A 282,686-nucleotide genomic window follows, 5' to 3' on the forward strand; every position below is an offset into this window, starting at 1 on the left:
TATTGTATTTTTTTTCTAGTTAATATCTCTTTTACAAACCCAGTCAGTATGTTTTCTGATTCTTATCATCAGTAGTCTTAAAACATTTTCAAGATAAATGACCTAAAATTTAATTAGATCCATTCTGCTGCAGTGAATTCAGCCATTAAATTATTCAATAATATTTTTTAAATCGGCAATGACATTCATTGCGATGTGATGTTGTGAAAACTCTTTGGTTAGCTGAGACTGTTGTAAATGTTTTACATAAATAAACATGGACTTGACTCATAACCAGTGAATTAAAGTTTGAATAGGCATGAAAAAGATTTGTAACATTGGCAAACATAACTGGAACGAGGACATTTGGAAGCCAGTCACATAAATAGAAGAAATGGTTCTAGTATTGATCCTCTGTATAATCTGTCTATTGAAACAATTTGATCTTGATATACAATTAGAAATAGATGTCGTACATAATAAAATTTAAAAAAATTAAATTCTGATCCATCCTACTATTGTTCCGACTTACTCAAAACAGTGAAACTCTTCTAAAATGAGATGAAAGAATCATATAGTAAAAAATACATATTTTTGTAAATATTAATACGTATATAGTCATAGTAATAAGCTTCTCATCGCTCGCTTTGGATACATCTTCTCAGAATTAAGTGGAAGAGAGGGAGAGATTTGCTTTGATAGCAAATTGAAATGGCTTCCTCTCTTAGAAGACGTGGAAATTGACAGAGCCTAGATTTCACTGACCATCTTCATTGACGTAATATAAACAATATTTTAAAGTGCACTTTTAGCGTAATAGAAAATGCATTTCACTTTTTTGGCACCAAAAATTTCTGCTTTCTTCTAGTTTCTTCACTGCAGAGATGGACAGGTTGTGACAGGCTCTAATGTGTAATGGAAAGGGAATGAGTTGCACCAGCTGTCACTCCTATTCAATAAAAGTCACTTGCTGCAGAAATGATTAAACAGGAGTAAAGTTGAAGAAAAATTTAATATAATACCAACAATTTTATTGCTGACGCATGCAAAAAAAATCAAACTTTCATCAGATTTTTAAATCAAATAGTTATCCAAACAATGCATCCATGAAGCCCATCCTCCTGAATAACAGACCATATAAGCACATTCATCTTATATCCCTGAAACGCTAGAGGAGGAAATTCCCTGTAAAGCTGTGTGTCGCAATTTAAATGGACTGTCTGGTTGTGATGACACAAACACAGTTTACCGTGACCGTTCCTATTGCTGAAAGCAGCTATGTGAGCAGATGCGATCAGCAGAGGCAGAGCCTACCTCAAGCTCAGATTGACAAGCCAGACCAAACTCAGGAGATGGATATCACAGGGGACAGCTGGGCTGCAGGAAAGCAGTGGTGCAGGCAGTTTTCAGCCAGTCTCATTACCCTAGACAGGTTGATGCAGGCAATTGCTCCTCAGACAAGGTGGGCTTCAGCGAAATGATTGAGCTCTATAGTGTTAAAAATGACAGTTAACAATTAGGATGTTTGCTTTTATTGGAGTAGAATGAGGCATGTGTGTGCTGTATTGTTAGCAGCTAATTCAAGCACCATTGAACAACGAGGTGTGAGGAAAAATATTTGAGAGCTCCTAAAAACTATATTTGTTACTATAGGCTTCTGTTCAAAATGCATGCGTGTCAGAATAAAACGTTAAAACTATATTTCAAATTGGGCATGCTACTATTAAAATCACAATTAGTGTAATGAAGGAACATGGTTTTTTCATTCCGCTTATCTTGTACTAGAGCAGTGGTTAAAGCTCATCTACTAAAGAACATTACATAAGAGTTGTGCCTGTGCCACTTCCAGAATGCTTTCACGTCACTTAGAGCAGCAACAACATAATGTTGGAGCATTTACTTTTTTTTAATTCATCCAAGCTATTAAAGAATTCAAATGTCATGTTTAGAATCAAATAAAGATAAATTCCCTTCGCAAAGAATGACTGTTGAAAGCGCATGTTCCCAATCAAAAGTGTGCATACATGATTTAATATCACAACATTTCCAAACTATTAGGAATAATTCTTAAAACACTTTCCCACCGTTTATGATTATTTTGCAATATCTGTGAAGTGGAAGCTTGGCTTGGAAACTGCAGCTCTGGAGAGGGACTGCATGGAAACGGCAGTTTTCGGTGAAACCAAACACCAGAATGGATGCTGTAAGAGATAAGGACCCGTCTCAAAATTCAATGGCACATCTCAAGCAGTGATCCTTGAAACAATTAAGTAAAATAAGGTTAAAGGATTTTTCAAACACTGCATGAAAGAATCAAAGCAACAGTCCGGGTATGTTTTTGATAAGGGAATAATAAGATGAATAGCTAAAAAAGTTGATTTTACATAATGCCCTTTAAACAATTCCACTCTAGTTCTTGATGTACTTCAGGGGTGTCCAATGTTAGTCCTCAAGTACTGGTATTGTGCATGTTTTAGTCTCTTCCTGGTTCAATACACCTGCATTAAATGAAGGCTCGTTAGCAGAACAGTGATGTGCTGAGGAGGAAACTACCACCAGCGAGAGAACTACAACATGCAAGATATTCTAGCCCTTGAGAACTGACTTTAGACACCCATGCCATAGGCTATGTTTAGGGTTGTTGTCCTACTGGATTCTGAAATTTTATTGCTTGCTTGTAAAGTTTTTAATGGTTCAGTCCTACGTGATCTCTGATCCTCCTACGTGATCCATACACCTTTAAGAGCACCCGGGCCCCCACAACAAAGCTTACTGAATGCTCCCAGATCACAACTGACATTGAGAGCCGACTGAGCTATTCGCGTTTGCCGCCTTAAAAATGCAGAATATCTTACTTTTACAAATATGCATATCCCATGACCAGCACTGTAGAAATGTGTGTAAAAATATATTCTCTTTTTTTAGTATTTTTATTGAATTTTACTGTTTAACTCTGTATGTATTTTACTGTTTGGTGAATTTGTGAAGCATTTTTTTCCATCAATCTTCTAGTGGTTCTAAAAGTGTCTTGTGATTAAATTTGACGATTACACTAAATTTGTTCAAAGATTAACCTCCACCCAGTCAGTTTTTTTTTTTTTTTTTTTGGAACTTGATATACAAGTGGGCCTGCTCCAGATCTAGGTTGATGTCCTGCATGTTTTAGGTGTGTCTCTTCACCAACACATTTGATTCAGATATTTGAATTACCTCCTCAGCTTGCAAAAAAAAAAAGTTTTTATCTTCTTATTGCTTGTAAACATCTGTTTTCATTTAATCCTACTTACCACTGCAACGTAAATAAGCCTGGTGAATTTCAGATTTAGAACGATGAATGTATTCCATCACATTTTGCTTCAGAATATTTCTCTTCTGAGGGTGTAGACATTTTAGAAGAAAATTGTCTTACACTTCTAATTCAGTAGCTAAAGTTTGTGTGGTATAATTTCCTGTTTGCCCTCTTGACAGCTGTTGCCTGGAAACTTTGTTATCAATTCAATTTAGTGATTATGTGAGAAATTCATCTTCCATTGTCTGCCAGAGAGGCTAATTATTTGATCGTAGAAATTCCAATTAGCAGTATCTCAATGTTGTCCAAGGAGCAACAAAAGCCAGATAAATCCAATGGTCTGTGTTCGGGCTTTATATTTCAGATAGAAAAGTACAAAGAACAAGACGCTAACAGGATGAACTGAAAAAAAAAATTGCTTGTTATGCTCAAATATTCTCTGCACAGCATTTCGCAATACATCCGGTTGAGCTTCAGGGGAATGTCTGTATTAATGCAGAGTCCGTCTCACAAAGCAGCCACTGGTTGAATGAGTGCTTAAGCTGCAAAAGACTCACTAGAGTTGGATTTCAACCTACAGTAGAGAGAGTGAAAAGATGAATGGGATGAAAGATTTTTGCAAATGATAGGATCATGTATAAATCCAACTAAGCCTTGTAAAGGTTAGTTCGAGAAACACCCAGGATCTAGGAATTATTTTGTAAAAGAAGAGGAGATAAGAGGGTTAATAGTGAAGCTATTTCAGACTGATCAATGGCTTATGATTGATAAGTTGGACTACAGGCTACAGAAGACACTTGCGTTTCCAGTATCATCCCTACGCCATGCTTGTGTTTTGTTCATTATTAATGATTAAGCAGCTCTCTTCAAGGCATTTCCTAGCACAGAAGTTCACACTTCCTCACCGGCTAAAATAAATTATGAACGGGAAATTAAAATGTGAAAGGTGATTTGTCGGAAAGCTAGTTTGTTATTATGCACATTCTGAACTGATAATTGCATAGGTGACCTATGATCTTCATAATTAAATGGGATGCATTTCAGTATACGATGACTGTAGATAGGAAGGATTTTTTGTTTTCTTTTAGATTTTTGTTTTCTTTTATTATGATTTTCTTCCTCTTTGTATGGAGTGAATCAAGCTGGTATTAAAAACCGAAAACCTTTATTTGTGAGAAAAAAAATAAGTCTTGCTTTTTCTCTACTTGTTTATTACACGAGATCAACACCTATATTAGTTGAAATTAAGACTTGCTCACTCCCTTCTGTTTCTCAAAGAAAATATATACCACTTATTGTACTGGTACTGTATTGGTTTTAGTCTTTCATCCAACCTGCTGTCTAAGATGAGATTTTCTAGACAGATTCTTGTAGGTCCACAGTGCGGGGGCTGCCGCTCATGGAATATTTACATAGCACGAGAGAGGGAGGGGTGATGGAGGGGTGGTGTTTGCTGGAAGTTGAGGGCCTGTTTGGAAGCACATTCAAAGGAATGGATAAAGGCCCTGAGGATTCATGCAGTACGTATTGTCTCTGATGGGAAAATAAACCTTGCTGGGAAAAAAATACCTTGATTTAAAATTCATTTCTAAACCCAGGCGTGGAAAACCAAATAACAGTGAGAGCTGAATGTGAAGCAGAACAGTATTTGTGTGAATAGAAACATAAGGGTGACCTAACATTTTTTTTTTTTTACATTATTTTACCAAGATGAGAATATTCCTTTCAGAAAATGCTACGTTAACACATAAAGTAGTTTTATTTTCATGGAGTGGTTCTGCAACCATCACAAATATTTAATTTCCTTTAATGTCTGTTTTACCAAATTCAGCTGAAATTTTTCACACACAGATTTAAAAATGAAAGTGAATGTGAAAATATGTAAACCCAGCTATTTAAACAACAAGGAGCTATGTGGCTTAGACTTTAGGTCTGCTTTGGTGGGTAGCAGAATCTCAGTCTTTAAAGGAAACCTTTCAAAAGTAGATTTCTTGGAGTTAAGAGTTAGAGTAAGATTAATATATTTTATTTGGAAAAAAAAATCTGTTTGGAAAAGTGGTGCATGACACTAGTAAACAACATGAAATAGATTTCCCCCCTCTTAACTTGTTATTTAATAACCTTTTTTGTGAGCATTTAATAAGCAAATGATGGTACAAAATATTCTCTAAAAGTCAAGTTTCACCTCATTTTATGCTGCACGTTGTTTCACAATAAATAACAAAAAGATTATCAAAGTAGCTTGTGCATAAAACTAATATACACTGTTGTAATTATAATCTTCTAAATCTATTTTTCACAAACATTCATGTTAAATTAAAGAAAAAGCAAGACTGCAGTGTTCAAGTTAAAAAATGTGCTGGTAAATATCAAGGTTTGGGGCCTATTTTTAAATGATCTTATAGTGGCATTTATTGATTTTTTTGGAACGTGGTCATTTGCACTCAAACTTCAAAACTCATCAGCATTTTTGTGATTGTAAACTATATATATATATATATATATATATATATATATATATCCAGTTCACAGCAAAAATCTTTGCAAGGCACTTTATAACAACAACAATTACAAAATACATAATCAGTTCAATCCAATCATACAGTTTCAAAGTCAAATGCATACATTCCAACTTGATCCTAATTATTAAACATTGCAGTCATGTTTCATTTATTATTAAAATAATAATAAGATGAAATAAATTCATTTTCTGTCATCGAGTCATTAACTTTGCAGAAATCCATTGTACTAAGCATGTATGTAGTGTATGCAGAGGAAAACTGCCTGACAGGGGAAAAAAAACCTCCAACAGAATCTGAGTCAGTGTGAGTGGCCATCTGCCACAACTAGGGGGTTAAGAAGACAGAACCGACACAACCACCCCACAGAAAAAAGAAAAACAAAAAAACACAGAAGCACTGATCCAGGAGTACTTTCTACATTAAAGAAAACATTGAATAAATGGCTCCACTCATTTACTGATTTCATCTTGGGGAGAAAAAAAAGCTAACCAGATAAGATCTGTTACAATTTGCAAGTGTGTAGGATGAAACGGAGCACATACAGCCACAGTGATAGTTACCTGAATTGCTTTTTCTAGGAGAGAGACATGGTTAAACATGTCCCTCCCAGGCCTTCCAAGCAAATCAAATTGCAAGGCATGTGGCTTCTATGAAAAAGAAAAAGTATATGTAAAGTTAAAAGCAAAAGTGCACATAGTATCAAATTGGAGAGAAGTAAGATAATTTAGCAAGAGTGGTCAGTAGGTTCTCTATAATCCGAAGCATAAAGCAACATAACTGCAGAGATAATTCAGGGTAACCCAAGTTACCCTGAACTATAAGCTTTATCCAAACGTCAAATTTAACCTTAGTATTAAAATTAAATTAGACAGGGTGTCTGAATCATGACCTAAAGCAGAGAGTTTGTTCCACTGCAGAAGAACCTTATAACTAGAAAATCTCCCTAGCATTCCATTTTAGGAACTCTAAAACAGTTTTGATTTACTATTTTTGTGAGTAAAATAGATATTTCCTCTGAAGCAATTTATCTGTTGAAATGCTGTTTAATGCTGTTGTTTGTAAAGCTGGTGTAAACCCTAAAAAGCAAAACTCATCCAGTTGTATGCTTAATTTTGCAGGTCTATCTGGAATGGCTTTGGTATATACGAAGAAAATGAATTACCTGCATAGAGTCCCACCACAACACCTCCCCATTACAGTAAATGCAGCATTAAATAAAATGCAAAAAGTAGAATTTCCAGTCCAATATCATATTTTTCTGTGATATATTTCCTAAAGCAATGCAATGACAAATGCTTCTTTTTCACTTTGTGTTGTACTCGTGCTTTGGCGCTATCTTTTATTTCTACTGTCTTAAGGCGTTATCAAAGCCGCACTCAAACATTTTCAGTGAATTTTAATGCCTATTATTGCTTAGCGTCTTTTGCCTCACAATAAGCAGGAGAAAGACTTAAAGGGAGCACAGTAGCTGCTGTGGAAAAGATGAGATCATATCGCCCCCATAAAACATTTTTACACTGCTGGCTAACTGACTTTTAGATTTCCCAGATTACTGTGAAGATGCTGCAGGGTCAGAAGCACAGTCGCATTTAGACTAAAAACACCATATGAGATAGACCTTAGCCCAATGTCTCAGAGCAAAGATGTTTCAAGACTCTTTCCGTACTGCAGCGGGTATCAAAGTGCACGGTGTAGTGCACTATATTGTTCACCACATTAATCAAGCAAGGTTGTTCTAAAGTGGAGCTGTATAAGCCTGTCATTGCAAATAAGTTATAGCAGAGTCTTTGAAAACATTTGGACTACATTTCACTTATTAAATAATAAAGTGTTTAAATTTTAATGCTCTGGGGAAGTTTAAACTTTTATACTCACTCAGAATTTGAGGCAGTGGGCCTGGGAAAAATGTGTTTTATTGATAAGTGACAAGAAAAAAAAAATATTCTTGTTTAAAACTTCATCACCTAGCTCATCTGCAGTTAATCTTAGACATTTGAACATAGCTGGTTTTATTTGCCATTTCCTTGGGAATAAAAAGAAAGACAATCAAATTATTAGTGAAAAAAGTACACTTGTTATCAGGTACAAAAGTGATTAATAATTCATTACAGCATTGACTGGTCAAGAACCCATATTCCACTCATTGGAAGTAATTTTGAGACATCGATTTCATGATCACTGTAACTTGAAGAGACTATAGACTATGTATCTTGCAGACAGAGATCGACTATCTTGTACAGTTAACATTTTCCTTTGCACTAACTTAAAGTATGTATGACTGGAAAACAAGACAAAGAGCCAGAATATCCCTCGTCACTTAACGTTATCTAGACTACGACAATGCAATTTCAGGGGCAGCTTTTAAGTGAATGAAAGCTTTCTTAAATAATCAAACATGAACATTTTGAGAAAAAACAGTCCTCGAGAGGAAGAAGGCAAGTGCAAACACTTTAATTTGTTAATAGGGTGGTAAATCATGATTATAATAACTGTGTTGAATCACAAGACTTGCACCTGTTTACACTGATAGTGGCATTCATGTGTCATGAATCAAGTAAACCCATAACTGGGAGCATTAATCCATAACAATTTATGGGACTGTTAAGGTAGACGCATATGAAGTATTTGTGGATACCAGTAGCCTCACAAAAAGGGTCTAGATATTCCCACAATGGGTGTAAAAGAGATCATTCTCTTCTAGTCATATTCCTAGGTATGTTATTGTTTCTTTACATAATGATGTTGCCCTAAATATTACGAGATCTCATAGAGCTTCCCGTGAAGTTATTGTTTATACCTAATACTGCAAGACAAATAAATTTTTCTACAGGCACATGAGTAATATTAAATGACACTAAGAGTCTACATACTGTGAAAAGAATGTCAAAGGAGAACCAGTGGTAATATTAATGTGGAAGATATCTGACTTGAGTTTAAATATCAAACAACTGGGAATAGATAAGTCTCCAATATATTGAAAATAGATGCACACAAATATCTGGAAAATATATTTTTTTGAGGAAAATACAGACTAAATATTACTTCACTGAAAAAGTGTTGAAACCTTTTATTCAGAAATATTGACTTTATTGTGTCACAAATGAAAAGGTCTGCCATCTGAAGCTATGTAATGAGAGTTTTGTCATTTGTCCTTCAAGTGAAACTGAATAAGGAAGTATAAAGAAACAAATTTTTCAATTCAAACTTGCCTCCTAGATTTAATGGATGTTGAAAAATAACATAATGCATTCCTGTCACACAACTTTAGGTACATTTCACATTGCATTTCTAAGTACTGTAAATGTGTCATTCATCAGTGAATTTAAGCCGGAATTGTTTATGTAAAACTTCCAGGCGCAGTTCACTGAGAGCATGTTCAATAAAATGAAACACACTGAGAAAAATTGCCATAGTAAGAAAAACAAGATGAGTTGACATTTGCGACTTCCATTAAAAAAATGATATGTATGGTATTGCTAAAAAGGTAGAAAAGGTATACCCCCTATAGGGGGGAAGAAAACAGAAAAGTTAGTAACATTCACCAATCAGAGAACCATGATTGTTTGGTTCACTGCGGAGGAATATTGCTAACTTTCTTTGGTTGCATAGTACTAAGAACAATCTAACAGAGTGTGAAATATTATCCATTCCTACTTCATTCTGAAAGCCACTCTGCTTTTCTGATAAATAAAAAGGAAACTACATTTCTGCACATAATTAACCTTACTACCAAAACTCTCACACTGTGGTACAAGTACCATTGATAGTACTTTAGGTGGCGTTTGCAAAGAATAAGAGAAATTATAAAATGATATTTGTCAGGTAACTGCCAACAATTTCTATATGATGTAGAGCTAATAGTTAAAAGGATATCAGTTCTTCAATCACGCCGATCATTGCTTCAATCAAGAACAAGTGCTGGTGGATAGTTTCCCATGCGTCTCTGAAGTGTTTTTAATGTTCAAGTTTGAAAATGTGTGGGATTTACCTGTTTATGTTCTCAATGACCAATTTAACTACTATCAGAAACGCAAGCTGGCAATAATGCATCTGCTTGCTTTTTGCTGCAAAAAGAAACTGTTTCAAGTTCATTTTGAATAAATGTATTCTGAAAATAAGATTCTAAATGTGTGCAATTCAAATTACAGTAACATAAACTAGCTGTACAAAACATCCAATACTTCAACTTGAAATTGAAGTATTTCAATTTCAACAGTTGACTTAAATATCCCTTTTAAGTCAACTGTTGTTGACTTAAAGGGGATATTTTTCATTATCTCATTATTTTTTATTTGTGTAAAAGAAGTATTTTTCTGTAATAAAAGTGCTGAGTTTTACAATGCAGTTAAACAAATTTCAATAATACGTGCACAGCAATAGCACAGGGGTAAAGTGCATCATCCATAGAGACCATAGTCTTCAATGCAGCTGCCATGTGTTTGACTTCCAGTGCTATGATGACTTGTGGATGATTGGCTTTAATTAGGGTGAGACCTCTAAATAAAATTCTGCTTAGGGTGCTATAAAATATTGAACCAGCTCTGATGGCTTACACAAATGTTTATTTGCAAGGCTGACATACTGGATTGTGAGGTCAATATTGGTGAGAAAACTCTTACTTCCCCAATCAAAATAACATTTTTCTTTCCAACAACAAACCTGTGCACATTAACTTTTCAGTAAAACTGGAATAAATCATTGAACTGTGTCCTTCAAACAATCACTGAGTACCAGTTTCTAAGAATATGGGAGAAAAAAAGCAGCATTCCTGTGGTAAATAAGAAAAATCATATTTCTTGAACCAAGTGTTGCATCTTTGTAACCACAAATCAGAAAAAAAACTACAAAAAAGACTACGATAATAATAATAATAATAATAATAATAATAATAATAATAATAATAATAATAATAATAATAAATAACAAACATGCTCATATGTGTATCACTATTCAGTCACCAGGATCTCAGTGCTGAGTAAAAGTTTACTTAAAAAACAATTAAGAGTTCATCTCTTTGACAATAGTTGCATTTTTACATTAGAACCATGCAATGAAACTACCACAAATTCTTCAAAACCATTTTTGAATATTTAAATTGTTCATGTCATATGGATGAATGAAGAGCCATAGACATAAATAATCCGACGTCTAGTATGTGATCCATAACCTGAAATTCATCACTAAGGATTTTGTAACAGGCCTGAATGCACTGTAACAGCTCTTATATCAAAGAGTTGTAGCAATGGACAGTCAAACACACACACACACACACACACACACATGCTTCAGTCTAGGCTCAGTCACACAAACAGAAGCAGGTGGTAATAGGGCTATTCTTTATTCAGAGCAATGAATAATTCAAAATCTATGCACCCAAACAGATTCTTGAGTTGACAGAGTAATATGACAGATTTTGCAACTGATGAGAAATATTGCAAATGCTTTGGAGATACCAGAGAGCGTATACAGATTTGCTGTATGCAGTGTAAGAGTTTAAGTGACCTGATATAAATGTGATATTTTGAAAAGTCTTAATGATTGTGTACATTTGTTTTTTCAACACCAGCTATCCAATCAGTTGCAGTCCAAATATACAATTATTAACTTGACTGTAAAAAACACAGTTTTGATCTTTCCTATTGTTGATGGTTATTTGCTCTTTTCTATCTTCTAAGCAACAATAAATATAACACATTTGTTGCCTTTTTATGGATTCATGGCAGTCGGCTCGGTATGGAGCCTTGGAAAAAAATCCTAAACTAATCGTAAAACAATGTTTGAATGAAATTTACCTTGGAAGTAACAGTTGGGTTTTAGAACATGCAGCCAAAATCATAAAGAAACGAGCTGTAGTCCAGGTATGTGTGGGGAAGCAAAAATAATGGAAAACGTATGTAAATAATCCACGGCACGTTTTCTCAATTACCCCTTCATTTCAGTTCAGTTTTAGTAATTCCACATTGAGTCACACAGTTCTATTATAGATAATGACTTCCCTGCTGTGTTATTATTTCTTTTCATTTTGCAGCTAGTCCACATTTAGCCACACTTGGTGATGAATTTCTTCTCTCCTCCTGGTCATATAAAGCTGAAACATGCAGGGTGCCATTTCTGCTCTAAAAAAATCATCCTTGCTCAAGAGACTAATAGTCAGGTTCCTAAACTTGGAAATTTGCCACTTTGTGCATCAGTGTTTTCATTGTTCAATAAGGCTTCACTTGAATTTCTCGCACCTTTTAGCTGTCTCTAAGTCAAAAGGCCCATGACTGCTCGGGTCTTTATTAGGGCTGTGGAAAGTGGACTGGCTTGAGATGGCCCCCGATGTTTTGCTGGCTGCCTGGGAAAGGCCCAAAATCAAAAGCTGCCACTCACACGACATGGAGACCAACTACGCTAGAATTGCTGCGATCTCTGTCATAAATCTGGCAACGGATTAACAATGCTGTAAACACTGCAAGCCGCAGAATGCTGGGGATGAAAACAAGTTCTTTCAAATTGTCACAGTGCTCTATTTTGGTATGCTCTCTGAATGGTTTTGGAGCACTCTTTGGTGAAGCTGGCTCACAAACACTTCAAGCTGAAACTTCCTGGAAACAAATCAACAAATGGACTTTCTTGGGTAGCATCTGCTCAGATGGAACCAATTCAGTCAAAGATGGAAAGAAATGACTAGGCTAATAAGAGTTAGCTGATTATGGTACAAATGATTAAAGCAGCTGACCCAACCATCCAAGAAAAGCTGTCTTATGTCACAAATACATTGCCCTATTAATGTATTCACAGTCTTTAAACGTTTTAACATTTTGTCAAGCTGCAACCACATATTGCAGTGTTTTGCATTCAACCATCTCTATGCTGAAACCAGTAAACAAAGTCCAGTACAAGCAATTGCAATTCATTTTCTCTGTGCAGGTCTCAGAGGGATCTTCAAATTAGGAAAATAAACCACATTGTGAAAACCAAAGCACACACAAGAGATCAGGGCAAGATAAGGTTCCAAAACATTTTACAAGCTTTCCGAAATCGTATTCCATCATTTGAATATGGAAAGTGTATGCTGCAACAAGAAAAACTCCCAAATAACTCAAGGAGAGCATCACCAAGAAAAGAAGTTAAGAAACCCACGGCATGTATGGAGATTGTACAGAGCTGTACACCTAAGATGAGAAAATCTTTTGACAGCAATAAAAAAGTGAATACAAATAAACTTCACACTTTTTTTAGATTTTTATTTTAAAAATGTATATTTTGGCAAAAAAAAGGTGAAAAAGTTCAACTCTTTGAATACTTTTGCCAGATACTGTAATTTAACAGGCCTCCAGAAAAAAAAATATATATATATATATAGGCTATATAGATTGATTTTGCATTATGCGCTAAAGAAAACTGAAAAATAATTATGCTCAAAATATTTGTTCGCCTCCTGTCATAAAGAACACCCACCTACGTGAAAAAAAATCCCTTCTCCATCCTTAATAAAAAGGCAATCAGATCCATCCCCGTGTCCATTATGTTTCCATTCTCCGCATGAATTCAGCCAGCAGGCAAAGGAGGCTGTTGCACTTATTGTCATTGACAAACTGTTGAAGCCAGGAGCTTACGCGGGATTTAATTGACTGTTGATTGTTAAATAAATGCCTCTTAAAATATTAGGGCAAAGCGTTTGAAAACTAAAAAAAAAAAAAAGGAAAGGTCGAAAGTTGTTGAACAGGCGCGCAGGATACACGCACACACACGCACACACACACACGCAAGCGCTCCCTTGTGAACACATGTCTGAGGAGAGCGTGAATGGAGAAACTGCACCTGCAAAGAAAGAGACAAGTAACTCGCAGCAACTTTTTTTTTTTCGTCCCGAAGACAGCTCAAGTTGTCCCGCAAGCATTTGTTATTCCAGCAACGTGAAAGGTGGAAGCAGACAGACTTTGACCCAACAGAGAAGGAGGAGAGGAGCTAGCAAACCAGGTCCCATTGATAGAGCGTATTGGTTGCAGTTCTGATCATATTTACTCCACCTGTCCTGTGGGGGAAAAAAAAATCACTACAAAAACTCCATAAACATATTCCTGCTTTGGGGAAAAAAAAAAAAAAAAAAGCAGCAGTGTTGTCTGAGCACTGAGGAGGGTCCAGTTCACGGGGGAAACCCTTTTGACTCGAAATAAGAGAAGGCTGTGTTGGGTATATATAAAAAAAAAGAAGGAAAAAAAAAGAAAAAAGGGGAGGAGGATGGCAGGAAAGAAAGTGGTGGTGGTGCCAGACGCAGCGGCAGTAAGAAGCGTACGTACGTGCTTTATCTTAGCGGCTGAGTGTGACGTGATATTGCAGCCTTGCTTCGAGAGCTCTGCAAGCACCAAGCAAAAGCGCGTCTATTTCTCTTTGTGTTATAACTCACAAGTCAAGCCAAACATCTCACATCCACCCACCAAAAGGATCTTTTCTTTATTTTTCCCCTCTACTCATCTTTTTATTTTTTCCAAAACGAGTGGAGAAACGCGACTTGGGAGAGGAAAAAAAAAAAAATAGAGAGACGATTTAATTTATAGTAACACACTAAAGAATTCGCTCGCTTCTTCTCATCACTCCAAGAATTTCTTCTTTCCTTCTCCTTTTTTTTCCTGTCTTCTCTCTCTCTCTCTCTCTCTTGGTATTTCTCTCTTCTGCTCGGTGGCTGTCGTGCGTTTGTTGCGCTCCGGTTTTGATGGGAAAAAGCCAGCAGAAGAAGAGGAAGAGGACAGGGAGGATATGAGCGGGCAGAGCGGAGTGTAACGCATTTTATTTCCATCCACTGAACCATCTTGTTGCGCCGGACTTCTATTGTCGGGAATGGGGAGTATTGATTCACCGAAGGGCTGCAGAATTTATTTATAAGGATGTGGCCAGTGTTGGGAAAATAGCCATAGCTTCCGCAGTGTAAGGTAAGATATTGTTTTAATTGTAACAATGATTACGATTGTTAGGGATGAGGGGATTTTCCCGTGTCATGTCTCTGATAAAAGTTGTTACATATTTGCCCCGTCAATATTCAACACGACGAACGTTTATCCGCTCGCATTAGTCTGGGGTGCTTAACAGATGATTTTTTTTTAAAAAAAGAAGAGCTAATCTCCCCCTTAAGAGACAAAAAAAATCACTTTAAAGTGCTGCGGTATGAGATGTAGCCCCTACGTGCCTTTTTATTCACATGTACTGTTAAGACAAAATTGCTCCAGGAAGCCTGGGCAGTAAAACCGGGACTCTCTTGACGAGCGATTTTCTCATCTCCGGAATACTGATTTTTTTTTGTTGTTGTTTTTTTTGTTGTTTTTGTGAATGCCTTGCATTGCCACAAATCTTGCGGGAGGGCTGTGGGATCATATGGGTTTACATATCGCAGCAAAAGCTGATCTAACTCTGCACAGCTTCCGCAAATCCTTACATGACACATATTATGCCAGTCTGCTCGTACGGAGAGCCTCTCCTGGGAAGTATCAGTCAGATAGTGAGACTCCGAGAGCCGGACTAAAAACCTCAACAGTCCGCCACACCCTCCTGCTGTTTTTTCATGTTTTGTTCCCCCCCATCATCATCATCATCATCATCATCCTAAAAGAAGTTGGGAGACGCAAATGTATTTATTCTCTGAAAAACTGCAATCTGCAGCCTACTTTGGGATTTTTCACGCCTACACTCACATACACACGTGCGCGCGCACACGGGGGGTACACACGGTTTGAGAATCGCGCACACGCATGCACATTCTGCTGTGACACTGCTCACAGCTGCATTGCCTGTAGGATTAAAGCAATCAGGACATCGCATTGCATTCTCTCCCTCTCCCCTCTCATGGGCCTGCGTTCATGCAACACTCGCGCACGCGCCAACACACACGCTCAAACCCACTCAAATACTGGCTCTTTATCAAATTACATTATCAAATATGCCAAGCTCTGAATTCGAGAGCAGGTTCGTGCGTGTTTCTGAAAGCGCGTAGAAAGAAAGAGAGATAAAAAAAAAAAAGAAAAAAAAAACAATGGTCATGCATGAGGATGCATTAAAGACATATTGGCTTATTCATGTTTTTTTTTTATGAAATTCAACCTCCTCTCATTATCTGATTGTCCAGCCTATAGTCAAATGAATACAGTTTGACTTTAAAGATCCTGGTTACTGCATTAAAAAAAAAAAACAAAAAAAAAACAAAACCGTCGCATACTAAAACTCGTGAGGACCTCCATGCCAATATTCGCAGTTTGTGTTTGATCAATATGCCATTCTAAACAGCTATATTCGAATATCTCCTGAGACGGTGCCAATCCAAATATGACCCAATTAATAATGTCTAAATGACTCACATTATTGCGCCCACCTCCCTCAAAAATAAATAAATATAAAAAAAAACACAAAAGCTGCCACAAGGTGGCAATGTTTGCACAAAGTATAGTGGAAAAAGGAGACAGGATGAGGGGGTTGCAAAAGACATGCTGCTGAGGTTAATGTGTCTTTTTTCACCCTCTCCATGGAAGGACTTGGCGAGAACTATGTGAAGCATGTCAATTAGACTTGACAGAAATCATCCATAATGTGTCTGTGCTCTGATTTAATATTCTTTTTGCATGATGTTCTTCATCTTTCCCTGCAGGCCAAATGACATAGGATGAAGGCTGTTCGAAACCTGTTGATTTATATATTTTCCACCTATCTTCTGGTTATGTTTGGATTAACTGGTGCCCAAGATTATTGGTGTTCCACTCTGGTCAAGGGGGTCATTTATGGATCATACTCGGTGTCTGAAATGTTTCCCAAGAACTACACAAACTGTACATGGACGCTGGAGAACCCAGACCCAACCAAATACAGCATCTACCTTAAACTATACAAGCGAGACTTGAGCTGCTCCGAGTACTCTTTGCTTGCTTATCAGTTTGATCACTACTCACACGAGAAGATAAACGAGTTGCTCAAAGTGAACGCATCCATTGTATATCTCTGTGATTCAAAGAATAATTACATATTTTTGCTGTACGACAAAAATTTTGCTCAGCTGCGGAGAGTTTTTCCTTACGATTACAATGGATTGACGCCGCAGAAGCTGGATGAGGAGGAGCAGTCTATCCTGGAGTTCTTAGTATTGAATAAGGCGAGCCCTAGCCAGTTTGGGTGTCAAGTGCTTTGTACGTGGCTGGAAAACTGCCTGAAAGCAGAGAAAGGGACAGTGGAGGCATGTGGGATCGTGTACACCAAATGCACATGTCCTCAGCATTTAGGCGATGGAGAATCAGAGAGCATGCTCATGCTCAATAATGTGGTTTTACCTTTAAACCCACAAACGGAGGGTTGCTTGTCACCTCAGCTACATGTCGGTCAAATCTGCAATCTGAGTGCAGAAGTAAGACGGCCTCCTAAAGAAGGTGAGTATCCACTTATCTTATTTGTTTTGCTCAACTAGTAGAAGATGTAATGCACTCTACTCTCTGCATAGATAAGATAGTAAACATGTCAATGAAATGTGCACGTCTGTCACTCCTTCCTCTGCCCTAAATGCATGTTTGAACTATGATGGCCCATGAAACAAAGAGCACACATAGATATATGGACTGCAGTTGACTTAGAAATGTGTCAATCGCAGATTCAAAGCTGACAGGGGAGTTGGGTGTAGCAAAGACCACGCTTGCACAAAGCAGACCACCTAAAAGGATTCTTTCATTTGGTCAGACTAAATTAAAAACGCATTGCAGTGAATTTAAAATGGATGTGTTTTTTTTCTTTTGTTTTTTATTTTTTTGTGCACATCAGCACAAAGCTAAAATGGCTGCAAATCCAAAGATACTCTGTGTTTGTTTATACATTTATGTCACAGTCATCCTTACAACAATTGACAATACTAATCTGGACACATTTTTCTTTATTATTTGGCATTCAAGCCACTGGAAAAGAATGGGATCATTGATGCAGCAGTGTCAAATTACATTGTCCAAGTTAGGACCTAAAACTTCGGTGCTTCGTCTTAAATTCTAAAAGCTGTAGTTCTTATCAAAAGTATTCATACCCCTTGAGTTGTTGAATATTTTCTAAAAACCTTAACATAATGGATTTTTTTGTGAACATTATTCAAAATTGTATAGTGAAAGGAAAAGAATATATTTATTTTTGCAAAAATGTTTTAAAATTGAAATCCAATAGAACTGAATTGCCTTGAAAAAGGAAAAAAAACACCCAATATCTCAAGCTCCCAGGATCTCAGGGACCATTATGTAAAAAATCCTGAAAATGATTATCAAACATGGCCGTCCACCTACACTGACAAACACACAAGAGGTTCATGATAACTGTGGTGGAGCTGCAGAGATCCACAACTCAGGTGGAAGTATCTGTTAGACAGTCCACAAATGTATCCCTTATGAAAGAGTGGTTAGATTGTTAAATTATAAAAATAAATTCATATGAATTAAATTTTCTGATATTTACAAGCTATGTACAGGAAACGGCAAACATTGTGTAGCGAGTCTCCTGTGGTCAGATTAGAGAATTAATCTTTTTGGCCTATGAAATATACTGTGTGGCTGAAAACTAACACTTTAAACTTACCACCTCCACCATGAAGCATAGTGGCAGCATGATGCTGTGGAGATGCTTTTCTCCTACATGAACATGGAAGTTGGTCAGAGTTGATAGATGGAAATAAATATAGGACATTCAGAAAACCTGTGAGATACTAGAAAAGACTTGAGACTGTGGTTACCGTTTTGGCAGGATGATGGCACTATTGTTAATCACCAGAGATTCAGTGTAATTGTTGAGTTCAAAAGATTATTTAGTTCAATAGTGTAGAACAAAATCATTCTGAGATTCTATACTAAGATGCTCAGATCTATGGTAGTTCACAGGCCGGTCATTTTTCACAAACACACTATGTCCAACATGAGTACATTTGAAATGTTCTGCAATAAAAGTGGTCAACAATTTTAGATGTGCAAGATGTTGCAGCTGTAATCGCAGTTAAATGTAGTGATTATACGTATGCCACACATTTAGTTTTTATAGGAAAATGTAAAATTGTGTATTCTTTCCCTGCCACTTTACAATTATAAGGTATTTTGTGGTAATCTATCGCATACAATCCCAATAAACTACATTTACTTTTATAGTTGTTACAGTTGAACATGTGAAAAACACAACGGGGTATTGATACTTTTACAAGACACTGTAATCAACAATGTCTGAATAAAACCGTTACAGTTTTAGAGGTGTTCAGCAGGTATGTTGCCCATTTGGTGTTGCCATAGAGCAATGCAACGTCTTTTTTTGTGTTTGTTGGAAATCAGCAATAATTTATGCAGTGGAATGCTTACTGGAGAAAATGTCACAATAATGGTACCTGTTTGCTGTTGAAATTCACACGTTCACCTGATATGCACACATCCCCACACATTCACACATTAATGAGTTGTCATGATAAGAATCGTTTTTAGTTTATTAATTAGGTTTGCACACTTAGAAAAGGGCGTTTTTCAAGGTATTAGATATGTGTTGTTTTCTTTCTGGAAAGTTGTTTTCAGACACATGAATGGTTATGTTTTATCAGAAATATGTAAAAAAAAAAGAAAAAAAAGAAGTAAGATAAAAACCTCACACAGTTTAGTTTGTGGCATACTTCAGGAAAGCTACTTTCACTGAATCTTTAATTGATATGAGTTACAACAACATAAAAAAAAGCATTTTTGAATTGTAATTGAGTTGAATTGAATTTCCCACTAGACACAAAGGATGAACACAGAGCTGATGACAATAAATTAACTTTCATGATTTTGGCAGAAACTTTTTGCTAGCAGAAACATGATATTCTGAAGTAAAACAAGCAGCATCCTGAAAAACAGGTGGCAGTTCTCTTATCCAGGCAAATAGCAGAATGTGTATTGCAGTTGTTAAGCAGTTTGGTCAACTCCCCCACGGGAGTTGCTAAAAGCACTAAAATCTGTAGGAAATGTTTGAATTGTGTAATTTCTGTTTTTTTAAAGATAACTTTTACACAGTAATACTATTATGAGTCATTCTCTAAATAATGTAACAAGTATGGATGACAAAACCACTTTAAGTGCAATTCGACAACCACTTCAGTCCCTTAAGCAATAATGCATGTAGTATCTGATGTAAATTACTATTAAAATTCAGCCTGCGGTCAAGTAACAAGTGCAGTGAAAGCGAGTATGATTCAGCTTTGCATTACTTTTTTTTTTTCCATTACTGTATGATGTAGTGACAGACATATTACCAGAAAGCATTATTATTACTTTCATGGGAAAAAAAAGTATTTGCTGCTTCAAAATAACATTTCACATATTTTTTCTGTTCGCATGTTAATAACAGCTTAAGAGTACAGCTTATTTTTTTTTTTTTCTCCTCTCAGAAGATTTTCTACGAGCTTCTATTTATAGAGTTGGTTGATGGGAGGTTTTAATAAATCCTTTTTCATCTGGATAACCGGGAGATCACCACTGGGTTTAAAAGAGCACTGTGCTTCCTGTGGCATCGTAGTGACAGAGTGGGTGTTGCTGATGAAGAGCAAAGCATTACAAACAGCCGACAAGAGCTCCATTTGATAAAGATCGCATGTCTTTGATCTTCTCAGTTCCTGGTAGGCCATTGCTTTTGGAGCACATCAAAGAAAAGCCAGGCTGGAGGTTGTATACTCAAGCTATTGGAACCTCAATGCCCCAGCGGTGCTCCACGTTGACGAAGTATAGCACTTAAAGGTTAAAGCTCTTACCTAGTTAAGGTGATTAGGCAGACAAAAAGACAGACCTCATTTCTTGATATTGTATCACTTTCAAAAGCCAAACCCGGCAAAACAGAATCCAGATGTGCCACTTTGATGACTCATACATTCTGTGTTATTTTTAATCACACGTTCCCCTTTCATGAATAAAAAAGTTGTAAACGGAGGCACAGTGGCACTCACAGCATGGCAGATTAAAATTCTCCTTCTCTTTTTTTTTTTTTTTTTGTCCTGGGTGTTCTCTGTTTGTGTGGGTTTTTCCTCCCACGTCCCTCACAATCAAAATCAAGCAGGCTGATGAGTCTTAGCTCCTGCAAAGTGAATGATGGTGTTCTTCTTCCTCTTCTTCCTTTTGCTTTGAAATCCAATTAATGCTCGGATTAGCTCAAGCTAGTGTGACTGAATTTTGGAGCATGGGAGGTAATTGCTGGTTTAAGCAGAGGCAAGCTTTAGAGTGTTTTACAGATTTCCACTTTTAACATAAATTTAAGGTGAGAGTAGGCAGACGTTCAGTAGCCAAACTCTTTGGTACCCATGAGTTGGCATGAAATTCTCATAGCATTATAACCTTAAATAAAAATTTGTTAGCTCTATATTTTAAGGACATTTGCATAAAAAGATAGTGTTACAGTGTCATTCAAAAGAGAAAAGCCAGAACTACTGCTATTAAAATAAATATTGATTACTGATTATTTGAAGTTATAGTATCGCTAGTAACAGCATATAGTTTCTTGTATTTTGCGCTTTCTAGATCAACTCTGGAGAATAAAATGGTTAAGTATTAGCAATGTAATTCACAAAAATTGGAGTTTGGTGCAGTCACAGTTCGGTATGTATTTGCTACATTTAAATCAGGAGGAATGAAGAACGTTGCTTTCTTTATTTGACATTAAACGAAGATTGTTTACGTTTTCTGGCAATAATGTAGCACAATCTGAGTGTGTTTCCAAAGTGAAGACTCAAATTGTCTTTGGGCAGACCGGGTAGGAGTTGAGTCTGCACTTTAGCTTATTTTACTTTATACCTGTGATGTGTACGTTATGCTTAATGTCGTCTCAAGTGAGCAATTACATTCCAGGTATAGTCAGTTGCATCCGTTCGCTGTTAAACCTTGCTGACAAAAATCTTTGGTTCGGTCAACCTTTCTTTCTCCATTGTCTCTATAGCTGACTAAGACTCCATAGTTTTCCTGTATAGAAGATTTCAGTGCTTGTTGGAATGCTTCAAACTCTGATTTGGTGCCTCTTTTAAAAGTTGTGATGTAGATGTTTCTTCTCCACGTGTAAGAGTTTAAAGTAATTCTATAATGTGTGCTGAACTGAAAGGCCTACACCAAGACGTTTGGCACGAGTAAAACTTACCTACTGGGGTAGCTTTCCTTAAGATGGCCACCCTGACTTTGCTGACTGTAGTTTAAAAAAATGCTATGTTCATAAGACTGATGAAGTGGTGCTTCTTTAGTTCACACGCTAGTCTTATTTTTATTTTATTTATTAATTATTATTATTATTATTATTTTGTTTGTTTGTTTTTGGAAATATTTCCAAATAGATTAATGGCAATCTGATACTTTCTTTTTTTCAATCTCATTAAATGGACTTTAACCTAAAGAAGTGTCCAGGAATGATTGTGTTTTTCATTTTACCATGAAATATCTCAGCATCAGTAACCAGTTCATGCTTATACTTTGTAGACTCTGGCTGCTGGGGGAAAAAAAAGAACAATCTCTAGCATTATTTTGTCAAGTGATTTTGTCATATCTTCACAGAAAACTAGAACTATAAGTTCCCAGTTTTCAAGGACCAGAGAGAAGAAAGGCTCTCTATGGGCCTCTGTCTTAGAGAAATGTCCTCCGAAGTTCCCCCCCAAAGACAATACAGCAACATGAAAACCTGAAAAAAATTCTCGTTCCTGAAATTAGAGTCACGTTAAAACTATATTTTCTGCATGACTGATTTAAAGTAAAACAGCTAAGCAACTTATTTTACCCAAACATTGAACTCTGAAATAACTGCATCTGCATCCACTGTATCCCAACCTTATAACTCCATGAGGAGATTGAATTAAAAGATAACGTGAAATGAAGTTAAATAAGTATGGGTTCCATGGATTTGAAAAAAATAAGAATAAAGAAAAAGGTCCAAATGATTAATGAATAATGTAATGAATTATTACAATAAAGTGCATGATCTAACGTTTCATCCGGCGTCTCTAAGAAATAAGTCAGCTATTATAGAAACAAAAGAAAGAAGGAGTTTTCACCAAGTGAAACTGCCAAGATTCTCAAAAGAAGCTTTTTCATTACAACAGCTTCTTACGACACAGACAATATGCAGTGTGGAAAATGACAAAAGGATTTATTAGCAAATTAAAGGTGTATGAAGCGTTATGATGCACCGTCACCCGCCAAAGTCCTGAGCACTGCAGCAGCTTAGCCTGGCTGCTGCATATAGTGAGGGCCTTTATTCACTTTGGATCTCTGTCAAGTCACTCAGTAGTCACACTGCATTATACTCACTCCCATTGTTCAGTACACTTGGAGGCCATTTTAGTTCCAATTCAGTGAAGGCAAGCGCTCAGATCAACAGCATAGAATCTGTTTTGTCTTATACAGGCATTATCTGTCATTAGTTACAGTAGGCATCTCAAATAGCCCGTGTCCCATTTGCCTCAGAAATCCCTCCTTTTTAAGGTTTCCTGAGCCCTCAGCAGATATTTTTCCCATGTTGAGTTGTTGGATTTTTAGGTTTAGTATCTTTAGCTTGTACAAGGAGCTGAGTTCACTATTCAAACATATGTATACAACTGTTCCTGCAGCATACATGATACATACAGTTCAGAAAATGTCAAGTATCAAAACCAGAAACAATGAGCTAAATTGTTACTCTATATTTTATATAGAGCATTAAAATGTATAAGTAGTTCTCAGGGTCTGGTACAAATCTATAAAATACATATTTCATGAAAGATAGAATCTGTAAACTAATAAACCATCATCCTTGAACATTTCGCTACAATGGTGCTTTTTTATGTTTTTCAATTACACTAAAGTTAAGTCCACAATTATTCACACCCTGGCAGACTTAGATGTACTATATTGTACTTTAACCAATAGGTTTGTGGAAATGAAACAGACATATTTAAAAAGATAGTAAAACAACATAAAAAGAGGAACAGATAGAATGTAAAAAAATATATATTTATCCTCTTGCCATCATTGGAAAAAACATATTAGCATTGCAGCACTCAAAGACATTGTAATTGCTGACCAGTTTGTGTATGTTTCCACTGGCATTTTGACGTTTCTTTAGTGATGGGCTCCAAATAATTGAGGTTAAAAGCCTCCACACTTAATTATTTAGTAATTAAAATTAGTGTAATGAAAGTCTGCAAGTCTGAGTTTGATAAGTGAGGACACGATTTGCAGCAGCGGTTACATATCTGGAGGACTTCTTCCTAAAAATAGGGGTGGCAAAAATCGCACTTGCTGCACAAACTTTTACAGCACGTAGTCTTCAGATTCAGTTATGTCATATTACCCTTTCCTCTTTCTCTAAACAAAACATTTTGTTTCTCTCTACTTCAAAGGGCGATGAGTTTTCTATGCTGTTGCTGGATTAGCACACCCTCCTCCCAATGATTACTGCTTCAATTGAATTGATTTCTAAATCATTTTCCGTAAACTAAAACACGCTCTTTACATTTAGTTCAGTTCTGACCCTTGTTTGGGCCAGATGGCTGATAAAATATGAGAGAGATTATTGACCAAACCAAAATAGATCTCCGTGAGACGTCATTCAGCATTGAGACCATCTAGGTGACCTCTTTCTTAATATTTGTTGAGGCAACATAACCACAGTTCATTACAGCACATTATAGAAAATATTTTTTTTAGGTGTGACAATAACCTTGGCAGTTGGAGAATGATGCACATTTGGTTCAAAACACATTTCATACTTGATAAATCAGTTTTAACCCCCNCCACCCCTGCCACCCAATAAACAAAGGTACAAAATGGAAAGGAAGTGAAATGACCAACACTCTAGTTTTACACATTTACAGAATAATAAAGCACTTACTGGAACAAAACAACTCTGGGAAAAGATTACTTGCATTGAAAACTGTTGTGAAAGGCAATGCTGCCTTTGGCGTGTGTTTCTTTTTTTTATTAAAAAAGAAAAAAAAATATCAATAGACAGCTTTTGATAAACAGAAAGCAGATGTGTTTTTGATTTTTGATGAAAATGCCATTCCTTGCAGATTCATTTGATTGCCTCACCTGTGTACAGTAGCACCTATAAACAGATGTTGCATACTGAATGTGCCAACTGCAGCATAGAGGTAGAAATGTTGACCGAAGGCTTCAGGAATATTCACTGCTAGTGAAATAGTCTATTGGTAAAGTCTGTGTGTATCTTCATGCACCAAACATGCAGTCTGCAAAAATGTTAACTCTTGTGCTGAGAAAGATGTGATGAAAAGTACTCATCATGAGTCACTTTAGAAGGGTTTAATAACTAGATTACCTTGGCTGTGAAGATCAGAAAATCGTATACAGATTCAAAGAAATATTTTGAGAAAAACAGGGAAAAAAACAAAATCAAGGGAAACATTCCTCAGACTTATCATAGACAGGTTATTCTCTTACTCGCATTGCCATACTTGTCATAGACCCTAGAACCCATGAAGCAAATAAAAAAACAATATCTATAATATGCAGTCAAAAACATGCCCGACATCTGATCTCTTAACACCGAAGCTACTGAAGGAGGCCATGTGTTTGTTTGAGAAAATAAATTCTGTGTTGTGCTCACAACAGCATGAACCGACTTGAAATATGAGAGGAATGCTTCGAGATGAACAAGTTGGAAACGACTGTTTAACAGTATTTGGCTTTTAAAAGGCAATAACCATTTGGAGTGGTGTGGATTCACATGATATCTGAAATGCAAAAGTTTTCAGCAATAAATAGGGGAATTGAAGATCAGAATATTTAAAATACACAAAATACCTATTTGCGGAAAAATCTTTGTAAATCATTCTTAAGTTGCACAAAATGAAAGAAAGAAAAAAATATCAAGAAGTAACTGAACCATAAGCAAAGGCAAGGTCAGAGCATAGTAGCAAGACTTTAGCAGGTGTTGTTAGTAGCTTATAAACAGTCCATGTAGTTAACTCGGCTGCTTCCAGTTCTTGTGAGGGTTTTTATGTTTCCAGTTTCTGTGCATGTGTATCAGATGGTTACATTGTAGATGCTTGTATATTCGGTAAGGATGTCTGCAGGTCTACAGATGTGTATATTCGAAAATGCTCAGGATTTGGTTCTGCACGATGTCGTGATTTTAGCATTTGCTTGCATTTGAGAATATTCTACCTTCTGTCTACCTGCCACAGACTGCAGCACAAATCCAAAAGATTATTGTTCCACTTCTTTAACTACACAGTCAGAGCAGTTGATTTTATAAACTTCTACTTTCTTCTTTTTTTCTTTTTATCAAAACAGATCTTTGGTCAAAACGGCTGAAAAGTTCTTTATTAACTTAACTCAACTCACAAGACTCTTTTTGTACCAGCCAGTATTTGAAGGTTGCGCTGTGAAGTTCTGAGTATAAATTATGAGATGAGGATGAAGATAAGGTTCTCTTCAGATGATTCTTTCATGAAAGCCCTATTTATATGTGTGTGTGTGGGGGTGTGTGTGTGTACGGGCGCGTGTGGGGGTGAATGTGTGTGTGTGCGGCTTAGTAGATCAAGGCACAAACCTCAAAAGTCATTTGAGTTTACTGAAGATCTTCTGCTTTTAAGCAGGGGCTTTAATTTCCCTCTCTAGCCATACGTAGTTCTTGGAAAGTTTGCTCGGCTTTTCAAAACTCAATATTTTCTGTTTTATTACCATGTGTTGAGGACCTTTCAAACACAAGACGAAGATATATGAATTACGTTCTGATCTTAACAATTTTTTTTGATTACATGTGAAAATGAATTATTTGAAATTTTATAGTGCTTAACTGCTCTATAATGTCCCTCTCAAAACAAAAACAAACAAAAAAATAGCCTAAATAAGGTAGTTTAAGTCTGAGTCACTGACAAACATTTCCAGGTGCGTAAGCCTCTTGAGATTCCAAAGTGTGTGCTTTATACTGTGTGGAAAATTCAACACATTATTGTGTTGATGTGTTATCTACCACAATGTTAGGAAAGGGCTTTTAGTTACCTGTAAAATCTAACTTCTTAGATTTTAAAGTTGTAGAATTCAGTTTATTTCAATGAAATTTTGTGTGACAAAGTAGTTAACAGTAACAAAGTGGAGGGGAAATGGCACAACATTCACAATATTCACAGTATAACAGTGGATCTGCATTCATCCCTCTAGTTTGACTGTGTTAGATAACATGAGGCATTTATGTGTTACCTAATTAGAAAGTGGACTCCATTTGTGTCTCATTTAATTTCAATATAAGCACACTTCTCCTGTAAAGGCCTGAGAGATTTGTAAGGGATCATTTGTGAGCAAATAGCATCATAAAAACAAAGGAATACAAGAGATTAGTCATAAAGAAAATTGTGAATATTGACAATCTGTCAGTTACCAGATTTTGAGATGGATCGAATATGGTGTCCAAGTCTGGGATGATGCTCAGATGATGTCATGGGAATATTCTTTTAATTGGGTTAGTAATATCACAATTGTGAATTGTAACCTGTCAAAATGACAGCTGACCTTCAGATTTTTCCGTAATTCAAAAAACCAAAACTGGTCGACTCATCAAAATATTTGGTTAATGTGACACCTAGAAAAGAATGCTTTACTTTAGCCGAGACAGGAGAGTTGGTGAAAGCTAGTTAGAAAATGTAATAAATCAAGACAAGCAGTTCTGGAAGAGCTTGTAGATGCTGCAAACTCTCAGAGACTGGCAACTTCAGTCAGGACAACGACCCTAAACATACCATCAGAGACTAAATGGTATTATTCATATGTGTTAGAAGAACCCAAAGTCAAACCTCAGTTTCTAAATAAGCAAAATGTTCCAGACAAAATCCCAATTTTTTTTCCAAGCCAACATTGTCACATTTTTATATAGTAAAAGAATCAGTATTTCAAATGCAGCTTCCTATTTTAGTTACCATCCATCACAAGTCATTAAATACCAAAGCAAAATTCTTAAATTTACCCAAACAGGTTCAAACTTGATCAAACTCATATTTTAATCGATATGTCTGTTTTTCTTTCTCAGCGCTCTGTCATAGAGATAATAACAAGTCTCTCTTTTTACCTTTATTATCTACCACAAACAATAAACATCATGAGTAATGGTAGTTTCCCATAATATTACAGTAGGATTTGTAACCAGAGTAATGGCTTATGTAATGGATTCAGTCCTGTGATGTGAGGGTGCAACGCCTTTTATTCCTAAAACTGTGGCGATTACCCAGTAAAATCAAACATGAGCCATAAGTGAATGTGCAAGTCAGATTTATTAGTGTTTGCATTAAACTCATATGCATCTTTTGTGTTATGAATCATGACTAGATTTGGGTACCTGTATGTATCCACAGGTTTATCAGACATGCTTTGAAGTTTTTGTTTAGCTCTTCTAACTGTGCTTGTTAAGAAAAAAGGTGAACAAAACCAAAGTCATAGGCATCGACATCACTGATTTGTGATGTGAAAATGCTGAAAATAAGCCTGGCTTAGCCAGAATTGCTCATGAAGAGGTTAGAAAAGCAATTACTTTATCTTTTTTTTTCACAGTATAGGCAAATTCTGTCACATTGCTTTGCAGATCAAATTCTTCTTCTACTATTACTGCCCTGATGACTACATGGATGATATTTTTTTTCCATATTTTGTATTTGTATGCATTAGAGATGGACTGGTCAGAATTATGTGGCCAATTTATGGTTCTTTGGTTTTTGAAAAGCATTGCTAGGTCAATACAGACTGTAGCTGAGTTCAACTTTACTTAAAAGTTATAGAATTGGAAGATCTTGGAACAACTTTGAAAATATATTTTATTGCCCTCTTGTTGTGATCAGTCTTTACTTGTTCGCTTTAACGCCACCTGTTGCATCATATGTTAATTATTAGCTTATCTAACATTAGAAAAGCATAAGTAGTACGTAAATATTCTGGAGAACGCACAATATCACTTTAACTGAGATTTCCAAGAGGCTATCAGCATTCCCAAAATCAGCATGAAAGGAGGGAGATTAAATAGATGCAAAGATAAAACAGTAACTTTGCTGTACTCTGTTCAGCCTTCCTCATATCTGTTGGAGATTTTGCGTTCTCCTGCAGCCTGCATAAATAACACACATTTTGACATGTCAAGAAAACAAATTTCTTTCAAATAATTCCAAACATTGTTGTACTTCCTGTGACTTCACTTATGCTGAACAGAGCTATTAGGTTTGATTAATGTCAGCATTCAAACCAGAGTGTTGTCATTGTTAATCAAGTCAATCAGGGATGATTAGAAGTTGATCTGAGTTCTTACTATATCTTTTGTAATCCATATTCAACGACACTGCTTTGCCACCACTACAATAAACTCTTATTGACCTTATGATGACCTTATGAGACCTTATGATTCAGAGGAGCATAAAAACCCATCTCACATTAAAAAGATTTTTCTGTTCTCATAAATGTGACAAATAATGCATCCCTGTAAGTGAAGATGACCTGCCCATCTTATAATTTTGCTGGTTGTTTATTATCATCATATGCATAATTCAGTGCAACAATTTCTTGTTTCTTGCCTTAACAACAAAAACTCTCTTAGGATTGCCCAGAAGAGAAGAGTCATCTTGATTTTATTGCCTGCAGTCAGCACTTGGTGTGAAATGAAGGTTTTATATTTTTGCTAAACAGCAAAAATATGCAATTCAGCTGACTTGTAAGAAGGAATTTATACAACAGTTGTGATTCTCACATGACAAATTATTTTACAATGCCAATTTGTTCCAAGCGCTATTCCTGCTCTGACGAAAACATGACCAAGATCCATGTGAGTGCACTGCAGCAATGCCCCACAGCCTTGATGGGAGGGCAAGACATAGGACGATATTGTTCGGATAAACACACCCAAATATCATCTCCATCTTTTCTTCATAAAAAAAAAAATATAATAACAATGTTCACTTTTATGGGGAGAAGCTTAGTGCAGGATAGTTTATCAAGGTCTTGTTGTGTGGAGCTAGAGATTTCAATGTGAATTATGCTCAGCTTTCAACAGTCTAAGATGCATGGTGTCTGCAATTCAGCACAGTTAGTTTTGGTCTGTCACTGGATGGCTATTTCAGCCCACAGAGGAGAAGCATTTGCATAAACATCCACCCACAAAATCTGGCAAATGAGTCTGTCACTCAAAAACACTGTCTGTGTGGTAAAGTGGAGGCAAAAATCTTTCTTTTCTTTTTTTTTTATCTCAAGGGGTCTCTAGCTGCTCTAACAGGCAGTCTGTTTGCAGGGTATGGCAAGTGTCCTCATGTAGCTGTAATGGATGCTGCCTTTAAACTTAGAGGGTATGCTGTGATCTAGGGCAGCATACATAATCATCCCAAGTACTAATAGCATGCAGCCTATGTGGCTCCAGGTAAATAATGTAACATCTGTTTGACCCAAAGTACTTGCACCCTCTGTTTGAGGCATTTAGTCTGGAGTTGAATTTTATGAGGAAAAAATGATAATTTTATCTCAGGTCCACATTTTTACCTCCGGTGATTCCACTAATATGTAAATTCATACCTATTTGTCAAGATGAGGAAGGCCAATTAATTTTGCACCTGTCTACACACGGCACAATATTTTGTCCGGTTGTCCTTCTGTATACACAAACCAAGCTTGTTTCTTGTTGCTTGCGTGAAGGTAATTCATGTACGTACTCCTAGAAAACACAAAAAATTGCATGGAATGTAATTACAAAACAAATCAAAATCCATAGGTGAACAACAATTAAGCAAACAAGAAGATTAGCTGAAACAATTATTTTAAGATGGAGGTTTTTGGCAATATGGACTTTGTCAAGGAAAGAGTGAATTATGTTTAGCAAATACTGAACATAAACTAGAAAGGGCTTCCAAAAATCAGCAACTGCATGAATAAATAAACTTCATGAATAAATAAATATCATTACACAAAGAATATTGTTTTTTTTTTAGATTATCTACATGCATATTTGTTTATTTCATGTCTGACTGACTTTAAAAGATTATTGTATTTTTTGTTGTTATTGTTTTGCTTTCACAAAAAAGCTGGTTAAACACAGGCTATGATTAAATGCAGAGCAGAAGGGTGTTTGCTCTCTAACATTATGCTTACATTCAATCACAATTATTTGTAATTTTAGACATTTCTTGAGGTCTGCCTTGCAAATTGCAGCAGTTGTGCTAGACAGATGTATGGTGGGATAATTCAGTAACAAAACTATTTCTAACCAAGACAGGTTACACACACTTGCATTGCCTGTATGTTTCACTCTGCTGTTTAGCTCCACTGTCTTTAAAGTAGGACTGTTATGTAACGCAATATGAGACATAGAAATTATCACTGTGCAACTTTCTTGTGCCAGATTGCACACAGCTTCTGTACTTTTCAAAAGAAAAGCTGTAAATCTCTGTGTAGCCTTTTGCTAATTAAAATCAGAAAATCTTCCGTTAGAGTCAACAGAATGATATTTTGAGATATTTTGATTTCAGCAATTGCAGCTGGGTTTTAGCATTCAAAGCTTCCTTTGCAACGATGATGGGGGGGTTCACTTATTTTTAAAGATCCAGCTCTTTTGGTTTGGTCCTGCAGAGGTGCCTGTTCATTTAATGTCATTTGCAGTCCTTTTTATACTATGCATTAAAAGACTTAATATACTTTCAAAATGTCATACTTTTTTAGATCAAGTATGATTGATTTGTGTGTTGAGCAATTATTATTATTGCAAAATAATTGCAATTAAGCAATTATTTTTTTCTAGTGTTACATAAAGAGCACACAGGTTTGTTTTTGATTCTGCCTGGATGAATATTTTTACTTTACAAATTTTGTACTCAGCATTTTGTACTCTCCAATATCACTTAGATAAAGCCAAGTGCGTCTTCACTTTCTTCTAACACTTATACCATTCTATCTGGCTCATTTTCTGTGCCAATTGTACCACTACACCAGTCTCCTACCCTTCAGTCTTTTGCATAGTGGTAATGACTCTGGCCTGTCTTTGCATGAGATTGGCTGCATGATGTGCCAGTCAAAATAAAATCCTGTCCTTGCCTGCATGGATTCTCAAGAGAGAGGAGTAGGCTAACTGAAGAACAGGGACGTCTTGTTTGTTACAAACCAGTAGGTCTCTAAGCCGGCTTGTCTGTGAACAACTCATCACTGCTTTGAGACTTTTTGCTAATGGATACTAGGTTCATGAGAAAACAAATAGGACTTTTTAGCAATATTCTTTGGGTATCTAACAATAGACTTTTTTCTTTCAACAAATCAAGGAAATGTTGCATAAAACACAAACTACAATTTAAAGAATCAGTGTTTAAAATATTAGTCAGTTTGGTGTGGATCTTCTACCTTTCCAGTTTTAAATTGGTTATTATGCCAAAAACATTACAAATGCAGCTCGTTTATGTTTTTAAATGCAATAAATGTTCATAAAATATTTTTTGAATTTTAGATTTAAGATGATCATATTAAAAAATTGTGAACAAAAAACTGTTTAGTACAGATAAGAAACTCATAATAAGATTTCAACTCTAGGATTTTTAGCAACCAATGGTTAGCCTGCACTATTCTCATGGGGCTTGTAGATTGTACATATTTTATCTGTCGCTGTTTAGTTTGTCCAATGTGTTGCCAAAATTTTACCACATTTAATTCTTCAATAGGCTCAAGCAGCCCAACAGGACACAACAGTTTAAAAGCAGTTTTCTTTATTATTTCAAAATAATAGCCTCAAACATATATAGGATTTTTTTTTTTACAGAAAATAGTAAAAGCATAAACCATAAACATGGTTAAAACATAAACGCTGACAACAGCTGCCAAGTGCTTTGTGGAATACCCTTCAGTTTGATGGGAAACATTTAGACATTTTTACAGGCAAAGCTCTCAACCATCTTTTTCTGGGTGACTGGGGTTCAGTGGTAGACTAGTTGTCTTACAATCGAAAGGTCGTAGGTTCTACTCCAGTTTCCTTCTTTCACAAACCAATGTGCCACCAGGCAAGCCACTCTGTGCCAATCTGTGTGGGAAGAAAGGAGGGCAAAATATCAACTCTGCAACATACATTTTTGTTTTTGTCAAGACTTAAGAGCTTTGTGTTGCTACATGCTGTATGTATTATTTGCTTTTGTACTTTAATAATTTTAGTGTCAAAGGGTAAATTCATTTGACTTTAATACATACAAACTCATCTGTAAAGCATCTTAAGCAAATTGTGAAAGCTTGATTTTTGGTAGCTGGGGTGTTGAAAAGAAGAAAAACTCCATTAGTCCCAGACTTCCTCATAACATAATCAAACTATTCACATAAAAAAAAGAAAAACATAAAAAACAATCCAAAAGTCCTGTGTGTAGGAAGGGAGGGCATCTAGTAGTGCAATTTTCACACAATTGAGTACGCCCACCTGATTTCCAAACTTCATGGACTTCATAAAATATAAAAAAAGGCTCGTAATTACAGTGCAGTGCAATATGTTCCAGTGGATGGAAGGTGCTCTGGGTTCATAATGTTGACATTTTAAGGGAAAGTTTATAGATTGTACAACATAAACTAGGCATGTAAAATGTGATTTATTTGAACAGATTCATCACAAAGCAGCGTGGGAAGGTTCTCAATTCACTACTCTTGTTTAAAGTTATCCTTAGTCTAGGGTGATTCAAGAACAACTTATTAATAGTTTCTTAATCATGAGCCGGCTAAAAATCCGTTGTTTCCCAGGAACAGTGAGTACCCAGAGTGTGGTGTACGATTCCTGTGAAATGTGACCAAGAGTGAATATCTCGACAAAAAACCTGTGACTCATCATGTCATAATTTTTTTTTTTTTTGTTAGTTTACATGTTTTACAGCTCATCGTTAACCTGCTGAAACAAATAACCAGTGCTTATCTGTACAGACATATTTTTTCATGACAATACTGCTCTAACATACTGAAATAAACTATGTAATCTTTAGTGTTTTGTCTCTTAACTTACTTAAATTCATGCTTATGCAATATTAGTCAAATCAGTGTTAAATCTCTAACTACAAAAGGAAATAATCCAAAAAATAAGTTTCTACATAATATCAAAAACTTAGACATAGTCTTACCTTTGTTTGTCAAAACAAGGACCTGACCCTTTAACACGTCCCCCGTGGACAGTTCACAGCTGAGGGTGTCTTTGTGGAAGAGCTTTAGAACTCACCACTATCAAAAGAGTGGCAACTTTTAAAAGAGAAGGTTGGAGCCAAGTACATTTTAGAGGTATCCTCTGCAGAATAAAGCATGCTTGTAGTTTTGAGAGCGCTGGCTTTTATTCACTCTGTTACACCTCACAGTTGGTAGCCGACAGGACAGCATAGTTTCCTGCAGCAAGTCCCGGGGGTCTGTGGAGACAGAAGGTGCTGTTGTAATTGCAAAAATTTCTTTTTTTTTCTGATTTCAAAGTGGCTTTGTTTGTCAGACTTCTAGAAGAGTCTCAGTGTATGGCACGTTTGGCCCAAGAAATACCAATAGTATCTTTGATAAACAAAAAATATTCATAATATTCATTTTACATATGTATAGGTCTCATTTCCCACTTGAGGTTGTACATGGGATTACTTTGGTTTCCTTCCATTTTGTGTTTTTTTTTTTTTACCTTTGGCATTGCTTCTTTGCACTGACTCGCACAACAATTTCCATTTTTTTTTAAATTTCTCAGTTCCTCGTCATGACTCCTCTCCTTGAATTCTTGTCCCTTCCACCAGAAGAGATGAGGACAGACAGAAAGAGAGAGCAACAGAACAAGGATGTAGGCTAGAGAGAACCAGCACTTATTATTTATCAGACATCCTATCTTGACAGCCATCATGCTAAACCAATCAATTTGAAATGGTGTGACAAAGCCGCATCATATGTCCATTGTTTTCTTATAACACACAGTCAGATTTAATTATGCTCTTAAGATAAGCACAAACTAAGCTTTTCATAAAACATGTTTATTTCTTGTGAAATTTGTACTGTTAAGATGAACGTCTCATGCCCTCTTCAGACCAAGCAGATTTCAAAAGGACTTTTGGCAAACAATGAGTTGCCGCTTCTTCTCTTGTACTCTTCAGAAAAAGTCTCCTTGATCTTCACTCATCTATTTTGTTTTTTAGATTTGAAACACCCCACAGAATATTTTTGTGAACTCACTTTTTTCAGCTCTAAGCACGGGAGGACAAAAGAGGAGAAAGGAGAGAGGCACAAATGACTCAGATGAGATGTGGTCTAGTCGACCCAGTGTTGGCTGCTTTATTTTCACAGAAACCAGCAATTCAGTCCTTAAAAAGCTGAAAACAAACTGGTTGGTTGTTAAAAAAAAGAACACCATCAATTATTTTAAGGAGATATTGCAATTCTTGAGTTAACAGCATAAAAAGACATAATATTTGCAGCTAGGTGATGTTGAAAACATTGTTATTAGGCATTAGAAAATCCCTGCGCTTACTACTAGTACATGAAAAAAATGAGAAAATAGATTATTTTTGCACATTATCCCCTCCTATTCACAGCAAGGTCTTTCAAATAAGTTACACAGTATTTATCTGCATGTAAAGCTTTTGTTTCATGCACATTTGTTTTTATTCCTTATTCCTCTTTATGTTTTTAGACCCCAATCATCTATCTAATATCTGACTGAATATTTTGGTTTTAGTAGTGAATGCCCTTCACAGAGACAAGTTAATAAGTTAATTCTGTCAAGACTTATAACTGAAAAAAATGTTATAGCACAATCAATGCTACCTTCAGTTGATATAAACAATGCTGTATATATAAAAACACATTTTGATATATAAAAATGTATATCAAAATTTTAAATACCTTAAAAGAAATTTGTCAGTTTTCCTTCAGCACATCATTACAACGCTTCTCTGTGCTGTCCATTGATGCTGTTTGCAACCACTCTTAGGAGCACTGGAGTTTTTTTAATAGTACTTTGTTGTAGTTTGTGCATCTGCTGATCCATGTTATATTGTTTGAACATTCAAAAATATAAAAAAATTTTTAAAGCTTGCCCAGAATCTGTAGACAAGCGTTGCGTTATCATAAATAATCACTGTGTTTTGTACAAGTTAGTGTTGTCATTGTGTTGATAGTAAGGTACAAAAGTACATTTCTATTTTGTATTTGCTGTGTCACAGAAAGCTGTCTACTGCCTCACTGAGGGGGATCCATATAAAAAATGGCTGCTATGGTAATTCAGTGTTCACTTGTGTAATCTGTTTAGTCTTTGATTCGGTGCATTCAAAGACACCTTTGTTTCCAAAGGAAACATTAATAGACCGTTTTTACGTGTGAAGCACTTTTACAAGCCTTTGATTTTGTCCCTTTGAAAAACAAATCCATGAAAAGAGGTCATGTGACACACAGCTGCTGTGTGTGCATGCGTGTGTTTGTGTGACTATTTTACAAAGCTAATGAGTATAAAGCAAATGACACTAAAGTAATGATGAGGAGAATAATCACAATTCTATTCCATTCTCCTCTCTGAGCTTGTGATTAAAATTTGCCAGTATAAATAAAATAAAATCTTGAACCCCTTCATCATATTAACTTTCAACATGTAATTCTTTTTATTATGTACCCATTGATAATGACAAAACATTAATACAGTTGTGCTACCTCTGAAGCTGCCTAGAAATTCATTATTTGAATTTATTTTAACTTTCCCCATAATCACAGAACATGAAAAACAAGAGAAAGAATTAATGAAAATTTAAATTACCTTATTTCTTTGCAAGTTTTTGTATGTATTCATGCTGCCCTTGTAAGTATAGGTCATGGCATAAATCTTCTGCAGTGTCTCAGAGTCACTTCTGAATTCAAAAAGAAAAACTAAAAGCCAAATCACATGCACACACATATTGAATGATATTGACTAAAACATTAGCACTATTTTGTCTAAATGGTGTGTCCTTGTGGCTCATTAGGTTCCAATGTGCTCACTCAATATATAAAGAACCACTGCTTTTTGTCTTTTCAAAACTAAACATAAATATACTTTATCCTCTATCTTAATTTCTTTCTGGTTTATTCTAAAATAGAGAGAGCACAAGATTGTCAAGGTAATTTTCACCAAAAATTACAGAGTGCAGTTGCTTGTTGAAGTAAAGACTTTGTACAAAGATACATGTTGCGGAAAGTACTTTCGTCTTTATTAAACACTAGTATTAAATGAATCAAAAATAAACACAGTACCACAGTGCAAGGTAAAGTCTCCTGAAAGGTCAATTGTTGTGAATTAGTGCTATATACTGTAAATAAAGTGAAGTGAATTGCATGTCAGACCATCATCAACATTAAAAATATATGTTAAGTGTCTTTACATTTCACAAAATATGCTTCTTTTTTAAATGTAAAAGTAATTTTCAGGTGTTTATTGAACCATGCATTTTAGATAACTGGCAAATTATCTGTTTCAAAATAGGAGAATGTAAAAGAGAATTTATGATAATGCTGCAATTTGTGCTTTTTCAAGCTTTTGTTTCTGGTCAGAACAAAGAACAAACATAGTTCTATTAATTAGGCCTGCGACATGTTTCACTCATTTTCACAGCTCTGCCTAATATCATCACTAAATCTGACTTACAAAACTTTATGAAACGCATCTTTCAAATGATAAAATAATACCATCAAGCAATCTATCGCTCTGTGTGTAAAGACTCCTTCAAGAACATTGGTATCTATGGAAACCACTGCAAAAATTGATGGTGCATTTATAGTCAGAGGTCTTGTGTTGCGTAGCATCACTAATCGCTGTTCAATTTGAAGGACCCAAACTCTATATGTACATTGACACGTTGCACATAACAAATAGGTTGAGCCTCTTTGTGCCGCAGGGTAACCTTTCAGACAAATGCAGAATTTAAAGATTTGCAGAATAATAAGACCATGAATTAGTATATAATTTGTGTCAGGTAAAGGCAAGGATAACAATGAATAGTGAAACTGTGAATATGCTATAGCTACTGAAATAAAGTGAACGACGCAGACAATATTGTCACGGCCAAACTTATACATATTTTCCATGACACTATGAGTGTTTTGTTTCGTTTTTTAAAATTTTATTACGTTAAAAAAGAGACACTTTTTAGTGCTTCTTTTTTTATTTCTGCAGTGTAAAAATGTTTTTGACTTTTAAACAGAATACAATTCAGTCCCTTTTTTTTGTAAAATCACTACATGACAGGTTTGTGACAAGCATTAACATCCTGAATTATCTCATGAGATGTTGCTTTAATATTTCCATCCAGTCATTTTTTTTCCACAGTGCCAAGTTTTTTTTAGGTGTTCCAGTTCCTTCTGAAACTAAACACAAACACAACAAGATTCTGCCACCTGATACTTCACAGTTGACATTCTGTTGTGCCTTTTTCCTTCAAATATGACAGTGAAAACAGGAGATGTCTCCTAAAATTAAGGTGTTCCCAGAATACATATGGGAACTGCAGTTTGTCTTTTTTATGTTGTGTTTAGAGTAAGCCTTATTCAAGCCCACACTGGTAAAGGACTTGTTTCACTGTGGATGTGACATTTTTGGAAGACATATGTTTGAGGTATTGCAACATTAACTCAAATTTACTGAACTATGAATTATTTAATATATTATAAATCCATTCCATCTTCTACATTGCTTTCCCAAACTGCTTAAAGGCAAATTAATGTTTGGGTATGGAAACCTCCAGCTTGGTAAAAACCACTCCGTTGTCTGGACACATGTTTGTTGACAAACAACTTCTTTCTGGAGGGGTGCACTCAGTTGAAGTTTTAAAATGTACTCAATTGCAAATGTTTGGCCAAACTGGCTTCACAAGACAAACACAACAAGGACACGGGGCCAGTTTGGCTCCATGAAGCTTAACGGACATTGCCTGCACTGTAAACAATCAGACCCCACTATGAGGAGAGAAGTGCTTAGTCAAACCATATGGCTGTTAAAGTTAATTCAATATTTAAAAGTGTGGCCTTCTAAATATTGAAGGCCTTAGGACATAGTTCATTTCCTCTGCTGCCACTGCCAAACTACATCCAGACTGCAATTCTAAAGCAGAAAATCAACTTTAGTATTGGACAATGACAGCTTTGCTGATTGATCTGGTTGAAATTCTACCGGAGAAATCTAGGTCACTGGGAGAAAACCTAGACACAGCACTGAAGGGAGTTGAGAATTGGGTGGAATTCCATAGAAAGGCAATAGTCAGCCTAGGAAATTTCATATTTGGAAAGAAAGCAATAAAAAAAATGTTCTTTCATTATTTTGGCATTTTGCAATGATACTCTTAATATTACCTTTCGTAAGAAGGAAAAAGTGTAGTATTTGGTTCAAAACAAACATGTCTTGTAGTTTTGAACCAAAAGATGCATGATACAAATATGACAATATAGTGGTCAGGCAATGAGAAAGAACATTGTTTTTTTGTTTGTTTGTTTGTTTGTTTTGTACAGTGTATTTGAATTTCTTGTTTAGACTTTATGTGTGTTATTAGTGAAAAAAACCCAAAAAAAACCTTTGAAGATCCTTTAAAATGTATTCATACTTCACCATACTTAACATTCAAAATCAGTGCCAAAGTGGCACTCATGTAGCCACTTCAGGTTTTCTTTGGTTACAGACACCTGGAAGTGATTCAAGGAGATTCCGCTCTATGTGCACATTTCTATGAAAACATCCTTACAACACAGTTCACTCAAGCAGTGATCTAAAGTGATCAATTAGCGGGGGCCTTCGAATTTGGAGATGCTCCAGTCAAAGAGTTCTGCTCCACAGACCATCTTGTCGAACCATCAGCTCAGCGGTGTCCACAGTTCCACTGTTGAGATGTTGTCTCAACAGTTACTGGAGTGCAATAATTACAGCTTTGTTCTCTGAAATGAGGTGACAATTAGAGGCATGGTTGTAAGTCGAACATTAGGCGTGAATGTGAGAGAATATTTTTGTCATCTGGCAATGTGAACATGCACAAGCCAAACTGTGGGAAATATTCAAATAGATGATTTTGTGAACACTGTTCTTTTAGGGAGCTTAGCACAGAACTGGATAGTCTTCACATGAAGACTAGGCCTTTTGGGCTTTATTCTTTGAAAATGACACAGATCATGAGCTATAAGTAGTAATCTGCACCTGTAACGCCAGTTTTATCGCCCAGTTTTGAACCAAAAGACGCATGATAAGAATATGTTGATGCAGTTGTCTTAGTATTGAGAATGGCTTTACAATAGCCTTCAGAGATCAGGGGCTGCAGGCAGATAAATAGATTCCTCATCGCTAATGTCAACTCTTATCACGGCATCGTGCTGCAAAGTGTCCATGTCTGCACAGTCCTGTTATGATAAGTCTCCATCCAAAGCCTCACAGTTGAGTCCTTGAGGTGAATTTCACCCCTCACTTGCTGTCATAGTGTTGACTCTCCTTCTGCTCTTCTGATTCTGATATGCCCAGTTTGCAGATCACTTATTGAAACTGTTATGCCTTGTATATTGTCTTGTTGAGACAAGAATGAAAGGCAGTGGATTTGAAAGATGTCCACATTTACTGCTGGATCCTGATAGAAATGTGTCTTTTGAATAAAATAATGATCAACTTTTATTTCAAAGTCCTCAAAAAGAACCTTGCTTTCTCTCTTCTCTATGAAAAATGCAGCTTCTTGAAGTTGATGATCTCATTAAGTCTAGGTCAAATATTATTGTGTTTTATATTGGATGCCTAGGGAAAACAAGTTAATTGAATCTGAACCAGATAATACGTTGAATAGTAAATTCAAATACATTCTGAAACCATAAGTGCTAGACTAAAAACAAAACCCATTCGCATCACATACAAAATGTTTTAGGGGTGGAATGTATCATTCCTGGTTATCTCAGCAAAGGATTGTGCAAAGACAAGGAAACTAAGTGGTGCACAAAACATAAACACTCCATTCAATACTTGAATGGAGTGTTTATTGGGTTTAATATGTGACAAATGATGCACTCTGTGCCACTGGCGATAAACTAGCCTTGTAACAACAAGCCCCTTTTTCTGTGTTTCTCTTTGTAAAGAGTGTCTGGACCCTCAATTGTTGGGAAACAATTGCTTGATGTAGGGGTGTGGACTTTTTTGAAGTTTTAAACTTTACTCAATCACTAAGGTTTGTAGCGTACCAGTTCAATGCTATGAAGCTTAACCAGAAAATGCATGTAGTGAAAAAAACCATCCTCTACTGAGAAGAGAGAAATATCGAGTTAAGGAAGATGACTGTTAACGTTAAGTCAATATTTGGACTAAATGGCTTTGTTCACTTCCTCCACTACTTTTGCCAACTTAAAAGTACAAGGAGTCTATAATTCTAAAATAGCACAGAGAATCAACATCATCTTTCACAAGTACTCCTTCTGTTCACTGATCGACCTGGTTGAATCTAAGTGGAAGAAATCCAGCTCATTGGGAGAAATGCCAGATGGAGCACTAGAGGGAGATGAGAATCGAGCAGAATTGTGTAGGAAGGCGATGGCCAGGCAACCAAGCAGTGTAGCAGAAAAACTTGTGTTATCTAATTGTTGTGGATGTAAAATATAACCTTAACTAAAACCAAGAAAGTAGAGATATGCTGCCTTTTGCAGCTGTGCTCTTGTCTCTAAGTTTTCCAATGACTTTCTAAACCCTGCTTAATAAGGTGCTAAAAGATTGATATTTAGTTTTAGAACCTAGCCCTGCTCAAAACTACCAGAATTTATTCCAGACCTGTGTTCTGGTTTCCTTTTTGCCTCAATGATTTTGCTTTTTTTTAGACGTTACCTTTATTTTGATTCTGCTCATGGCCATCTTCAGTGCATTATTATGCATATGTACAATATGTTTAATCTCTTTCATTAATCAGAGCCTTTGATAGCTTTTTTTTGGGCGCTGTCTGACTTTACTAATTTTATATATCTGCACACCGACAGCCAACTGGGAATCAGTTTTCTTCCTATTTTTCTTTCCATTTTTGTTCTTTTATGCTCAAGTAAGCATTAAGAGGACTCTCGTGAGATACTTTATATGAACACAAAACACTAAACGAATCTCCGTGTATGTTTTCTGCCCTAAGGCCACAATTGTTCACAGGGAACAGCGCAGAAAACAGTTTTTTGTCCTTGACGTTGTGGGGGCATATTTGGATGTTTGGCCACTTCTTTATTTGTGCCTGTCCTACAAATGTCCTCCATCAGTGTCTTTATGAGATACTCTGAAAAGGCATTGATTTATTTGCCCGCAGCTTTTTTAGACATTAGCAGTGAAAAAAGAAAAAAAAAAAAAAAAAACACATTTGATCTCAGGTGGAGTGTTGGTTTGTGTCCATTCTTGCAGAGTGTCAGGTGTATAACTTGCAAACCTGACTGAATTCCCAGATCGACTGAAGCCATCAGTGTTGGCCAGACAGACAAATCTAAAGCAAGCAATGAGATTTCTGGAGGAGTCTGCCTTTCAGGACACAGCAGCATTGGTAAAGTTAGTGTGCAGGAGGTATTTGGTCTGGACACTGTCTCTCTGCTTTTAATGCACAGAGGGAAAAGCTTCATTTCGAAGGCCCCTCACGCTCCTGGGTAGGTCAAAGCCTGTCAAACAAGGACTGTCACAATACCTGCTGTCTTTAACAAAAAGGAGGAGTGAGTCGATGACAATTAATTATTCAAGACCTCGACAGCAAAATGAAATAAACACCACCAGATAATGTCGGTGCTGGCTTCGACAGAGTAAACACCCATCCAGATCAGTCGCCACCTTGGTATGTTAGCACTACGTTTTCTCATGAGACTTTAAAATGTAAATTAAATGCCTGTGGGGAAGTTCGACTTGTGTTCCCAATATACTTGAAAGCTTTGCTGATACTGTAGTTGTTTAAACAGTTACTGTGATTAGAACGTCCATCGTGAAAATAGTTTTAAGGTTGAATTTTTTATTCAGATTAAGAAGATTGAGTACATGTGTATGACTGATGTTAAAGTACATATATTGGCACAAGTTATTTTTGCTCTTGTAAATATGTTAAATGTGTTGTTTGTACAAAGTGTTGTCTCAGCAGAGAATGAATACAAATGCACGCCATACTTTTCTCATTTTAATTTATAAAACATTTTGAAAATGTGTGTTTTCTTTTACATTTTACATTTTTGCACTCTTTTGTGCTAGTCTTTTGGATAATAATACCAATGAAATACATTAAAGTATATGTTTGTACCTAGATCAAAAGGATAAAAATTACAAGGGCTCTTGCAAGACTCTGTATATGCCATGCACTATTGTCTTAATGCAACAAATTCTCTATTTTTGGCATGCATAAACTTTATCCAATCATTGCTTAAGCATTTTGATTTTTGGTCCCTGTTCTAAGATGTAACAACACCTGACTAAATTATAAAATCAGAAAATAATGTTATGAAACGAGACTAACGAGATGCTATAACTGATTTTCCCTTTATTTTGAGCAATCTTCCTTAGCACGTTGCAGTGCTATTCAAAACGTATTCATACCCCTTGTCACTCTGATATCCTAACCAACGTTTTGTGCAACCAGCTTTTCCCAGAAGTTACCTAATTATTTGATAAGGTCCACCTGTGTGTAATTTAATTTCTCTTTAGAGACAGCTGGTCTGTGAATGCCTCAGAGGTTTTATAGAGCACATCAGAAGAACAAACATCAGCATGAAGAGCAAGGAACACATTAGTCAAGTCAGAGTTGCTGTTGTTGTTGTTGTGGAGAGTTTTACGCCAGGCTTGAGTTTAAAACAATATCGCAAACTAGCTTGGTATATTTTGAGGCCAAAAACAGCAGCCATTTTTACCAGCTTTTCCTCCAGCATTGGTGACTATGGTTATAATGGTTTTGGGTTTTTCAGTGTAGTTTAGTTTTATTTTGTTGTAGCTTTTTGTTTGTCCAGATCAGGTAGCTTTAATTAGTTTTTATAGTATATTTGCTAGATTTTACTAATCATTATTAGTTAAATCTTGTTTAGTTTTAATTTTTTCATACTATGATTAATTTTTAGGTGCAGAATTCGAAAAAGGTCAAAATAATGTGTTGTGACTATGTATACATTGATTGGGTAAGGAATATTCAATAGAAGACACTATTTTCAAAATATGTATTTAATTATTGTTGAACAACCAGCTGACTCTGGTGTTTCTCTCAACTTTTGCTGTTTTCTTTTTGAGGACAAGTGCAAGTGCCAACAGGAGAAGTATGGAGTGCAGTAATTTGCAGACAGCTGACATAAACTGCTTACTGGGGACAAAAAAAAAATCTCATCAATTTGAAAGGCTAATAAATGGATTCATAAACATGAAAATGAAGGATGTTATATCTATAATTTTAGTACATTCTAGATAGTTTTATAAAAGCCAATTAGTTTTTTTTCCTCATCAATTACCATTTTTATGTATTTCAATTAACAAAAATGTTTCCTCAATTTCAGTTTTCATTATTTCTTTAAGTTTTAGTTAGTTTTAATAACCTTGCTGGTGACATCAAGTATCTTCACCAGTTTCACATCTCTTTGGTTAACCTTTTACACTCTGACTGAGTCAGCAGTGGGCTATTCCTACCAACTGGACATAGGCTCTGTCCTCCATCTCATTACTGAAAAGGCCAGTAAATGAAGTGATAGTCTAGTTAGAGGCTGCCACCTGAGGCTTCCCACTACTTTTCCTTAGAAAATTAAGAACTGAGGCAAGACATTCAGGGATGAATAACTCCGGCAAGAGTTATTTTTGGTTATTACTTTGAAGTTTGATGGGACACATTTGCAATTTGTGGCAAGAAATTGCAAATGTGCCCCATCTGAATAGTAGACTAGAAATTATCCTGCTCATAAAGTCGCCTACTTTAAATGTATTTAAAGTAGGCGAGGTTGTCAAAGAATATTCATACGCACACCCTAAACCTCTGATTGGACCGGGCTCCGAAACATTTGCACCATTAAGCTGGTAATTTAATGACACAATGATTCGTTCTGTGATAATGCTTGCTGCTATTTGTTTTGGTCCACGAGCCTGATCTGAGTACATTAAGTGTAGTCATAGTTCATTAAATTCTTAATAGCAAACAAAGCACTGTGTAGTATTTTTTAATCATACGGTATGTGTCAAAATTCTTGGTAATAATATTCAGCATAATAATAGCAACATCCTTTTTTAAATAAGCTGTTATGAAAAGCAAAACGAAATGCATTTAGACTTCAGGTTTAAATTTGTATGGGGTTTGCATCCGCTGTATCGTCATCTGGCCCACTCACCTGTCAAGTCTTTTTAAAGGGCAAACTCAATTATTTGTTGGTTGTTTGGAACAAAAGCAGAAGGTCACTATTGTTACTTGAATAGGCCACAGCAGCTCTGCAATTTGAAATTTTGCCATTTTGCTAAAGAGATTTAATTATGGATGGGATGGAGTGAACATTTATCACATTTTACACCTAATATTATGACATACTTGTCAGGGCATTAATTTAGATTAATGGCATGGGGGATGTTTGAGGAACTGCAAAGCTTTTGACAGCCCAGCTCTTCAGAGACAGAGGGGTTTTAATGAAGGTGACGGGAACAAAAAGCGCAGGGTAGTTAAATTTTTCAATTGTACGAGTGCAAATTTTATTAAAAGGACAATTGCATCTCTTGGAGAGCAGTAATTGAAAAAACTTCTATCCACAATTTCATTAGCTAACTTAAGAGAAGTATGATAAAAACTACAGTTACCTGAAAAAGTTTTCACACCCCTAAACTTTCTAGTTGTGAAGTGTGTGTAGTATTATACATAGCATTTTAAGAATAAAAATCTAAAAACTTTGTATTTCATCCCCAACCCCATCCCTCACTCCAAGAAAGTACTTTGTAGAACTTTTGATGAAATTACTGAAATTGCAGCTTCAAGTCCTTTGGGCCATGTTTCTCACAACTTTGCACATCTAGAGACTGAACTATTTTGTGTCGTTTTTTAACTTAACAGCTCAAACACTAAAATTGGATGGAGAGCATAATGTGAACATGAAATTTTAAGTTTGTTTTTTTTCTTTTTTAATTATTTTCCAGGCTTAGGTCTTGACTTTGACTGGGCTATTTTTTACAACTGTAAGATTAATTAATGCAAGTTGACCTTTTGTAAGAATAATCCCCTTCCCTTTCCTCATGTTTCTTGGTTTGCTACCCTGTTTTTACTTCTTGTCACCTTCTCATAAAATTTGAGAAGTTTCCCAGTCCACGTTAAAGAAATGCTTTCCCACAGTATGATGATATTGTTCAGTAATGTTCTATAGCAAGAAGTTTTAAGCCTTCACAGAACCTCTATATTTAAACAAACAGATGATCTTTATTTATTTTAGTAATTAAATCCGTTTTCAAGGTAATTAGGGCATCAGAGTAAAGAGGGATGAATACAAATACTCATACCCATATTTTGTTTTCATTTCACAAATTTGAACTTCTTTCTGTTGGTCTACCATATAAAAAGCTAATACATTTGCAACAGACAAAAAGACAGTACCGTAGAAAAAAATTGAATAAAGGGTTGCTCACAGACAAATCTCATACTGCAACTGTGAGGTGAATTTGATTCCATGACAGGCTAGTCTTTTCTATTATTAGAACAAACCACTAAAGACACTATGCTTAGCTGTGTTTTTGCGAGTAATATAGACAGCTTGTAGAGCACCACTCAGCACAGACTGTATGTGTTCAAATGCCTTTTGACCATTACCTCACTTTGTTTTACCGCAAAGCACAGTGAATGCCTGCATTATTCAAATGCAATTTGGATCTCTGTCATATGTCACGCAAAGGCCTGTCAAAGGCTATAAAAATGTAGGTGGTGCTTCTTTTTCTTTTTTTTTTTTTTTTTTGCGTGTTTCACTTCCTACTGACCTGAAATTAACTTGACAAATAGGTGGAAGCATTAAGCCAGGGACAGATATTTGTTGTGAGTGGATGAGTGTGTGAGGGTGAATGCACACTCTCATGCTACACCGGGACGGCTTTAAAGTTCAGAACAACCCACGGTTTTCAAAATCCGAATTCCAGCACATTGCTAAGCAGAGTTACATCATGCAAATACAGTTTAATTAATGGTGATGGAAACCTCAAAATAGTCATTTGCATAATCTAATGCTTCGTGCATTTTTTTCAAGCATGTTTAAATAATGCATAAATTAGCACCTTCAAAAAAATAATTTCACAAAACAAAAACGCATGCTACTTAACTGTAAATATGTTCTCTTGCATATGCATCAAATAATAAATAACTTTTAAAAGTTTGTTTACTATCTTTAAGAGTAAACATTAAATGTGTGGTCGTTTTTTTTGTGTCCTAATGCCTTCGTCTGACTTTATTGCAAACATTGCCCCAATCTACATATTTGTGCCCATCACCTTCTCACTTGTGTTAAACCTCTGAAGAGAATTTATTACACCAGCCACCATGGGCCAACTGCTTTAGATTCCAGACACATCCTCTTGGTAGTCTCAATAATGCCTCTACACGAGCCAATTTCTCATTAAAGGAATTTCAAACACCCTACTTAAGCATTATCTGTCGTCCACAATCCTATTTCTGTGTCCATTAAAAGGATACATCCCCCAAAAAAAAGGCTTTGGAAATAGACACAGCACTCCAGTTTCTCCCTATGCTGTCGTTAATATGGACAAAGTGGTACGCAGGTTGGATTTGACTGAGTTGCTTAGTAACAAGGAATCAGGAATCTCATTTAATTCTTAGCCGTTTTAAATGTAATTATGTTCTTTAAAAAAAAAAGGCGGGTTGTTTCATTCTGAACAAACTCAGTTTAAGATCAGACAAGTCAGAAATTGGAAGCAAAACATTAAAGTGAGTGCGAAAGAATCAATACAAAAAGTTAGTGATCCTTCATAAATGTTGCCTGACTTCTGCTGGAACTAAAGTGAAAGCAAATGTTGCCAGTTTCATTGCTCCCATTAATAAAATTTGTTAATTTTCACAGCATCAGCTAAACGCAACAGACATCACAGGACAGAAACTCACTGCGGTGGTAAACAAAAGTGCTCTTGTTCTTTAGAAGCGGTCTCCATCGCCGCAGTCTTCGTCGCCCTCCTCCTTTACTGCCTTTGACATGCTGCTGAATAAATAGTTTGTGTGCCTATGGTGAGATTACAAGCAGAAGGAATTGGACAAGATATTTTACTCGCAGTAATGCTGTTAAACCCTTTTCCTTAGATCTGTTTGATTATGTGAATGTACTTGCTATTTCTCATTAACAAATACAGCTTACTTACCCAATTCCTCGCCAACACAACTAAGTCTACAGTGGTTCTGTACGCTTGTGATCTGGAAGTGTAATATTTAGAGTTAAAGAATAATATCAAGTTGTTATTCTGAATGTCCATGTTCACTTTATAGCTTACAGATTCTCTCCCCCTTCTAATTGCCAAATGATAATTATTATACAAAAAAATAAAAGTAAAAAATTGCTTTTTGCAAAAAATTACGTAGCCAGTTATTTTTAACAAATGTGAAAGTAATCGAAATGCATTTTACGAAGTTCAAACTCTGTTACTCTTTTTATTGCTCTTTTATGTGCTTCTACACTTATGTATTCTACTAATTAATTATTTTTTCATTAGTTGTGTTTTTCATATAGACCATGCACTGAGATGGAGTTTTGGAAATGCCATCATACAAATTAATTTGCTAATTTAACTATCCCCCCCCCCAAATTAATTCTGAAAAAAAAAAAAAAACAATTTCTCACTTGTTCTATTTACACATGAATAATAAGTGAATTTGGAAACACTGTAGAGTCCACTTGGAAGTATTTCTCAGAATATTTTGCATACAAATTACAATAGACATTACTGTAGTAGTAGCTAAAATAACAATACTCATTTAAAAATAACAAGGTTTAATAGCTCAAAGAAGTGAGCACTAAAACCGGCCAAGAAGCTCTTTGCTGTAACATTGTAATTGACCCTTTTTCAGACACATTCTTTAAATCCATTGATAAACTAGATAGAGTGTGACACTGAACTACATGGGTATGATTAGCTGTGAAGTTTATGGACGTATTTAATCCAAATTGATATTTTATACTTTGCTGTGAGTAAAAGGGATTTAGACGCCATCAATAGTCCAGATCTCTAAAACTGTGGAGGATAAAGAAGGAAAAGAAAAGAATGAAGCTGGAGCCATGAATAACTGCGTCTGCTATTGGAAAGAGGAAATAATGAGAGAAAATCTCGAACAGATTTGTGCTCTTGTGATGAAATTCCCCTTGGAAGTTACTTCTGCTCATGTGTCACATGCCTACAATTTAAAGATGGGATTTGTGGTAAAAAAGGGCTTTCACTCAGTCTTTCTTTGCTAATCATAAGTTGATCATGAAGGAGGTCATTCAGCACTCTCTGCAAAGCAATGCTTAGCAGAGACATTAAAACAAGAAGAAATGGGGATGCCTCATTTGTAATGAATTATTGAACATGCCATATAATGAATCCTGTTTCCCAACTCTGCAGGGTGCCCAGAGACACAGGATTCACTGATTGCTCCAACTTCAAATGAATGTACTGCATTTTTCATTGACTTTTAAATATAGTCGGGGAGAAACTGTCTGGATTCATCAGTATTAGCAATTTATTTGCCAGCTTGCATCACGAGAAATGCTAGACAAATATTATCTACAAATATTAATACCACCCATTCCACTGTAGCTCTACCTTTTAATTTAAGTTATGTAGAAGGACACATTGCCCTATTAAAATATTGCCATAATAAATTTGTGTAATACATTTACCACTGTACTATGCTGCCCCAAAAATTTCAGACATACAGTATCGAAAAGATAAAGCTTCATAGGGGGCACAGCTCTCACCCACCATGCATACTGGTCATGTATGCGACTGCATGATTTACATATTTACTTTTTAAATCAACATCACAATAATGACCCATCAGTAACATTACTTAATCTCATACATCTCTGTAAAGATGTACCAAAGACCACTCATGACTTGGAGGCAATCATTTAGCGTTGCATTTTCATTTTCAGACTCTCAGCTAACTCTTCTACAGAACTACTAAAAACTGAGCTTCTTATTACCATCACATTATGGTCAGTTCAACATACCCGGTCCCAATAGACATGCAGTATTGAGAACTTATACATTTACACTGGACATGTCTTTAAAGTAACACCCACTATTGTAGAAATGGTAAAAAATAAAACTAAAAAATCATCCCCTGGGGAGCAATGAATGCGCAAGTACACTGTAGGAGCTATTTTAATGAGAGAAACCTGGACATTTGTCGAGACAAATTGTTGCATAAATCCACCTTATATTTCAAACAGTAAATCATATGTAATCAGCATTTATCAATAAGGTTTTTTAAATCTTACACCACATGGAAAAAAAAAAAAAAACTCAAAATCTTCTGGCATGATTATAAATATTCTGGGTATGTTATATAAGAACAAATGTATGCAAAGCTGTTAATGTTGTATTTTAACAGTAGTTTATAGCAGCTGGTAGTCGTGATGCATCTGTTATCTCGAAGACTGAATTAGGGAACATCTTGTGTGACAGAACACATGTGCGTTGTGGATGAGAGCTGGCTGTTTCTTACTTGGATCCAAAGTATGAGATAGTCAGGGAAACAAGACTGAAGAACAGGAGCTGTGTGGGAGCGCTTGGACTAGTTCTGACAAGAACTGGATAAAAATGCCAATGCGATCGGATAGCATGGTATTTCTCTATTTTGGGATAGACTGCAGCTGTCATTAGTAAAATGTTTTTTTTTGTTTGTTTTTTAATTTTTGTGTTCTTTTTGTATTCTTTCAACTATACTTCAGCCCTTTTCAGAAAACAAACTTTTTCTAATGTTGACACCACAGTCCTGATGTACTACAGGCGCTACCTTTTTAAGGTTTGCAATATTACCAAAAGGGGTCAAAAGTATAAAGACGTGTGAAGTACGTGAATTCATTCGACTGGTCAGGAAAACCACACAACAATAGACTGAGATCTTACGTCCGTGACGCACAACAAATGTGCCAGTTCTGTTTTTGTCTCTGCTCTAGTCTGAGAACAGACTGATTTGATGATAATATTCTAGAGTAGATCTAATCTTCACAGTAGGAGACCTATTGGGATTATTTTATTAATTTCAGACTGGCAGTAATTTCAACTAATGGCCTGTTCTGTCTGCACACATAAAAAAGAGTGAGATGAATAAACTTGCTTCAAGATGAGTAAATGCCACAGAGGAATGTACTTAATGGAGCATTGGTGTCACTATTTACATGTTTGTTCATAGAGAGCCTACAGCGCAAGAGAGTGAAAAGACAAATATTTTTATTTTTTTTTTTTTTTAAGATTTAGCAAAACATGGATGGTGAAAGGAAAGCCTTATGGCTCCCACATTCTCAGGCATACTTCACTCTGCGGAGGTTGGTGCGTACTAGATGGGGACTCAATGCGGACTCTGATAGTTGAGAAAATCTTACTGAACCTATATTGGTTTGAAAGTAGGTACCTTTTATAAATAACAACCATTAAGCAGGTACTAAACATGCTTTACATTAGGCGCACAGTTCAGTTTTAAATACGTTTTTAATGTATGCATTATGTAATATTCTAACAAAAAATGTCATATTTTCATTAGCTGTAATCGTTATAATTAACATAAATAAAGGCTTGAAAACATCAGTTTATCTACATACTCCACATAATGTGTTTCCCATAGTGTAGCTCAGTTATCAGCATTATGAGAAATAATATTTATAATAATATTGTAACTTTTTGAATATGACTATGCCACACCTATTTTCGACTTGAATAAATTTGATGTAAGTGCTACTGAAACAACGACTCTTTAAATGACATCTCTGAATCTCACGCTGTACCATGCAGACCCTCTGCTCTGTCTGTTGTGAACTAAATTCACTCACTTCGGCATGATTAATGCTGGAAATGGCTCCAACAGACACTAACCCATTCAATAATTAATTCATGGTGACACTCAAGCATTGTGATTTGGAAAATTGAGTTTTAATCCCCAGCTCATTAAACTTAGGAGTTTTGAGGAGGGCACAGGTTGATTTGAATTGAACTGAATTTGAACCAGACTTGATTTTATGTAATTGAAAATAACACATCATGTGTTTCCTGTAAGGTGCCTTGAGAATACATCGGTTGTGAATTAAAAGAGAGAAAAAAAAATGTGGAATTTGATTTTCTCCTATTGGCATGTCAAATTACCCACTAAAGCAGATTTAAAATGCATACTTAAAAAAGACTAGCATAATGAAATATTCAAGAAAATAACATATTTTACAGTTACTAATTAATATTCATATACATCCCATTTAATGCTAATAAAAAATGAAGCAGCCAACAAAATGGCTGACAGCATATTGGTTGTAAAGTCAAAGTTAAATTATAAATGGTATTAACCTTTTAAAAGTGTAATTCTTTGACACTGACTGGCATGCAGTGTATGCTTTCAACTCTTAAAATTTGTAATACTCACTTAATATTAGCATTACAGGTCAATGTTTTAATGTGAGCATTAGACAAATATGATTACACACATATTTTATGTCTGTTTTTCTGGTATATATTTATTGAAGACAGAAAAAGTAGAGCAGTGATGGATTAAACATTTATTTAATCTAGATGCTGTAAAGTTTTTGCTAAATTTCATGAAACAGGAGAATCTTGCACAGACACATCTCCCTCCTGCTGGCTGCTGATAAACCTGTCCCACTGAAATTACCTAATAAAGAAGAGCAAATGTGAATAATAAGATGAACAATAATGTAGCAGAAAAAGGTCAATAACATAGAAATAGTTTATTTTCTAGAAACTGGCTTTTTTTATGTAATGCAATTGCAGTTAAACTGGTTTTCCATATAAATGACCTCTACTTTAAAATCGTCTTATGTCTGTGGAGATTCAATTAGTGCACCTGATTTATGGGACTATTCATTGTAGCATAAATTAGAATCAAGAGAAGAAAAGAAAAGATGCATTTATCAGTACACCAATATCTAATAATGAGTTGTAAGTTAGCAATTCAAGGTGCCACTCCCATTTGATGACCTATTGCCTTTTCTAGTCGAAAAAGTTAACTTGAGGTGTGTAAAAAAATGTCCAAAATCTTTTGCTTTATTTAAGACATGGTAATTATGCTACGTGAGCTCAGCCCTTTTTTTCTTATGCTGATTAGGGCTAAAAAACATATGCACGTGGTTACATTTTGTGCACTGAGAAGCTCATTAAAGCTGCCTTCACAGAAGTGGAAGAAAAATTGCTTTGTTACTCATGCTAACTAACAGATCATGCTTTGTTTGATGTGTGTGCAGCATAAGCCACATATGATTGCTTCCATATTAAGAGAAATTTTTTATGCTCTGGTGCAACATTTGAAAATAATAACTATTGATTCTTTTTTTTTTCTTTTCTTTTTTTACTGCTTGCATACAAGAGACATTTATTCAACATCCCTACTTTTCAGAATTTTGTGTTGTCGTAAGCCTTGTGATTAATTCTAACATGGTGAGTTATTTTATTAAACTCATGCAGGCGAGACTTAGATAAACTGAAGAACATTATGTACTTGCCACAGCCATTACAGATGCATTATTTCCTGCAAATTAATAGCCTCCCCTGGTTCCATCAGTGACTTGAAGGAAGACACGTCTTAAATCAGCACTCCCCTCCATCCTCACCATCACCACAGTCTGACTAAGAGGCAGGCTACTTAAATGCATTGACTACGTATCAGTAAGTTGTATCGATAATAATGCAGACTTGCTGTCAGTAGGTCAGGATGGCTCTGGAACCTTTGGTGTTGCGGGCCTTTAGAAGTTCACGTTTCCTTGCAGCGAGTGTGTCGCCAGCTGCCATTTTCGGTGCTCTGCAGAGCAGACCTAGATAGACAGCCACCATTGTGTTCACAGATAATACACTTCAGTCATCCTTAATGTCATCGTGGCCAGAAAAGGCTCCGAAGCTAAACGGGCTTCTACAGAAGAGGGTAGCTTTAATAATAGGAGTGGGGACTGTCATTGTTTTACACGCCAATTATTTTTAATATATGATCTAAAAGCTGTTTTGTATGTGACATCGCAGATGTGGAACAGTGCTGCAGTCGTGTTTTTATGCACAGTGGTTAGTAGCCCGTGGATCCAAAGCAATTAAATACTCCTGTTTATGTTAAAGCTGATTAAGTCCACATTTTTTTCTACATAACACTTAATATTCCAGACATGTTGGGCTGCAGGGAAAGCTTGTGGTGTGGTAATCAATTCCATACATTGGCCAACGGTAGGATGCTGAATGGCTAATTGACCACAGTAATGGTGCATAGCTGCGTGGTGCTGGACGATGAAGACATGCACATTAAGAAACAATTAATTTCCAATACTAATGTCACTCTTGGCTGCCTTTGCCGCTGCTTATAACAAGGAGCTGTCAGTGATAAGTCATTTCACACTTCATCTAAAGTGCGATTTGATCCAGACTGGGCAATGCCACAGGGACTTTTTGTTGGATTTAGGAACATTTTATTTTTTTGTGTGTGTGTGAAAGAGTCATCAGATTATCTCATACCTTTTTTTAACTTTCTGTGTGACGAGACAGTGGCGGGTTATGATCCAAGATTGATTTTTCTTTATATTTCCTTTAAGTCAAATTTGTTCAAAAGGCATCTATCATTTTTTGACAGGTTTTTCAGAATGTCCTGAGTTCTTCTCTTACCCTGCTGAAAAAGCTTGTTACTCAGTTTCTGCTGGTTTTACAGAGTGGACTTAGATTCTTAGTGCTATTTCTCAACATCACTCACTTCAACCCCATTTGAAGGGGGACATGCCGTTTTTGGGTGGATCTGAGAAAGTAGAATATAGGTGAAATAGCAAGAGAACAATCAACAATCTAATTTTAGTTTACAAATGTTTGAAAACAAAGATAACAAAGTTGATATTTTAAACTCTCTTTGCCAACTTATGTTAGCAACCAAAAATCTGTGCTGTAAACGGAACCCTGTGTTTCCTGCGGAGAACGTAGATCATTACTTAAATGAAATTTTCTAAGAAAATGCCAACATTTTCTAATTTAGCATGTGTTAGACGAGATTGGTAATGAAACTGCACTCTTTAAAGGCATAACTTATTTAATTTTTAAAATAAGTTCAGTTTCTAATTCTTTTTTGTTACAGCCTGAATTAAAAACCTCTAAAAATACAGTTTGTCTTCTAGACGCGTCTTGCACATTGTGTTTCCTTCCTTTAATTTTTATACACTTCAAAGACTCTGGACATATCAAACTTTGAGCCTTTTTCACTCACTAAGAACTTTTACTCTGAGGAGTGCTGTGACCTTGTAGTGCTTATGTATGAATTTTCATAAAATCACTGACTGTGATCAATCATTGGTGACCATCATGTTTAAAACTGACCAAGTCCAGGTGACAGCTGATTTCCGAGTTTATCTTTAAACAACCAGTTGACAATTTGAGACATAATCAATAAATTCAGCTTTGTGTTTATAGCATATTTTTGCAAGCTGTTCAACAAACAGTTTGACTTACAACCACAGATAATTTTCTTTCAATTTGAAAATAAATGCAGCTTCTTCTGTCATCCTTGCTATCCTGTTTAGTAAGGTAAAACTCAACTTAAATAGTATTTCATTTCTAAATCTTTGAATCTTTATTTTCACATGAAGACTAATGTCATTGAACCTTGTATTTGTTTTAGAATCACTCTAATTGTACATCTGACAATAACAAAGGAAGCATATTAAACATGTTTAAAGTTTTTAGTAATGTTTCTAGAGGTCATCAGGTGGCAATATCATTTGTCTCTAAGAGTAAATGTTCTCGTTGTTCTGGCACATAATCCCAGAGGAGTTTTCTTTCCTCTGCTTTCAGCTTCCCCTTTCCCATAACATTCTACAATTTATATAAAGACTAGAAAAATCATAAAGATGTGCCAGTTTTTGTTGGAATGAAAATCATTCAGAGGTCATTGGAATTGACCTCTTTTTTCTGCATAGAATTATCAGCTGGTTATTAGGAGCAATCAAATTCTAAGAAAATATATCCACCTACAACACTGGGCTAAAACAGCTTTTATTTATTTGATATCATATTAAATGTTCAGGAAGGACAATAATTTAATTGAATTAATGGTGCCTAAAAACTGTACATGAGCAGATCATAAAGAAATACAAAAAAAACAAAAAAAAAACTAATTATGCTACAGTGCATCCTTGCATGGCTCCGAAAGCTTGCAACAACTCTGATTGTTCTCATGCTCCAAGACTAGGCATCAAAATTCATTAAAGTCCAATCCGACTGGACCGTTGCTATGCTCTGACTTGTCTGTGGATGTTGCGGCATCGTGTCAGTGTCCTTGTAATTATTTTGGAGAGCGTATTTGGTTTAACATGAGCTCAGCCAATGAGCCACGACAGGGCATGTTGCAGGCATCTTCCTCATGACTAACTTGCACATGACACAATGTTCCCTGTGCTGATAGATGCAGGGTGGCAGTCTGAAGCAGTGGGCTTCGCTGCTGTGAAAAGATCAGACGCGATTGGTGCTGTAGAAAAGCTGACAGCATAAATTATGAAAGTCTCATTAAGGGCTGTAGGAAATGATTTATCTTACCACAAAATATGGTCATTCAACCACATTCGTCTCCTAGGTTACAGGGTCCATATTGTGCTTTTGCTCACTTAATTTCTTAGGTGTATAATTTTCCACTTATTAGTTGGGGATTTCCATGGATGTTAAAGCGTGACTCCATTAAACAGAAGGTCACTGTCTGGTCCGCCAGACAAAATAGCTCCGAAAAGGACAGGTATGCTCTTTGGATATTGGCCACAGTCGTAAAGGTGTTAAAAAAAATGTGTCAGGATTCTCACTTGACAGATGCATTGCTTGGCATGGTGGCGTTGACTTGGCAGTACATGTGACTACCAGGTTATTTGCTTGGGTTCTGCTTTTCTATACTGTTGCCAAGAGCGCCTGCCATCATTTTTTTCAGTGTCCTGTATAGAGGAACTGTAGAAATCTATATCTCGAGAGCCAATTAGGGGAATTTTTATTTTATTTTCCCCAAATGCTGCTGACAGAGTACATATTTTAAGCAACTTGGATACATTTTACAAAGGAATATTCCATCAAGCACTTCATAGTAGTGTCCTAGATTTTGGAACATCTCAGTATTTCAGCGCTGTCCAAAGAATTGTTTCTGCACTATTCATATAACTTGACTTCTCTCTGAAATGGTTTCATTAGTAATCTGCTTCCATCTTTGTTTCTGTCAGTGCACAGTAAGTCCTTTCAGTTGCGGCCCTGCAGCAGCCCTACTTTTAGTCACGGGTGGTTCAGCAGTGTCGTCTTTCTAAAAGGCTGGTAATTCTACAAGTTAGAAGCTAAAGTCCTGGAACTACGATACGCTTAGCCAACCTGCATAGGCAGATGCACTTTCTAAAAGCCTCTTGTAGCATAAAAAATTCACAGTATTCAATAATGGGGCTGTTGACAGTTTCTTAGATTTCTTTTTCTTTTTTCTCTCTCTCTCTCTCTCTCTCTCTCTCTGTTGTTTCTACAGCTAATTAAGATTTACATTTAAGCAAGCAATTGATACCCAGCCACACTTTTGTGCTTGCTGCTTTTATTTTTTTCCCCCTGTATGTTTATTGTGGCAGCATGACTAAATCAACTGCGTAGACTGGAATCTGTACCTCAGCTGTTTGACTTTTCGCAGCAATATACATGTTTGGTTGTGTTGAAACGATAGAAAAACAAACTACTTGCCGAAGTGCGAGGGGAAAAAGAGAAGAAAATATCTGCTCACGGCACCCAGCAACAGGGTTTCTTGATGCAGTGCTTTGATAACGTCAGAGCTCCATCTAGGTTGCTGTGTGAGGTACTGCTCAATAACCTTGTGATTTTAGATTGTGCTGTAAATTGTCTTAGCAATCTTCCATAGCCACTCATTTGAATGTGCATTAGTTGTACAAAGCATATTCTCTCTGCATAGAACAGACTGCATGCTGTTGTGTTTATCCCAGCACACGTCCTCCATTTTTGAGCAAGTTCACATGACTTTTCAATGAGGTGCAGTGGCAGTTGCACAGAATTCTAATTTGGCTTCAATCTCAGTCATTAGGAGAGTCAACAGGAAGCAAACAGATGGCAGAAGGAATATGATGGATAATTGTACGTCTCAGAGGACAATTCGTAATTTGTATCTGATTCCGAGCAACCCCCTCATTTTCTTAATGAGAGACTAATTGAGTTTTTTTTTTTTTTTTTCTTTTACGTTGGCTCAAGCATATGGTCCTAGCTGCATGGGATAGTGGCAACAAAGGAGATATGTTGAAGACACCAATATGAACTTCATATTGTTATGATTGGATGGTCATTTAATGCTGAGCCTGGAAGTGAAAGTGTACTGACGCGCCAGAATATGATGGGTCTTCATCACATCATAATCACTTTGTCTTTCATTATCATATTTCTTGCTTTTTTCATCCAAAAATAGCTTTTTCTTCTTTTTTTTTTACTTAGCATCAAAATGACATTGATGTGCTATTTTGCGGCTGACAACCATAAGATAAATAAAACACAGAATCACAATCTGCACTTTGAATAAATGTGTATTCAATGTTTTTTTATGTAATGCATTTTTTATGCATTCTCTTTTGTAGTTGCTTTACACTGGAATGTGTTTTTAGTACATTTTCTTTCTTTTCTCTTCTTGTCCTTGTCAGACTATCCTTGCTGTCTTGCCAAATGTAGTTGCATTTAAATTTATACTTGGGGGGGAAAAAAAAAAATCAAAATAAGGTCCGACTTCATCGCTTTTCATTGATGTTTAGCTGTTAATATTAATCAAGACAGCCTTCTAAAAATATTTTCAAACCACAAATTGTAAACTGTCTAACAATAGTTATGGAAAAAGCTAATTAAATTCTCCGTCACTCTATTTCTACAGTTTTAAGTCTTTACTTGAGATGCCAGAGAAAATGTTGGAATGTTGGAATGTTGGAGAAAATGACTGTGCAGAGGCAACAGGGGTCATAGTTTCCAAAAAGTTTACTTTGGGCTTGCTTGTCCTTAGAATATTTTCCCTAACGTGCTGTTTGGAAAATGTGAGACAAACATTTATTTTAGTGAGCAGACATTTTTTTCCTCGGAACTCTCCAGTGGATGCAATGCTAATTTTGCCTATTTTTGTCTTTTTCTTATTATAGTGGGCACTGCACAGCTTTATATATTGTTATTTTTCTGCTACTGTTGTTTGTACTTCTTGGTAGATTAGTGTTAGAGCTCATTGTAACTTTGCAGTAACTATGGTGAAAGTTGCCCACTATTGTTTGCTTTTTTATGCCTGGGTTTAATGACCCTCACCATAGTTTGTTGGAGTTCAAAAGATTTAGAAGCTTTGTAATCCTTTCCAGACTCACCAATGTGAGAACTGTTTGCATTACGTTAGATCAGAACAAGATATGTTTTATTCTAAAATCTCTTAGCCTATTTCACATTGTCAGACATCCATCCATCCATCCATTTTCTTGCACCCTTTTTCCCTCAGTGGGGTCGGGAGGGTTGCTGGTGCCCATCTCCAGCCAACGTTTCGGGCGAGAGGCGGAGTACACCCTGGACAGGTCGCCAGTCTGTCGCAGGGCAACACAGAGACACACAGGACACACAACCATGCACACACACCTAGGGGCAATTTGGAGAGGCCAATTAACCTGACAGTCATGTTTTTGGACTGTGGGAGGAAACCGGAGTACCCGGAGAAAACCCACGCATACACAGGGAGAACATGCAAACTCCATGCAGAAAGACCACAGGCCGGGAATCGAACCCAGAACCTTCTTGCTGCAAGGCAACAGCTCTACCAACTGCGCCACTGTGCAGCCCCCATTGTCAGACATGTTCCATTTAAATGATTTCTTCAGTGGATATACCTGCACTACAGATTTTGCTTATAATCAAGAACTGTGGCTAATGCATGAGTCAACAACAGGGCTCAACTGTTTTCAATAGCAATTATTTTAGTAACTGAAATCACCAGTTTCAAAATGCTTCTTATGTTTACTTAATATTTTTATATTAAAAATATAATCTGAAGCATTTAAGTTTGACACAAAAGCAAAATCTGAAGAAAAATGTAACGGGGAGAATATTTTACTTTATTTTTCTGCTTATACAAAAAAAATTGTAAAAGCCGTTGTATCTTTGCTCAGAATTTTAGACAGATGGCTAGCTTAATCTTATTCCTACAGGTGTTTTGTTCAGCGTTGTTTAGTGTAAAAAAATAAATAGATAAAACTACCCCTCCATGCAGAATAAATGTGTCCTTAAATATACTTTCAGCACCCAACATGTGACTTCAAACAAAAACACTTTTTTCAGTCCCAGTGGCTTAGCGAGAGTTGAGTAATGGATCACAGACAATCACAGGTTAAGGAGGTTTTCTCCTTTGCCGTCTGTGTGCAGCATTCTCTCTATTTCCAGGGACTTTACCTTTTCAAAGTGCAGTAGCAATGAAGTGCCTCTCATTAAAACCTGCATTTGTGCCAGTCAGTCAGTCAGTCAGTCAGTCAGTCAGGAATGCATGGGAAGGCAGTAAGCGAAGCGCCCCAGATAGAAGCTACTCGTCGTGGCTTCTGAGTAAAGGCTCATTTCATGCAAGGTTAGACACATCAGTCATTGGACATGGGGCAGGCTTTTACTGCCTTTCAATAAAATTACACATGGAACGTGTCCACAAGGTGAAGTAGAACCTGGATATAAAATGTCTACGTCTGGATTCTCTGCACCTGGCGTGGCCGCTGTCAGCCTCAGCTTAAAATTCGCGGCACGCAGCGGATCAAAGCTTCAGTGAGGGCCACAGCCACAGACCCTAGAAATGTTCACTCTGTTTGAACATAGTGAGTGTTTTTATTAGCAAGACATTAGCTATATCAAGCCCAGATATTGCTTTATGTATATTTCCTAATTAGCTAAAAGCTCCAGTGAGTTGCGTTGGGAAAGGAATGAATCTGAAAGGGAATTATAGTCAACTAGCTATTTTTCAGATGACGAATCATCCTGTCCAGTAACATTCATGTATAAAAACTCCTGACAATATGATGATGGCTCGTGTGAGCCTAGAGCAAATGTAACACTACTGCCTCAAATTCTGAGCCCTGTTATCATTCTGCTATAACAAGATCATCTGCTGTGTTTGCAGCCCAGGAGTAACTGGGTTGTTGCTGGGCATTGGTAGCCAGTAATCTGAACAGACATTCTTTTTTATGTTTTAGCCAAAGATTTTTTCTTTTTTAATATTGTTTCCAATGCGCCACAACTGCCATGCTGTTTCTGTCTCAGTGTGAGATTCTGAGCTTTGCTAACATGTGCACTGCTGAAGACCAGCTTGTGAAGCTGATAGGGGGGAAAAAAGTTAGTTTTCTCTCCTTTTGACTTGCTGGCTGCATCTAAAGCAAACTAACTCAAAGGTCATACTACCCTGTTAAGTTTGTTTCACTTTTTTAAATATATATCTATCTGGATAACATTTTAGCTGTTTTCAGTTACACCATCTGTGTATGTTTGGCAAATAATTTGAATAAGCTCTACCATGTTAACATTTTCCTTCAAATTGCTAATGTATAAACATAACAGGATGTAGGTTGCTAACAGCCACAGAGAGAAAAAATTAAGCTGTTACCAAAAACAATAATGATGTTTAAACTATCTGTATTGATCTAGTTTTTTTTTTTTATGTAATGTGTCTCTTGCACTAATACAGAGTCACAGTCTCAGTCTGGCAAAGAAGTCAATGCCATATAATGCAACATGTTATATGTATGCTCAAAGTTTTACTTGATTTAAAAGTCCAATTAAATACTACATCACATTTCATCAGTATTACATTCCACTTAACTCATTCAAGTGACTCTGACATCACAGTTGCTGTAGTATCTGTGAGCTAAAACACAGTAACTCTGCCTGTGTTCCTGCCACATTTATTAAAACCTTGAGTAAAACTCTTTGTTGAGTATGTCAGCAGATCAGCAATGATAGGTCTTCAATTAGACCATGAAAACTAAGAAAAACCATCATTGATGCTATTTAAGAAGATGTTCACATCACTGATGGTGCTTTGATATTGCTGTTGCAATTTGTTTAACATAAAGACAATTATTACTTTTTTTTATAAATGAGAGATGTTCTTGAGGCCAAATTAGTGTTAATTCATATCTCTTTAAATTAGGATATTGACCTAGGTGAAGAACTATGCTCTCCAGCTCCCCTGATATCTTTAATTTCATGTAAAAATTGCTCATTTTATGAGGAAAGTAAGTGATGCCAGTAGTTGCAGTTTGATGAGTGCTGAGAGTTTTAGTCCTAGTTTCTGAAAGAGTTTACCGACATCCTACAAGTATCGAACTCCTTCAACAATTTTCTGGTGTTTAAAATGTTTGCAAATGATGTCTAGATCATTTTTTTTCCAAAGTACTATACGTCACCAACTCCATATTTGATAAACTGATGCACACATTTTATGCAAAATCTAAGAACATATGTTTTTTTTTCTTTTAATGCAGAATGTTCCTTGATTATGCATAAACCAACAAATAAAGATGAATTTTGCCATAATTTGCAATGACCTTAATTTTATGTTCATGAGCTTTCAATGGAAGGAAAGATAGTTGCTGCATATGCAAATGGTCCTACTATTTTAAGCAAATGTATGCCAAAAATCCTTGGTAAATGAGCATTGAAGAGCAATCCCTCTTTCCCCCAATTTGCTTAATGACGCACGTTTTCAGGGACACCATTGTAGCTCTGAGACTTCTGTCTTTGATATAATGATTCATGGCTATGAGGTAAAGTGCAAGCAAAACAAAGTAAATACATCATTTTTTTTCTCGCTGCACAAAAGAAAAGAAAGCTCCATGTGATGGATTTGTCTGAATGTTATTGTCTCTCCTTTGTTGCTGAAGTGTTGAGGCTGATGGATATCGATAATAAGTATTCTGTTTAGTTTTGACTGAATGACAGACACCTCATAAATCTTACAGTTAATTTCTTTACAAGAGCATCGCTCATAAGTTTTGAATACTGGCCAAGAACAGTAAAAATGTTCCTTAGTAATGGCACAGTGTATGCATCACCTGTGCTTTCTGCCTTGTAATGCTCAGAGGAATCATTGTCTTATGTTGCTTTGACAAATGACAACAGCTCACCCCTCCGGTTATTAAAATTCTCGTTCATCTCTCATGTTTACCGTCACATGGCCACAGGCCTAACTACAATCTAAGCAGTTCAATTAAACCGTACTCCTCAGTTCTTTTCTTCTTTTGTCTTTTGACACCTTGTTTCTTTTCCTTCGACTGTAGGCTTTCAAAAACCATCTTGGTTTTACGGAAAAAGTATTTTCACAGAGTGAGACGCGTCATGCACTGCATTAACAGATTGTAGTTAGTGTAAGGTTTTTTTTTTTTGTTATCCTCCTATCCAATCTGCTGTAGATATAATTACTCAAATGCCAAATGTCAAATGAACTTTGAATCATAGAGAGTGTGGCGGGTAATTACTGTTTGGGATCTAAATATCTTACAAAGTTCACCATGGATGAGAATTTGCATGTTGCTTTTCTTGTGTTGCTCATCATGCACTGTTAGGAGATGAATTAAATCACACGGGATTGACCGTAAGCATAATGTCATGTTAGTAACAGAGTTGATAAATGACCTGCAGAGGAAGATACTCATGGAAAAAAAATAATTAAAACTATTCTGAAGCAAGTAATGTTAGCAAACATTTCAAAGTGCAACAGCCACTTCCTGAAAAACTGTTACTTGGTAAATATAGTAAAATGTTTCTATAATGCCTTGTAAAAGTAACCCCTTCAACATTTCCCTTTTTGTTTTATGCATTTTTTAAAAATTATTTTATCTGAAAGACCAAATCAAACTAGCACATAATTGCCAGAGGTAAAGAACATCTACATGTTGAAAATAGTTTCCCCCCAAATCTGAAAATATATCATAGTAACACCTCCACCATGTTGCTCTATTGTGGTTGTGTGTTCAGGGTTATGTGCAGTGCTATTTTTTGTTTTGTTTTGCCGGAAAGTTCAGTTTTATTGTTATTTCACCAGAATGTCTTCTTCCTTAACGCTCAACACTTTTTTTCTTGCTCCTTGACTTTTCTAAGTTTTGTGTAGTGTTTTCTAAAATAGCCCTGCTTTAAATGTTTTCCACAACTTTATCCCTGAATTGTCTGGTGTTTTTCTTGCTCTTTTTTGTACAATAATATTCTCAGGCAAATAAATCTCTGAGGCCAGGAGTTTTGAGAAAACCATGAACTTAGCCTGGAAATTTGAGCAAGAGGGCCTTACAACCTGATTTAACTTTCCAAATACTGAATTAACATTGACAGTCGCCTCGTTAGGGTTGGCACTTCTCTCTTTGCAGTGGAGGATGGTTGTTTACAGTGCAGGCAATTTCTGGTAAGCTTTGTAACGTGGAACTCCCCATGTTACGGGAAAACATTAGCTATTGGGTAAAATTGAAAACGTCCACAGAGTCCAGCAATTGTTTCTTAATAGCAGAGAGTTCAGACCCTCCATATGAAGCAAATAGCTTAGGACAAGGGGGTGGTTTTCACCAGGCTAGTTTTTCTACTTCTCAGCCATTGCCACAGCTCCAGCACACCGGCAACATTGAGCTTAAACAACGTTACGCGCTAAACAAGGGAAGTGTGTGAGCAGTGTTTACTTGAGCTTAACAGTGGTAACACCTTCCTTCTGGTACTGATTGGTTGCTTCTCACCGGGAGCAGTGTACTACTGCAGATGGCAGAAGGACCACAGGGAGGAGGCAGGGGAGCGTCATTTTTTTTCACTTATAATCGGTCTCATCTTCTACTGTCAGCACATAGTGACAGCTCAATCAAATGTGTAAAAAATACATTTTAATGAAAGTTACTGTAGCTTTAACAGAACAACTGTATTTATACTGAGATCAGATTGACGCAGGTGATCTCAGTCTTATTTGCTGACTTCTAGAGGAAACTGGTTGCACTGGATTTTATTTTGAGGTGTTGTAGTACATGAGGTTGAATACAAATTATCATTATGGTATTTGATTTTTATTTATAAAAGATTGTGTTCTTGAGGTCATTTTTTTGATGATGGAGATGTGTAGAAAAGTGGGAAAAAAGGTTTTTAATTTATCAACTGATTCCCTACTCAGCAATATTCTCTCTTGTTTGTAATTAGGATTCGATAAGGAAGGTTAGTAAGGCTGATGGGTTTTTTTTATTGTCAGTGAATTCTGCAAGGGTTACTCTTAACCTAACTTTTTTGTTTTACACTCATCTGATGCTTTTGCATGACCTTCCCCAAAATAAACTGTGTTAACCTGTAACAACAGTTGTCAATTTGAGGCGAAGATTAATCGAGAGCATTGTCACACCTAAACAAATGGAATCATACATTTATTTTTATTTGCGTAAATTAATTGAAAAAACTACATCACTTGTTTTTTCAGATTTCCTTAAAATATGGAAGAATTCAGGATGACAAAATATATATATTTTTTGACAAAGACAGACAATGTTTATAAAATTACTGACACCACCAGGTACTGCAGAAAGTACTGACAAAGAGATATATGTCTGCAGTGGTTAACTCCACTGACACATCTGGCTATTAGTTCAACCGCCTGCTGTTTTTCCAGCCATCAGTACAGATGCACATTTTTCTTTTAGGGCACACGAGTTCACACAGAAGCTTTCAGCTTAATTTCAGCAAAACAGATGTGGACACAATCAACTCAGATTCAAAGAGCTTTTGAGCATGCCTTTGAAGCTGGGTACTTTATGAGCTTATAGTGATGAAGATCGTTATCTGCATCAAAAAAGCCGTGGTGTTTCTACCTGGTGGGTTTTTCCTCCTTTCATTATACCCTTGTAATATTCTCATTCTTTATGCAAACACAAACACAGCTTTCTTGGTGCTACTCCGGGGAAGTGGTGTCTTTTAACTGAAGCTAGATGTTTATCATATATATATATATTTTTTTCCTCTTATTCCAAATGTAGAACCATTATTTAACACAATCAGATTAATACCATTTGTTTTGTTGGGCTGCTGGCTCTTCTGGTTGTGACCACATAGTTTATTAAAACATTTTGAAAAATAGAATAGATCATTTGAGATGATTGATTGCCCATTTTATACCTTGTGAACATAAAAGTCAGAGGATGTTAGCCACCTGAAAGTTGGGGAATGCAGGGATCTGAGGCAGTTTCAAATTTTGAAGAGAGTTTCTGATGAAAACTATGAAGCCAGTTCATATATTGCCTGCAGTGGACAACTCTCTAGGTATCATTATTTAGCATAAATCCAAAATGGCTATAAATAATAGCCAGTCCAAGAAAGGGACCAAGACCAAGACAAACTTCTATGGTATTAACTCCAGTTAAAAAATCGCCAAAGCAGTTCAAATAAGCTCCATTTTAGTTATTTTAAAACCATCAACACATTTGGAGCAAGAGATTATTTATGACTAAGCTAATGCATTTTTGCAGAAGAGGATTTTGGAGGCAGTGCTCCTCCAAGGTTGTTCCTGTGTGTACTGAGAACAGAGGAAAGTTATCAATTAAACGTTTTAATTCAGAGTAAAATAATTTTTTTGATGTTAAAATGTTGTGAAAAGCAAACAGACAATAGTGATTTAAATGTAGTACTCTAATTTTATGCATTTTTACCCTTTGTCCAACTCTATCAATCAGCTTCTCTGGACAAAAACTTTCGGTTTCATTGTTAATGTGGGTTTCACGCTGACAGATAATTGGCCTTGCACTGCTTCTGCCTCCATTCACTGTGTAAATAATTATCATCTCCTTTGTAAATCAATAATAAACTGGCTTGCACATAAACCACTTTAAGTCTGGTTTGGTCTTGGTACCTTACTGGGCCAAGAGAACTAACTGCTGCAGGTAAGATATACATCACTTATATTCATTGGCAGAACCTCACTTCAAAAATTCTGCACCAGCCCTTTAAACATAGAGTCAAGACTTTAAACATCCATATCACTGGCTGATGCATTGTACTGTCTGATGTACTAACATAAGTTATGTGTGAATCTGTTGTTAATGCATCACGTGTATTGCCAAACAGCAAACGACAAAATCATCCCATTCGGCCCACACTGCCAGAAGTAATGCTAGTTTTAAATCAAAACTTGAAGTAGCAAATAATTTGCATAAGCTATTTAAGTATCGATCGCTGTCTCGGATTTACTTCAAACAGCTGATGCAAATTCCAAACACGTTATTACTAGCATCACTTTTCTCAGTGTCGTTGCACTGTTCTCATTGTGTCTTTGTTCCTCTGTGGGAAACAAAGAGGACATGCACTGTAATGTATACAGCTCAGAATACATTTGTATACGGTTATATTTTGGGCTTTGGTCAACCAAAAAGAATTGAATGAAAATGTGAGTTTACTGAGGAAACCGTGGATCAATAGCATGCTATGTCCATGACCCCCTTCCTATGTGGCTTTCTGATGGCTTACACATTTTTACTTTTATTTATCTTTGTTTTCTTTTATGGGTGTGCAGGTGGGAGGAAGGGAGGGTGGGCTTGTAGCTGGTTGAATAAGTTGCTAGACTCGTCTAAACCAGAGTGAAATTACCTGCATGTTCTCTATATGTCTTCGCTGTGCTTTCAAGTTCAATTAATACTTCCAACTCACCCTTAAAAATTTGTTGCATTGTTCTATGCCATAGAGAGAACAAAACGAGATTTATTTTAAAAGAAAGAGAAAAAAAAACAAAACTTGTGTGGTCTTTGTTTCTAGCCATGTATTGCAGTTTGCTTCAAATATCCTGAAAACAGAATGTAATAAGCTTTTGTTCTTTAAGAAGATCATGTTTAAGCCTAGCTTTCATATGAACCTCTATTTTGTCCCATAGAATATGGAATGATCGGAGAGCATACAGTAAAAAGTCAGCGGCCACGATCAGTTCATGACACAAAGGCCCTGAAGGAGCAAGCTGAATCTGCTAAATTTATGGCACAAACTGGTAATGCAATAGTTATGTTTCTTTACTTTTGTTAACTAAACTTAATTTCATCATGCATGCTCTCTCTTGTACTGCACTTTTCAAGTGGAAATGTTTTGCATTCTTATTTTTCCCTTCCCATTCTCAAACTCCACATATAAAATTAAGGGCAATAAATTTGCCATCTATTCATGAGTATTTACTTTGAATTTAGAGCCTAATTTTTTTTGTGAATGTTTCTTTTATTGTCATATAGTGAGGTGACAAGTGGCTTATTCACACAGACTTTTTGAAGAACATTAATTAAACAGCAGTTCAAAAGTAAGGAACTGATGTGGTTAATCATTTTCCTCCTAGACACAATAAATTAAATGTCATTTGGAGGAAAAAAAAGACCCTTGAGCAAAAATGAAACACTTTCTAAAAGTGAACTGATAGATGCTGCCCTTAGAGAATCACTGAAGCTTTGTGGCTTTATCAAATGTAACATCAAATTCATTGTTAAAGCCAGAAGGGATCTAAATTCATTTAATACATCTTATGACATGTCACCCTATAGTTTTCTAACTTTAATTTAAAAAGAAAATAAGGCTGATAGAAATTAAACCAACAATGTTGAGTTTTCAGTTTTAAGTTCTTTTGTGTTTTAGTTAGAAAAATATTTTATTTATTTTATTTTTTTTTCCTGTCATGGGTGGGTTTATATCTAACTGTTATTGAGATTTTTATTTTCCTTATTTTGATTTTGGGAAATGTTTTTATTTTTGTCATGGATTGATCCATTTATATTTCTGTCTTTCCTTTCATTACCGTTTTGATTTATAAAACACTACACATCCAACACATACATGCCTGTACTAATACACACTCATTAACATTCCTCCTCTCCATCCGCCGCAGGTGTGTCTGTTCCCCTGTTGAGTCACATTGCTGGGCTTTTCTGTTTCTCATTCTCACCCGATTTACTCTCCCTATACTGCCTCATTGAACAAATTGATCCACCTTTCAGTCTATTTTTATGATCTCCAAAAATTAAAGGCAGGAATAAGATCCTATTTGGCTGAATCTGTGTTCCGTGAAACAAGTTAAAAGCATACCGTATTTTTTATTTTTTATTTTTTATTTTTTTTGTAATTCCGATCCAGTCTGATGACTCACAATGACATAAATGTATTCAGAGCTGCAACTAAACGAAAATGTTCATCTCTGTGTTAAATTGTTTCTCTCAAACATTAAGCCTCAAAGAAAATTAATACTTCACCTGGGGGTTTGACATAATCAGACATCAATTATTTGGTGACAACTCTGATGAATTTGTCTCCATAACTCTCACTAAGTGATTCCTTTTGCATTTCGACTATCAGGAAATTGGAATTCATCTCAATGCTTCATTATATTTACATGGCTTCATTCAAGGCCTTTTTTAATCACCAAGGGCCCCATAGGGGTTCCTATATTACTGACATACCCATCAAGACATATTTGCGGTAACTTTGTCCGAAGTCTGCATACAGATTTACATAACTGTGGAATCATGCAGCCTTAAAAACTTGATCCGTGGAAACTGTATGCTCCCTTCTTTGTGGTTCAAAGAAACGTTTTGGCACCACAATTTGAACTTAATTTGAGAAAAGGTCTAACCCAAACTTGAAGATGGTTGATGTCTGCTTAAAGAAAAATACTGCTAAAGTTATATTTTTTCTTGATAACAAGATCATCATATAAAAACAAATTTCAAAAACAATAGCTTTTCATCAATGTTATCAAACGTAGATGGTTCACCGCAGTGCAAGGGAATCCTCCTCTAAAATCCTTTTTCCTGAACTAACACCATTAAATTCCATTTTCTATTTTTTTTTTTGCAGATGTTGTCTTTCTTGCATGTCACCACACTCTTGTAAAAAATTTTTTGTTTTGCTTTCAGTTTTACCAAAATGCATGCATTTCTTTAGAAAAAGAAGTAAAAAGTTAGATGTGACCCTGATGTCTACTGTAATACCTTCTCTGTGATCTTTGCATAAATACACTTTTTTTTAATTTTCTGGTAGAAGTCTGATTAATTTACACAGGTTTGCGACACTGCAAACATAATTAATGCAACTACTCTCTGTAATTGCAGTTGCAAAAACACTTACGTGCTGCATGCAAATTAAACATGAAGTCAGACGAATTAGACTCAAGTATTCATCAAAGATCACATAAAGGTGGCACAGACTGTATAATAGCGTTTCTGTAAATCTTTAGAGTCCCCTTTCTAACCCCAACGTGACTCATGTTGGCCCCTTCCAACTTTACTCAACCCAGCCCAACTTGCCCCACCCACGCTCCGTAAGCCTTGCCGCAGGACCGTATTGCTGCATTTAACTAGTGTCACCCTTCTCCCACACAGGTGAATCAGGTGCAGAGGAGTGGTCCCAGTGGAGCTCATGCTCTGTAACATGTGGTCAAGGGTCGCACGTGCGAACAAGAACATGTGTCTCACCATACGGAACACACTGCAGCGGCCCTTTAAGAGAATCAAGGGTTTGCAATAACACTGCCCCTTGTCCAGGTAGTGTTAGCCGCAGATTCTTGACTATTAATGTTTTGCTTCTTTGTTGTTGAATTGGGAGGAATTTTGTTGTTCTGTTCTAACAAAACTTTGAATGTGTCTATATTTAAGAATGTGCTGTTATTATTTAGAGCTATTATAATTAATCTAATCTTTCCTTTTTCCAAATATTTTTGTAATTGTTTTTTTCCCCCATCACCACTTGTTGAGTTTTCCCATTCCATATAACTGTAAAGCAATACATCAGCATAAAAAAAAAAAAAAAAGGTTTTATGACATGTGGACCTGCATGGAGCTCGGGGAGTTGTAGATACTGATGTCGTCAGCGTCATTTCCTTGAAGGTCAACTGTGCATTTTAAAATAGCTTGGCAGAGTTTCTCCAAACAAGCTGGAAGGCATTTCATCATAAACGTATAATGGCATGGCAAATGAGTCACTGGTAGTCAGGTATCAGAAGCTTTTCTGACTGGTGATTGCAGCATGCTAATGCTTGTTAGTATTCATCTAAAAGGAATGTGAACTCCCCTGTCACCATTATCCATTTTTGGAATTATTTACACAGATAAATAAGTAGATTTAGTAATTAAATTCTGCACTCGTGTTTGGTTTGACGAAGCTGATAAATCCGGTGCTTCTGACACGACATCGCAAACACCAGAGTAATTGAAATTATTAGAAAACACTGCAAGCTGCATCTTCTGATAGCGTCTAAGATTTTAGATAAAGCATACTTCTTTTACCAGATGGGATATGTGTAAGTAAGAACTCAGTGGCTTTCAGACTTTCAGGCAGGTAATGATCTTTTGTTGAATGTGAACTCTGAGAAACAAACCCCAACCTTGTCCAAAATTGAAATAATGTAAGACTGTCGCACTGTGCTAAGCAATTTGGCATTAACACAAAAAAAGAGAAAATGAGATTCTAAAACCTTTTACTACAAGACACTTACTGAACAAAAGCTTAGTGTGTCACAGCTTTTTTTTATTATTATTTGGTTTGCTAATATGTAATTTCTGCCATTTTAACTGTTGAATAATTCTGTTTCCTGTTGTGATAAACAAAGAGATTTTTTTCACCTATTATAAAATCAGAACCTCATTTTTGGAAGCCGTCTTCTACAATCAGTTATCATTTAGTACAGTTGTAGTAAATCTTTCTACACCACTGTAGTAGGTCAGTCCAGACAAAACAATTGTATAATTAAAATCTTGTAGGAATGGCAGATTAATTGTACCTGTAACTGATTAATGATTTAAAAATTAATACTACCTGTATTATGCCGAGATTGAAATATACTCCCATGCTGCATAAATATTTCCAGGCAACAGTTCTTGGTCTAAGACAAACCCAAGGCTTGTTGTCACAATCAGTGAAAACAGCAACACCACTGGTGAGCACTGCAGGGTGAAATCAAACATGCTGTTAGGAAACCAAGGCTTCCACAAAAGTTGTGAGACTGTTCTCAAAACAAAGCATCTGCCAAAACAGATTTCTGCTCCATGAAATATTTCCTTTGATTCTTTAGTCCCCTTTCTAACTGAACCGACAGTGTTCACCTTTCTGCCTTTGAATTACATTCACTTTATGTTGCAGAAAGAAAAACAGCTCAGGAATTCTGAAAAAAATTGCATCCCCAAAGGATATGTGCACAATAAGCAAACAGTACAAACAATAATGTTAAGATGTTTTTAATGGAGCACATATTTGGCCATGTTGACAAATGTGGCATTGTTGCTTGATTCTGCTTAAATGACATCACCAATTTACAGCATTTTTTTTTTTTTGCTACTAAAGTCATACAAATTGCTATCAAATTTGATTTATTATTACAATTTTTATTAAGCACAAGCCTGTACTTCTGATGGTTTGACAATTGAGCAGAAACAATCTGGTTTCATAGAGATGTGGCGTTAAAAACAAAAAGTAAAGATAAACATATAAAAATGTTTATGTTTTTATACATATCATATTGTATAAAAACAATATTTGCAACTTGTGTTAGTATTTTTTGCAAAACCTACATCAATTATTATTAAATATGATAACTATTGCTATGTAAACTATAAGTATACCAATTTTATAAATAGTTATTTGAGTCTTGCTTCTTTTTGACACAAAATAATAGTAAGACAACATAGACATGTTTCCCCAACAGCCAAAAAATCAAAGTAAGCTCATTAGTTAAGTCAGAACTAGCCTTTGATCGTTTAAAGTTTAAGGTCGAAATGTAGTATCTAGAGTAAATTAAAAGTGGATGTCGGCTAAAGCTTAAAGCTTAAATATGTTTAAAGAGCAGGGTAAGCTCAAATGTTGAAACAATAAAGAGCAGTTTCATTTACCGGTATTTCCAAAATAATTGTGCTTATGGAACAAAATCTTACATTTTTTTCTGACACTGCACTCTTTATAAAATAATTCCAGTCGACCAAAAAGTAGATATCATGGAGTTAGTAATCTGAGCAGTCTGTTTATTGTGCCGACAGATATGCTAACATTATTTTTTAAACAATATTATCTTAAAAAAAGGGGCGGGTTGTGGTCCTTTGGTGCCAAACTAAACTAAACTAAAATAAATTAGAAAAGTTTTTTTGCATAGAGGAAGTGCCAAATCAAACACACATTGTGATATAAAAAACAAAATAAATATTTAAGGACTTGAAGATGTCACACTGCGTAAACTCAATATCATCAAACATTGTTCACACGGATGCCAGACTGTGCAAGTGATTGCCTTAGTAGAATTGAGTAATAGATAATTGAGAATAAATGTATAGAAATTACAAGCAGTGATGCTTCTGATATCAAATCCTTCTAATATTAAACAAAAGAAAACCGTGGTGGGCACTCTAATAGCTCAGAATGGGAGGTCAATAATAGCAAGTTGGTTTTAGCACAATCTTCACAGGAAATTCCTTCTAGTGCCTGATGTTTGATGGAGGCATTATTTTCAAGCTGTGGTGAACTTGTCATTCTGACGAGTCACGGATCACCAACGTAGCACTATGCTACGTTATATACACCCAGATTAAAACATAGTACTCTGAACAAAATTTTAACCACAGTAATGATGATGAACTGTTTTCGTGGCTTTGAGCCTATGAATTTTTAAAACGAAGTTATACCTTGAAATTATGATGAGGTTCAGTTTAGACTTGTCTCCTGATTGTGGCCTAAAACTTGGACTCACTTTATACTTTCCATCTGGAAAATAGTGTTTCTGACAAAGAATAGGCTTTTTTTATTTGAAATGGTATTATTATATGTGTTACTTGTGACTAAATGTCTCTTCAACCTACAATTAAACATTATGTTTGGTTGATATTCCAAGTTTTAATTTAGCCACCTGCATCACATTTAATGTTTAAGCAACCATATGAATCAAAAACCTTTCTCTTTATTTACAAATGTTCCTAATCTGAGCTCGATCATATGCATCAAGAAATTTAAAGCATGCACTGAAGCAATTATTGGAGGAAAAACAGAAATACCCATGAAGATTGACTGATCCTTGAAGAAAAATGTACACCTTTGCATTCTGGCTGCAGCTAGTCCAAGATAAAAAAGTTGAATCTCAATGAGAGGTTTTGAAGTGCAGTTTAATTCAAGATAGTCTAGTTCAACATAGCTTAATAACATTATTTTTTTTCAAAATGTTTAGCCTCTGATGTTAATCTGGTCTAAAAATAATTTACTTATTGTAGCGTATTGTGATTGCTCTTGGATGTAATAATGGCTGTAGTTCAGGAAAAAAAAAAGACAAAAAAACTCAATCCTGTTTCATCAGCTAGCTCTGTTGACTGGCTGCTTTGAACCCTAAATTTTCAAAGTAAATGCTTCAACCACCAGGGGACTCTTAGCTAAGAGCATCAAAGCAGCACCTAGAGGCAGGGACAGATGATGGCTTACCTTCCGACTGAACCTGATCCCAAGATTTGTGCTTTATGGATAGTGACCCTTCAGAGGAAGAATCATCCACTCCCTGTGGACAAAGATGTCAGATTTTAAGTTCTTAAGCCCTATTTGCAGTGAAGAGAGGAAAAAAGGCCAACAGAGATCCTCGATTTACATCAATTTTCCATAAATGATACCCTCAGGTTGCTTTTTTTTTTCTTTAGGAAAATGTTGTCTGCACAGCTGGGTAGATCAATTCCTACCATTCTTACTACAATATTTTGTAGGTGAACAAAGATCATTATTTTTTTAATTAGCTTAAACATGTTTTTTATCAACATCGTAAAAGCGATTTTTCTGTGTGTTTTTCAATTGTATCACTGAATGCATGTATTGGTTCAAATAAAAACTCAACTGTAACTTCAAATATTTAACAAGAGGTTAATCTCACATTTGGAAGAGGCCAGTTTTATTACAGCGAGCACCAGGTGAAATGGGAGAGTTGCTTCTTCTGCATGGCTTTCAGATTTCTGTATTTTACTCTCCAAAATAAAACTTTAAGCCAGTGACAAATATTCCCTGCAGCTCAGTAAAAATTCACCATCTGTCAGTTAAATACAGCCGAGCTTAGAGGCAAACCTAGACGCTATAATGATGTTATCTTTAAGTGGCTATTGTTCACACCAATATTCCACAAATTGAAAAACAAATGTATTAAAAAAGTATCTCAGAAAAAAATAAAATATATTGCATATGTATGCATACTATATATTTTATTGACTGTTTTCAAAATGTAGTTTATTATTATTTTGAGCAGCATATTTTAATAACACAATGAGCTGGACTGTTAAGAAATACCATGGGAATTAGAGTATGCAACATCATTTTTTTCTAAATAAACTATGTGTTTTCATCCAAATATAGAAAGAAATAGGTTTGTCTTTTATCATTTTTGAAGCTGTTACTTTTGACCTACTACTTGATGAGCTTAAGCAATCTGTCCTGAGAGTCTAAAAAAGCAGAAAATTCAAAATGTCCAAATAATTTTGATGACCCGTTGCTACTGCGTAATAAAATATGCTTCCTTTTTTCCTTAGTTCAAATTTTCCTGATAGTTAATCTAAAAGGCCATCACCTGAAAAAAGTCTAAAACATCACTAGCTATTTAGAGGCCTAGAAACAAGTTACAGGTTGTGACTCGAATGTGAACCTCTTGATCTATATTTTGGTGTATGGACAGATTCCTACAAACATTGTCAGGTCACATTACACCACAGGTTGGTTGCTATTACACTCCCTTCCAACCAAGAAGCCTCAAGCTGAAGGAAATGGGCTAAGTTCTTTCCCTGTGTATAACCATCTATGTGAGATTTACTTCCTTTTTCTAATCAATATTTTCAGGTGTCTGGTGAAATTGGTTGTGAAGAAGTATTTGTTGTGGTTTTGCAAATAATAAATACCCAAAAGAGCAGAGAAGGTGGAAGGTGGATGTCTCTGGCGGAGACTTTGCAAATCTCTGCACCGTGTGTGTTGCGTGTATCACTAACATGTTGCCCAATACTGTGATTGATTTTATTTCCTTTCTGGCTCAGTGACGTTTGAGTGGTTTGTTTATGCTGTAACAAAGAAGGAGACATTGATTAGGCCTGACGCCCTTTCTGTGCCCGCAGTACACGGTGTATGGGAGGAATGGTCACCGTGGAGCCTGTGCTCATTCACATGTGGCCGGGGTCACCGCACTAGGACTAGGATGTGTGCTCCTCCCCAGCACGGAGGCAGGGCCTGTGATGGACCTGAGACCCAGACTAAACTTTGCAACATAGCCCTGTGCCCAGGTATCACCTGTCTGCTCTCTAAATATATAACTATCTTACATTTGCAACAATATGCTCAAAAGGCATGGATATAAGAGGATTTCAAAAAATTGAAATCCTTAAGATGAACTCATTTTTAAAAAGATCTGTTCGTCTGAATTACACAGCTTGAGCTATGTTGTCTGTAATTTATGCAGTACTGTCAAGGTAAGTCAACAAGAAAGATCGGATAGAGGATTTGTGCTGCATTTGAGCCTTCTTTCAAAAATAATGCGGTTTAGGAAACCCTGTTGAGATTGAAGACAGTAATACTAACATCAAAATCACTTACTTGCATTTGCCTGGGAATGGTAAGCAGATTAGTGGTGATGAGTTTTTCCACACAGTGTGAATGTTAGCTGTGCTCTGGAAAGCAGAGTTCATGGACAACCCTTAAGTTCTTGCTCTTTTCCTGGAAGCAGTTTGCAAGAAACTATAAATCTTCATAATATGCATTTTGATGTGAGGGATTCTTTACCAACCTCTTTCATTTATAATATTTAAAATCGTTTAGCTTTTGATTATTTCTTATTTAGGTCAGTTTATGGAAGAAAAGAAAAATTGACAGTGCCTTGCAAAAATATTTAAACATTTTGAACTTTTCCACATTTCATTATGTTGCTCCAACAAATTTTAATGGACAATCTGCAAATGCCACAAACCATGTATAAAGAAGGTGCTCTGTGGAGATGCTTTTCTGTAGCTGGTACAGGAATGACCACAGTTGATAGAAAGATGAATTGACCTTAATGTAGGGCAATACTGCAATAAATTTGCTAGAGCCACCAAAAACATGAAACTTGACCTTAAAGAACAACATTCACTGCTAAAATGCATTTGTTTAGATCAAACCACACAGATCTGTTGGAGTGGCCGGCCCTGTTGCAACTTGAAAATGTTGTTCACAGACACTTCCTAATGACCATCAGTTACTTTACAAAGAAGGATGAGAAAAAAACAATTCAATCTCTACTTGTAAAAAGTCAATAGAGACACACTGAAAGCTTTACAGGTACAACTATGGTGAAATGATGGCTAAATGTATTTTCCCACCACACTTATTAGATTTTTATTTGGACAAAAATAAAAATATAATTTTCTTTGTGAATGTGAATAAAACCTCAAAGGAAATTTTTTTTGTAAGGCACTGCAGCACAGAATCCCAGCCTGCCCAATTTCCTTTTTTTTTTTTTTTTGGTTTTTAGAAAAAACACAAGCATTCATGTAACAGTTTGCTCGCTGCTTGATATCTGTTTTATTGGCTTTCAATCTGAGAGAGGATACAAAAATCTGAATATCTCCCCCTGTTTCTGTCTGCCCTCTTTTCCCCCTCGCTTGGGACATGCTTGTTGGGTTGTGGTTGGTGCCTCAGTGGACGGACAGTGGCAGGAGTGGAGCTCTTGGAGCGATTGCTCGGTGACCTGTGCCAATGGCACTCAGCAGAGGACCAGGCAGTGCTCAGCAGCCGCCCATGGGGGATCTGAGTGTCGCGGTCACTGGGCAGAAAGCAGAGAGTGCCATAATCCTGACTGCACAGGTAAAAATCCTGAGCCTCTTAATTCTTTCTTCACTTCTATGTCTAAATTGGAGATGATGACAAACAGAGGCTTATATGCATGTCTCTTGTATTTTAATGCACATTATTATAATTGTTAAATACCGGTATCATTACAAAAGGGTTTGGATATTCTTTCAACTTGCCTTTACATAGTTTGTGCACTCTTTCCTTTGCCCAACAGCAAGAATAAAAGCTGTGTTGTAAGACTCAAGACTTATGTATAATACCTTGATTCATCAAATGGATTGGAAAAAATCTGCTTAGATAGACTGTATGCATTTCACATAATTCAACGTTATTTGTCCAAAACTGTCTGTCAACATTGTGAATGTATTAGACGTTCAAAGACGTCAGCTTAATAGTCTTGATCAGGCTTTGAATTGTCTGATCATGTGAAGGGTCTGAGCACTCCCATAATCTCCTGATGCAATTTCCACTGCAGCAGTGTAAAACAGCAAGGTTTCAGTGCTGCGTTTCACTGGAATGCTTTTGTTGAGTGTTTCAATTGTATCAACGAGGAGTTAATTTCTCTATTTCAGACCATCCGTCTAAAATTTGCAACCAGCTCCCTGACCTTGTTCTCATTTAGATACATAAGATATTAAAGCTCATGTATTCATGGTTTTCATTTTATGTTTAGATAGTGCTGCCTCTGAGTGAATCAACGCACTGCACCATTTGCTTAATCTATTAAGTTGTGTCTGCTTAGCAGTTAACAGCTTTTTCCCAAGCTGTAAGTCAAGTATTATTCAGAAAATAAATGATTACTTTGAAAAGAACACATATTGACTGTGAGAAATCCACGGCGAAATTTGTAGAACCAAGACTTACTGGACTGAAAAGGAATAGAAAAAACTCCCAAATATAAAAATAATTCAGGCCTATGCTGGATTGAAATTTACTGTTTTGAACTGCTGCCACATTGAGCTATTTGTAGCACATGAGCATGCATCTGTTTGAGGAATCAATTGCTCCTGTGTGGACCGATCCACGAGTAAGTAGCAAGATCTGATCAATGTCTTCAGAGAGTTTTGGCCAACAGGTCGTAAGGGTTTCTGCTGTTTGTCTCATCTGGAAGCCGTTCTAATGGATCATAGATGTAGGATATAAAATGTGTTTATATGTGTGAAGCAAAGGATAAGTGGAGGTTAAAATGAGAGTGGAGCGTGTTTCCTGCTTAGAGGGTGTTGTGCCTTTCTGTTCAAACAAGTGCATGTTGCTGAATACGTTGCTGAAGGGAAGGAGTTTTTGTTGTTTAACAGTGTTCATAACAAGGACAGAAAGCATACTGCTTCATCTGAGAATTTTTTGAATGAAAAACATTGTAGGTGTCTGTTTTATTTTTGTGATTTTGTCATCTTGCATCTATAAATACAGTTACATGTGGCTTTAATATGATAAACCAACACAAAGTAGTGCATAAATGTTGAAGGGAAGGAAAAATACATTCTTTCTTTCCAAGTTTGAGCTGTGCCGTTCTTTGTTAGTTTTCAAGAGATGGATTGAACAATACTCCATTAGATGTTCAAATCTTTGGGTGTTGTTCTATAAACCTTGATCTCATTTTTTATTTTTTTTATAGTTTCATTTCAGATCTGTGTGCGGCGCCCCTTGGTCTTCATGATATTGTTTGTTCTCTAAAGTTCTCTAACAAACATCTGAGGCCTGTAAATAACGGCTGCATATTTACTGATTCTAAGTTACTTACAGATGGGCTGTATTTAGTATTCAGAGAGTGTCTGTAGATAACTAATAGTCCTTGGTTGTGTTTGGGTGACTGGGGTAAAGAAGGCTGAATGCAAATGCAGACCACATGTTTCAGACTTTTGTTTGTAGAATTTCTGATATGAACACTGCATATAATTTTCTTTCACTTTTATGTGCAATTATGTGTTGGTCTATCTATTCTCCCCGAATACCTTGAATTTCAGTGGTGTAGCATGGGAAAACGTGAATAAGATTCAGGGGTGTAATTACATTTGCAAGGGACTCATTCATCTCTCTTTTAGGAGGTTCTGTAACCAGTAAACATGAGATCTTGTCTTCTTTTTTGCAATGTTGCCAAACGTTCCACCTAACGACTTTATTAAAAGAACAAACACATCAAACACATATCAAAATTACATTCAAGCTAAAAGCTTCAAGGCCACCACATAAAACACAAAGACGGACTGTATCTTTGGCTTTGCTTTCTCTCTCTTCTTCTTCTCTGAAAGTATCAGTTTCTCACCAGTATTGATTCTGTTTTAGCTAATGGCCAGTGGAATCCCTGGGGTCCGTGGAGCGGCTGCTCTAAGTCCTGTGATGGAGGAGGGCAAAGGCGTGTCAGAGTGTGTCAGGGGGTGGCGGTGACCGGGCAGCAGTGTGATGGGAACGGAGAAGAAGTTCGAAAGTGTAGTGACCAACGCTGCCCAGGTGAGTCAGAGGATAATAAGCCTCGAGTCTGAGGAGCCACAGTCAAGGAAAGAGGGATGTGGGTTGATAATTATCTGTGCAGAATAAGTGACGTGTCATGTTATACAAGATAAGATAACGCAGAATCAGAAGGAGACGGAGATAAGATGACGTGGATGACGGAGTATGAATATGTATGCTTTGATGCATTAAGGGCAGACTGAAAAACAGAGTAATCATCAGGTTGCATTGTGTGTCTTTTTGAAGTGGAGTCTGAAGCAAAAGGTCTCTTAATGCTTCCATTCTGTGAAATGCACAAAGCAATTTAAAAAAAAAATAAAATAAAATAACATCAAAACCCCTTTTAACTTTGTAGCCCCCACACTCACAAAAAAAACACAATTTAAGAGGCAACCATTCTATGATAATCCCTAAATTACATGCTGATATTCACTGACACTGTTGCAGCTTTGATCTCTTATATTTCCATACATTATAGTCTGAAGTATGAAGAAATCGTTGCATCACGTTGGAAATACTAAAAAAAAAAAAAGAAAAAGCTCTTTGGATTATTGTAGCATCACTTGTATCATTTTACTCTCCAGCACCATATGAGATTTGTCCAGAGGACTATGCAATGTCGATGGTGTGGAGACGGACCCCTTCGGGAGAGCTCGCTTTCAACCGATGCCCACCCAATGCTACAGGTAAGAAATGATAGTCCAGTATGAAATGAGAAAAGCAAATTAACAAACACTGAAGTAGTACAATCACATCTACAGATGCTCAGTGTTGGAAATGCTGCAAAGGTTATTATATTGTTTCACATTGAATATGCACGTAAATTAGTTAGTGCATCAACACATTTTCAGCTAATAATAATTTACAATTTTAGAGTTGTAGGTTAAACTTTTTAACTTCCTCCAGTTTTTGTGCTCTTCTTCTTTAAGAAAGTATTCCTCCCCATTGTGGTGTAGTGAAAGCCAGTGCCAAATGAACAATATGCTTCTATAGTTATATACCAGACTGTGTTTCTCCATCTGAGAACAGAGCGCATATTCATTCAGTCCATTTCCATATTCTCTGGGGTTACTCCAGGCTGCCCCTGTCAGACCACAGCCTGTGCACTGAATGGGAAAAATGGTTAACTTTGATCCCAAAGGCATTGTTAAAGGTTGAAGAAAGCCACACTGAGATGCCTTATCAAACATGAAGCAAAGGAAATGGATGTGTAGACTGAGAGAAGAGAACAGGTGATGCATGTTTTGAATTTTGGGGAAGGGTGGGAGAGGATGAGAAGAAGGGGGAGAAGAGAGACAAGTAAAAAGATGACGATAAAGAATGGAGCCTGTGATACATCTGCTGTGATACCTTTGTTTTTGCTGAAGGTCAAACTGCTAACAAACATGCAACAGAACGATGAGGGGAGTCTTGAATGCTGACGTTAGATGTGGGTTTGGCACAGTGAGCTGTTGCTCTGGTGTTCCTATCTGACATTTATTTCATAGGAAAGAAATGGGACTCTGGCAAACTGGTTGCAAACTCACTTATTCACAGATGGCTCACCTGAGGCAAAGTTAAGCAGAGGAAGATTTACTAGAATGACATTAACTTTCAGGCTTGACATTAGTTTTATGGTCAATAACTGCTTGACACTGTGCTTGCAGTAGGTTTGGGTGTGTACTGTGTGTGTGTGTTTCTTTTTACTTATTTTGGACTTGTTAAGGGAAACATTAACCCTGGATTTGGGGAAAGGTTATATCATAATGACCAAATTCAGCCAAAATCTAGCACTTGAATTTGTTTTTTTTCATTGAGAGCACTTTAATAAGTTCCCATACAACCAGGAAAAGTTTGTAATTAGAGGTAATTCTCTTCTAGGTTTGGAAAGGTATAAAAATATACAGATTACAGAAAATATTTGTATTTCAAGGCTTCATTCCATCCATCCACCCACCCACCCATCCATCCAACCATACTTACATACATCCATCCTTCATTCCTTCCTGAAATTTTGTATTTCGTTTTTTTTTTTTTTTTTTTCTAATGAGCTGAAAAAGACCAAGAACCCTGGAGATTTGAGTCTAAAGAAATACAAAATTTGGAGCTGAGAAGTTCAGCTCTATATTCTTTGTAATAATCAATGCTGATAGACTTTTTTGAGCAGTGCACCAAAACATACGTTTGCTCCTACTGTTATCGTACCTCTTTGCCAGAGAACTTCTTTATCTCTGAGCAGTATTATGATGAAGTGCAAAACAGGGGATGGCAGACATATTTCATATTTAAGCACAGTGCCTCTGCTTGTCAAAGCTGGCACAGACCACAGAAAAAAAAAATCATGACTAACTACAGCTGAGGTAAGGTCAGATTTGTTTGTAAAGCCGTTAATCTTACTTTCAATGTCAGTAGGTTTTTTTCACAGGGGTCCACATTATGAAACTATTAAAGAAAAAAAAAAACACAACCTTTGACTTTTTCCAGTGACGTCTGAGAGCATGACTAAAAAAGGTTGAACTACTGAGCTGAAAGAACAACAGTGAAACATGAATATAGTACGGTCATGTTTAGGGGCTTTTCCACAGCCTCACTCCCTGTCGGTGGGATCATCAAGGTCATCACAGGAGGAGCGCAGGGCCATCAGCACTGCCGTGGTGATCATAGATGACAAGAGGTGTCAGAGACAGGAAGTACAGACAAAACGAGGATTCACACATGCAGCACATAGATTTATGTTCTATTTTATTTAATGAATATTCCTAAGTAGCACAGTATAAAGGATATATATCATATGATATATATGCATATATCATCTTGTGTTAGATAAACCTAAGTTGAAAGAAATTAACAAAGCAAAATGAAACAAGCAGAAAAACTATTTCAATGCTCATGTTGTCCATGTGTTATATACATTTAGTGGATCATAAAAAAAACTATTCATTGGGTAAAGTTCCTTTCTTCTAAATAAAACAATCTGTTGTTGAAAAAGAAGCCAAACCTACTACACATTTAGCAAAATGTTTCATCATTCTTTAACATGTATATGCATAGTTAGATTTTGTAATTGCTGATATGTGTAAAATAGTATTTAATAGGAACAGTACAGCCACATGCAAATGGTTTATACCACTTTTCTGACTCCGCGCCATGATACTATATTGCTGACATAAATCTACATGTCAGCAATATGTAGATTGCAATCACAATCATTCACAATAGTGAAATGGGAAGAAAACTATAAGTAGTTTTCAAAATAGTTTCCAAATAATATCAGTTATGGTGTGTATTTCTATTTAGCTTCCACCTTTTGAGCACCAAGACATGAAAAGTTTTCTCCATCATCCAGAGAATTTTTATGTTTATATTCCGCCATTTGTCGTGGTAAGGTTACAAAAAATATTTCTCGAAACTTTGAAGACCTGCCCTCTCCCTCACTGCTCTGTTAATCAATTCTGAATGCGTCTTTTATCTTGAGGACAGGCTGTTTGTACAAAAGTTCCTCTTTAATAAGGACCCATGCTCCGTATACTGCTAAGGAAGACAGTAACAGGTCAGTGTCGTAGTGGAGTGCAGCCTTGAGTTTGATCAAACACATCTCCACTGACCTACATTTCATATGCAGGGTACTGTACGTACTTCACAGATGATGCAAGGCTGGAAAGACTTATTAGTAAGGACTCAATGTCAAGGTTTTGATTTTCCACCGCTGACCCTGTATGATCCCACCATGAAAATGGATCAAAGCAAAATGAGAGACATTTTTTGAATAACTGAAAAATAAATGTTTCTTCTCCTCTCAGTAATGCGTACACCAGATGTTCACACTTATAACTAATGTATAAATATTTTCTCCGTAAAGCTTTTCATGCACAGAAGCGGTCTCTGGTCCAGTCTCTCCTATTAAAAATTAATTTTGCCTTGAATCTGTCATTGTGGAATTTCTGATCAATTTTCCACATTCCACAACTTAGTCATTCATGTTGATGCAAGACTCAAATAGTAACATCTGTCATTAAAAATTTTATCTTCAAAAAAAAAAAAAGACAACACATTTCTCTGTTAATTTAAACTCTTCTTTTAAATAATATAAAACATACCTGGGATTCAATTTTGTTTCTTTACTCTGTGTCTTTTTTGCCAATTCTCACAGAGAATGGTGTGTTGCCTCTCTTAGTTAACTGTGACATTTGGAAATGTCACCGTTAGACCACTAAATGAATGCCTAATTTCCAGGTATCAAGCTGTAATATGATACACCTCTGGTGACTTCATCGAGTCGTGGAGCCTCAGAGTATTCTTTTGATGGCTGAAATGTGACATACAGCACCCAGGAGAATCCAGTTTAGAGGGAAACAGATGCTTAGCGCAGTATAAAGCAGAAGGCATGTGACACTGTCCTGTGGGCTGGCTCATGGTGCTGCATGGGTGCTCCCAGGGTGTAACAATGTTTTGCGCCTGTTTAAGATTTAAGACAAACCTCCAAGCTGTGGCTGTGGAGCAGAATGGGTGTTGGAGGTCTGGTTTGGATCTAATTCTGTGTGTGTGTGTGTGTGTGTGTGTGCGTGTGTGTGTGTGTGAGTGYGYKTGCGTGTGTGTGTGTGTGTGTGTGGAGGAAGAGGAAATAGTAAAGAGCTTGACTGAAGTGCAGATACCCAGGGAAATATTTTGTACCTCTGGAGTTTTCCTTTAGGATATGAAGTGCCTGTGCTGAAGCAGTAAGGTGACGTGTGAAGTGCACTCCTAGTGATATTGGACCCTTATGTCGGCTATACGCTGTGATGTGGGTGGATACTGGGTTGTTCTTCTGTTAACCACGTCACTGTTTAAAAGCCAGACGGACAAATATGGCTAGAGTTAGGGGGTCCGGAATAGAATTTTATGTAGGGACACAATTACCACAGCAGGTAATTTAATTAGCTTTTTGGATGAGTACAACTGAGTCTCATCAGCTCAACAATGAAAATTGATTATTTGAAGTTGAATAATTTTATCAAACCGAATAGTAAAAAAGATAAATAAATAAAAAATTACAAAGTACTCAACTGTGTGGTACCTTAAAGCTACCGCCACTGTTTGGTGAAGGTTTAGTGTTAACATTAAGCAAGTAGAAAACAATAATTACAATAATTGTTTAGGGGTTTGTTTTCAACTTGTACATGACGCAGCAGTTATCGGTATGTAGATGTTTCCTGGAAATGTTTATTTTATTGCTTAAGGTTATTGTTTTATTTTGTCTGCAGTACATATTGATAATTTGGTATAACCTAGTTTTTATTTATTATTATTGAGCTGCTCCATGCTGTGACTCGAAGCTAAAAGCTGTATCTACACGGTCTGGAAAATACTAATAAAAAGCAATCGGATTATGTGGTTTGTTAAAGCAAAGCAACGTTATTCTTAAATGCCATTGTTTTCTTGCCAGATTACCTGTGTTTCCTCTTTCTATAACAACACAATTTGTTTTCCACACAAACCCTGATAACAAAAATCATGGTATTTTGCTTTTGAACTACATGCACATAAGATGAGCATGGAAAAAGTGATAATTCTCTCACAAAAACAGATATTTCTCTCTGTTCTTTTTGTCTCTCCCCTTTCCATTCCACCACTCCCAATTGCCTTCCTGCCTTCCTATGCTTTCCCCCTAATCCCATATACCCTTACCTCTCTTTGTGTTCTCTGTGCTTACTCATCTCTGCTCTTATCCCTCCTTCTCTGATTCCGCTCTCTGAATCTGTCGCCGTCTCCCCTCCGCTCTTGCAGGCACCACTAGTCGACGCTGCTCTTTGGATCACCGCGGCATGGCCTTTTGGGAGAAGCCCAGCTACGCTCGATGCATAACAAATGAATTCAGATACTTGCAGCAAACAGTAGGTGCAAAGTCAGCTTCCTTTCACAGCCTCTGTGTCCAATGGATCATAAATTACCTCCCCAGTGTTTTCCCGCCCCCTTGATCTCATCACACTGTAGCCAAAGATTAACCACTTTCGATGGTGAACGTGGTTAATCTCCAAATTAAAATACAAATTTGGTTGTATTATCTTTTTAATGTCTGGGTATCAGACTGTTTGATTTGTTGTTTCATGGCAGGGGTGCCCAAGTCCAGTCCTCGAGAGCTACCGTCACAACTACTCCAACACACCTTGATCAAATGAATGGCTCGTTAGCAGGCCTCTGCAGAGCTGAGTTACTGCTAGTAAGAGAAGTCGGCCTTTATACTCAGCGCATAGGAGCAGGGATGAATCTGAAAGTTGTAAGGACTGGACCTGGGCATGCCTGGTTTGTGGCATGTTCTCATCTGCGTCGCTGTTCTTATTCTGAACACCCTGAAATAGGCTGATGACATGTATTGGCTGAATGTAATTTGCTATATTTTGTTATTTGTATTGTAAACTTTTTGTTCTTTAAAACAAGCTTGTAAGCAGGAGAGAATTGGAGAATAATCTAGTAATTTATGTGACCTCTGTCTTTTCCACTTTTTTCTACACCCCAAAATCATTAGTTTTTTTGAAAGCCACTTGGAAATAAGTTTGCAAGTTTCCTCTGCATAGTCTGAAAACACAGTAGTACATTATCTAGAATAGATAATTCCCCCCCCCCCCTCACTGCTAGAAGAAAATAATCTACAAAGGCTGAGATAGCACATACTGTCCTGCACCTGTGAGCATGTATTTATGGACATAATTCCTGTGCAATGATGTGAAATGTAATTTCTCCATGCAGTTTCTGCCTAAATATGTGTCTTCTGCTCCAGTTACCTCCTTTATTCATATTGGCTCAATTCAAAACATCCGTGAGGCACAAAGCATTTCAGCCCAGCTTAGATATAAGTGTCAAATGAAGGGCCTTGAAGAGTCGACTCTTTTCTTCCCGATTTTTTGCACTCCATTTACTCTAAACGTGTAGCTCCATGTGTGCCTTACAAACTGGCGAGAGGACACTGATGCCCCAAGTTCTTTCTTCTCCTGTTCTTGGAGGTTCAGAGCCATCTTGCGAAGGGCCAGAGGACTCTGGCGGGGGACGGCATGTCCAAGGTTACCAAGAACCTGCTGAACTACACCCAGCCGAGGAACTTCTATGCCGGTGACCTGCTCTCATCAGTGGAGATCCTTCGCAATGTGACAGAGACCTTCAAGAGGGCGAGCTACGAGCCTTCCTCAGATGACGTTCAAGTAAGTCCTCCAGCGACTTAAGTTTGACATAAGAAGTAGAGAATCTCTTCAGCCAAAATATATCAAATAGACAATAAAGGATTTTTTTTTTTCGCTCAACCCTGCATTATATCAGATAAAACCATTTCTAATATGTTTGAAATATCACAAAGGCTCACATATACCCCTTGCGGCTTTATCATATCAAGGAATCTTGATACATCCTAATCTGTTTCATCTCATCATGCTGGGGTTAACTGCAGTCTGATCCTCTTTTTGTCAATAGGATGATAGAGATTATAGCTAAAGCTCCACCCCATCTCCAATAAGACAATTTATGCCCTGAAAGTTGTGCCATTTTCAAAGACGTGATTCTCAGGCCTCCTTCTGGCTGCATATGTGTTACAGTTCATGCTTTGGTGCCTGGGGATATTTATGGTTACAGCAAAGTTGAATAGCAAAGAAATACATTTTGAATATTATAGACATCTACGTGTGTGTAAATGAGGAAATGAATTCCTTCCTATCATTCCTTTTATAAAGTTCTTATTCCACTTTTTTACATTATCAAATTTCTTTTAATGCCATTCCTTACAAAGATGTGAGGAGGTGAATGACAACAGAAGTAGCAATCAATTTGTTTAAAAGTAGAAGTAATTCATGGTTGAATTATTTAGAAGTTCATAGTGAGTTTCACATCACACAGTGGAGCATCTGCTGACTAATGAGCCTTTATAATGTATTAAATAAGAAATGGTACCTGTGCAATCTGCAGAAGGAATTAGCATAGAATAAATTGAAATATATAAAAAGGTCCTCCTTGCAAAGCATTAATGCCAATTTAACTTTTACAGAACTTGTTACATTATATTAACAAACTTCAATGAGATTTTACTTACATTTTTTGTGGTAGACCAGCTTAAAGTGATATTAAGTAATACAGATCCCATACTTGATTTTAAAAATTGTTTAGAAATAAAAATGCTAAATGTGTCATTACACTGTATTGAGCTCTACAGAGCCAGTTCAATTACAGTTCAGATTTTTTTATTTTTTGGGGGGGAGGTGGGGGTGGGGGGCAGTGTCTCCACTGACTTTACACATCTGGAAAATGATTCCTTATTCTTTCCTATTCTCCTTCAGAAGATAGCTCAAGGTCAGACAGACTAGATGCGCAGCTTCTGTGAACATACATTTTCAAGTCTTGTCACAGATTCTCAACCTAATTTTAGTCTGTTCCATTCCGACCAATGAATAGTATTTGCTCTAAACTATTCTGTCATTGCTCCGGCTGTATTTTTACATCCCTTGTCCTGCTGGAAGGTCAATCCAGTCTAAGGTCTTTTGTTGCATGAAACATTTTTTTTTTGAGAATTGCTCCGTATCCAACTTGGCATCAACTCTCACTAGCTTTTTCTGTCTCTACCAAATAATTTCCACAATATGATGCAGTTGTGGCATATGAAGTGGCATATGTAATGTTTCATGGTGGCATGAGGTGTTCAGAGTAACGTTGTGTCATACCAAGTGTTTTGCACATAGGCCAAAAGGTTATTACAATGAGTCTCACCTGACCAGAATCCCTTCTTCCACATGTGTCTCCTTCATTTCTTATAACTTACAAATTGACTTTCTTTGGTTTTGCTCCAACAATTGCATTCTTCTTGCCACTCTTGTATTAAGACCACATATGAAAAGTGCAAAATTAATTTGTCTAGTTTCAAAATGACTCTCCCAATGGCTACTACCATTGATGTAGCCAATGGTAGTAGCCAAGCCATTGGTGTCTTAGCTACTACTGCTCAGCAGGCTGAGCTTGTGATATTAGATGAATGGCATGCTTTGCCAACTTTACATCTATGCTACACCCTTTCCTTTTTCTGATGATGCATTGATTAATGCTTTGTGATGTTCAAAGCTGTTACAAAGTTCTCTAATTTTTATGGTTGGTGGTTGTCTTAAACCAAACGCAGATATGAAGATGGCTAATAATAATAATAATAATAATAATAATAATAATAATAATAATAATAATAGTTGTTGTTATTATTATATTTTATGTTTACTGAATATTCTCTCAACACATCTGTTAAGTTAGTCACTCTAACTTGCTTTCGGGAGAGAGTGTTAGTTTGTTTGTTTGTTTATGCATAGTTGTCCTGGGTTTCGACATTGACTTGTCATGATCTGTGAGCAACTAAATACTAAACACCACATGTGACAAATAAAACCAAGATAGATCAAGGCGCCACAGCTTTACACCTGACTTACTGTGTTGCGTAGTCCTTATAATAGAAACTTTTATTTGGTACTGACATTTGATTACACACAGATAGACTCTATTCACAAAGTGATTTCTCAAAGTAACTATTTCCACAGTATTCTGTTATAGGTATCAGATAAAAGAGCTTTAGACATTTTTCATACCTTAATTTGCGATCAGAAATTCACCTCAAAATTATTTTCAAATGCATCTCATTCTGTCAGATAAAATCCTGATAAAATAGACTGATTCTTGGGGTTATAATGTGGAAAAAGTTAATGATAATTTTTTTTTTTCAAAAATTTAATAATAAAAAAAATATATACATTATTTAGTTGCTTCTCCAAAAGCTGTGATATTTAAACTAAAACATACTATTTTCCTGGATCTCTGTTTTATCAACACTCTCTCTCAGCTGCAATAAATGTGATGCTTGCTATCTTCTGTGGAAATGAAACCCAAATGTCTTGGCCATGGATGTGGAACCTGGCCCCAATTCAACCAATTCTCCCCATGCCCCGGAAAAGCTATGGGATGAGGAGAACATCCTATCTCTGGTTATTAGGAGAGCTCTGTAGTGTGTATATGTGTGGGCAGGCGGGAGAGCAGTCAGCAAGCCCAACCCATCCATGTGCCTGTGCGCTAATGCAGTGTTAAAGTGGGCACATTACCACCAGAGGGAGCATAAGCATTCAAGTAGAAAACAAGATAGCCTGTGTCAAGAGAGGGAGAGAGAAAGAGCCACTCCCTCCGGCATATTGTAGACCAGACAAAATAACAAGGCGAAAGATCAGACAGGGGTCCTATTACTACTGTAGGCATGCACCCCGAGCTGGCCCTGCTTTTCACTGCTGAAGAAGACAATCCGCACAGCTGCTCAAACATTCACTTTCATCTCTCCTTTTTTTTCTTATTGCAGCTTGTGCTTGTCTCCTGTAGCAATAAGTGTTCTCTGCAAGCTGCAGGAGATTGGAAGGTGTATTTTTTTTTCTGCTGTAGCTGAAACATGAATTTCATCTTTTCTCCATTTGTTTACCGACATGGTTCCAGTTGCACGTTTTCCAGTGTTATTGAGCCCTGCAGGGACCATCATTATCCCCTTATAGAAATCCATGTTTCTTTTTTTTTTAATACACATTTGCAAATGTCGGTGGTGTATTATTTAGTGTAGCTCTTTTTGAGCTCGTGGTGCTAATGTCATGATTTTTAAAAAGTAAGCCTGCTGCAGTGCCTGTAATACTTGTGCGTGGGTGAGTTATGTATTTTCCCCTTTCATCATTTTCCACAGAACTTTTTTCAAATCATCAGCAACCTCTTGGAGGAGGAAAATCAGGAGAAATGGGAAGATGCACAAAAGGTAAGCAAATGTGCAGTGCTCTTAAATAATTCAGATTCTTGCATGTATACTTTGTCAGAAATATTGCTTCTCACTCTATCTAAAATTCCATCTTAAAAAAAAAAAACTCAGATAAATAAAAGCCAAAATAGGATAAATAAAAATCAGTTGTGTTTAGTGAAGTTACTCCTCAACGGAAGGCGAGGTCATTTAGCAGACTTGACATCTGGCCTCATTTAGAAAATCAGTACTGCAGACTTCCACTTGATGGCAGCAGCACAGTCATAGAAACTGGCCAGCCATTAACACTGCAGGATTTATTCCTCCTGCATGCACATTGTTTTATCTAGCCCACACAGATCATCGTGTGATTAGAGTAGTGCTTAAGTTGAATTTTAATAAATGCACACTCAATTCAGACATTTTATAGCTTGAGGCAAAGCAGCCACATCTCCAATCTCCCGCTTTTCTTGTGTGACATTGACACTGCAACCCTGACAAAAGTAAATACAAATAAAAGAAAATACCCCAGGACTTCTGCTGGGAAGCCTCCTGGACACTAACCCCCTTCTTGAGAGATGGCATATCTTGTTTTGAAAACTACCCCAGTGTCTAAGACATCTTCAATTCTGGAATCACACATGTCCAGACTCTAACAGAGACGCCATCTGCAATGACCGCAGGTCTGCAAAGGGCATCTGCTCAGGTGTCACTTTCAGTGGTAAACTGACTGAAATAGGGTGTCACCTGCTCTGACACATCAAGACAAAGCTGTTCCCTTGAAATAAGCCAGATCTCTCCGGCTTCTACCCCTCTCACCTCCCCCCCAACCCCCCTTGACTGAAAGTTACCTTGCTTAGCTGAAATTGAAGCAATTTTAAGCAGTGCACGGAGAGCCTGCCTTTGCTGTCGATACAGGTAGTAATTAGGTGTTTACATACTGGAGCCTCCGTTTACCAGCCCCCATCGAAATGTTGTCTGATAGAAGAGCTCATAAACAAACGGTTTCATTAGTCAGAATGCGTCAGAGACGGGTACGGACAGACTAGCGAAAATGTAGACTGTGGAAATGTTTGCCACTGATTGAACACCGAGAATGTAGATGTGACAAGATAAATTATTTTTGTAGTGATTAATGTGCGTGTCTGGTTTCATCACCCCAGCGTTTGGACAGCGACGTTGCCTGATTTCAACAGACGACACTCACACTTCACAGCCAAATGTTCTTCTCACTTGTGGGTTTTGCTTGCATTTGTGAGCTCCGTCTCCACAGCACCCACACATGTGCTGCACACTGTGGAGGTATAAAACTCCTCTTACATGACACACCTCACTATGAGCTTTTACTGGCTGCAGGGCTGGCTCTGTGCAGAGATCACTATAAATTCACCTCTTGTCAGTGTTACCATGGCAAGCGAAGGAAGAGCTCTGTCTACACAACCTCCACTGCAGCCATTTTCCCATGCTGCCTTCACATCCTACGGTTACCATGGAGACGAGCAGAGTGAACATGACTGCACTCTGCGTCAGAAGGGGCGATATGACGCTCCACCCTCAGCCCCAACCCGTTGTGGCTTTCACTTTGCTGTGTCAGAGGCTTTTGACTTAAGCATCTACGTTCAACTTAGCAGGCTTAACTGCTAGCTCATGTGGAGGCACATGCAAACACACAGTGCACAAGGTGTTACAAAGGAGTGCCTGGAATACCTGCCTCGGGTGTTTGTGCCATATGAGCTTAGACCAGGGTGTAAATTGCTAATTGCCACTCAAAGGTTTGTCTAGCCTCGCCTTGATAGATGTGTGAGCACATATGTCAAGGTGTGCTCACACATTTATCTAAGTCACGCACTAATATGTGTATGATTTGAAATAAACCGTGTCTACCATGTCTAGCACTGAAATGTGTTGCATCACTGGTTTGTGAGTCGTCTGAAACATGTTCATGCACAACACATTTGCATTTATGTAAATTGGAGTATTCATGAAATCCTAGATTCTTTCAGAAGAGAGGTCCAAACATTTATGACCCATCTATTAGAGTAACATTCCTCAAATTCTTCATTTGTACAGCACAGCTGACTGGACCAGTTGTGCTACAGGTCATGCCATGTCCCTGTCCATGTTGCATGCTCTTGCTTAGTGCCAGGGCACATCGGGTGGCACATGGACAGAGGCAATTGCCCTTAACTTGGCTGGGGCTTTAAAAGAAGAAGCCAACCAGAAACTGTGCTGGCAAAGCCGCTGATTACAGTTCTGCTGCTGATGTCAATCCCAGTGGTTCAATCCCAGCTGCATCTCATGATTTTTTGTTTGTCTTTTCAGAAGTCTGTATATATTGTTGTTCTTTTTACTAATATAATTTGTTTTAGCTAGGAAGAGCAGAATAAGGAAAAGCACATTTGAGTTACCTCATCACACCGCTGCGGCTTTATTTGTAAGACCACAACATAAACACAATTGTGTGACATCATATCCTAGAAAAAAAAAATAAAAATCAGCAAGAAAATTGTGTATGTCCACTGGTCGGATTTATCAATAGTTACAATTCACAGTTGCTTGAAGACACCACAGTAATTTGTTCATACACCTATTTGCAAGATAAAGCATAATATCAATGTCCAGACATCTTTGGTTCAGAAATGGGATTTTAGGTTTTCTCTGATGGAAAATTCCAGCAAAATACTTTGCAAAGTTTGTATAAGAAAATCCTATCCATGTTTGCATTTTGAGGGCAAATGCTACAAAACAATTGACTTTTGACTTTGAAGACAATGAAAACAACTTTAGCTCTGCTTTTCATGACATTTAGCTAATAGAAATAATTTTGGTACTCCAAACTGGTCTAGAACAGCAGAAAAAAAAATGTCCCTGACAGAGAGTCAAAAGATTAATCTCTACTTTTATGCAGTGCATCTAAATATTTGGTTTCAACTTATGTATAACTGTGTAACAAACAGTATTTGGGCTTGTTAGTATCTCTCAACGAACATTTGCCAGTGTTGAGTTGTAAGAAAATGGAAGCATTTTTTAGTATCCTTTTGTCCTTCTTATCTTGTTCAGATCTACCCTGCGGCAGTGGAACTCATGCAGGTCATAGAGGAATTCATCCATATTGTTGGACTGGGCATGAAGGATTTCCACAATGCCTATCTGATGACCGGAAACTTGGGTAAGAATCAACTCCCTTCCCCCCCTCCCAGACCCGCTGCCTTTGAGTTCATTTCACCACTTATCTCATCTCGATGTGGACACATAATCCCAGCGCTCCGCTGTCTCTCCGAGTCAATTTCCCCACCATCATTAAATTAGGATAAATGGAGGATGGTAAGGTTGAAGGGAGTAAAATTACTGCAAATCAATAATCTTAATTAAAACTGATCCTGTGGTCTCAATGTGCTAAATTCCTATGACGCCGACAATTCCAGTTTCACAAAAATAAAGGAGAGAAGGAACCCGCTAAAAGTACTCTGAATGCACATTTATTGGTTCAAATGTTTATTTCAAGAGTAACATAACATATTAATTGTGTATTTGAAGTTGAAATAATCATGTCTGACATGACACTGCCATGCAGCTCTTTGAGTAAGGCTTGATTAGCACTATGTACCCTGAGGCATGTTTTTTATTTATTTTTTTTTTCTGTAGCGCATCATCACAAAAAAAACACTCTTTGCCGGTTCCTTGCAACATTCTTAAAAAAACATACCATGCAAGTTACTGATGAAAGGCTGTAAAATTGGAAGTGAAATTAGCAACGTTATTCTTTGCAGCTGTAATGGACTTTTCTGCTACACTGATTTTTTGTCTTCTTTACATCTCCTCTTGTTGGTCTCTGGAGTCTGACTACAGAGTTTATGTAATATTTTATTTCCGTGGAGTTCCTTTGTGTTCTTTTAATTTCTGTTGCATAGCATCTTGGAGAATCAAAAGTCCCTGTGGTCTCATTTCATTCCTTTCCCTACAATGAATGGTGTCTTACTAGAATGGAATAGGAGAACTGTGGTCTAGACTCATTCATGGATGGAATGCATACATTTACTGTGTGACTTTAGGAGGGTGGATTCTTACTTGTATTCCTCACAATATCCAAGATTTGAACCACTTCCAGCAACTGTGGTTCACTATGTGAAGGGGAAGGTGTATGATTTACACAATGATGAATACTTAGTTGCCTGAAACAACATACCCTGTCATTCAGTGAATGTGCATAGTAGTGGAGACATTTAAATCAGATTTAGGTTCTAAAATCAACTCCTGCCACAACATTAACTAGAGAACTGACCAGTTCAAGAGAAATGTATTGGGAGTGCAAGCCAGTCCTTTTACAGAACCTTTACTAGAAAATAAAATTGAATACAATCCCAGTACAATTCTTTGGAGTTTGTGGTGGTAGTGAGACAAAGTGTAAAAAGACATTTGTTAATAACTTTGCCTGGCATTTTATCTAGAAAAGTACTCAATCTACCGAAATGGGTCCTGGTAATTCATGCGACCTACATGGAGATCATTGGCTAATTAATATATACTGGGATACATGATGCACATTATAAGACAAACATAATCATTTCAGCTCACACCAATATATTCTCACAGTGGCCATTTTGATTAGAGAAATTGATGGTTTTGTGTATCCGTTGGTGGGAGCCAAGTGAGAAGCATCTGGCTGAGTAAGACATTGCTGTATCATTTTGTCACTTATTTATGGCAGCCTCTTGACTCTCAGATAAATAGTAGCTGCCACTTCTGTCCCATCTTCTGCCCTGTTACTTTTAGCTAAATAACCTTGATTGCAAAATACTTTTCATCCAGCAACTTATTCTCAATGCTTAAAACATTTAGAGCACACAATAAAGCATAAGACATCTTATAAAGGATAAATGGTGAACATACAGTGCAACCTAGCTATATGTGTTTTATTTTAGTTTAAATAGTGTGGTTATTAATGTTAGTTACACAAAAAGACAAGTAACAAACCCCCATTTTTTAAGCACTATGTTTATTAAGTTTATATATAATGAAAATGATCTAAATAAACAAAAAATAGTATGAGTACCTTGCACTGATCATATACGTACTATGACTTCCCTTATTAAACTTCCAAACACAAGATGGCAGATGCAAAATATTTCGATAACTTGTAGAATTGCCTAAAAAAAACATAAACCACAGCTTTCCTAAGATATTGTTATTTTTCATTGTGTGCCCTGTGACTAACACCACAAGCCTAAATAAACACGCTCTTACCACCACTGCTCTCAACATCTGGCACTAGGAACAAGCCTCCTGGTGCTCGCTGATTTCACGCTCACTATAGGATCATCCCAAATACACAGGCACACCTCCGCTGTCACAGATTCCCCTCAATCATGGAGTCGTGCCAGGATATAAATTGTACTACCAGAACAACACAATGAACAATGGAGTTTTTACATCAATGGTAGGATTAGCCAGAGCTTTCCCCCTTGCTGAGCCGCCACCTGACTGGGGCCTGATATGATAGCAGGTAGAAAACAGTTCAGCTTTGTCCTTCCCCCTTGTAAATTTAAGGACTTTTATTTGTTAATCTGGGATATTTTTTCTTGTTATTGCCTCAGTACACAAAAGGTTTTTTTTTCTTTAGCTTTACTGCAGGTAAATGAGAGAATGAGAGTTATTTAGGGAGATTACCTGTCGTCCAGTTGTGATGGGCAAGTATTAAGTTTGATTTTAGACTTTCTGTTGGATTTGCAGGTTTGTCTAATGTGAATCTTTGTACAGAAATAAGTACAATGCTTGGCAGGTTTTTGCTCATATTTGCTTGTTTCTTTCTATGCTTTGTGAAAGCGAAAAGTCTGGAATGTTTTCGCTCCTATTTTTATCTGGTTTAACTGCTCATGAAATGATCTTCAGACTCATATATACCCTGGAGAACATCTGTAATCTATATTTCTTTATTGGTTTCTGCAGTGGCCAGCATCCAGAGACTTCCAGCCGTGTCTGTGATGACTGACATCAACTTCCCCATGAAAGGTCGTAAAGGCATGGTTGACTGGGCCAGGAACTCGGAAGATAAAGTGGTCATCCCAAAGGGCCTCTTTGTTTCCCAGTCAGCAGGTATATCACTGAACACATCCAGTATTTTATGGAGCTGCATCACCTCCTGTCCAAATAATTTTATTCTACAAGACTCAAAGCCATACAGACTGTCTTTATGTGTAAGTCTGATTTGTCATCAAATTTTAAACATTTACAGAAATGTAAAAAAAAACAACCTTTATCAAAGATCTGTCAGTCCTACCTAAGCAGATGCTATTGTTGTCTTTATGTTGCACTGCACATTTTTTTCAAGTATATTGAAAATGTAACAACAAAAAAAAGTTAACTTGCTTGTTCTTTTTCAGTCATGAATTTGTTTCACTCCTTTTATGGCATGAATTCAACAGCTGCAGCTGCCACTTCATATCCCAATCCAAAACCAGGCAAAATTGTCAACTGGTTTAATCAGTCTTATCTGTTATGAATCAAACATAACAAAGGAAATTACTGATTAGGACTCTGAGTCTATGCAATCCCAGCTGCTTTACTCCAGAAAGCAGATTTTATAGAAGCATGAGTCATGTTCTACAAATTTTTAAACCCTATAGAAAATGTTTATCTTCTTCTCTTTTTTTTCAATCAAGCTGGTAGAACAGGTAGATCGAAAAAAATCATGTTTGAAATAAATAAATAGATAAGAATAGATTAAAAAAAATCTTTAAACTCCTAACCTGATTCCCCATTTTCTATTTCAGACATGGACGGATCACCTGTGTTCATTTTGGGAACGGTTCTCTACAAAACCCTTGGACTCATGCTACCTTCACCAAAGTAAGGGAAGCACAAACACACATACACACGCACACAGTAATACAGTAGTAACACAGTAGTAATATAGGTTATGTATGTATGTATGTATGTATGTATGTATGTATGTATGTATGTATGTATGTATGTATGTATGTATGTATGTATGTATGTATGTATGTATGTATNTATGTATGTATGTATGTATGTATGTATGTATGTATGTATGTATGTATGTATGTATGTATGTATGTATGTATGTATGTATGTATGTATGTATGTATATAGCTATATAGATAGACATATATATCTTTAGATAGAGGGAGAAAAAGAGAGAGACACACAGAGAGCGGGGTTATTAAGCAAAGCTAAAGAAGAACGTTAGAGGACTTTGTTGGCTCTAATTTGGGAAATAAAACACATTCACTGTAGCAGGGAGTATATTGTTAATTAGGAGCGACACAATTGTCTTGAAGAGCTGCAGGGTGGGCCATATAACCATCAGAGGAGTGCTTCAAGACAACAAGACTTTGGCACTGATATCCAAGGACAGAGTGGTGATGCCAGGACATGTCAACACAGCTGTGCAGTAGAGCAGCAGCAGCCCTGAGTGTGTGTGTGAAAACCCATAATGGGCCACTTCAGATTGCCCTTTCCATACTGACAAGGGGATAAGCTTATCAAGAAGGAACTGTTAGAGTTGAATAGTTTCCATTTTTCACTTTTGGAGCATGCAAAGCTTTGACAAAACAAGTAACTTTTATGCAACTAAATGTCAGAAGTTTAAGTGTATTCTGGATGGAGCAATTTTGTTCATTGATGTCCATTTAGAATTAAGTCTTGAAAATAGAGTTGTTTCACAGGCAAAAGGCAGATACAGAAAAATACTGAATAAAAGGAGTAGCTCCACCAGTTCTCTTAGCTCAACTTTTCTTTCAGTATGTTGGTGTTATCAGCTGAAAATGTTCTGGAAACATTTTGTTCTTTCTGAAAACAATAAAAGTAAAGGAAAGTTTTAAAAGCAAGATTTTTTTAAAAACACAGATTATGGTTTGGTGTTTGTGATTCTTGCTGAGCTTTACGTAATTGCTTTTTTTGTTGATTACAGAAAGAAGATAACTTATATAGATTTACAATTTTTTTTTACAAAAACACTTGTTTTGAATACCAATAAGCAATTTGGCAAAAAAGAAGCAGCGGGAGGGATTTTGTAACCGCGTTTATGAATCTGTGTTTTTTACTCAGGAATCTCACTGCTGTGAACTCCAAGGTTATTGCTGTGACTATAAGACCTGAGCCCAAGGCAACTGAGTCCCACCTGGAGATTGAGTTGGCTCACCTGGCAAATGTAAGCACCACAGTAATTTTGAAGCATGTTAACTGCTAGAATTTCATTGTCCATTTCCAGTGTGGAGTGATGGTGCAAGTAATACCTAAAATTAATTTCAAAAGTAAGAATACAAATTGGTAATTAATTTAGAATACAATGCAGTCTTCTTATATTTGAAACCCTGTCCTTGATGATTCCTAACTCATTCTGGACAGGTCTCCTAAGTCTCATTTCACAAAAAAATAAAAATAAAAAATGTTTCATAAAAACTATAAGTCCATTTGGGTTGCTGCAAATCATAACTGAGCTTCATAGCACCAAACGTTTGTCTAAGAAAGACACCAGTCTCTCCATTTCCACTTCTCTGTGGAAAGTCACACTGGTGTTCCTGCATCTTCTGATTTAGAATCAGGGTGAGCCATGGTGGTTCCTAATTTTTTTTTTTCTACATTTTATCTAATCTCCTTTCATATGAGTTGGACACTTTAACTTAAATGGTTTATGCAGTTGGCTGCTCCTGCAAGACAATGGCTAACATTAATCTCGTGAAATGATCCCAACCTCCTCCCTTTTGAAATTGTGTGATCTAAGCTATGAGGGAACCAACTAATGATGAATAAAATTAATGCTATTATTGTTGATAAGAAGAGGGGTCAAATATGTCTATGTAATATGTCACATTTGACCACATTTGGATAAGAGAAAATGAGCAATTAAATCAGACTTGTGCAACTATTTCTTGTTTTTCATTTAACTGATCCATGTTAATAAAATGAACCATTCAGACAAATCCGTCAAGGCTTAAAATTAAACAGCTGTCATACTCATGCTTAATACTGCACATGTAAACTTTTGACCAGCACTGTAGCTTGAAATTGAACGATAACCCCATGCATTTTTTTTTTTTTTTTTAGAATTTTCTCATTTTATATGGAGGCTGCCATGTGTTCTGCCTGGTGTTATTTAAACAGATGTTTGATATTCCTTTATTGAATCTTCTACAAAGATCACATTGTCTATCGTCTTAATTTAGGACAGACAGTGTCAGTCAAATGACTTGATAATTAATTTGCGAGCACTGAGTGTCTGGAGCTGCATTCAGTTAATTACGAGGACAATTCCTCTTTATGGTCCAGAGCTTTTTTATGCATCTTAAGAGTTCAAGCACAAGTAAATTTGAGTGCATCATCAAATGTGTCTCACTGTGCGGTGCTCTGGTAGTGCAAACCATGATCTAATTTATGGTTTCTGTGATCCATTAACTATATTTTTAGAAGACTAACATTTTACAAACACACAAGTATGTGATAATGATGGTGCTGTGATGATGAAAATGATGAGTTATCTTTGGGATTTACTGAGATTTGTTACACCTTTCTTGTATTCCAGGGAACAATGAAGCCGTACTGTGCACTCTGGGACAGCACCATAATGTAAGTGGGCATGCGGTAATCTAATCTATATGAGTGAACATGTCTTAGATACAATGTGATGCAGTGCAATAAATTAAACAGTTATACAGTCAAGCAAAAAATGTTATGTTATGATTGCTGAGACGCCCACCAATTCATGTGGATTTAGTTTATGGGATTTTATTTCTTCAATGTCGCTGGGTCAGTGTTGCTCAGGCACTACAGCTGCAGTGTTCCTCTGCAGCAACTGCCGCCATGATTTCTGAAAGACTTTAACATGAGTCACACTTGAATCATACGCTCACTCCTGAAAATCATAATCGTAGAGAAATCAGGTTTTGTTTTTAATGGTGCCATATTCTTAAGCAATAAAAAAACAACGACTGCAGATGTAGAAAGTGAACAAATTAGCAGCAGGTGTTGATATAGATTAAAAGATTATTGATTGGTATTGATTAAAAGAGTGCTGAAGCATCAGTCCTGCACTGCAGTCCAAATGTATTCAATATCTAGGCAACTATTTCCCAGTGAAGTTTGTCACACTTCAATGCGTTATATTCGGATTTTATATGGCAAACCAACACTAAACACAGCATAATTGTGAGTGAAAGAAAAATGAAAATAGGCATTTCAAATTATTTACAAATCAAAGCCTAAAAAGTGTGTGGTACATTTGTATACCACTAAAATGAAATCCAGTGAAACCAATGGCTTTCAAAGGCCTGTGTGTAATATAATTTCAGTAGAAATACTGCTGCTCTGTGAAGGCCTCAGGGGTTTCTTACAAAACATTAGTGAGAAGCAGCCTCATGAAGACCAATTCACCCCTCAGACATGCCAAGGAGAAAGTTATTGAGAGCTTTAAAGCAGGCAGAGTGGCCCATGGTAATTCCATTGAAGCAGCAGAGATCCACAGCTCAGCTGGGCGAATCTGTCAACTTGACAACTGTGGAGTCATGCACTTTTCTGTGGCAGGAACACAGAAGCAGAGTTGATTTGGAAGATGGATGGAGGCAAATACAGGTCGACAGAGAACATACAGAAACAAAAATAATGTTATGCAGAGGTGTCCAACGGCAATCCTTGAGGGCCAGAATCCAGCATGATGTTGTTCTCTGCTGGTCCAACACATCTGGATCAAATGATGGCTCGTTGGCAGGCTCCTGCAGAACATTGACATGCTGAGGAGGTAGTTACCTCTAAGAAGAGAACTAAGACATGAAGGATACCGACTCTTGAGGAATGACTGATGGAATGGATAAGAATCTAAACCATTCCATCAATCATTGGAGCCAACCCAAAGGTTGCAGCCAACTCTATGCTTTGATCTAAATTTTACTTCAAAGCATATTTAGGAGTTAGAACGAGCCACTCAAAGACCAGACCTGACTCCAATTAAGAATCTGTTTATATGTTTATAGATTCGCTCCATGCAGTCTGACTGAGCTTGAGCTATTTTGGGAGGAAAATTGTTTTTTGAGACGTGTCATAAAGACATACCTTAATTTCAGCAAAAGGTAGTTTTACAAAGTACTTACTCAGGATGGCTGAAAGCAAATGCACCCCTCTCCCTTCAGATTACAAATTTGTAGATGATGTTGAAATGCACAATTCATTGTTCTTCCACTTATCAAATAGAATACATTAAAGTTTGTGGTTAAAATGTTTGAGGGATACGAATAATCTGACAAGGTGCTATAAACATTGAACGTCGAAACATTTCACACGGCTAACCATAAGCAGTGTGATTCACCCATTTCTCTGCTCATAGATTCTGATCGGTAATTTATATTTCATTGAAAGTATTGTGTGCTACCAAACTTTGTGGTACTTTACCTGTACTTGGCATTGTGGTGATGTTGAAGAGGCTTATGGTTCTTTCTTTGCCTCTTGCTTGGTTTTGTTTCTCTGTTGCCAATGTTCTCCTCATCCTATCTCTTCACGCTACACTAAAGACTAGAAACAGTAAGTGTCTTTGTCCACACAGGGAATCGATAGTAGGACACTAGAGAGCAAGTAAACTCTAGTGGGAGTTGGAGATAGAAGTAAGAAGCTGGGTAGTATGAGTAGTTGGCCTCTCTAGGCAAAGAGAGATAAGGCCATCCTCGAAAGGGCAAACAGCAGAAGAGGTTGATTGAACTGTTGCTAGGAAACCGAGGGTAAATGTTTTTTAGTACAATCACAAAAATAATGTGGGGCAGATGAGGGTGGTAGTTCATATGAATGATGGGTAGGTAAAGAAGACTTGACCTAATAGCATAGCAGCGCTTTGGTATTAGGTATTTGGAAATGGTTTACCAGTTAATGCTGTTTTGGTTTCTCTCGTGTAAGCAAGTCTGCAAGTGTGGTTATTTAATTAAATAATACTTTTTTCCCTCCTCTAAGTCGCACCAAAACATTAGCTCTTATGACAACATTACACACACAGCACAGGAGAGAACTGCTGCGAAGTTCATCTGTTGGCACGTGACAAAGGGAAATTTAGATTTTTTTTTTTCCAGATTGTTGGTTATTACTGCTTCATAACAGCTGTTCATCTTAGATGTACCTTTACAATGACAACCACACCAATTTATGTCTCAAAATGAACTCTGCATCAAATGATTTTGATCATTTCAAAACAAAATCATCTAAAATTCTCTCCAGTTTTCTATGTTTTAACTGGTAAGCTTGCTTCACTAAAATATGCTTCCATTTATTAGGTATAAAACCTCACCCTGTTTGATTCATTCAGGTATTTGACATAAACTGGTGTTCTTCTATTTTCCTTTGAGCATAAAAAATGTGTCATGTATATGCTAATAATGAATTTATTGTCATGGAAAAGTTAAAGATGTTAAATTCATATCAGCTAAATTGGGTCTAGAAAAAAATGTTAATTCATAACCTATGGCAAAACAGTGCAGTCTAGATGGCATATAATGTGAAAATTGTAATTTACTCAATATAGACTTAAACTTGAAAAAAAAGGTTTATGACACAATTGTAAATAATTTGTTTGTTTTTTTCATAATTGCCAGTTTTGTGCTTAGATTAAAATGGTTTAAGATGAATTATTTCAAAACATCACTGTGACACATTTTAAGGGAATTGCCAGTCTACTGAAATAAACAATACCAAACCTTAAATGATATTTGTATCAAGTATTAAATATTTTTTCCAAAGATAGAATGTAGTAGAACAAACTGTTTCACATTATTTTTGCAAAATTGTAAGCACAGCCATAGACAAATCTGGTTGGTAAACAGTTCATGATGAAAATATATATTTAAACAGCGTTTGATTTCAGCCTGCTGTTCCTCTCTTACAGCCTTTGAGGGCAGCTGGTCTATTTTTGAACTGCAAAGGTACAACTAGGACAACTCTGCTCCATTCTCTTAGTAATTTTCACAAACCATATGCTTTCAGATCAGCATTTTTTCTGATCTGCATTAAGTCATTTTAATCGGAGTGCTGCTGAATGACTCTGTGGGACTGTAGTCATCTTCATTTCAAACATTTGGCTCTGCCCATTACCCAATGGCAAGCACTCTCAAGACTCGATGATGGGACAATGTACCATCTGTCGAACACGTTGGTTTAAACCAAATTAGGGTGCTCTTTGGAACTATTGGCAGAGGGAAATTGTGGGGAAAAAATTGAATGGAGGATCACTATGACAATGCCCAGTTTTATTTAAGACTACGAGAACTTAAAAAACTTTTAAAGTTGTTTTAATTAGACTAATTTTGAACCAACAAAGCTGTTATTTTCATGACTAAAAATAGGTTAAAAATTCATATATGTAAAAATAACATTTAAATCAATTGAAAACCACTGTGTAAAAGTGAGTCACAAATTATATTTAATTGTAATTCATAAACATCCATGTTTGTATTCATAACAGAATTATTTTACATTAATACTGTTAATAGAAACAATAGGTGTTCTGTAAAAGAAAGGAAAAAGTCCTAATAAAATTTATCTTATGCATATTATCTTTGTAAATAGTTTAAAATCTTATGGCACATGCTGAAGTGATTTGATTTCTTTAATCAAACTCTGTGTTGTGTTTTATTGTGATAGTGAGAAAGACAAAGCCCATGGATCAATCTGAGACATCCCCCCACTCTTTTTAATATACTCCTGAAGTCAGCAGCTCTACAGCAAGAACAGTAAACACTTCAAATACACAACCTTTTATTACATTTTAAATGTCAATGTTTTCTGCTCTCAAGCGGATTTAAGAGCACCAGCAGCCCACCTCTGAGGAGATGAAAAACTAAAGAAATTAAAACACCATTTAGATCACTGTAGAAGATATTGATCAGCTCCGTTTTTGCTTTTTTCTAATTTTATAAAAATATAACACCTTCTAAGTGAGTAACTTATACCTAAACTGGATTATACATTATATCGGGGTATATCACATTTCATACTGCTGCTGTGGGGATTCATTAATCTCTTAAAACACATAACACCAAGGAACAGTCTTGTTTTTAAATGTTAAATGTTTCACTTCATCTGGTCTTCTTCTGTAGCTGGATGACTGTAGCATCCTCTGAATGCCTGTAATCAGTGCACAAAAAACTCACCTCACTGTGTGATATTTTGACCTTTAGAAATCCTCTCAGATTATTCAGAAGTGTCTAATTTGAAATGTCAAACAGAATAGTTTACAATTTACCCCTGGGACAACTTTTTTTTTTTTGTTAAGTCAACTTCCTCCAACATCTTGCTCTTCTCTTACACATCTGTAATACTTTTTTGATATATTAGTGTGTTTCTTTTGAAGGGAAAGATGATTCAAGTCATTGACATATTAACATTTAAAATAAACATACTTCCAATATGCATAAGGTTAATTAAAAAATAAACTAATAATTAATGTACAACAAGTGTTTATATTAACTATCACATCTGTGAACATTTTCAGTTTTGTATAAATTAGATAATATCTTGTAAATATGAGACACTGTCTCATAATCAGATATTATCTCATAATTATGACTTAGCTGCATCATAATAATGTGATAGAATTTTATTTTTATTAAATAGCCAAGACAATAATGAGAAAGCAAACTCAAAACTGTAAGATAAAAGTAGCTTTTTTTGGTTTTGTTTTTAGCAGCTTGGCAGAAATTAGCTTCCATAATAAATAATAATGTATAGGTTGAAAAACCACACTAAGGACTTCAATCATTTTTGCAAAACCAAGCAAGAAACACAGAACTGGAGCAAGGAAGAAGTGCATGACAGTCTGGCTGGAAACAAAGAAAACGTCAGGGTATTTATACACTTGGGTAGCTAATGACTAACAGCAGGCAGGTGTTGATAATTAACTGAAGCCAGGTGAACAGAGAGAGCAGAATGAAAGATGGACCATAAACCTGGGAACGCACTAATGATAACACAACAAGACAGAGGATGGAAATGAGTGACTAAAGCAGAAAACCAAGATGAGCCAAACAACATTTGAAACAAAAACCATAGAGTAGAAAGCTTCGTCGTCATGCAAACAATAACAGCAATAATAACGGAAACATGACGACAACTTAGAATGTGTTAAGCAAAACCAAAGTAGATGTGGTAACCTTTTCATACAGCTTTCACTGCTTTCTTCTTGAGGAATCAAATCCTGGTTTTCATTAATATTTAAAAGATGGAAAGCAGCAGGCACAGCTTCAGGTTCCACAAACATCTGGAGAACTTGGATTTGAGCCAAATAGGCAACAACAAGCACCGCCATGCACTGCAGTTCATAAGAACCTAAGCTCTATGTTGCAACATCAGAAGATATAAAAGTCACATTCTTTGTTTGATGAGCTGCAATTCAAATCGCAACCTAATAACGGATTAGAAATATAAAGAAAAAGATTTCTTCTTTAACACTAAATACTAATTATCTATAATCCTGAATGAGCTGTCATTAGAAATAATGTATTTTATCCTAAACACTGATTATTTCTAATAGGGCATGTCATTATCATGGAATGATACGAATATGTAAAAAATACAAATTCATCCGTGTTCACACAAAGGATTAAAACAGCATATAGATTATTGTTGCCTTGCTGCTAGCACACATGCAGCAATGTTTTGTAAATGCATGATTGTAGACAGTTTAAAATACAAATATCATCGTGGAAACACTGAGTTTGCTAATTAATTCACTCTGGGTGTGATTAGGGTATGGGGTTGTGCATTGTGCTGTAATTTGTCCTATATGGCAAAAGAATGTAAGCTTAACAAAACAATGTGGGTGATGTAGACTGTAATTCCAAGCTTTGCTCTCGCAGTGACTAATGATGGACTCTTGGGAACACATTTTGCATTAATTTATACTAGGTGATATTGCTGCATGCGTGTATCAGCACAACATGAATTGGACTAAGTGTGTGTACACTTAGACAAATCCAAAGATTTGTCTTTGGATTTTTTTTATGCAATAGTTCAAAAGCAGCATGAACACGTTTCTGTGGCATTTCAGAAGCACAGTTTTTTTTATTTATTTTTTATACAATTACATACATTTAGAGAAATGCCTATTTAGATTTTGCATGATGTGCAAACGGTACTACAGACCAGTAGCTGAAATGATTTTACACCTGACAAACTCATCTGAATATTCAGACTCTTATATGTCTACCACATTATTAGAGTTTCCCCTCACTTTGAGTTAATAAAACCTTTCCTGCTACATGGAAATTCACACTCATTTGTCATTCTCTTCATCCAGTTAAAATACTCAGTGTGGCCTAAAGGCTGATATAAATCGCCCATCATCAAGATATCCAAGATGGATGGAATCATTTTACACCACTGGCTCCCCGCCCTCCTCGCCCAATCATCATGTGTCAGTCTTTCAAGAATTTATAAAAACTGCCTGAAGTGTATAGCTCTAGGAACTTGCCAACCCTCCCCCACCGTCACCTTAATGTCTGAATAATGCAATGTGGACATGCAAGGAATTTATAGATGTTATAACATGCTTGAGAATATTCAGTGATGTGATGAGTAGTGCTTATGTGCTGTTGTAGGAGCACAGCAAAGAACTGCTGCTTAGTGTGTTATTTCAGAATGTGCTTCTGCATCATCTCGTTAGCTCAATGGCCACGAGCTTTAGTGTTTAACACACAGTGTAAGTGGATTCCATTGACATTTAAAAAAATAAAATCGCTGCAGGACCTCTGTGTTTCTGATGTATGAAAAAGGTTACGAAAATTGAGACAAGCATTTCTTTATTTAAAGGTTTAAATACTAAATCAACCCAAAGCTCTTTCAGCTTTATATGCCAGGTCCATCCTGAATTTGTAAAAAAAAAAAATAATAAATAAAAAAAAAAAGGTAAAATCTTATTGCGAAGGAGCGGAGTGGACAATATGAAGACAGGGATACCAACATGTGTTAGTCAATACAAAGATAAAAAAAAAGAAAACTAATATTCCTTAAAGTTTGAAACAGGGTTTATATTTCTAATGGGGTTAATAATACATTTGAACAATTTTCTAAATAATATGAATTAATCTTTAGCTGATTTTTCAACAGTAAATTAAATCTGGATTGATTAAAGGATAAAGATAAGCAGCACAGGTTTGGAATCTCACATCAACGCCATCAAGCATTCACTGTGACTTTGTTTCAAAGCTTCTGCAAAGTCTCAAGATTTATTTCAATGCAGCTCTGCATTAAGTTTTTTCAAAAATCTTGTATTTATAAAGGAAGAGTCCAACCAACCACTCTGCAGTGTCCAGCACATGTTGAGAATTTGTTTTGGGTTTAACTAGAAATTATTACTAGAACTTATTATTTGGGATATTATAATTTAATATAAGAAACTATTTTAGTTGCAGTTGTTTCATAGATTTAGTTGGCATTTCATAGTTAGTTTCTGGTTAGAAAGCGGACTATTTGTGGGCCTTTGGCAAAGCGGACTGCGTATCCCATGATGCTCTGGAACTAGTAGAGTAGGAGCCTGGAGTTAGATGAAGAAGAGTTTGTTCCTCCCTCTGAAAAAGAGCTATGTTAACATGTTAGCTAAGTTCCGACTCGTGTATTAGTACATATGATTCGTTCATTATTTATCCACTAAAGTTCATCTGAACAATCCATCCAACTCCTTTTCGTCATTGAATCAGTCAAATATACAAGAGCACATACCAAAATGTCTACATATTGTTAACGTCTGAACTCTGTGGTAGTCGATCCATGTGTCGCCTGCTCCCTAAGCCTCTAGAAGAGGACTGGCTGTTTGGTGTTCAGAACCAAACATGGAAAAGCAGCATTCAGCTTCTATGCACCACAAATCTGGAACAAACTTCCAGAAAACTGCAGAATTCCTTTAAATCAAGGCTAAAAACCCACCTTTTTAGAGCTGCTTTTGAACCGTAATAAATGAAATACTGACTAATCATCAATGTGTATTGATGATTTTAATGATAGCACTCATCAGAATGTAACGTTTGTTGCTAGTTTTCTCAAATGCTGAGTGTATGGTGTTTTATATGACCTTAGTATTTTTGTGTTTGTATATGACATAAAGCACTTTGAACTGCCATATGGCTGAAAAGTGCCACACAGATAAACTTGACTGAATGATGGATTGACCTTCTTAAAGAGACAGAAGTCAATTTCAAGATGTCAAATCGTGAAGTTGAATTTCTTCTAAGTTGTAATTGATATATACAACATTTTTAGTTATTTAGCTGTCCTATAAAAATGACAACAGGTGGCAGGGAAATACATTGTGTCCGTAATAAAGGTTGTGTTTGCAACAGGTCAAAACGTTGCTCTACATCTCTCATCTTCCAAGAATAGCTAAAATTATTAAGAATGACTGAGTTCCTTTACAGATTCCAAGTCAAGTAGGTTTTGGAATATGGCTGTAGATGCATCACTGAGTACATGCATAACAATGCAGTCAGCAAAGGGTTTATCATGAATGTCATGTCATCAGTTTCACTTTAGTTAACATCAACAGTGACACTTTCCCCTGGGGGCGTTTTACATTCTGGAGGCCACTGAGGCCTCATAAGGTCATGCAACATGTCAAAAGTAGCCTGCAGAAAGTCCCCACTCAGCTCCTGCTCGCCTTTCAGATTCTTCTGTGCAATGCACAAAGAGTAAGCCATTATCTAGCAAGTCAAAGTTAGAGAGACTCTTCACCAGGGGAGATAAGAACACATTCAAAAGTCAAAGACAAAGAGGTATCAAATATGTCACTTTTTCATTCAGTGTTGGGGACAGAGTTTGCATATAAATGTTAAGATTTCAAGCCCGCTACTGCAAACTGTGATCAAGCTCTTTATTAAAAAATAAAAAGCATATTGGTCCAAATGTGCATCTTCTTTCTCTGTGTGCATATATATTTTTTTTAACCAAACAAAAGAAGGTTTTTGTTTTCATTCTGTCTTACTTTGCAAGAGACCTTCCTCAAGGAATACAATTTTGAAAAACTTGTTTAAGTTTAACTTGTCACCACCAACCATCAGCAACCTGTTGATGTTTGAAGGGTATGCACACAGAGGCTTTTGCTTTCTGTCATGTATTTTTTACTTGTATTTCTCATAACTTCACTACACCCACCGATGCCTCCTTGCTCCAGCAGGCGGAAAAAATTAAACCTATTTTTGATCAAAATGTTTTGATCTGTGATTCCTAAATAGTCACAGATATTGCTGTATCTCTGTGACATTCTCCACGAGAAGCCATGGAGAAAGTAATTTAAACAGTTTAGATTACCCAAATCATCCATCTTTGAAATTCTTATGACTTTTATTTTATGGATTATAGCTCTTGATTCCTCCTCTGTGAAATTATTTCTCCACTTTGTCAGGAAAGATGAGCTTCATAAATTAACTTTATTATGCATGGATAATAAAGTGCATTTTATACAAGGCGTTTACTGAATTTAGTGTATTTAATTTACTTACTGCTTACAGCCATTCTGTCTTATGTCTGATTAGACAAATGCCCTCCTAAAATTTCTTTACGAGTCTGTCAAATGGACGAATACCAACTAAAATGCATTAACTTGCTAGTTGCATCCAATATGGGTTATAATGTGTTTCAGTTGGTAACACAGTGCAGCAGGTTAGTAAAGCAGAATGAGAACAAGAGTGAACTGTGATGTGGACGCATTTAAGGCTTTGAACCACTAGCAGTGGTTTGAAGTTTGCAACTGGCTCCAAGGTTCCTTCCAGGAATAATAAATATTTCTGCCATATTGATCAAATGACAAAGCGGGATTGCCTTGCACCGCACTGCTCTCACAAATCAACATGCAGAATGTTCTCTGTTGTAGTAAATCAGCCGCATGCATCTTGTTTTGCCTTTTTGTCATGAAAAGGGTTGATGCAGAGGAGAGCAGAGAGACAGACAGATGTTTTACAGGACATACAGGGTAATGGCCATATCTATGAAGTAGCTGGCTGCCTCCCACCACCCCCTCCGGCCAAGGCAATTTCATATGCATAATATATTTCTCCAAGAACTTAAGAAAGAATAGGGCAAGATGTATAGCTGTAGTACTATTTGCTTGTTTATTTATGAACTTATTTACGTGCTTTTGTTTTTCATCCTTCATAGAACACTGTTTTCAATGTGTCTCATTAACTCCTGGCACAAATGACACTGAGATCAGATGTTTAGGTTAAAAATTGGACATAGTAATGTTTAAACTGGCCTTACTACGGCATTAGGGAAGCTTAAATTGGAGTCTATTGAAATAGAGGTCTTCAACTCAGCTGCCTTGTTGGGTCTAGTGTCTGTCATCTTACTCTTGACAACACGTCACAGATTCTCTGCGTAGTTTAGTGGCCAATCATTCTCAGTGATGCCATGGTCATTACAGCACGAAAAACAGGACATTAACAGGAAAAGTAAGAAAAGAAGAGCCTTGCACCTTCTCTACACAGCCAAAGTAAAATCCTTTACTCTCGACGTAATGACTTTGGCCGCAGCTCTGCAGTTCTCCTTGTTTGCCTTTTTCCTTCCACACAACTTTGAATTCATTCTTTTGGCTACAGTATTCTTCAGCAATAAATCTTCAGAGCTTACACTTTATTAGTGGGTAATTTAAGACGAACGTCTTCTGCAGTACATTAAGCAGTTCTCACCAGAGGAATTTAAGGTCTTCAGTAGCCTTAGTTTCAGAATTTCTATTCAATTTCAGTTTGGTTTGCATAGTGTCGTTTCTGCACAAATGCTCTCAGAGGCACTCTACAAGAAAGTCAATTCAATCAATTCAGTCACACATAGGTTTCAATCGATGCTATCAAACAGTACATTAAGTTCAGTTTATTATTCCATTATTATTTATTATTGGCTTAAAAGGTTTCTGTATAAGGAATCCTAGCAGATTGCGTCGAGTCATTGTCGTGCGGCATCCACTCCTCCTGGATCAGCACGTAGCGACAGTAAAAAACCACTTGCCTTGTGTGGTTCACTTTACAACAATCCCTCATACCGCGCAGGGCTGTAACTACACTGGAGAGAGAGAACAAAAATCCCCTTTAACAGGAAGAGATAGACACTTAGTGTATATATTAGTCTGAATTCATGTAATATTGTTTCCGTTAATAAATCAGCAAACTAAAATAAATGGTGTTTTGCATGTATTGAAATGCGACTTTAAAACATATTTAGTTTTGTTATGGTTTGGGGTTCGCCTTCTGGACCCCTGACAACAGGTGTCTGTGATCAGGTTGGAGCAGTACCTGTTCGCGCTCACTCGCTTCCTGCCTTTCTGTCAACAAGTTAGGTTTTCTCATAGGTTTTTTCTACTTCAAGTCTCAAAATCACTCAAATCAAGTCGCTCCTTTCATTTCTCTTTCCAGCGCTGTGAAGTGGGGACTGGCCGCAACCACTTGCGCCGTCTCTGCGGGGTGGTCCGACATTTGCTGTGGTTTATTTATCCGGGGATTTTTTTTTTTTTTTTTTTTTTTACAACTTCTGTGTGGAATAGCTGTCATGAGCGCTTCTATATTCCCCTTGCTCTCAACCGGTAAATGAAAACAGAATAAGCAGATGGTGTGAGAATTTATATTTTTTGTATCGTACCGATCTCCCGCCTCCCCCCTTCTCTTACTCTGGCGGTGTGGAACAGAGTATCAATCTGATGCTGTCCATCGTTTCCAGGGTGAACCCCCCCCCCTAAGGAAGCATTCAAAAGCTGCTAATTAAAACAGTTGAGGGAAGAAGAAGAAGAAAAAAGCGATAGGAAAATAGAGGGGTTAAATCAGCCGTTTGGATTAAAGAAAAAAAATCTACAAGAAGGGAAATCCAAGGTAATTGTAAATGTTTTCATCTTGAGTGCTATGCGGGGTTGACGGTGTTTCGATACCAGGAGGCCGGCTGGTATTTATGCGCGTATAGCGAATCAATCAGCACCGGTCTGCTTAGACAGCTCCGCGCTTCCTCCCTCCCTCCTCCTCCGTATCTCTGCCTCTCTCTATCCGCTCCAGCTGAAACGTTGCTTGGAGCCGCACAACGAGCCGTGTCTTGTCTGCTCGCCTCTCTCTTTTTTTTTTCTTTTTCCCTTATCCCTCTCTATCTCTGCGGATCTACTCCTGTTTCATCTTGCCTTTTGAAAAACCTGACGCTAGATACCAATGAGTCCTGTGAAGTAGTCGTGTCGCCACCGCTGGGAAAAAAAAAAAAAAAAAAAAAAAAAAAGGGAAAAGAAAAGAAAGAAGAAATCTTTAACTGCCTTTGCCTCCTCCTTGCAGGAACGATTCTTGGGGAGCCTGGTCCGCGAAAGGATGCAAAACGGTGCTCACAGATGCATCCCATACAAAATGCTCGTGTGATCGTGTATCTACCTTCGCCATTTTGGCTCAGCAACCGAGAGGAATAGTGAGTAGCGTATTGATTTGTTATTCAGTGTGGGTTTGATGGGCTAATGTAAAGGTGAAACCCTGCGTGTTTGTGCGTGCGTGTGTGCGTGCGTGTGTTGGAGAGAGACAGAGAGAGAGAGACAGAGAGAGAGAGAGAGAGAGAGAGAGAGAGAGAGAGAGAGATGGTGAGAAGCGAAAATTGAATCTTTGGCGTGCTAATCCCCTTAAATAGTAATTGAGCTGTGCAGGGCGCGTGTGGGGATATTTTTCTAATTTCTGCTCAGATTTGCATGGTCTACTGTAGGAACATGGATGTGAGAGAGGGTGTTTACATGCTAGTACATGTGTGGCATGTTCGTATATTTCCACCAATCAAATTTCTTTAGGGATAAGTGAATATACTAAGATTTTTCCATCGTCAGTGGAAGCAGAAACCTGTAATTTCAAGATAAGGTAACTAGCACTGATGACATGGAACAGTTAATATAAGATCTGACTCTGTTACTGCAAAGACAAAATATGTTACCTTGACTGCAGGCCTGAAACATTTACAGACAAATAGCAAATAACCAGCACTTGTGCTCCCTCCAAGGAGTTATATGTTGATATATGTATGAATGTATGTGTCTATGTGTTGTTATACATTTGTCTGTTTGGGTTCCAATTCCCTAAATTTGAGATGCAGACTTGCAGAATTAAACAATAACACTGTTTTTCAACTCATTGGGTTTTTATTGTTTTTTTTTGTTTGTTTGTTTTGTTTTTTTTTTTGTTGTTTTTTTTTTTTATTTAACATCTATCTACTATGAAATAGAAACCCTTTTTTTGTGCTATGCATCCAAAGCCCACGCATACACCTCAAACCTCCCAGCTAATTAAGGGGCCCTCTGTGGATTGGGTTTCAGATTGGTGCTTGTTTTGATTGCTTCTCTACTTCAGGCGATAATAAAGATTTACTGTCCTGCATGAACCACGCATACAGCCTCTCACCAACTGGTTTGTCTCTGTCTTCTCAACAGACTATGGAGTACTCAGGGGTCCCATCTGTGACACTGATAGTTGGCTGTGGTTTGTCTTGCCTCGCCTTGATCACACTGGCAGTCATCTACGCCATCTTATGGAGGTAAATGAATCACTCCAAAGACATATGCTTAAGCCATATCATGCATTTGAGTTCTTGTGACATATTTGATGTGGTATCACTGCATTTCATGTTCTATGAGTAAAACATACAGTTGAAAAGTGCTCAAGAATAGCTGTTTTTTTTTTCTCTCTTGTATTTTTTTCTTTTAGATATATTCGATCAGAACGATCCATTATCCTGCTGAATTTCTGCCTATCTATAGTCTGCTCGAACATACTAATCCTTGTTGGACAAACACAAACCCACAATGTGGTAAGTCTCACATACAGATACAGCAGGGACAGTTTGGGAAGTGTTTACAGACATGTTTTGCTGTGAATCTCTGCTTTTACAGCCGTGGTTAACAAAAGTGCACACTTCATCAATTGTATGGTTATAAAGTATATCGGAGGTGTTGCCAATCTTTTCAATTCTAAAAGCCATTTTTGCCTTTGCAACTATAACATTTGGCTAAAACAAACAAACAAAAAAACAAAAAGACCGAATCCTTTGAGAAATACAATGTATTTTTCTTCTAGATTTTAGCAAAGAAAAGTAAACCATTTATCTTTTAAATGGAACTATCTTGCTTTTTTAGACTTATGCTACTATTGTAAATTCTTCTCATATTTATATGAAATAAAATAAAACATTTACCCAACTTAATAATATAAATGAATAGTTTGGAGGTGGATACTATAAAGTGACTGAAAAAGAAATATTGTAGTATTGATCTTTTTCTAAAGAGATTGCATAAAACCAACCCGAAAAACTGTCAAACCCACTTTTTCTCCATTGCCTTTATGATTGAAAACATTGTTCCTTTCAATACAGTTTTTGCTGTAGATTCATAGCAGAGGTCCTAAAGAGCAACATGTGGCTCTGGAGCTGCATGATGAGAACGTGTGGGATTAACCAGCCTTCTTCATGCTCTGAAATGATTTAAATCTAAACTCAAGTGGACAAAACCATGCATCACAGATTCTGACATGGCATTATTTATTTCCAAAGGCAAATACAGACGTAAAAAAACAAATCAAGTACATCACTAACACTTGATGGTTTTAAAACTATTTTCTTTTACCATGTATTAAAGCTTCTTTCTTGGTACTTAGCAGTTCTCTGTCACTTTGAAAGTGTCAGATTCATTCACCTTTTTTATTCAATAGCTGCTTTTGAATGTGCTTTGTCAGATTAGGAGAAAAAAGATTTTTAGAAAATTGCTTTTTGTTCATGCAAGTATTTTCCTATAATGACAACAAAAATGGAAGTGTTCTAAAGCCTTGACAAGACTGTAATTGGCTTAAAACTATTTCCCTCTGGTAAACTTTATTAGTCCAATCTGTTATTGAAAGAGGTGATTTAAAGGAAATTAAAACTGAGAACCCGTAAAGAAGAGTACAATTATGGACATTAGGGACTGTTGAATGACTCTGAATCTGGTTTTATTGCAATCAGGCCTTGCACACACCAGGATTCACATTTCAGGATCAGTCTAAAACTATTTAAATGAGCAGATAGAGGTTCCGCAGCATATGTTTTATAGGCAGTACAGAAAGAGAACCATGCCATCAGGCATACCAGTAACTACAGCTTAAACCACCATAGGTTTTAGATAGAAAACTGTAAGTGGAAGGTTCTTCCACTTACAGTGGAATATCTCACTTTCTTTCTCTATTGTTGTAACCAGCCAGTAAACAAGTGGCTGATGTAAAAGATTGCTTGGGGAGAAAAAATTAGTTTGAATTCACAAACTGCCCACACAGATGCCCTTCTCAGTCATCTGGCAGCTCTACAGAAAGATGCATTGTCCAACTACTGGCATTTTATTGTATAACAGTTTTCTCAGTGTCTTTGTACCTTTTGCAAAAGGCCTTTTTTAAATTCTGAAACTTATCATTTTCCACTTTCTCTGCATGGTTCAAGGGTCTATTAGTCTGCTGCTTCATTAGCATGGTAAACTTTTCATCACTTGGATTTTGCTACAGTGCAGTCAGTTTAGATTTTAAACACCTTACACATGTTTTAATTAGAGCTTAAAATGTCACATAGTTACATGTATTCTTACTAAGGATGCAGTGCAATTTTACTTGTATTACAGTGATTGTTTCAGTTGTGATTAAAACACATTTTCCTCCATACTCTTCTCCTTTTCCATCATCACGATGACTATACAACTCTCAGGGAGCTTTAACTTGTCAGTCACAACAATCTGCATCAGTGCAGATCATAAATGCATTGCACTTAAATGATGGTCGCTTTCCCTGCTGCAGTCCAACTTCAATATGGGAAAGATTGAAAATGTAATGGTTAGGATTTGATATATTATGTGACTCCTTTGGATCCAGATGTGTTTGTTAAATCCATGTGCCCAGGCACCACTTAATATAAACCATAATCCTTATTGGTTGATAAATAGATGATTTGAAATAAGAAGTTAACATAAAAATCCCACGATTAATCAAACTTGTTTATTTTCTTGGAACGCTGCGCATTAAATGTGACACAGTTCACATAAGCAGTTACTTGAAACAAAACTGACTCATTTCATGCCAATCATTTTAATGTCAGAAAATATCAGAAACTGCATGAGCTCATCTGCTTGTTTACTGGCCCTTGCATAGCTGACAAACAGTAATAGCTTATTCCATGAATGTACAATGCCTCAGGACATTTTTTATAAAGCTGAACTGATTTGAAGCCTTGTCAGGTTTAATCAGGCCTCCATTCATCCACCTTTTGTTGATTATAAGAAACATTGCTTAACATGGAACACTCACTCTGCAGGCCTCTAACAGGATGTCTGTCTATAAAATCGAAGAGATGACACACTTTTCAGAAAATGCACTATCCTACTTAAGATGTCATTTTGAAGTGGTTTAGACAGACTCTGTAAGGAACTTTGACACTTTGATTCAATTCAAGTGATTTGTAATGGGCCAACCTTCAATATTTTTGCATTAGCAATAAGTAAAATAACAATGAAAGATCAAAGAGATAAGTGATTGTCTTTGCAAAAAAGGATTTGTGTTCATGTTTTCTTGAAAAAAAGCTTAAACTCAATTAGTTTTAAAGTCTGGAAAGAGTGTGAAAACGGCATTTTAAAAAAAAGTCTTACTACATATTTATGGTTCTTTTGGAACCTTAACAATCTTTTCTTCCTATATTGTTTTGCATTTATTTCCATCCTTGTTGAAGTCAATCATCCGCATAGCATTATACTGTCACTACCACGTTGCACCTTGAGGATGTCGTGTTCCGGATGTGAACAAATACAAACGAATTTCCTAGTTTTCATCTTATGTACATTTTTTGTGGCAGTGTTTCCTTTAGCTGACTTGTGAAATTTTGAATTCTAATGGTTGCTAGAAGCCAAACGATCCAGTTAAAGTTGAAAAAGAGCACAATATGGTAGATGCATCCAGTCACATTTGTGCTGTTGGAAAAGAACAACTTCCAGGGCATCGGCATTATCAGCATTTCCACCTTTGCTCCCAGTTGAAAATCTGCGGGGAAAAAATATTTGAAAAATATTTCATCTGTTTGATCAGATGTACAGTCGAGCCCCATGTTTGAGTGGTGGGCCAGCAAGAGGAGAAAACACAGTCCCTGTGTGGGTTTAATTGCCACGGTGCCTGACACTGCCTCACTTGTTTTTCCTCCATCTCCTGTAAGAAGTGCATATAATTGGCTCCTCTGTTTGTGGATTCAGAGTTGCTCGTCATCTAATAGAAATCATCTCTTCTCTGTGGAGGTGTCCACTGGGAGCAGGAAGTCAGTGAGTCACCTGTGTGTGCGTCTCTACGCTGTTCTGCTGTCTGCCTTCCCTCTTCATCTGGCTTTATGGAAGGGAAGGAAGCAGAAAGTAGCAGATTTAACAAGCCGGCAGCATTAGGATGATTGCATAAAACTGAATACGCCTGTTGTGTATGGGCATATACACAACAGGCATCGGAAGTCCAGTAAGAACAAGATAAGAGAAGCTTATCTTCATAAACTGACGCATTGAGAAGTTCTTACTTTGCTTGAATGTGGCAAATTATGATTTAGTCCAAATATCTTATTAAAGATTTGAGTTGCCAAACTAAAGGTTTCATCAGCTTTTTAAAAATGTTGAACAGATATGTTTATAAGGATATAATCCTGCATTATCTGATGACTGTGGGCAAGATGGTAAAATGCATTATATTTACAGTGTTTTACATAAGATTTTAAAAAAGCAAATAATCATCTTTTCTTACCTTAACCATAATAAATAATAATCTATGTACTGTATACTTGTTTTTTTTTTTCTGTTTTGCTTAAGGTTAAGAGTATTTCTGTAATTCCATAAATTTTAGTCAGCTCAAATTGCTCTGTAATAGTTACATAACAGAAATCTTCTGGCCATACTTAAAGTAATTAAATCTATTTAGGACTTATGAGTGTCACACATTTACTAATGAAGAGGTTGATTCATGATCAGCAGAAGTAGTAATGCTAAATAATATTGTTTTAAAAATATTTGTGCGCATTGTTTACACTTTTCCACCAGCGCTACCCTTTTGTTAGCTGCTCTTGAAAAAGTTGACCACCCAAACAGCTATTCTTTAAAGCACCAAGGGAGGGTGCTTCAGCCAAAATAGCAACCAGCCTCTTCCACCTACACTGAGTCAGAGCAAATTGGAATTGGAATTAGAAAGTCACATGAGTTTTTTTTTTTTCATAGTTATAAAGCATTTTAAATAAAGTGTCTGCCAGACTTCCCACAGGTGTGTTTAAAAATGCCATGCCTTGATGCCATGCATTTTAAATATCCTGCTTTTGACAAACTGTTAAGTTTGACTCTTTTACCAGTGATATATAAGTCCTCAAGTGCATATTTCAAACAATGAGTGGTTAAACATTTTGAAATAGGTTGTATTCATATTCAGAAAGTGTATGAATACATCATTATTCATAAAAAATGTAACCTTTATGATTCTTTGTAGTAGGCCAACACACTGTAGCAAGTAACGAAAATGAAAATGTGAGATGGAATGAAAATGACACGACTTTCAAAAGTTTTACAAATAGAACTCTTATAAAACGTGGCTCAGAAATTTATACAGATTCTATTTTGTAGATGTGCATTTCATTGCAGCTGTCATTATTTGGAAATATACCTCAGTCAGTAGTGTCCATCAAAAGACCAAACGTCCAGGGTTATTGTGGTACTCTTGGATCCTTCTCCGGTTAATCATCTCCCTGGTGGGGTTTTCAGTTAAGTTGGTCCGCAATGTCTTCTCAGCTGTACTCTTTCCATTGTTGGATGAGATTTGGATAATTATTCAAGATTTCAAGATGTCTTGACTAGTGCACACTAATATCTGTGTTAGCAAACCTAAACTGTAGAAATAATTCTCCTTTGGAAGTACAGTTGGCATACATTGAGTGCTTTCAACTAGCAGTATCCAACAATATGATTTCAATTAACTACACATTTTACATTTGTGTGTCATAGGAACACAGCCTTCTCTTAGTCCATATTTACTACTATAATCCATCACTGCTGTTGTTGTTTTGTTTTTGTTTTCGATCGCTTTACAATATAGTTTCAGTTCTTAATATCTGGGAGAGAATAAAAACTGAAAGGTCTTAGCTGAACTTTTGGAGTTTATTGAAGCCACAGAAAAGAAATTCCTCACATTTTCTCCCCTCATCTAAAACTGGCATTACCGAGCTGGCCTGAAGACACCCCGTCACTGCCTCCCCTCACCTCTGTGTCTATCAGCCCTGCCACGTTTTAATATGGGCTCTTCCTCTGTGCCTTTGTTTCCATGGATACCGACACAGTGTGCTCAACATCTTCCAGCATTTGCCTTTCAAAAGGGCAAAGTGAACTATCGGTTTATATCTCTTTATTGGTATGACTGTCTGTTCCAAATCTGTGCTACCACAATGTGGCCATGTTGTATCTTTCTCTCCCTTCTAAAAAAAAAAAAAAAAACTGTTTTATTGTTCTCGAATAATGAGGCTGGATAGCATAGGCATCCAAGTGAACCGTGAAACATAACAGTTGCAAATGACCTGTTTCCAAGTAACAAGGCAGGCTCTATTTTCAGCACCATGGACAGCACATGAGCAGCAGCCACATCAGAGCTAGCTTTAGGGGAAAGTCTGAGAGGCAGAATGGCGACCAAACTAACATGGTTTTACTTTTGTTTGATAACCTTAAAATCAGAACATAAATTTGGCATCACACTGAGCCAGGTCCATCCTGAACATGATTGATGTTTGCTTAACATTCCTCACTGCAGTTAAAGGCTATTTGCTACTTCTAGCTTATTAAACAATATGTAATATCTATAGTTAGGAATTTTGTTATGCAAAAGCATGATGAAATCTGTTGCTTTAAAATATTTATAAAACAGAAAAAAAACTCTAGTATTTGCCTCAGAATGTACATGTCCTTAAATATTTGATAATATTTTAGAGACATTATTAAGGTCTGTGTTGATATTTATACCATTATGATTTAGAGTAATTTGTAAATTCACATAGACAAAATGTAATTTTGCAAGTTGTCTTTCATACCTCTTATAATGGTTAATTTTATTATATCTAATTTTGTAATATTATAACCACAAACTTAATGTATTTGGGGGGATTTTATTTGATTAACCAACACGAAATAGTGCATAACTGTACAATTAAAGATAAACGACACTTTTATTCCCCATCAAAAACTTACAGTCAATTGAAAGCAGTTGTTATATTTTGGGGTTATCAAAGTAATAAAGAGGACTTCAAACAGATGGGTGCCACACTTTTTAGATTCTCTTTTTATAAAGCATTGTGAAAATGATTTGTAAACTTTTCCTTACACTTTTATTCCACAGTTATTCACTTACCATAGGTAGAAGTAAAATCAAGACGTTTGGATAGTTTTAAAATTCACAGCACAGCCGAGTTCTGGTATTCTGTAAGATTTAAGTTGAAGTCTTCAAAGTTAATACATGCATCTATTTAAGTGTTTGTCTATATTAATACCAATGTGCAGGTTAGTAATATCTCTTGAGAATATCGTTCCCAGGAATGAACTAACTCTGGATTATTGACTTGTGTGAACCCTTTGATCACTGCAGGGGATTCATGGATTTAGGATGGCTTCCGCCTTAGGAATGTAAACTTTATGGTAGATCTCACATTATGGTGTGGACCGTCTGGAATGTGAATGTGCTTCTTAGCTCCATTTGTAAAGTAATGGGATTCCATTTCTTTGCCCCATAAACACCTGTTATACTCAAAAAAGTATAATACACACAATTTCAAAAATACTCACTTACAATCATGTGGAGCAAAGATGGAAAAATGATGCAATGTTGTCAAGCCTCGAAATACCACACATGCACTCTGTTTCTTTTTAAGCAGTGTTGTAGCTCCCACCCTCCCTCCTCCTGTCTGTGTAAAACACTTGACCTTGGCTCACATGCCTCCAGGTGGGATCCCCAGCATACTAATGAGGGTTAGTGCAGAGGAATGCTACGCCATCGCTTTCTGTGTCAGCTTGTCTGGCTGGGACTTGAGCTGAACTACCTTCAGCACCTCTGGTGTTTGCAGTTCAAACCGATGCCATGTTTCATTCTTTGCACAAAATGTTTCAACCTAGGTAGAAAAAAAAATAATACGAAAGTAATTCACTGTTTTAATGTATAAATGTAGTCTCTAGTAGGTTGTAAGTTTGTTTCAATTGTAGCTCAAGTGCACAGGAAGACAAAGAGCAAAATTTCCAATATGTCATTGTTTTATAAACAAAAATGAAGACAAACTGGAAATGTTTGTGGAAAAGAGAGAGAGTCCTAAAACCTACAGATGTTTACAACATGCATAAATCATTTCTAAATAAACAGCTGAGTCTGAGTTCATAATCCAGGTCGTTTGAAATCCAGTTTGAGGTTTCCACACCCAGTGATGATTTGGGGAACCATGTCAATTACTGGTGTTGGTCCTTTGTGCTCTCTCAAGTCCAACGTCAGCCCAGCTGTCCACCAGTAAATCCGAGAGCGCTTCATGCCTTCACCAGCAAGCATCATGACATGCTTGCTGGTGATGCTGACTTCATTTTCCAGCAGGTTTTGGCACCTGCTGACACTGCCAACAGTACCCACACCTGCTTTAATGGCCATGGGTATATGTGTGCTTGCCTGACCATCAAACTCTCTAACCTAAACCCCTGACTGGAAAATGCCGAGTATTGTTCAGAATAACATGAGAGACAGCAGACCAAATAATACAGAGAAGCTGAAAACTGCTGATAAACCAAGTTGGGCTTCCTTAACACATGCTGGCCACCTATATGCAATGCAGCACAAATGCACTAATTCATGCAAAAGGAGCCCCAGCCAAGCATTTAGTCTATTTGCTGTAAAGTACGTGGTTATTCGTTGAGTAACTTTTTTTTTGTTTTTTGTTTTTTTGTTTTTTCCTTGCATCCATGTGACCATAGAATTTTCCGAAAAACTGAATTCTGGGTTTTGATTAGCTGCGAGCCATAATCAACATCTACTACATGACTGCACATGCTCATCGAAGGGCACTTCCAAGAAATGAAGGAACATTAATGTAACTGCTGTGTATCTGCAGGGAGTGTCTTGGTTTACAGGAATATTTACAAATCTGAGAGCTACCAACTATTTTGTGTTCTTAGCGGCATTAGAGCTGCATATAAGTGTGCACAGTGGATTAAAGGTGACCCACACTCATTAAAAGAAATCTCTGTGACGCTTGTTTTTTTGTTTTTTTTTCTTCCATCAACAGGGTGTGTGCATCATGACAACTGCCTTCCTGCACTTCTTCTTCCTCGCCTCCTTCTGCTGGGTCCTTACGGAAGCCTGGCAGTCCTACATGGCGGTGACAGGGAAGGTTCGCACCAGGCTCATCCGGAAGCGTTTCCTGTGTCTTGGCTGGGGTGAGTGAGAGGCTCACTTCACCGAACTCCTCACGTCACTTCTTATAGCTGCTGTTTTCTTGTAGCAGCAGCAGCAGCTTTCGGCGAGGTGTCTTTCCACAGCAAACTGTGCGTCTTTTCAGAGTGCTGCTCTCGTCGTCTCTGTAGGGCGGCTGGATCTTCATTCTGTCAGGCTCTTTGTTGTGATTCCTTTGTGCTTCAGTCAAGCTCTCAGAGGACTGGATAAATAGACCGGCCTTGAGCAGAGAGTGCATGTGTATGTGAGAAGGGATCGGGGTGGGGGAGTGTTGGTGCAGCTCTCCTGTACTGTAGCAGGTTGCAATGACCTTATGTCTGATAGAGAGGGTGGGAGCCTGGCATTTACAGTACACTGCAGCAGAATATGGTTTGGGGTTTAAACATCTAACATTTTGAGGAAAATAAATACATACTTAAGCAGTATTAAGTATAAGAAAGTTTAAATTCTGTTTTTTATGGAGTCTCATAGTCAATTTTGTTTTATATTCTGTGAAAGAAATGCAGTTGGTTGTAATCAAACAGCATAACATAATCTGCACATAGCAGATTCTAAAAAAAAAAAAACACTGTGCAAAATATTAGCACATAAGCACATCTGGTAATAAACCCTGACAGGCAAATTATCTGTATCAAAATGCAAAGATTTCTCCTTCATGTGATAAATGTCAGTCTGAATCCCCTGTCCAAATAGCTCCTTATTTCAGACTACAGGAGAAATCTTTACTTAAAAAAAAAAATAAAAAAAAAATCAATCTGATTATGAAAGAGCCCACTCTCATTCTTCTTGTTACCTAGCAACAAACAAGGCTCTCTTAGTCATTGCAGTGCCACTGCTTGCTGCAAAACATGGACAAAGGCTGTTTTACTATCACTCGGGCTGCTTACAAAAAGCATAAGCAGGCATTTTGGTGAAAGACAAACCACAGGCAAGTAACATTTAAGAAAAGATGCATGAAAATTATATGGAAAAAAAACAACAAAAAGAAAAACAAAGGCATGCCCGCACAAAGCCTGGAAAAACATTCAGCGATTTTGACATGTAACCAAACAGGAGACGCTGACATGATCAGAGATCATCCGTGAAGCAACATGCGGCCCAAAGAATACCGTTCGTGTCTTAATTCAGCTTGCCTCAGTACAGCACCCACACCGCGCTGTTGCCGCGCTCTGATTTATGGCGTGCTTGTGAGCACTCAGCACACTTTACCTCTTCAGCACTGCAGAGAGGCACAGGATGGCCACGGGGTCTTTGGCTCGTGCCTCCAGGAAACTGATTACATCAATTGCACCTGCCCGCGCCACTCGGAGAGGAAACGCTTTAATATTCCGAGCACACAATAGTGAAGACTGAATCAATTACACTGATCCATAATGAGGAGCCACATAGCAAAAAAAAAAAAAAAAAGAAAATCTCTATTCCTATTGCTAGGGAAAGGGGTGGGAGGGTTGGAGAGTGGTGAAATTTCTCACAATACAGAGATGAAATCTAGCTACATGGCTTCCTGTGTGTGATGCACTACTGCCATTTTGTTAAAGCGCCATGCAGTCTTTTTTCCGTCAACTCTTAATGGGATTTTTACAATATAATGAGTAAAACGGTGAAATGTATATAGCTGATCATATACTCTCAGATGTCTGCATAGCCTCATGCTGTGGTCGCTAATGAAATCACTTTAGCTGCACTTTGTTTAATGACTGGAAGGTACATCACCTTGCTTCTTTTTTGGTTGCACCGAAGTACATTTATGTTCTTGTGAGTTAAACTGCTCAAGTAACTATTTAATGTTCTCTTTTGTTTTGTTTTTTTAAGGATTGCCAGCTTTAGTTGTCGCCATTTCAATGGGATTCACTAAAACAAAAGGCTACGGAACACCCTTATAGTAAGTTTTTGCTTTTTTTTCCCCCCACTCCTCTCTTTTAATATTCCGCACACAGACACGTTGGGTTCATGGCAACACTTAAGAATAATGATCAAATCCTTCTGCAGTGGCTTACTTATCCTAAATAGAGCCATAAACAAAGTCCCATGAACCCAATCAAATTTCAAAATAGCACAGCAAGACCCCAATTTCATGTGAGCTGCCTCTCTGCTGGAAACCAAATGCATAAACACTGCTTAAAATCTCCTTAGCATTTTATTGCTCTGTGAAACTTTGGGTGTGGAGTAACAACATATGGCACCTCTCCGCTGACAATTGAGCAAAATAACAATGGTGTGCTGGAGTGCACCATTAACGTGGAAGTTAATGCTGTAGTGGGAGTTAATTGTTTTTTTCCTTGTTTCCCCCGCAGCTGTTGGCTCTCCTTGGAGGGTGGGCTCCTGTATGCCTTTGTTGGACCCGCGGCAGCTGTTGTTTTGGTACGTCTTGGTTACCGATGTCTGCTTTATCCCGCTTTGCTTGTTTATATAATACAATCGACATAAAAATGTGAATGTATTTGTCACTTCATCAGTTATTTTATTAGCAATGAAACAGCATTTTAACTAACGATAACGTTCATTTGTTTTAGCCATGATTCAATATGATTGCTGTTTAACTGTGATGTGGTTTCCAAGTCAAAGTAATGAGCATTCAATCAGGCCCTGTGTTCAAATAATCCCTTTTTATTCACCATATAATAGTCTCCCATGCAGCAATGGGGTTATTAAGTATTTATGATTTAGATTTGTCCAGCGTCTCATATAGGAGGCTAATTTAATTGCCCTATATTTACATAGTTGTAATTACAAAATGACCCACAGACTCATCATTATCCAGACTGCTAAATTACTCAGATGGCAGAAACGTAATGCTATTTTTCACTGTCGGGCTTCCATACTGTGGTAGAATTTGATTCGAGTGAAGAAAATCAAAATTAACACTTTTTAAGCCTTTCTTGGCTGTAGTTTTCTTTTGTGACGGACTTCAGAGGAACACAAGCTCCCGTCTGACCATCTGCAGTGAGAATATCATGCCACAGAGTTAACGAGTTGTAGTTGTACTGATGCTTTACCTCCACTGCTTCTTATAGCAACCAAATACCATAATTCCTGTTGGGAGAACATTTGAATATCTTTTATTAGTGCTTTAGTGCTTCTTTTACATTTGAATGCTTTTTATGGGCTACATCAACACAAAGTAGAACATCATTGTTTTTTGAAGGCACAAACTGAAGTATGACGTAGGTGTATTTCTATTACCTCTGTAGTTATTTTTGGGTCAAGGTTAGTACATTTTTGCTATTCTTCTAAAGTTCAGTCAAATTAAATGGAGAATGTCTGGAAACATGACTACTCAAATACTGTTAAATACTCAGATGGATTTTGGTCTGAACTTTGACTTGGCTATTCTCACTGCCAAATACGCTTTGATCTACATAGTCAGTTGCAACTCTTACTATATTTAGGGCAGCTCTGTTGCTGAAAGGTGAATCTTTGCGCATATCAAGATGCTGCCACCTCCATGCTTCAGCTTTGCATTGATGTATCTGCCTAACCTGTCCCCTTTGGTGAATAGCCATCTCTTTCTGGGTTAGTAATCAAGTAATACTCTATTTTTTTTTTTAAATCAAGCAGTTAACGTTTCTTCATGATTTATTTAGAGCTCAGGCTTTATAACCCAGTCATGTGTCTGTTCCCTATCTCCGTCTTTATGTTGCTCGAACCCATAAAATTCCCCGAAAATAAACTGAAGTTTGTGAGTGTGATGTGGCCAATCTGACAGGCAGATTTTTTTCTTCGGGGTACCGGGATGGGATGAGTGTGCAAGCCATGTCTCATCCATTGCCTGGAATGTCATAGAGAAGAGCAAACAACAGAAGCTAGAGGTCAAAGCTCTTTGCAGAATAATGACATCAGTCGTCTGAGTGTGCATGTTCTGCTTCCCTCTCTTCTAACAGGTCAACATGGTGATCGGTATCTTGGTATTCAATAAGTTAGTGTCCAGAGATGGAATCCTGGACAAGAAGCTGAAGCACCGTGCAGGGTATGACAGCACATCCTTGTTAGTACCAGTTTTTCTTCTTCATTTTTGAATATTAACATTTTTCGAAATACAGTCATATTCAATAAATTAGAATGTCTACTCCAGTGAAGCTTGTTTGCCAGAATAAAAGTGACCTTTGAAAAATAACAACCATTAAGAAGGCATTAAACAAAATTTGTAAACGTGCTTATTGGTCTGATGTAGTATTTTAATCTTAAATATCATGTTTTAATTTGCTGCACAAAATTAAGCACAAAATTGGAACAAAATTCCAGAAAGAAAGGGTTGAATACATCAGACTGTGTATAACTAATCCATATAATGTGTATCACTGAGTTGAGTTACTGAAACAAATTCTAATTATTTGAATATGATTGTAAAAATACCGCATGCTTTGATTATGTTCATGTACATATGGAGATCTGCACCTACTTTTTTATTTTATGTTGGGAAAAAATAAAGAAGTAAATTAGAGGCATAAAGAGGTTAGTTCCCTCTTGGGAGTGACACGGCTTTGTATTTCTCTGGCAGAATGAGTCCAAGATGAAAATGACTTTAACACCCACACACTCACCGGCCATACTGTTCTTACAGGATGATGGAGGAAAAGAGAAGTCAGGTGGATGTCAGAGTTGTTTGTCATGATGTTGTCCCAATGTCTCTTGTGTCCCATAGACAGATGAGTGAGCCGCATACAGGATTAACTCTCAAGTGTGCCAAATGCGGTGTTGTATCAACAACTGCTTTATCAGCAACAACAGCAAGCAATGCAATGTAAGTGCCTGTCAGTGTCTGTGAATCAATAAAACGATGCTGCGGGGAGTTTCTTTATGTACAGGGTGTCCACTGCAGGGTGCGCTAAATTCAGTTTCCAGATGCACCCACAGTACCTCAGAACCACAGTGTGGGGGAGCTTTTGAAACGAGCTTACGTAAACATCAGTATGCAGAGCAAAACCCCACCATCATTCTGGAGGAAAGAGGTCGTCATGGAGATTTAACTCAGATCTCCAGACCTTATCTCGTTTATCTCCCGCACAAAAATCCTTCCTCTCTTCTTCCAGGGCGTCGCTGTGGAGCTCCTGTGTCGTCCTACCTCTGCTGGCTCTGACCTGGATGTCCGCCGTGCTCGCCATGACGGACAAGCGTTCCATTCTCTTCCAGATCCTCTTTGCCGTCTTTGACTCCTTGCAGGGGTTCGTCATTGTGATGGTGCACTGCATCCTACGGAGAGAGGTAGACTCAATCCGCCTTGTTTATTCCTTTACTACTGACAGGGGATTTAAAGCAAATGTCCTGCTGGAACAATCAAATCTGTCGTTGTCTGGGTAAGTAAATTTATTCACACTGAAATTCCTCTCATGTTTAGGTGCAAGACGCTTTCAGATGCCGGCTCAGGAACTGTCAAGATCCAATCAGTGGTGATGCAACAGGAACCTTCCCTAATGGGCATGCTCAGATAATGGTAGGCACAGTCACCCTGTTATCTGCAGTCATTAGAGAGACTGATATTTGACCCAATGTTTCTTTGTTACATATAAAACACTTCCACCATTCTTTTTGTTCTTTAGCGACCTTGAATAAACATATTATTTGCTTTTTGTATTTCTATTATCTTATTTTTGTTCATATTTTTAGTTTTCATCAACTAGACATGTAACATTATTTTCCTTAGATAAAAAAAAAAAAAAGAAAAAGAAATACCACAAATGTGCCACAACATGCAAGGTAAAACTTCTGACCATAATGAAAGGCATTAGTTTTGGAAAGACCTGCATCTCTTTGTTTTCCTCTCATGGGAAAGCAGGCGACTGCTACCCTCCCTGACCTTTGGAACAGGACAACAGTATTTTGATGCTACACAGTCCCACCATTGGCAACTCAAAGCAATGATCTGCCATTAAGATTATCATAGCCATTTGAGTGGTACAGTTTTCACACATTAGCAGAACGGTGTCAAGGCTGCTGACATACAGTCTGTTAGCAGTGAGCACAAAAGCTTTGCAACTGCTTCAGCTGCATTTATTTTTCTTTCCTTGAAGCAGAAAGGAAGAACTAATGTTGTTTCGGCTACTTGGAAATAATAATAAATGTATATTGATTTTTATAGCTTGCTATGATTGAGTTGCCGCTTTATTTTCTTGCACAGCATGTAGCACCCGTCACATTTATTGGCAGATCCTGGTTAAAGATGCAATGTAGGACCATAATTCTATTGCTGCAGTAACAATGAAATGTTAGTATCTTTGTCACATTAAATTTGAGAGTTTTGAGAGTGGTGGAACACACTAGAGGGTTAATTTTGACAATTTAAACATTAAAAAGTGAAATCCTGTGTGCTTAGCTGAGCAGTTTAGATTTGAGTACTGCTTAACTATGCCAATCTGGTTTTGTATGATGGTTTGTTGTTTGCTTGAAAAAGAGAAAAAGGAAAAAAAAAAAAACAGTAAGGCTACCAGCTGTTGATCCGCTGCTGTGAAGAAGTAAAATATTAATTCACCCTGTTTGGAGTTCCTTTTATTGAATGTATCAAACTGTTAAGCTACTATGTATCTGTTGAGTCATTGGAGGAGAGGCAGCTGAAATTATTGTGTGTACATTTTTCCATAAACGTTTGTTTTTTTTTTTTTTTATATAGTTTATATCAAAATGTTGAAAAGAAGTGAAAGGCTGCCTTTTTGTGTCTTTTTTGATGTAGTTAAAACCCCTTAGACAGAGGCTAAAATGGCTCCCTCTGTTGTTTCTTGTGGTCATTGAAATCATCTCAGATCTGGTGTTAAAAATATTTTCATTACATATTTCAACAAGTTTGGTGAATAACTATTTTCTCAAAGTCTTTTCCTTATTCATGAAGACACCCTAAAACTTGAATAACATGTTCTCTTGTTTTTCTCATTTTGAAGAATAAAAAAGAGAAATGGGCACCTGTGTCATGCCATATTTATACCTAAAAGGAAAAAAAAACTAAACAAGTAATGTCCCTCCTATCAACTTCAGGAACGTATGTATTAAAATACTGATGTTAGTTTATAAATCTCTGAACGGTTTAGCACCACAATACCTTAAAGATCTGTTATTACTGTACCAACAGTCTAGACCCCTCAGATCTTCTGGTTCTGGTCTGCTCTGCATCCCCAGAACCAGAACCAGAACCAGACGAGGAGAAGCAGCATTCAGTTTCTATGCACCACAGATTTGGAACAAACTTCCAGAAAACTGTAAAACAGCTGAAACACTGGGTGCCTTTAAATCTCAACTTAAAACTCACCTGTTTAGAGTTGCTTATGGCTAAATTAGGGTTAGAGTGCCGGTTTTGATGTCTTCCATCTTTTTATGTCCTATAATGTTTTTAATTTCTTCTTCTTTCTTTTCGACGTTTTAATGATGTAATGTTTTTTGTTTTTTTGTTTTATTTTTATTTTATTTTATTTTTTTTAAATCTCTCTCTTTCTCACTGATTATTTCTGTTTTTATTTTAATTATGTAAAGCACTTTGAAATGCCTTGCTGCTGAAATGTGCTATACAAATAAAATTTGATTGATTGATTGATTTGATGTATTAAAAATGTTTTAGTTTGATATATCCTGTAGGACAGATGGAACCCCCGGGGATGTTAAAAGAAAATAAATTTCTTAACATTAATGTTTTTTTTCCCCACTTAACTCCAGTTTCAGGTCACATTTTTCAAATTATTTTCAGTTGTACTAAATCCGGTTACAATAAAAACAAAACTAGCTAACTTAAAGCATTTAAAATCATGTTACCCGACTGCACACATAAACGTGGAAAACACTGTTCAGAATAAAATGTATAATATATGAGGTGAAACTTACCGTCGACTGTTCTCTTTCTACAGACAGACTTTGAGAAAGATGTGGACATCGCCTGCCGATCAGGTACAGAACATATGGTCTCTTACTAACAAGATTCCCCTAGCTCTGGTTGAAAAAGGTGTAAACAGTAAGAAAACAGCCCAGGTTATGTAACAACCAACACAGCCCCACAGGAACTTTCCGAAAACACCAAACTTTATTGTGAGAACAAAACATCAGAAACAAAACTACTGGAGCACTCAGTATTTTTCGCATATCTGATATTCGTTGTTATATTTCTCTTATTTACACATTAATGTTGTCATGGAAAAGGGATAGGATTAATCACTAGAAACGTTTAAAAAAAATGAGAACTATCAACAGGAAAAGCATATATAAGCTTCCCCCAATATAAATGAGAGTAGCAACAGGCACTAGACTGAAGCATCATCTGTCTTCAGCCTCTTCTAAACCAGTGAAGAGCACATCCTAAATGGAGCTTAAAGGAATTACTATGCTGACCATTATTCAGAGCTCAGAGAGATACTGAGGCTAAAGCGGCTGTCTGGCATGCTTGACTTACATGGTGCTGTCTTGCGAGCTAAAGTGGATGTGCTGTACCTGGTAGCAGGAGGCTGAGCTGACAGGTGTCATTTATAAATCATGACCAAATTTGAGACCAAATAAAAACTGTCCAGAGGTACGTTGCTCAGAAAATCCTGTCAGTCTGCAGTTTTTTATGTTTATGACAGTGAAAGAAAACAGGTGTTTCTTTAAGAATGAAATGTCCTGCAAAAGTTATTCATAGAGTGCTTATAAAAAATATTCAAACCCTTGGGTGTTTTAGCCTTTTTTTTTTTATCCAATCCCCTGACTTTTCAATAACCTCATGTCTAATTTGCTTGGTATTTTATTTTGTCTTCATGCTGTAATGGCAGCCAGGAACAATGATTACACAGTGGAGTGACCAGCCAGAAACAAGTGTCTTTATATTACAATCACTTAAGACACGGTCACTGCACTCAGGGCTCCAACTGGCTGGCTTTGTTCAATTAGGTCATTCAGTTTAAAGGGCATGAATAGTTATGCAGTCACATGCTTTATGTAAAATATTTTATGTAATTGTTGTTATTTTGTAATTATTCTGGGGGAGAGTGAGGGGGGTTGTCATAAAAGGCACATTTCGATTGTTGTGATTGCTTTGTAAACATCATAAAAAAAAAGGTTAAAACATTCACAGGGGTGAATACTTTTTACAGGCACTGCACCCATTTGAACTTTTTAATTTCACCATGACAATCTTCGATACATTTAATTTGGATTTAACGCAGCACACGACTGTGAAGTAGGTGAGAAAGACAAAAGTGTCTTTTCTTACAGATAAGTCTGAGAATGTGGCATCTGTACAGATTGAGCCACTTTTACTGTTATAAGCCTGAATAAAATCCAGTGTAGCCAACTCTTCTCAAAAGTCAAACTGTGAAAGTCTTAAGGTTTAAGGCAGGGACAGCATTTCTGAGAAGCAGCAAAGAGGCTCATGGCAACTCTGGAGGAGCTGCGAGAAAGTTACGGCCCCAACGTTTTTGGTCACAATGTGAACTTTGTAAAAGAGCGGCAAGAGAAAAAGTGTATTCCTTCCACTTTACAAGTATGCAGTATTTTGTGTTATTTTGTCATGTGATATCACAATGTAAATACATTAGAGTTCTGAGTTGCAATGTGACAGAATATGACAAAGAATCAACATTTTTGCAAATGTTGCAAAAATGTGGTGTGGTGCTTTATCAGGTCATCACCAACTTAGCATTAGCAAACCTGAGGGGATTTCAAGGAGAGAATGAAACTACTTTCTTATTTACAGCAACACTCTCTTGAGATTTCAGTGTGTTGTTGTATCTTTTTGTATTTAGCATAATATCACACTCAGAGCATTTTCATAGTTACTCGTTCTATGATCGCAGTTTTCCCTTGACACTACCACCTCCCTTAAGGATCACGAATATTGATTTGTATTTTGATTGTTCTTTTTTTGTCATTTTGCAAAGTTTAAGACATTAAAGCTCCTTTGATTCGGCAAACAAACTAATATCTGTATCGCCCTGCCCTCCAGCGCTCCACAAGGACATGGGCTCGTGTCGTGCCGCCACCATAACAGGCACGCTCTCCCGCATTTCCCTCAACGATGACGAGGATGAGAAAGTGCCTGAGGGCCTCAACTACTCCACGTTGCCAGGCAACATCATCTCCAAAGTGATAATCCAGCAGCCTTCAGCTTTGCACATGCCAGTAGGAATTGGCGACCTGAAAGACCAGTGCATGTCTGACAGCAATGCCGACATGCGCCGCACAGTCTACCTGTGCACCGACGACGGCATGCGCCAGAGCGACCACGACATGGGCGTCCACGACATGGAGGGCCGCCCGATGCAGGGCCAAATGATGGAGACGGACTACATAGTGATGCCTCGCGCCTCGGCGGGTGTAGTGTCGGGGTCGGCCACCCTGCCCACTCTTATTAAAGAGGAGCCCAAGATGACCGCTGCCATGGATACGCTGCCCCACGAGAGGCTAAAGCATTACAAGATAAGCCCTGACTTCAATATCAACCCGTCGGGCATGGACCACATGAATGTGAACCTGGAGCACCAGTATCCTAGTGCTCCAGAGCAGATGCAAACCCTGCCCTTTGAACCTCGCACAGCTGTTAAGAACTTCCTTGCAGAAATGGAGGAAACTGGGGGCCTATCTCGGAGTGACACTGGCTCCACGATATCAATGAGCTCCCTGGAGGTACATGTTGTCATGCGGATTAAACACAAGCAGCACCAAATTCCACCTTGCCAAATATTTGTCTTATTGCTGAAGTGTTCTGATGACTTACTAAGATGACTCCTTTCATTTTTGTCCTAACAGAGAAGAAAGTCGAGATATTCCGATCTAGACTTTGAGGTACGTAAAAAAAAAGATAAATCTTCCTGAAGTCGAGCTTAGCTATTTATGTGTAAAAGGCTGTTTTGCGGCTGTGTTAGCCTTTTGATTTAGTAGTGTCTGTTGTGCCTCTTAAGCTTATTGCTGTAGCATAGCCTTGACTCATCGGGATTTATAGACTTACTGTGTAGTTAAAGTAAAAGCAAGGCTGTCAGCTGACAAACAGGGCAGTAGCTCTCATCAACATTTTATCCTCCTCCATCTCCTTCATCCATTAGCTATATGTTGATTTTCAAACTGTATGCTTTTAAAGTCATTTGCACATTTCACATCTGATTTTATCACTGGTCAGCAATAAAAATATTGGTTTGCAAGTACATAATCAAACCCCCCTTGGCAGATTTTTAGTATTTCCTTTTGCATTGTCAAAGCTTTACTGCATATATAATTTGTAATCTCTGTCAAAACACGGGAAACATGTTGCTTCCGGCAGCTACTTTGGCTCTGGTTGCGTTTTTAGCTTAGATGCACACAAACACTTCAAATGGAAGATTTGTGCCAAGGTTTATCAAAAGGATTTCCTTTACACCAACAAAGCAATAATTAAGGTGGCTTAACACAAAACAATTATGTTTAAGCATTAGGTGTCCCATAAGCCTATCTAAGTTATCTCTGTGTTTCCTTTATTTTGGCAGTCATTCTTGTGTATGCAGAGGAAAGTAAATTTGTTTCAGACCTGGCCTCTAAGTAAACTACCATGACACTAACAAATTGATCAAAGGTGGAGGGGGTGGAGAGGAAGATGCATTTCCATTATTGGCTGTCAATACCAAAGCAAAAACCCTTGCCATTGCAGAAAGTCATGCACACCAGGAAAAGACACATGGAGCTGTTCCAGGAACTGAATCAGAAATTTCAAACCCTGGACCGATTTCGAGACATACCAAATATGGGCAGCATGGTGAGTAACAGGAAACCCAGGGGGGTGGCTGTCAGCTAAATAAAGATCTCAACATCCAAATGATCTATTTAGATATTTGGTGCAGGACACATTTACGTGTGATTGTGCAAATGAGTGGTTATGTAGCAAAAGTGTGCCTTTTACATCTAATGTGCCTGCAATCAGCAGAGGGGCTGCCTCTTAAAAGCCTTGAAGAACAAGGCGAGTCTCAAGAAAAATAAGAGAAATAAAAAAACACAATCTTTGGCAATTTTGCTATAGTGGAGTGCATCCATTCCAATGCAAGGCCCATAAATGCACTTTTCTTTACATGCACATTTATCTACTTAGCAAACCCATCATTTTTTTATTCATTAATGCATGGCAGATTATTTATTATATCAGCAATTACACAAGTATTAGCCTAATAAGGGGAGTCTCTCTCTGCAACTGTGTGGGAGGTGGGACTTGACTCCATTAAGAAGTCGGGCTAATTATGCAATACCTCATGACCTTGCTGCAAACCAAAAGGCTCACCATCTGTCTACACACCTGACTCGATGTGTAGACAATGGGGACATCAGACTTAATCCATCTGTTTGAGATGAGCCGAGCTTTTTTTTTTTTCCCCCGAACTCTTAAGCCATATCAGATACAGCGCTGTGAAGATAAATTACTTCTGTTTTTGCTCTTTGCCTCACCTCAGCATTTCAAATAAAGTTGTTACCGAAGATAACCTGAGTAAATACAAAAATCAGTTTTTAAATGATTTAATTTACCAAAGCAGAGAAAGTCATCCAACCTAATCTGACACTGTTTGAAAAAGAAATCACCCCTCCTGTTAAATAATAAAACAACAGGGTGTTAAACACATTTTCTTGGGGCATTTGTGCTCAGTTGTATTATCTGAGACAAGGTTTGATTGCTCTGAGACATGTAGAAGCCATTTATAAGCTCTTGGGATGCCAATGAACCACAATGAAAGTTGCTATTCATCAAAGGGAAAGACACGTAGCAATGAAGAGCCTTCCCACGAGACTGCATCAGCAGCTTCTCCAGTCGATCACAAAAGGTGACAAAACAAAATCTAAAGCCCTTCCGGCCATCCTTGTTTCACCTCAGGTTAGTATTCATGATTCAGCAAAAAGAAAGAGACTGGTTAAAGATACTGTGCGTAGGATAGTTCCAAGGTCGAAACAATATTCTGTGGAGAGAAAATATAAACGTGAATGCTTTGGGGAGATGGTCCTCTAATTTACTCTGTTGTAAAACTAGAGCAGCGATGCCAAGAAGAGCAAAGTGCTGTTTTTGTATCAGCAGTGTGATGGTCTTTGACTGCAGTGCTACTTCAGGGCCTGCGCTACTTCTCACAACTGATGGAACCATAAATTCTGCTCTGTACCAGAAAATCCCAAACCATTAGTTTGTGACATTAGGCTCGAGCAAACTGAAGTGAGACAGTAACCTGAAGTTCTCTCGCAAGTCCACCTCTGACTGACTCAAAAAACAAAACAAAACAAAAAATTGGCATGATGTTAGTGCTTGAAAACCATCCATTGTGACTGAATTTTAAAAATCCTACAAAAGAAATGAAATCATGATTGCAAAACTGCATTTTGCATTTACTCGGAATATCTTTGATGTCAAAATGTACCTGATGATATGAAAACATCGAGGCATAACAGAAAAGCAAAAACAGGGAAATATCTTTTTAAAACTACTTTACATCACTATAAATAGTAGCCTTTTGACTTCATACTACCACCCTCCCAGTTTTAGTCACCGCTGCAGTACAATGCAGCTTCAGGACCGTTGCCTAGATACAGTGCAAGCACCTTTTTCTATTTATTTATTTTTTTTGTAGAAAACGATAACTACTTGCTTCCCCTATTTTCCTTTTCCCCCCCAAATGAATCTATTGCAGAGCTGGCAGCAAACATTAGTATCCATTTTATATTCCCTGATGGGGAGTCGCTTCTTTCCCTTATTTGCACTAATGTCTTTGGGACTGTCAGTGAGAGCGCATTCAGACGAATGAATGGCTCACACACGCAACACATCCAGTGCTCTAGTTTCTGAGCCGAGGAAAGCAGAGATCTGCTCCATGTTAATAGTACGCATGTTCCCATTTAATACACTGCCATTATCTTTTTGTTATTCGATGCTTCTCCCAGCATTAATTCATTACTTTCAATTAGCAATGCTAGGAACTCATACAATGCCCTTCTGAATGAACTGACCTCACTGGAAAAAAAAAAAAGTACATTTTTGAGAGATAAGTAGGAGTTAAGCTGCTGAGGATGTCATGCTACTAACAACACCTGCTGTTGGCCGTGTTCGCAGGACAAGGCAATGCCAAAACAGAATCCATGGGAGAGCTACAATCCAGCCTGTGAGTACCAGAACTACGCCACTATGAATGTACTAGAATCCGACCCCAAGGACTCACTGGAGATGACGGCTGCAGAGTGGGAGAAGTGTGTCAACCTACCCTTAGATGTCCAGGAAGGAGACTTCCAGACAGAAGTGTAAAGGGTGAAGAAGATGGAGAGGGGGAAAAAAATGCAAACTTGGAAAGGAGGAGAAGGGGATGTATTTTGCACTGATTAAAGCAACAGACTTTTCTAACAGCCTTGGCAAACATATCTGGATCTTACGAGTGTGGCAGGGACATAATGTGCCAATACAATATAAGGACTGGGGAGAGAGGGAAAAAAAAAAGAAAAAAAAAGGGATAAAAACATCAGTGTTACTTTTTGTATTCTCACTAGTGTACTTAGTGTGGGGCAGCCTGGTGTACAATATTTACCATCCTGTGTTACCAATTATCTGTGGAGGAATTGGCTGAAAAAAACGACAACAACAACAACAACTCTCTTAATGAAGCCTCACAAAGCAAATGACATGCCATGTCGTCCCAGCTTCATCGGGTCTAGTTTTGATTTCCTAAAACTGGACCTGGGAGCACAATGTATATATTTATGCAGTTTTTAAAAAGTTTATAACAGTCCGTTTGGCCATTACTACACTTTTTACTTTATAATATAAAAACATGGGAGGCAAAGAGGATTTTTTCCTGTCATATTAAAATGAATGTTTGTCAAGCTACATTCTTCATTGCTTTAAATGCAATAAAGATAATACTCACTTTTATATAAATAATATATTTCACAACTTTAATACTGCAGAATCTGCTTGAAGGATCCCAGCAAGCTCTCTCATCTGCAGCTCTGTATAAAATATTTAAAAACAAAAATGTTGTATGGTGTAAATAAACTTTTGTCTACATATGTTTTACTTGTGCCAATTTATTTTAATGAGGAAAAAAAAAATGCCAACTTGACCAGAAGTTATAGCGAAAAATGTTAACATTTGAAAAGGAATGTAAATAAAAGAGGAAATATGTTCGTACTGCTTCAGAGGTCGTGTCAAGTTTATGTTGTGTGTTGATTGTCAAATGCATCACTCACCTTGAATGAGACATCATCTGAAACAAATAAGTATCACCGAAGTAAAGAGGAAGTTAGCTACACACATGAAAATGGTTATTTAAATGGGAAATGAAACGAGGTTGCCGTGCACCACTTATGATCTTCCTGGGTGAAATGCACTAAAACTGGAACATTTGAAACATTTCTGGTCAGAGCGACCGTCTCTTGTAAAATCAAAGTGATACGAAAAGCAAAAACATAATAGCAGTCTAAATCAAAATGATTTTACACATTTTTTACATTACTTTACTTCTCTGTTATATGAATAGTAGACTGGAAATGATTCATAGGGTTGGATATTTCTGCTTGTAAAGCTAATACAAAATGGATCTCAACGCACCACCAACAATCCAATAAATTAAAGTTACAGGACCAGTAAGGACTGATTAGATGCTATTTGATTAGGACTCAAGCACAACTGGGTTTAATTAAATTATTTTCATTGAACTAAAACACAATATGATGAACTATTACAGTAAAATGGGCTGTTTATTAAAGCCCATCTAGAGATAAGTGTTGCAAATTAGCTCATGGTGTAAGCATCATCCTTGAAATCTGTAGTGCAAATCAGTCATTAAAAATAAGCATAAAATGGATTTTCTGGATTATGATCATTAAATAATAGGGTAAAATTACAACTAGATTTTATTTTCATAAATGTAAACTTGGTGACATCAACATAGTCAAAAAAATTGTCTCATTGTTAAAATAAGCAGTGGGAACATTTTTAAAGCACTGACTGAAATAATGCAAGAGAAATAGCGGAACACCTTGTGGCGAATCTAAATAATAAATATAAACTCAGACATCGGTCCACACTGTATTCAACGCACATGCCACACAGCATGTTGTTTCTTCAAGAATAATAGTTAATTCATGGGATGGGGATGAAAAAAAAAAAGCTGTGCTGGTCTCTTGAGTTCATGAAAAACGAGGTTTATTTTTGGAGCACTCCCTGCAGTTCTCTTCCCAAATACTGGAGGCACTACAGAGAAAATAAGATCATTCCACAGCAGGAATGTCAGCACTAAAAGAGCCTTAAGCAACCTAAAAGAAAAGAAAAGATCTAATGTTTCCAAACATTTGAAATTAAAAAAAGAAATCTGTCTTGTCATGACTGTTTTACTGCTGTCACTCTTGCCGTACATTCATATGTTCATGAACCGATACAATTCAATTCATCTTACCACCTGTAGTTTACAATTTCCACTCTTAGGACATGTTTTATTGAGGAATATAATTGGTGTTGCACATCCTCCTTTGTCCATTTCCTGTAAGTAATCATCAACTTCTTTGTAAATAACTATCCAGTGCAAATGTGATGATGTTTTAAAGGATTGTGCTACAAGATAAAAGCATAATTTGGTCTTGGCCACTCTCACTAGTTGTTAGCATCATCCTTACTAATCTGAATTAGTAAGTACTTATAACCTATTACCAGAATCTTGCTTCAAAAACATAGAAATATCCCTTTAAGAAAATTTATGATCAAAATACACCACTGCTTTAAAATCTCACGCTTAAAAAAAAAAAAAAAAAAAAAAAACTAAACTAGATTCTGTTTAAATTTGGACAGATGGAACAATTCAAAAGGTCCTCAAGAGTGCCCTATAAGGCATCTGCTGTATTGACTTTTATCTCAGGTTGAATCAGTGACTTAAAACTTCCAATTACAGTTAAAGATTTGCTCTGTACTGTTTTCTGCCTCTTCTCTTCAATCCACCAACTATATTCAATTTCCAAATTTGGCTGGGAAACGTTTAAACCCCTAATACGTTTGTGTGCCTCCTGAGGGTTCTGCTGATAAGATCAGCTTCCTCAGACAGACAGGTCCACACAGAGCTCTAATGGGAGGAAGCTGCCAGAGCTGAGGCAAAATCTTGTTTGTTCTGTCTGCTGGTCTGTGCAGTACGGCAATGAGAGCGGCAAGCATGTGCTCCCTTCTCCCATCTGGGATGCGGAGGTCCACCGAACAGGAGAAGAGGAAGTGCCTGAAGAAGTGGGAGGAGGAAGAGGAGGCATGACTTCATTTTCAGTGAAGAACAAGGACAAGAGAGGAAAAAAAAAGATGAAGAAACAGAGAATGATCCCTGGTGGACTGGAATGAGGACTCTGGAGTCCTCTAACGTTGTCTGCACACAAATTAAAGTGATGAAATTTGGAGTTCGTTCAGCATAATAACGTCTGAATTCACAGTGCCTTTCAATTTAGACTACAAGACATAATTGGGTTAATTATATCCACTACTGTTATTGGCTTTGTTAGAGTGTTTTTTTTTCTTTCTTTTCTTTTTTATTATGCCAATATCCCACAGCATGCGTCAAACTCAAGACATGGGGGCCAAATCTGTTTCATACCATAAAGCTGCTTTAAACTAATCCACTGGTTTATCCTTGACCTGTAGGTTCTTCAAACTTTGCGATGCTGCTTGCTCCCCAATGTTTTCTTTCAAATGACAGAGGCCTTCGCATAACTGTATTTATATTGAAATTTAATTCTGAAATATCAACGTAAATGAGGCTGAGAACAAAATAGTTTTCAGGTGTTAATTTGTAAAAAAAAAAAAAAAAGTTTTGATTTCATGTATTGGTTCCCTTCTGCTTTACAATTTGCTCTGCATTGTGTTGGCTTTTGACTAAATAAATTAAAGCATTAACTTTTGTGGTTGGCATAAAACAAAAATAATGAAGAGTTAAACATCTTTGCAAGGCATTGATAGCCATCAGTGTTGCTACACAGCAGAGAAAAAAAAAATGTTTCTGGTGTTGGTGAACCTACACAAAAATTAAATCAGATTCACGTATTTGCTGAGTGCAGACCTCAACGCCGCAAGGAAGAAAATTATTGAATATGTTGTGTTGGCCCCCTCAATGTTACTACTTCCTGCAGATATAAAAGTAGTTATTACTTTGCTTTTGGCATTTATTGCACATTTGCTCCAAAAATTGAAGGTTCCACATGTAAAGTTTTTTCATATTGATAAGTACATTTCAGGTATAAAGATTGTTGTAGACCATTTGTTTTTTTATTGTCCTACTTTTAAGCATTCTTTCATATGAAGAAAAATATAGGGGATAAAAACTGTGCATGTTTCTTCTGCATGAGATGAAGAAGCTACATTGTACCACAATTTATTTTTCTACTAAAGCCTTTAAGGTAAATAGTAAAAATGCTGCTGATGACTATGGATGTGCTGGTTACCAGTATTAATGGGTGTTTATTTGTTAATGTCAAAATCTAAATGACTATTTAAAACAATAAAAAAAAAAACATTAATTTACCTTTAGGTATAATTGTGCACATGCATGTGTTTGTCCTGTATGTCTCTATTTTGCCTTGTGTTGGACTGGCGACTTGTCCAGAGCGTAACTCACCTCTCACTCAGGCAGGGATGAAGACAAGGAGAAACAGGTAGAGACGATGGTGGATGGATGGATAATAGCACGATGCATAAAATCATGACATTTTCTTTTTACTCAAAATGATCATACTCTGGGAACCCTAAAGGTGATATTTATTGATTTAATCTTTCTCACTTTCCTGTTCTTTACCGTATGCCACTTTTTTTCTATAGAGAAAACTGTTTTCCTCCCAACGGCTTGTTTATGCAAGAGCAGCGAGATCTGTTCAGCTGTTCGTAATGGACATGCTGACAAGCCTGCTGGACATGTTTTCATTGAGTGGAAAGTGGCACGTCCCACAGGCTCATAAGAGCAAAGAGGCGAAGTTGCTTTGTGCCTCTAAACACTGAATCAACATAATCACATTGATCCTGAATCACTTGTGTCCCCTGAGGCCTGACTGAGAGGTGAGGCAGGCGGCTCCATCGTCACAGAACTATCTGACGACTTCAAGCACCGGAGGAACTGATTTGCTTAGTTTTTTTTTTTAAACTTGCAGATGCAAAGCTCACATTTTAATACAATTTAGCAAAAACTAATGAAGATAGAAAAATTTGCAAATAAAAAAAAAAGTTTTTTTTTTTTTTACACCACAACTGTGAAGTAAAAGTTTCAGACTCTTGATAGAGTGCATCACTAGAAGAGTACCTAGAAGGTATTTGGTATGCAGCATAAAATACATTTCAGTCCCTTTTCCCAGAGAACAGTAAGATGGATGATAGCAACAGAGGGCCAGAAAAATAGTGACAGTAGTCTGTAATTCCTCTAGGTATCTATTTTATTCTCTATAGAATTACAGAAAATCATATTTTGCCTTTATATAAAACCCATCTCACCCGTCTCTCTAGACAAATGACCAAAAAGTGGCCACTTTGATCTTGTTAAAGTTTGTTTGCAACCTAAGTTTTAATCGCTTTGCAAGGTTTGATATTGAGCAAACAGTATAAGATGGACCTTCTCCAGCTCTTATATCCAGACCAGAGTTTTGACAAAGTGAACTACCAAATAAATCCCAAGCATGAGCACTTCTCATCTGCTTGGGGTTCACCAAGAAGTGTAAAACGGACATACTATCCTGGAAAAAAGTAATTTCTTTGCACATTTAAATATTTCAATGAACAAAATGTAATATCAGCAAAGATAACCTTGAGTAAAAAGAATGTGTAGTTTTCAAATTAGGATTTCATTTATCAACCTGGCCCCTATGTGTCAATCAGTCAACAGGTCTCTGTTGAACGCTCACGCCTGAAGGCTGCCTGATCTGTAGAATTATGAAATCACTTAAACAGAACCTAAATGACAGCATGAAGTTACATAAAATACTTTGAATCAGTCTTTTCTCCAAAGTCACAATATATGAACATAAAACATGTTTAGTTTAAAAGCTAAACATGCTTTATGTTTAGCTTTTAAACATCAGCATCAGAAAATAATAAATATATTTTTAAAAGTTTACCCTTTTCTTTGTGCATACAAATAAGGGTGAAGAGAGAAGAATCACAAGTTTGCACAACATGAAAAAATAAAAATGAAAACATATAAAACTGAGCAATAGCATTCATAAATAGGAAACATTCAGGCTAGGCTTTGATAATCAAATCGTGTTCTGGGGCTTCATCCTTTTACATTCTGATTGTGAAGGGAGGCTGTGAAGAAAAGTTTGAAAGTTTGACACTTTAAATTTTAACGACTTGCTATATTTTGTATGTATGTGGTGCATTTTGCACATTTTAACGGTGTGCTTGATGTTGTTTCCTCCATAAAGTTTGGTTTCATGTGTGTCTAATAAAGAATGATATCATCAAATGTGAGGTGAGTTGTCTTGTAATCCAGATTGTAGATTTTAATAATTGCATAATCTGGTAACACTTAACAAAACATCGGAATTTACAGATGGCAGCGTGTTCCGTGTTTTAACCAACAAGCTGCTAAAAATGGCAATTTGGTGAAACAATTGTTGTCAATGACGACGGAACCAAATTAATCTTAGTCCAAGTTTATTAAGTAGTTCATGATTTAATTCTGCTATCTGCTTTTGGATTTCCATCTGATATTGTCTGTACTGTGTCAGAACCATTGTTCTCTCGGCTTGTAGCTTGAACAAGAATTGCACCCAGGCCTCTCCGAGACATCGACATCTTTTATCACAAGACCACTTAAACGGATCAATTCCCAGAAGTTCAACTTAAAAATCCAGGTTTATCTCAAAAATGTTATGACATCAATAATAATTCAGAGTTGGACTGAGACCCCCAAGACTCCCTATTCCTTCAACACATAAATATGCATAACCACCAACATCAGCAAACACAAACATCTGCTCAAAATGCAGTCAATTTGTGTCTCTTGATCAGCACTAGATAACACAATCAGGGAGCAGAGTGCAGACTTGGTACTGCTCCAGGAAAATCAAAACCACTGCAATCTCCGCCGAGGGAGTCACTTGGAGTCTCCAATCAGAGTGAATACGTTTTACAGAAAAGCAACCGCAGAGTTTGGGAAACAGAGAGAGTCTGTGTCAAGGTGCCCCTGGTTATTGACATGTTCTGATTGTGAACTAAACACAAATAAGTGTGTTTTAACAGTTTCAAGGGTGATAAAGCAGAGCTTGGATACTTGTCAGAAACCTTTAGAAGTTTATTTGAATCTAATCTACAATAATTAATGTTTAATTTAAGGATGTCTCTGTATGCTCAGTAAAAGATTAATTAATATATATATATATATACTCCTTACTCCTGACTACCAGGAAAAAAATTATTGTCCAATCACCATTTTTTTTTAATTCCACAATCTTTGTAAGGTAATTAGAATACTGAAAATTTTTTGGGGGGAAAACAATTTTTTATTTTTCAAATATGATGTGTCCATTACAGTGGACATTGGAACCCCATACATTTGAAATTGAACCTTGATGGCAACCAGTTTGTCCCAAAGAAAATATCCAAACATCAACATAAGAATGAATTTCACATTGACAAAACTGAGCACCTTTGCTCAGCACGAAGGTTCTGGGTTCGATTCCTAGCCCAGGGTCTTTCTGCATGGAGTTTGCATGTTCTCTCCGTGTACGGTGGGTTCTCTCCGGGTTCTCCGGCTTCCTCCCACAGTCCAAAAACATGACTGTCAGGTTGATTGGGCTTTCCAAATTCTCCCTAGGTGTGTGCGTGCAGGGTTGTTTGTCTCTGTGTTGCCTTGCAACAGATTGGCGACCTGTCCAGGGTGACTCTGCCTCTCACCCTGAACGTTAACTGGAGATAGGCACCAGCAACCCTCCCAACCCCACTAAGGGACAAGGGTGATTAGAAGATGGATGGATGGATGGATGGATGGATGGATGGATGGATGGATGGATGGATGGATGGATGGATGGATGGATGGATGGATGGATGGATGGATGGATNATGGATGGATGGATGGATGGATGGATGGATGGATGGATGGATGGATGGATGGATGGATGGATGGATGGATGGATGGATGGATGGATGGATGGATGAATGGATGGATGAATGGGTGGATGGATGAATGAGTGGGTGGATTTATGGATGGATGAATGGATGGATGAATGGGTGGATGGATACAGAAAAAACAAAAATAATTACAAATGTCCACTGCAGAGAACAATTTTTAAACTTTTAAATACTACGATAAAATACAGTCAAAACAATTCATAGAATATTTTAATATGCTGCTAAGAGACTTATTTAGAATATGCCAACAAAATTTTAAACCAAAATTTGCACAATAAAAAGTTTTATGCACTTACTTTGTCTCCCCATAAAATGTGCTTCTACTGATGAACGTGATTTTTATGAATGAGAAAAAGGAAAGTATAAAAGTCCCACCCCTTCACATGTGGCATCATTGAAAAGCCAAAAAGAATTAATTCAGTAGAATGCAGGGGGTGGGAGATATTCAAGTTTAGAAATGTCCTCTACAGAGGACAAAAATGAACTACTGGTAGCATACAGAGACATAAAAAAGAAAATGTGTGGTATTGTATGATTGCAAGACCAGATGTTTGTCTTAGGTAATGTTTCGACACGTTGTGTTGTATTCATGTGCTCCTTGTTAGTTATCAAACATTTGTTTAAAGAGAAAATCTAAAAATATACAGAAGCATTTATTAGTTGAATCAATGTACTTTCAGTGTGGCTTTGACTCAAGTTCCTGTTTTAACTGGTGCCAGGGCCAGATGTGTGTAGAGATAAAACACCTGACCTAACTGGACTGATATAAATTATTACTTTCCTAGTGAATGCCTGTAGACTGGTGGAGGTACAAATTGATTTAACAAAAAGGGAAACAGAAGTCTGCACATCTGTTACGGATGGCCAATAGACACATCGTACCAATAATCCCTGGTAAAGCAGGGTTATTTCATTTATTCAGACATTATTTTACTAAATTATACTCACATTTTTCCTTGCAAGAGTTGCAACACTTCTTGAAGGCGTAAAAGAAGACATTTAGACAGAAGGCTTTTAAATATAAGGTATGACAAGTAAAGTAGCTCTCTGAACAGCCGGAATCCTCTGTTGTGATCATAAAATCCTCCCTGTTAAATGTAGAAAACTCATGTTTTTGGCACAAGTCTTCTTTACTTTATTGGTAAATGCACGGGTGGAACTTAACATCGCGGCTTAACTCACATTACAAGGTAGACATACCTCAAACCCTAATTGGACATAAAAATCATATGCAAATCCATTTAAAGCAGGCAGTGAGAAGTATGTGAGTAAGATAATCCAGGGATGGGTGTATTTAACTGTCAGCCCACAAGCATTAATGACTCAAAAAGGTTTCATGTTTTTACACTTCTTTTTTTGTGTGTGTGTGTGTGTCAAAGCCCAAGCTTTGGGCTGATGGCAATTTTGTATTTAGCATCTGAATAGTGTGAAAGTGGGATTTTAAATTGTAGCTCCATCACCAATTTGACCGGGACAGATATTAAAAAGAAATCCCATACAGAGTATGATGGACAAAATAAATGAAAAGGAATCTAGGAGGGGCTTTGATAACAGGGTCAGACATGTAATGATGGATGATTGGGAAAGTGGGCAATTTTCACTCAACCTGTAGCAACTTCCAGGTTTTTTTTTCCTTCTTCAAATATGATCCAAATAGGAGGTTTTGAAATAACAATTCAAACTACAGACCTGTTTACTCTAAAAGTTTTTGAACCAAATGATACTACACTGATGCCCTCTCTAATACTTGATCCACATACAGTACACAATAAAGAAACCATTTCCGTTATGTTCCTCTGTAAAAATTTATATACTTACAGAGCTGTTTCATCTGCTCATTTTTTCAAAGCAGATTGAAATTTATGTATTGCACTTTAATATATGCGGCTAATCTCTTTCATATTCTTCCTGTGTATATTCGGTGCCTACCAGAAACGAAGGTGCAAAGCAGCACCACAATCTTCAGCACCACGTTTTCTTTATGATGTGGAATTAAACATATTTATGGAGTTCTTCATTTTTAATTTATATTTAAAACATTACGACCCAAAGAATGTGACTTTGGGTCCCACTCAAAGTCATACCGATAATACTAATCATCAGTATTTTTCTTACTCAAAATACTGATAATTAGCATGCAACTTTTTGAACATTCACAAATAGAGCTCAGAGAAATTAAAACATTATGTGGGAGTTCAATATTTTTGTCGCTACTTTATGGAGCTGTACCATTGAGCTCTTTAGCTTTGTGACTGTTGAACCTTCAACTTTTAGATTGCAAGAGAATAGCTGAACCAACACACAGAACATAACAGATTATTAGGAAAAACATATTTTAGCAATGCTGTGAGCAAGGCTAACTGCTTTAAAAAATCTTCAATGTAAAATAATGTAGACTGAATATTAGATTTTGATCAAGAAATGCTTAACTACGCCGTAGATTCCCTAAAAAAAAAAAATCTCGGTTGCTCTGTTCAAATAAAAACATTTCACTGAAAACTGATTAAATAAACCTTAATAGACAAAGAATGTTTTAAATTGTTTTATTACTTTTTTTTTTTTTTTCAAATGCAGGTACCATTGAATAATAGCACACCTTCCCCCAAAATCATTATGTAACCGTCTCTAAAGATGACCAGGTCATTTCAAAACTGGAAACTCTTCTAAGTTGAGTTATGAAAGCTTGGACAAATAAAGGTGCATGTGCCCATCATTTTAGTTTGCATTCATGAGGCACAAACATAAAAAAAAAAAAAAGACATTATGATTTGGTCTTAATTTGAGATATGTACATAGAGAAATACATTTGTGTATGGCTAAAAGGTGCCATTAAAAGCTATTTCACAAGGCTGCAGCTGATTAACTTCAAAGTAAAACCTAAAATGATACAAAGCCTTTATTAAAACACATCATCCATAACCGGTTACTTTCACCTCTCAGTTTCTCTTTTTCTTCCAAATTCCACCAAAAAAATCCATGTTGAAGCTGCAGAAAGAACAACAACAAAAAACGAAAAAAACAACAACCTGAAAACACAACAGATGCAACTGGTTCTTTACATTTCACACATCGAGCGGGTCCGCAGGCGCAGGTACGCTTCATTATATAACAGCAGATGGAAGAAAATACAGTATAACCACTTAAGCTTTATGCAACTTAAAGCAAGCCTTTCACAGTGTCACAAATGTTACTTCTTAGAAATCACCGTGTTTATAACAACCAGCTATTAAGTATAACTACTGATGGGTTTCAAATATGTACCAAAGAAGGTGTAGATGTAGTTACAAATAAATAATTTAAGCAGACTAGAAGGAGTACCTTAAGGATGTAAATATAAAAAATAGAAATCTACTGTGCGACAGAAGAAGCCTAAACATCGAGTTTTGGAACAGTAAATGTTTCACGTCAGTGTTTCTCCTAAAGAATTACCAATTTGAGTCAGACTGTCGAAATGTGAATCCTGTGAGTAGGATTGAGTTGGAGGACACTCCCAGAATCCCAGAGCCATCAATAAAATTGAGTGAGGAGGACACTACAATCAGTCTGAGCTGTCTCATTAAAGGGGAAGAGCGGGTCAACTCAAACAAGCCTGGGATCCAAAAAAAAAAAAAAGAAATCCAGAATATTCCATTTAATTAGTTCACTCATTTATTTGTTAAAGAAAGCATGCTTTTTAGTCCCTTTAAATTATGACTGCAAGTGAAAAGTTTTTTAGTTTTTTTTTCAGTGCACATATTCATCATCGCTCAAGTCTGAGTCATCGGCCTCCACCTCTCCTTCGATCACAGATTTCTTTCCTCTGCAGCAAGACACCACCAGGCCAATAAGAAAAGCCTGAAATAATGAGAGAAAAAAGATTATTTTACTTCCAGAAGTTGAATCGTGCACCTTTCGGCCACTCTTCCCTGAAAATGTTTTTTTCCAGGAATGCTTTTGAAATACACGTTTAATCCTTCTGATCTGTTGCGGTAACTAAGCTGCATTTCTGATTCCTCTCTCACAACATTATGACTCCAGGACGTCACATGATGAGATGTCCTGTTCCAGAGAGCCTCGTTCCAACTCCCTCCTTAACAAAGGTTAATGAAGAGATTTGTCAACGTTTTGTAACTTACCCCAATAAAAGCCCAGTTCCCAAAGTAGTAGATGGTGCTAAAGAACCAGAACTTGTGTAGGAAGAGATAGGTTCTCGTCACAGTGCACTCATCTGAAAAAGAGAGGCAAGAACTTTTTTTTACATTTTTATTAGCAGCAGAAGAAAAAGACAACATGGAAGGAACATTTTACAGTTTTAAAATGCTTCTTTCTCCTAATTCTTGAGCTAATTTGATGTAAATTAACCATATTTTTGTAGGCCAGTTCTGATTAATGATCTGCAGGTTAAATACTGAAAAATTTGAGGTTTGTATTTATTAAAAATAAAAAAAAGTACAAAATCTACTTTCGGTCTATGAACACGTCAAAGACAACGTGTCCTGAAATGCACTTTGTTTTAAGATAAAAGTTAGACACAAACTCCAATGCACAAATCAAGATGATACTGTAATTTAATCACTTTTTGCTTGATTAAACCTACCACTATTAGAGAACCTGTATCTTTCTGCCAATTTCTGATAGTCCTTAGAAAAAAAGGTGAAAACAAGTATGATTGATATATATGAATGGTATATTACTGGTTTTCAGATACAGTCCCGCCCCCTACATTTTTCCTGTCTGCTGACGCAGATATGTAGCTTCTATGTGCTGCTACCAAGCGGAAGAAAAAAAGCACATCAGGAATCAAATAAATTGTGACACATCCATTGCTACATGGTGTATGATATGTCTGAGTTATAAAGGTGTCTGAACTCACTTAAGAGCTAAAAACAGGCAGCCATTACAAAATGGAGCAGTGCCTCAGGCAATTTTGTTATTCTAACCATAAAAGACAACCAGCAGTTGGAGGAGAGGATAGTTGTGTCACTGTCGATGTGAAACTGGCAGAACCAATGAATAAAACTAGAATGATGTAACACTTAATGGTGCCTCGCCTCAAACATATTGAGTTTCACTTGCGGAAAAGCCAAAAGGTAAAAAAAAGCATGAAGCAGGCATCAACAAATCATAAAGACTGTGAGCCAGTGTTTACAGGGTATACATGCAGACAGCCGCAGATTCTAATGCGTTTCAAATTCTTACAGCCAAAGAGCCGCACACCTGCAGGTTGAGAAAAAAAAAATCTTTAATCTTACACGGTCCTTTTTGTGATTCGGTGAAAACGATGGGTGATAGTGAACCCATTCTCAATAATGAAAAGAACTAAGAGGGTCATCCACATGACCTCAGTCACAAGACTGGAGAGAAATATTACAATTAATGCACACACACCCACGCGCACACACACACGCACATGCACACGCACACGCACACACACACACACACCCACACACACGCACGCACACGCACACACACACACACACACACACACACACACGCACACACACACAGCTGTGTCAAGTCCTGCTTTCAACATTCCTGAATGTGCAAGTTTGTGGCTTCGGTTTTAACCCATGAACAACTACACCTGCAGCTCAGAAAATTAATAAACATCAATAAATCAATAAATCATCAGTTGTAAGTCTTTACCAGTGCCTGAAATTTTTAAATCTAACATCAAGTGTACAAAACTACCAACCACTGACAACCCAAATACCAGGAAAATGTAGAAAACATAAAATCCTACAAATTAAGGGGGGAGTGCCCTCTCTCGACTTTTCTACATCCCTACTGTTAACTAAAAACTCTGTACTTTTGCCACCGGTATGTTTATAGTTATTTTTTTAAAATAATTTATATCAAAAAAGCATTTCTTTCTTTCCTTTTTTTCTAAATTTGTGCAAGTGACCGTTATCTATGAGTAGATTTACAAAAAGAAGCGCAGAGACAGAAGTGAAGAACATGCAGTGAATGAGTAGCTTTACAGGACATTTACTGCATGTCCTTCAGTTCTATATTCTGAAAAAATATGATCAGATCATATATGTATGGTTGTGTTGAAACCAAGAAGGCAAACATACTGTAGGAGTTTGAACAATGTCTTTATGTGATACAAAAAGAAAAAAAAAGATCTCCAGACTAGACTGCCACAAAGAGTTGGTTATGAATAATTGTTTCCTCTTAAAATAGCAGCGGATATTTAACAATGTGAAACTTTTCTCTTTTTTTTAACATTAACAATTTAAATCATACCCTTCTCACTGGTTAATCGTTTTAATTCAGAAACTAGCACAGATGGACTTCTGGCCACTGGTCTGTACAGTCTACACGTATCCATTTAAAGGCAAGACGAGTTTCACTTGTTTTCATTCTGTCAACAGAACAACAGTGTGATGTTCAAAAACATGCCTGTTTAAAAACCTGTGGAGTGCACAGCTGATTGCGGATAAGACAAAAAAAAAAAAAACAACAGAAAAAGCACTTCGTATCGGACGGTTTATCAGCCGCTGATAAAATCAGCCTACCTCTACTTGAAGCGCTGAATGATTAACCACTTACTCAACTGCAGCTCATTTACTGAACCAATAAACACTTCTTCTGTATTAGGCTTTTTAATTCCCTAGGAGCCCTGGCAGATAAAAGCAAAACTAATGTCTTTAGCATTTCTCAAAAGTGATCATGAAAACAAAAATAAATCCGAATGAAAAATAAATTACAGTAATGCTCCTGTTCCATGTTATAAATAATTTCTCATTCTGCTAAACAAACCTGGATTTCCTCATGATGCCAGTTTTTGAGTCTCCTTAAACTGATACATGTATTGGTCAGACAGATTCAGACAAGAAAGGACAGCCAGCGTTCCAAGGCTGAGTCACTAAGTGAATGAATATTAGAAGGGGTGATGTCTGAAAGGGTGCAGTGCTTATACTCTGCAGTTTGATTCTTAATATAGGAAAATGGTGAAGAAAAATAAAAAAATCCCCACCAAGATCTCATTTCTTAATGAGCTGCCATATACAGACACTAGAAAGTACAGAATGCTATGTAAATGTATTCCTCATTAAAACTTATGTCAACAGGATAACGGAACAGAAAGTCCAAAAAAATCTGGATTTGCTTAAAATGCTCTGTCTGGCTTTATTAGAGATCCATCTGGAGGATTAACACTGACCCTGCTGTGCTGCTCCTGTCACGCCGTTTCTAACAGAGCTCTTCACACTGACCTGAACTCCATAAACAGTGCAGACACACTTACATGAAGCTACAGGACATCAAAATCCAAAGCCACAACTGGTCATGGCCGAGGTTCAGAACCGATGCATTAAAACCCAATGCAGTCGAAGCTCATCCAGACAGAAAGCTGGAATTCAAGAAATGTATCCACCTCTGCCCTGTTCCACTTATGACAGAGGTGGAAGAAAGGCATTTAAATCCCAGGACCAAGAGATGAGGAGAAGAAGATGATGATGATGATGATGATGATGATGATGAAGAGGAGGAAGCAGCAGAGTCTTCCCTGATTCCCATGATTCCACTCCTTCTCACAGCCATCTGCAGCTCTACAGCTGCTTCACTGAACCTCTGAGGTCTGGGACCTACAGATGGTTCACAACAGTGGTCTGCCTAAATATATTATCATGTACAACACCGACTGGCTTCACCTTGAAATCATCGCTGGTGTTTCATAAGAGCACGGGCCCGGCGTGTGGGTGCAGGTAATTTCACCTTGACTTGTGATCCTCAGGTGAGTGCTGCCCTGTGTACCATGATGATGAATAATGTATGTCTTTCATGTCCACAGTCAAAACGCATGCAGAAAGCCCAGTGCACACATGCAAGCTCTCGGTGTTCTTTTGAAGGTTCTCTTATAAGCAAGTGCTCTGGAAGCATCACTGTGCACTTACGCTTTTTTATTTTTTTTCTCCTTTCTCCCCCTCTCAATCTGAAATGCAATGGAGCATTTTTGTTCAAGTGTCCTCTGAGGATGCTGATGTTCCTTCAGTAAAATTATTTTTAAGACACGGGGCTTTTCTCAAAGAAACACAGGCCATGAAAATTCGCAAAAAGCCTCTTTCACGGTAGAAAAATTATTTGCGGCGTCTACAAGAACTCTCGACGCAGACACACAAAATGTCTGAGACTAAAGCGATCCATCATTACTTGACCTCATCAAGTAATCTGGGCATAACATGAGTCGAAGAAGGAGATGAAAAACACAGGTATCTAAAATGTAGGTCCTGTTTTTCCATTCCTGTGGGTTATACAACATCAGGTAAAGCGTTGTCATGGTGCAGGCTTTTCGGAATCTGATGTCTTATGTATAGGTTTAGAGTGAGGGGGAAGCAGTAAAAACATGCTTTGGTACATTTCTCGGTTTTTGGGTCATGGCTTCGCACCGCAAAACAGCAAAAAGACACACATACCATTTTTTATGGTTTCATAAAAAAAAATTAAATATTTAAACAGAAGAAAAAAAAAATAGACATATCAAAAATGTTTTTCCTGTTTAAGGATGCGTGATAACAATATTTGACTGTGATGCCACTACTGGAAATTGCAATCACATCGATAAGAATTCTTCAATACTTTCTCTGTATCTCAGGCACAAAAGGTAAACCTCAAGGCATAGTCAATGAGTAAAGTTAAAACCAATCCAAATGGTCAATTAAATGATCAAGAATTATCCAGATTATGAAACAGGGCAGTTTAAAGTGCTGAAAATATTAAGGAAACATTCATTATCTTAGGTTTAATATTGATGAGTTTGAATTCTAACCATTAAAACATGATGATACCAGCTGAGAAGGGCTTCTGAATATTTCTGCAAAAGGTAATGGCGGTCTGTTGGCAACAAGATGGAGATTTCTCTTTCAGGAAGATAGTTTTAGAGTGACACATTCCATTGTAATGCAAATTGATAATGATCCCCCTGCAGCAAAGAAAATTACTATTAATTTGTGTTGGTGTTGTGAAAGGCTGCTGTTGAAAATTGCTCGGGCACCTGAGATCTCAGAGGCAACATAAATTGTGACCATCGTTTTCCTGAAGCTCTTTAAAAACAATGCTATGGAAACTGGCAAGTTGCTAGGAAACAGACAGGAGTCTGGCGTTAAAAAAAAAAAAAAAAAAAAAAAAAAAAAACATTTCTGTGTATTAAAAATTTTCCTCGCTGAGTCAATATGTCTTGTTGGGTGAAAAGCGCCCATATGATTGCGGCTAGAATACAACTTAAATTGACAACCAAAGAATCTCACATACTGTGAAACGAACTGACAAAAAGACATTGATTAGAGGGAAAATGGGCCAAAGTCCATGAGATTTTGATTGGAAAATTGATCTGCAGGGTCAAAAGCAAAACTTGTGGCTAGACTGGTAGAAATAAAGTGTGAAATAGACTCATCTCCTGCAAAAAGCTATTCTGCAGAGCAATAATTTGAGAAAACAGCCTTCTTTGATGCATAACCTTCTGTGAGTTTCATTCAGGTCATTTAAATGAAGTAAAACCACTTGGAGATTTTCGTACTGCAAGAATTTAAGTTTGTACAAGTTGCCTGATCAATACCGGGGTTAATAGAATAAAAATATTAAAATAAATGTGCCATCACTGCTGCGGAGAACCTGTAATTTCTGACCATTTATTTCCACTATGCTGAGTAAATGAGTAATGATATGGCTGTGACCTTAGAGGAGATAATGGATATTTTTGCACAGAGCACCTGCTTGCCAAGATGTTTGTGTCATTAACGCATTATGTCCAGCTGGCCACTCAGTCACAAGCTTGACTTCTACCCTCCTTTGCCTCAGTGTAAAACCAGCGATTATTACAAAAGAATGCCCCTCGAGTATATAAGTGTGAACTGAAGGAACTTTTTTTTTTTTTACCAAAGAATGCCCTTCTTTTGTTTTTTTCACCTCATCTGAGATAGGCTTACGAGAAGTAAAAGGTGTTCAGTTCTCAAATAGATGGCCAGAGACAGGCAGGCTGAAACCAGACCAAGAACATGGCACATGAGTTGAGAAGTCATGACTGGGGGGCAAAAACGATCTGAAAGCAGGTTTTTCAAAGGTTTTATGGAGTGATGAAATACGAGGAACTCTTTAAGAACCAGATGGGGCTGTGGTTCCATCAGTACCAGCCATAAAGCTCCACTTGACTCAGATGATAGTGAGGTGAAAGAAAGGTACTTGTATCGGCTGGCATTTCACTAAAACATGAGCTAGTTGGACATTTTCATTTTAAAGAAGGATGCAAAATCAACTCCCAAGCTTGCCATCTGTTTTTAGAAGTAACCTTCAAGCAGAAGGATACTTCAGATAAAGATCAAGATGACCATGGTTTTTATGCAGTGCAATGCTTCGTCACTTGCATTGAAGTACTGCACTTTAAGGCTCGCAGTAAAAGTCTTAAATGTTAAATAATAATGACATGGCTCCCTTCTTCATCTGATCTAAAGTCTACTGAGAACCTGTGGAGGATTCTTAAACAGGAGTTTGATGGAAAAAGAGAAGAGTCCAGCTCTGTGAACAGCATCTGTTGCCGCCCAAAAAGTTTATTGTCAAAAGCTCAAGAAGATGTCAAACTTCAAGAATGGAAGGGTCATGATGAAAATTGAAAAAAAAGGAGTGGCTAATCTGGTCAGGGTGTTTTTTTACGTCAGAAGTGTGTTTTGCAAACTTTTAAATATTTTTTGTTGTTCTATCTTTAGTACATAAGAATAAAGACACGGAATGGGAAAATCTTCATTTATAATTAAGCTACAAAGTAATTATGCACAGTAATAGTTGTACACAAATATTCTCCCTGGAAAGCTAAAAACCCACTTCTACTTTCTGAAATATTAATGTCTGAAGTTTAATAGTTTTGCTAGCACAGTAATTGTTCAATAATTAAATGTATCCTCTAAAATACAATTTGCCTAATAAGTATTACAGACAAGTGTTTCTGTGAATATCATTTCACTCAGCAAGTGACCAGACAAAAGTTTGTCTTCAATTAAAGTAAATGGCAAGAGGCGCATTCCTATTTTAACAGCTGCTCTATTATAAAATAATAATAATAATAATAATAACAATAATAATAAAATTAGCAGTATAAATAATCCCCTGAATTTCCAATGCAGTGTTTTACAAACAAACACTATAAAAAAAACTGCTCAACATGTTAACCACTTTATGTCTAGCGGGTTGTGAGAACACATAACAGAAGACACGAATAGTAGTAAACATCTTGGATCAATGTCAAAAAGCAACTTTAAACAGGCTCATTCCAAAGAATTTAAGTCTAATCCGACATACTTTTACAATTTAATTGCAGAAGACGATCAGGCAGATGAAGTGTTTAAGCTGTGAGAGGATCAACCCTCAGCTTAGGTTTGACTGAATCATCATCAGTCCCTGTATCTAAGTTATCATCCATCATATGAATGGTTACAATTACGCTGCTTCGGTGACTGCTTTAGGTCAGAATTGATTATTCACACAACCTACACAGTATTCTTTCAAACCTTTGCTTTAGCAAAGTTGGTTTGTTGTAAATGTATGTTATATCCAGTTAAATACCAATTTACAACAAAATACAAAACAAACAGAAACATTGATTGAGGTATTTTGTTTCAAAAGGGATGGATTGTATTTTGCCTGAGTATGATTATCTGGGTTTTAGATTATATTATTAATTCAGTGAGAAACCAAAGTACTGAAGTTATAACTAAAGGCAAAGTTTCAAGCTATCTGCATGGAAGAGAAAAGGCATACATGCAAGAAGAGGATATAAAAATATATACATTACAAAAATCTCTATACCATGTCAGTAGATGAAATACCAGTGGAACAAAATATGCCCTAATTTATTCAACCCAGATAACAACTGTGAAAATGTGAAGTTCTCTGCAACTTTTCTGTGCAGATCCTTAAATCTGTTGGAAACTGTCTTGACGGTAGCTTTTAATCCTCGCCCCTGTTGCCACCTTCCTGCTCTCGTCAGCTTTACAAAGAAGGCACAGTTCTTTTTGAACAAGACACAGTGAGAGCTGATCAACTGAGAGTGACTTCTTCCTGACACGGCGTTCCAACTTCCTGAAGCCAGAGGAACCATTACCCTCTTGTCTGCATTAACTCTAAATTGTCTTCTTCTCCATTTTTTCCATTTTGCTGGGATTGTTTTACACTTCTGTCTTCACGCTGTCATTGTTACACATGAAATGGAGCAAAGTATTGTACTACAGATAAAATAAAAGCCTTCATAGTAAGAATAAAAACCCTGATTTATGTCAAAAAATGTGCTCTTAATAAAAACATATGCAAAGTGTTCTCAACACCTGAACACTGCATGCGTCTAGCTCTTTACCTGTCAAACATTCAGCCATTATTTCCTCTAAACTTCTTGGCAAACATTTCAGTTACAAGAGAAAAACATATTTCAGTCAGAGTAAACACTCCCTCCCTCTTTGTAAAGGAGTTAGATACGATTTTTTTTAAAAGTTCAGGTCTAATTCTTTGTTTTCCAATCATATAAAAACGTTCGCCTGCAACATATCCACAGAATCTGCTGATTAGTGAATGTATTCCCTCTCAGTCGCATGCATCTTTCAGCTTGACACATCCTCCTACTCATGGAAGCTGGTACCGTGGTTCTGAAAGCAGAAGCTGTTTCAAAGAATGCCCAAAAACAAACAAAGAAAACCTAAAAAAATTTTGGTCAAATGACTGATTTCTCAGACTCTCGACACCTTCATTATATTGTGACTCTATAATTCTTCATATATAATGAGCATATATTTACAGTCTTAAACACAATGAAGCAGTGAAAAACTATAGCTCAATCTTCTACAGCTAGATGTAAGATTAGTGGGTCAGAAAAATATATATTTTTAAGAAAGGCAACTAATTCCAAGTTATCTCAACACGTTTGTTTTAGTCATTACGGATGACGTGGCTCTGATGGCTTCTTCAGGCCATGACCTCCAGCTCTGGATAGGTTTGCTGCTTAGTGTGAGGTGGCCCAAATGAGAGTAAATTATTTTATGCATGAGCCCATGGTTCTGGACTGGAAAAAGGTGAATGGTCCCCTAGTGGTTAGGGGTTTGTCTCTGCCTCAAGTGGACAAGGTTAAGAATCAGGGGGTCTTGTTCAAGAGTGATGGCAGGATGAAGGAGAAGATGCAGAGAGATGGATTGGAGCTTTACCTTCAGTAACGCAGGCACTTTTACAGTCTTTTGTGGTAGAGATAGAGCAGAGGCAAAACGCAAAGTTCCAGATTTCCCAATCATAATCAGGCTATAAAAAAAATAGCTCAGCTATCTCTTCTTCTTTTGTCTCAGAAAAATGATAACTCAAGGTTGGTCACGCAGTACGTAGCGTAGGACCCTTGAAGGCGAGGCTCAATACCACCTACCACCAGGAGGTGTTGCCCTGCTACAGACTTAGCCAAGTCAGTGGAAACACGATTACTTCAGAGTGGAGCGAGGCCAGGTAGAGTAGAGCAAGAAGTAGAGCCAGTGGAAGGGGCACATGTTCTAACCCTCACTTACTGTATAGTCATGAGATATGGATCATGAGCAAAAGAATAAGATCCTGGATACAAGAGGCTGAGATGAACTTCCTCCTGAGGGTGGCTAGACTTGGGCTTAGAGCTGAGTCTTCATATCGAAAGGAATCAGTTGAGGTGGCTCTGGAATCTGATCAGGACACCCCTGGGCTTCTCCTTAGGGAGGATTTCCAGACACGTCCCACTAAGAGAAAACTCTGGGGCTACATAAGTCCACAATTACCTGGAGGACTGATGTATCCTGCCTGACCTTAGAACGCAAATGTATGCATAAAGTGACTTGTTTTTGACATTGGGATCCCCCATAATGAGCTGGAGGATGCTGCTGGAGACAGGGATGTCTAGTGTTCCCTTCCTGGTCCTGTTGCTCCTGTGACCCGATCCCAGATAAGCAGAGGGCAGACGGACAGACGGAAGGATAGGCAGATGCTACGCATGGTGGAACCCTGGACATCGCTGGTGAATGTCATACAGACAGTGACATGTCGTGGTTTTTCTTGAGTGTAGGGACACGAAGGGGTTAGGGTTATTTAATCAATATGCTTAATATAATTAAATAACCCAATGAAATACTTATTTATATACCACATGACAAAATGTGAAGAGGTTCAAGGGAAACAATACTTTTGCAAGACAACTGGTTGCACCAACCACACCTTTCCTTTAGACTCATTCAGTCACCTTATATGCCAATACTACGAACTCTTACAAAATAAATATTCATTTCACACTCTGTGAAACAATTTCTGCTATGCAGCATCCTATTAATTGCATGTTTTTTTTTAAACTTAATTTAATTAGTTTTGACTCCTGCCTCTTATGTTACACCCACGTTGTACTTAATACACAGATAGCCAGCACATAAACTATACTGTGTTTAATTAGGGTTTAGCAGAAGCTAAATAAAGGGTAATGCTTCCAACAAGGTAATGAGTAAAGGAAGAAACCCATTAACTTTTGGAGCGGATCAGGACTTCTTTCATTAAAAGTGCAAAACAGAGCCCTTGTCTAAATGGAAGTTACACCAAGTGTTCTTGTTTTGTTTATGTACAGAGAAGCAGAATAATTTGTAAAAGATAATGTTATACAATCAAAGGTAGCCACTATCCGTCCATTAGTCGTATCTCACACTCTTTCAGTCAATACCTTGTCATTAATGTCTGCAGACTCGCCTGCTGCATTTTAGCATGGTTGAAATAAAATCAAGACATTAATAAATGTGTTTAAACATCCCCGCTATATGTAGCCATACCAATTATTTTTTTCTGGCTTGGATTCAGATTTTAATGATTCTCTTAAGAATATCTTTAAAAGTAATTCAAAACAAAATCCTAAGCACAGTATGTAATGACATTACAGCTTTATAAACAAATTCAAGTTTTTTAAAACAATTTGTTTTTTAATTTTAATTTATTCAAAAACAGGATTTTTTTTTTTGTATTTACTTTATCTCTCGGGTTTTTTTATCCAAGATATGGCCTATCAATATATATATGGCATACTTCCTTAGAACGACAGTGGACAGTATATATGTTTGTTTGTGATAACAACCAACTCCTACTTCACTTTTAAGATCTGAACTTCCATTCGGGTTTTATTATACACTTGTCGTTTTAACTCATCATTTCTCATTAGCAACTCTGATTGCATTCCAGCTCTGTGAATTATCATTTGGGAAAGCACTGAGGCACTATTTGAGTCATTAACTTTTCACTGCACTAATAATCTTCTGATAACAACAACAAGCAATAACATGTACAGAAAGCCAATTCTTTAAACAGGTGAAAGACAGACTATTTTGTACGGGTGACTTCCTCCTGTCAGAGGTCTGAGTGTTTCAAATGGAAAGAAACACCAATCAGTGACAATAATGTCGCCGCTGACAAGTAAAGTGCATTACTGATTATATTATTAATATCAAATGCCAGGCGAGGAATGTTTGGGATCTGTTACTTTAGTAAGATTAGACCTTATGTGTCATTTTGTATTATTGAACATGACTCGGCCGGTGAGAAAGGTTTTCCTTAAGGTAGAAAAAACTCCCAACACCAATCCATCCTACAAATTTCCAGTATTAAAATCCAAAAAATGTGTGCTGGATATGTCCAGCACACATATCACTAGGGCCCAAAGAATCTGCTGCTAACATTCTTTGGAAGATTCTACTAGACCCCATAGAGGTTCCTTGTCAATTCCCCAACAAGTTTCAGCAGTTGCATCAGCATTAGTGGAAGATATACAATGTTAGCCTGGTGGCTCTAAATCTAGAGCAGGCAGTAATGCCTCGGCCTGGATGGGCAACAAATCCATAATAACCTTTCAGCGTGCTGTAATTTAAGTGGTCTGAGAGGAAACCAGGCTTTGGCGCCTCCTTTTGGCACTGGTTCAGGCTCTGGGAAATTTAGAACCATGCTCGACTGGTCACTGGTCATTTATGCCCACAAGGTGCTACCAAATTACCTGCATGAGTTAGTGCCCACTGTTACGACAGAGCACTCACTCACGCAGACTCGTTTCAGAAAGCACAAATTTCACTCTGTGCAAAGCAAATGCAGAAAGCTGTGGCTTGAATAGCCAACAACGTTTGGCTTGTTATGATAAATATATGAAAGTTGTAAAGCCGACTGTGAACATTTCATGATGAAATAGTCAAAGGTCATGCCCAGAGTGATAATCTTATTGTACTTAACAAAGTTTCTTGTAATCGCTGAAAGAGATACTCGTACAGATAATTCAGTAATTTAGCACAAATAACTTGATTTAAAAAAAAGTGCATTTTAAACCCATCTTTGTACTGCAGCGCCCCCTTCACTACCTATCACAACTTGGCCATTAGTTAGATGAATAAATTACCATAATAAAGCTCACTGGTGTGATGTAAATTTACACATTTATGTTTTCATGGCTGATGTACTGTAATTAGCGTTTGGCATGGGCACAAGTACATGCTATGTCTTGCATGAGTTAATGTTTGTTCTTTGTATAATTTGCTCTTACTGGTAATAAATGATAATCAAAACTAGAAAACAATGTCCTGCATTAAGAAACTGAGTTTGTACCAGTCCTTCATGTTTGCTATGGCAGAATAAACCTGTGAGGACGTCTTTGATGGTGTGAGTGTAGTGACCCTGTACTGTGAAAAGAAGCGGTAAGAAACTTACCCTCAGGTGCGTCTGCATCACATATTTTTGTAGTGCTAACAGTAGTATTTCCAAGCACTGGATCAGTTGAGGATGCCTGACTCGAACAGAAAAAAAAAATGTGTTGGTGATTTGAAAAACATAGCAACTACTTCATGCAGAATAACAAAAATATTTTCAAGTATTTTTGTCCAGACAATTTGACAAGTCTTATAATGGTGAAATAGAAATATCCGGATCACTCTTATCTAAACAGAGGAATACTGATTACTGCTTTTTGGGTGTTAAGAAGAAGTTTGGATCTTATTTGCATAGTAAATGCAACTTAATACTAACCAGCATGCTTCCAAAAAACAGAGGGATTTACTTAGTGACATACTAAATGATCAGACAAACTATAAATTGCATTAAATGCTAATAATGACTTCATCTTTATTATTTTGTGCTTTTGTAGAGCTTGCAAAAGGAGCTTGGATAGCAAATAACATTTACTGCAGCTACCAACAAGCTCTACTATGTCACCATTTTGAATTTCTAGATTGGATTGGTGAGAAATTGCCACTCTTAACACATACAATTTTTTCAGTTGAAAACCTAATAATTACAACTTTTGAGTGGTCTGAGTGGCCTTTAATCGGTCATGTAGTGCCAGTAAATATTTTATTTCTGCCTTTTTTTCTTTTTGACACAAAAGTCATATTCCGGTTATAAATCTGCTTGCTGAGGCTACTTTACTTTTACTTTGTCCTAAAAAAGTCATGGTAACTTAGGGTAGTGTAAATACAACTTAGCCTTGGAAATTGTTGCTTACACTCAGAGTCCTGGCACAGCAAAAAAAGAAATTAATTAGAAGTCCAGTGGTAAAAACAAATGAACAGGTAGGAATAAAATGTGTTCGACCTGTAAAGCTAGTTTTAAATTCATTCTCGTCTTTCAGTAGGAGAGATAATGCTTTAGCAAAACAATGCCATGGTTTATTTAAATTGTGCTGCTTAAAGGATGTTTTTAGAAAGAACACACACATAGCTCTGCATTAAATCCAAATGTAGACACCCACACAAAAAGCACAGCGCTACAACACACAAAGGGTATACTGTCAAACAACAAATCCGCACAGCAAAAAGCTACATTGTCAGACAGATAGAAAGAATTTAAAAAGAACAAGAGTATAAAAGGCTGGCTGTTGGCCTATAGAGACCAAATTGCTGCCTACACAGTGCTGGACCACAGTGGTTTAAACCCACTGGTACCGACACTGTTAGAAACCCACACTAGGAGCTAGATCTCAGCAGGGAGACCAAAAAACATAGTAAGACATGGGAAATTACATGAATTGTTTTTCCTCACCTGCGCAAGATATTTCTGGCTCCCATACATGACATACTGTGGGGCCAGACTGTAGATCATGTAGCTGGTGTGGAGAACAATCAACAGCAGAATCATGCAGAGGAAGAGGAGAGCCTGGGGACGTGTTCTCTTTGGTCTTATTTTGTACAGCTACGAAGAAAAACACAGGAATGTGCTGTTCACCGTTTATTCTGGTGGAAGCAGCTATACCAGAATTTCTAACTTAGGACTGAAGCCTTGGAAAGAAAAAAAACGCTCTATACTCTGTAGAAATAGGATGGAGAAAATTATAATTTATAAGTATCAACATTGCTTTTATTTAACAAATGTTTGACGCTATTATTAATGTTGAAAACTGAAAATTGAGTACTGATTAAAAGAAGCATCAGCTTCACTAAAACTTTTTTTTTTAAAACTAGTCTGCAACAGTAATAAATTTATTATTTTTGTAAAACAGATATTTTTTTAATTTACACAGATACGTACATTAGAGGGAAAAACATCAGTTGAGTCACTATTATTAAAAAGGAAAAGCTAAGCAAATTAAATAACTCAAAACAGGATCCTTTTAATATTAATGTATTCTATAAAGCCCAATTAATTGATTTCTGCTATTAAAATGCCAAAGGCAGAGGTGCTGCAGCCCCAGCGGTATGACTGTCCTGGGACAGTTCGTCTCCCACTGTCCTTGCACTCCAATACTTGCAAAGTCAGCAACCTAATATTAAAAACAGTTGAAACCAGATATTTACAAAGTATGTCCCAATGAGTATCATTTGTCAGAATAAACCTTTGAACATGTATTAAGCATACTTCTCATTGAGATGTCATCCTAATTTTAAATAGCATGTTCTCATTAACTGCAAGTGAAAAATCATCATAATTAACAGAAATAAAGATTTTCAGATATCCATCTATGTGTATGTATGTTTTTATTTTTCACACTAGTAGCAAAACCCTTTTTACTGGATCTGCTCACAAAGCCTTGCATCGCCTCTGCTCCTCAAATATGAAATAAGGAATACATGTTAAAAGTTGTGTTAAAACATGCATCAACATCTAACTAGGCAATGTGAAGCAAGATTGTGAGTGTCAGAGGAGGCTCCTAATGCTTATTTTATTCAGTCTCACACAAGACAAATGAACTCCTTGTGTCTTAGTACACATAGTTGGGAAATGTAGCCTCCAAAAAGAGACGCAAAAAGCCAAAATTTTCTCTGGAGGTAGTTGGAGGCTGATGATAGCATCCATTGCAGTTCAGCTGTTAGTGAGGACAGGAAAATCTGGTGTGGCATTCTTAACGGAGCTATGTAGAAATGATGACATGACACAACCGCTGGCAGTGCTGTCACAATCTCTTTTGAGATGGGTTTAATATTTATCAGAGATCTTTAATACAACATTACCATATTTATTAAGGTAACACAGAAAAGTATCTTTAGCTTACCCTTATCCAGAAGAACCAGATGCCCATGTTACGAATGCCAGCCATGGATGTCAGCACAAAGTACACTGTAATGACTGTAATTAGGATGTAATCCAATGGAAAAACCTGTAATACCAGGAACAGAGATCAGCTTCATGTACATAAAAAACAAACAAACAAACAAAAAAAAAAAAAAAACTAACAATAACTCTACCATCAATAATGCTTATGTAACTCTAATAATAAAAAAAAAACATATATGCTAAATATTGTGCTTCATTAAAACCACTGAATAGCAATTACAAAGTTGGGCAACTGTAAATGTTCAGACTTAACCTACAACCTGACCGCTACATATTTAACAACCCACTCTTGTTGTGGAGCACTTAATATCTTAAACACCATAGTCATACTAAGCACTCGTCTTAGACATTTAATCAATGCCGCTATCTGTGAAGCGATTCTTTATTGGCCTGAGCTGTCTGTCATTTTTTTTTTTTCTGCAAAACCTGCAGTAGAATACTAATTACAGCAGAGCGTTTTCTATTGCATGCTTATGTCCACTGGCTAAAACCGAGAGGAAATAGAAGAAGACAGTGATTTGATTTTCTATCAATCCAACACTTCAATCAAGCATTATTTACTACGCAAGACTTTTGACCTTCACACACAAACACATGCATGCACACAAAAAACAAACAAACAAAATCAGGTGATGATCAAAATATGATGATTTTTAGCTTCGCTGGACAAGATCAATAACTGCCTGATTTGAATCTCCAAAATCCTTCTTTTTTTCTTTTCATATTAATGAACACACTATAAGTCTGCCAAGCTATAGCTACTGAGGGAAGACGATACAATGATACTTGTTTTCAATATTATGGAGGACATGTAAGAAGCTACTTAACAAGAAACTAGTGTCTAGGTCTAAGACATGCTAGGACGAGTCTGCCATACTTTCATACTGAAAAAGAGAAAGACAAAGCAAGACTCTGCGCAGCAAATGTACTTTGTTTTTACTTTTAAACTGGGATGAAAGATGATGGATTAGGAAATGCTGAAAGGCTTTTGGAAGCTTCTCAAGTTATGTAAGGACATTATCTAGATTATGCAGAGTGTGACCGCTGGTTTTATAATGAGAGCCACCCTAACCAACCACAGATTCAAATGTGAATTTTGTGGTAAGTTTTCTCTTTATTTTAAAAAATTGCTCTAACATAAACAGTGAATAGAAGGAAAGAATATAAGGGGGGAAAAAAAACAAAAAAATATCTGCAATGCAGTTTTGTACATTTCCTGATAATATAGTTTATAAAGAAAAATAGAAATCAATAAAATAGTGTTTGTCAGCTCCAACTTTTACAAAACATACATTACTGTAAAATGGGTTTTGTTTTATTTCCACAGATAAAATGTTGCTGTTGGCTGCAGATTGGTCAACAGACTCCAATTTTAATCAATTCACTTTCCATATGCCCCTCCTTTGCTGCAAGATTCTGACATAATTTTTAAAAAAATATTACTCACCCATTATATAATTAACCGTGATAAAGCTTAAATTAGGTTTTATTTGAGATTATTGTGATAAAAAAACAAGAAATACTGGCTTTAAGCCCATCTTAACTGAGTACAATCATCTCTATGACATAAAACTTCAAAGAATACTTACAGGTTGTAAAGCCAGCAGAAGTTCATTGAGAGGATTGGTTAGGTTGGTGCCAAAGATGATGAACCCATAGCTAATGCCAGCAGAGTGAAGTGCTTTGTCCAGACTGAACACAGCAAAATACGGGATTTCATTTTTGAAATGATGTGTAAAACAATACAAAAACAAGAATTGTGCAGCTCCTTTTTCATGGCTCCTGTTCATTTTGGAATAGTTACAATGTAAAGAGTCAGATTCTGTAAAACAATCACTTACTTTGAAATAAACAGGGAAATAGTGAAGAGCAGTGCAACCAGGATGAAGAAAACCCCAAGTATTATCTGCAAAGAAATGACAGTCAACATGTTTAATAAATAACCAAGGGGAAAAAATGAGCACTCATTCAGACCCTTTGTGAACCTTGGTAAAAGAAAAACAACTATTGTGCACACTTGTGCCAGGTCAAAGAGAGACCATATGGCATGTAGAGCCTCAGATTGGCACTGGTGCCCATGGCAACAGTGGGGAAATGTTGGCACAGCTATTTGAAAGGATTGGTCAGGTAGAAAGGTTGCAACCACAGAGGGAAAAGGTTGGCAAAAGCCAAATATATAATACATTCTGCAAACTGACAATTTGAGCTTTTAATGTTATATAATAAGGATATTCATCATCAATAAATGATCAAATTATGCAGAAAAGGCACATATGAAATGTAATACAGGAGCTTCATTAACATGTTTACTAATCTGTTATTCATCTATAAATCATCTAAATTACTGACATTCCTGATACTTCACTCAACATGTCATGGGAAAATTAGTAAGTTATCCGTTTTCTAACTTAACTATGTCACGTGATTCACAAATGTATCAGCATTACCATTGGTATAATGTGATGTTATTCACCTGATACGAAAGGGCAAAAAAATATATACAAATAAAATACAATATACCGTATTTTCCACACTATAAGGTGCACCGGATTATAAGGCGCACCTTCAATGAATGGCCTATTTTAAAACTTTTTTCATATATAAGGAGCACCGCATTATAAGGCGCATAGAATAGACGCTACAGTTAGGGTATGACACCCGTCCAATATTGAACCGATACGGGACTCGATTTGTTCCGTACTCTACAAATGTGGATGTGTAATAATAAAGAAGTGGTCCCCGAGTACTTTATATAGTAGGCTGCCCCAGTCATTGTTTCACTCACGGTGTTGGTGTTGCGATATTGTGCCCAACTGCTTTCTGGGTAACACAGACCAACCGACACGCTGCCGCCGCCCCCCAGGCTTTAAATGTATAGGGGCTGGTCCCTTGGTAACTCTAGTCGAAGCACCCCGGATGAAAATCTAAAGCCACTTTGTTGACATAAAGAATGTCAACAAAACAGTCCGACTCGGGTCAGCAAGGAGAGCCTTCCTGGGTCAGGGCGTGGCCGGACGATGGTCACCCTTCTCCGTTCGCGCACAGCATGTTGGTGGAGAATGTGGTGCTAAATGACCTGCAGACGACCTGATTATCAGGTCGGTAGGTAGATAGGTCAGTCAAACTTTATCAACAAACCAGCGTTCTGACAACTATCCCAGCATGCACGGCACGCTTCTTCTTCTATGGGGAAAATGAAAATGGCTGCTTATTGTCATTGCTAGACCTGTTGTGGCTCAATATTGGTCCATATATAAGGCGCACCGGATTATAAGGTGCACTGTCGGCTTTTGAGGAAATTGAAGGTTTTTAGGTGCACCTTATAGTGCGGAAAATACGGTAATCATTTTTCTGATGGTTTAACTGTACTGACGTAATGTAGTGATCAGGTAATTAAAGCACAAAATTTGTAAGGATCCACTTCTGTACTCACATGAATAGAAACAAAAGCTGTGTTGGCACTCAACTCTTTAGAAAAAAATGCAAACTACAAACTGGAAAAACAAATACTGCTTGGCTATAAAATCTGAATTCAAACTAACAAACAGGTTGCCTTGTGTTAAACAGAATTAAAGTGAATAAAAAGAGAGGAATATGTGTACGCAATCTGAAAAAATGGAGCGTTTTAGCGCTAAAAAAGCTTTTAGGTGAAGCTTTATTTTTTGTCTCAGACAAGAAGAATAATGACTCAGTGTCGAAACTAATTACTTTAAGTAAAACTATAGTAAAGAGTAAGTTTTATTCAATTTTAATGCATGATCATCTAATAAATACCTCATAATATTTCCCAATTCACAAAAGGAGATAAATAAAGCCTCAGATAAACAACAGAAGCCATACTACACTATGCAATGACTTATCCAACAGACCGCACACAATGAATTAGTGTAAGGGAAATTAAAAACACACATTAAATAGCTTGTAGAACCAATGCTACGTTGCTGATTATCTGATACAGAACTTCATGCAGTGGCTCTCATTGCTTTTCAGAATTTCACTTTAATCCACAATGATAAGTGAGTTGAAAAACATCTACTGGTTATTGCAGCACTTTTATTACATTTTCATGAATTTTGATATGGGTTTACCACTGGGCTTGGGCTGATTGTGGTATTGAGACAAGCTTCAGTCGTCACACTAGATAGACTCAGATTGTATTTTAGAAGACAATGGCAAGACTGCAAGTTAACCAGGAGCCCAAAAGGCAAAACAGACCCAGATCATCATCCTCTCATCAAGGTGTTTAAAGGACAGTATGAAGCAGAAAACTTTTTTTTTTTCTTCAATTGTCTTTTTAAGAAAGACAACACACACAAGCCTATATCTTTTGTCTTAATTCAACAATTTATTAAATGCATACAAAAAAAATGTGACAGGTTTGTATACAGAGACTGGAGTTTCGAAGTCGGATCAGAAATAAGGGGTGTAAAGCCAATCCCAGTCTTTGCAATAAAGCATCCCTAAAGTTTATCTTTTTACAAAACTAAAAGCATAGATGGAAACAGAAAGAGTCTTCCAGTTTTGATACATTTAATTAACTGGGGAAAATTACTTTTCAATTTCTGCCTGATTGACTGGCAGGATCTGTAGTCTTCTGGTTTGTTCGCTTTCAGTTTAGTAATCTGGACTGTGCTGCTGTGTACATTTTAGAGAAATGAGCCGTCCTCTGGCTACCCTTCCAAAAAAGCTGTACTTATTTTTTTTTTTTCTAATTATACTGTCATAAAGTTTGACATTTAATATGTGAACTGGGGTATTTGCAGTTTGAGATGTAAATCTTGTAATTGGCAGACCAACCTCCTACAACATCCAGTGCTGACAAGACCAGCAGCTATCTTGTATTCATTTGAAAATAACCTTTCTAACCACAGGAAGGTGGGCTACAATTTGAAAATGCCTAATAATTCTTTCCAGATTGATGGGTAGGAACAACCACAAACATTGCGCCTCATTTGGCATTGTGTATCCAGTAGAGGTGCCCCGACCAAGCAGGATCTTTCTCGCTGACAAATATTTCATTTTTTTTTTTTTCTTTTATTTATTTTTTAGATGACCTGTCGATTATTATTTTAATGATTACATGCTTCCCTCAAAAGACTACAATACACTATGACAATTTAGATGTTAAAAAATTAAAAGCTATTAAATTTGACGCATTTGTTCATTAAACAAAAATGAAAAACAGACTTTTCAGTACATGATCTGCCAATTATCAAAGTTGATAAATGGGATTGGTTGACTGCTGAATGTGCATATGTATCAAGTCACAAACCTTTTGAGAAAGTTGAAGGTGAAACATCAGAATTGCATTTCATGATGCCAACATGCCACGTTCTTAATAAAATAATCAAAAACTGTATGCCTGTAAAATGTTTGAAGGTAAAAAAAATAGCTGCATAGCTGCTACTGGACTAGATTCATTATAACAATACCAACCACTGAGGGCAGTGAGTACATGTTCAGGGTTTGCAGCAACTTTTGTCCAAATGCAATAAAAATCTGAGATAATTTTTTCACAGCCAAGTCACTGATTGACTGAAAATAATTAGGAACTTTTAGGTTACTGAAACATATTTATTTTCAAATGTGGAGGTTTTTCTCTCTTAATATAAAAGGGCACGACATTTTAATCAGCCATTTGTAATTAAGGGTTGATTTTTATTTTATTTTTTTTTATTTCATTCTATGATCACAGCCAAACCCTGACAATTAGAGGCCTTTTCAGCTGAGAATGTTCAACATGTTCAGTAACTCAGCTCACCATTGCTGTTACTATAAACACATGAGTCGGTGCCTGGCAAACAGCGGTCCCGCTGAAATCACAATTGTTTCGCTTATCACTCTGCACCAGGATCCTAGTGAATTAATCTCCCTACATACTGCTGCTCAAATTTGAGTCTGGGGACTGTCATTAGCCACAATCCCCTTTGGTCAAAGACAGACTGCTACAGACACTGGTTTAAAATGTTTGTGCTAGCCTGGAACGAACTCAAATAGCAGCAAATAAACAACAGTGGGGAAAGTACCGTGAACTAACATGAAGATGCGAATAAAAATAGAATGAACTATTCAATCTGTGCTCTGCCTTGGATGAGTCAGCTATGGTATATCAAGCTTACATGCCTCTTTGTATCCATTATCAAGTAAACTGAATATGCAGGTATGCACACCTACATAGAAGAGCATGAAGGTAGCGTGAAGTAAGATATGAATACCTAGATGTGGAAAACATTGTAATGCCCATCAAACACCTTATTTCAGATGCTTCCCTATGTAAGCGGAAGGTGGTGAAACTAATGTGGAGCTATTTTAACCACCGTAGAGCATAAAGTGCTAAATGCAGTCGGATTGAGACATTATTACTGTGGAAGGTACGTCATTTTTTGTTCGCAGAAGGATATGGCATGAGTAATTCTGTCACACCAGCTGAATAATATGTCTGTGGTCTGGTTTGTCTGTTTAACCTCGCAGCCGTTTTTCAGGCTTCTAACACTATTGGATCCAAATCGTCAATTCAACAGATTAGAGTTGTGACTTTCGCTAATGAACTGAATATATCGAACCTGTTGTTACAGCAAGTGATGGGACATTCTGTTCTTTTTTCCACGTTGTCGTCTAGATCGGGGCCTTAGAAGGGTAAATGACGAGGCAAGGCAATTTATTTGTGGAGCACATTTTCAGCAACAGGGTGATGCGTTTTATAGCCCTCGAAAGTGTGAGAATGGTAAAGATGTATGAGACACCGACGAGGGTCGTCACTAATGAAAAAAGAAACACATGGAAGAAATATTTTTTACAGGTCTAATATCTTAACCTTTTCTAAAAAATTCCATAGTTTGAGGGGAAAAAAGTTACTGTTTCTTCCACTCAAAAAGACCAAATGACAAACTTGAGCCCAAAAACCCCCAAGCACCATGTTCTTGATGCACTCTTTCAATGACAAGAACCAAAGAGCGAAAGGTGTAATATTTTCAGAAGAAAAATCTCACTCAATTATCTGTTCAAAAACAATGTGCATCCTTCCAGTGCTTTCTTCAGGGATATAATATTGTGTAGCTTCTCAAATATATCTTAAAGTACTTTTTTAAAGTAACATTTATATTTTAGATTCATTTTTATTCTGTTTAAAATCATTGTTTGTTATTGTTCCAATAAGTTGTAGTAACAAATGTGTGACCCTCTTAAAAGTATAGCAACAATATTATTACTATGCATAAAGTTGAGCTCCTGGCTGAGTGGACCAAAAAGGAGTAAAATGACACAGGTTTACAGTTGATTTGGTATACCTCATGGGAACTATGAGATCCTGTCTGAGAAATACAAGTCTCCCTCAGAGACTTCACAGTAAATTAGGTGAAGAGACTACCCGTGGGACTCATGCATATATGCTGTGCTGTAAAGTAGAACTGAAAGTAAATCTAGAGCAGTTTAAATGAGAGCTACAACATTAAGATTCTCTTCGGTAAAAGCAGTCTGAGCTGTTAAAAATAAACAAGTTGAAATTATTTTTTTTTTTATTTTTTAACACACAGCAAGAACTAGACACTTATGAATTTGTGTATACGAAGTGTGCAGTGACTTCCACAAATGTTGATAGCCTCTCAACTTTTGCACAAACCTCACTTTATTTTGTTGGAAATTCATGTCTGTCCAGCTTATATGCCACATATCGCCCAATGACCACTGGCTGTCTTGACACCAGAGTCCTCCCACTCAGACTGGATTTTCCAGCTCCTCTACTTGGGCATGTAAGTTTAAGGTGGCTTTTGAAGGCAATTGATTGGTTTGGATTTTATTTAGGGATATCAGATTAAAAGGGGGTAAAAACAAATGGACACCAAAATGTTCCTTTTCATTTTTGCACAAACCTTAGAAGACATTAATATCATACATTTTGTTTTCCCAGAAGAATCTAACATAAATTTAGGAAAGGAACAAAACCGATATTGAGATGCTCACGTTTTGCCTTGGTTTAGGCCGCTGCCCACAATGCGCATTGAAATGACATCTGTGAATGGGAGCCAATTTCACAATGGAGACTCACCTTGACAGGTCTGAGAGCAATGCCAACTTTAGAGCAACAGTGGCTCTCTGCAATGTCCAGGTGCCTTCCTCTGCGCTGGAGGACCTGTAGTTTGCCCTCAAGTTCCTGCAGGTTGCGTCTGTCCTTTGAGGATAGAGGACGACCATCCTTACACTGCCAAAGAAACCAACAGGAAGGAGATGCATAGTTAAATATATGCATGCTTTCGATACGTTATGGTTGTTGGTTTCAAACTCATATTTAGAGCACCCTATGAATTAAAGGAATACTTCAGGTAACAGGACTTTTATAATGACTGCCTTATTAACTGATTTAGAGGAAATCTTGAGATTTAGCAAGATGTTGTATCAGTGAATGGGACGGGTGTATAAAGGCTGAAAACATTTAGTACTCTTTATGAAGCAGAGCATAATCAAATTATAATCTAAAAAGTGACAAAGAAACACATTAAAAAAAAATTGCATATATTTACAAGTGATCAATAAGCTTAAATGTTATAGTTTATGTTTTATTACTACCTCCTGTTTGCAACCACTGAAATTAAAAGAGTGACAAATGCCTAACTCTTTACTTTACTTAATTTCAAAAATGTGTTTACTTGAAATATCCCGTTTGGACAGAAGGAATCTGAGTGGGCGTTTGAAAAGGACATAACTTACAGAATGTAAGAACTTGCAAAGACAGGGGGGCATAAAAATAAGGAAGTGGTGGTGCTTAACCACACAGCGCATGTGGCGTTTTAGCAAAGCTGTTAGTTAATGCATTTTTTTTTCTTTTTTTGTGGACCTTGCATCATCAACATTGATTCAGATGTTTAACACGAAGAGAGAAAATAGCGAATAAATATATATTTCTACTGGTATAGAATTGCTAATATATTAATTTTGATGCAAATCAATGAAACTTCCAACATATTCATGTTTATGCCACTTGTATGTGCACTGAAGACAAGTCATACCACTCAAAGACCTACCTTGGATTTCAGATTTTCTATCTGGTGTTCAACCTCGTCAATGTCCTCCGTGTTCTCAAGGCGTTCGTATGCGACGCTCCGCGTGCCTTTTATCAGATTCAAAGGCATGACAGACATTCCATATGCCTGCAAGATGCAAAAGTACCATTATAATCACACACTATTGTCAGAGCAAGGGTGGCACATATGCCACGTGTATCCTCCCACACACAGTCACTCCTGCCTGGTGGCAAACCCATCACATTGTGGCACATGACAACAGTCAAATGAGGGTAAGCAAACACATGGACGCACACATGCGCGTGCGTGCACGACAAAAATCCCACAGATCCTGGCCTCCTAGGCGGTGTCATTTTTGGCAGAGGGGGGGAAAAAAAAAGATTAAAATGGTGGAATCTATAATTGTGCTAAAGCTTATTGAAGAATTTGCTGCAACCATTTTGTGTGGATATCACTGCCTTATATCACACTGATGCATTTACAGCTTAACAGTGCCCCCATGTGACAGCAGTGTCCTCTAACTCTGAATTTCAGATTTATTTTTTTCTTAAAACAACAAATCAGCCTGTAGAGAAAAATCTGGACTCCACATAACATTTTCTAAATTTGTATTTCTCTTTTTGTTGGTGTTTTAATTAATTAATTTATTTATTTATTTTATTTGACTGGAAGCAATGACGATTATCAATAGCGGTTACAGACAGGAGCAGCAATGTAAAAAAAAAAAAAAAAAAAAAAAGGGTTATGTAACCAAAAATAAAATGGTAATTCAAATTCTGAGGTATTTAGCTACTTTTATATAAAAAATATGAAGGGAATGTTTAATAAAAAGAAAACAAAGCCATCCATTAGAAATGAAACTAAAGGCACCAGTCAGATGCTTTTACTGTGTTCCATTGCTTTTACAAACTTTCAGGAGTGCTATTATATTGGGCCAAAATAAAACTGTCATTCTGTGTGAAGATCATTTCAAAACACGCTGCAACCTTTCAAGCCCTGAAACATTTTACTTCATTCTTTTTGTAAAATAACTTATCAGTTCGAGTGTTAAGGCAGCATTAAGAAAGCCACATGGGATACAAAGTCAGGCTACACTATTATTAGTCTCTGCAGTGGATCTATGCTATGGGCGAATGTCGCCTCCTGCAATGAATCATGAAGCTCTTAAGGCCAGAGCATGTCCCGAATATCAAATACACTCATAAAAGGAAAACCTGTCCCAGATCCCACGAGAAACATTTCCCTCCCAACTAAACCGTAGAAATCTAAAATGACTTCTGCCGGTCTGAGTTCACATTTCCAGTTCAAGTATAATGACGCACGCTGATTAAATTGATTTTAACACCAACCGCAGTCAATAATAGCCAGAAATGCCTTATTAGAGAAGAGAGGAATGTGCATGTGTGTGACTCCATGTGAGTGTTGGCTAAGAGGGAGACTCGGAGAGAGAGTGATCCCTATGCCTGCTGAGAGGGAAGAGGGAGATTTAGTTGGATACAGGTTTCCGACACAAGCCTCCCCTTTGTTGCTTTATATACTTGTGATGGTGAAGCCAAAAGGAAGAGGAAGTGGAGCAGAGTGAGTTAAATAAAACTGTTGAGTTTTTGTGAGCTTAGAATTTACATTCAGGGATGCTCGAGGTCCCTTTCTTACGGAAACAACTATTTAGGTTTCAGATTTTATGCAGATTTATTTTATTGTTATTCGAATCTTAGTTAAATCCTCCAACAGTCTTGGAAAGGAACCGGTTATTTATTCAGTTGCTATCTACAACTTGATCATTAGATGGCTCCAACTTCAACACAAATGACCTTCACCTGTTAAAGAAAAAAAACATAATTCAGATAAATCGCATTCTGAAAAGTTCATATGCTTAAGAAAATGATGCCGTGGTCCTTTTGTGAAAATTCTGATGCCGTTTCATATTTGTTGTAGGTCATGTATGGTCAAGCAGGGGCTCAATCACAGGTTGACAAGCCTGCCAAACACAAAATGTTATTAGCAACTGTTGGTTTAAATAGAAAGGACAAAAAAAGACAGAATGAAGGTACATTAATGGGGACTCACTGATAGCATGTATCAATATTTTTTTTAACTACTAACTTTGTAGACTTTAATTGGGGAAAATTAAGATCAAAGGATGTGATCTGCAACAACATATGATCATGATAGATCAAAGCTGGGTCACCAAATATTTAAGATAAAAAATAAATGCATTTGGAGTTTCACATCTCTTGCTTTGCTTTGGTGAAACTGCCCAATTAGGCCTGTTATTACAAGCTGGTCTGAGATATGTCAATTAACACAAACGTAGATTTTCAAAGAAGCAAACACATCATAACTTTGCTTCACTTTGGATTTTTGACAGCGTTATGTACATGGCACAACGTTGTCATGTTTTACACTCTTTACATTACATGGGGACAAAGCTAGATCTCTGCTAAAAACAAGCAGATGAGCTTGTAATACACAATTAAGATTGCTGGGTGCAGTGTAAATATGTTTTAAATAATATTAAGCCCTCCAGATCATTGCAAATTTGGGTTGAATGCCACTAATGTATATATTTTTTTTTCTTTCAGAATACAGACCAAATGCAGACAATAAAATGATACGCAGTGGCTTCTGCAGCCAGTGACAACCAAAAGAAAAAGAGAAGGCTATTTGCAGCTGCAGCCTGAAGGGCTTATTTTTTCTGACTGACTTCAAAAAACAAGATGATCAAAAACAAAGACACTGTGGGAATCTTGATTTCCACAGAGCATTCACCAGGTCCACAGCAACACCGGTCAGCGCAAATCTGAGCACAGTACCACTGTCCGATTGAACTAGGTAATTATCTACTCTATAGAGAACTGTGAAAGGCATCTGAAAACAGTGAAGAAAATCCCAGCTGAGACTAATTGTATGTCCTAAAGGGAGATTGGTTTTACAATTTACTTGGCTACTTAGTGTTTTATTCATCAACAGTTCCACGTTCAGTTGTATGGTTGTATAATTTGTCAAACAGGACTCTTTGAGCTCAACAGAAACTGGATAGATTGGAGTTGGCTGTCACTTTTATTCTCAGTCTCAGATCCGATAGCAGAGGGGTTTTTTTGTTTTTGTGTTTTCTGCATGTGTCTCTCTGCAGCAGAAACCATTACACATTATGTGGCTCTAACATCAGAAACATCAGCTTTGGGGAATATTCACATTCCAGTTATAAAGACAATGCTATGAAAAATTGACAAAATTAAATAGTCAATGATTTCTGATCTCAAAAAGAAAAGAAAAATGACATGGGGATCAAGGCATTTATTAATGTGCACTGAGGGAGATCTATGTATATAAATAGACAGCAAATAAGTGGTTGATAAGCCTATAAGATGCACCAATACATCATGAAGAGTCTCGGGTGTTCAGGTGAAGTGACAGCAGTCTGAGTATTTTGAGTGATTGAATGTCAGAGCAGTTTTGCCATTAAAGCCTCTCAATCACAACTATATCACAAAAACAAAGAACATGAATAACATACAATAAACACAGATATGACTAGTAAAATAATGTCTTAAAAAGACATTTCCATTTATTTTGAAAAGTCTAAGAAAAATCAAGTCACAAGATTGTAAAGATTTTGAACTCTTTCCCCATTCTGATTAAAAATTACAATAAATAAATAAATAAATAAATAATAAAAAAATACTCTAATAGATCTCAACTCACCGTGTAAGTGATCACTGCCAACATACCAATCAAGGTCAAAGAGCTGATCGAAAAGGATAGAGCAGGAAGACCATCTGTAAGAGAAAAGGAAACCATTGTAGATTTTCTCTAAGAATTGAGGGGAAAATCTTAATACATCTAGCATCAAAAGGCTACTTTTTGTTGTACAATTTTGTTGTATTTTAAAAAGGTTTTTCTTTACCAGAGTGAATGTCAATCAATAGCCAGTTGCATTTTTAAATAGAAAATAAAGATGTTTTACTATCTCTGACTAATATGCTTAACTGTGTTTTTTAACGTTAAAAGATGCTAGCTAGTATGGCGATTAAACCGAGTATTATGTTTTAGTAGAATGATACTTTTAATTGAACTCTTTGGCCACCAATGAAATGTCTGGTGCCAAATTAAGACAATTTATCGCCCCAAGAGTACCATCTCCACAGTAAATCATGGTGGTGGCACCATTATTCTGTGGCAATGTTTTTCATCAGAATGGACTGGAAAACTGTTTAGATCACGGGGAAGATGGATGGTAATAAATACAGGGATATTTTTGAGCAAAACTTGTTTCAGTCTCTCAGTGATTTGGGACTGGGTCGATGGTCCGTCTTCTAACAAGACAATGAGCCAAAGCATATTGCTAAAGCAACGGTTTAAAGTGAAACATCACCCGGATATGCACTGGAATGTCAAAGGCAAAATGTCTGTGGTCAGACTTAAAAACTGTTGGTCACCAGCAGAAACCACTTAACTGGAAGGAGCTGGGGCAGTTTTGCTTTGAGGAATGGGCAAAAATCCCAGTGGTAAGATGTGGCGAGCTCATAAGGATTTATCTGATTTTGTCCTGTTTGTTGTTTGCTTCGCAATAAAAAGAATACAAAATGTTGAAAGTTATGTTCTGTAAATGAAATTATGCAAATCCTAAAAAATATATAATTTTAATTCCATGTTATGTGGTAGCAAAGCACAAAACATAGCAGTGGGGGTGAATACTTTCACGAGGCATTGTACATGTAAGCATACAATTTTGATTTTAGCTCAGCTCCTGAACAGTGTTATGTGGGGAGCATCAATGTGGAAGACATTGCATGAATGTGTGTGCATACAATGTGAGCAGGACTAGAAAAATATATAAATGTAAATGTAATATATAAATGTAGTTCACTTGAGCTTTGCTATAGCTACTGAAAATATTTTATTATAAATATAATTGGTTTAATAAATTAAAAATATATGCAAGTATGTTTAATAAGCTAGTGTGATCACTAAAAAGATTAAGAAACATAAGTATTACAAAGGCTTTAGTAAACAAAGTTGATGAAAGCCTAGATCATACTTTCTGCACAAACTGCTTTTTTTGGTTAAACTTGTCCACAGATGATATAATAGTCACAGCTCTGCTTTTAATAGTAACATTTCACCCAGGGTGAAATTTGAAGTGCAACGACATAGTGCGGTACAAGATCTCACAGTATTGCTCACCAAAGTCTCAGGAAGTGCTAGATTTTTATGGCTAGCAGTGGTCATCTTCTGGTGAAGAACCACTATATGCACCAGACAAGACGGTGAGTGTGTTATAGTTTCAGGCTTTCTGTATCTGTGTTTGAGAGTCACATTGTGAAAAAATAAAGGACGTTGTTCTTGAGTTACCCTTTTGATTGACAGAGTAAACTAATAAGAAGTTTTAGCTGGACTGAACCAGAAAACTGTTGTAAAACCGTTAATGAAGCACCCGCCACTTTTACATTTTTTATCAAGCAGTACTTTGGCTTCCCGGTGGAAAAACAAAAACGGTGACAGACATGATGCAAATAATTTGGAAAACCTCGGCTTACCTTTAGCTCCTAAAAAAACACAGGCGCTAGAATCTGTGTCGGAGATAGTGCTGAGTTGTGCTGCTTTCTCTATCATTTTAAAGAGTTTCTCACATTTTTTACTCATGTCACAAAGACCCAAAAAGCAGCCCACCACACTCCCTCATTAAACCCATACTGGACAGTTCTACACTGATCTGGGTATCTTTAAAACACAGTATGTGATTCAAAAACTTTTATTCTATTCGTAAAAGCACAACACATGACATGAGGGCCACTATGGAATTAGACAAACCGCAAGCAAAATAACTGGACTCGCCAAACATAGATTGTGTGAATCATATCATGGCGTAGTCTGACTGTATTGTTACAGCCTTACTCATCAATGAGCTACGGGATTTGCTAAACGTTACCCCTTTTGGAGACAGAGTCTTGGGCCTCCTGACAGGCAGATGAAAGGTGGTCTGCCAGATGAGATTGTTCAGGCAGGGCATGTCACAGCCAGGTACGGCAGCTGTAATACTCTGGACAGCACAGGCTTTACAAAAGGTGATTAGAATGGCACAACGCATTACCAGGACTGAACTGCCAGCCTTCCAGCAACTTCACAGACTAGACTGTAGAAGAAAGGCAGACAAGATCATCTCTGACCTCTGCCATCCCAGCTACACGCTGTTCATGCTTCTCCAGTCAGGCAGTAGGCGCAGAAGCATACCGACATGCACCAGCAAATTTAAGAACACTTTCTATCAACGAGCCATCGGGATATTAAACTGCCTGAAAAACTGAACATCTGAGTTTTCCTGCAGCCACTTCAGGCTTAATGTATTCAGAGTAACAAAGTACTAAGACTTTGAAGTATACCGTTTCCCACAATATTATTTATAATGTCTTCTTTAATAGTTTTCTTTCCTATTTAATTGTTGATTGTGGAATGCCAATTGACTATTATTTTTTTCTTACAAAATAAACTTTACTGTGCAATAATAATTCAAGAATTTCATTACAGTAATGATGTTGCAATGTTGCAAATGAGAACTAATTTGAATTGAAAGGCATACAACTCAAGTAATCTGAACTGAATTGAAATATAATCTTGTATAAGTATAAAATTTGGAATATTTTAATTAGGTTAAAATGACATTGTTTTATATCCAGAATCCCTCTTTCAAGATGTTAAATTTACAAACGGGACTTTTGAATTGCTGCAGTACACCACAGCAAATAATTTAGGTCAGAAATATGAAATAAAAGACCTAAAAACTACCATGGGATTTGAGGTAAACACTCTTGTAACTTATATATCCGTCCTTTTAGACAAGGACAGATGATATTAGTAATCACATTCCCCTTAGATTTAATGCTTTACACAATAGGTGTTCAAACAGCTTGGTTTTTCAGCTTATGTAGGTTGAGTTAATGTGTGTAACCCACGAGAGAGAAAGAGGACCACCTATCAGGAAAGCACAACAGTAGGTGTCAGGCCAGCTGCCAGAGATAAAGTTGGAAGACAGGGATTGATGAGGAGAGTGATTGCCTCACTCCCCTGTCAAGATCCCACCTGTCATAGCATTCTAAGTAAAAAGCCACACATTTGTCCTTTTATAAATATCCTTCATCCACTCAACATCAACTTCATAAAGCCCAGACCACCTGTCACCATGGTCATAGGTGGGTCTCTCCTTGTCCATCTCCTTGACAGCAGCATTTCAATTGCAAAATTAAGTCAGTATTCAGGGCATGTATAATGTGTGCTGTTTACATCATTAATCACATTCTTCTAGAGACAGTTCATATGCATCCGTACAAGGGCGAAAAAATGTGATATAAAATATATGTTGTCCTCATTCTATGCAATAAGAAAACTTTGAAGTCTGACAGCCAGGCTGAACATTAACATTTGAATACCTGTTTCTGATTCCCGGGTGTTTCATTGCAATCTTACTTCCTTTGTTTGGTGGTGTGCTTAGTGAAAAAGACAATAGCCTCATGTTCTGCAGAGAGAACATTCTGCACATAGGCTCGACACAAAGCGAAGGATGGATGTTTGCTGCCAGTCTTCTTCGTTTCTCAAGCAGATTTTCCAGGGATTATATGCAGGAAATATTGTCCATTATTGGTTATGCTTCCACATCTGCATAGTGTCAATTCAAAAACCAGTGGAATGAGGAAGCTCTTATCTCTCTCCACATATAGCCCTTCAGGCTTGCGTTCATGTATGAGCCTCATGCACGAAGGTGTTCTTTCAGGAAGCTCCTTTAGCTCTGGCGCCCAACATCGGTGAAATTTCGGCGAAATGACAGAATCATCAAAAGCAGCTAAAAAGGCAGCCATATGTTTGAACGCAGACTATGATAAACCGCAGCAAACGTAAAGCCGCAAAAAGCTGGAAAAGGGCTGAGAAACTTTTGCAGTGGTAAGCTGCACAGCAATGTGGATGTGGACTACTTCTTGAAATATAATGAATGAGTTTGGATTTTTTATAACATATGAAAAAACTATTCTTAACTGGAAGTTAATGATAAAGATCCATAACATTAATACGTTATTTTAAAAAAAAAAAAAAGAAAAATGTTTCCACCTTCTTGCATTGAATTATCTGAACAATATTATGTCATTGTGGTAACTGCTTTGAGACAGTGAAAGCTAAGCATCTGTAGTTAAACAACTGTGTAGACGTCAATGGTGATGATTAGTCCGTCCGTCCGTCTGTCTGTCTAAAGGTGACCAAATTCAGCATGTAGAACTTTGTAGCAGAGGGCGTCTGGTACTGGGACATTAACAATATGTTTAATGGGCTCTGAAGATTCTGGGACAGGGTCTCTGCACTGGGCTTACCTCCAAAAGATGTCTGATTCAATCCGATTATTATCTGATCAGGTTAAGTTCTCCTAGTAGAATACAGAAAAGTGCTATTCAATGGACAATAATGTTTAAAATCCAACAGTTGATCATAGTTCTGCAATTTTGTCAGTCAAAAAAATGGCAAAAATGGGTTAAATTAGTTTCATAGATAGCTTTTCCCATAGAAATCTGGCAACATAATTTTGTGTGTCTGTATGTGCAGTCAAGCAAAGCTGTTCTTCTCTATGCTAATTAAAAGAAAAAGTTAAATGTTACAAGCTAGCCTCAGGTACTTTCCCAAGGCAAAGCCAAAAATTAGAAAACTATACTGGCCTGGTCCTGAAATCTGATCCTGAATGTTTTACAGTTCTGATCTGTAAAACATTCAAGGAACACTGGTTTAACAAGTGTAATGTTATAACTATTAAAAGATGCAGCAGCTTTAATGAACTGTTGTTGCAGAAAAGTCAGGAGAGTTATGTGGCCAAAGTGTTTTTTCTTCACACAATTAACTTCCCATCTGGAAAAAAAGAAGAATCTGGGAATTAGAAAAAAGGATGATGCTCAAATTTCCTCTGCAGCCCAGCAATTTCCCCCGTTGCACCAATGGAGGAAGGTCAGGGACATCGCTTAGGAGATCCCATTTAAGCACTGAGGCAGATGGTTCAACTTTCTCTTTGGTCCCCATATGGTAACACGCCACGCAACTGTTAGTAATCCATACTGGCTAAAGTTCCTGCAATAGCGCTGAAATAGTATAAGGCCTTATTCTAATGAAAAAGTGAAGATGTGTGTATTAGTGTGATGGGGAAAAGCTATTTCCTAAAGATTTTATGATGCAATTTATGCTGGAAAATTTGAAAAAACAAATTGGGGAAAAAGCATATGAATTTTATGTGTAAGGATTTGTTCCAGAATATATTGTATTGTATATGACAATGCATAAAATACTTAATTGAGTATTTATTGAATTACTGTACCCGTTTTAAGAATTGTTTTTGTTGTTGGCACAATGTTTATAAAGCAGTTGATTGCTGAATTAAATGGCCGCATTGACCAGAGGTCAAGAGCCTAGAATCTACACCAGATGGTTGTTTTCACTCTGATTTGTGAACACAAGAGAGGAGTCATTTCGTTTAAAACATGACTTTTAGCTAAAGGAAAACAAATTTGGCAGTAAACAATGATATTGGACAAACATCAAAACTGAAGATTTTTGTATTAGAGGTAATTGTGATTAAATCTGCAAAGACAAAGCGTTAATTGTGGGGAAACTCCTGCTATAATATTTTATATGCAGATTTAATAAGGGTTAGTTGCAGCTCTTGACAGGTGCAAATAAAAAGAAAATAAATGACTTAAATGTAGTAAGATGACAATTAAGTAGTTATGACTGAACAAGAAACATCCTGTAGTAATCAATAAAGAACGTAATGACTAAATCATGTTTTTTTCTAGTCTTACTTAAAATGCACTGTGAAATCATGATGATGAAAATCTGACAATTTATAGAAATCCACTTTTTGTTACTCATAGACAGTGCAAACAACATTCACTCTCTTTGATGTGGAAGTAGCTACAGAAGAAAGAAGAAAGTTCATCATTTCCAGTATCACTGAGATGTTTCATAATGATTTCTGAGAATTTACATAGGGTAAGGAAAGCTCATTACAAAGAAACTGCATTATCTACCGGGTCACATTTCCTGTTTCTTTACACTGTTACTTCTAAACAGAGCATAATAGTAAAGCAGACCCAATCAAGTCGAAGGCATTGAAGCAAAGTTGCCCTGATTGTTCAATTTCAACTCTCAAACTCAATCAAGGATAGAAGACTGTATTTTTTTTTTATGACTTATTGAGATACGTCTGGCTCGTTCAGACTAGGAGAGACCATGAGTTAAAGCAGATAACAGGAAGGCCGTGGGCTCTGAAGATCATAAGAATGTAATTGTACTCTGGTTCTGTAAAGCTGTGTTGCTTTACCCATTTGAACCTTCAATCTTTTTCATGAAACTTTTTTTTTTAAATATTGGCAGACTTTCGGAAGTGTCATCATTAAGGTAATGGCCTACATTTTCTAGGAAACACACAGTTGTGAATGCCAGCCATCCACACTACTAAAATGTCGCAGACAGAACACCGACTCACACCTCTGCTCCTTATATAAATACTTAATAAAGCACTCACAGGACGCAAACTAAAATTAAATGAATTACAGTTCATACAGAGAAACTGGAAAAAGTCACAAGAGTCAAACTATTTCTATAAATCCTAAAAATAACATGAACCAATAAGGCTGTGTAGCAATTGAGGAAAAATATGAGACAGTAAATGATGAATGCATAAAGAAATAAAAGGTGTCAAGTTGAACAATTAATTTGAACTATAAATGGGCTTCAAGGGTAATTATAACAACCAGAAGATATTTAAAATTCAGGTTTTGTTGAAAATTACAGCAAGTGTGCTTGGTAGCGGCTGTACTTACGGCTACTGCCAAGCTCTTCAAAAAGGTACTGCACTTTCTCCCACTGAGTGGAATTTTGTCCAGGTGGGGCCTCGAGTGGAACAAATGCTCTGAAAGAATAAAAAAATAAATAATAATAAAAAACACAGATCTTCTTTGAATATTATTACACTTTTCATAACTTGAAAATTCAAAGGAATCTTATGCACTGACAGCTGAGACCCATTAAGAGAGCCACAAGAAAACAAAGCTTTCACCCAGAAAATATGCTGTGGATTTTGGAGATAACTGATAAGTAGTTTCAATCTGTTTTTCAGTTTTTTGTGCCCATTGTAGTATTTGCATGCAGAATTCCAAACCAGGGGATAGGTGTGCAAGTTAGGTCCATTAAACAGGACAATGGTTTATTTTTATTTCTGTGTTTAATATTTATTACCTATGACATTTCAATTTCTTACAAATTAATTATTGACTTTTGTGTTAGGAGTTTTTTATTTTATTTTTTTTACAATGGTGTAAACTTCATGCTCCACTAAAAAAAAGTACGATGTGTTCCACACTTATTTTACCTGGTGTAGAATGTTTGAGCAAAAAAACATCTGACCATTCCAGACCAATTTTTTTTTTTTTCCAAACTCCTATAAAGTAGATTTACATTTTTAAAACACCAACATCTCTAGACTTGTATCAAAACGAAACTTGTGTCCAGCTGTCCGACCTTGTAACTTCAACTAAATACCGACTGACTGGACACTGACCTCTTGGTATTTCAGCATCGCAATCAAAATTCAGAGCAATAAACCAACCACCGACAGGATAAAGCGGCAACAGTTGCAGTTTATTTAGTAAAAAAGCATTTATACGACTTCGCTCTACATTGCATCTTCTAAACTTCTATGTGAGACAGTATAGCCATGTGCTCTTTATTTTCTCAAAGCAAATAAGCTTTCCTTCAAAGTCCCATTTTATGGTTCAGAGAGCACATTCAATCGCACAGGTTGGACTCTAGCTATGTTGCTGTCACAGCTCCCAAAGAAATCCATTAAGTTTCCCTGGTGTTACTGAAAGCAACCTGTGTAAAATTCGAAGATAAATAGAACATGACTGAATATGTGCGCCAGTACATAACTGCATTTCTTAATTCAATATAGATCAAAACAGGGGAAGGTCTGGTACTCCCTCTGAAGGTGATTTGGGTATGAGGATTTACATAACTGAGTTTAGACTCCTATCTACAAAATATGCCTTTTTGTAAACAGAGGTGTTTTTTTTCGCCCCTCTTGATGTTTTATTGTGGGCTGACAAATATCGCTTTAGTTGTTTGAAAGGGTTTTCTTCTCATTATCAACACAATAATGTATTTACACCCCTTTTACCTGTTGTGTAGTGAAGTGAAACTCACCCAATTAAAAGGAGCGCCACGCAGACGAGGACAAATCCAACCGTGTACTTCAGAGCATTTTTCACTTGCTGTAATGTAAGAAATAATTAAATTGGTCAATCATGGTCATAAAGTGAAATATTATTATTCTCTGTGAATATGATAAGAAGCATTGAGATAAGGCCTACAGCAAGAGTGCGCAAGACAAAGTGGGCGTAGATCCAGTGTGACTTTGCGGAGATAGCATTTCACATCCCGCGCCATTCAAGGTGCTTTTTAAAGTCCCTACACAAAAGACCTTCTTATCTTTGAGAGAAAGTGCCTCGCTCAGCTTAAAACTGACACATGGCAAGGAGAGCAGTACATTGCTGTGGCTGATGGATCATGCTCACTAATTACTGATTTGCACCATCACTCACTCAAAAAAAAACTTCCAAAGACAGGAGTTTAAAACAAATGTCATCTGCAAAATTAAAATAAAATGACCTAAAACAGACTGAATAAGTTGGCACAAGGTTGAACAACATGTTTTCATCCCAGTGAATTTTAGTCAAACTATTACCTGGTTTTGATCCATCTGCCTTAAATTTTGCTCCACATGCAAATTGTTTTCAACTGAGGCATCGAAAACAATGTAGACTGCTGTCATGAAGCATTCACTAAATGTCTCAATGTTCTCGGGTCTTTTTCACAGTTCAGTCTTCTCGGTCCTTTGACAACCCTGTGTTGTTTCTTCTTGTAACCATGTTGCAAATTCTTATTTTCTCTTTGCTCTCAAGTGCTTAAAAAAACTGCATGACATATTCCATTTCCTGGAATTTATTTACAAAGAGATACTTGAAAATTGTGCAAACAAAAAATATCAAACTTAAACTGTATTTAGTGAAGTGAACAACGTCAGTATTAGGCACAGATAATCCTGATGACTGCAAATCAGAATTACCTGTGGCTATTAATGTACTATTTCTTAAACTTTAAACAAAAAGCCATACAAGTAAGCAGTCATCTAGTTTTATACTGTGCAAAACCTAATAATGTCACATTAAATGCCAAAAGCAATTCTTCTTAAGCTTGGAATATTTATTTGCATCTATCCATTAGGGATGCACGTTGATTTTGGAGTTACCAAAACAAGCAGAAATTCCAGTAATGTTTATAATAATTTTAGTATGGAGGCTTTAAAAAAAATTATAACTAGGACTAGAAGTCAATGCAATTGCAAGTTAATATTTTTTTAACTGCCAAATGCTTTTTTTTTTTTTTTTTGCAAGTGAGGGGACTTTCAATTCAGAATCACACATGCAACAACAACGAGAAAAAAAAAAAACTCAACATATTTAGTTTTATCTGAACGGGATTAAAAACTAGAAATCATGGCCAAAGGTGAGTTACCACTATTCACAGAAAACAAACTTAGCCTTTTATCCACTGTGTGAAAGATTTGGTGAAGCACCCACCTACTGTAACTCCAACCTCTCCTCTGTAAGAGAGGGGTGTGTAGGCAGACTATGAGGTAAATGAGCGATATAGATGCTCTCATTAAAAATAAACAAAATAAGTAATCATCCTAAATCATAAAGCAGTGGATATCATTACCTCTTGTTGAGATAAGTGTGATAAATCACTGCTCCCACCAGAAATTAGTACGGCAAAGTTGCTGTGCTTCATCCTGTTGAGTTCTCACCATGTGTTTTAAAACACGCTAAATTTGGAAATTCTGACCTTTGTCTGACCTAGCTATGCAAGTTATGCTAATGATGAATATAAGATGATAGACACAGCTTAAACTAAAATGCAGAGTCTGACTTGCAGTCTACTCTCTGAAATACTTGGTGTGGAATTGACTTGGCTTATATAGTAGATTATTAATTTGAACCAAGATCAAAAAAGAAGAGAACTTTTAAAGGTAGTTATTTCATGTATCGAAATAGCAGCTCGTAAAGAAAAGTAGGATTCAGTCAACATGAGTGTTGGCAGGCATGAACAGTTGTCAGTCGGTCATTTTCTTTCCACACAGAGGGGTTGTGTGTATCATTCTATACAAAATTTGCAAAATTGCAAGAATGCCTATCACTTTATCCAGCACAGTCTAAACAACTTTCAGTACTGAGGTAGAAAATAATACAAAATTTGTAGCCCTCTAAACTTAGCGTGAACTTTTTAAGAGACAAAGGGGTTAAACATTATCAAATTAAAATTGCTAACCAGTGGACTGAGGATCCAAGATTATGTGTGCATGTTGCCATAAATTTGGGGATGTTAACAATTAACATACTGATCAGATCTGGTAGAATGACACAAAAAAAAAATTGTATTCCTGAAAACGACCTATAAGTGAGCTGCAGTGCTGCATGCAGGGAAACAAAGGCATATTCTTACCGAACATTTGTTTACATTGTTGTCATCCTTTTCTTCATAGTAGAAGTAAACAAAGGGGATCCAGAGGAAGACACAGAATAGTATTATGGAGTAGAGAGCTACAGGGAGACAAAGAAAGGGTAAAAATTAGTCACAATATATTTTTCAAATAAAATTTCCTAAAACTAAATGCCAGTTTCCTTTTCCAATGGTAAATTATGCCATTAAGATCTTTATTACAGCCACATACCCATTTAACATACAAGCTGCAGTGTTTAGATATATTGAAAAACTTTTGGCAAATTGCAAAGCTATCTGACAGTCAGATAACTTTAACATACTACAACTTAAAGCAGGAAGTATTCCCCTTGGAAACAGTTTTATAAATCATGAAGATGTTGTTTTATTCCTTCATTCACTTTGTTTTTTGTGTGTTCTGACACACTTTGAAGCTGAGTAGAAGCTGCTGTGCATCAAAATAATTTGGTGCAAAACCAAATGATTTTATTGATTTCTGTGAGAAATATGCCTAAATATCCAATTCAGGACCAAGACATTAATAGACTAACAGGTTTCTTCATGTCACACTGATCGCAGAGTCTTATCAAGGTCTTATTTGATGGCCTTGACAAAAACCATATGCTAAGTGTAGTCTGAAATATGACTGCCTAGGTTGCTGGAAATATTATGTATTAATTAGGAGCTGACTTACCATTGCAAACTATTAATCGCAAACACCCTACAAACAAACGGTTTGTGAGAGAAAACCTGGCTTCACCCATTTACTCAAAATAATGAGAAACAAATTGAGAATCATACTGAAATAAATTGCCAGTCTAATACAAATCCCTTTCTCTATTATTCAGATTGTATGCTGTTGGTAATATAAGTATGTCTGCATCTGTTAACAATTTGAAAAAAAACAACAACAAATAAACAAACACTGTGTTTTGGACCAGAAGACTGTCTAGTCCTAAATAGCGTGTGGTGAAGCACCTAGCCTGCCATCGCAGGGATTAATACTGCTTAATCCTATTTGACAAAGCAGATAGTATCCATCTCCATGTCAGAGATGACCATTACTATAGCAAAAGGGAAAGTTCTCTGCAGCAGAGGAAAAAAAAAAACAGCTTCCCTCCACTGAAATTGGTGACCTATTATATTAAGTGGATGCAATAAACCAAGAGAAAACATTCATAGAAGAATGCCATTTTAAGATGGGGGCGTTTTTGTCTTGCAGCAAACTGATGTCAAGGAAGACAGTCCAGACAATCCAAAAATAACTCTCTGAAAAGCATGTCACAAAGACGTAATCAGCCACTTGGCATGGTTTGCTCAACACCCCGAGGTGATAATGTGAATCATTAGCACGAGAAGCAACAAAAACAAATGCAAATGAATGCAAACCTTTCCTTGAAACTTTAACAGCTTTTATAAGGACGGGTTTTACAGATATTAACACGATCTCAGCTTTACCATTTGGCCACAAATCTCAAGTAAGATCAAAACAATTCAAACTGTTTATTTTGTAAGACATTTACAAAGGAAATACATGCTTTCAACTTAATAGTGTAATCAGTTTCAGTCCTGAATATGAGCCCATTACATGAAAAATAAAACCACTGAGAAAAAGAGACAAAGTAAAATCATTTTAACGACTGCTTAATATTTTTGATCAGTAGCATACTTCAACAAAGCAGCCACACTAATGACAAAAAAAAGTGCACTCCAGGCATGTAGAAACACCTCTCTCTCCAAAATGAACCATTTTCAGAAAAAGGTTCTCTCTCTGCTGCAGGAAAATGAATGTTGCCGTTATAGAAGGTTTGCCTTTTGCCAGCTGTGATCGTGACAGGGCATTGCTTTCAATATGCACATGCTCATTGCTTCACCAATGTATCCATTAGCACTCATTTTCAGCCAGACAAACCGAGTCGAGGATGATGCCAAGAGCCAATAAATGCAAACTATGCTCAGTATGCAGCTGCTGATGTATGCCTGCAGGTTAAAGTACTGAGCAAAATTAATCATAACACCCTGAATATTAACATACAAAGAGAGTAGGTCATATTGAATTATTATGAATCGGTCATTACTCTATATGCAGATCATCTACTGGAAAAAATGCATTATCACTATTAAAACGTAGCCCATTTATCCCTTTGACAGAATAGCACTGCTAAATAATTGAATGCTCTTAACCTTTTTATTTAGGTTCTGTGTTTATACAGATTGAAATCTACTGAAATAACAAGCAGATGTTATACACTTCTCTGTGTTTAAATATTTTGGGGAAACAATATCCAATAATATAATTATTAATTTACATTGCTTGTTGAAAAATATTTGTATTTTCTTTATTACAATTTTTTTCGAAATACAAAATGACACACAAGATGTTTTACGTAATAAATTAATAGCCCTTTATATTAAATACTTTTTTAATTTCACCCTTGAAATTTATACCTTCCGTCTTGTCTTACCGATCTGGATGTTTTGACATGTACATAATTTAAAAATCGTTTTATGTAACCTACTCTTAGCCTCAAGGAGATTTGATATTACTCCACTTAATAATATCTAATAGCTGGAGGTCAGTTAAGCAGCTCTGCAGTTTGATCTGTAGTCATAATATGGAGCTTGCAGAAGTCACTGAGCCCAAACAGGTATCAAAACAAACAAAATGGAAATAGCTTTAAAATAATAACATACAAAGAGCATATTTTCCACAACTTATCTCCCTGAGCTTTTTAAAATTGTTTTAGTTAATTAAAGAAAAAATGTATTTGTGCAATTACAGAAGTAGACTTTATTAGGACAGCGAAGTCGTAGCGCAAAAATTCGCGTGATAGGTGGACGGATCCTGGTGCTGCAAGGTTGGAGACCTTGTCCTGTTAGGCGACGGGGCCTGGATAATACCTGTGTTAAACGGACGGCGGAGTCCGGCGACGACTGGCGCTTAAATTCCGTAACAAAAGTATGTTTTTTATCTTTTTTTTTTTTTTATTCAATGTCACATGCTGTTTTTATTTTGTTTTTTAATTATGTAAAGCACCTTGAAACGCTTTACATAATTAAAGTGTTTCAGCTTATTTGTATAGCTGAAATGTGCTATACAAATAAAATTTGATTGATTGATTTATTGTCTGATGACTAGGAACAAGTTGAAATGAACTTACCTTGAATCTGTTTGTATGACTGGGTTAGACTGACTATTTTGGTAAGAGCCCTAGACATGCAATATAAATCAACTGAATTGAACTGCATTTAATTATATCATCAAAAAATAGCCTTTTATTTCTTTTGTGTGCTTGACTATGTGTTTTGCTTGTTTTTTTTTCCACTTAAGGCCTCTCTGAATCACCCAAGCTGCTCTTCAAAGTAAAACAGAAAATTCTCAGTAGTTTTAGGAATTCTTTGAAGAAACAAAGCTACCGGCTTTCAGTAAAATCTGTCCACATATGTTGGCAGGCACATTATTATTGACAAAAACAAAGTTATTGTAGTGTGCACAAGGACTGCCTCCTGTCTCGCTACTTTTCTTAAATGGCTTTGAGACAAGGCAAAGAGAAAGCCAATGATTTATTCAGGAGGCCCAGGGTATTTTGCCCTGTTGCTTAAGGGTCTTATGCACCACTGCTTTGAAGTACTGAAAAGTCAGAGGAAATGTAAAAGTGGACAAACCTGAAGCTTGAAAGCTAACCTTCTATGCTAGATCACAAAAGCATGTTGTAGAAAAGGATGTGGGCATCTCTGTAGCAGACAGTCACCCCCAATGTCAAGTTAAATTTAGATACCTGTTCAACTGGCATTTGTTTGATATTCAATTTATTAAATACAAAAATTTACGGAATTAAGAATTCCTTAGGTGTGCTCATAATTTGACCATACACCCTGAGATATGTGTGCATAATCAACAAATCATCAATAACTGGCTAACAATACTTTATAATGTTCTCATTGCGTATCATTCACTTTGAAATCAAATAAGTTCTGCTGTCTCCATATGCTTGTACTAAAATCACATCTTCAGAAAGAAAAATGGAAATCTGCTTTCCAACTCAACAGCTATCCGTTCACATTTAAGCCCAAAATGCCTCAACATCTGTGTAGTGTAATACCAAGTATCAAAACGAAGGTCAGTAGTAAAACTAGCAGGGGAAAGACAGTTATTGTCATGAAATTATGAGTGGAGCCCATAGGTAGTGTGCGTATGGACGGCAGGCTCTACGAGAACATTGAATGACACATTAGCCAAGAAAAAAATTCACCCAACCGCATTTCATAGAGGAGCTGACTAATAGCTTTTGAAAGAGTCATTCGCTTACAGCATCATTAGACATTATTAGAAATCAAGTTGTTGATTTTATTTTTGTTTGCTAGGGTTTTTGAGTTTTGTCAGAAATTGAGCTAATTTTTCATAGAAATATATATTTTTTTCCCTTGTTAATACCCCGAAATGAAATGTGCCTCTGCTGAAAATGTTGACATTGTTTGTTTTTATTTCTTAGGAAGCTTAAGTTAGAATAACGTCCCCAGCTGTCATCTCAACTGAGAATAACAAACTGAGATGTCCCTGGTCGAAGGGACCGATGGTAAAAATTAAGAATAGAGTGCTGATGAAAACCAAACCAATAGTAAAACATATTTAGTCCTAACTCTTGAAGCTAATTATGCAACAGTAGAGAATGTTGCTGAAAAAAACATCCATCATTTATATAATTTTGTGCATACACAAAACATTAAATTGCGAGACATAATTGAAAGACCACTGTCTGAAACAATATGTGAATTCAAAGAGTAAGTGAATTATGCCAAAAGCTCTTCAAATCACTGAGCATTCACATGCTTATTAACTGTGATCGCCAGTGAATACAAATCAGTTGACTCTGGAGAGAAGCATGTTTCACCAGAGGACGTATAAAACTCTATGTCAACCCTGTAATTACACTGTTTGTGAAATACAAATGGACACAGCTGTGTCCTGGAGGAAAACCTAACCTTAAATGCTTGATTGGAAATAAAGCTGTGCATAGCTTGACATGGAAGTTGGTCTCCACCTACTGGCAAATATCAAAGTGATGCTTCAAAAAAAAAAAAAAAATGTCAAAATGATGTCAGGTTTTGTACAAAATTTAAAAGGTGTGGGGAAAAAATAGACTTACAGGGTCATAATGACATTTATTTCATCTTTTCCATTAAGGCAGCACATAAATCCTAACCTTGACAAATATTTTCCCAAAGTAGAATAAAATCTAAATCAGACTATTGTGAACTTGTAAAAAGATTCAGGTTATTTTGCCTTGATTAGAAGGCAAATTTCTTATGAAATAATAAATCACACAAATAATCATATAATGTGCATGTAAATGTGCATATTACATGCACATTTCTGTTCTCTTTTTGGAGACGGGGGTGGTTAATATTTTAAATTTTGGACAGAACTTTGGGGTGGGAGGTTATTATGAAGGGTGCTGACTGATTGGTTTAAATTTAACATGATTTTCTCTGCAGGAAGAGCTTGGCCCTGCTAGGTTTTTGTCTTTTAACCACTCAATTTCTCCTACAGGGATAAAGGGATGAGCCTTGTTGGGGGTAAGTAAACTTTGGACTGGGGGTTTGCAGTGTTATGTTCTTAATCGGTATGGCATTTTGAATGTGTTTATGACCTTCTATGAAAGTAATCTCATTTTCAATATTTGGCCATATCTTTTAAAATCTGTTCATCTTAAATTGTCTCCCAAGTTTAACCAAATAAGTAACAACTTTTAGTTAAAGTATTTTAACTTTCAGCCTTCAATGTTCACTGTAATCAGATGGGAAAAGACAACTGGCACTTCAAAGTTGTGTGGATTTAGCAAGCTCACAAATTAATGAGGAAAAAAAAAAGACTCAAATCATAGCAGGAGTGAATCTGACAAATTATTTCCCAGGGGGTTTGTTTTAAGCCCAAATAAAAAGCCCAGCAAAAAACACATAATAACAAATAATGCTGAAGTGCACATCATCACTTAGAAACTGTCTTTGCTGTGGAGGCAGTTTAATATTTTTGCTTCTCAGCATAGAGCACAAACGTAACTATAATATTGTGGAAATTTAACATGGAAATGTTGCAAAAATTACAGATGTTCAGGATGATTAACATGGATTACGGTAAAACTTACAGCAGATTAAGAGAACTTTACAGACTGTATAAAAAGCAATCAGAAGATGTATATAGAATCATCAAGTTAACTCCCATTTATTTATACCAGCACATTTTAAAATGGGATGTTTACTGAAACGCTGCGTACAACATTAAGAAGCAACAATGGCAAATCAAAGCACATGTAGAAAACAATAACATCTGCAATTAAAGGGCCAAAGGCAATGATAGAAACTTAAACCCAAGACAGAGCCATAATAAACAAAAGCTAGTTTAGTTTTATAACCCATTAAGAGACGTTATGTGTCGCTATGTATCTACAGGAAAACATGCAAAACACAATAAAAAGCCCTGGAGAAAAGCTAAATCTAAACACTGGAACAATATGCCAATGCTTCAGAGAACTAACCTGCATCAAAGAAAAATCCTCTGCTTTAACTGCCTTTTAGTTTCAACGTAAAAGACTAGTGTACCTTGGGAATAAGCCTGCAAAAAGCATATTAAAAAAACAACATCCTGCATAGTATAAATTTAAAAGGCAATCATGTTTTATGTGAGCTAAAAATTAAACCATTCATCTTTAGATCACTGCTAATTGTAATTTCATTACCACGTAGCAAAAATTCCAATAAGGAGCATGTAATTTTATGTTTTCTATTGAAGGCTGTAAATAAAGAGAAAATCAACAAGTGGGAAAGGTAAGAGTTCTAAAATGACACTTCCCCTTCACCTCTTGCAAAAACCATGGTTGTGACTCTGTCAAAACTACACGATCACAATCAACAAATCTTGATTACCAGTTTGTGATTTTAGGATTTCTTTTGTTGTTCTGACTTTCTGCACAAGAAGATTAAGTGTCTAACCAGTCACAATCAACATCAGAAAAGCCTAAGAAGAAACCGTCAGCCCACGTGTTGAAGTTACGCCAATGTGAATATTTTGGTGTCCCAAGAAAAGCATAGTAAAGCATGAACACAAAAGGCTGTAAATGCATAGATTACAATAATTGGTTACCTATGGAAGACAACAGCAAATACACTGAAACGTTTCAGGTTGAATGTAAAAAACTGATTTATTATATTTTATTGAAAAATAACCAGCTTTTAAACATTCTACAGAAAACCTTAAAAAACAGGTTTGATCAGCCATCCAGCCCTCCACCAGCCCAGTCTCTCCTGCTGTTATCCCCTCATCTTTGACGACTCCCTGATTTTCTTCTCAAGACTTCACATCGCTCAGCTCTCAGTCATTACCAACCCCCTTTCACTTCAGAGGACTCCACCCCACCGCCTGCGTTCCCTACCTTCATCTTATCCCTTTCTGCACTTAAGGTGAGGAAGGAGCTATGAAAGATTCAGGTGCAAAAGGCTACAAGTCTGGATGGCGTCAGTTCCAGGCTCCTGATGTGTGGCGCTGATCAACTGTGTGGCATCATGGGTAACATATTCAGCCTGAGCCTGAAGAAAAAATGTATATCTGTGCAAAGCCTCGTGCCTTTGATACCAGTGTGGTAATGGTATCAAAAACCAAACATCCTCAGTCATTTACACCTCCTGGTGCCTGCTGAAGTGCTGAAGTTCACCTAATAGCCTGGCATTGGGATGGATGATGTTATCATCTACTTCCTGAACTGAGCTCTGACCCACCTGGAAAAGCCTGAGGAGGATCACGTTCTTTGATTTCTCCAGCACTTTCACCATCATCCCACCAGGGCTTCTAAGCGACAAGCTTGAGTTGTCAGTAGTGGACCACTCTCTGTCCCAGTGGATACTGGACTACCTCACTGGCCAGTATGCAAGGACACTGGGCTTTTTTTTCCTGACAGAATGGTCATAGGGAACGGTGCTAGCACCATTGCTCTACATTACAGACTTTTCTATTAACTCTCCATGCTGGCATCTACAAAAGTTCTCCTATGACGCTGCCATAGCCACCCTCTTCACAGGTGAGTACGGAACTTTGTGGACTGGTGCCAGCGGAACTACCTCCTGATCAACACAGCTAAAACCAAGCAGCTGGCGGTGGATTTTCGCACCACACTGAGACCAATGAGTGGACATTGCAATAGTGGACTTTTATAAGTACCTAGGTGTTGACCTGAATGATAATCTGGACTGGACCAACAACACTGATGTTCTTTACATGAAGGGTCCGATCAGACTTTTTTGGAGTGCAGGAGGTGCTTCTTCCATGAATCTGAGCTGACATCAGCAAAGCTAGTAAGTTGGTGTAGTAGCTTATGAAACATTGGAGAGGAAATGTTTAGATGAGCTCATCAGGAAGGACAACTCTGTGCTAGGATCCCCTCTCGACCCAGTGCAGGTGGTTGAAGACAGAAGAACTCTGGCTAAGATAACATCACTGTAGGACAATGTCTCCCGCCCCATGCATGAAGCAGTTGCTGAATTAGAGAGCTCCTTCAGTGACAGATTGCTGCATCCTCGGCACACAAAGGAGCGTTACCATAGGTCCTTCCTCCCAGTAGCTACCAGACTCTAATCATCACCACTACCAAGTGTTAACATACATGCTGGTATTTGCAGTTTATCTTATCTTAAGACATTTCTGATGTTATGTGCAATATCAGTGTGTGCAATATTTATATCGCAAAGGACTGTTTGTTGAGCAATAGCATTTGTTATGAACTTATGTTGGTCAAACGCCATTACTCAAAATGCTAAACATCACAGAGTGATTGAAGCAGAGATAAGAAAGAGTGGAAAAGTGGAAAATATGGATAACTGACATTTACCAGTATTTTCACCATAGCAAAATTTTCTAAATCACAGGTGAAGAAAACTAATGATTAATTTCTGACCTCATCTTTAAATGCACTGAGTTTTATCTAAATTATGGCATCAAATTCACACAGGCAGCCATTCTGCGTATAGCTATAAATGGGTATAATCTCCATGTCCACATAAACCCTTCCTAACCCACCAGCGCCTATCCAAGACAGAGAAGCATAACAAAATCACGAATCCTTCTTAAGAAGTTTTCTTTAAAGCTTCTTAAGTTCTAAGGCAGCACTCACTTTGGAGTTCACGTGGATCAAGTGGAAGGTTTTAAGGTTTCACAGGTCGCCTGTGAAGTTACTGCAATTGTACTCTTGCAAATAGTTTGCTCACGTTTCTGTCAGAACTGAAGATATCGCTTAAAAAGGAAAACATGTCAACTATCACTTTAATTATAAAGAGAGTGTTATGGCTCGAATTCTTTCTTATAGCATGACGAAACATGATATAGACTTTTAGATTAACTACTGGAATTGTAGTGTTTCAAACAAGCTTCACATATTGCATATGGTTTCTTACTTCCATAAAGAAAACTTCCATCAAGACTGATTTTATAATACACTAATGGATTTGTTTTTGCACTACTTCTGCCATAAAGATCTATATAGAAACCCTGAGTGCAAATGAGTCACCACTGTGAAAAATATAATGCTAGCATGAATCCCATATGTTGTATGCTAACCTCCAAAGAAACAACGATTACATGAGACAGGTACCGAGTGTTATTAAAATTGAACCGGCGTGACCATCAATCCGAAAACAACACAGAGCTGCTATCACAAGAAATGGGATTCCCCACCTTTTTGTAAAACAAAATATAATGTCAGCTTTTATATGGATACATTTCTTTATAGATTCAAAGTAAATATTTATTTATTCACCAACATGTATTCATTGTGTTTTGTCATTAACATTCAGTAGAACACACTTACTGTAATAACCATACAGCACAGTGGCTTCAATTTGTCCTCTTGTCTCATTGTTTGCAGCCCATTGCTGGAAAACAAGAAAAAAAGTTGTTTTTTTTAAGCTTCATAGAAAGGCAACATGTTACAACAACAGACAAGAGTTAGTTTTAGGATGAGAGAATGTGATTAGATAAACATAAGAATACACAAATTACTGACTAAAGCAATGTGGAAGGAGGTTGTTTCTGCCATAATAATAAGTATACATGGTAAATTAAGTCAAAAACTTTTAATTTAGCTTCTTCAGACAACAGCACATGTCCTCAGAAATTAGGGCCTTTGTTCCTGTGTGAATTATAGCTTCTTCCTCTAAAATCTATGTCACCATAGTAGTTTTCCACGGTGAATTGTGACACTCTGTTACTAGCTTCAGCAATCAGCCGATTGTTGTTTTTGTTCTTGGGTTCATTAAGCACATTTCACACCAAACTATGTTTATCTGTGGGACACAGAATCCATATCCACGATGTTTATACTTGTGGATAGTTGTTTCAACAGATGAACCACATTAGTGTAGGTCTGCACAGCTCTTCCGATATCTTAAATGATTTTATTTTATTTTTTTACGATTTTTGCATGATGTCATACAAAGAGTGTCTGTGTGCTTTTGGGACAACCCCCAGTTAGCTTGTATGTCGTGAATTAACCAATCAGTAGGTTACAAAACCAACACACAACCTTTCAGGCTTTAGAATAATGTTTAAAAGAAATAGTAATGTTGGTACATATACATATCTGAATTTGAGGAAAGTAATAAACATTCTCTCATTATTCTGGCACTTACCACACACAATAATCCTAACTGACCTAGTCCAGGAAAGATTTAGTCATACATAAAGTCAGACAGTGAGAAATAAATGTATATATTTTTTACACTTTGTATTTAAGCATTTGGTTTTAACTACAAACAGGGATAGAGCTAAAGCACAAACTGCAGTATGAATGATAAATTAAATTTAAATAAATTTCTGCTAAGTAAAAATGTGAAAATCTTTCAGATTTTGAAAAGCAATTTAAAAAACAATATTTATTTTATTCTTTATAGCCAGTACTTATTTTGGAGAACATATTGTTATCCTCATAAGTTAGACAAAAATATGAAAACAGATTAATTTTTTTTTTTTTTTTTTTTTTTATTCAACCAAACACAAATCAGCAATCAAAGTCGTTTTTTGGTTGGTTATTTGTTCAATGTATGGCAAAGATCCTCAAATTCAGGCCTGGAGGGCCGGTGTCCTGCAAGTTTTTGAAGTGTCTCTACTCCAACACACCTGAGTTAAATAATCAGGTCATTAGGAGAGCTCTGGAGAACTTGACTGCATACATAGGGGTTAATTCAGCCATTTGATTGAGGTGTGTTGAACCAGAGGCACATTTAAAACTTACAAGACACCAGCCCTCAAGGCCTGGATTTGAAAACCCCTGTTCTACAGGAAGAAAATGATGGATTAAGAATACATTTAACTTTTACCCTTTCAAGAAAAAATTAACTAAGAACAATTTTTCATTGAAAATATACTAGATGTCAACAACTTGAAACTGATTTTACGGTGGCTCTTAACAGAACAGACACTGACCTTGTAGGTACCATTGGGATACTTCATGTAGGAAACGAGAAATATGTCCACTGGGAGGAGAGCCGAAGTTATCAAAGCTATGGCCAATGCACATATTGCTGTGATTGTTGAAACAACTTCACTATCTTGTCGACTCTGAAATTTACGAATATAGATCCAGCAGAAAGCCAGGATCACCTGAAAAAAATTAAAAATAATTTTAGTGAAGATGATTCCGAAATATCACGGTGCATTCAGTGAAAAACACAGAAAACAAAATAAACAAATATTAGCACAAAATTTCTTTTTTTAGCTTCCATTATGTCTACATTCAAAAGAGTTTGTATAAATCAAACAGGAAAAAAGAATGTTATATAGAAGGATTTATTTACATGAATCAACATAAAGAATGAGAAAATGTGAAAAAAACATTGAAATGCTGTGAATAAAGAAGAAATGTCAAGCAACATGTGGAATGTGTATGATTAGAAATAAACCAAAACAACATTGCACATTTTTATTTTTAAATTAAAACTAAAATAACTGAAAAGATTCAGCTTTTCAAGACTGACGTCAATTTTTTTGAGACAGAGTAAATAACACAGCAAGAGTGGTGACAGTACTGCATCAGCATTTTGAAAAATATACAAATTCCACATATGATGGTGGACTCAAGCAGCAGATAGTTTTTATTAGAATAAAGTAAAAAAAAAATGAAACTGGAAGATTCAATGTAATCATACTTTATTCAGAAGACAGCGGTTTGACCTTATACCCAGACACACTTTCAGGTTGCAAAAGTGCATGGATATCAGTGTAGAAACTAGAAAGGAATGTTATCAAAGTGTTGAAACAAGTGGGGAGTCCATATGTCTACAGATACAGAGAAGCCTATCTGAAGCTGTTCAGAGCCAACTGATTTTCCAGGATCAGTAACAAAACTGCGGTTTAAAAGAAAACAAAAGAGTGACTGATTTATACAAAGCAGAAATGCATTATTTTTCTTTTAGAAATTACATTACAAACATTTTACGTAGGTTTAAGTAAATTAAACAATCCAGTAACACCATTTTAAAGTACTAAGGTATCAACAGACAACCCACAATTTAAAAAAAGAGAAACTTTGCCAGGCTTTAAATTTAAACCTTCAAAATTGCAAGGTCGTATTCTAGACACAAACTGCAGCAAGTGAGGACACTGCTAACAACAGCTACTTAATATCAAGGTCTGCCATTCACGCGCAAGATCAATCAATTAAAGGCCTGCAGCTTTAAGCCTCTGGCTGCTTGTTTTGCCAGGTAATGACGCAGGCTTTGCATCCAAATAAGAGATGAGAGCGCTCTGAAAAGTGGGCAGAGATACAAAGGTAATTTGTTCACGACAATACATTCCTTTCTCAGCGGTGTGACATCAGAGGAAATAACGCCTAAATCTTGACGAAGATCCTCCACAGGCGCATATTTTGCTATGTAATAAAGCAATTAAACATGAATAGTCGTAGGTTCGTTCGGGAAACTGCGACGTTTCATATTGTTGTGTCTTTAACGATTTAAAAGGAGACAAATACCAAGTCCAACAACGAAACATTTAAAGAGCCTGAAAGTGTGTCATGGCTAAAGCCAATCCAAAGCCAGTAGTGACGTTAAGACGCTGAAGCAACATTGCGTAGATAGCACAATATAAAACCGAATTAATCGTCGGGGAAACGAGTCTAATTGAAATATGTAGCAATTTATAAGGGGACCAAAAGTGATGTTAATGTGCTTACCAGGAGAACAACTGTGAAAATTGACCATCCGATCACAGACTCTGAGAGTAGGGACTGAGCCGCCATCTTTACTTCCTGTAATAACAAACCCACGTGTTCATGTTACGTCACCAACTTGCGTGCTGCAGCTTGCGTAAAGTCTCCGCACTTGGCATAGAATGCTGAGACTTGTTTGTACTGAGCCAGGTGTCGAAATAAAAGCAAAGCTGGGGGAAAACCTGTTTAGTCAAGAGCGTAAGCGTAAATGTATGAACATTATTATGTTACGGAAAAGGTAATAAGTCATTATCTTGATTCAACAAGTTGAAAAATTGAAAGATTACAAGGAAGACTGTCAGCAAATTGTTGTAAAATTACACAAGTCCCTGTTTCATTCAATGGCAGAAAATCAGGCAATATGGTATGGTCCTAATTGTGAACAAAGGTCAAAGGTGATCCAAAGTTATTTATTTATTTATTTATTTATTTATTTATTTATTTATTTATTTATGGGAATAGCTAGTCTCTATAATTTTAAAGACTACACATTAAAGAAACATTAAGTACAACTAATATGGTAAATTATTAAATCTAGGCGAGGACAATAAATATAGGAAAGTAAAGCACTTATTTTGGTTGTCACTTTACAACATAAGTTCTTTCTGTCTGCATCTTGTGTTTTTAGCATATAAAATAGAAGGAAATTCATGTTTAAGGTTTGCATTTAAATACACTAATCCACAAAGACAGGTAATACTTTCTGAAAGCATTAATACACCTAGAAGATTTTCATATTTTATCTTATCTTGTCACAACCACAGGCTACAATGTATTAAAAATGACAAATGTTTCAATATTTCCAGCAAATAAAACTGAAAAGGGGGATGTACATTATGTTCTTTTTACTTTCCTTAAAAAACCAAAGTCAAAATGTGTGCATCTGTATGTGATTTAACCTCAGAAAAATACAGCTGTTCTGCGAAGTCTTTGGAGGTTTGTTAGAAAACATTAGTGAACAAAGAACACTATAAAGACCAAGAGACACACCAGACACATCAAAGTTAAGCTTGGAGAGAAGTTGAAAGCAGTGATTATGGTATAAGACAACAATCCAAATTTTGAGAATATTCCTGAACACTTTTAAATCTGTTTTCAAAAAACCCCCAAAAGACAGCTGAAAACCTACCAGGACATGCTCATACACCTAAACTGACAGGTCCAGCAACACCCTTGCAGGGCCTGTCAGCGATTAGAGGGTTGCAGAGATCCCCAGCATATGTGGGAGAATATGTTGACAGCAGGAAAAAAATCTATGCAGTCCACAAATGTGGTTTTCACGCAAGGGTGGCACAAAGAAAGCCATTGTTGTAACAAAGGCAGGAGTTTCGTCTGCAGTTTCCCATATTTAATATGAGACACAGGAACAGATATCGGAACACAAAAGTAAAATTGTTTTGGCTTTCAAATCTGAAAACTATAATATTCTGAAAATAATTCACATGGAGAATCCTGCAGTGGCAGCATCATGCTGAGAAGATTATTTTCCTTAGAAAGGACAAAGAAACTGGGTAGAGTTGGTAGAAAAATGTAAAATTTTTTAACCACTACTTTACCAGAAAGTCCCTTGAGACAAAATCTCTTTTTCAAATGAGACCTGACCAAGATGCACATTGGTGTACAGTAGAGATGTGCCGATCAGGTTTTTTCCTGCTGATTCCAATTCCGATCACCCATGAGGGCCGATCACCAATATCACATAATTCTTATTTTTTTAATCAAAAGCACTACCAGTTACATTATGTGTAGACAAAAATATGTTTTTTAATAACTTTTTCCAAGAAAAAAAACAGGCATTGTGCAAATTGTACTGCTATCGGTAATACTATCTTTAACAGACTGAAAACATATGAAGGTTCTGAAGAGGCTAAATAATGCAAAGAGAATAAAACCTCTCAACATTGCCAAAAAATTCAAGAATAAAACTTAACATTCAAAGGCAAATAGAGATCCATTACAATAAACAATCCTGAGTTACTGAATGAAAACTTTCTGATAGCATGGTGGCTAGCTGATTACTGCTAGTTCTGATTGGCTGTTTCTGACTGAGCAGAGTTATTATGCAGAAAAGGGAGGAGGCAGAAATACTGAGCCTGTAGATGTATTCCATTTATAATTGATTTGCGGTTGGAATTATGAGGTACTTCCTGGCATTTATCTGTTCCAGTGCCCCTCTGTCTTGCATGATTTTCAGGGAGGTGAAATGTTATTGGATTTCTAGTAGGAGTCATTATTTTAGTTCACCGGCATTCAAACTGTGTGGTGTTGGCTTTAGTCATTCCGGAGCAACAGTGTATAACCCTGATTATTGTTTTTTATTCTGCTGTTCTTTTGAGGTGTTTTATCAGACAACAAAATGTGTGAATTTGTCTGCATGTATTCTGTATTCTGCCTTAAACAATAATTTACTTTTAACAACTGTTTCACAGTGTTGTGGCATAATGCAGTAACATATTTATGTTTTACAGTAAAAATGGATTTTCAGCAACTTAGTGGCAAGCAAACTAAAGGTTAATCACTAGAGACTGAAACATAAGGTATAAATTTGAATAAAATATGCAGTATTGGATAAAAGGTTATCATAACTGTAACTCTATAGAAATAGTGAGCTGTTGTTGAAAACATCATTATTTTCAGGTTTCTTAAAAACCTTCTTTGTGTTTAACATATTGATTTCTGTATTATGTTTTTGTTTTATTTAATGTATTCCTCAACTTATAGTAGTAAAAAGTCACACATACTGAGAAGATTTTATCTGTTAGATAAAAAACTATTTTTTTATCTGTTAGACTTTATTACAAAACTGAACTGAGATCACCGATTGTGTTTAATGCTGAATGTTCAATTTTGTGTTGAAATTTTGTTTAACTCATGTTGCTCTTTTTCAAATCTGACTTCCTGCTTTGCAAATATAGAGCGTGACATTTTTATTCAGTTTTTTGCAAAGTACCACATACTCAGATAGACTGCACGGGCATCTATCTGATGCCCGTGCAGTCAGATAGATGACTGCACGGTCATCTATCTGACTGCACAGGCAGTCAGATAGAGTCTGCATATTTGCATATGCAGACTCATATGCAAATATGAGTCTGCATATTTATACTGCAGACTCAAATCTTTTTAGTCTCTCACAGTGTTACTTTAGGGATTGTTCTTTACTTAGCGTCGCAGATTGTCCAATTAATTCTGACCGGCCTCCTTTACTCTGTGAAAACCATCCCCATAGCATGATGCTACCAAAATCATGTTTGTTGGTTGGGAGTGGTATGCTCAGGGTGATATGCAGTATTAATGTTTACACATGGCTCTCAAATCAGGTTGAGACTCATGTGTTTGGTAGATTTGTAGTTTGCAGTTGTACCAAACTTTTTGCATTTGTGGATAATGGATTGAACTTGACATATTAAAACTTTAGAATTTTTTTTCTATAACCCAACTCCACTTGACACTTCTTCACATCTTCATCCATAACCTGTCTGCTATTTTATTTGGTCCTCATGTTTTCCTTGTTGATCAGTGTGTTCTAGTAAATCTGTGCAGTCTTGACAGAACACTGTTATATATGCTGAATACAAACGCAGCCAAGACTTTGCAGATTTTAATTTGGGGAAAAAATGCAAAGTAAACACTGTTTCAGTTTAGTATATGGTTAATTAATTGCTTTAATAAAAAAATGGATAACACTTTATTTGAAGGGGGGTGAATAAGACTGTCATGACACTGTCATAAACATGACATAACACCTGTCATGAACATGAATAAACCTTCATGAATATTTGACTGTTGTCATAAAGCGTCATTCGGTAAATTATGACACTTTTAATACAAAGTTAACATTATTCAAAATGTCTTTGTTATCACAACTTGACATTAACCAAGAAATCATTACTGTTTGAACTTTACCTTTAATAACATAAAGTTACCTAATTTCTAAAGTGCAATCAGTAATACTTTTATAACAAATTTGTACCAGTAATGATTTCTTGGTTAATGTCAAGTTGTCATAACAAAGACATTTTGAATAATGTCAACTTTGTATTAAAAGTGTCATAGTTTACCAAATGACGCTTTATGACAACAGTCATAAATATTCATGAAGGCTTATTCATGTTCATGACAGGTGTTATGTTATATTTATGACAGTGTCATGTCAGTCTTATTCATCCCCTTCAAATAAAGCGTTACCAAAAAAGGAAAACAAAATAGAACTGATGTAAAATTAAGATTTGAATGGCATATTTCTCTTAGTGTGATTCCTTGATATTTCTGTATTAAATGTTTGTAGAAACTTAGTGGAAAAAATTCTAAATATTTCATTTTTAATTACGATTATGTTGCTTCAGCTTAATTAATTAAGTACATATAATTTATTTCTCTTTATGGAAATATAAAATTCTTGTTGGTCAAATACGCGTACATGTCTCTTAATTCTTAATTTATCTGCTTTATTGGTTACTACGGATTAGATAAAGTGAAGTAGTCGTGAATAATACAATCTGATCTTGAAACCATCACTAAATAAATATTTAGTGACGAAAAAGAGCCAGACTTCACTCTAATGAGGTTACCATTAATTTATATTCTTTTATTAACCTTGAGAGAAGGTCAAATTTGTTGCTACGACACAAACAGATGTTACTGTATCTATTTATTCTACTAAACATTTTATCTCCATACTCTTGGCTTTCATGCACAGGTGAGCTCTCTGAAATAGTAAACAGAGTTCTTAATGGTTCTTGTATTTTTAATGAACACATGAAAGGTTATGTTGGCACACAGATAATGTGAAATCTTTGATGCTTTGCCATATGTCAACACAGTAAATTGTGAGGAGAAAGAGACAGGTGTTTTGCCTCAGAACCTTTTCAACAATAATGGAATGATTCAGCCAGAGAAAGAAGGAGCGCACATGCAAAAGCAAACCATGGTTAGCCACAAGTGTTTGCTGAGCTTATGTTCAGGCATAGTCAGTTAAAATATGATGTTGCATCTGCTGAAACAGATACTGTGCTCAGCAAGAAGAGTCTTTCATTTGTCCCGTGGATCTACTTTCTCTGGAGTCCATTTACGTAAGCAGGATTGGTTGGGCACCGTTCTTGTTTGTTTTAGCGGATAAAGCGCTTTTATCCTATTTGATGGTGTTAGATCAGTTTACTTGTAAATTTCTGTCACTGTCTAAAATGTCAAAACATTTCATTATGATCAGTTGATCATAATGAAAACTGTTCATACTTCACTGAATGGTGTAGAGACAAACTGATAAATAGAAGACCATAAAATACTAGGAAAAATAAATTATATAATTACTATTTTTGGACTTACTAAATATAAATTAAAGTACTGACCAGCATAAATTCAACATATGATCTAGTCCACCTGTTGGGTTCCATTATCACCTCTGATGATAGTGGGTCCTGACGAATGAATGTTTCTTGTTGACATAGCTCTTTATGAAGATTGCATGAATGTTTGGATAGCCACATTAAAGAGATAAATGAAAACCGTCTGTCAAGGGATTATTGCCATGAAAGATTATATTGCACAGAGCTTTTTTTTTTCTCTCTTCACAAACTGATAGATGGCTTTACTCAAATAATGTATTGCTGTCATGGCAAAAGGAAAGTACAGTCTCTGTTAGTTCCATGGTTTTAGTTTATTAATAATCTTGCCTTTGCACAGTTTTAAAATAGTTTAAATCCAACATCAAGGCTCCCAAGCAAAACAGATTTAAAAATCCAAGACATAAAATCATAAAAAGTACCATTACCGTACATTAGATAAATTATCAAAAGCTTATTGGACAAAATGTGTTTTTTAGAAATTTGACATTAGCATGGTAGTTTAAAATAAAATAGTGCATAATTGCAAAACAGAAGTAAAATATACGTGCTCTCTAAAATTACTTACAATAAAAGAATCTGAAAGTCGTGGCCGGATTTTGTATTTACATATTTAACTGCTGCAATTCCTCTTGTTTATGCCTCTACCTTTTCTGCATATCTAAACACATACTTTTACTTGTTTCCTGCTTCAATAAGCTAAATCTCAATCACACTGAATAGAAAGTCAGTGAGTAAAACATTTTAAAATGTTGCCTCAGAATCTCAGCCTGGACTTTAACTAGATCATTGTAACTCTTAAACTATTCCATCGCAGCTCTGGTTGTTGGTTTGGATCCTATCCAGCTTTATGGAGAATGTCTACAACACCCTCATGTCTTCTGCTCCATTTAACAGATTTATTTCCAGTTACCCTGTATTGATCTCTGAGATACTCTGACAAGCTTCCCTGTCCTTGTTAAGTAAAGCATCCTGATACTGCCAACACCATGTTTTTACCACAGGGATGCGTTTATTTTATGCGCAGAATTTTTGATTTTTGCAAAATAAAAAAGAAAGTTGAATCTTTCTAGTTCCTGTTTGCAAACTGCACACATGTCATCTGAAGGCTTTCAGCAATCCTTCTTGCCGATCTCCCATCAAAGTTTGATTCATGGAATGCATGGCTAATAGTTCAACAGATTCTCCCACCCAAGTTGTGGTTCTCTGCAGGTCCTCTAGAGAGTTCATGGGCCTCTTGGTATCTCATTACCTTCCTGCAAACTTCTACACTTCTACATGCCTGTTGTGTTTTGTGATATTCATAGTGGTGTTTGTTAACTTATGTTCCCTGACAAATGTTTGAGGCCTTCACAGAACAGCTGGATTTATGCTAGGTTAAATTATTATTGACTTAGTTAATTCTCAACAAAGTTGTTTAGGTTGGGGCTCATGAATATGAGTACATGTCACTCCTTTCAGATTTTTATGTTAGTTACAAATTTAGTTTCTAGTGTGTGTGTTTCAAATTTTCCTGGTATCCTTTTCTTTTGACTTCACCTTGGTTTATAGCATAAAACCACACTAAGACTCATTGCATTTTGTGGTTGTAGAGTGAAAAAATGGGACAGGTTCAAGGTGTATGAATGTATTTTGTGAGACACTGCTTTTCTTTTGCAAGATAGTGTAGTTTTTCTTTATTTTAAGGAAAGTCTGCGAGCCTTCCCTAAATCATTCATGCAAATTTACAAAACAGATTGTAGATAAGTGCGAAGAAATCACAGGGATAGCACATATTTCAGAAAGGGCATTTTCTGTCACATCTTTGGGTGGATTTTCAGGGGATTTTGTCAAGTGGATGCCAAAGATGTAAATAGAACGTCTTGGGGTCAGAGTCAGCATGCCCATCTGCTGTTTGCCAGAGCTCCTTTAGTCCCCTGTTATCTGCCTTTTTAATGTCTAATATAGTGAAAATGTCATGAAAAATATCTCTCAAATGACACTGCAAGAAAACTGATACTTTTTATACTTTGCATCTACTATATATATATAATTCTTATAGCACTGACAATGGACAGTGGGTGTCTTCAGATGATTTTTTTTATTGTACAGGATGTTGACAGTATTATGTGAAATACATGGTACATAGGTCAACATGGTTACAAAGCATGCCGTTCATAACTTACGTTGACAACTTTTAAAATCCCAAGGTATTGAGTTTTTAAATGTTGATCTTATGAGCTAGAGAGAGACATTCTTGAAAGCTACTGAGATTTGTACCTGTACCTCAGTAATGTAAGAATGAGGTGAGAGGGAATCAATTTTTAGCTGTTCACACATAAAAAAAACAACAACAGCAGTTTGTCGGCTTGTAACAACGTGATGATGACTCAGGATGATCTGTCCGACGACACCGTGAGCACATCTTTAATGGAACTGCCAAAGAAATACTTGTGAGAGCTCGTGACAGCTTTTGATTATGTGAGGATTTTAAGGTTAGCTCAACCCGAACCCCTGCCGTCGTCATAATCGGCCTCACCCATAGCTGAGCAACGCCATATTTTCTTTTGCAATACGGCAAGTGTGGGATTAGGTCCAAATGAATGTGGTGGAAAAATAATGGCTCCCATTCCCAGAATGTTCATCATGTCTTGTGAAAACAGTAAAGAAATGTAGGCAAAATTCCCACAGCTGTGATTAAAACTACTTACAAAACTCCTTCATATAGGCAGTGTGGCGTATTCAACATTGTGAATCCTGATGTGTGCATAAGTTTTGTTGTGATGTCTTTAATTATCCACAAATTGCATATTCCAGTTATAAGATGCTGTTATCTTCAGGCTGTAGAAGCCAATCTAGGAAACCCTGCTGTTTCCATGTTTCCTTTCATCATGCATAAGGTTTGGAATTATGAGCAAGATAGAGTGCATGCAGGAAAACATTATGGTTTGTGTCAAAATGAATACATCATATTCTGGATTACAACTGGACAAAACCTACCAGCACAGCACTGTGCTTGTAGACCTTCACCTGTGGTGCTTGATGCAAAAGAAATCTTTTTTTTTAAAATGATGCTCATGAATGAAATGAATTAATTGTGAAATATAGCAGAAATTGCATATTATTTCTTTGGAGACATTTTATTTGCAGTTTATCTCAGGAGCAGTGAGAGACTATAGAAAAGCACAGCATTTTTTGGTGACTTAAATTTTAAGGTAAAACAAAAATAAACCCAAACAAACTGTACATGCAAACCGATTTGAAATAAAAGCTGAAAGAATATGAAGAGATATGATTTTCATTGAAACCCTCCCGACCCCACTGAGGGACAAGGGTGTAAGAAAATGGATGGATGATTTTCATTGATATTGCCAATGGCAGGAAGAACTCTCTGATGTAGATCCAACTCCAGGGAGGGCTCAATATCTGTGCATTCACAGCATTTCCTGTGCTTGTAGTAACTTAAGATCCCCAAATGAATGCTGTCATGAAAAAAAAAGTGTAATTTTCCAAAATCCCTGACTCCTCGTGAATAATAAAGGCTGAAAGACTTGCGACAACTTAAATCTTACTGAATATATATGTGCGTGTGTGTATGTGTGTGTGTGTGTGTGTGTGTGTGTGTGTGTGTGTGGTCTCCCTAAATCCAGATTAATGATTTAGTCATTTAGGGAAATACAGACACTCAAAAAAAGCTAAGTCATTCTTATTGCATTTGTTTCGGAACAATCCTGGAAATTGAGTGTTATTTTAAAGGTGGTGGGGGCAGGGAGGGCAAGTTAACGTCATCTGTATAAACATTAGCATGTGTGCAGCCTGAACACCTGTTTCTGTGTGTTGGAAACTTTGATTTGTTGGAGTTCACTTTAGGAAAGCTGATGTGAAAAGTGTCTACATTTGTCTTATTGTATTTAGTTTGGCTTGCGTATTTGACGTCTCAAAGTGGAACTGACAATGAAATCCAGTTTTCAGTGGATTTCATTTTGCAGAGAACGCTCACAAGACCTGTAAAAATGTTGACATTCAGCTTAACAGTGATTGTTCCAGCTGTTGGCTTCCATATTTAAGTGTAGTATTGTGTGTTTTAATCTTTTCACTAAAATAGCATGCTATGAGTTTCAAAAAGATAGGAACAGACAAGGCTCCTATCCTAGGCAAATAAAGGCTTGTTGTACAATAGTGGATAATTATAGTTCTAATCATTGAGGAACAAATATTGATATTTGATTTGAAGTACTAAATTAAAAGGCTTTTACCATTTTCAATTGAATTTCAAAAACATATCAGTTTCTCTGGATCAAAGCCTAAGATACTTCAGCTAACCAACCTGAATTTGATCATGGGATACTAAGCACAAATGCTTTAAAACAGCTATTAAAATTTATGAAAAATGTATTTCATTTGTGAAAACATTTTTAATCTTTTTAGGCATTAGAACCATCTGAGACTGAGACAATTGTGAAAACACACTATGCAGATTAATGTGAATTATTTTTTATCCCATTGAAAATAAATTTTCTAGAAAACAAGGTTTAAGTTTAAACAGCAGTTTTTTGTGTGTTCTTAATGTTTGAACATTAGTACATTAGAAAAAAGTTATTTTCTTCCCATGTTGGCTTCTTCAGGAATGTGTGTGTATCTTTCTGTGAGTGTGTTGGGGAGTGGAAAGAGGGGCTTACCCAGGGTCGCATTTATGCAAGAACCGCCACTGCTGTCAATGGATTATGTCGGATAATCAGAGTGTATGGGGCTCATAATATGCTGTAATTGCCGTCGCTGGCAGGCTTTATCGTCTACGTGATGAAAAGGCAGGCATGAAGTGGGCCAAGATAAAAACTCTGGTGTGAACACCTTTTGTATTGTCACATTCACTTTTAATCTGGGGAGCACTTACTGCAAACAAGACACAAAAAGCCACATTAAGGGCGAGCAAATCCATACGATTCAGGCCTTTCTTCATTCAAATTTGAATAAATCACAATGCATCAAACGGTAGTTAATTCCCGCACCTGCTCTGTTAATAAGAGAGCTTGTTTGAACTGCCTTCGGGCATTAATTTCCCCCTAATAAGAAAGCTTTCAGAGTGTTTGCAGAAGTCTCTGTCAGTGTATTTCAGTAATAATGACAGAGTGGGAGGGCCACTCCGTGCAACTAAAAAGGACCGCGATCGGAGCGGGCGATCCCACTGTGACTTTTATTTCCAAGTCCCGGAATCCGGAGCTGGACTGATCGTTATCACGCATGGATTATGGTTTTATCGCTGCTTTTGATTTGTTTTTGCTTTAAAGGAAAGTTTATCAGCACCTGTAAGTAGTCCCTTGCTCATTAAAATATTCCATTATAAGTTATATTAAAAAAAAAAAAGAAAGAAAAAAAAAAGATATATCTTTATACTGGGAATAAGAAAATTCGCTTTATTAAGGTGTTATTTTGTTTACCCGGTCCTATGAAATTAAAGTTGTTTTGTTTTGTTTTATTTGTCCTGAACGCTCTAACTTCAAGGCACATGTCTCATGAGCTGCTGTCTTTCTCTGTTATAAACGCCCTCTCTCTCTGCCGCGCCAAGCCAAACATGTAGTCCGTCTTATTGCATCACTTACGCACAAAAAAGTGCAAGATTATGTCGTTATCTGAAGACAGCTCTAGATCGGGTGGTTATTAAAGAATATAAGCATGCAGCCAATCAGCGTTGGGGCAGGGCAGCACGCTTCTTTCCATAGCGACCGCTTAGTGTTAAACTACACTGCATTGACGAGGGGGGTAAGAGTCTGAGGGGATGATGGAGAGAAAGTTAAATGCCTGAGTCTTGTCCGGGCTCTTTTCTCAAGCTGTGACACAATGACTTGGCGGCTACATTGTCGATTTAGAATTTAAATCGATGCAGGCTGACATCAGATGTTCCATCATCCCTGCTGTCTATACCCTGCAACAAGCAAATGAATCTTTTTTCTTTTTTCTTTTTTTTTTTGAAGAAAATGTGTTTTATTTGAAGTCGTGGAAAACCAGTAAATGCAGTCCAATGTTTTGCATTGCAAAACTAGGCTACACAGGAATAACATAACGCCTTCTCACAGACAAGACATGTGATACCTGCGCTGGGCTGCTTGTCTACTACCCATGCATGCTTGAAGTTTTAAGTGGCAGTCGCCTCATCTCCAAATGCCATGACAGCCTTCTGCGGGCCTGCATGCAAAACTTTATGATCCAGTGGGAGATGAGCATGTGCACACATGGAAATTAATCTCTGCAGGACTATTTATTTGGACAAGACAGTGAAGGTGTAAAAGAAAGTTAAATGAAGAAGCGCTACTAGTTGCAGTGGGCAAATAAATTAAGTTAGTTTTTGTGTTTTGTTGAGTTTTGTGGCTTTTGCCCACAGAAGAGATACTGAGCTACACCTAAGAAGGATCAGCCAGGTAGTTTTACTGGCATTACAGATGCATTGTTACTAAAGTTAGATGGTTAAACTGTTTATTCAATCTGGTATTAGGCTCAAAAGTTACACTGTATGTTGAAAATATATACATATATTTTATGCACATGTTTCCTTATGGTATTTTACATCATGTTCTCTTTCACTTTTTACCATCATGTTTACGTGCAAGGTTTCTTCAGTGCAGAAATTACCCACATCTGATACTGCTTCACTTTAGAAACTCATCCACAGTTACTTCATCCAGAGCGATGCTTTCACTCTGGTATGCATGCAATCCTGAAGATTTGCTTGGCAGTTTAGGCAAATGTCTTTCCGAACTGGAGGTTTCCAACTTTCATCCTTACAAGTCACATCCTCGATGAAGAGCCCTTCAGAAAATTTTCTAGATCAGAACACGCCAGAGCGTCAACAGACAGAGATCAAGGGTTTTGTATTACAAAAGCCACACACAGAGAGTGTTGGAAACATTTTTCCAACTTCCTGTTTAGGAGGCGTCATGACCCATGGATTTCATTTTCAGAGCAACAGATGCTTAATAGAGATGTGACATTAAGAGGAAATATGTATTTGATAATAAGGTGTTATTAAAAACCCGAAGATCCATTTTCATTCTAATTCTGTGGAGAAATAAACAGACTGGGATATAAACTCTATGGACTTTGATCCATATGATGAGCAGGACCAGCTCTTCGCTGTTCAAGAAGTATAATAATGACCAAACTGAATGGATGTCAACAATTATGACAAAACTCTATAAATAATGCAATTACCTTGTAATTGCTGTGTCACAAATTCAATATCGTAGAAATGGGTTGGTATGAGATTCTCAGGCCATGAAAATCAGAATTAAAAAAACTTCAATTTTTTGGCCAAAACGTTTAAACCACCAATTATTTATACGAGTGGTAAAATAGTGACATTTCACACAGATTCCAAACTTGATTTTTTAATGAAGCTATTATTATTATTATTATTATTATTATTATTATTATTATTATTATTATTATTATTATTATTATTATTATTATAACTATGCTTGGACTCTGCTTGATCGTAAAAAGTAACCCCACTTCATCTTTAGATTTTTAACACCCATTCTGAACTGTGAATTCTTAACCGAAACCAAAGTTCCATCTGAAGTAAAGTAACCCCAGATTATGATGCTGCCACTATCTTTAACTGTAGACATGGTGTTCTTTTTAGTGATGAGCAGTGTTGTTTTTGTGCTAAACATAGCTTTCGAAATAATGCTTGTGAGCTCCTGCTTGATTTGATCAGACATCAACAGAGTCTCCGAATCGGTTTCTGGAAGCCTGCTTTTTATGTTTCTTTAGTTTGTTTGTTTTAAGAGAAGGATTCTGTCTTGCAAGTCTCATTCTCCATCTGGAGATAAGGAAAATACCAGAGTTGTTACATGCAGAATGCAACTAGTACTTCTTGAATATATTTGCAACTTCTTTAGTGATGATTTATTAGCATAACAACAATCAAATCCACCTTATAACTGCTGAATAATTTTTTGACTAATACCTGAGTACAATGAGGGTTTTTTTTTAATCCTTTGTAACCTTCCTGTAAGCCTTGGCTTCAGCTAAGCACTGCATGATTAGATGCCACTAAACCCCAAGTAGGATAGCTGAAATTTATTTCAGGTTAATCAGATTCAGGTCTGTATTTAAAAATACTAAATCCTCTGATCCACACCCTTAAAATAGTATTTTTAGGGTGTGATTAAAACAAAAAGTTATTTTAACAAAAATATTTTAAGGGTGTGTACATTTACGCAATTAGTTGTAAAAGGCTGTGTACTCCTTTAAGAGCCATCCTAAAGTTTGAATATGTTATAAGGTCACCTTGGCTAACAAGCTACAACTCAACATTTAACACAAACAAAGCTATGGGCTAATGATCTTACTGTTCTACACTGTTGACATCTGCATTCATCACAGGGTCTTAGATGCTAATGAGCTCATAGGAATGAAAAGCTCAAAGGTGCAGACTCCTTGTTGAGTGGCACCTTTTGAAACCTCTGATCACACATGTTAGTCAGGAATAAATTATTTGCATTAGCATTTAGCACAATTTACCGTTAGGGTGCAACATTTATTTCCACAGTAGTGCAACTTTCCTTAAAGCTAAGAAACCCGATCAAAAGACAAAATATAACAGACCTTTTCCCTTTTTAGATGTAAGAAATGTTTAGAAGTTTCTGTCATAAACTTTCCAAGCTACAACAATGAAGTCCAGCAGTTTCAGCTCCTGGTGAGCTGAATGAAACTAATTAAAGTCGGTTACTACTGCAACACGGATAATAGGCCTATATTAGAAGTCTGTTTAGCCCATTGTTTGCCTCTCCCTGCTATTAATTAGTGTGTCTGCTGAAAGCGATCACTGTTATCTTCTCTCTGTATTGTTATATTTTACCCTGTCTGTGCATGGTTTGCCCCGCACACTTAAAAAAAAACCACAAAAAAAACCACACACACTTCATTCTAAAGTTATTTTTACTTGTTTTTAATTATTTGAATGTTCATCTGCTGGGCCAATACAGAAAAATCTTATCAAACTTTAAGGAACTATTAATTTCATAATACAACTTCTCTCCTTTAGTAATAATACATTATATTTTTGTTTGTTGTTGTTGTTGCAACAAGATGTCCACTGTGTGTGAATGATGGCATCACCCTTTACCCTAATACCTGTAGTTTTGAATCGTTTGCCATTAGGTCATTTTGGGACAGTAGTAGCCATGTTTGGACAAGATACTGGAGAGCAATCCTTCAAAGCTGATGCTACACATGCGTGTTTCTTTTAGGAATTCCATGAATTGTTTAAAATTCTATTTATTTATTCAGTTCAATTTATTTATACAGTCCAAGTTCACTACAAGTTTCATCACAAAGCACTTTATAAGATAAACAGGTCCAAATTCATATCTAAATATATACCAATGCTGAGGTCAGCCCAGTCATCTCAGCAGATCTGAATTAAATCCTGCTTGTGATACAATGTAGCATTTATACATCTATTTGCAGCAGTAATTTCTTTCATGGTTTTGTCCAAGGAAGGAGACATAATCAAACACTGAATGAGAGGATACCATCAGTAGACAAAGAAAGCAAAGTTATTGGAACAAATGTTTTGCTGATTACTATTTACAGGAAAGAGACAAATAAACCAGCACATGAAACACCAGATCATGTGTAACTTCTGTGAAGAAAAACAAAAACAAGCTGACAAAACACAATAGGAGAGAAGAAGGAGGAAATATTTGAGTGAGGAAAATACTGAATACTAAATTAAAAGGTGGGCTTTTGTTGAGTGTCTGGATTATGCTGTAGAAGCAGGACTGCCTATTAAAAGGATGACGGTCACTGGTTTGTTGTTGCCATTAGCTGCTAATTGGTTTACTTGATTACAACCAAATGCATTTCACCTATGCAAGATAGGATCCTCATTACGCCCAAAGCTTTGTTCTATTCGCCTTGGAAATTGGAACTCGTAACTGGAGATGGCATTACATCCGAGATGGGAGCGCTCTAAATTTAATTGCAGATCAGAAAACCTTTGGCGTTTGCAAATTATTTTGGTGCTAACAACTGATATTGATACAAGAAAATAACAATGCATATCTCTGTATTTTATTGGTTCAAATATTAAAGGAACATCTCATTTTGATGTTGTGTAGTGCTGCGTCTGTCTCTAGTTTAATGGAATTCAACCCCCTTAATCAACTAATGAATAGTTTCCACCTGCAACTTTCACTGCATTGTATGTTTGCAGGAGTATTATTGGCTAATTAACTAACAGCAGCTCAGGGTTAAGCTTTGTTCACACTGCACGGTTTTCGGGGAAGTGTTAGTGATCAGTCGGCATGGTGAGTTGGCACAAAAATCGGTGTTAGATGGGGTAAACTCTGGAGGAGTGTGTAATTGTGCGAGGCGAACCAACCCAACTCCACCTCAGTCAGGGTCAAATAAACAGCTCTCTAATTTTTGCCCTCAATCTGGCTGCAATTGGTAAGTGTGAATTTATCAATGGTTAATCTGCAAATAGCAACATTCAAACACCTCAGTGATTACAATCACATAGTCGTATATAAAAACTAAAACAACAGAGATACTTGGATGCTTAAGACAAAAAAAACTGTAAAAAGACTTTGAGAAGCATACCTTGTGAGGACTTATTGACATAAAATTAACAATTTACATAATGTACACAAAGTCAATTAACAAACTGACATTTCTGGAAAAAACTGAATGAAATATTGACTGTAGTATGACATACAGTAAACCTATTTATTCAAAACGCTAAGCAGTCCACAGATGGATAATGATAACATCCAAAGATGATACTGTAATAGATTGCTAAAATTATTCCAAAACCCCCAAAGGACCTCAAATGAATGTTATAAATTCTAAAACATTAATGCAGGAAAAATATATGTGAAATAGATACTTTCTGAAAATATGTTTCTCAACCTCTTCAGATATCTGAGATTTAAGCCGTTCTGTTTGAGCACATTGAAATCAGTTTAAAATATTTTTTTCAAGTTTGGGTCATTGCTTTTCTTGGCTTCAAAGCAAGTCTGCTTATTTTGTTCTGCTCATTGGAAATTATGTGTTTTTACAAGGTTGAATAGCGCCTACACAGTTTTGTGAATGAAAGTTCAAGATGTAGAAGTCGTTTAGCCGCTTCCTGAAGCTTTTTGTAAACTTCCTCACCCCAGCAAACCTTACTCCAATAATACACTGTCTTGATCCTTGGGTTGTATATTTGTTAACATCAATGACCGTAATTTTTATTTTACTTTTTTCAAAAGTAGCTATATACTTGAATTATGTCAATATGTCTAAAGCAATGTTGTTCTACTGTTTTGCAGCTTTGCAGGTGGGCTGCGTTTCAGCATCAGAGCCATGAATTGCTACTTGATAAGATGGGTTGCTTTCGTTTGGATTGTGAACTCTGTTCCCTGTGCTTTTGGAATGGTCGTGAGCGAACAAACAGGTACGTTAGTTTGTTGGTAATTCTTTTTCATCTGAAGTTCTGAAAGGCTTTAAAAAAGATGGCACCATTTAATAATCAATGTAATGCATTTATCATTACTCAATGAAAGTGTGAAACCTTTAAAAATAATTATTAGTCTTTATGATTATTATTTAAAATTTAAATGAATAACCATGGAGATTAAGGTAGAATGTCTGACATTCATTCATTGAAGTTTTCCATTGAGAAAAACAATTTAAATGCACAATTTAAAACATAATCTCAAAAACATTTTTTTCATCTCATTTTTTCTTGCCTGTTTTTTTATAGGTGGTGTATGTCCCTCTTTGAGTGTTGAGGATTACAGATTTTCTGATGTTTTGGACCGTCCTTTACAGATTACTGGTAAATGCTGGTAAAAAAAAAATGCTTTATTCATTGAGAAATCTACTATAAGTTTATATTATGACACAATATGGCTTTGTTCACAGGATTTGACCTCACAGAAAAATTTCTTCTCCGAAAGGGAACAGTTACAGAAGACCTGCCATCATTTCGACTGGGAAGCAACCCTCTTATAAAACCAACAAAGTAAGTTGATTTTTTTAAAAATTGGATGTACTATTGCAGATTATTGTTTTTCTTCATGTAATATGGATTTAAAAAGAGGATGGGGGACAATGTTCCAGTTATTGAGGAATAGCATTTTGGGGCCTCTCTTTGAAAGCATACTTCAATGAGTTGGAAAAGAAGTGCTCTGACCTGGGATTCACTATGTTGCTATTTTCAATAACCATGGTACAGTGAGCCAAACCTTTACAATGCATAATTACTGAGACTGTCATGGGAGTGTGGCTGTTCAGTCGACATGGGTTTTATGGGTCAGGAGTTCTAAATCATTCTAAAATGTACATTGTTTGGATAGCTGCGGGAGTGTGTGGTGCTTGGCTAGGGCTTTTCAGTCTTTGTCGGACCACAGCAAGAGTTGTGTCCGCACAAAGTCTGGCTTGTTACCAGGATAAAGTGAACTGTGCCGATGCTGATGCTTGTCACCGATCCTGTTTGTGATGTTCATGAACAACAGCTAAAGGTATACCCACACAGAAAAGAGTATCTGGTTTGGGAACCGCAGAGTCTCATCTTTGCTTTTTGCAGATGATGTGGTTCTTTTGCTATCCCCAAGCCATGACCTGGGGATTAAAAGCAGAGCTGATTTTCTCCTGCATCAAAAGTAACTAGTTAAAGTGGCTCAGATATCTGATCTAGATCCCTTGTGGGTGCATTCCTTTGAAGGTTTTCTGGGCATTTTATTCTGGTTGGTGACACCAAGGAAATATTAGAATTTGCAGGAGGATCTACATCTCCCTTCTTGCCTGGAAATGCTTGAGGGTCCCCGAACACAAATGTCCTGGAGATCGTCTCTGGTAAGGAGGATGTCTGGTTATATTTGCTACCTGTGACAAAACCTAGAGAAGTTTTGTCACTTCTCTATCAACCCGGCAATACCTAATTGACTAATTTTCTAGAAAACGTGGTGATCCTGGAGATCCTTTTAATTCATCATGATGCATTTAACATTTTCAGAAGAGAGAGGAATGTGAGCCAACTAGGTTAGTATTTGTAGTTTGATTTTCTTGGATGAACAATGGGTGGTTTTCTTGTATTCAGATCTGGTGATTTTATCGGAGAAATTGTATTGTTACAAAATTCATGAAAGAGTTGAACTGAGGCAACCCACATATATCATGTTCAGAGCAAAAGTCCCATTTACCTCATTTAGTAAGGGCAAGCAGTGAGGTGAACTGGCTGACAGAGAATAATTTGAATTAATATATATTGCATTTATTCAAGAAATCTCCTTGAGGCTGAATGTGGGACGTAAAGGGACATAAAATCCAGATTATGTATAATAAGGTAGGAATATTAAAATAACTCCATAAATGACACACTTAGGTGTCGTTTTTCTGGGAGATCATTATTCTCCGGCTAACTGGGTGGACGGTAAGATTTTTCTATGCTAATGAGAATTTGTTTAAGTGGCCATCTTGTTTAATATATTATACAAGCCTACGTCATTTATGACTCGGCTTACTCTGATGTTCTGGAAGTTCTGGAGCCAATCACTCTTTCCTGTCCTTTGGTTATAACACTCAAAGTGAATACTGTCTTTCTTCAAGGAGGGCTGGGTATTTTTAGTATTTTTACATGCACTTGTAAACATTTACTGCCACCCTCCCGCTTGCTGGTTTAACGTATCTTTGAGCCAGATGATTTGCAGTCTGCTTTCCCGTTCTGTCAGCCAACTGAAAATACATTTAAGTCGTCTCACTCGGTCCGGACCCCTAATGCAAGCAGTTGTTTCTTTCACTGGGACGCTGCTGGCAGTGTTGTTGGTTATAGTGGCAAGGCTGCGATCCCGCTCATATCCAATTATCTAAGTACTTTGACAGGTGATAGAGCACATCAGCTCAGGAGGGAAGGTGAGGGCAGTTGCACGTATAGAACAAAGCCCCCTCAGCTGCTGCCCCTGCCGCAAAAAGCATTGCTCACCGTACTCGGGAGGTGGGGGATATGCAGCCCCATGCTTTATTTTCCAGATCCAGCTGACGATCAGCCAGCTCCTCGACACAGTGCACATTATGGGACATAGATCACGGCTGACACACTCTTCAAGCAGTTATGTGAAGTGACAAATTGCCTGCCATAATGCACCGTGCACTCATCCATACAGCGGTAAAGTTTAGTAACAGTTGCTCACTCTCTTTAGAAACATCTGTGTTTCGTCTACGTCTGTTTACATCTTAACCCGTGTTTATAATCATATACGATTCATTTATTAAATTGAATTTGAATATGTCTTTGCCATCTACGCTGCAGATTTTCTCGTGCAGTAAGGATAACGAGTGTTTATAAGAGCGCGGTTTTCTTTGCTTAAAGGTTTTGCAAATGAGATTCTTTCTTTCTTTTTTTTGCTGTGTGTTAGATAGCAGGCAGCCACACTTGAGTGGAGCTTTTTGTTTGTTTCCTTGTGTAGCATAATGAGTTGTAAAGCCAGAATGCAGGCTCATTATTGTATGTTTATTCAAATTTACTCTTTCATATGCTTTGAGGGTGGGCTTTCAAAATTGCCATTCTTGTTTATGCATTTGTGAGACAATCAGAAGCTTTAAGTGAAACTGGCAGCATTTTTTTCTCTGACAGAGAGTAATTTTTCATCTTTAAATAGGAAATGAGCCATAATTTCTTTTGCAAGCAGCCACATATTTTCATAATTTGGTACATGACCCACGGAGACAGAAAAACATGATATGGAATCAGGGTGTTTTGTGATTGTTTTTCAGTTTGTGGTTTTCAGTAATTAGTGGCTGTTTTGTCACTTCTCTATCAACCCGGCAATACCTAATTGACTAATTTTCTAGAAAACGTGGTGATCCTGGAGATCCTTTTAATTCATCATGATGCATTTAACATTTTCAGAAGAGAGAGGAATGTGAGCCAACTAGGTTAGTATTTGTAGTTTGAATTTTTGAACTGCAGCAATTTGACTCTGACTGCTTTGAAAGAATCCACCAGGATTGGATTTCTTTAAAGCTGGTCACTTCGGTGAAACTGGTAGCATTCCTCCGACAAACGTTCAAACCTTTGCTTTTGATTACACTATGGACTATGTCACCTAGGCAAGATGTATGGACAAAGGCATGTAAGAAGAGTGATGACAGTCACCACCACAAATAAACTGTAATTGTTTATTTAATATATGGTTTTCTGTTGTGACTCATTTGCATAAGCTGTCAGTTGATTTTTTTTAAAAAGTTTCTTGTGAAAATATTCACAACCTAACTGTGGATAACTTAGTATTTAGTTAGTTGAACCTTTTTACATATTGCCATGTCAGAACACTACTGTTCTGTATTCTTTATTATCTTTTATTGCTATTTCAGTTGCTACACCTAAGCAAAATCAAGTGTAAGAAAAGACTCGCCACCTATTGATGCTGCCACCGCTAAGTTTCACCGTTGGTAAGATTTGGTCAGCTTGGTGTGCAGTATCTGTTTTTAGTTAGTATTATTCTATCAAATAAAATCCCAATAAAAACCATTGACTTCTGTGATTGTTGGTTACAAAATGTGAAAAAGTTTACACCCCATAAATTACTTTATATACGGGATATTGATACTTTTACAAGTTTTGCACACTTTCGAGAGTCATGGTGGTGATTGGAGGATTTTTCTCCATACTGGGGTGTATTTGTCTTCATCAAACTGTACTGTGGACTTTTATGGCATTCAACCATCACATGGCTTGAGAGAAAATAAAAGTTCATTGCTGTATGTAATCCAAAAGTCAATTAAAATGATTCCACATCATATTAGCCACTGCAAATTAGTCATATTTAAATGAGACTTGTAAGAGACGGAGTTGGCAGAATCACACAGTGTAAAAGCGCTTTTGGCAATATAACATGGTGGTGAGGAGAATGAATGAACATCCCTCTTATGCACTCATTAGCATCTATTTAAGCATGCAGAGTGGCATTTCAGCAGAGAATCAAACACAGCATTCAAACTTTAAGGTTTGGAGTTTTTGTCACTTCAGCCACTGAGAGCACTCAGCACTAGATCAAGAAGTTTAACCCTTTAAACTCCTCAGAAATATAACGTATCCACAACACAGAGGCACCAAGCTTTGAAATAATAGTAAATAGGAGTGTTAACTCTATTGGCCTCAAATAAAACAGTATTCAGCCTGCTGAGTGTTCATTTACCGAGTCTCAGTAGCTACGTGTAATAAATATGCTCTCTCGAGCTCAGTGTCTTCTTTTATGTGGATTCTTTATCCGCATAATGTAATTCTTCACGGTACATTCAACAGCAACAGGTGCCGTAGTCTTTTGTTTATGACATTTTAAATTAAATGTTATATTTAAATTAAATGCAACATCTGCGGAAACTGTGATGCCACGTTTAATATTCATCTGCAGTTGAAATGGTCTCATGCACAAGACCAGAAATGACCTTCACAGTCCTCGGGCTGCAACAGAGGAATTTGGTTCTTTTAGGCGTTCTAACTCAGTGCATTTTTTATTTTAGTCATGTACCGTTTACAATAAAATCTCTGCAAATACAACAGAAGCAGGTATGAGGCTGTGAGGGAATAGGAGATGATATATAGGAGTGAAAACTAATTTCCAACCTGTCTGAGGAAGGTGTATCACTCTTCCTTCCTCACAACTACGTGCTGCAGCGTCACCGACCTTATCATTGGATTATTATTACTATTTTTGTTGGTCGTATTGTATATTCATGCTCTTTCATTCTTCATTGTTAATTTGACTGAAGTTAGGGCCAGAAGATAATTATATTTAACAAAATGCTTTGCATGCTTTTTTTGATTTTTCTTTTCTTTGACGTAATATAACTTGTAAGTCGAGCAAAAACTTGGGGAAAAGCTTGTTTAGTATTTGATAATATTGTTTTTTCTTTATGCACCTCATTTTATTTTATTTCTTTTCCTTCAACTGGACTCCACTTCACTAAGCAGTGCATATCACAGAGATGAACATGTGATTGCATCTTATTTTTCATGTGTAACTGTAGCACATGTTGTTCTGGTGCACTAAAAGATTAAGCTTTGCATCAATGTCTACATGCTTTCATTATCTGAATGACATCAGATACCGGAAAAAAATAAATAAATAAAAATCCACACTAAGTGGAATTAAGTTTGTCATGTTTATTCATGGGAATGCCGCTGCATCAAGAGGATACTGAAATGTTTTATTGATCACAAAAGTTGATTGGCTCATTCATTATGCAGCCCATGAAAGCTCTTAACCTTAACTAAGAAATTCTGACAACTGACACCATCGACTGAGACTGTTTGGACAATTAAACAATTAATGTTTAATATAAAGATGCATTTATTTCAGATCGATATTTCCAGACGGACTTTCAAATGAGTATTCCCTGGTCACCATCTTCCGTGTGAGACGAACTACAAAAAAAGACCGCTGGTACCTTTGGCAAATATTTGACCAATCTGGAAGCAGTCAGGTAGGTGTGTTGTAATGTCGTACAATGCTGATCAGAGGCTTGAATGTCATCTCGTGCATTAGAAGTGAAATGACGGTACAACAGACATCTTGGACGAGTTTTCAAAATGAAGAATTTTAAAATTCTTTTGGCTTGAATAAATAAAAAAAAAACTCTACAGACTCAGATATATGAAGTACATAAATCATTACATTTATTTGGATAGATTTCTCTTAGAAAGTGTCTCTTTCAACATGTTTTTCTAGCCATCAAAATGCTGTTGGTATAATTCTGGCTCGATAGACATTTAGAGTTAACTTAACTCCAAATGTATATTTAACAGTATATTTAAGACTGTATGCACCCTGTATGGATTTGAAAAATTTCCCAATGAGCACAAATTTTATTTTACAGTCCCCCAATAAATTTGACATTCATGCCTATGTTGAATGTATTTAAACTTCTGACCAGCTCTATAGATCAGAGTAATGTACATATTAATCAAAATACTATAATTTTTTTTGATGAGCAATCTCTTATTAAACTCTTCTTAACTCCCCAGGTGTCAGTGGTGGTTGATGGTGATAAGAAAGCAGTGGAGTTTTCTTCCCAGGGTCTGCTGAAAAACTCTTTCCGCTACACGTTTAAGAGTCGTGACCTGCATGCCCTCTTTGATCGCCAATGGCACAAGCTCGGCATTTCTGTTCACAGCGACACAGTTTCCATTTATGTCGATTGCACGCTGGCTGAAAAGAAAATGACTGATGAGAGGGACAGCATCGATCTCAATGGGCGCACACTCATCAGTACACGAGTGGAAGATGGAAGGCCTGTGGATGTATGTTCCCATGACTCATCTTTAAATAAATACTTTTATTCTGGAATCAATTCACATCTAGCACCATATTTATTGGCACAGTTGCTAAAATGATAGAAAATGATAAAAAAAATGGGAGTTTATCACTTCACAAATTCAGCTTAAATAACGATGTCATTATTTAATGACATCATTATTTAATAGATAATCAGTACTTGATTATCTATTACATTATTTTGATAATTCATATACCGTATTTTTCGGACTGTAAACCGCTACTTTTCCCCCATGAATTATGCGGCTTATAGCCCGGTGCGGTTTTTCTGTGGATTTTCCTCCAACCACCAGGGGGCTCTTTAGCAGGAAGTGAATCATCGGAAGTCAAAATTGGAAATCGAAGAAGAAAGTGCTAATTTTCATTTAGAACAAGCACATGCTAGCAGCAGACACGACAAGAAATTTCTTCAAACTCATGTGATGCAGCTTTTAAGTTGAAGGCTATCGATCTGGCAGTAGAGGAGGGAAATAGAGTTCCTGCACGTAAACTCGGCGTGAACGAAACCATGGTTCGGCGTTGGAGACGGAGGGCGGCGTCCTTAACCCTTTATGGTACGCAGAGTGATGCAAGTTGGGGAAAAAAAAAATTTGGGATGATATTTTTTACTTAAAATAAACCAAGTAAACATAATAAAGACACATTTTTAAAAATATATAATTTTTTTTTAATAAATTTTTTTGTTGACGTTGCCATTTGGCAACACTGTACCATAGTGGAAACTAATGAAAGCAAGAGAGTTTGGCTTATTATTGTAAAAACCTTTATTTAAATCTAAATAGTCTCCAGTAGCAATAATAGTTAACAATGAAACTAATTTGAAAGCTAAAAACAATTTAATTTATTGGCATATTTCATTGATATAATGGTTTTGAGTGTCTTGATCCTGCCGCCTTTGCCTTACTGCTTGTGGAAGTTGATGAAGCAGTTCCTCTCAGCTTCCAGTGGAAGAGGTGGGCCTAGAAAACAAATACATATCCTTAGTATGTTATGAACCTGCCAGTTTAATGCAACACACAAGACATAATTGCACATTCACCCTCATTGTTGTCTCATAGTCTTCATCATTTTCACTCTCATTGCAAAGTTGCAAGCTGCTCATTTTCTTCAACACTAAATCCTAATGCATTCTCACTACCATAAAAAGGAACTGCTAGATCCTTTTCTTCCTAAGAAAGTATAACACATTTTGCATTAATGATGCAAATGCAAAAATGACTATCAAAGATATTCATATGCAATATGAAAGGACTCAAAAATGCATTGTTATAGCAAACTCTAGAAGATGATACGCCCAACCAACAATACAATTGTAATCCTAATGGTACAGTGTTGCCATATGGCAACATCAACATTTTATCAGTTTATAATTATTAAATGATCAAATACAGCACAATGAATGACAGAATAGTGAACTTACCTCATTTATTGTTGAGTGTGTATTTTTTTCCCAGTCAAAAAATGTCATAAAAATACTTTTTTTCTCATGATTTCTGAGGAGTTCAATGGTGAGGCCCCGCCATGTGAAGAGGTCTGTAGAAAAGGATGTCAAACGTCTCTCCAGAAAATCATGTGACAAATTTCAACACTGCTATTGGCTTTCTTAGGGTCTCATCTCTCTTTCAGTGTAGTACATTGTAAAATTGGAGGTACTGTATATGGAAGGGCTTCAAGTGATGTGTTGCCAAATACCATAGAGGGTTAATATATCCAGCAGATGTATTAAGACGCTTCCCTCTGCTGCAGAAATCAGAGAGCGGCGGAGATATCAGGGGCTTATAGCCTGGTGTGGCTTATTTATGTACGTTTCCAGTTTCTTTCTTTTTTTATTTTTATTTGTAGGTGCGGCTTATAGTATGTTGCGCTCTATAGTCCGGAAAATACGGTAATTGGCTTCTATGTATTAAGTCTTAACATCCATCCATCCATTTTCTGTACACCCTTGTCCCTAGCAGGGTCAGAAAGAGTGATAGTGCCTATCTTTAAATCTTAACATATTTTTTCAAAAAAATATCTTGAGTTTTGGATTACTTAGCAGAATGTTTTTTATTGGATTATTGCACATGTGGCCTTCAATTTATTCTAAAAAATTTTATTTAAAATTAAAATATTAATCTGAGTGTGATAAATTATAGATGTTATTTTTTTTTACTGTGGGTGCTGCAATTAAGCAGTCTATGGATTAGAAGTTATTTAAGCATGTAATTTAAGAATTTTTATATATTTTATATTTTTATATTAAATATATATTTAAATGGATCACATTTTTAATTAGTACTCTAGAACTTGCTGTTTTTCTGGTGAACAGTTCTGAAACTTTTTTCTTAGTAATTTTATTAAATGGAAAATACCAAATAACACATGCTTTAAGTAAGGCAGACCTGTTGATCTGCATAGGTCAAGAAATGTTTTGAGGAAAATGGCTACTTTATCTACAGTGAGAGCCACAATTCAAGTCAAGCTGTGTTATACAGCACTGGATGAAAACCTTTGTTCTGTCAATTAGGTAAAGGAAATAAAAACTTCAAAACACATTGGTAGAGAACAGCTTCAAATTACCCAGTGTGAGAAGATGAAGCTACAATGAAAGATTAATTCATCCTGAGGGTATTAGCAGATCTTTTATCAAGGATGCCAATAGTTATGAGCGATAGTATAAAGATTAAACAGTGTTTTGTCCTGAAAGTTTTGGTACTTTCTGCTGATTTGATCAAGCGTGGACAACCAATTAAAATGCACTCAAAACATTTTAAATTATCCTCCAGGGACATGCCTTTCTGATTGGCGTAAATCTTCTATTGATTCATAGCTGTAAGCCTCCTCTAGTAGCTCGACCAGGCGGCTAAAAAAAAAAACTAAGGTCAGCTTTGCCATTTGATCACTCATGCCTTTGAATAGACTTTGGCTTAAGAAGGATTAACAGCTGACTTATTGCCCCATGTAATTCATGAATTACATAAATCAGTAAACGTGCTGCAGAAGGTAAAGCACTTAAGGAAGTCTTGTTATTTCGATCTAGAATTTTTAAGCTGTTTGCTGTGATGAAGACTCCACTCAATACTGTAAATCTAAAAGGGCAAACCTTTTGACAATTTTAAGCGTTGCAACCAAAGAAACACATTGTATGTCTCTCAGAGTGATAATGACAGTAATCCTGCATTAACTTGAACTCTTCTTAACAGATTGAGATGAGACAAATTCTGATCTACTGTGACCCTTACATGGCTGAAATGGAAAACTGCTGCGAGCTGCTTGAGCCAAAGGTAAAATATTTTCATTTTTCACAACTTATTCTCACAACAAAACTGCTGGGTTATAGCAAAAAATAAAGGATTTATGCTTGGGTAGTTTGAAATAAACATTTAAGTTCCAGTTTGTCGAAAGAAATGGTCAAATATTGTCTGAAAATATGATGTCAATGGATTGTGTTGATGATTGTGTTCAAACCGGAGAAAGAGTCTATTGTTGTTGTTTTTTCACGATTTAAAGCTGCAGTAGGTAACTATTACAAAAATGTACTTTTTATAAATTTGCTGAAACTCACTATGTCCTGACTGTTATCTGAGACAGTGAGTGCTAAGACCTGATTAGTTGTTTCTGATGGAGCAGTCAGAAAGTGTAGGACCTCAAAGAGGAGGCAGATGAGCTTGATGTTTTTACAGATTATCGGTCTCAAATTAGGCTGTCAGGACATAGTGACAGCTTTAACAAATTTATAAAAAGCATTTTTTTTATTTTATAAAAGTTACCTACTGCAACTTTGATTTGAAATTAAGTTAGCAGTAAAAAAAAGTGTAGCAAATTCTAGAAATGGTTAGTTCTACTTTTCTGTAATTCAAAACGGATATCCTCAGAGGAAGGCATTTTTTTGTGGTTTATCAGTTGACATTAAATTTCTGATTCAACAGCTTTTCTTACACAGTGGAATAAGATAATTAAAGCATACGAATTAAATAAATTTGTTTAAAAATTATTCCCTCCCTGAAATAGAGTAAGAGAAGTCTTCCATCACAATTAAATCAATGAGAGCTAATGTTATAGAAATCAATGACCTTTTAACCTCAAACAAGAGAGGCTACATGTGGTGAGCTGGGTTACACTGTTGTGAATTCTGGGAGTATTTTTCTGCTGTGAAACAAACTCAAAATAAAATGTCTAATTGGTGAAATTTCTGTACCGATCCAGTGTGGAGTCAACAAGACATTTATTGGGACCTCCCCTCCTCTGGTTACAGCCCAGAGTCCCCTGATGCCGTCTCAGCCGACCTCACAATCAATTGACACATGTCACTGTCCAGAAGAGAAGGTACAATCAATTCCTCCCAACAGGAGCCTCAAATTGACTACAGGGTAATGGTTACTGTAAGTGTGCCAGTTCTGATTTGATATATCATGTAATCGTTCCTGAAATTATGTTTCTTTGAAAGCCAACCAAAAGCACCTGCAATCTATTAAACACTGGTGCAATTCTTCTGCACATGGTGGACAGACAGTGTCCAGTGGTTTTGTCAAAGAGGGGGGGGGGCAACTTATTTCACTGCAAATATTAATCTACTTTTAAAATTAAAATTGTGTTCTTCATACTGCTTATGTTCAGTTCTATATTTAACTTTTTCTACAAATGTAAAGACTAAATATCACATCCAGAAAAACTATATATCTTGAAAGTATGAAACATAAATTAATCACAATCAAACTTACCTTACGTTTTTAAAGGCATTTAGAAATAATAATAATAATAAAAAAAATAATTTTATGAATTAAAAATAGCTTTTTGTGATGCATTCTCTCACTCAATATAGACTCCCAAATCTGGAGAACATTGTAGCAGGTCCTAAAGGCAACACCTCTACATTTTTCAAATTTTTAAGGAAATAATTGTCTGCTTTACTTTACATATTGATGTTGGCAGAAAAAAAAGGATGTAGTGAGGATAAAAGGATTTAGTGAGGATTTCCTCTTAGAAGATCATCAAAGGACATGTTGATAAACACAGTGAAGGTTAACATGAAAAAAAAAAGTCTCCTCACCCATAAAAACAGTATCTCTATTGGGAACCTTTTTGCTCCAAGACTATTTAACAATTTCAATGTTCCATGAAGGAACTAAAGGCTGAAAAACAATGACACGCCTAAGACAAATAGCTTGAGCTGGGAGTCAATAGCCACGAAGGAGGTAACCATGAGTGTTTGCACAAAGTATACCAGGCAATAAAGTAATTTCTATTATAGATGTTTAATGGCGGTAACGAGTCAAGGTTCTTTTTAAGTTATGAGTCGATAAGATTTTTTTCTGAATTTGTGCTCACAGGAGGATGCTGGTGTTCCAGGCGTGCTTGGACTGTTTAAACAAAACAGGGAAAAAGGGGACAAGGTAAGGACAACATTTGAATCAGTGCTAAATACATGTTGGCGTTTGAAGTGTTCTTCCATTTTAGGTTAGCTAGTTGGTCAGATCCACAAACAGTTTTGACTCTGCCATAAATGACATTGCTTTTGCTTTCAGATACATTCTCATCGGTTTTGGTTTGTCACATTTCTTTGTGAATTAATTTATTTAGCCAGTGCAGCTAGTTTTCCAGGAACTCTGCGCGGTCTGAATGTCAGGGTAGACAGCAATTTTCTGTAGGACAAATTTATCCTTGAGTGTTTGGGAAAAGAAAGGATCCATCTCTCCCGCAGAGAGCAAATGTCAGGGCTGTAGTGTCTGGCAAAGCCTCATGTTCTTCTGTCAAAGTCCTTCAGTGGGGCTACCATACAATTACCTCCACAAGGTGAAATTTCTCCCAACTCACCCAAGGTGTGTGAATTGGGAAATCATAGATTTGTACAATCAGTAGAAAACAGGTATAGTTTGAAAAGAGAATGCCCCTTTTTCATGACAACTCAATAGACATGTTGAATTGTAAATTGTAAACGTCCACTTACTGAAAATTGTTGGTGTTATGTCAGCTGGAGGACATGGAGGAAGAAAAAGAACAAACCATTGAATCCCCAGACAAACGGTGTTATTTTTCCCCAGACGAATCCCATTGTTTGGCTGATTAAATCCCCTTTTGACTGTTCATGCAAGGTTAAAGAAGGCTGGAAAGGAGAATGCATTCGACAATGAATGGAATTCATAGCTGAACAGGTGGCAGTACTGTGTGTGTGATAAGACCAGATGGCTTTTAGGGTCACTCTCCTAATTAACATCGTGTATTTGTGGTATTAAAATATGTAGGATTGCTACTAGAACTGTTTGTCTGGGAAACAAAAGTTTCCCCTTTATTTGAAGACTCAATCACCTGAAACAAACAATGCGTCACTTATACCCGGTATATGTTGTTATGCTCTCCAAACATGCCTTATAACCCATCTTAAAACTATTTTAGATATTCTATGAAAAATATCTAAATGTTAATTAAAAATTTTCATAAGTTATAACTGGCTGCTCATTGTTTTTAATTGAAAGATAAGCTATTGCAGTGTTGGAGGTTAATCACTATCTGTTATTTGATTGCCTTTGGGCCAAACTTTATCAGGGAGAAGGCATCATATCAGGCAGGGAAAGAACACATCCACATATCTGATAACGAAATTAGTTTACTGTCAATAACTTTAAAAAAAAAAAAAAAATCTCTTTAATGTTTTTATCTTTACTTTTTAATTTCGTTTTATTTCTCTTTCTCACTGTTTACGTTTTAATGATGGAAAGCCCCCCGGAAAACGTCCCAGTTAAATGATGTTTAACTAAAGTTCTACGGGGTTTAGAGTCCCAGTTGACTGCTTTCAACTAAAAACCTAGAGGTTGGAGTCCTTGTCAAACGGTGTTTTTGACTAAATTCCCAGAGGGTTAGAGTCACAGTTAAACGACGTTTAACTGAAGTCCTAAAAGGGGCGCGAGTTTTAATGTTTTTATCTTTTTTTTAAATCTCTTTCTCTTTCTCACTGTTTCTTTTTCTCACCGTTTATTCAATGTCACACGCTGTTTTTATTTTAATTATGTAAAGCACTTTGAAATGCCTTGCGGCTGAAATGTGCTATACAAATAAAATTTGATTGATTGATTGATTGATTGATTGATTGATTGATTGATAAATTTATGGCAAAAAACGACAATTAGACACTATGTGACAAAGGAAAGATGAAAATGCTTAAAAGATTATTTTTTTATTCTTTTATTTAAAATGTTTCCCCTTGCTTTATTTAAAACAGTACAGCTGGCATCTTCACTTAAAAAGAAACTTTGTGTGGTAAACCATCCCTGGATATAGTTACATACAATTAAGTGATAAATTTGAAAAAAATGGATGAACATACACCACCTGATGTAAAGATAGTAAAAAAAAAACTCCCAAAAGAACCTTGTTAAACATTATGTTTCAAGGTTTTGTACAGTCATCCTTTAACTAGCAGGACCCACCTCCAACTTCTTGGCCAATAAAATTGCGACACTGATGAAAGAATGCTAAGCTTCAGTTATTTTAGAGGATTGTTCTAAAAGCAGATGCAAATAAAAATATTTACGATGCATTTTACTTAGCAGCAACTCAAATATATTGTCCCCTGTCACTAATGTAGCCTAACATTAAGTTTGTGGAGGGAGCCACAGTGCGCACTGTTCAAACTTTATTGTTAGAGTTTACTCAAGTGTCACATTTTGATGGTTATCACTGTTCCCCTGTTTTTCCGAAGTAATAAAATAAGAATGTCAAAATAAACATTTTTACCAACAAGTTTGACCTCTATTACTTTCTCGTTTTCTACAAATGCTGAATCTTCCAATATTTTTTAAGACTTTAAGGACAAAATGATATTTAAAATGACATTTAGTCAAATCTGTTTTCTTTATGTAAATGGTTTGATATGGATATGAAGCAGGCTATTCATGAATAAAGGTCAATCCTTTAGTATCAATATTGTCATTGATTGTGTGTGCTCACTGACCATGAGTCGGTTTCTCACACCTGAAATCAAATTTCAGGTCTTTATTTAAAATCAATACTTAGCACCATTTGTTTACTGACCGGACAACAAAATTGACAGCAAATCCCATTACAGACTCGAACACAGAATCGATCAAGTTAAGGAAAACATGCTCAGGGACAACACATTTAACACTATGAGCCCTGCTGTAAAAAATGTTAACAAGTAAAGAAAAAAAAAATTATTCCTTTTTTTCTTACTCTTTCCTGTTTTCACACTAGTCTAAGTTAACGAAATGTTCTTCTGAATGTAGTATGTTTATCAGAGTGTGCTGTTGAAGCAAAGACAAAATGACAGCCATTTGAGAAAGGTATGCAACGGGTATAATAATAATAATAATAATAATAATAATAATAATAATAATAATAAGTCGTCTTAAAACAGAGTAAACAGTATATGAAACATGGAAAGAGTAACTGGCAGTGGAACGGAAGAATCCAGCCAAGAAACTCTGAAAAACCAGGAACTTACATGCTGACGTTTGGGTGGTGAAATGACAAAAGAATCAGATGAACTAATCTGTCTCTGTGTGGAACATATGTGGCAGAATGACAGCAGGGAAATTAAGGGAGAAATACCAAATGGAGCTGAACAAGATTCCAATGTCTAACAAATAGATAAGGAAAAGGTCCGACAATAACGTAAGACAAGTACAGTTAATTCAAAAGTACACGGATCAAAAATGGGAACACCCTTGTAACAATATTGAACTGGCTAAGGTAATGCCTACAGAACAACAAGGAAGCGATCAACACACAAACATCTGTGGATTGCAACACCGAAGGTCATTTCTATAAGTGAGCTGAATTTAGCAAAGGTCTTAAATTATGTGATGTTTGATTTAGATTATGACATCCATTTTTATTGTTTATCATTCCACCTCTCTTGCATGTATGTTGTCAACACTTCAGTAAATCTATTTGCACAAAATCATAATGTCACAGTGCAATCTGGTCAATCTGAAGACAAAGATTCTACAACATAACTAACAATTTTCTGTTTTCAAAACAATGATCTCTGTTTTTGTTTTTTTTTTATTTTGTTTCTCATGTATTCCCCTACTTTGAGTAATGATAGGTTAATTAGCTCCACTTTACTCTTTGTTTACAATAAATTTGCTAGCTACTATTTCTCCCGTGTAGTGGAAGAGATTGTGTTTAATAGATGCACACAAGAGGCGCGTTTAAAACGTGGAAAAAGACAGTAGCTTGAGGTTAACGCTGACATAATGACTGTTTGGAAGGGCCATATTTAAATTACAATTCAAATCAACACTTTAAAAGGCACAGCAGCTAGAGTGCCTCTCAAGCCATTAGCGCAGAGCGGTGCTTTGAGATAATTTAATGCACCTGATTTGAAGTTTTAATGAGTCTAAACAAACTGAGTTTGATGGGTTTAATAAAGTGATGTAAATAGTTTTGATGGTACATTCACCAAACGCATTGAAAGGGTGGTTTGATTTAATTGAATAGATGGGGATCTTACGTGATATGATATGAAACCATATACTGCACTATAAGTACTGAGCACAGTTGGAATATGATCATCATTCGGAGCGAGCAGATGATAGTTTCAAACAGCAGAATGCCACCGATTATAGGGTAAAAATGCTTCTTACATCTTGTTAAATTTGCATTTGTTTCTCTGCAACCACTGCTGTTATAAAAACCTCCATCAGCACAGATGTCATTTCTTTTAAGCCATCTGTTGAATATCACATGATATCCCAAAACATCAAGCTTTGCTTGAGCAGCATGTAGCCGCTTCTTTTCTTTTACTCACTCTGACCTTTCCTGTCGTTACCCCACAACTAAATTATGAGAGCGGCACAATTCTGTTAAGTCATACTGATTTCTGAATCCAACGGAGATTATTACATGGATCTTCACTCTTAAAAAATAAAACATAAAAGGACTAAACAAAAAAAAGAAGATTAATAAGGTGAGCTCATAATACTTTCAATTAGCAACAGGAGCATCTAATTTGGTGGGAGATTCAAAAATAGTGTGAGTATACTCTGTAACAATTTAACTTGACTTTGTAGAGATTAATCAAAGGCATCTGGACAATTTGAGGCATTTAAAAAGCCCATAATGAGAGCTGCTGGGCAATCATCATGACCTATACGGAGAAAATTTCTTGGGAAAGTGTGAGGGGATTACTTCAACTGTGCTACTCCAATGGAAAGTACTATCCCGCATTACAGTGAGTTTGATGGAGGATTCTTATGCAGTGCAAGGGGATTAAAGTGCTATGATTAATCCAGAATCCCCCAGGAAATTAAACAGATAAGTAGTGGGTTATAAGAATGCAGCTTACTTGAAAGGAAATCCATTTTCTTTGGCCTCGCACATAAACCCTGTTATTGCTAGATTTACAGCTCCTGCATGTACATGCAAAGACAAAAAAAAAAAAAGAATTTTTTTCCACTTTTACAATACATTTAATTTATTTTGCACAGTGTATAAGTCTGATGCTCTCGTGATTTCTGTTTTCATTTATACTCTTGGATTAAATGAACATACATTGCACCTGTAAAGTGAATTGCTGTAGGAGTTTTAGTTTGAGCAGTATGTTGCTGACCATAAATTTTGATAAGCTCCCAAAACCGCTCATTGTTGCTATTATGCTCATCTGTGTTAAAATGTTTTTGTGTCAGAGGCCTAAAAGGAAATTTGAATGGCTGAAGGAACAATGCAGAATACGCTTTCCTCACTCTGGGTTTATGTTTTTGTCAGTGAGTGACATTAGCAAATGGGAATTCTTATAATTCATATTAAAACCAAACTACTGTATATCATTATTCATATCTTCACAAATAATATGAGTCACCTTCATAAATGCAAAAGGTGCACAAACTTTCTTTTTTAAAAAATATATATATAAAAGTAGCAATAATGGTCAAACTATTATAAAAAAATAGCAGCTCAGCTTCTGTGGTGGGCTACATTTTAACCTAGAATTGGCACCTTTAGATTTATTTGTTTCTTGTCCAAAGAAATGTGCAGCATCTACCTATTTATGTATCATTCGTTCTTTCCATTCTTCATTCACTCTTTTTCATTCTCAAAATATAAAAAAGTGATTTTGTTTTTTTTTTTGTTATTAGTTTTTAACATTTACTTTTTCATATTTTCAATTTTAATTTCTGACCAAAATTACAAAATGGAAAAACAGGCGCTGGACCAAACATAGTCAAACTCATCCGCTCTTTTAGGATTTTTCCAATCCGACATCGTTATAGTCTGTCATGAACGTTTGGCCATTTGATGGTCCTGTCAGAGAATTACAAATGTAATGGCAATGTTTGCTAATAAAATTGTGAAAATTTGAATATACATTTACTATGTATATCAACCAAAACCAAAACCCTCTCTAGTGCCGAGTCTCACAAATGTCTTTTTCTTTGTAAATATTCTGTCACACCTTTCCAATCAGTTTGGTTTCCAATGCAAATTTCTGCATGTCTTACCGGTGTTGAATAAGTCTATAATCATATTGGTGTGTGTTTCCAGCTATGCCATTGTGTTTCCAAATAACCTGCACTATTACGTGCAGGACAAATTTGCTTGTCATGAGAATTTATTAAATATCAAAATCAAATTCGGTCCTGAAGTCTGTTTTTACATTTTGTATTTTTGATCCAAGATTAAAATTTAAAATATGAAAAACAAACACTTTTTTTTTTCATCTGATTTGAAAACATATAACAACCAAAAAAACCCATAAATTTCTCAGTTTTTTAAATTTTGGTTGTCAATTGAAAATGAAAAATTTAATGATATACAGATTCTTCAGGAGTCTCTTATTTAGAGAAACACCTCTGTCTAATTTAATCACAGTGAACAATATCTGTACACTGCAATTAGTCAAATGACTGACAAATGCCAGTCATTTGTCAGAAGACTTTAGTAAAAACAAGACCAAGGATCACACCAGACCGGTTAGAGATATGTAAGCTTTAAGCTTAAATGTTTATTTAAAAATATTTAAAGCAGATTTAGGCTACGAAATAATATCCCAAAATAGCTTGTTTTATACTTAGTCTATCATTTGAACAGACAAAAGCAAGAAACTTTGGCATGAAGAGTGCAAATTTTAAAAGCAGTTCATTTGTGGTTTTTCCACAAGCCATGTAATGTGGAAGAAGGTGCTCTGATCAGATTAGACCAAATATGAACAAAATGAATTTGAAGTAAAATGTTGTCCATAGGCTTAAATACCTTTACAAGGCACACAATCCTTCCTATTAAAATTGATGTCAATACCTCCTTAACTCTTGTTCCACATTGCCTATGAGCATATCCAAATCCAGCAATGAGTGCATGTTTTTCTGTTTTCAAGTTGATACAGCTATCATCACAGTTGTTGGTATAATACAATGACTCTTACAGTGATTGGGATTAGCATTTTGTAGTTGTTAAGAAACAGTATACCAGTCTGCAGCTGCTGAGCCATAGTGTCAGCAAGAACTCTTGTGACAGCTGTAGTAGCAAGAGCACCGACGCAATGACAAGCCTCCATAATGCTATTCACTAATGTGTGAATGAGAGACCTTACTGTATTGAAGATTGAAACTGGTTTTATTGTGGATAAGCAATCACTCCAGGTGTCGGGTTAGGACAGCTATTATATATGTTGAGGTGAGTTGTTGGAAGGAGAGAACGTCCGATTCCAGAATTAGGTTTAACTTGACTTTAATATACTTCCAGCTTCATCCATATACATAACAGGCAGGATTCAATGGGGGGCGCTTGTAAATGAGATTGTGTGTGTATTGAGTGTATGCATATGTATGTAGCTGTGAGTATGTGTGTGTGTGTGTGAAGACAAACAAATACAAACCATGAGTATATGTCTGTAAATGCTCTCCACGCAAACAACAACCAATCCGACCGGCAATAGCATAACACTAGAAACATACAAGAGAAACACGGCATTTCGGTCGGAAATTGTAACACCAGCGACAGCTGTGTCCAATTAACTGAGCTTACTAGCTTAACCTAAACAGTTAGCTCTAGCTCTACATAATAAGAACAAACTACACTAAGCGACCATAACATTCGACAAGATAATATACAAATACAGCTCTTAGACATCAACAGTACCACTTACATTCAATGGACGCACACGATGTAAAGAGGTAATAACAAAWCTGCCTTGAGAGCCGCCCCACCGAATGCTCAGGTCCATAAGTGAAGTATGAAGAAGAAGCCACCCAGTGGAGGAAAAAGGCACTACATATGAAACACCTAAATAAAGAAAATCAAACTAAAGGGCTGGAACAAATAATTAACAATCTTTTGTACACTTACTCTAACCTTTGTCCATGCTGTTTTCATCACAGTGGGACACACAGGGAGGTCGGGCTGCCAGGAAGCACTGGACATAACTTTGGGGTGTTGCTTTCTTTTGTTTTTGAGTTGATGGAGTTAGATGCTGCTGCTGTAACCGAAGCAAGTTTTCGACGTTACTGAAATAAATTGAAGTTATGTAGGGGACAGGGATGCTATAAACTCACTAACCCAAAACATGGGTGCCTGTTTGTCGGAGGGTGGACTGCATACTGCTGCAGAGATGCATGTTTCAGTTCCTAGCACTGGCATTTCGGGCTTGGCTGTGCGCCGTGTTGGACATACTTGGCATTCGTCCTGGGTGGGGGCCAGAAAGGAATCATGTCCTTGTCACTGCAGCACTCACGTCTACTAGATGTTTGAGCTGTTTGTGCAAAGGGGGCTAGGATCTGAGTGTGAACAGGTCTAAGCATACCCAGTTGATGAAGCCTTCTGCTGCTGTGTGTGAACAACAAACGACTTGCATATACAGCACACCCCATGATTATTGGCACCACTGCTGAAGATGTGTAAAAATAAAGTCATCCTTGCTTCTATGCACATTTATTGAGTGGCAAAGATTTCTCACATTAATATATTTTTTTAGGTTACTAAGACTACAATTATTGCCCCCTCACACGTGTGACCTACAGCAATGTTTTGCCAGTAAAACAGCACTTAGTCTTAAATAACATTTTAACAGGTGGAACCATTGATGCTGAATCATTGGCCATTCCTCTCTAGATCAGCAAGAGTCCTGTGTCCGCTCTTCTGGTTTTGTTTTTTTTCCCTATTCTGGTCCTCCACAACTTTTCTTCAGGACTTAGATCTTTGCATTGAGAAAGTGATAGAAGAAGGTTAATTACATGTTTGGTGAGCCCTTTCTAGGTTGATTTAGTCATACATCTTGGATTGTTATTTTGCAGAAAGACCCAAAGGCTATCCATTTTCATCTTTCACAGGTCGCTAACTTTTTATTTAACATTTCCTAGCTCTCTGGGCCTTACAGTGTGGAACAGTATAAACTCAGCATCACACATTTTCCACCACACTTAACAACGGGCGTTAGGTAGTTTTCCACATATCCTTCGTTGTGTCATGCCAGACCCACCTGGAGTGTTTGTTGTCAAAAACCATCTTGTTTCATCTGACCAAAATATACCATTCTGATTAATGTCCCGATATAGTTTAGCCAAGCCCACATATTTGTGTTTTGAGTATTTGAATTTCCACTAGTATGAATATGGATAGTTTTTCTATGGAGATCTAGTAAACTTAAAATGCTCTTGTTCCTCAGTGAGCATTGAGAAGTTTTTTTTTTTTTTTTTTTAACCTATCTTGTCATCTTTCTCACTGTGGTGATGGGGATACAAGATAAAACTTAGTGGCAAGTGCCTAAGAGAAATGTCCCTGTGCGTCACATCATATTTACAGCAAAATGAAACAGAAGGTCACTGAATTACTCATTTAATACCCCTGGAAGCTTTGATTAACTGAAAATGGTAAATTATATGTCACAATATATTACAGTTTTTCCCCATATTATTTATACTATTATTGTTAGAGTTGCCAGTTATAATATTGTATAAAATACATATATTTAAAAATATTTTAAAACGTCTTCATAGTAGAAGCCATATTTTTGTAGATTTAATTGTTCTTCCAGTAATCTGCCGTTTTATCAAGCCTTGCATCAGAGATGGCTGTCTTAATCTACTACAGTTCCCCTCTGATAGTCAGGAACAACCGCTTGCTGTGCCGCCAACACGTTGGTAATCTCTCATTGAAACTGAAGCTGCCCTGCAGCCTTTTTATAACATGGAACAAGAAAGCACGGGATGTGTTTCTGGGTTAAAAGAAAATAAGTTATAACAATATATAGAATATTGATATTTTTAGATAAGTATTAAATTTTACTAGATTGGGTGTCTTTTCACTCTGTACAATTCAGACTTCCAGCACAAGTCCAACTCCTGTCATCTACAGAAACATTCAGATGACTCTGCAGTTGTCGGGTGTGTCGGAGTACAGAGAGCCTGTGGACCACTTTGTGGCATGGTGTGGGAAAAATCATCTCATCTTAAATGCAAACAAAACAAAGGAGATGATTGTAGATTTCAGGAGAAACAAGGTTAGATCAAACCCTAGTTCTATCAGACTTGACTGGAGACACAACAGTGAAGCCGCCTATAGGAAGGGACAGAGCCGACTGTACTTCTTGTGGAAGCTAAGATCATTCAAGGTTTGCAGCAAGAGGCTTCAGATCTTCTATAAGTCTATTGTTCAGAGCGTCATCTCTACAAGATGACGCTGCGATGGATCTTGCCGCCAACATCCATCGCGATGTACAATAACTCTTTGAAGAATTTAAATGAATGAGTTGCAACAACATTTAATTTCCCTTTGCAAGCAATAGATATTTATAAATACAAGTAGACATTCCACAAAAGCTTCTAATAGCTTTGTCTGGAAATGATTAAGACAAAAATACTAACAAATGTTTGTAAATGTACATATGATTTTAAAAAATGTAAGTTTTAGCAATGTTAAAATTTTTTGTGGAATAATTGCAGTAAATTACCACAACAAAACGACACAGAGCGCCGTTAGTAATATTTTTAAGAACAAATTTTGTTGTCATCAGGTTATCATTTTCCTTTATGTCAACATCCTACAAAAGAAAATTTATCTATCCTCTTTTTGCAAAAGATTTACTTTTTCTTTATTGTCAAACCCGAAAAAATAAGTGGGTGGCTCTTTAAAATTACATCAAATTTTCTATAGTACTATAAATTGTCTTTTTAAAAGGTTATGTTTTATCTTAGCAACAATGTCTCTTTCGATTGTAAAATTTGCAGACCCCTGTACTTGATACTATCTACATGCATACCAATTGGGTAGAACCTTTGGACAGGGGCTTTTGTCAGCCAATGGGATTATTCTCGAGTATGGGAGATGGCTTAATCCAGGATATTTTTTGCACTGAAGACATTGAGCTTATACCACGGTGACTTATTTTCTCACAAACCTTGATACATGGGATGTAAAAGATCAAAAAAGAAAGCCAAACTGATTCATTCTATACATGTGAATTGTTAATGGTGATGTTATGAAATATATTTGACTGAGACAAACATTTTTGCACTATTTGGGAAAATGTTTGAGAGCAAAATTGTCCCCCATCTGTTAATACAATAAATGCAAAGAGCCAGTTGGCCTGGACACTCAAACAGCGCAGCCTGCTTGAGCTATGGGACGGCCGAGGTCATCCTAGTGTATGTCTGAGTTGCACACTAATAAAGAGTCAACAAGATCCAAAACATCTCACACATTTCTGGCAGAGTGTGTGGAAAGCAGTCAGCTAGTAAAGCTCAAGCAGCTTATTCACAAGCTGCATATAATCTCACATATGTTACAAACTTTACTAAAGCTGCAGTTCTGCAGTTATATGTGAGCTGAGCCACACTGCAAGGAAACTGATATGTAGAAAATCCCCCCCAAAAAAATATTTAAGTGAAAATTTCAAGAGGCCATTTTGTGTCTTATACACTTTCAATCTTGTCATTGCAGGGGGAACTTGGATCAGAAGGTCAAAAGGCAATCGATGGAGAGAGGGTGAGCACTGCTATCTCCAGCAGACATATAGTCCATACACAACACATCAACAAGCTCCACTTTATTTTGTCAGGCAATCAATTCTTTAAGGCTTTTCATTTTTTGTGTGCCATGTCCTGGAGGTATAAACAAAGCTGAGTTTTTTTTTTTTTTTTTTGTGTGTGGCTTTTCTGTCATATCTCAAGTAGTAAGAGTGTTCTGGACTACACTGCCCTTTCACTAGAATTAATTGATATGTACAGAATGCAGCCATAGACTGGCATACCAATGGACTGAACTAATTTTTCAAATTACCATGAGATCATTCTGTACCATGTTAAGGTCATTCTTTATTGCATGCACTCAGAACTGGCTGCACTGATTAAACTAATGTGTAGTGGTGCTTAAATATTTGTGAACCGTTTCATAAGTTTCAATATATTTACAGAAACAGACATGTATTGCTGGAGATTTACGTGTTCAGGAAGTTCAAAGGTTTGATTCATTTAAATAAATCAGGGAAAAGGTTTCTGGTTTATGTTTTTTTTTTAGAAAATATTTTAAATCTTTATGGCAGATCCTAGTAAATATCCATAAGCAGGCGTTAACTGCTGGTGGTGTTCATAGGATGAAAGTGATTGGAGACACTGGTCATTTTTTTGTTTTTATTGCTACTTATTTATTTATATATTTTTACAAAAAAAAATTATATTTCATAAATGGGAAACTCAAAACATAAATAAATGATGGCCTCAAGGAAGGGTTCATTCCCTGCCAAATGTCAGAGTGCCACTGGGCAAGGCAAAGCAAATAGTCGTCCACTTCTCCTTATGGTGTACGTGTATGTGCATTTGTGAGTGCAGCTGGTAATTGTGGCCGTAGTGTAAAAGTATTGTGAGTGTTCTGTACCACTTAAAAAAAACCTAAACAAGTTCAGCCTGTATGCTACATACCAACATGGACCAATTACCTGTAAAACATGATGGAGTTGGGTTGCTGCATTTAGAGATGTAACAATACTGTTGTTAGGTTGCTGAGTCATACGACGATCAGTTTGAGAAGTCTTTGTGTAAGAAAATCAATGCTAATTAATTGTTCTTTACTTAGAAATTTTATAAATGTGAAAGTGAATCCTTTTTAAAACAATGAAGGAAGGGTCGTTTGGTTGAATAAGTATGGAATGTTGTGTTCCTACAGTTTTAGGAAGTACTGTGTGAATGGCACACTGTCTAATACCTTTGTTTTTATGTATTTTTTATTAATAAAGTCAAGGGCAATTTTTTAAAAATGGGAATGCACTAGTCATCAGATATGATAATTATGGTAAATGTTATTTAGAATTATTTAGTTTTAAAATATGTTCCTCTTAAGTGTCTTATGCTGAAAAAAAACCCCCAAAAAAACAAGAATCAGTGTTTCCATTTATTGAAACTCCAAAGGAAGAGGTACAGATGGCCAGAGTAGTTCCATAAAGAAATGTTTATCATAACCACGTTACATTTTAGTTAACAAAAAGCAACACTGGAAGTCAGATATAGAGCTGTAGTCTATCACAGAGAAAGAAAAGAGAAGAAAAATAAAAACAGAAGTGAACGTACATCCATCAACCACAGTTCTAAAACACATGCCCAGTATTGTGTAGATTATTTTTGTGCTACATAAACCTTTCTGACCCACTGGAGCATGGGCAGCAGAATGTTGGCAAAAAACCCAGGTTCTGTGAGTAGGGGAATGGAAGAGGTCAGAGCTCTTTGTCCTGCTTGGGGAGGCTGCTGCAGTCAGGGAATTGTGTTGTCATGGGGATGTGTACTTTCTCTTCAATATTGTTTTGGCTGGTGGTACAAGTCAGCATGGTAGGGCCTAAAAGATTTGATACATTGCTCCACACTCAAAAGCCATTAGAAGCTGACAAATACAAATAAGCTTCTATTGATGCAATTTCTAAGGTTAACTTCATCAGCAATCTCCACTCATAATCTGAGTAAAGATCTTTTTTTTATTTGTGCTTGTTGCACCTTTGAATGGGAACACTGTAATCACTATGCATCGTTGTCACACTCAGCCTGGGCTGGCAGATCATGTTCCTGTGTTTTTGTTGACTGTAGTGGCCTTTATTTGATAGTTGTCAGACAGGAAAGTGGGTTGTGAGAAAAGACATGCGACAAAGGTCTTCAGGCCAGGAATTGAACCTGTGACGGTTGCGTCGAGGATAAAGGCCTCCACACATGGGCCGCGCTTTACCCCTGCACCACCACCACACCCCGAAAATTATCTGTAGTTAAGTAAGCAATTAAGTAGACCTAAAACTATTGAGGTTCTTATAATTTTCAGGACAAATTTACATACATTTACAGACTCAAATTCCTAATTTCTAAAATAAGAGTCAGATGTCGTTAGTTGACACTCTGCTTTAGGGTGCATTCACACCAGCTGAATGCACCCTAAAGTTAATAAGGTGTATTACGCAGCTCTGAGGCACGTAGTTGTGTGCATTTTTGACTGCATGACTTCCAGCCCTGACCACTTGTACCAGCTTCTTGTTGCAAACCTGAGATAAAAGTATCTGGAATTGAGCAGTAAACCAATTAAGGTGAAAAAAAAAATACTTTGAATTGGCAGTGTCTAAATTCAAAGCATTGGTTTGTACCCCGACAACCAGCATGGGCCCTTTTGTTCGAGCATAAGTACCTCCTGACATGTTGAAAAGCCAGTTGACGTAATGTGACCATTTGCATATGAATGACATAATCAGGTTTATTTACAGAGGAATCTCAAGACCACCTAACTAGAAATTAACTCCATGCACATCAAAGACTGACTGATTTGTAGTCACAACATCACACAAACTATAATGGAAGGTTGTAAACTCGTGCAGTGCCTTGGATCGTACACAGTATTTACTGATTGGAAGAGGTGCCTTCACTGATCCATTAGAAAACCGTGGCGCTCTTCAGCCAGCTCTCCCCTTGACTTGATAGCAGTACATCAAATGAAAACAGCTGAAATCACGCTCACTGCCATGAGTCTGAAACAGTTTGAAACTTAACAAGAAAAACTAACAAAATCATTGTTTGGCAATTTACTTAGATCCTTCAAAGACAAAGGCGTCTTTAAGAGGTAAATAATTTGCCTAATGTGAGGCGGATAAGTCTGCTAATATTTTTTATTTTATTTTATTTGTATTTTAAGGTTGCCCTGCTTCCTTCGGCTCTCTGTGGATGCAAACCAGAAAAATACCCGATCAGTATTCAGCTACAAACATTGAAATTGACAATCCCATTTTTGCCAAGTATCCTGTCATGAGCAACAGTTGCAGGAACTCAAATAAGTTTGCCTGGAGCAGTAATTGTTTTTGAGCTACAAACATCCCTTAGCTGGTTGTCTTTGCTTTGGTCATGTACACATGACTCACTATCTTTGCTCTCCAGGTAGTCATTGTCCTGTCCCCGGGGCAACTTTGCCTCTGGCAGGTGGGTTTGTCCATCGTTTTAGATATGTATAATGGAAGAAAAAGGTGTCTCTGAAATGTGTTTAGAACTGGCGACCTTTGCAAAAGCAAAACTAGCTGAAACCAGAGTGAAATAGTGGCTGTATCTTATTCATCTGACAAGTGATACGAAGTGATATGCTGACACCTTTATTTAAAGTCTTCTTAGTTGGAAAATGCACTGAAATTAAATGTCAAATTTATCCTTCCGTTCAGTGATTCTTAAACTTTAAGCATCATTTCAAACTTTAATCTTTACGGTAACATCCAAGGCTGCATTGTATCAAGAAAGTAATTGCAATACTCTTGCTTAAAATTGTAGTTACAATATTGATTAGGATTTAAAAACATTTCCCTGATTCTTTATCATCTTTACCTTTGCACAATGTTCCAACCACACCTTGTGATCATTAGTATTTCAGCCACTAAAAATGTACATCATATGTGAACTTTAGAGGCTGTTAGAGTCCATCCAGTAGGTTAAATGCATTATCCATGCATCCATGCATATCGCGTGACAGGTGGACGGAACCTGGTGCTGCAAGGTTGGAGACCTTGTCCTGTTAGGCGACGGGGCCTGGATAATACCCGTGTTAAACGGACGGCGGAGTCCGGCGACGACAGGCGCTTAAATTCCGTAACAAAAGTATGTTTTTATCTTTTTTAATCTTTTTTTTTTCAAAATCTTTTTCTCTTTTTTACTGTTTATTCAATGTCACATGCTGTTTTTATTTTTTCTTTAATTATGTAAAGCACCGTGAAATGCCTTGCTGCTAAAATGTGCTATACAAACACAATTTGATTGATTGATTGATTGATTGATTGATTGATTGATTGATTGATTGATTGATTGATTGATTGATTGATTGATTGATTGATTGATTGATTGATTGATTGATTGATTGATTGATTGATTGATCCAAATGCATTCCGTTTAGGCATTAAGAGGCCTTCAGATATAAAATACTTCCAGATGTTGCATCCAAGTAGCTCTTTGTATCTAGTATTGCTCACACTGATCTTATGAGGGGGATTGTAATCCGATATATTATGCTGACTGGAGAGGGAGCGAGTAAATCACAGGGAAACACAGAGGCACACAAAATAAAATAAAAAACAATACATGCATTTCTGAAGGCTATTTAACTTATGAGGACCACAGCTTAATTTACTCCAACATTGGGGTATTTACAATGTTGATTAAACATTTGAACTAGCTTACTGTCCTGTCACATCTCTTTCCAGTATCACTGTTCTCAAATAACACAAATGTAGGCTGCTGCCTTCTTCACTCGAACTGTTTGAAGTTTATGCAGCAGCAGTAAGATCAATACTGTCTCCAGATTTACAGAGGTTGTGAGTGAGTGCATTTAATGCACAGAGCACAGCGCCGCTAACTTAATTTATAATTTACATTTTAAACTTGCCATTATAATTTCACCTACAAAGACTAAATGTTGTTTTTTTTTGTGCCCACAAAAACTGCTGTGCTGCCATATTTAATTACAGATTCTTCAGTGAAATCCATGAAAGTAAATCAGCTAAATTCAGGAGCACCTTCAGAGCTGTCAATAGTATTTTCATCAAAAGTCCAAGTGTTGTCCTAAAGAGACAACACTTTTTTTTTTTTTACCAGAAAAAAAGTTTACAAGAAAAAAAAAGTCAGTTTATTTATTTTTTTTATGTATATGATAAAAAATAATTAATATCTATTTTACTTGACATCTTAGTTATTGTGATATTTAGATATGAGAATTCTATTGGATAAATGAAAAAAAAGGCCAGTGCATCCTTAGTGATGTTATATGTTTTTAGTTTAAAAAAATACAATTTATTAAGATTCACAATCAATTAACTTGGTAAGAATGAACAGATGTGTTTCCAGTCTGCATAATTTACACTTGCAGTAAACACTGAACACATGTTGTTGCTCTCTCCAGTTTTCCTATTTCTCTTGTTTGTGGTCTTCTCTCTCTCGAATTTCTTAAATTTAACTCTGAGATGTTAACACAAGGTAACATGGACAAGAATGCATTTTGGTTGTGGTTCTTTAACTCTCAACAAAAAAAGATTTTACAACAGTGCTTCTTGTTTACAAAGATATCACATATTTGCTCTAATTTAAGAATATTGATTGCAGTTGAGTTGTTCATTTCTAACATCGCCTTTGTTTTGAGGCTGAGCCCAAACACAAGTTTTCCCATTAATCACAATCCATGTAGTATATATATTTTTGTCTTTTCCTTATGATCATCCTTTTTCAAGAAACCTGCAGAAAGTCTCCCTACAAAAGAAATTACAACATAAATCAATATGTGATGGACCGTTCATTGTTAGTCTTTTCTGCAGCTGTGCTCTCGTTGTGATTTATTTGATTTCTTGACCCAACACTCGTATACGATTTAGAACAATATGAAGACGAGACACTAAAATAAAAGACAGGATGTGGCCGGTCCCTGTGGTTTATCAGTGAGCTTTGAAAGTCATATGATTAATGGGTTAAAACCACTATTCCCTGTGTTCTCCTCTAAGTTGAGCTTCATAAGACTAAATAAGACTGCAATATGGATTCTTTTTCTCATCTGGTAATAAATTACAGTAATCTACTCTTAGAGACTTAAAATTCCCAAAGACATTTATTTGCAGCAAAAATGCAATGAAGATTGTGTCCTATGATAGAAGTGGGCCATATGGTCATGGACGTATAACCACATTGTGTAAATTAATAAGCAGTTAAAAATTATGTCATTTGTCAATATATACTCAATAAACATGGGTGGAATTTTGTAATTTGATTTTTAGTGTTCATACTAAACTAAATTAAGTTAAATACATGTGCTCCATATTCTATCTCAAATCAATTCTTCCGAATTAATTCTCAAATAACAATTATAACATATATTTGAAGAATCAGTTATATATGTCCATATTTCTCAGTTTAAGATATATGACTTATGAAATCAAATCAGAAAAAATGAAAATACTAAAGTTCTTACTGATGGTTTGATGCAGAAAGAGAAATAAAAGCGATGCAAAAATGTAAACACTACAAGCTTTTTTTTCACAGGCTAATCTAGGAAAGTTTATGACTAGAAAATTAAGCCATCAATTCTACTGAGTGACTACAACTCTGAGTTCTTTGGGACACAAAAACTTCTACACGTCCAAGGTGTAGAAGTAAAAAAAAACCTTTTCAGGAATTTTAGACAACAATTAAATATATTTAATTAAACTACAAAATGTTCTTCTTTCTAATTGAGTTTGAGAAATCTAGCAGCTCACTGTTAACCAGCTCCTTCAAGGAAGGCGTTATAGCAACGTGCTGATAAACCAATCAGAAGCTGACTCAAAATAAATACCTCACATACAAAAGCCAGGAATAAAAATGGACTCTAATATTTTCTTCAAAAACAAAAAAATTCAGGGGTGCTGTGGTGGCGCAGGGGCAAAGCACAACCCACATATTGAGGCCTTAGTCCTTGTGCCGGTGGTCACAGGTTCAATTCCCGGCCTGGCGACATTTGCCACATGTCTTCCCCCTTTCTCATTACCCTCTTTCCTGTTGAACTACTTTCAAATAAAGACCACTAGAGCCAACAAAACCTTTAAAAAAAAATTAAAGCCTCATGAAGACAAAAACGATCTCATCAGGACAGAGACTGTTTTCACATTCAATATTTTAAACATATATTCATTATAAAATTATGTCTTATCTCTGGCGTTTCGTCCTCTACAGGTCCAACAGGTTGAAAATGGTTCAGTCTTCAGTCTTTGATATTATAATAAAAAAAATTTTTTACAAGACATAATTGCAGTCTTTTTATTTGGAAAATAACTGAATGTTTGAGAAAAAGTAACAGTAAAAATAATGTGAATAAATGTCTGTTCTCCACTTAACCTGATCACCCCTTTACTGCCGAGAACTCATGCAGCAGATTCTGATACCCAAACCGGCCTTTTACTGCAATTAGCTCATATTCCATTTTTAAAGCTAATGTGTTATTTAAAGCTCCTGTTGACACCTGAGAAACCAGAATTCTGAGTATGTGCATGTGATGTAGTATCGCTTTGCAGATACACCTATTATGGGAAAGGGGGAGTGTACTCTGTGTTATCTTGTGGGTAATTCAAGTGGATACATGATGTTCGGCTGTAGAGTGAAGTGTCAAAGAAAGCGGAGTTGAGCAACACTGATAGAACACGATATCCTCTGCACAAGAGGATCTCTGACAGTGTACTACGATATCCCCCACACTATGGAGCAGTGTTTTATTTATTCGGAGTGTAATGGACATGCTAATTTGTTTTCGTTTTTAAGACTCAGTGTCAGTAAGGGTAGTAGTCTTCCACCATGCTGAAGACGGTGGCGTATCGCTGAGTGGATGGAAAGTCACAAAAGGCATTTCCTGCTGTAACCTCCCTGGCATTTGTAGGCCAGCACTCAAGATATCTGTGTTACTTACAGATCTTGTTTCACATAGCTTTAAAGATTCATTGCCCACAAGAGCAAAATTTTGCCTCAAGCTAGTACAAATATGTAGCGTATCTTCAGTTTTGCCGTTGAATAACTTCTTTCTGGTTTGGTAGCTCTAGCTGGAAATGGCAAACTTCTCTGCAGTGATTGGAATTTGAAATGGTTTTACTTCTTATGAGACAACTTCTCTGACCTGCAGATGCTCTGCCTGGTAAAAGTTCTAAGTAAACATAATTAGGCTGCATGTGTTCCTCCTTCCTTCCCCTGGCTCTTTGTTTGCTTGTGTTAGTTGTCTTCTGCTGGGGAGTTGCCAGATTGTCCTGTGGCCCCACAGTTTCAGGACTGACGAGACACAGAGCAGTGTGTAATTAGCAGACGAGTGTGCACAGCTCCCCACAGTGTTCTGACCTCGTGCTGCAGGAACAACTGCCACACAGCCAGACTCCAGCCTTTTCTTCATCAACTTTTTCCTCCTTAATGTCCCTCTGCAAATGTGTAGATGACAACAATTTCTTACAGCGCAGATCTTGATCCTCAAAGCATTTATTTCACATTATTATTGTTTAGATCAAGGAGTTTATAAGAGGTAATCACATCATGATGCATACTTTATAATCGAATTTTTTTTTGCAGGCATGAGGTTTTTCTTTGTTAATCAAATTAGTTTGCAAGATAAAAAGAAATTTGAGAATTGTTCATTGTCAGGATGATTTTTTTTTTCACCTATTTATTCATAACTTTACATCCTAACAAAATACAAAAAGTAAAACCTGGAGTGTTAAAAGTGTATTTGTCAAAAATAAAAATTTTTAGGTACGATACTTTTAAAAACAACACTATGTTACTTGCTGTTTCTTCACAGCATGCACATTTTATTTTTTTTTGTTCATATTGTGTCAGAAAAAGATAAAATGTCTATTTTGTGATGTTCATCGCTCATGACTGTCAACTAGTCAACCCACTAATTAAAAATTAACAAAAGTAATGATGAAAGCATTTCCTCTCTTCATGCACTTCTCCTCTCCTCTGCACATAAACGCTGAATGCATACTGAACAAAGTCTTTCCAGAGCAGCAACACTGACAGCACCGTAAGGCTTTACGGAGACAAACAGTGGTCATAAAGCTTATAGCAGATGCGGAGCAATAAAAGTTGTCACTGGCAATCAAATTGGACACAATAAACTATAACTTTAAGTTAAATGTATCTCCAAATAAATGTAAGAAGCAAGAACTCAGGGCTCTTAAAACCTGAACACTTCAAAAATTAGAAGGGTTGAATCTGATTCAGCAAACAAACAAAAGAACGTTTTGTTGAAGGTGGGCCAAGTCAATGCTGCTAATAATCTTTGGATAGCACATAAAAACCAAAAACAACTGTTTTATACAATAACCTGTGCAACTGAGCACAGCTCCTGCATAGAGTGGAAAAATATTGTAAGTCTGTGCTTATTTGAAAATGAGTTTCAACATATTGGTAATATTTCTTATGCTGCTGCAAAAAAGTGGAAAGGGTTAGATCGACTATATTTATAAAGCATAAGATGTTTTGGTGCTTGTATCTTGTTGTGAATAGATACATTTATATTAGATATTTTTTTTATTTCAATAATTCCAGGGATAAGGTATGGGAGCACTGATTTGTGGATGTTATTTTTTTATAACAAAACTGGTGACTGTATTACATTGTTACATTTCAACATTGATTTTCTTTTCTTTTCTTTTTTTTTACAATAATTTAAAGCCTATTCAAAAAGTAAAGAGTAAAAAGCTCTTTTTCTCTCTCTCTCTCCTTAATCTTTAACTTCTGCCCCAGTTCTCGTAATAACAATAAAACCCTAATGGAGAAATATTCTGCTCAGGTCCTGTGTGTGAATGATTTGACAGTCACCTTGTTCCTGACAGTCTGCAGGCTAAGGGAGCACATTAACTCACAGTCTGATCAAATCATGGCATAGCCTTTTCAATATTCACACAACTGAAATAGTAGCCATGTTATTAGGAGTTGTATCGCCATCACCACTATACATGCAGTCGCACCATTCTAATCATGGCTTCTGTTTTCTGAATAGCAGTGGTTCAGACAAGGCTTGCTGAGAACCGGCAATGAATTAGTCACGTCTCTGGTAGCAAGACTTAATGTGATAAGAGTAGGTAATCATCCTCTGCAGATATATAATTCACTATTAATAGCCCATCTGACTCTAAATTTAACCATGACAAATTATTGGATTTCTAAGTCATTTTACAGGCTGCTCACACTCTCCATCTTTCCTACTCCCGCCCTAACTTATTTTAAAGTGTTGGTGCCAATGGCCCAAATGTGTCACACCTAACAAGGCTTGCTGCAAATTTAGCCTGTCAATATGTGTCAGGCCTCATTCATCAGCTATAACTCTTCATCTGAGCTGTCCTTCTACTTTCACATTTCACCACCGGGAGGCTTGACTGCTCCCTGAGCCTGCATAGCTCAGACCCACCCTTAGGTTCCCTGCTTCAAGGTTCAAAGCCAATGACAAGCAGTGTCCTTGCTAAACCAAAGTGCAGCATGGGGAGACAGGGAAACGGAACGGGGGGCAGACGCGCCGTAGCCAGCAGATTGTGAATCACACTGCGGAACTGGGTGGCATGTGATTGACATTATCTGATCTTTTGAGTCACTGAGAGTGTTATACTCACATGTGATTGTGCGCTTTGTGGCAATATGCTGACATGCAATAACGCAGGATGTTTTCTGCATCATTGAAAACAAAACAAAACAACAACTTCATAACCACAAGTAAGAATACCGCAATGTGTTGTAAATTTTCAGAAGCTGAAGGCTGTCTTAAGAGTTTTTGATCTGGCTGGTCCAAATGAAACTCAAGTGAGGAGGAAATCTGTTGAACAGACTGGCCTTGATAGTGATATTTTGAGGCAAAAAAATTATACATTTTTAACTTTTTTTTCCCTTGTTAAACTGATGAGCGTTTAGTACACATTCAGCCCTATTACTCTGATACCCCTAAATGAAATCAACTTCAACCAATTCCCCCCTTACTATTTATTGCAGCCTTGTATAGTTTATTCTCAGAATAAAAACAACTGCTCAGTGACACCAAGAGAAAAGAACATAACAAAGAAATCTGTTATAAAGATGTGGAGGAGTTCAAATCACTTTAAAATTATTAAACAGTATTCTCAATTCTGAACATGTTATTGAGCACACTCAAAACCCCCCTCCAAATATTTTAGTTTGTGGTTGGATACTTTTTCATGACACTGAATGCTCTTGTTATAGTCAGTAAAGTGGTCGTAGCTTTCAATGTTCCTGAAATAAAGATTCCCACTCAGTTTACGTTACTGAATTCAAAATATGGTTTTATATCCTTCTGTGTGATGGACGTCTATAACTAATTCCTTTTACCTTCTCACTTCTAAGCATCCAGCTAAGTACGAGCTACACAACATTGTCTTTTATTTAGATCTCTGCAGTTCGGCTCATGAGTAAGAATACATTTTTACATTTGTCTTTAAAATTGTGTAAAAAGGCAAGTGGCACACGGGAAAGTCCTGCACAGAAGCTGAAAGCGGTTTTATAATCCATGTGTTCAAAACAGGCTGATAGTTTGATGTAAAAATACAGCTTCCTCATTGTCAGTTCTCTAACATCATTGGAATGCATTTGATTAACTGTTGCACCGATGTAGAAAGGAGGGGAGTGGGGGGTATTTTTATTTTATTTTATTTTTTTCTCTCCCTTTCCATTCTGGAATTATTTTCCAGGTATGAGATGGAATGCTTCTTATGTAATTAGTTGGTATATTGTGCTCTTTTATTCTCTCCCCTTGTTTTATTTTTTTATAGTGTTGTTGTCTTTACATAGAATGCACCACATAATTGTAGGTGCATTGCACTGCCTGCCAGCCTTGAAGTTATAATGAGGTCTCTGCGAAGACAACAGAGAATCACAGGCTATTTTATCCTATTTTCTGGATGGAAGGTTGTGGGGAAGTGGCATGAAGGGGGCCTCTGTTTGTATTGAAACTGACAGAGGGAGGCAGCTTTGGAAGCATAAAGTAATGAGTCTTCTGAATATCCCATACCAGGCATATTTTAGCTGTGACATTCATTTAGACAGAAAAATGGATATGCAGTAATGCTGCCCACTCCCCTTTTACTTCCCCCTTTCTTTCAGAACGCCTGAAAGCAGGATATTGCCAGTTGTGAAGTCTATTGTTTTATAGTAACGCTACTTATTGGACAGGAATAAACTGGTTTCATCTAAAAGACAGAGACAAAAAAAAAGCACAGCAATCTAGAAATCCAAAATGTGTTTACACTGCTTATATTAATTTATCCTGGTGTCAAAAGGCATCTCCTTCTTTTTCATATTACTTTCTGTTGACAACCTGCTCTCCAGTCACCAAACAATGTTATCATACCTGTCTGCTGTTAATGCTTCAGAGCTTTTACATGATATAGCACGTTTGTGTTTATTTTTAGGCCCCGCCACATTTAATAGCTCCAAACCACCTGCCAGTTGTCTGACAGTGCGACAGTCATCAGACATGCTTCATTTCGTGACATACTGTAAATACCAGTTAATGGTCCTCTACTGCACTGGAGCATGTGTTGAAAAATTACCTCCATGCATAGTCGATCTCATTTTAACTGACCTTCAGGTTTTGTCACAAACATGATGGATGGCCAATAGGTTGGATGTCAAATAGTTAAAAATGAACAGTGTGGATTTAGCGGCATGTGACGGAGATGCTGCAAACTCATGCTATGATCTTCCTACACAGGGGGACGAAGGCCTGGCTGAAAACCCAGGGCTGCCTTTAAGTTTCCACTGTTTCATTTACATCTCATTATGCTGCTTTGTGTATGTAAGGCCGTTCAACGCAACTTATGAGGTTGTAGTGGACACACAAAAGTATGACCTGAAATGGTTAGACGGGGCTTTGTAAACATCACGGCACTTTGGCAGATCAGGAACTGGTTGTGGAGTTAAAACATCTGGACTACAGTGATGGGAAGTGAGGCGCTCAGCTAAGGTGGCTCCGTGTCACATTACCGCTGCCTTGGAAGGGTTCAAACAAGGAGCAGATAGGAAAAGGGGCTCAGAAGGCCTTCTCGCTCGGGCCAAAAAGGATAGGGATGAGCAGCCAGGCGGGGAAGAGTGCAGCTCCAAAGCCCTGAGTGAGAGGTGGAGAGTGACAGGTAGTCACTGGCTGTTTCTTACATGGGTACAACGTGCTCTCTCTGGGCCGGTGTCTGCTTCTGCAGACCTGCTGTGTTTTTCACCCTTGTAATTAGACTGACTTGTGTTGTTACCCTGGTCATGTAAAATTTAACAGTCGACATAGTTCAATGAACATACACTGACATTGGTTGTTCAGACCCCTTGAACTTTTCCACATCCTGTCACATTACAACCATCAACTTCAGTTTGTTTTAATAGGATTTCATGTGATATATAAACATAAGTATCTGCATATTTGTGAAGTGGGTGAAGTGGAGAAAAGAAAAGGTTAAGTGATTTTCAAATATGTTTTGCAAATAAAAGTCTGCGATTCAGGCATGCACTGTATCCACCTCTTAATTTGTAGATATCTTTGCCGGTTTTTATTGTAACATAACTCAGGCACAGTTAGGTTGAACTGAAAGTGTCTGTGAAAAACATTTTCAAGGTTTGTCAGTTGGATTTAGTTCTGGACTGCAGAGAGTCTGAGCAGTTTTTCAGCTTGATAGTTTTTAATATTTTTTGGCATTAGAGAGTATTCTATAATATTGCTCTAATCACTTAACCCTCTATTGACTAATGATGTGGCTTCTGAAGGCAATTGTTTTTTTTGTGGAGGTATCAGGGAACTGAATTTGCATGCTGTCACAGTGGCACATAGATTCTTATTTTAAAATAAATTGAAAAATTCACAGTTGCACCACTTTGTGTTGGTCTAACAAAATTCCAAGATGCATTGAAGTTTGTGGTTGTAATGTGAATTTTGTTTGAAATATGAGATTATGAGGCAGTATGAAAACTTTTGCAAGGCACTTGATATGCATCCCTATGTTCCCATCAACACTTTTAACAAATGTGTGGACACGGATGCAAAAAGCAAATGCTCTCAATGGATTCGGACCAGAGAGTTGAAGGCTGCCGCAGATTAAAGGTGTTCTGTGGGTGGGTAGTTAATTATGTGCACATCATGAGGGGCTCAACCTGCCAGTTTAAATCAACACTGCAGGGATATATGAAAAAAAAAAAAAAACCAGTCCCTCTGCTGCTGACTTGCTCCTTTTATGTCGCCAAAATGCTTACGATTCCCACAGACCTCTGCCACCATTCATTAGCTACACTGTCATGCTAATTTTATTTAACAAGCAAAGTAACAAGCATTCCCTGACAGGCAAATGCAGTTTTAGCTAACTTTCTCACATTACGGCAGTAAATGAGTTGGTGAGCCTAAGCAGAAAATGTTGAAGGTAGGCTATTAAAATGCCGACTTGCTGTTAGTGCAGTTGTATTGTATTGCTTGAGGTCAAACTGAGCGCACGATCTGACTAGAGGAGAATATGATGATTTATTAACAAAACAACTGCTGAAAGACTGAGGCATCTTTCATTTAAAGCATCACAGGTCACAGCTGTCTTTTTCTTCACAGATGAATCAGCAAAATCTTTTGGGTCGTCTGCCGTCTTGTGCCGTTTATTTCTTTCTCCCTCGTTACTTTGCACAAGGCAACTGACTCACATGAAACGTCTATTTTATAAGGGTGTATTTGGAAAATCAGCTGTGTGTGTGTGTGACTTTTGCCCATTGAAAGAATCGAGAATTGTCTAGCAGAAATTGGAAAGCGGACACATGAAGTTCATAGTCTTGTATTTACTCTGCAGCCTGGGGGGTTGATGACTCTGCATTCTCTCCCAAGCTCATACCCAGCAAGATGTGAGGAGAAACTGTTATAGACTTGGCTCTCTTCATATCATCCTGGTCATGGAAAATGACCTCATTACCCTTTATTTTATTTGCATATAATACATGTCAATATTTTTATCTGAATAAAAGCATTTTAATTGTTAATATTTACTTGAATTTTAGGCTAGAAATGACAGCCTCAAGGTTTTAAGCAGTGTCTTGCAAAAATATTCATACCATTTAAGCTTTTCCATCTTTAGAAAATGCTTAGATTTACACTGTTCCATTGTAGCCCTGCTTGCGCGTTCAGGGTTGCTGTTTCACATGAAGCTGAACTCCTGCACCAGTTTTTAGTCTTTTGTAGCGCCTGACAGATTTTCCTCTTGGATTTTCCTCTTGGATTTTCCTCGATTTTGCTCCTTCTGACTTACCAGCTTACCAAATTTGACCAGCTTCCTTGTCCTTGCTCAAGAAAATTATCCCCTCAGCATAATGCTGCCACCAACATATTTTTCAATGAAGATGGTATATTAAGAATCATGCAAAGTGTTAGTTTCCCACCAGAATCAGATCAGCCTTAATTTTGGTGTCTTCTGACCTAACATTTCGCTGAAATTTTATCATAAATTTGACTGGGGAATAGATGATTTACTAAAATGGGTCTGATGATTTTCACTTTTACAATATCCTGTTTTTTGTTGCCATTTTCAGAGGATGGAGTGAACAGTGAATAATGCGATGTTCAAAATAGTGGATATTGTTCTATATCTAGTCCAACTTTGAACTTTGTTACATTTTCTTCCCCACTCAGTGTTGGGAGTGTTCTTTTGTCTACAAATTATTGTCAGGTGTTTAATTTAGGAATTTCAGAGTAAAAGGAATTGGATTTGTATTTTGATTTTGGTGTAATACTTATTTGTATTAAGTTTTTGACGAGCATTAATTTCTTCTTTAGCCCACTGTGTGCAAACCCACACATTCAGTGGGTGTACGAACCACATACAGTCCAAAAAAAAATTTGTTAGTGTGCATCATTGTAAAATGACAAGATGTGGAGAATTTCTAGTGGCATGAATACTTTTGCAATGCACTTTTTCTTAGTTGTTTTCAAATAGTTTTGAGATCATGCTTTTGTTTTCTTGTAAATAACACGTTTTAATTTAACTCTTTCAGGGCCCTCAAGGAGATAAAGGAGAAAAGGTAAACTCGAGATCCACACTTTAAAAAAAATAAATAAATCATGCCAACAAGTGATTGTTTTTCTTGCTGAACAAAATTCTCCTGGCATGTTTTCCTCTTCCAGCCATATACAACTATTAGGTTGGACAAGAAACTATTGAAGCACCATATGCACTCTCTTTAACAAGAACATAAACTCAGAATACACCTTGATTAGCTTGCTAATAGTTTTTTATCTGGATACTTTATAGAGTAATGGAATGAAGCCCTGATCAACTGAGGCTGCAAATTGCCTATTAAGGCGATATTGGAGAAGTCACCTAGAAACTATTCAAGTATTGAAACTGCAACTTTACATACTCCTTCCTACCTGTGCACTTAATTTTAACCAACCTAAGTCTTTTGTTATCCGTTGAGCTAACTTGAATCTTAATGTTACAAATAAACTCCACTGGTCTGCCGACAACTTGTGTTGCAAACATCAGCTCGTGTCAGACTTCCCGAGATGCAAAACAAAGTCTCTGTGGATTGCTAAATATAGCGTCTAATTCTCCATAATACATGTCCTCCCCCCAGGGATCAGCCGGAGTGCCGGGTCAGCCAGGCAAAGAGGGCAAGAGGGTGAGTAAACAGCGACAGTTAACCAGTTGTGTGGCCTGACTTGATCTTGCAGTGACTGGGAGGTCTTGGCCTGCAGGAACAGCTACTGAGTGGCTGTTGTTGTATGTGACCCTTCATGGCAGTGGGCCTAAAAAAACAGGGAAGAGTCTGTGAGGGCATGCTGTATGACAATTAATGAATGGGATCCATGGTCAAAGGGTCATGCACACACTCACAGTATGACTGGCAGCACACATGTCTACACAGTCCTAGTGTGTAGCTGTGTTGGGTAGTATTAAGTTTCTAAAAGCTCGATTTGGAATAGACACATTGTCCGTGACTGATTCAATGGCTTTAAAATGTCATGTTTATTTATTTGTCACTTCTTAATGCAGTAAACGTGCTTGAGAATAAATGTGTCTGGATTGCTAAATGATGTCGAGATGACAGACACGGTGCCTCAACTTCACGACTTGCATTTAAGCTACAAAGACTTCAGACTTGGCTTAGAGTCTCTCTCTAAATATCTGCGACTACTCAGACTCAAATTCTGAGACTTAAGTCGTATTAATAATCTATCCAGTCTCCGGTGTGAAGGTGAGGGCAGATGGTTTGAGTAAATAACTGTTTCTCGTCTCCTCTGAGTTAGATTATGGCATAAATAAAAGCTTGGTCATCATGGTTACACTGCACGCATTACATACCATTTAGGACCAAACCGTGCGCACCTCTGGTAGATTTAGATTCAAAATCCAAATCTATCAGAAATGACCACAAAGTTTGTTTCTGATTCCTTACATTAAAAATGGCATGTCTAAAATTATTTATGCCCTTTTGCAATAATCAGTAGAAAAGTTTTGTTGTCAATGCTGCCATAAACCCTTCTTGCTGATCAGTTTTTTGATTTTTTTCTATGGTATTTTGACAATTTATTTTTGGTTATGAGCTCCAAGTCTTCTCCCAAATTCTTTGCTCCCTCCACAGATTCTCAGCCAGATTTAAGTCAGGACTTTGACTGGGCCACTCCAAAACTCTGATATCATTTCTAATGAAAAACAAAACAAAAAAAAAACAAAGAAAAACATTGGTTAAATTAAAAGATTAGTTTGAATATAATGAATACTTTTAGCTCAACTGTGTGGCATCTCTGCAGTCATTCTGGATAATTTGTGTCAGTAAAAAACTTTAATGGATGCTTCTAAGTTTATCTGTTGCATTTAATGATACCATCAAGCAAGTATTCACAGTGAGTCTGAGCTCTTACAGAAATGCACCCATTATCCTGTTAAAGGTTACTTTTGATTTATTTCCCAGGGACTTTCAAGGACTCTGGGCTGTTATTGGCTCGTAACAATCTCTTCATATATCATAATTCTGACCACGAACCTTGTCTTTAATAACTTTTGGGCATTTTGAAAATACCTCTGCAAGTTTGTGAAGCAGACATTATTACAAATGAATTAAATTTGAACAAGGTAGTTGATTGTTATCTATTCTGAGGGATTTAATATCAATAGAGTGAAAATGAAATTATGATGGCATGAAGATTGTTTTAGTTTGACCTAACAGCAGACAAGAATTTGGGGATGGGGCGGAAAATGTCTTTCTAAAATAATAATAAAAAATGAGCTCTGTAGTTTTGTTTGTCCTACATAGTATGGTTATAAAACAGAAGAAAATATTGCTGCAAAATATAAAATCCACATGAGAGCTTTAGAGCAGCCACAAGTAGGTCAGGGAGATATTCATTTTATATTAAAATGAACTTCATGAATTCGATGGCAGCTGGCTCAAAGCATGTTTGTCATGAATTTTGCCCTTCTTAATCAGAAAGTGTCTCTTAACATTGTGTTGAATGATCAGCTGTGCTTTTTTTCCTCAATGGATCATTTCACTGAATGAAGTTACTGAATCTGTTGTAGCTGAAGTTATTCCCATTGAAAATAAGTGAGCGCAGATGTTTTGATACTATTGTCTCCACATCATTAGTCATATTGCTTTTTAACACATAACCCTGCCTGAGAAGAGGCTGGGACATACAGAAACTGAGCTTTAGCGGCATGATTTAGGATGTTCTGAAATACATCTTGATGATGAAATTCAAAACATAACTGCATGAAAGGAGACAGAATGCTACTCTTACTAATGTTGTGCCCTCTTGGTTTCCCTTTTTATTTTACCGCACATATTTCTTTGAAGAGTTGATAGGTAAATAGCTACAAGGCATTTAAGAGGCAATTTCAGATTTTGTTCTGTTGTTGCTGCTGAAGACACAGTTCTGATCTATTAATACCTCATCGTTGATGGTTGGCTGACTTCGTGGTGACTGTTAATGCACTAAGGTTTCTGCTTATTCTTAGCTCCAAGAGTCACATGGAGTCCAGTTTGTTGACCACTGTGTGTTTCTGCAGTCTGACAACCTATTTTAGGAAGGAGGGGGCATGTATCATTATCAGAGCCTCTCACCCAATTAGCAATTCTTGGCCATGCCTGCATCTTATTGGCTTTACAAAGAGCTACAGCTGCTATACAACTGATGCAGAAGGGCTTGATGCGGAAGGACTGCTCTATATCCTTCATGGAATAGCCGGGAGTGAAAAGCTTTCACAAAGTCTTAGATTCAAGCCTGACCATCTCTCAAACTGTCCACTTTAATTTATTGTTGAGCAAAATACGACCACTCTAAGCCATCTAGATTTACTTCAAGGAGATGTGGAGGACATTGTAGTGGGGAGAAGAGGAATGATGCCATTTGCTCGGATCCTTCTCCAAAGCTTAAAGCAACATATGCAACCGAGAATATCAAGGGTAATCACCCAAACCCATCTGCAACCCTGTAACTAATATCCTCAGAATCTTGATCTTGTCTTATTACCTTGATTGATGTCTGGTCAAGTTTGTCAGGGTGACAACCATGACAAAGTAATTAATGGGAATGTGTTCCCACATTGCACATTTCCATTAGTGATAATGTGAATGTGCTTGGTTCTGTCTAATCTGGGCGGCACTAACACAGAATGGTAGGCCAAGAGTAGAACTCTGGGATTCAGAGGCCCATTATAGCCAATCAAAAGGGAAGACGGGGATCGTTGGTAAAAATGATATGTCCCCTGTGCTGTCTATGGCGAGCTGAAATATTCATCACACTCAGTAATGATGTCCTAAGCTCAGTGTTGTCATTGTACGGTGGCTCTGCTCCATACTGATGGTGGAGGTGAAAGACAAGCATGCTAAATAGTTTTTGTTTAGTCACTTGGAAAGCCAAGTATTAGGTATGTCATTCAGGGTGAATGGCAGAGAAGTGCCTGTCTGCATCACAACAGTGTGAGCATATTAAAGTTCTGTACACATACAAAAGTAATGTGCATTTTGTGCCAGGTAGCATTACAAAAGTGACAAATTACATAATTTTACTCACTCAAAATAGGACTGAAAACCTACGCAGTGCACACGCTGCTTCCTTAATGCTGAAGTACATGGGAACGCCTCTACGGGCTTGGCTTATTCATGTTGTGCCAAGACTTCCCAGCATGCACTGCTTCTGAAGCTGGCATAAAGCAGTGAGTGGGTTCAGTACAGTCACTGGGATCATACCTAGGAACGTTAGCAGGTTCCTTCTGGATTATGAATCACTTTGAAAATTCCCATAACCAGAGCATATCTTGGAAGTTTAAACCATATTTAATGCAACATTGAGCTTTAATTTCTGGGTTTTAGTAAGCTGCAATAATGTTCTAATAACACTTTACCTAAAGCATTCAAAATGTTATCCTGTTTCTCTAAAGGACCTTCTGACCTATGGCTTAAGAAGTCAGCAAATTCACATCTCTCTAAGCTGAGGTTCATTGCAATGTGAGGTGTTTGCTGACATGTTCCCCTTTTGAATATTTTAATGACAAAACACACACCAAAAGTCATTCTGCCCTTTCACAAACTAGGTGCTTTGCTTTAAAATGAGTAGGTTGTAATTATTAATAATTAGTGTTATAGCAGCAGCCTATGTTCAGTTCAGGTTTTTCAAAGAGATGAGGCACATCTAACCAGGTCACATCACATCGGCAGGCACTACTTTAATTCTGTTTCACAGTGATTGTCAATGTAAAGAGTACACCGACACTTAAGACTGTTTAAACAAAAACCCAGATTTGTTCAACCAAATCTACAAATTAGCAAATTCTTTAATATTACTTGTTTTAAAATGGATTTCATTAAATTCCTGTCTTAATTCAGAAATTTTTTGAAATCAAAATGGCAAAAAATAATATGAGGTCTTGGTGTATGTTAACTTTTGCTTTCATTCTCTAACCAAAAATGATTCCACATTTTGAGAATCACATATTTAATGTGTTAAAACCCAAGAGCTGGCTGAACTTGCAGAGTGTTATTGACATATTGACATGAATGCAAGTCTGAAACTCCTCTCTAAACGGTCTCCTCTTTGTCAAGGTGTCATAGAATTATTCTTTGGACAATGTACACAGTTGACAGATGAGCTGCACATCCTCTTATTAGACTGCAGGCTAGAGACAATGAAAACAACCAGACAGAAGGAAGGAGCTTCTGTTCTGCTTATAGATATAATTCTTCAAATTAATGATGAAGCTAAGGCCTTTCTTTTCCTTTTCATCTATTCTATTTTTACTTTATCTTTAAAGGATGAACAGCTTAACACAGTTTGTAAAAAAGTATCTGGGTTTTTGGCTAGGGGCTTCTCAGTAAGAACCATGGAGGTGGCTTTTGTCTGCGAGGTTATGAGTTGTGTTTGGTCTGCTGTGAATAATTCACATTCTTTGCTGAAGAGTTTTTATTGAGTAAGTTGTGACATTTTCCATTGTTACGACGGTCCAACTGTTTCTGAATACCTCATGTTTGTTTCACGGAATAATAAAGGTTAAAAGGCCTACAATATGTTGCTAGCTAGGTAATACAAAACAAAGAGGAAGAAGCCACTAAAGGTCAGCTGAACTGTGGGAGGAAACATTTCCTACAAAAATGTGCCACATCAATGATAGTAATGAAAGAATCCCATCAGATTACTGATGGTTATTGGAGAAACATTACAGAGTGGGACTGTGAGATATGACAGGCTTTTGATTTTACTAACAGGTGATTTATCCTGTGTGGAATCAGTTCTCCTTTTCTGTCTTCCCGCATTAGAGCCACCGTGGTTACTAATTATAGTGTCCAACACAGCAATTACTCACTTCCAAGTCACTGTGCTTTCACGTCTATTGTTCCCTTTGAAACTGTATATGACTAAATGTGAAAAGGATTTTTAAGGCAATGCCTTCCTTTTTTTTCACAGAAATATGGTGGCAATGAGTACAAACATTGCACTGAAAGAGAAATACATGTGAATTTAACATAGGGTCATGTCAGAGCCAGTCCAAGGATGTATGGGGCCCTAAGCAGAATTTCATATCATTGCCCACTTCCAGTTAAGCATTTATTATAGAGTGAAAATGAAATTATGGTGGCATGAAAATGAAATTCCTCAGAGTCGAGAGGAGGGTGGGCAAAGTTTGTTGTTTTGTTCACATGCGACAAAGACAAAATAGGAGTTTAACCTTTAGAGGATGGAGGGAATGCATTTATTCAAATCTGTGGTAATATATTCTAGAAATACATTTTACACATTGTCCGGCATTGTCTCTATTGAAAAAAGGAAAAATACCTTGTGGTGTAAGAGTTATGATAACTCAACTTCTGTCTAGGTTCCATTCAACAAGTGCTTTTGTTAAACCCGTCCTGCATGAATTCAAGTGCTCTGAGGGCCGTAGACCAGCAGGAGGCATTGAACAGTCACAGAATGTGCTCTTAACTTCAACTGGCTCTACCTCATGTTGTCTTACTGGATACTTCAGCACAAATGCTTCAGTAAAGAATCTAGACCAGAAAGACACATAAAGACCTTTAAACCACTTTGTCCTCTGATGAGGCGGTTTAAAGGTACTTCTTTCAGTCAGTTTTAATATAAAACAACTGTGTATTTCCGAACTTCACTTGTAGTCAATTGACATACGTGTGCTGCCACTGTTTTAAAAATGATTTCCTAGAAATATTACGCATTGATTTACATCACAAACAGTTGATCAGAAACTCTCTGTTATTCCCTGGTGTCTGAAAAATCTTAGAATTTGAGTAATGTCAACAGCAGCTGTTGAGGCTCTTTGAAGTTGCATCGATTTGATCTGTCAAAACAGTAGGGAAGATAGCCTGTCTCGTGCCTGCTTGGCGACTGGACTGGTCTACTTCTTGACAGAAGAGAGAGGTAATTTCCATCCTTTGGAGGTAATTGGGATGTTTACATTTTTCATGTGTGCTCTGAAGTGAATGACAGAGGCAGCTTTCTATATGTCCTAACATCAGCACTGGTTTCCACCCTCCTTGTATTCACCACTTTACTCTTTTAATGAGACAATTCAAAAGTTATTTGCCCTGTAGATACAAATTAAAGTAAGTGTGGACTCCAAAGCGCTACGTCTTTGTAAACTTGAGAGATTTATTTTTCTTTTGTGTCAAATATAGAAAATGAAAGTTTAACTTGGCACCATTATCATTCGGGTATTTTCCTAGTTGGCTTTCTGTGGTTTGTCTGTGGTCAAGGCATTAGTGTCAGATGTGATACAATAACATTAATCTACCCCAAACCTAATTCTACTACGTACCCTCATTGTACAGTTAATGCATGTTGTCATTTAACCTAATTTGAAAAAGTATGCCTCTCTCTGCAAATCACATGCATGCTCTAACTATGATGTAGATGCCTCTCCTTCTCAGGATGGAGCAAATGCTTTGAGATAATTGAGGCAGCACAGTATGGATGACATTCATATCATATCTAATGCACTTGACTGAGATTAATTTCGATGATCTACGCATCCGCGGAGACGAGCGAGAGGCTTTGGCAGTGATGGGGTGGGAGTAATGGTTGTAGTCCGGGAGCAATGGAACATTTGGCAGCGACTTCTTACTCTATAGGTGGAAGCAGATCTGAACCGTCGCTGTTGCAGGCTGTTGACCTCTATCAGAGCACCTGCGGTGCAAGATTATTAAGTAACGAGTCCCTGGTGAGAATACCAGCCTTCCTGCCAGAAGTTCGCCATGGGAGGCTGCTGTTGATTTTGGTGATACAGTAAATGCATAAAATAACAGCACCTTGATTGGAGCCAGATTCTGTTTTTTTTCTACTTGTCTAATTAAGGATGCTGTGTAATGATGATCTACATGTTTTTTTTATGCTGAGACTTTATAAACACAAGAAGGTAAACTAGGATTCACATTTACAATAAAAATAACACTTTTATGTCATGTTACATACAAATCAAATACACTCACACAAACATTACCACATTATTGGTTTTATTCATCAGCTAGTGCATTCAATCTGTTATTGCAACAACTGCTATTATGTTAGTGGAATAACCGAGACATTAGATTTTTACTTTGTTGAGGAGGACCCTACTCTTCTTAGTAGATTTTTTTAATGCAGCCACAAAGGAATGCGTCCATATGGACGGACGGAATTAAGATCGATCGATTGATCTTAATTCTGGCAATAGCCCAGCTGGGAGATGACAATGACAACAAGCCAAAAATAAATGTTCATTTATAACTTAAAAAGTGGTAACTACATTTCCACATGTGGCCAATTACTCAGGTATTCTATGGCTTATAATGATTTTTATTATCCAAAACATTTAGCTGTTGCAAAAAGGCACAAACTGAAAAATCTGTAAGGGGGCAAACCATTTCATAGCACTGTATGCTTTACTCTTATTTTTCAATAGGAATAGATGTGTAACAGCCCATTACTATACAAACAGCGTGCTTTTTAAAGCAGTGTTTAAAGGCAGCTGCATGATGTAGATGTGTAGTTACAGTTTTGGCCTGACCTGCAGAAGCTCAATGACAGAGAAACACAGAAAGAAGAATTTACAGGTCAGCAGGGCTCACAGCTGAGACTTTATGGCAGGATTTTACACCCTTTGTGATTTTACAAGCAGGCAGAAGACTCATTAACCCTTTGCAGAACAAAGTAGAATAGGTTATTCTTCCCCTTTCTGCACACATTCACATTGAGGAAAATCAGAGAGGCATGCTTTTGACACCTGTATTACACTAGGAGGTAACACGTTTGCCCAGAGCACAAGGCAATTAATCTTGTCAATGTCAAGTGCATTGGGAGAGAGGATGAAACAAAGATTTGACCTGATTGGCTATGAAAAGGTCTCTCATTTGGGCCCTGTTGGGAGAGCAGAGGGTTACAGGGGAAAGCGTTTGGCACATGCAAGGACAGATGCACAAAGCTTTGATTTATCTGTCTGACTCTCGTCCCTCCCAGTGAGACACGATTTTGTTACATCTATGAGTGTCCAGAATAAACATGCATTAATTGGCCAATTAATTACAGGGATGAATACAGAAGGCAAGACTTTAATAGGGCCACTTTGATTGCACCTTGGTCTGTGGCTTTTCTAAATTTTGTGTGTATTTATGTTTGTGTGTGTGTGACTAAGTCGATGTGTGTTAGTTTAGGTGTGAAAAACTGATGCTCAACAAGGGGTAATGTAGGTCAACACACCCTTTGAGTATTACATAGACCTGTTGTAGCGGGCCCAAACACAGCCCCTCACTCACACATCTACAGTCATTTTTCATGAGGTAATTTTACCGCAGCAAACAATGTATGGATTTGTCAGAGTCCCATGTCAAACATGATAGAGTAAACAAAGCTGATTTTGAAATGTGCTGATATGTAAGAAATTACCAAAGTAAATAACATGCAAGTTAATGTGAGTAAGTGGGATGTAAGTAATATGCATGTATAATAACTAGTAAGTAAATTGGAATAGATAAGTAGATAGGCAATCAGGGGTGTAGATCCAATCCGGCCCGAGCCCGTAGACATTGTATCCGGACCCGATCCGTAACCAGACTAATTCATTTTAATTAAAGGCATGAGTCGGAAATAAACCCACCATATCATTTTAATTAAGATTTTACTGCTTTTGTTCTTAGATCATTTTGTCGCTTGTTGTAACTTCAGGGTGAGTCAAGTGCAAATCATCTGGGATGTGAGATTGATAGGAGCGGAGCAGGGTGGGACCGCTTGCGTATTTATTGTGCAGTGTGCTAATTAACTTCTGCACCTTACTTTCTTTCTTTCCTCAAAAGGGTTACCTGCCTACTCTCGCCTACTTAGTAGGTAGATTAATACGACTTTACATCATGCATTCTTGTTCAATTTTCTCTGTGCAGGACGTATTACAGGCTTATTAAACATGACACTGAAGCCTGACTTGAGTCCTCGTCAAGCAAATAACGTTAAATGACATTAAATAACATTGGGCCCGACGCGGCTCAATTGTGGGTCATATATTTAAATTCTAAACCTAAAATAGGTAAACATAAATTGGTAATACATGAGTAAGTAATGTGCAAATATTAGGTAAATAAGCATACATGGAAGAAAGGGAGGAAGAAAGGAAGCAACTGAGTGCTTCTACAATAAAATGCAGAATATAATTAACAACTTGTCCATAAGTGTCTGGGAACCTCACATGTTTTATGTTTACCAATTATTTCTAAGCAGCTTTAAAGCTACCAAGGTCAGATCTATCAGAGAGTCATGTGTCAAACACGGTCTGGAAAGCAGAACTGATTTAATGAAACGTGTCAACATGCAGGAGGTGACTAGGCACAATTTCACTCATTCAAACTGTAGAACCTCAATGGCTTCAAGCTGTTAGGAAAGCACAAGCAATACTCTCAGTCACTCTAAAGAGAATCCATGGTTTTAAAATGTGAATACCTTCAAACAGACATTTTTGATCCCTGATGCTTTGATTGGAGCGAGCCCCAAGTAAGCTCAGTCTGTGTCAGTCGTTTTCCCCCCAAGTCGGTCAAGGGAGAGAGGAAGACACGGAAAGCCGAGTGTTGCATGGGAATAGGAAGCTGGATGGGGAGGAGAAGTAGCCCTGAACGCTGCAGAGCACAGAGGCGTGGTAGTGGGAGGCTGCATCACTTACAGCCCTGTTACAGCCTGCCATCCATATTCTGATTTTTCACACTGTCATCCTGCCCTGCAACCAATTTAAATACATCCATCTGTGTCCACTTTAATGGAATGTAAGGGAGCAATGCATTGGCACTGGCCTGATATCATACATATGGCACTGTATGGGACCTTTTTGTAATCTGTTTTGCTTGGTTATATGAAGCGTGACACTTGCTGTGAACCCCAGGATACATAGAGCGAACACCCTGTGGATCCCTGACCTTAAATATTTGGTTTGTAATATGAATCAGGGCTTATTCAAAGTGCATTTTCTCTTCGGTTGCTAGATATTGTGGGCATAAAACACTCTGTATCTGTAAACACAGGATGGTAGCAATCTGGTGTGTATGAATAGTATGGCCAAAAGTCCAGATGAGACTGTAAAACTGTGAAACAGCCAAGACTAATAACAGCATCCGTTTGGGAATGTGAGCATTGAAAAAAAGCATCGCTGACCCAGTAAGGAGTCAATGCAATAGGCACCCAGCTTGCACCGAAACGCTATGAAACGCTGTGCAGACATTCAGCTGATGGGTGGGTATTGAGCTCATAGTTAAATATAGATTTATCATCACTTCCTCGCCACATAAAGATGCAAATTCATACAGTAAAGCAGCCTTCTTTCCACTCCTTAGGAGACGTTAAAGTCAATGAGCTCTTAAAACTCATGGCTGAGGATGTGGTAGAAACGTGGCTGTTGTAAAGAGCTGTATTCAGGCTCCCATAGGACCTGTGTGGCTCAGTTTCCATAGACATCTACTGTCTGCGCTTAGTGTTTGCCTTTGGCTTTAGTGTTTGCACACTGCGTACTAGCTATTAGCAGGAGGTTTGCTGAAAATGCTCGGTAATGATTATTTTAACCAGCTCTATGCTGCATTCTGTCGCTGTTTACCCTTGTACTATCACCTCTGTCCCCTACTATTGTGTGATGGCTGAAAAGACATGTAATGCTGAATGGGAATTATTTTCTCACTTTCATACAGCTTCTTGTCTCATGTTTGTTTCCTTCTTCTTATCTTTGTAGGCCCTCAAAAAAAAAATCTCCTTTACAGTATTCAGTCTTTAATTGCCAGACTGCCTAATTAGGGATGTTACCCAACACACATCATACATTCATGCATTGAGGACATCCATCCTCTCTCAAAGAGAGCCTACAGTCTCATCACTGGCTTTATACCCTCCCATGCACGAGATTTGTGATGAAACCAGTTTGCCATCTAGTGGCTCTTGTGCAAATAACTATTTTGTTGTACAGGGTCCGTGATTGAGTCTCTGTGAGGGGGAGCCTTCATGGAAAGCTTCAGCCAAGGGACTATAGGTGCAATCTTGGCCGGCTGAGCTGTGTCTTAAGTCGGCTGCAGTGTCAGGCATCTCTTTATACTTCCTTGAATATTTAGATGGCTGGGAGTTAAAGAGCGCATTGTGTGCCAGTCAGAATGGTGAAAAATGCTAAGCTGCATTTGAGACCCTGCCAGGCAGCTGTCGGCTTTGCCGTTCTCTTCCTGCCCCGGCCGCTCCTCTTAACCCTCAGTAAACAACTGGAACAAATCCTATTTTATTGCGGCTTTTACCAAGTGTGAGGGATCTCTGCAAGCTCCAGTGCCCAGGCTTTTTCTAAGATTGTGCAGTGTCCTAAGATGGCATTTAGGGAGCATACTCAGAAGTGGAAAATTTGCACCGTCTGCCCCTAATTGTGTCTTTAATAACAAACAGGTGCAGTTGTGCTCTGTGTAGTGCATTTTATGCCATTTCAAGCAAGTGGCATGATCCATATTTACCCCACAACCACTGATAGCAAATAAAAAATAAAAAAAAAAAGCTTTGGTGAAGATTTTGACAATACACATTATGCTGGGCTGTGTAAACTTAGTCCTTTCACTAACTGATTATTAATGTGTTATCATTAATGCCTAGACTGATTACTATGTACACACAAAAAACACTGCTGGTTTATTATTTAACCCAAATGGTAGGTTTGTTATTATGGAACCGAGGCTGGGTAAATTCAAACATACATTGAGCCAAAAAATTGTACCCAGCACAGCTTATTATTTTTAACAGTCAATTTTAAATACACAATAACCTAGTCAGACGTTAGTGAACACCTTGTACAAGAAGAAATAGAAAATAGTAACACAGTAAAGTTATGCTGAAAAGTAATCTAAATATTTGTTCTCTTCACTAAATGCTGCTGATTGCTAACTGATGCTAATACTTGCTTGTGTTTAGATCATTACTCCAGCTGTGGCTCTGATGAACAGTTTTTTTTTTCTTAACTCCAAAAAGCTGCTTTTTTTCAGGAGCTGAAATCTTATGGATACAAACAACCAGTCAATATCTTGTGACCACTATTTTTTTTAAAACCACAGGTTTAGTTTAGTTTTTGATCTGCCTTACTTAAGAAAAAAAGCTGCAAAAATATTGATCGTCAACATTAATTAGCACCACACTCATATGGCTTTAATCTTCCCAATGTTTGTTTTAACGTTAACCTAAACAAAATTTAAGTAGGTCATTGCAATTAACTCTTAAAAGAAATACTATTTCTGAAGGTGTTTTAACATCTGCAGATAGTGCTATCTGCACAGTGCTTTACTATTTACAGCTTGTGTGCATTATGCAGAAACGGGCTGGCAACAATTTTATTTAAAACAGCAGTAGTCGACTAAAAAGATGATATTAAATTTTTTTTTTTTGCGGTTATACTTTGATAAATTTTGTGTTTAATGTAGTTGGTGTACTGCTCTGTAATCCTCTAGAAAAATTCAGCTGTATATAATTCACTTTGACGAGGACATTTAGAGTCACACGCTGATATGGCACCAAGCTTGTGCTCTGGCAGAAGAGAGCCAACAAGATCGTTTATGGGACTTGTTAAAAACCGGTTCAGCCTTAGTCCTGGCTAAGAACTGAACACATTTAGCACATTTTTTGTCTGATGTGACTTGTAACATCAGACAAGTCACATCAATTCTTTTCATTTCATTGCCTGAAATGAAAAAAAAAATCCTTTTCATTTCATTGCCTGAAATGAAAAGGATTGTTTTTGTCTCTGTTTTTCCTGAAATCACTCTGTTTCTAGTTAACTATCACTCGTTAGGATGCAGTCTTGAATTGGATGTTTGTGTGTAAAACTGCAGCAAATGGTCCTGAGTTTTCACAGGGAACTGTGGCTCTGACCAAAGACCAGAGAAGATTTGAAGCATCTGTAATGTACGTTTTAGATTTTTCAGCCTCTTACAGTTTTGGAGCAGGCAAACATTTTAAACAGGGAGTAAACATTTGGACAGGCTGTGCAGTGGCAGCCGGTCTCTGTGTTTTGTGCCTATTTTTGAGCATTATAAAATAAGTTCACATTTCTATTGCTTACATGTCTATATTTGAAGTTCAGTGTCTTTTGTAACACAAGTAAGGAGTTATGACTTATTTGTCTCTCTGTAACATTATATCTGCTTTTGTTATATATTGAAGTCCAAAATAATGTGAAAGGTTTACCACTTTAATTGTTACATGTGCTTTATTTTTTATCAAAGAAATGCAGCAGCTGCTTATGGAGTAAGCAGTTATTTTTATAAACCCAGCACAAGAGTTCCACAAAAAGGCTCAGGTGGCTTTAAAACATGTCCCTGAAGGCAGGCGGGACTCGGTTTGCTCAGAAAAATAGGGTGGCATATAGGTTTTTCAGTCGGGAAAAGGGCATATCTCCCAGAACACAAAGTCCAATTTTTGTTTTAGTGTCAGTAATTTGGCTTTCTGGAGGACACAAAAAGTTCAGCGTAACATTTTGATGGGACTCAAATAGATCTCTCAAAGCAACATTTAGGAAAATTATTGCAAGTGTAGAATAATGATTGGGTTTTCTGGTATGTGTTAGGGGTGAATATGGCCCTCAGTGATCATTTCGCTGTGGCTCCTTTAGTTCTTGTGCTCACCCCAGTTGATAAGGTAATTTATCAGAATTAAATGGGTTTTAGTGACGCCTCTGTCTCAGTGCTTCACACAAGAATTCTGTCCTCTGTTTCGTTGTACTGCACCCGGCATGGATTGTACAATATGGAATGTCTCAGGGAACATGTTGACATTTGGGATAAGGATTAGGAAGTCGCCATAAAGGAGTGCCTCTGCTGTGTGTCACCGTTGCTGTTGACTTTGCACTCAGATTGAGTCTTGTGTTGCAGGACTGAGCAGAGCCCCGTGGCTGCCGGCTCCTTTATACTTTTCAATTCACCGCTGAGCTGGAGCCAAAGACTCGGATCCGTGTGGATTACACTGGAAGTTCAAACTCCCTGTCAGTCTACATGAGGCCTCTTTACTTTCTTCTCAGATCTGTGCCAACTGTAGCTTTAGCTTGCACTGTAATTGAATTAATTCTTGTGATCTGCATTTTCACTTTGGTTTGCAGGTTTTTATAGTGGAACAGATGAGTACTTTGTGAGAATGCGTAATTTAATTTTGATTTACGCAGACAGCTACTTTTGAAACTCTGACTCTTCCACTTTTCCCTCTTCCACACTCCCTCCACCTTTCTCCAACTCTCTCCCATCTCTTCGGCAATCATGTCCTTCCTTGCTTTTCTCCATCTCAACCTCCATCTAATCTACTGCAGTGACCTGAAGGAGGGCTTCACACTGCAGCGCTCAAATAATAATCAAGCACTAGGATGTTGTCAAATTTATAGGACACTGAGCGTTGCATGGCAACAGAGATTGTCAGGGTGATTCAACAGACACTGGAGGTTGGGTGAAGAAAGAAAAAGGCTAAATGACAGAAAACAGGGGAAGGTAGGTGAGGTAACAAGAAAAGCAGCAGACAGGAGAGAAGAAGGGAATCGGAATTTTAAAAAAACAATCACATTCACAGAAGGAGGGATTAATAGCTGAGCAAAAAGCACATAATGAAATAAAGTTGAACTTGCCTTTGCCATAAAATGATTTGCAGACGGCAAATTCTTCTCCGTGGCAATGCGTGCTTTACCTTTTTGTCAAGTTTACTATAACCCCATGGATATTTTTACTTTGAAATTTTACACAAATGTAAAAATCTAATTTCTGATTCATTTCATTGTGACTAATTTCTTTATTTTAGAACTATCACACTGTCTGTTTTGACTGACAGTCAAATCTTTCGGTCACTGTAATGAAGCCCAAATTTCATTTTTCATTTTATTTTTCATCCTTGTTGCCTAGTGACTGCTGCACTTTTCACCTTTCTTGAGACATTCTAGTTATCATAAAAAAATAGTTATAAGTTAGCAAGTAAATAAGTATACAAATAGGTAGTAAATTGGCAAGCAGTTTTACATGAATGATAAAGTATGTGATAATTTAATGAGTAAGAATACACATAAATAGGTAAGTAATTAAATAATACGGGAGTTAAGATAAGGAGTACATTAGTAAAAATACAAAAAAAAATACTAAAGAATATTTCATTAATTATATGTACAATAACTAAGTGTACAAGTACAAACAGATAATGTAAGTAAAGCAAATTATGCTCTTCAAGTTCTTAAAAACACAAACTAGCGAAACACCTCTATCAGGCAAGAGAAACCTACATGCATGTCCTTTGGGCAAACTGCTTTGCTGAGCATCTTCTAATACCACGTTGTTCCTTTCTTGACTATCTCAAAAGTCTGGATCTGTTTTGTCTACTTAAAGGTGACTATCCTTGTGCGTCACTGCCAGTTGTTTCAGTTTGGACAATCTACTGAGTGCAAATAGCAATGACAGCTTGAAGCCCAATTTTCTCTTGTCACCATGTGCTCAGATTTATTTGAGATAGAGTGCTAACTGGGGGGTCTCCTTGTCAGTCTAACGCCAGTAGATTGCATTATGTTGAAAATTATTCTCTGTGATGAGTCCAAAAATATTGAAATATTGTCTCATGTTCACTATATGAACATGAGACGAAGAGAAAGAAACAGCTAAATGGAAATTTATAAATGAGATAAACACAACAAACAGCCACAGCAATTTTACGACTAATCCACAAGGTTGTTAGGTGGTACAAAGATTTGGATTATCTTCTGTAGTTCAACACATTAGTTCTAATTGGTCTTTAGTTAACTGATGGTCAAGTAAACCAATATAAATTCTTTATAAAATATTATTTGTCTTTTCAACGCTTTCCAGGTGTACAAGTCAATCTTTTTTTTAAAGAGGGATATGGAAGGAAATGGCTAACAACCTCCAAACTCCTCATTAAGAATCAAAGAAATTCAAATGTTCCCAACAATGTAAGTAAGCTTCGTAACGGTGAACCTCAGCTATTGATCTCAGTCCTCTTGGTGAGAAATGGAGTACCACTTGTTGTTCTTGTGATTGTATGTAAATACATGAACATACAATCATTGTGTGCACTTTGGTGTTAAAAGGGATTCTAAGGGCAAGTGTTGGGAAATAATTCTGGAAATTGCATAATTCATGACCTACTTAGAATAATAGTCCATGAAATATTCATCAGGTAAATTACTTATCTACGTACTCTGGTTTCGTTGTTTTGTTCAGAGGAGGAAAGGGCAGCAGTGGGGACCGAAGCGAGAACACATTGTTTTTCCGTTTCCTTTTCTCAACTGTAGCAATGACTCAGACTCTACCTGTTAATTATCACTGAAAGAGGAAAAATCAAATAGTGTCTCGCCATTATCGTGTCTTTTGAGAAAAAGACCTTGAACACAAAAAAAAATTCTGTTTTGAATGCACATGTTATACACCCACATGCATAAGTGCCTACTGACTGAACACTGGCTTCCCGTTCTGACAGCTTTTGCGCCGCAAACAGAGCAAAGCCTTCAAAGGAGCTGCTCAGGTGTTTTATAATTGCAGCCATACGAAGTAGAAAGATTACACGGTTTAAAGATGCTGCCTCTACACATCAAGGAAATTTGACTTCTACAAGCTCTTCACCCATTCGTGTTCACATTAAAGCCTCCATACTGCAGCATTAGAGGAGCATTAACACCACTGATCAAAAGATGGTGGTCAGGGCTTTGTTGGTACATCAAACAGCAGGAGAAAGAGGGAAGGAGGTAATTTCAGAGAGAAGTCATACACGGGCTGGGTTGTGTTGTTATTAGGGTTAATATTTGCATTACTACACCGTGCTTTCTTCTTTTGCCATAATCCAGGTATCTCTGGACTACAAACATAAAAGTACACATGCAGCCCAGGAACTTGAGCACACATGCAAACAGATGATTAAAAGAAGTCGCTCTCGCTGAAGAGAAGTTCCTTCCCTCGTCTTTGTTGCAGGCAATCGTACATGTCAAGTTTGACCCAGTTAATCAAAGTGTGCGTATGGAGTGTCGGAGGAAAGATTCGGGGGCGTCACTTTTTGATTCTCAACTTTTCTTTTCAGCAGCCAGAGAGCTTAGCTTTTCACAGATCCACACTGCAGCTAACTCTGCAGAGGAAAGAAGTGTTCTTTGCGTCACTCGCAATAACACATACAGTAGCAGAGAAACACAATGTCACATTCCCCTCAGATGATGAAACTCATACTAGAAAGAGGTAATGGCATTTAGCCCCGTAAAAAGGACTGTGTTGTGCATCAGGCTTTTGCTATTCATTTGTTTAGTGGATTGATTCTGGTTGCAGTTAATTTTACACTTTTCTTGCCAGCTAAAGTTCCTGGAACCTCCCCTGTCTGATCCAACTATCCTCTGCTCCTGCAGAGCTGTGCAGAAATACACGACGAGTTATCTTTGCACATGCACACAATCTGTTGGTGTAACCACTCACTTGGCTTCACTTCAGAAAGCATTTGATCTTAATAAAATGCTAGAATTACAGCACTAACTTTTTGGTGTATTATTCTTACTATCTCACGGTTTCCAAGTTCTCCAAAAAAACTGACAGAAATGACTTTTTCCAAACCTTGCTTAGTGACAATATGCACCATTGTCTGGCTTGTCCTGTTTGCTCCTCGGGTTGATTGATATACACTGAGAGAATCACGCAGCTGGAAAGGAGGCAGTAAACCAAACGAGGAACAAAGAGTAGTGGGCCACACGGGGTGCAGCAATTAAGCTGTTTTCTTGTTCTTAATTAAAAGTGAATTAGAGACAGCGACAGGAGTTGCTGTCTAGCCTTATTTGCTGGCAGCTTCCATGTCTTGCTGCACCTGTTGTCGTACATCCACTCATCCTTTACTCATCCTGCATTCTTTCTGTTTCTTTTCGCTATCCTCCTCAGGGACGGAGAGGAAAGCCGGGGGAGCCTGGACCAAGAGGCCCACCTGTAAGTGAGCTACTGTAGCAACACTTTTAAGAAACTTGATACTTTCACAGAATAAATAAATGTATCCATCCATCCATCCATCCATCCATCCATCCATTTTCTTTCACCCTTGTCCCTCAGTGGGGTCGGGAGGGTTGCTGGTGCCCATCTCCAGCTAACGTTATAAATAAATGTATAATTATCTGAAAATACATACAAGTGGACTACATTTATTAGATATCTGAAATTTTAGCAGTATGAAGGGGGCTTAACACAAATGCAAGCAAGTGTATTTTATACTCTTGTATCATTTTACATTTAACACTTAGGTTGGGCAGTCACATTGAATGCCAATAATTCACATTAAAGCTTGTGGTTGTGAGGTTGCAACATCTGAAAAAGTTCAAGAGGTATGAACATTGCAAAATTCTCTGTGCTCGGTTAAAAACTAAGTCGTTCCATGCTTAGACGGTATTGATCTGTTTGAAAAGTTACTGCACAAACAGACGAGTCTTTGCACAAAACTCCGAAAGGTATTTTAAGGTAGCACTAGAATGTGTTTGTATTGATGAGTAGTGCAAATGTGTCTCATAGACCAATTGAGTCTTTGAGTTATGGTCCTTTCCTCAGGTGTCCAAACCAATCTCAGATGGTGTGTGTGCGTGTGCGTGTGTGTTTTGGGAGGGTGGTTGGGGGGGCTGAGTGTGTGTGTGTGTGGGGGTGTGCGTGTGTGTGTGCTTGTGTGGTAACCCACTGACTAAAGGGCACAAACAACAGTGAGCATTAGAGGAGACAGCTTGTCAGACTCTTACCTGCTGATGTCAGAACAAACAGGAAGGTCTAGCTATTGTGCAGCTCAGATACATTGAGTGTGCAATTATTTTCAAGCATGACTGCCTTGATTGCACGATCAGGACACTATTAGGGGTTGTCTTTATTTCATTGAGAAATAAAGAGACACTCTGTTCTGATTTTACTGTCAGTGCTCCAGTTCAGTTGTTTTGGGTATAATTGAGCTACTTAATGGTAAATCTTTAAAGCATAACTGAGTGTGTCACCTACTTGCTTAATAAATCTTAGTCTTTTTGGACACAGAGTTGTGGGAGATTAAAATGACAGAACAGAGGTGTGACATTTCTAAATGGCAATGTCCTCGTGATGCCCTCCACATGTGCTAGATTAACTTCCATCCACTGGTATTGGCATTTATTATGGTCACCTGTTTTGCTGAGGTTGATCTCAGGGGTGATATCTTGTATTCAAAACACACTATGGGGCATCACTCTGCTTTGTCCAGTGGCAGCAGGACATTGAGGGCATTCAAAGGGGGTCAGTGGTTAGCTTTCAATGTCACATTAGCATAACATAACAACCATAGTGTGTGTCAGAAGGACATGACTAAGCCACAATCCAAATTTACCTGCAGATGACCAAGGTCCAGTTGTGTTATTATTTGACTCGATACTAGTGCAAAGGTTAGAAAATATAATGTCACAGAAAAACAACTGCAAAGTGGATTACTTCCAACTACATTTCTAATTTAGAGTAACAAATAACTTTCTGCTATCCATTAGATCATTCATATGATAATCCGTTGTGTTTTTTGTTTTTTTTTCTCCAGGGTCCTTCAGGAACCGTAGAGGGAGCAAGTGCCAAGGTAATATCTAAAATGTTATCACATTTTAGATAAAATGCGATAACATTGCAGCCCCATCAGAACACAAGACAAGTCTAAAAACATTTATCTAAAAATGTTATCAACATCAAGTTTGATGCATCAAACTTGATGTTTTGATGCATCAAGTTTGCATCAAAACAAACTTGATGCATTTAAAGTTGTTATTAATGATGATATCTGGATATTTTGCAAATGATGTGATGGGTCCTAAAACCTAAGCTGTGTACATACATCTAAAACCAGGGTACGTGGGAAATTCACCTACACTCTATAAAAAGATTTTTTTTGACTGTGTGACATTAAATTAGAATTAACTTTCTAATTTAACTTTCAATGCTTTAGGTATATTAGGATTACTAAAATATTTTTTTACTAGATAGTAAATTAATAAGTGAGGAAGAAGTTTAACAACTTTCTTCAAAGTCAGAGATTTACATTTATTTTCTTTATATGTGGGGAATAGCATCACCTTTTAAACTGCATGACTTTGGTCAAACATCCTCGTTGTTCTTTCACAAACTTCTCACAGAAGCTTATTGGAAATGTGTCCTCCTGATAGAACTGCTGTGTCCAAGTCAGGTTATACATTTGTTGGCATTCTGCTCTGCCAATCCATTTTATGTGGAATTTAGATCAGCACTTTTTGATAGCCACTACAAAACATCAACTTTTTCTCCCTGAAAACCACTTTATAGAGAATTTGCTTGTGTGCTTAGGACCGTTGTCCATCTGGAAGACCCATTTGTGCCTGATCTTTAACGTCCTTCCTGATGTCTTGAGATGTTACCTCAGTTTTTTGGGGGGGGAGTTTGCATATTGATGCTATGTATTTTGTGAAGTGCACCGGTGCTCCCACACAACATGGTGTTGTCACACCTGTACTTCACAGTCTGGATAGTGTTCAAGCTTACAAGCTTCCCACTTTTTCTCCAAATTCAATGATTCTCGCTGCGTCCAAGCACCTCTATTGCAGCCCCATCAGAACACAAGACAAGTCTAAAAAAATTAACGTCCTTGTTCTCATTGCATTCTTTTCTTTGTTCTATGATGTTGATATGGTGCACATTTCTTAACAAGACATGTTCATTTCTGGGACACAGACCCTGTTTCCTTCCTGCATGGTGTGATGGTTGGATATAAGCTGTACACTTGTTGCCCCTCTAAGCCAGCACAGACAAGCCAGATGTATGTAAAAGGACAGCAGAAGGATCTCTTTTGTCCATGACTGACACCTTTTTGGGTTAATAGTCAGGAACAGATCTGCCTCGTCAGAAATGGCACCGCTCAGTGAGTCGAAGCGTATCTGCTGCAAGTTAAATAGCTGCTCCCAGCCTGTGTGCCTCCTGCAGTACAGCACAGCATGACTCAGTGCTCACACTCCAAACTGACAGATGGCCATTACATACCGTACTTTTGCAAGAAAAAAAAAAACAACAAAAAAAAGTCTGCAATCATTTTCATGATGCCCAGGGGCGTTTTGGCTCACCAGCAGCACATGAGATATGGATTGTAAGATTTAAAAATAATAAACACAAAAACGCTCAGATATGCACCTCTGTCAGGCTCCCTACAAATGTTCTCGCAACATGCTACCTTCGCCTATCCACCTACAAACCACCCGCTGCCCACCAAGCCTCCAGTGGCAAATACTTGTTATCACGCTGAGAGTGAAAGCCATTGTGTAGTGGACAACCTCTTGACCACTCCTACTCATCAGGTGTGTGGATTCATCACTCGTTCCTGTATACTGCAAGGCTTTCACTGGTCCTTCTGTCTAGAGGAAGGGAAAGTGTAAACTGGCTAACACTGTTTTTCTCTTTTTAATGATTGCCATTAAAAAGAGAAAATTAAACAAAAACAAGACGTTGTGGCAAACCTAACTATTCAGCCTGGTTATTGTGACTGTAGAGTTATTGTACATCTAACATCGAACACTCTCCGTCTGAGTACCCTGTCACCTGTAGAAGAAAGGAAGCTTGATGTTTTAGAAATCGCTTATTAGTTCTTTACAGTTGCCCCATCTAAAAGAGCAAGACAACAAAAAGAGACCCTGTAAAATATAAGCTTTATTGGTCTTCTTTAAATGAAATGTAAAAACAGTACATGTGCAAGATGTGTAAAGCTAACTCATTGTAGCATTAACAAATGGTAATTCTATTATTTTACTAAAAATCCATAAGGGTGTAAACAACTTACTGTAACTCAGTTACTTCCAATGAACACAGAGGCAACGCTGAATAATATCTGCTGGTGACGATGCCTGCAGGAGTCTAAAACTTCCCAGATAATATTAGATCAAATCTAATTTTACGAAAAAGAAGGACAAATATTTCCGTATTTTCTTTAATACCTGTTACATATGTTGGCAAAAATGTCCCGAGCAACAAGCACTGAGAATTGTCTTTTAATTCTTACAGGATGCATGTTAATGCAAGCTCTTCCCTGGCTATGAATAAGTCATGCCGCTGCATTATGGTTGCAATTTTTACTGTAACATTATAAATTTATGTTTTGGGCACACAACAATAAAAACACTGTCCCAGAAAAGAACATTTCAATTTGTTATGATGAAAACAGTAAAGCCGGTCACATTAAGACGCTTACAAAGGCCGAAACGGTAAGTGAGAGAAGATGCACTAAACACTTTGAAGAGGAAACACGTTATGATAGGCAGCAATAATTAAACAGCAGTCCTCAGTGCCCTTTCTTTTACATTTTTCAGTCAGGATGAAATAGACTGAAATGAGACCATGCTGCTGCTGCTGCTGGTGTAGCGTCTGTGTGAACTGAGGCTCCTCTCACTCCCTCAGCAGAGTGTGAATGTTTTAGGAAGAAAAGACGGAAGAAGAGGTCTGCTGTGCAGGATGTGCTGGAAAAGTCAACGTCTTTGTGAATTACATCTCCATAACTGTGCCTCACGCCCCCCCCACCGACAGTCTCAAATGGGCTCTGACAGCACACTGCAGACATTGACAGAGAGAGTGATGCCGACGGTCTTAATTGCAGTTTGATGACTCTGGGTGGCTCAAAGTCAACACATCACCCACAGTCAGCCACAGGTGGAACAGTTCCCTGGGCTTTATCATTGTGTAAATACAGCAGTAATCTACATAAACACTGACCGCGCTGCAGTTAATCTCATTTGAAAGGTTTATTCACTTGTTACGTGGTCCTCGGCTAGTAAATTGACTGTGAATGATGTTCTGTGTAGATCTAACTGAGATAACGAGAGAAGTATGGAGCTTTGAGTCTGTGACAGAATGCAGCGCGCAAGTTTTTTTTCACAACAGGTGACATCCCGGGTAATTCCAACTTTCCATTAGGTATGATTTACGTTGAGTGTCAGTCATAACTCAGTGCAAACTGCCTCCACGGTGGCAAATCGCTTTCATTGTATAGTGTAGTATGGACAAAACAGTTCAGAAAACTAGATAGGGCAATATTTATACACAATTGTGACTTTTTTTTTTTTGAATGATGGGATTCAAAATAAAGGTGGAGAATGTGAAAATAGTTGAAAGATTATTTTATTTACAAAAAAAATACATAATGGTTTCCAATTAGCATATAATGTTCTTTTTTGGAGTAACAATAGACAGAATAGGCGGGGATGCAAACAACCTTGACGAGCAACTTACAAATGTATTGTTTAGGAACAAACAAGTTAATAACATAAACTTGCATAACAGCAAGACTAAGCAACTTTATATTTCAATTGTGTGAATAAAGTTACTCTTTCTGCTAAAATCACTGCCATATCGGTAGTTCAATAAGAAGTCTAGTTTGCCTGTGTAATCACAGAAAGCTTTGGACCCTTTGCTTTAAAAATAAAATGCAAAAACCCAAAGGTTGATAAATTTAGTGGTAAAAACTTTTCAGTTTGAATCTGCAAT

General features: G+C 36.9%; 3 protein-coding genes across 15 annotated transcripts in view; 2 read left to right on the forward strand and 1 right to left on the reverse strand.

Annotated features, from left to right (window-relative positions):
- Window positions 1–13,906: 13,906 nt before the first annotated feature.
- Window positions 13,907–138,332, forward strand: adgrb3 (adhesion G protein-coupled receptor B3). Of its 9 annotated transcripts, none has more exons than XM_008429849.2 (31): window positions 13,913–14,705; window positions 16,409–17,177; window positions 67,736–67,846; window positions 70,215–70,376; window positions 75,939–76,103; window positions 77,494–77,658; window positions 79,930–80,094; window positions 80,679–80,780; window positions 85,837–85,943; window positions 87,042–87,245; window positions 90,776–90,844; window positions 93,884–93,992; window positions 96,770–96,916; window positions 97,594–97,669; window positions 98,891–98,993; window positions 100,365–100,408; window positions 113,095–113,221; window positions 114,222–114,325; window positions 114,496–114,598; window positions 123,104–123,254; window positions 125,083–125,152; window positions 125,565–125,631; window positions 127,152–127,237; window positions 127,913–128,011; window positions 128,301–128,472; window positions 128,606–128,701; window positions 131,094–131,133; window positions 133,160–133,839; window positions 133,963–133,998; window positions 134,834–134,938; window positions 137,261–138,332. In XM_008429849.2, the coding sequence occupies exons 2-31, from the start codon at window positions 16,424–16,426 to the stop codon at window positions 137,447–137,449; spliced, it is 4,608 nt and encodes a 1,535-aa protein (XP_008428071.1). In that variant the 5' UTR covers window positions 13,913–14,705; window positions 16,409–16,423; the 3' UTR covers window positions 137,450–138,332. The 9 variants fall into 9 exon arrangements, with proteins under 9 accessions (XP_008428075.1, XP_008428073.1, XP_008428071.1 ...); XM_008429847.2 differs by having other exon boundaries at window positions 13,914–14,705; window positions 127,152–127,255; XM_008429850.2 differs by having other exon boundaries at window positions 13,914–14,705; window positions 87,051–87,245.
- A 9,479-nt stretch (window positions 138,333–147,811) lies between these two features.
- lmbrd1 (LMBR1 domain containing 1) lies at window positions 147,812–201,722 on the reverse strand. Its single transcript, XM_008429860.1, has 16 exons — window positions 201,618–201,722; window positions 199,871–200,047; window positions 198,258–198,321; window positions 188,407–188,504; window positions 186,049–186,116; window positions 184,668–184,756; window positions 177,523–177,596; window positions 173,818–173,943; window positions 172,845–172,997; window positions 166,642–166,706; window positions 166,390–166,492; window positions 164,739–164,843; window positions 163,292–163,441; window positions 161,966–162,041; window positions 149,398–149,489; window positions 147,812–149,116 (listed from the first exon to the last, which is right to left on the reverse strand). The coding sequence occupies exons 1-16, from the start codon at window positions 201,681–201,683 to the stop codon at window positions 149,006–149,008; spliced, it is 1,617 nt and encodes a 538-aa protein (XP_008428082.1). The 5' UTR covers window positions 201,684–201,722; the 3' UTR covers window positions 147,812–149,005.
- A 10,451-nt stretch (window positions 201,723–212,173) lies between these two features.
- LOC103477022 (collagen alpha-1(XIX) chain) overlaps window positions 212,174–282,686 on the forward strand; it is a 127,088-nt gene continuing 56,575 nt past the window's right edge. For 3 of the 5 annotated variants that reach the window (XM_008429856.1, XM_017308981.1, XM_008429859.1), the window contains exons 1-15: window positions 212,174–212,280; window positions 218,293–218,417; window positions 218,727–218,801; window positions 218,888–218,987; window positions 224,326–224,449; window positions 224,991–225,266; window positions 228,483–228,563; window positions 229,486–229,605; window positions 230,610–230,672; window positions 242,170–242,214; window positions 254,941–254,976; window positions 258,231–258,257; window positions 258,813–258,857; window positions 277,092–277,136; window positions 278,737–278,772. In XM_008429856.1, coding sequence (XP_008428078.1) covers window positions 218,327–218,417; window positions 218,727–218,801; window positions 218,888–218,987; window positions 224,326–224,449; window positions 224,991–225,266; window positions 228,483–228,563; window positions 229,486–229,605; window positions 230,610–230,672; window positions 242,170–242,214; window positions 254,941–254,976; window positions 258,231–258,257; window positions 258,813–258,857; window positions 277,092–277,136; window positions 278,737–278,772 — 1,164 coding nt within the window. In that variant the 5' untranslated portion in view covers window positions 212,174–212,280; window positions 218,293–218,326. Of the gene's footprint in view, window positions 212,281–217,354; window positions 217,430–218,292; window positions 218,418–218,726; window positions 218,802–218,887; window positions 218,988–224,325; window positions 224,450–224,990; window positions 225,267–228,482; window positions 228,564–229,485; window positions 229,606–230,609; window positions 230,673–242,169; window positions 242,215–254,940; window positions 254,977–258,230; window positions 258,258–258,812; window positions 258,858–277,091; window positions 277,137–278,736; window positions 278,773–282,686 lie in introns of those variants that run through there. The other 2 variants (XM_008429857.2, XM_008429858.1) reach the window with 2 other exon arrangements.

Source organism: Poecilia reticulata, linkage group LG15 (assembly GCF_000633615.1).
Source record: "Poecilia reticulata strain Guanapo linkage group LG15, Guppy_female_1.0+MT, whole genome shotgun sequence".
In the NCBI taxonomy this organism is placed as follows: Eukaryota; Metazoa; Chordata; class Actinopteri; order Cyprinodontiformes; family Poeciliidae; genus Poecilia; species Poecilia reticulata.

Bases quoted from the DNA above. Each gene is read 5' to 3' on its own strand.
- lmbrd1 (XM_008429860.1), bottom strand. From the start codon at position 201,683: ATGGCGGCTCAGTCCCTACTCTCAGAGTCTGTGATCGGATGGTCAATT. The intron at 200,048-201,617 runs GTAAGCACATTA...AATTTTTTTCAG, and splicing joins TTTTCACAGTTGTTCTCCTG to GTGATCCTGGCTTTCTGCTG. The intron at 198,322-199,870 runs GTCAGTGTCTGT...CTTGTTTTCCAG, and splicing joins ATCCCAATGGTACCTACAAG to CAATGGGCTGCAAACAATGA.
- adgrb3 (XM_008429847.2), top strand. From the start codon at position 16,424: ATGAAGGCTGTTCGAAACCTGTTGATTTATATATTTTCCACCTATCTT. The intron at 96,917-97,593 runs GTATATCACTGA...TTTCTATTTCAG, and splicing joins CTTTGTTTCCCAGTCAGCAG to ACATGGACGGATCACCTGTG. The intron at 98,994-100,364 runs GTAAGCACCACA...CTTGTATTCCAG, and splicing joins AGTTGGCTCACCTGGCAAAT to GGAACAATGAAGCCGTACTG.